This window comes from Siphateles boraxobius, unplaced genomic scaffold (assembly GCF_051911475.1).
Source record: "Siphateles boraxobius isolate OS27281-9 unplaced genomic scaffold, OSU_SipBor_1 130, whole genome shotgun sequence".
In the NCBI taxonomy this organism is placed as follows: Eukaryota; Metazoa; Chordata; class Actinopteri; order Cypriniformes; family Leuciscidae; genus Siphateles; species Siphateles boraxobius.
In genome coordinates this window covers 13,896,455-14,129,817 of record NW_027508734.1, presented here as the reverse complement: position 1 = coordinate 14,129,817, position 233,363 = coordinate 13,896,455, and the positions used below count along the sequence as shown (strand labels likewise).

The 233,363-nt window shown below is 37.3% G+C and overlaps 4 protein-coding genes across 5 annotated transcripts; 3 read left to right on the top strand and 1 right to left on the bottom strand.

Moving 5' to 3' along the window:
• The first annotated feature begins 10,158 nt into the window (after positions 1-10,158).
• On the top strand, positions 10,159-59,648 carry abhd17c (abhydrolase domain containing 17C, depalmitoylase). The gene is made up of 3 exons (XM_077228065.1): positions 10,159-10,940; positions 38,845-39,024; positions 57,754-59,648. The coding sequence occupies exons 1-3, from the start codon at positions 10,456-10,458 to the stop codon at positions 57,971-57,973; spliced, it is 885 nt and encodes a 294-aa protein (XP_077084180.1). The 5' UTR covers positions 10,159-10,455; the 3' UTR covers positions 57,974-59,648.
• Positions 59,649-66,625: 6,977 nt separating this feature from the next.
• Positions 66,626-204,855, top strand: cemip (cell migration inducing hyaluronidase 1). Its single transcript, XM_077227984.1, has 29 exons — positions 66,626-66,792; positions 126,815-126,912; positions 132,967-133,104; positions 137,374-137,512; positions 138,377-138,613; positions 139,008-139,187; positions 142,070-142,140; positions 142,260-142,355; positions 149,876-149,997; positions 150,703-150,850; positions 154,240-154,431; positions 178,367-178,536; positions 183,180-183,389; positions 186,487-186,692; positions 188,230-188,299; positions 188,507-188,635; positions 189,850-189,935; positions 190,239-190,370; positions 190,968-191,003; positions 191,301-191,456; positions 193,288-193,468; positions 194,702-194,917; positions 195,215-195,426; positions 196,916-197,101; positions 198,498-198,702; positions 200,368-200,457; positions 200,779-200,936; positions 201,618-201,718; positions 203,713-204,855. Exons 2-29 carry the CDS (start codon positions 126,858-126,860, stop codon positions 203,838-203,840), a joined length of 4,050 nt encoding a protein of 1,349 aa, XP_077084099.1. The 5' UTR covers positions 66,626-66,792; positions 126,815-126,857; the 3' UTR covers positions 203,841-204,855.
• A 3,463-nt stretch (positions 204,856-208,318) lies between these two features.
• Positions 208,319-212,400, bottom strand: mesd (mesoderm development LRP chaperone). Of its 2 annotated transcripts, XM_077228072.1 has the most exons (4): positions 212,207-212,400; positions 211,239-211,278; positions 211,050-211,131; positions 208,319-208,757 (listed from the first exon to the last, which is right to left on the bottom strand). In XM_077228072.1, the coding sequence occupies exons 1-4, from the start codon at positions 212,357-212,359 to the stop codon at positions 208,523-208,525; spliced, it is 510 nt and encodes a 169-aa protein (XP_077084187.1). In that variant the 5' UTR covers positions 212,360-212,400; the 3' UTR covers positions 208,319-208,522. The 2 variants fall into 2 exon arrangements, with proteins under 2 accessions (XP_077084187.1, XP_077084186.1); XM_077228071.1 differs by having other exon boundaries at positions 211,050-211,282; positions 212,207-212,395.
• A 1,814-nt stretch (positions 212,401-214,214) lies between these two features.
• Positions 214,215-217,776, top strand: tlnrd1 (talin rod domain containing 1). Its single transcript, XM_077227955.1, has one exon. The coding sequence runs from the start codon at positions 215,649-215,651 to the stop codon at positions 216,711-216,713; it is 1,065 nt and encodes a 354-aa protein (XP_077084070.1). The 5' UTR covers positions 214,215-215,648; the 3' UTR covers positions 216,714-217,776.
• The last annotated feature ends 15,587 nt before the right edge of the window (positions 217,777-233,363 follow it).

The window sequence follows — 233,363 nt, the reverse complement described above, 5'->3', positions numbered from 1 at the left end:
AGGGAACAGGAAGGGGATTTGACCACAGGGATTACTCATAAACACCAGCAGATGCTAAATACGCTTTCAGAATTCATTTGGACATTCAAACTCCACAGAAGAATAGTGAAGGCCGTTAATGCTGCGGTCGCTCATGAGAACCTGCTCTGCCCTCATCTGTACAATGGGCCGTAGTATTTCCTAAACTCTATCTTATTGTTTTTTTGTTGTTTTTTTTTGCATCCAGTAATATGTGCTATTGTTGCTTTCAAGTCTTTCTGGGAAGTTCCTTTTTTCAAGTGCATTTAAATGATTTTGATTTAACTCTCCTATTTCTTTCTTGCTTTTTCTCTTAATTACAGACAGGAAGCACTAATTCAAAACAATAAAGATGTGCTTTTGGTTTATATTTTTCATTTTTGTCTATTGTATCATATCATTCTGCCACAGAGAATGATGGGACATTTATTTTTGTTATGCAACCTGTTGCCTCGTAACCCAGCTATGGTCAATGAGTAGCAAAATACATCATACAGTAACCATTCACAATTACAACTTAGCAGTGTTATTTTAATATTATGTATGTACAATTACACTGTAAAAGAAAAAGTGATCAGTTGACTTAACTTAAAAAAAGTTAGGAAACTCGTTGCCTTAAAATTAAGTAAATAAACTTCATGCGTAATTGAAAAAAATAAGTTATGTGGAATTAATGTGGTTTGTTGTAACCCATGTGGTAATGTTCATTTTTGCTCATCTTGTATGTGACATGACTTGAAGATAGCAAATCGTTGTTGTTGTTTTTTAGCAGGTGGTTTTCTACTACGTCTACTTGAGCGTGGCAAGAGAGAGACCGTATCAGCTTGTCATATAATTGCATTTCTGTATACACTGTCAAAAATGTTAATGTTAAGTTCCTTCTGGGTGAAGCATGACAAGACTTGACTGGCTAGAAGCGTAAACAGCAGCTCCATTAAATCCCGTTCATTGCGTGCGTCTCAGTTTAATGCAGAAGTATACTTTTCAGATGTTCAGCATTCCAGCGGATCTTGATGCTCTTTGATTAGACTGTCTGAATGCTAGGATGACACCTCAGATCTGTTTAGTAAGGAAACTTGAGATGTTCTGCAGAGGTCAACCGCGTGAAATCTGGCTGCGTTCACTGTCATGCCTGCATGTTTTAAATGTTTTGTAACAGCATGAAAAGTTTTATCGAATTGGATTCGCTTCAAAAAAAGGAAAGTATATCTTTTAAAGTCACCCTGAAATCAAAATGGAGATTTTTTTTTTTAATGGACTGCTGCAGTATTTATTATAAATGATTTATCCATGCTCATTATGTTTTTAACTTGTGTGCCTCATAATCTTTAATCAAAATAACGTCATCTACCTCGGCATCTGTTCTCTGATGATATGTTTCCTGGTGCGAGAGCGGGACAACCTTTCCATCTGTTAACATTAGTTCTTATGAACTAACAATGAAAAATACATAAATAAAGCATTGGAATCTTAATGTTTATTTCTACATTTAGTGCTTGATTTCATGCATTACTTCATGTTATGCACTAATGTAACATTATTGTAGATTTATTAATATTCTGAAGTTACTTTTCTGGAAGTCAAGTGGTTCTCAGCTTTTCTATACTCTATATAGGCTATATTACTTCTTTATTTACCCTCTTCCCAGCATGCACCCTCATAAATAGCATTGCATTGTTGGGCAGTTTGCTGGTTTTTATTAGACGGTCAATGATTTATTGTCACATTTAGTAAATTCAGAATGAGTTTGTTACTCTATTTGAAACAATTGGTTAGTTTAAAACTTTACAATACGTTTACAATAAGTATCTGTTAACATTAGTTGCACTATGAACTAACATAAACAAGGTCAAACAACTGCACTGACAAAGATTATTAGATGTAAAAAATATATTGCTCACTTTTTGCTCATGTTAGTTAATACACTAACTAAAGTTAACTGGAGACCTTATTGTAAAGTGTTACCGTCTATTTAGTTTTTGTCAATTTAAGACAAGCACATATTTGAGAAAAAGTACAATGTTGCACCATTTAAAACATAAATAAATAAATGGAACAATTCACATTTAACTCTGTTAATTTGACACAAGAGCTTTAAGAGCTTTTTAGACTTAATCCAAAGTTCATTGAATACATTTATTGAGAATAAAGTAGATGATTTCAACTAAAAAAATGTTTTCCAGTTCTGAAGGATTGTATAGTAAAAGTTGAATTCCCCATGCACCTTACAGGCCGGCAGCTATGCAATCAAACCCTGTTTTTGTTTTGGAACGCTACCAGCGCATTAATTTAATGTTGCATGCAATAGTTTGTCATATCTGACAGGATCAGGTTAGGCCCTGTTAGGTTTTGCTCATTCAAAGTGAGTTTTGCAATAAAACCATTAACAAGTTTTAAGAGTGACAAATAAAAACATGGCTTCTGCCCTGCTGTTTTCAGGTGTTTTTTTTATTATTATGACAGGCAAACATAGTGGAAAAGAAGATATTGATTGCTTTGATTAATGTTTAGATATCATTCCATTGACTTTATCGACTCCTTGGCGTTTGCCAAAGTTAGACGCACACTAGGTCAACATATTTTGTTGATCCTGAAACAAAATTACGATCGGAAAATGTATATCCCTCTAAAGCTAACCCTTTAAAATTATCCCTAAAATCAGAGGGAAATGGTGAATAACACTGATGTAGAAGCACCTACCTGGTTGTAAGCCTAAACTTGATATGTAAACTTGTTCCTCAAATCTGACTGGTTGATTGGAATGTTGTTCCAGGATCAACTAAGATGTTGATCCAGGAACATGTTGTACTTGGTGAAATCAGGTTCTGCAACTCAGAGTGTCCGGGCCATAAGTTTTCCCATTTCTGTTTGTCAGTTTGCTCTGCTGGATGCAGGATGTTCCTGCTGTCTGAACAGTGTGGAAAACTGATGTCATGAAAACGCTGACTAACAGTCTCAGAGAAAAATCTGTCCATTCCATTTATGTCCATCCTTTGTGTGTTCATTTATTTCATATTCTGGCTTATTTGAGTGTGGCTACTGTGAGTGTGTACTTTCAGCTCTGTTTAATATATATTCCCATTAAAAAAATATTTAGCCCTAAATTTAAGATGTTTGAAATTTGAAATGTATATAAAATTTGTTCCAGTGCACGCCTAAACCTATGCCACATCATTCTGCAGATTTTCTTTCCAAAACAGCATGAAAAATGGGGGAAAGGTCTCAAGTTCAGTCTGGGCCTTGTGATAGGTCACTATTCTAAGGCTTTCCCCCCTTTTTAAGACCTCTTTAACCCTGTAAGGCCCGTGGTTGTAAAATTACAACATCACTTTTAACACTTTTTTTTTTGAAAGACCACATTTAAATAGCCAATGGCTCCTACTGTTCAGCCTCGCAACGCCATTGGATAGTGAATGTGTATATAGGTCCATTAAGGCCATGAACACATACAACCTGCAAACTTTCCTGGAAGTGCATCTCCTCGTTTCATTGGACTGGATATCTCAACATTGAAGTTAGTAAAACCTCAGAAATATTTGTTTTGTGATTGTTAGAATGTCTAGTTCATGATGTAAATACTTGGTTATTGTAGAATGCATGCATCAAATTAGATGTTTAGCTTGTTGTGTCTTTGTTGTAATTTTACAACGTTGGGAGACAATGGTAGTCAAAATAGCATGTGCACCTTGTTTGGGAGGCATACGCTGTTTGTGGAATGCTTTGGAGGATGGTTATTCAAAGACAGGTGTGAATGTTCAGACATATAGGGGATTGCATGGTCCATTGTTCAGGGAGAGGTGTTAATGTTCTGGAATGTGGGGATGTAAGAGGTCTTGGGGTTTGTATATTCCTTTTAGAATTGTTTGACCTCAGTGGAGTGTAACACATAAATAGGATTCATTTACATTTAAATGATTTATACTTGAACATACTCTAACTCTTACAACTATTGTTTTCATTTCAGAATGAGAGGACGCTGCAGACACTGCAAAAAAAAGGATATTCGAATACGCTCTGCAGGAAGTGCAATCTCCGTCTCTGCTTTTCAGAGGAAAGTGAACACTGGACACTGTTTCTTTGACTTTTGTATTTAATATTTATATTTTATGTTTATTTTTAATCAATTCTAATTCATAAAAATATGACTGTTGGGTGATTTATTATTATTATTCATAATATTTACTGTTATGGTGCCATTTAAGCAATCCACACTTCAAATAAGCCCTTAGTTTATCTGTATATTTGTTCTGACAGTGTGAGAGCAAATGCTGAAAATCTGCTACCAAATAGGCCAAACATTGCAATAATATAACATTTACTTAAAAATGTACAAAAACATAATTTTTTAAAAAATCCTTCATTATCCATCGAGGCCTCCTACAACAGCATCTGACAGGTGGGGGAAAAAATCTTCTTTTTTTCTATATTTGGGTCTTACAGGGTTAAGAAATGCTGCACATGTCTCTCAGTAAAGGCAGCATTTTTTTTTTACTTATTTATTTGTAGCAAAAAGAATTATTGCCCTTTAAACAGCTGTGCCTGTCCTGATACATGACATATGTTCAGTGATGTTTCTTTTCTTTCTGATTTCTCAGAAATTTCAGAGGCCCCTAAAATAACAATCCTGCTGCGCAATACTTGCCCTTAGTTTGACTATGTTCAGTTAAGTACAGGAACAATCTTTTTTTCCCTTTTTTCTATGTCACAAAAGATACTGGCTCTGTTCTAAACATAGTCAGGTGCCATATATGAAGCATTATATTTTATTATATTATTATTATGCTGTATTAATATACCTTCTTTTGGCCAAATTCTAAATCAAAACTTTTTTCCCCATCGTGAAAGCATCGAAAAATGCTGTAATTTGTTATCCGGTGCATTGACTCTAATGAAGTTTGGAGTTTCCGCCTTCCCAAAGCTAGATGAGAACAAGCTCAATCTTGGTTCCGATAAGATTCCCAGAATCTCCCCAGTGCCTTAATTAAGTTACGTTGGTGTAACCTACATTTGTGTAATTTGAGATGGTTTCTGGTTCCTCTTGAATATAAGTTGACATGCAAAGTGAAACCTTGGTGTCAGTGATCATTAGCTATGAGATTTTCCCTTGGGCGAAACTTTCTTGAGGTTCATCCACATTGTTTACAGCTAAAACTCTTAAGAAGACATCAATTACCCGCAGGACCTGAGGCAAAGCTGTGATGGACACGTTGGTGAAGATATTTTGAAAACCTCCTCCGCCTTCAAATAATTCAGAAAAAGGGCAGCTGGCCCCTGAAAAATATTCTTCACTTTGAATATGGTTTGGTGGTGTAACAAACAATCAATCCATTCCTCTTTCTAGGAACTTGAGATTAGAAAATTGGCGTTTTGACATGTATGTAATTTGTCGTCTTTTCTGTTATTTTGGTTGGTTGTTTTTCTGCTTACTGTACGTTTGTTGGATTATGTGATCGAACAAGAAACTTGTTTTTAGTTTCTGTATAAACTAAGGATGAACTAATGGTATGTCTGATGCCAATTTAATTATATATTTAACAATATTATTGCAAAATTATTTTCATGTTATCTCTGTAAAGCTGCTTTGAAACAATCTGCATTGTAAAAAGCGCTATATAAATAAGGGTGACTTGACAATAAGGCCAAAAGGATAAGAATTTATCTATTCTACATATTCTTGAATTTCATTGAAATCATTTAGGTATAAACATGCATAAAAATTGCATATTTATGCATGCAGGCACTGCATAAACATTTTTCTTAGTTTATTGAATTTATTCAAATCAAACCAATTCAATCGATTCGAATTAATCAAATTCGATTTCAGATTCTGAAAGTACGGTTAACAATGAACACTGAAGTCCGAATGCATGCAGTGTCCAGTTGTTGCATTTTTGCCTCTATGACATATATACAAAAAAGTTGACATATAGTAGCCTACATGTCAGAAGAGCTTTTTCAGCAAATGTTTAGTAAATATTCAGTCTTCTCTACCAACCAAGTTTGTAAGATGTAAATAAATGTAGGCACGTTAGTAAGATATAAAACATATGTAAGCATTTGCATCAGGGTACAGGTGTGCAAAGTATATGATGGAAAAAGTGGTTCAATTCGAATGCTTGCATTACATTTTTTTTTTTTTTTGCTTGTTTTTCCATTACAATTAGATGATGTTACTGTAAAGCAGGGGTTTTCAAGCTGGGGTCTGGGGACCTTCACATGAAGATTATCAAATGTGTGGGTCCGTAACATCTAAAAGATTGACTACTGGTCTGAAGTCATTTTTGGAAACAATAGCCTACTCATTGCCTGACTTTCGAAATTACACAGTTGTAAAAAAAAATATTTTTCCCATCATCACAGTCAACTGTATGTAAACCCTTCATCCCATAACATTAGCACAAACATGCAAACATTTCAGCTTTCAATTCCCACAAACCACAATGCTTTCAAAGCTAACAACCAAGTCCTGGGTGAGGGACTGCTCACTTCTTATGCAAATATTATTATTGTGTCCAGACAGCTTTTCAAAGCCGTCCAATAGTTCTACCATGACTCTTATCAGATGCTAAAGGTCATATTTCCAGACACATTGCATCAGTCCAGGGCATACGATTGGCCAGCTCTCCAGCTAACTTAATTTGGTTAAAACCGACCATAACATTACAGTAAACAAAAGTCTGAGCATTCCATACGTTGGTAACATAAGCTTCCGGTCAGTTGCTGTCCATTTGAGTAAAAGCTTTTTTTATTGCACCATCTGGATAATTGTGTCTTTGTCTCATGTATTAGCGTACGAGGGAGAGCATATAACATTCCCAATGTGTTCTGATGAGTGATCCCGATATTGTTATAGAGTTCGGAGCCAGAACTTCAGATCCTGGGACACTGTGGAAATGACCAGGCAGATGTGATGAGGCAGGGGGTGATGCATGGTGGGAAAGTTACAGGAAAAACAGTACTGTGACATCACTGTGTTTATTTCCTCTAAATGTTATTCTCCTTTGCATTGATGCGTCATTGGCGTCTATTTAAAAGAACATTTTCCGCATTATATTATGCCATGTATAATGACGTGAAGACTTAGGCAAACGATTACAGTTTACCGGAATAATTGTCATTATCATCTCACCCTCATGTTGTGTAAAGCTTGTAAATCGAGGTTGAATTTAGACAAGGTTTTATGTCACTAATGCCAAACACCATCAGTGATTCATAAATCGTGAGCTTAGAATTATATGGTTCTATCTCCACTTTTGGTCGAAATTGAGTTTTTGACATAATCTTATCCATTAGGTGTTTATTAATGCCTGTGTGGTGTTATTTTTGTAAAAAAAATATTTTGTTAGTAGTTATTAATAAAATAAAAAGGTTGCATCTCACAAAACAGCAGGGATTTAAAAACTTTGATGCTCAATATCTCAGAACTACCCTAAACGGAGATAGAACTGTATAATTCTAAGCTCACAAAATTACATTTGAGAACAGAGGGGAAGATTTTCATCCCGAGCTTGTTTGATTTTACATTGTGTAAAATGAGTTTCTCTCGGTGCAGACATTTTGTTTATCTCAAAACCACAGCCGTAACATCTCAAGATGATTTTAACGTGTTAAGCCAGCTGCAGACAATGCATCATGGAAAGAAAGCTTACATTTCGGTGAATCTCCACATTTGCATAAAGAGAATGAGACCTTCTTTTGGGATCATTTGCCTTGTGAGATTATGTTGACAATGAAATATTTAAAAAAAATATATATTTAGCTATATATATATATATATATATATATATATATATATATATAAATGTCAGGTTTATTTTCTGTTTTTATTTAGTTTTATGCGTTCCCAGTTCCTGTGTTTATTTCCTGTCTTACTCAGTTCCCCTAGTTTCCTAGTGCATGTCTGTTAGTTACCATAACAACCTATTGTGTCCACCTATAATTCTTATTTAGTCTGTGTGTATACTCCCTGTTTTGTTCAGTGTCCATTCTTATGTCTATTAGTATGTATTTGTTTAGTGGTTGTTTTTCTCCTGAGTCAGACATTACCTGTTCATGACCGGTTTCATATTCTCATTGTTTAATTTGCAGGATCTGTTAGAGTGGTTATATTTTTTCATATTCCCCATTTTCCAACTTTATGGACCCAATTTTCATATAATGAGATACTTGACTGTGGCAGTGGATGAAATTACCTGTGGTGATTGTTGCAAAAAAAAAAGAAAAAAAGAAAAACAAGCATGTTGTGATGAAGTGTTTTTCCTGTTTTTGAACTGCAGGTTTGCTGCTCTCACAACACTGCTGTCTGATGCATTAAAACCCAATCCTGTGAGGTTCATATGACCCTGATAATAGCTACTGTGCGTGATGGGCTCAAGTCTCCTGAGATCAGAGGAGTCACTGGCCAGAATTCAGCCGTCTGCTTCATTCAGACACATCTACAGCCCTGCAGACACAAAAATTCATTTCACAACCAACAGCTGAAAAGTGATCAGACTTTGGTGTTTTACCAACTATGTGTTTTGAAAGGCTTACAGAAAATGTCTGGTATCACATCTATTTGAGGAAATTGCTTTGCATTCTTTTGAAATGTATTACAAAGTTCAGAGGTTACAGCTGCTGAATACACATTGTGTATTTTAATGTCATGCCAAATAACAGGCCAATAATGTACCATGAGAAAACTGATAAAAAACCAAATGCATTTATAGGATTTCAATTTTCAATCACACTGATTATGTTCATTAAATCATTTGAAATGATTCACTAACAGGTTTTATTTAAAGGCTCCCATATATCATCTTTATTGCCTTGATAACACAATTTGGTGCATATGGTGATGGAGATACAGTTTGAAGGTTAAGCCCCACAGTGAGACCTGTCCTTTGACCACCAGTCTACCCCCCCCCCCCATTTAATGAAAAGTTATGCATGGGGGAAAAAATGGGTGCACCTTATCTTCTTGAAAATATAAGACGCAGACGGAGCCGGAGCAATCAGTACCCATGGCATTTCCCATGCATCCACACTTCTTCTGAGCAGGTCCCACAGTGCATTTCTACATCCAACGAGCACATTATTACTATCTAGGAAATGTGCTTCATCCTCTAGGGTATGATAAATCCATTCCACCCCGGACTCCATATGCTTTTTACTGATTAGGTGAGAATATGAGGAATGCCAAGCCAGCTTCTCTTTTTCTCTCTCCCATTCCTTTCAGGACATTCCAATGAGTAATATTCTGATGTTTATGAGCTCAAAATGTCTTCAAAGAGTTGTACATTTCTGCCATATTATGACTGAATTTTCCCACTGAAATCTGCTTAATGAAAAACTGCAAGTTTAGAAATATCATGGGAAATGTGAAACACTCACAACAAAGTTAAATGCTGAAACATCTGGGTTTGCTGTCATGTTTCCTTCATTCTTATGTAAACCCAACAGAATGTTCTTAATTTACTCAAGGATTTTAGTAACCACACTGGCATTCAGACAAGAGTCAACTATATGATAAAGATATATTTTAACAGAAAGTTTCAACTGTATTTTTCATTATTGTCATGTCAGGGAAATATTTCAATTTAGACAATATATTAATTAGCCTACAGAATTTGTTGGCAAAAACCATGGTTATATATTTGGTGTTTCATTGGGGCTTGTTGTGAGAAAAGTTCATCTGTATCTTTTTTCCCCTGAGCTCATCTGTTTGAATGTGTTTTAATCTAAAGGCTTCTGCATACATTTTTGAAATAGTTTTGGTAGACAAATATAAATTGTCCCTACATTATTAATTTCTTTACAAAACAATTACAGCATGTGAATTCCTTCAAAACTGTTTAAACGCATCTTAGCATGTAGGCTACCTAATGAAGGTGGTTAAGTGAATATCCAGAGTGTGATGGAATAGACAATAAATAAATAATTTTTATCAAAACAAAGTTTTTATTTGTTTAATATTTATAAACATAAACATATTTTCCATATTTACTTTTTGTATTTCACAGTTTTGATGACTTCACTAATGTCCAAGTCCTAGAAAAAAAAGCACCATCCAAAATATCCTGCATCTCATCCAAGGAAAAGGCTTGTGACGTCGACGGCAGCCTGCGGGAGCCGGATATCCGCCATGACCGGGAAAATCCCATATTTGGGTATTATTAGCAGGAGCAATGGCAGCTTACATTGTGTGTGAACGGCTAGCTTGACGCTGAATATTGAGTTTAAATGATCGATTTTTTTACATTTTCAGCCCATGATCGAGACGGATAAGTGGTGGATTGGAAAGTATCATTTTTAAAATGTCAAAAAGCAAGTGACTTATCCGTCAAACCACTATCAAACCGAAACCACTTAGCACGGCTTTAGCATCCTCGAGACCTTTCGTGTATTTTTTCAGCTATTCGTAACCCTCCGACGCATAACCGGTATCGACCGATCTCCATGCCCGAGCAAGGCCCGAGAATGAACAGCTTCTCCCTCGGTGAGTTGTGCTGGCTCTTCTGCTGCCCGCCCTGTCCGAGTCGCATCGCGGCCAAACTAGCGTTCCTGCCGCCCGAGCCCACGTACTCCATCCACACGGACGCGAGCGGCGCGACAAGCCTGCATCTCACCGAGCGCGCCGACTGGCAGTACTCGCAGCGCGAGCTGGACGCCGTCGAGGTGCTTGTGACCCGAACCAGCCGCGGAAACCGGGTCGGCTGCATGTTCGTCCGGTGCGCGCCGACTAGCCGCTACACGCTGCTGTTCTCTCACGGGAACGCCGTGGATCTGGGCCAGATGTGCAGCTTCTACATCGGCCTCGGGTCCAGGATCAACTGCAATGTGTTCTCCTATGATTACTCGGGTTATGGGGTCAGTACCGGGAAACCGTCCGAGAAGAACCTTTACGCTGATATCGAAGCGGCCTGGCAGGTTCTACGGAACAAGTGAGTGTTTCTGAACAGGTGCTTCTGTGTTTGTGTTGTGTTATGTTTTCATGCATTGCACATGTATTCCACAGCACTGTTAAATGCTTTGCAGTTTTCCTTCTGCTATTCATGAATGAATGAATGGATATAATGTGAAATGAGTGAATTTTATTTATTGGCTCATGAAGTTCCTTATTTTCTTATTTGATGCGTCTAGAAAAAAATCTGCATTGTCTTTGAGCTCATCCTATTTCATGAAACGCCATTATACTGGGATTATTTTTACAAACTGGTGATCGGTTTGTGTGAATATCGGTTAAGAAATATCAAACAATTGCAGAACTGTCTATCATCTTTGCAACTAAAATTAAGCAGCATTATTAATTTTTGTAGTAGCCTAATGTCAAGTGAAATTCGGCATATCGGCTGTCAGATGCTCAAACGTGTCATTATTGGCATCAGTCATAAAAAGTAGGGATGCAGGATGTATCGGCCATGTCGGTATCGGCTGATGTTCTTTATTAATATTATCGTTATCATCCAATAAGAAAATTTGGCAAATATATTTAAGCCGATAGGCTAAATTATTGATTATTTCCTTCAGCTGAGACACATCTGATGCACACCTATCGTCATAATGATTTTTAATTGCTTGAAATATGATTGAAATCACTTCAAAAAGTCTGCTGTAAAAATTGTGCGCTTATCAGTCATCAGCTTTACAATATACAGAATAATTGGTTTTCAGTATCGGCCAAAATTTTCATATTGGTGCATCCCTAATAAAAGGTCTATTCTTTTAGGTCCGTTCACACCAAGGATGACAAAGATACTTTGAACATTAAGTGGCAGAATTAGGGCTGCAACTAACGATTATTTTGATAATCGATTAATCGGACGATTATTTTTTCGATTAATCGATTAATCGGATAGAAATTAAATTAGATTTTTTTTTTATTATAACTAAATAAAACCGTAAATCAGGGTATTTATGTGTAAAAGTGTACTTTAAAAAGTACAAAAGCCACACATTGAGTTTTACTAATATCAATATTTGCATTGTTTTTAATGATAATTGCTGATGGCAAGTTGACAAACATGATTATTGTTAAAAAAATGATATCCAACATATTATGTTTTAACACAATTTTTGTTAAAACAAATTTACACAGACATGTTGTTCAGATGTGAATATCTGAACTAAAAACATCTAAAATATATAATTCATTTAATTTTTATTTAAAATTAATTATATATAAGGAATATAAGGATAAAGAATATAATATATATTATATATAATATATAAAAGAATATAATATAAGGATAAATTGATTAAATAAATATAGAAAGACTGAAAACAATTGTGTGAATGTAGAGCCGCAGTAGATCGCGTTTGAAAAACAATTAAAACTTAGTAGACAAATGCTATAAAAAGAGAACGGAATGGAGGTAACGTTACCCAGCAAGCTAACAGGCTTGAGCAAAGGACAGGAGAAATTATGCATTAGTGCACAAGCATTCGCTGAAAACCACTGAGTACAGTGACTAAAAAACAATATTTTACTGCTGCTGTTATTAACTGCCTTTGTATTTAGTGCTTCGCTTTGTAAAGACCGTTTTAATTTAACCTATTTCTGCGGTAGCGCTATTTTAATCCATCACTTACGTTGCGAGCGAACTGATTGCGCAACCTGATGCTCGAGACAAAATACAGACATCCCAAGATCCCGGAAGTCCCGGGAGTCTCCCGCAAATTGATTGCGGCTCCCTGATGCCCGCGAATTAGTTCAAACTCCCGAAATCTAGAGCGCGCAAGCAAGAGCGCGCATCCGAGACAGAAGAGACTGCTCCAAACCGTGTAGCGCGCGCGCTCGGCAGAGCGCCTGAGGGAGAGAGACCTTGCGTGTGTGTGCGTACCAGTAAACGCTCCCCGTGACGTAAGCAGACCAACTAATCGATAATGACATTCGTTGACAACGATTTTCATAATCGATTATAATCGATTTTATCGATTAGTTGTTGCAGCCCTAGGCAGAATAGAACTGCAGTCCACACTAATAATAAACAATGTTATCATGCGTTGATATGGATGCTAATAGTTATCTTTATAGTTATACATCTTGTTGTTTCTTTATTTAGTGTAGTGTCCTGTTGATTTAAATACTTGGAACCTCTTTGAACCAGCTCACTTGAGCTGAGTGATGAGACAACTAAGTTTTTATAACTGCTCAAAAACGCATCACATCCCTGTCTGACTTTTGTAAAGTTTAATAAGTTTTAAGAGCAAAAAGATTTAGAAAGTTAGAATTCGACTGATGTTTTTTTTTTTTTGGCTGGTGCTGATACTGATGTCTAAAGCAGAGTGACTGTTGGCTGATAAGATCCCAATATTATACCGTATTTAATACTTACAATTGTGTAAACTATCTTGTTAAAGTGAACAGTCGTATACAAAACATTGTCAAAATCCACATTCACACACACACAAACACACACACAAATAACTAAGTACAAATTATTTATTGACTTGTCGAATCTGTAAATAATTTGGGGGAAGTGGAGAGAAACCGCTTTTGGTTATGTGGTCGATATAACAGTCACCAGAAGTTATAATGAAAAAAAAATAATGTAGCAGTCAATTCTCATGTAATATATGTAAAAAAAACATTTTGTTTTAGACTGGCAGTGCAACGTGAAACAGGAATGGGATATCTGTCAGTTGAATGATGGCAGTCTGGCTCTTGGTAGAAAAGTCTGCAGACGATATTGTATTTTCTGTGCTGAACATTAATTTAATTCGATAAAATGTTTTAAATGGTGCTGAGAGCATTGCAGTTTTATTGGTAAATCTTATCAAATTAGCTGAAGTATTGTAGAACTTGTCAGATGCTCTCTTTCTGCTGAAATCCGTAGCGCTTTGCTTTCCACAGTATTCTGTGGTTGCAAGTTTCTGTTAGGTTGTGTGTAAGATATCTTCCTCTATATTGATTATTCATCATTAGGTCATAGTTATCTGCTGGTCTTTCGTGCTAATTCAGCCCTTTGGTCAAGTTGTTGAGGACTGAAGTCTGGTGCACTAATTGGTTCTCTTTTTTTTCTCTTTTTTGATTACCAATGGCTAATCCTATCAATTAATCCGTCTGAACAGCAGCTGACCTCATGTTTTGGTCCATGGACAGCGTTTTAACCATTGGACTTTCTACTAACCACACCGAATAGCTTATGTTTTCTTCCAGAGGCAAACTAAGACAAAATGCCCTTAGAGACTGTTTTATGGGCCTAATCCTCTTACAAACTCATTAGAAAGTTGTTTTTGGCTGATTGAAGACAATTGCATAAGGTGCCTTGTCTTTAGTAATATATAACAGGGCATGTTTACACTGGGGAGTGTAAATGTCTGTAATTATTTTTGAAGTAGGAACATTATCATTTGTTCGCACATCTGGCAGCGGAGGTTGGTTGAATACAAAATATCAATGGCTTGGTTTGTTGCTAGGCAGTATAGGGATGCACTAATACCACTTTTCCCAGAACTGGGCCGATACCAATAATTTCATTTTTGGTACTTGCCGATACCAATAACTGTATTTTCACTGAATTTGTATTTTTTATATATATATTGAGTAGAGAAACCAAATGAATCCTATTATTTGGCTTAATTTGTTTAGCAATTATATATTTCCTTCTGCTATTTTCATGCTTAATCAACCCTGCTAAAATGTATTGTATGAGCTTCTTTTACTTTCACTGTTCATTCTATTGCTCTATCATATTTCATCTAGCCTATAATTTATTTGCACAGCATAGAGCTGCTCCAGCAGGACTCATTTCTAAGAATTGGGTCAGTGGGTTCAAATGTTATACCAGTGAAATATCACAGTTCTCTATTCCAATGTAGATACTACAGTAAATACTACTTGCCTAATTAATGTAAATTTAACATTATTAAAAACAAGCAAGCAGTCAGGAATAAAAATAAGAACACAATCAAATTACAAGTATCACAAATAAATACAATGGAACAAAGAATGGCTACAAATGAAATAAGCAGTGTTTTTCTTTCTTTTTTCCGATGCTAGTTTGTCAATCAAGCTTGCCAAGAAACCATTAGGAAGTTCAAACAGTGCTTTATAGCAATAATCAATTATTTATAGAATCCGATTCTTAGTTATGTTCATTTTTGTTCTGTAAATGCTCATTTTGAAACTGTTTTGTACATTTCTGGAAGTAGCATTATATTTTTTGCATTCACTTTGTTGCTTATTCTTGTTCCTGTAGTTTCTTTACATTTCAACCATAATCAGCAGCTTATATATATATATATATATATATATATATATATATATATATAATCCATGTCTAATGTTGGACAACTCCATTGATCAACAGTTCTGCAACAGTTTGGCATGAAATCTAGTCTACTGCGCTAATGCAAAATATTGGATGCAAATGTACTTGTGCTGCATTAAGAATTGCAGTCTGAAATGATCATCGTATAGCTTAAACTGTTTGCATGTACGTGCATGCTTGTTTTATTTCTTTGTCCTTCCTATCGGTAGCTGCACTTGCAAAACTTTCTAATTACTGTACTGTGCAGCCCTTCAGTTTTACTCGTTTTAACCTTCCACTACACTGACAGCTCTTCCCTGAAATTGATCTGGTGATGTACTGCGCTTTGAAAGTAAATGATAATCTGACAGTATGGCTGGGCCATGTGGCAAAAAAATAAAATTTCGATTTTCTTTTCTGAACGATTGACCAATTACTTTTTAAAATGATTAACTAGTCATCTTAAAAACGTTACTACAACATGATTCAAGTTACTTTTCTCTTTATTAACCATCAAACAAGTTAGGTAAGTGCACCACACCTGAAATGATAAACATGGCTTTTTATTTGTTAAATGTCTTTGCAGAAAATTGGCATGAAATATTAAGGCAAATATTGTATAAACTTATATTAAACATATCCTATATGCTCAGAAATAGTGAAAATAAAGAAAAATGCTAAGCATTTCTTTGTCAAAAAGTAGACATTGGGTCTCATTCACTAATAATTGCTTGGATTATTTCGTATTTGTACGCACAGGAGAACTTCTCACAAAAAATCTCTGAAAAACCTACGAAACATCTCTGTCGGTATTAACCAGACATTTGATGGACACCATTGACGTCTTCCATAGTCAATGGGGTCCATCAACTGCCGTATTGTCAGCATGTCTAATTGTAACATTGGCTAACATTTTTACTCAAAACTGCGCATTCTCTATTTAAAAATTATAAAATCGTGGAAAAACATTAAATTCGAATGAATCGAAAAAATCTGAAAAATTGCCCAGCCCTATCTGACGGAGTCGGAGTCTGTTGTATGTTTGCTAGCGTAACAGTAGTAAGTTATTCCATTCTTTGTAGATTCCACAGGATGTGCAAACATTTGCTATAGATGTTAATGTCATGTTTATTTGCTAATGCAAAGATCATAATCGCACTGAACTGTATTTCAGAGTTGACGGAGTAATTTAAAATTCATTGGATTGTGAAATGAGTTTAATATTAGGTGAATGCCAGAAACAACAGTTCGAGGACCCTCAGTGCTGCCTGCTGATTGTGACATTTTGAAATTGTTTTATCAGTTCTCCAAAGTTATTATAGCTTTTTAAAAACATGTTTTTTTTGTTTGTTTTTTGAAGAAATGTAATTGGAAAGAAAGCCGTTAGTCCAATCGCTTGGAGTAACACTCGGCCATCAACAAGCCGTATGATTTGCCATTAGTATCTAGCAAAAACTCTGCAGCATGAGTTACATGATGGTGAAGTATAATATTTTGGGTATTTTTTATATATTTTAATATTTTGGCATTATAGTGATGCTTAGCAATTGATATCCTCCATTACGGATACAAGTTTAAAGTTTAATCTGAATTTGAACTGTTATGTTTGTATTCAACGCAAAGGTGGAAGCTTTCAAACTCATTTGAATAAATTAAAACTCATTAAACTGAGAACATGGCTCTTGGTACATTTTTAATGCTAATCTGTTTTAAGTATTACCATATCAGCACCTAGCACCTTTTTGAGGCCATTTTCTCCTTCCAAACATTTGCCCGGATTTATCCGGGGTGTTTGCTCAAGTAAGATAATGCACGAAGGATTTTACTTTTTAATGTGTCATTTACCTCCTCTGCACTTCCTCCTGGGGTTTCTGGCCTGTATTTGGTCCATTGTGCATTTGGCAAGTCCTTTTCAGTTTATGGAACGTAATGCATTTCAAATAGGCAGAATTACTTGGACAGTCCAGAGGAACTGGACTTTTGTCCTTTTTGAATGCCATGGTCAGCTGGGAGCATTTTCTCCAGCTTAAGTATGGTGAGCAGTTTCTATAACCATAACTTTGTGCTTCTTACCATTAATCTGTTACAGTTTATGTTCTAGAAGTAACTTGTGAAATGAATTATTAATTCAGTCTTACGGCCCTCAGTTTCAGTCTTACGATCCTCTTCAGGCGATAATATTTTCTGTATTCTTTGCTCCTGCTTGTTACTGTCCAGGTGTGTGTGGGGTAGCAGGGGTTTATGCACGTAATGAATTAACTTCAGAGGTTTTCTGAGGCAAAAAGTGCATCAATTAAACTTTCCTAAAGTCATCAGAAAGAGGAAAAAAATTCCCATTACAGTTTTAAAACTTAAAGTGTTCATTAAATTCAGCCTGACAGTGCAGGTTTCGCTGTAGCACTCCCAGTGTCTTTCCCCTTCTCGTGTGAATTATTTACAGTGCACCTAATGAACCAGACAGAGCTGCCACGGGATGTTGGATGGCAAATTCTGGTCGGTTACCTGCAAGTTCAGCGCTATGGTTGAATGTAGTGCTAAACTTGAGATTAAAATTTAAGAAAAGTAGCTGAATATTGTCACATTTTTCACTTTTGTATCGTATTATTTTCTTCCCAAAAGTGCAAGTTAAGGTTTCTTGCATCACAAACGAAATTTAGCTTTACCTGATTAGTTTCCACCCTATTTCTGATTTATTTTTGCTACTGTAGTGTTAAGATTTTTAGAAGTTACGATTGGCTAACCTCTGTATCTGTGTAATTGTTCATCAGGATTGGTCGAGCTGCTGATTTCTGAAGAGTTGTTGATGTTTCAAACTATTATTTAAAAAAGCACTATAGAAAAAATCTTTGTCCATTTAAATCTCATTGTTTTGTTTTGCATTTCATGCAGTCCTTAGGCAGAGCTGAATTTTTTCTAGTTTGTGATGGGACAATTTGCTGCAACTGGAGGCTTTCACTGGAAATGCGACAGTTGCCTTGGAGTTATGGCACTTGCACACGTGTGCACATTTTATTCAGCTTTACTACTGTTGTAGCCCCAGAGCTTGGGAGAATGAAACGAGTCTAAAAGGTTTTAGAGGACAACGCCATGATTACAGCACGTACATTTTATGCTCCAATGTAGTCTTAATACAATAGTATTCTTATTAGAAAAGAACATGGAGTTACATAGACAGAGTGAGCAGATTAGCTAGGCGTGTTTGCTGTTATTGTTTTATGTCCTTGTGTTAAGGACACCAAGATGTCGATCAAGCTTTTCCTGAAGCTGTATGCAAATAAAACAGTATTTTTCCACTTAATGATTTTATGATGCTCGTATCGAACCATACGTTCCACTCAGAATGCTTAATGCTATAAAAAAAAGCATACAGCCCCAAAAGGATCATTGCTTTGCTGTATTTACTGTCAACCTTCAAGGTTACTGTTTCAACTGCCTATGTTGAAACTGCATTTATTTTAAGGCAAATTGTTTGCATGTCACGCAGTCCTTAGACAGTTTCTGTTAATAAATATTTCTTGCTATATTTCTTGGTCAATTTCCCTGTTATTATTTGAGGAAGGTCTTAAAGAAATAAAATCTACTTTCGCTCACTCTTGCTACTCTTGACTTTAAAAGCAGGAAAAACACAGTGAAAGGGGAAACAGACTTTAAAGACAAAGCTTCCTCTGTAATTACTGTACTGTGTGCACTGGTTCCTCAGTTTGACTATTTTAACCTTCCTCTTTGCTTACAGCTCTGCCCTGAAAATGATCTGCATGGCTGATCAATGGTTCACTCTTGGACGGATAGATTTTTATTTTTTACACTTTTCTTGAATTCTGGGATATTTCTTGCCCATTTAGCAGTCTGGAATAGAAAATTGACCTTTCACAGCCTCCATCTGAAGACGCTTATCATTTATTGGGGGTAGCAGTAATTCAAGTTTACATTGAACTCACCGTGGACCATCTTTAGCATACAAATGATTGTTAAAATGATTTAAGTCTTAAATATTAAAAGCAACTAGAGTTTTATATTTTCTGAAGAAAATGTGAGTTTTACCAATGCAAAACTCTGCCACAATGCTAGGATGTTGAGTAGAATGTTACTCTGTGGTTGAAAAGGTTTTCTTGATGGTTGCTTACTGGCAATTCTTGGCAATTCCTTCTGATGTTTTGGTTTATAGGTCCCTCCTTGTCTGCAAGTAGAAAATCATAACTCTGCCCAATTAGAACAGTCAGTAAAGAAATAAGAACAAATAATCAAATTATGAGGATTAGAACAAATAAATACAATAGAACAGGCATGCATATGAAATAAACAGTGCTTTTCATGTTTTTCAGATAGGTTTAACAGTAGTTTAATCAAATGTAAAATACCGTAATTCCTCAAATAAAAACTTCTGACAGTGGCCGGGGGCGGGGTCAACACAGACAAATAAAGGCCGGTCTTAAATTAAGGCTGGGGAAAATTTTTAGTGTTGATGGGTAATCTCCTAAGTGCCTTTCATATAATGACATAATGTAACATACTCATTTTCCACTAGATATTTTCCTCTACATCTCATTAGCAATTTCAATTTCGGCGCGTGACACAACGTGACATCACTGCCAAATTCAAACTGTGCTTTTGCGCCATTCATATCAGATACACAGTGTAAGTAACTATAAAGTTTACTCTATTATTCTCACAGTTCACCAGCCACCTACTTTCATGTATCTTGGGAGAAACTGATGAATCCACGTGCTGTAATAAATCCAACAGACCGGAATCTCTGAACTGCGGCCCAAACAAACATCTCACGTTACAGATCAAGATCATTTATAAAGGTCTTTTAAACGACAAAACAAACTCACTTGCATGTATTTGAGAATCGGAATAGAAGATAGTTGATGACATGACAAGCAAGTTTGTTAATATTTAGAAATAAAAGTGCTACATCTGTCATACAGCGCTATTTTGGCTGTGGTGAATCACGTGCCAAGCATGGCGCGTCACCATGGAAACATGGTGGGCGGGGGGATCGCGATGCCGTCTCAACATAGTGATGTCTGTCAGCCATCGCAATAGGTGATTGCATCATACATCTCCAAATCCTATTATTTATCAAAGAGATGGAATTAGAAATAAAGGCATGCCTCTAACAAAAGCCTGCTTCAAATAAAAGCCTGTTATCTTCTGCAGTTCAGGTAAATAAAGGCCCCGGTCTTTATTTGAGGAATTACAGTAACTGCGTAGTCTTCACTGTATAAATTTAATGTAAATAATCCTTATAGTTACAAAAGGTATTCAGTCAAGAGTAGAGTGTTCCCTCAACCTTCTCAACGAACCACATGATTTTGAGGTTTCATTCATGTATTAAGTTTAATTGTTGGGGTTTGGGATTTTAGATCCCCAAAGTATGAGCAATAGTAATTCTGACTTCAAACTTATACCCAGGAGTGAATGATCTTCCTGTTCCTTGGAGACCCTGCCCTGTCTATCACTCCAGTCACTGGATCAGCATTTTCCCAGACATTTTCCCAGCCGCCCCCCTAATCTCTCTGTAAAGAGTAAGTAGGTGTGTTTCTATTCAGTTCCTATTCATTGCGTGCCGTTTTTCCATGCCTGCCAGTTAATCCAATTTCAGAGCGACATCTTTTCATAATTCCCAGGAGGACGGACAGCAGTTTTAATCAGAGAACGTACACCGGTATGATTTATCGGATAAGCTTGAGCCTGAGACTTAAATGGTCCATGGCTCCCCATCCCACTTTCCCATTTCAGATTAAGGTTTTTCTCCCTTTGAACACAGGACATGGGGCCCCTACTAGTAAACTGTTTACAGCAAAGCAGTAAATCCCAAATGATAAGAGGAGCAGCCGGTCACTAGAACCTTTCAATGAAAACGGCAGCAAACTTACAAGGGTGGTTTCAGTGGTGTGATGGACTTAGATTGTTTTGCACCGACCAAATAGAAAAGGAGAAATGTGCTTCTATTAAATTACTTTGAGTTCAAGGCAGCACCCAACTAGCTGACTCGAAACAACTAAATTTTTTTATTGGGGCTTTTTTTCTGACATCTCACCCTCATCTGTTAGGGGTCGGTCGTGCTCTCAGATTCAAAATGAAATCGAGATGATGGACTAAACGGTTGTCTTTCTCTTGGATGTTTATTTGTTTCCTTCTGAAATAAGAATAGAATAACCGCACAAACCGTTGTAGTACACTGAATTATGATGCAGTTTGTGGAGTCATTTTATACTGTTAATGGGATAGTTCACTCAAAAATTCTAATATATTTAATCCTTATGTTGATTCAAACCTAAATGCAAAAGATATTTTGAAGAATTTTTTGTTCCAAAACAAACCATTGACTTTCATTAAATGGACCGATATTGATTGAACAGTCTTACTACAAAATATCATCTTTTGTGTTCTACAAAATAAAAAAGTCTGGTTCCCTTTTTGGAATGACAGATGAGTAAATGACAGATAAGCTGCGTTTCCACCGAAATTCCCCGGAACAATTTGTCCCAGGAACTTTTTTCCCCCAGACCTGTTGCTTTCTTGAAATGGTGCTTGAAATGAAATGCTGCGTGGAGTCAACCAATCAAAATGCGGCATGAACCCAACCAATCAGCATGTTCAATGCCTAAGTCCCACCCCCTGAAAGTTCCTGAAATTTGAAAAAGTACTACCTCGCAAGCAGGGACTTTCTGAGAGGGACATTTTTACCTGGAACTTCATTTAGACCTTGGTTCCTGCGGTCGAAACACGAGTACCACCCCAAAGTTCCTTGTACCTGAGGAAAGTTCCTGTGGTGGAAATACGGTTATAGATTACAGATTTTTAAATTTTGGGTTAACTATCCCTATACTCTATAAAATATTTGTGTCCCTTTGAGTGCTCCGGAAAGGAGTTTCCATTTTTGAACTTCCAGTTCCATCATCCCAATGTTTTATTTTATTTAATTTAATTTTTTAAGGGTTTTTGGTTAAATATCCTAAAATAAGGACTGTAGTTTGAACAAATTTAAGATATGTTCATGTTTTCTATGACACACAATACATCAGTAAGACTCCACTTGTGATTTAAGCATTTATGTCTTGAAAAGAAGTTTCTAACATGTGGATAAATAGTATTGGGAAAACTAATGGGAAAATCCTGTTACATTTTTGTGGTGGGAACCAGGGTGATGCAGACTTCCAGGTAACTCAAAGTCATCCCTTGCGGCACTCTATGGGGCAGCTTTACTGAGGGGGATAAAAGATTTATAATCGGTAAAAAGACTGTTCTGACCTTTCTTATTTTTTAAATCTTTTAAGTGTAGTTAAACCCCTCAGTATAACAACTGGCATTTGCTGAAAGAAACGTTTAGACCAGATCCAAGGAGGATAGTAGATTATCAGTTCATCAGTATGAGAAGTAGCTCAGTGGTCTCAAAGACCTCAAGAGGCCACCACAGACTACTAGTGCGGCTGTATCTCCGTCTGATTCATCTACTAGTCTGTCAATGAGGCTTATGACTGAGAAATGGTTAGTAAGAAGCTTGCATCACAGTGTGAGGGTTGAGCTGAGAAAGGAAGCAAGTGTCTTCTGCAGTGAAGCTTGGACTAATTTTTGACCGCCCAGGGTTTGTGTGACAGACATAGCAGCCATAAAATCTAGCTCGTCCTCCCTCTGCTTTTTACACCTACGCGGTATTTACCACAGTTCAGCTCTCTTCACTGATCCTTTTAAATTAGCTCACTACACTTCTTGTAGTCCTTCCCAGTTCTGTGAATACGTTTCTGTTGCCGACTGCATGCTAACTACACCTGCATGTTCAGGCACGTGTCTTTTATATACTGTATTCCGGATGCTGGAATAACACTCTTGAGGACCTGAGGTCAAGAAAATCATGCTCTGTATTCGATTCAGCTCTGATTGGGCCTACTGTGTCGGCTGCTGATTTTCAGTTGTGACTCTTTGACAAAACTAGGATGAAATTTCTGTTTATGCTCTTTATATTATGCAAGCTTTGAAATAATTGAAATGAATTCCAGCTAGCTTATGACGGATATTTTGGTTGTTGTATCGTATTACTGTATAGTGGTGGTTCTCAACCTTTTTTACTCAAAGGCCCTTCATTGTCCAACACAATATTCAAATGCCCCCCGTGTAGGCTAAGATGATTTTAAGTATTTTTTTTTTCTTCAGGACAATAAGTTTATTGTCCTTTTCTCATTTATAACCACATAACAAGTACACATGCTTACACCCTTTTACATATACATCTTCAATTTACACTTTTTAAAGGAAGAAAAATAATAATAATAAAAAAGTTAAAATAATAAAAAATAAAGTAAAATATGAATGAATGAATTTGTTAGAGACAGTGTTTACAAAGTCTTTTTCTGTAAGGTTTACATTCCCAGTTTATATGATATTTATGTATGGCTCCCACAGCTGATCAAAGTATTTCCTTTTGCATTTAGCAATATAAGATAGCCTTACCAGTCCGATACAGTTTGATATCTCCTTTATCCACATTTTCATGGACAGAGCATCCATACTCTTCCAGCATAATGCAATGGCTCTTCTGGCTTGAAGCAGACCAAAGTCTAAGTTTAATCTGTCTTGATGTTTGTGTATAAAGTCCATTGGATACATTCCAATAATACAAAGTTTAAAGGAATTTTAATGTTAAACATGTTTGACATACATTTTATAACCTCCTTCCAGAAGTTTTGTATTTTTGGACATTCCCATAGGCAATGATATAATGTACCTATCCAAAAATTTAGAACACACATCTGGAATATTACCGGACATTTAATGAAGTTTGACAGGTGTTATATAGGTTCTCATTAACCTATTAAAGTTTGTGCTTTAAGACATGCATATTTCCCGTCTGCCTCATCTACACTCACCTAAAGGACTATTAGGAACACCTGTTCAATTTCTCATTAATGCAATTATCTAATCAACCAATCACATGGCAGTTGCTTCAATGCATTTAGGGGTGTGGTCCTGGTCAAGAAAATCTCCTGAACTCCAAACTGAATGTCAGAATGGGAAAGAAAGGTGATTTAAGCAATTTTGAGCGTGGCATGGTTGTTGGTGCCAGACGGTGTATTTCACAATCTGCTCAATTACTGGGATTTTCACGCACAACTAGGGCTGGGCGGTATATCGAGTTTGTACAATATATCGATATTTTTTATCCTCACGATATGGAATGAGGCAATACCGTTTATATCGATACAGTAGTTTGATACGAGCACATCTGAAAAATAGCGGAGGACGCAGTGTGAGCTCCTGCAGTGAAAGTACATGGTAGCCTACAATTTGTCCTAAACATGACACAAGCTTATATTAAGCGCTTTAAAATAACTGGTAAGATATAGTTAACAAGTTTAAAGCAGCTTGCCCTGTCAGATGCTCTGACAGACTGTTGCTGACTGACAGATAAATAACTTACTTGTTTAATGCGTTTGAGACGTGGTGCTTTCCTCAGTGCTTAACTTACATTTCACAGGTATATTCTCCATCTGTAAATGTTAGAAAATCAAACAAATATGTCCATTTCACTGTCAGGAGAGGACGAGCTTCTTCAAGTGAATCTCCGCTAAAATTCAAGCTTCCGGTAATGAGCGCCGCCGCGCGCATGTGCGCCAAACAGACAAGCACAATAGAATAGTAGCGCAATAATTCTGACTAAAATATACATAGGCTATTGCTAAAATATTTGTTGTTGGAGACAATAAATGTGCCATATGTGGAATTTTAAACCTACAAGTATATTTTTATGAAAGTGACCATTATAATGAGGTAATCAAATGCAGGCTAATATAATTAGTTTGTCCTTTTTTTATTTTCATTTTTAGTTTAGCCTTTAGTCATTTTAAAAACAAAAGAATTATATTAGTTTTTAGTTTGTTACAATGTAATGTGATTTTAACCACCTTTTTGCACATAATATATTGCATAGCCTACATTACATTCACTATATTTGTTTCCATATCCTTCAATTTCAACATTGTTTGGATATCCTTGAGCAGGATGTGAAATATTTTTTTTTAAATAAATACAGATTTTCTTTATCCAAGTAGAAAAACGTAGAAAGTACCGAGATATATATCGTATATCGCCTTTTAACCAAAAAATACCGAGATATGATTTTTTGACCATATCGCCCAGCCCTACGCACAACCATTTCTAGGGTTTACAAAGAATGGTGTGAAAAGGGAGAAACATCCAGTATGCGGCACTCCTGTGGGAGAAAATGCCTTGTGGATGCTAGAGGTCAGAGGAGAATGGGCCTACTAATTCAAGCTGATAGAAGAGCAACTTTGACTGAAATAACCACTCGTTACAACTGAGGTATGCAGCAAAGCATTTGTGAAGCCACAACACGCACAACCTTGAGGCGGATGGGCTACAACAGCAGAAGACTCCACCGGGTACCACTCATCTCCACTACAAATAGGAAAAAGAGGCTACAATTTGCAAGAGCTCACTAAAATTGGACAGTTGAAGACTGGAAAAATGTTGCCTGGTCTGATGAGTCTCGATTTCTGTTGAGACATTCAGATGGTAGAGTTAGAATTTGGCGTAAACAGAATGAGAACATGGATCCATCATGCCTTGTTACCACTGTGCAGGCTGGTGGTGGTGTAATGGTGTGGGGGATGTTTTCTTGGCACACTTTAGGCCCTTAGTGTCAATTGGGCATCGTTTAAATGCCACAGCCTACCTGAGCATTGTTTCTGACCATGTCCATCCCTTTATGACCACCATGTACCCATCCTCTGATGGCCATTTCCAGCAGGATAATGCATCATCATGTCACAAAGCTTGAATCATTTCAAATTGGTTTCTTGAACATGACAATGAGTTCACTGTACTAAAATGGCCCCCACAGCCACCAGATCTCAACCCAATAGAGCATCTTTGGGATGTGGTGGAACGGGAGCTTTGTGCCCTGGATGTGCATCCCACAAATCTCCATCAACTGCAAGATGCTATCCTATCAATATGGGCCAACATTTCTAAAGAATGCTTTCAGCACCTTGTTGAATCAATGCCACGTAGAATTAAGGCAGTTCTGAAGGCGAAAGGGGGTCAAACACAGTATTAGTATGGTGTTCCTAATAATCCTTTAGGTGAGTGTATATCTTCCTGTATATCCATTTTCGAGGCATTTAATTTGTTCAATGTTGATTCAGTAGTGTGTTTGATTTAAGTATTTCTGCTGTAATTATGAGAAACTGTATTGATATAGGAGAATTTATATATTTAAATAGGATTAATTTTGTGATTCTAGACGTTCTAAGAACTGTAATCTTAAATAATCAATAGTTATTGAGGGGGAAAATAAATGATTTCAGTTTACAATTTAGGGCTTTGACTCCGAACTTCGTTATTCGAATAAAATTTGAATATTGTAAAAAATAATGATATTCAAACGAATATTAGGAAGTCTTTAATATTCGAACCTGTTATGGGCATTATTTTGTGTAAATGTGTTTGCTTGTAAACGTTGTTTAAATTCAGATTCCGAGGCTTTTTCACGCCTGGTGAAGTTGTGAATCACAAGATCATTAGCAAGGCAATTATTGGTCATCTGGGCTCCTGTAGGTGATGTTAGTGTCCTGGTTAGCGCAGCGCCTATTTTGTATATCAAAACAATGGCCACGCCAATGCCTACAACAACAACTCCTGACGAGGAGTTCGAAATCTACACTCCTGACAATTTGAAAAGCAACGTGTGGTGCTTTACATTTTACCAGGTATTCGTTCACTGTTAACATCCTTCTGTGAATGGTAACTTAAGCCTTCTTGAATCGTTTTGACATCGATGAGCTAATGTTAGACCGCTGAACTTTTAGTCATCATGAAAACAAACAGTGTAATGGAGTGCATCAGAGCAGCATCAAGAATATCAAATACATTGCCGACAAACTCTTATTTGCATCTTAAGTTTATTACCAATAATAATGACAGGTTTGCGAAAAGTGTAGAACTCGGTGACGGTGAGCTCTTGCAAAACACCTCTTCAGCACAGAAACGCATCTGATTGGCCGATGCGTTCAACAGACATGTCTGTGATTGGCTACAATGCTCAACGCTGCAAAAGCACGTTGCAAGTACCTTTAATGTAGAGGTAAAAATATTAATAAAACCGTAATAGCCTATGCACTTTTCATGATTAGGTAAGTTAATCGCGGCAGCTGTAATCTTATTCACATTTGTTTTTCTGATTAATTGTTTTGCTCTGAGAAAGACATGGTAATAAAATATTTGGGGCTATACTTAAAACATTCGGGGCTTAAGCCTCCTTAGCCCTAGCGCCGCGGCATTTAATGGTCAAAATATTAATAATTAATATTTGAATACATTCGAATATTAATATTAATAAACAAACTTTGAATAAGATTTTTGGGCAAAAGTCAAAGCCCCAGTTTACATCTTGATTTATGCATCGTATTAGCATTTGAATTTTGACATGAGTTGTAATCTATTAATAATTATATTAATTTTCAATACTTTTAAGTCATACACCGCCCCCCTTGGAAGCTTTTGAAGACACCTAGTGACCCCTGGCCTCCTGGTGGAGAACCCCTGACTGGTCATTTACTCAGCCTAATTGTCGTTCCAAACCAGTATAGCTCTGGAAAAAATTAAGAGACCACTGCAAAATGATCAGTTTATCTGGTTTTTCTATTTATAGATATGTGTTTGGGTAAAATTAAATTTTTTGTTTTATTCTATAAACTACTGAAAACATTTCTCCCAAATTCCAAATCAAAATATTTTCATTTAGATCATTTATTTGCAGAAAACGATAACTGGTCAAAGTAACAAAAAGATGCAGTGTTGTCAGACCTCGAATAATAGAAAGAATATTCATATATTCATTTTTAAACAACACAATACTAATGTTTTAACTTAGGAAGAGTTCAGAAATCAATATTTGGTGGAATAACCCTGATTTTCAATCACAGCTTTCATGCGTCTTGGCATGCTCTCCACCAGTCTTTCACATTGATGCCACTCCTGGTGCAAAAATTCAAGCAGCTCGAATTTGTTTGATGGCTTGTGACCATCCATCGTCCTCTTGATCACATTCCTGAGGTTTTCAATGGGGTTCAGGTCTGGAGATTGGGTTGGCCATGACAGGGTCTTGATCTGGTGCAGTTTTTCCCACAGAATGACAGTGTAACTGTGGGGGGGCAGGGTTAGGGCTGCGCGTGTGCATCGATATTGACTACCAGCTATATGCAGTGTGCTAACCTTGAAAATCCAGCTGTATTTTAACAATACCTTAGCTCTCCTTATTAGCTAGGCTCCTTGCATGCTGGCTAATAACTTTTTTTAAAGCTGGGTCTCCAACATTGACAGCTCTGTGTTGGACAGATTTGTGCAGCGGTGTTCCATGAGGGAGAGAGGGCGTGAGAAAATCATAAATTTTCAGCTTTCTCCAACATCTGGTCGTAGGGCTGGGCGATAAAACGATAACGATATGTATCGCGATAGACACGTAATCAATATCAATAAAAAATGCGTTCGATAAACCGTTCAATAATTATTTTATTTTTATTACATCGCTTCTAGGATAGGTATCGCACACTGGACGCGCACCCACTTTCTCAGTTTATAGCGCCATGTGTTTAAAATTCGAACACATTATTCTCTATGAGTGTACACGCACTCATTTACAAAAATGAGCTGACTGAATGAAAATTGCTGATGTTATCGGATTTATAGGTGAGATTCTCAATTCATGCAGTTAACGGATGCTCTGAGGTAAAGTGTAGCAACGATTGTATTTAATTGTACAGTACAATCATAACATAGTACAGACCTTATCTTAATTTCATAATGTCCTTAAACATAGCCTAACAATATTGCTGGGCATAAACTGAGAAAGTGCGCGTCCGGTGTGTGATACCTCTAGTTGTTCTTGACGCGACGCAACGCTTCTCATCTGGTGTGCGACCCCCTTAACAGTATGGTTGCGCCATATCGTTGTCTCGTGTTGGATTCTTCAGTAACAGAGCCGGCGTGGAGTGATAAGTGGAAAATAAGTTCCGCAGCGATTGTTGATAAAACAGGAAAAGTCAGCTTGCCAGTATGGCAGTTTTTTGGATTTTATAAGTCTGACCGTAGTCAGACCAATGTCGTCTGCAAATAAAGCAAGACCGTCGTCGGTTTCTCTGTTTATTTAACACATTGCACTGTTTTATTGCTCTTTTTTTTTTTAAGCATTTCTTATGTATTCTTTAATTTTGCACCTTAATTTTAAGAGATAATCAAGTGTTCACTTATGTTTACATTTTAATTATTTGATGTTTTCCATGGTTGTTGAAATTTCTGCTAATATATTATAATCAGAGGAAGTTAAGTTTAAAATAAAAAATGTTTAAATGTAGTCTAATATATTTGTCTCTTGGTCCTTTAAATAGGTCATAAAAAATATCAATAATTATCGATATCGACCGTTATGAAACACTTATATTGTGATACAGTTTTTAGCCATATCGCCCAGCCCTACCTGGTCGTCTAATGGTTAGACGGAGACCTAGCGAGGCCAACAAACGACAGTGTCGCGCACCCATTAATATATATAAATACATACATATATATATATATATATATATATACACACAAATGTGTTAATTTTTTTGTAACACTTCTGTTTACAACATATTTTGAAGAACGTTTGGACCTTCTTGTATAGTCGACAACCTTCTGAGCTTCTTCTTCAAAAAAAAAAGTTTAGTGTACTAAACTTTTGGGTGTACTATCCCATTTTTTTTTTAACCAGGAAGGCAAATTCAAATTTGCTTGAGTATTTGCATTTTATTGCATCTGTGTGGTGTTTGACTCTATTTGACTCCATTGTGAGAAGTAATCTCATGAACCTGAGGTAAGCTGGTGTTGGTAGGTCACTCCTGACTGAGCAGAAAAGCAGTGAAAGGATTTTAAAGTGCTTTGGGAGCTTGTAAATGCAATAAATTAAACCTTTTTCAACATGTACATGTGGAGTGTCTCTTTAAAGAGACGTGAGGTCAGAGGACAACCTCTTAAGAAAGCCGTTTCTTACTGCCAACACACAGACAGGTGAAAGCATGTATGTCACACTGTATTACTGAACATTTATACTGGATGTTACATGGGTGCAGTCATTTTCTTGAGCATAGATAATAACGTGCCCTCCCTGACAGTTAAGAACTGAGTCTTTGGTGTCAATGGCGGGTTTGAAGTTTTAGGGTTATTATTTGTAATTGCAAGTGGGATTGGCATGTTAGAATGAAACTCATGTCAGACTTTGTGACTTTATTACTTAGTATTCAGTAGTTCTGTTCCAAAACAGAATTAACTGCCTTGCTGTCTACTGCCTACATAGGCAGCATCCTAAATGCAATTGCGATTGATTTGGAATGCAATAGATAGGCAATGAATATCTGTGAATCATACAAATAGTGCTTCTCGCCTTCAATGCATTGGAGAATCAACTCAGAATTGAGTCCAATAGAGTTCGGGATTAACACTGAATTTATTTCAATGTTTTTTTCCAATATTAATATCAGTATTTTTACTCAATATCTATAATCCTTGTTGCACGTTTGTAGGTGACTCACTTGGATTTGGAACTGATCCAGTATCACGCATGATGTGAATAAAGTCTTAAAATCGTTTCAGAGCTGTTCAAAAGGGGCAAAACAAACGTCCCTGAATTGTAACCTTGCTAGAATTGAACTGCTTTGGATTCTTCTCACAGTGCACTGGAGCTATGAAGTTTTTGTCTGTGCAAGGGCAGCTAATGAATGCCTGAAAATTAGTAATGGATAAAGCTCAAGTTATCTGTAATGCCGGCTAATTAAAATGCCCTTTTCACCCGCAGCTAGGAACACTGAACCACATCCTTGTGACATTCATTTACTGCAGAGACAAAATAGCATGTGGATGAAGATGCATGAAGTCTTCTAATCCTGCACAGCTGGGTGGCCATGTTAAGAAGGATTTCACCAGCAAATTAACACCAACTTGTTAACTTTTTGTTGTTGTTTGTAGTCTTGTTCAGTGCACATACTAAACTTGATTCTCATTGTAACTCATCTTTTGCCATTTTCAACATTGAGGATGATGGAGGTCATGAGATGTTTTTTTTTTTTTTAAATATGTCGCTCAAGTGCAGGGGAGTTCATAAAGTTGTGTGTGTGTATATATATATCTCACTTAATCTGATTTTAGCAAAACAACAAAATAGCACATCACTGACTTTATATTAGACGGTACACTTGTCTGTGAAAGCCATTGGCTCTGTAAACTTTTAGAAAAGGTGACAACAGGTTGTGTGGTCCAGCCAGTCAGAAGACTCAACAAATTAGATTTGAAGCAAAAAAGTATTTGAAAATCAGGTTAAAGGTTTAAAAGTTGATTCCCCTATGGAGACAATGAATTTAATTTTTACTTCCCGAAACCAGCCTTTTTCAGTCCAATTCAGTCTGGTGCAAGATACAGAACAGCTAACAACATTTCCTACAGTATGGTTAATGTTGCTTTTTTGCATGTGATACAATGTTTCTAGCATGAAGTACTTATCCAAACTGAAAGCGGAAATTTATTTTCAATTGTGCAATTCATGCCAAGAGCCCCTAAAAAATGTTGCTTGCGAATGCGAACCGTTTTTGCCAGAATGCAAGGCAACGTTTGTATAGCCATCAATTGAGCACTTCTATAGGATAACATTAGACTCCTCCTGTAAGTAATCTCTGCAACTCCATTACACGCATCAGTGCTCACTTGAAGCATCAGACATTTGCATATCCATAATTCATATGCATATGTATTACTTAAGAATGTGTTAGGCATAGCCATGCATCTGTTTCCATTGAGAACCCAGCAGGGCATTCACAGCAAGCGAGAGGAGACTTATTTTCGAGGTAAACCTTTTGGGTTGGCAACAGCATGCGGATTTCAGCCCAAAATCCATCTGTAAATGTTTACTTTGGCGGAAGGACGGTCTCGTGAAACAGACTACTGTGTGTGCGCGCCGTACGTCCTGTGCAGAATCACAGAGCTTCTATTTTTTTTTCCAGATTAACATATGCACACAAAAACACACATCTCTCAGGTTTTTGTATTGTTTCAGCTCGGGAAAACATGGCAAATCACTTGCATGTCTAGCTGTTTGTGCCGCTTCGGCTATAAACACAGAAATTTTTCCACGGAATCGGACCCTGGTGCTTGTTTGGACAAGCCATTTCTCATTGCCTTAATTCAGGCTAAGGAAACACAGCATTTGCATCAACTTGTGTTTTCGCTTGTGCACATGCTTGTGTTTTCAGTAGTTTTCCACATAGGAAAAAAAGGGGTGTTTGTGCTAGACACAGTGTGTTTGTCCTGGCCCGAAGAGTTTTCCCTCTTTTCAGAGTATTTCGGATCGATTTCTGATGTTTTCTCAGTGTGGAAATGGATTTGTTTTGGCAGATCCTTCAGGTATTATTCACACTCTTGTTCTCGCTATCTCACCATCAATGTTTGGATCTTTCCTGAAATGTGATTTTAGTATCAGATAAGAATTATTAACTTCCTTGCATGTTGAAGCATAGTTTTTTTTTTTCTAGTTAACACTTTACATAAAGCCTTTTTATAATGCATTTAAGTATTCATAATGCATTTTCTTATATAAATAACTAACCAAAGTTAAAATGCATTAATATTTGCAGATTCCTTGGTACATCTGAAATCGGTGGTTTGTCGTGTCTGAATGCATTGCACTTTCTAAAGATATTATAATGTATCATAACTGTGGTTACAGTTATTCATGAGCCCATATAATGCCTTAAGTTGCATTACAAGACATTAATACAGTAAAAATCCCTTTATAATGCATTATATCTAAAGGCTTTAAGTAAAGTACTTACCATTTCCTCTTTTCAGACAATGAACTAGCAGTCCGTGCATAAGTGACAAAGGATATTGAGGCTTGAAAAAAGCCGGTTCCCTTTCCAAACTGCACGTTTGCTCATCCATACTAATTTTGACTCATCCAGAATCCAGATATCCTGCTATCCAGCTCCGTCCTCCTCCAAGAATTTGTTTTCATCTGGGCCTTCAGCAAAAATGAGGTTTCTTGTTTCTGTGATGTAGTTGTTGTTTAAAGGCCTGTTCACACCAAGGACGATAACTATATTCTTTATAAAGATAACGATAAAGATGTAATTCTAAAAATCTTTCTCAATATTAATGAATAGCAGAGTATAAAAACAGAATATAGTTATCTTTATAGTCATCGTTCTTGGTGTGAACAGGCCTTAACCTTGTGTTTTGCATCATTGTTGCATTTACTGATGATTGTTTGAGTTTTTTCCAGCTTGACATCCTTCTGCCGTTTTGTGGTTTGCTGTTTTTCTCGAAACTTAACAGCATGTACTTTTCACCAGAAAGTTCAACTCTTGTCCTGTCCGTTTACACAGCACTGCTGCAGTGGTGGTGTTAAATGACTTGGTGGTCTTCTGCAAGTTGTAAGATGGACAGCAACAACGTTGTTTTTGTCCTCTGTAACCTCCTGTGAGTAACTTCCTGTGCAGTGTTTTTCTCGGGTCTTGGTAGATCAGTGAATTATCAAGAGATAAGAGATCCTGTGGGTCCTTTTAGAGATGCCTGAACACGCAGACTCTCTGATCCTCAAACATAAATGAAAAGTATGACTGGAAGATCCTCTAGTGGGACACCAGTCTCAGCTGTCATCCAAGGATGTTTGTAACTTCTCTGAAGACTCCATGACATGCCCTTGCATTCATCTTTATAGGACACTTCTAGGAAGTAGCAAGTGTGCTGTCTTCCTGCTCACATTTTTTTACTTGTGTTTTTTTTTTTTTTTTTTTTAGTTCTAAATTCTTGTGTCTGTTATATGTTGTGACTGCATCTGTTTGATTTAGGAATCTTGTTGGGCTGTGCGATTAATTTAAATCGTAATAAAATCGTGATGTGTGGCACAGTGCCAGGTAATTAGCATGAACTGTCAAATTGTTTTTGCAGCTCCCCAAGACATTCACACAGAATGTGTTTTTATGGTTGAAAACATAAGACGCAGGTCTATAGATGTTTTTCAAAAAAACCTAATTTTACCTTAAGCACTGCGTAGAAACTAGGGATGTCAATTTTCACAAATTCCCATGAACAATCGTCGTTTAAATTAATTATTAATTAATCGTTAGCATTATTACTGCAATATGCGTCTGCTGCAGTGGCATATATGGCCAACAGCATGACATGGTCTGCAAATGCGGCTCAAAATGTTCCATGTTCCTCACCAAAGGAATGTGAAGGGGTTTTAATCTAAATAAAGGGCTAGTAGGATTGTAAGATGTTTCGATGTGACTGATCATTTAATTAAATTACTTATTTAATAATCAAATATAACGTGTCACCAACGCCGCCTCAGATGTTACGCGTCCTTTCTCAGAATGTGTATGCTCTTCGGAACAATGCGCTGAAAACGACAACTAAACCCAATGACTTCACAATGATTTAATAAAATAGTGTTCACATGTTGTGTAATATGACCGTTCAAATCATACACTGAAAAAAACAAGTAATTTTACAAAATTTTTCTTTGGCAAGTTTTTGCATGCATATTTTTAAATTAAATTTCACGTATAGAATTAGGTAAACTCTACTAAATTAACTTAAATTAAAGTAACAAAGAAAATAATTTTAACTTGGCTGGTAAAAGGTTGAGCAACATCTATTTTAGTTGAAGTTGAAGTGCAATACATTTCACTCAAATAATATGACATTGAATTACACCACACTTTTAAAGTATATGCATTACTTAAAAACATCTAAGTAATTAATTCAATAGATCTAAATTTTAGAATCATGCATCATGTGAACAAAGAGATCTCAATACTTGGTAGATAATACACAATGACGGTAACATTTGATGGATCGTTTTTGTGTTTGAATGTCATTTTGAGTAGAAAATTAACTCCAAATGTCACAAAATGGTAAGTTACTATAATCCTAACAACAAAGGCCATGATAAAACAGTGTAAATATAGCTGGAAAACAGTGAAAAATCAACCTCATTAATTATTCAAGACCCAGTTCATGATGGGAACACCAGTATCAGAAAAGTTGAGTAATTTTACTAGATTTTATAACGTTGATATTTACGCTTTCATTTATACACGATTGAATTGAGTACTAATATAGAAATTTCTTTTTTTTTTTTTTTTCTTGCCTGAACTAACATTTTCATTTAAATTAATGTTTGTTTTTTTCTGTAATATGTACTTCACCACAAAATATTTCAGTGCATTTATTATTAGCCGTTCATTGCTGCTTGAGTTGCGTGCTGAATGAACACTGGTAAACTGGAGCACTTTGCTAACGCGTTATTTAACTCAAAGAAACTCTGAAAATATGAGATTAATCATATATATATATATATATATATATATATATATATATATATATATATACATATACATATATATATATATACATATACATACATACAAAATAAATATAATACAAATTTATATCTGCACAAAATGACGCCAGTGCACAAGTGAACTTGAACTAATTTACGTGGCATTCAAAATGACTCGTTGTGGACGCGCTCTCAAGCCAGCCGCACTTTTTTTTTTTGTATGTGCGTCTAATCGTTCCCTTACAGTATGGGTGCTGAAAAAGGTCAATTTAAGGCCATTTCCATCTTATTAGGTCCCAAATAATACAATTTCATGATAAAAAAAACTACTTTTTTTATTTTAATGTTTGTAGGCCTATATATGATTTCAAGAATTATTACATAATTTATTCATGTTCATATTATTTTAATTATCATACATAATTTTTTTGACTTTTTTATTGTTAATTTTAATATATAGTATATAATATGTGGATATAATATGTGTATATATATGTGTGTGTGTGTATATATATATATATATATATATATATATCTATGTATATATATATATATATATATATCTATGTATATATATATATATATATATATATATATATATATATATATATATATATATATATATCTATGTATATATAAATATATCTATGTATCTATGTATATATATATATATATATATATATATATGTATATGTATGTATGAACATTAAATATTTATTTATTAATTTTAATGAAATTTAGTATTAATGTTGATTATCATACATCATTTATTTGCATTTTTATTATTGATTTTAATGTTTGTATATATAAAGTATACATTCATTATTATACTTTATTAATATACATTTATTTACTTACGTTTTTCATGTTAATCTAAATGACAAATATGACAACAGGATTTTGGTGGCTTTTAATCTGTAAATTATCCTTGAATTGCATATATGAGCTATAAGAAACTGATCTATGAAATATACATTCGTACCTGATGTATGAAATATGATACTCAACACACACACACGCGCGCACACACACACAATATTTATATATAAGGGCACAGTTTTGCCATTTAACTTTTAGCACTTACATAATGTCCCATTTTTCAAACACTCATGAGAGTGACCCTGACTATTACTGTATTTATTTCTAAGCCATTTTACTGTATAGATTTGGAGAAAAGTAAAAGGTGAATTCACCCCAAACATCAAAGTGCATTCTAGTACTTACACCATTTTCCATGTTCAAACACTCATAAAAAGTGTTCCTTCATAGGTTTCTCATTCTCATTTCCTCATTCTTTTAATCGATTCCTGTTTAGAGAGACCTGGCTATTACTGTTATCATGTTCATGTCATTTTACAGTATAGTTTTGGAGAACTAAGGCAAACTCGTCCCAAACATCAAAGTGCATTATATCACTTACACCATGTCCCATGTTCAAACACTAATACAAACTTTTCTCCAAAACTATACAGTAAAATTACATGGACATGATAACAGTAATAGCCAGGGTCAATCTGAACATAAATTTCAGCAACAGCAATTGAAAGAATGAGCAAACCTATGAAGGAACACTTTTTTTGAGTGTTTGAAAATGGGACATGGTGTAAGTGATAAAAATGCACTTTGATGTTAAAGGTGAGTTTTTTTAAATTTACTTTTCTCAAACTATACAGTAAAATTAATTAAAAATAAATAGTTATAGTCAGGATCACTCTGAACAGGAATCAAATGAAAGAATGAGCAAACCTATGAAGGAACACTTGAGTTTTTAAAAATGGGACATGGTGTAAGTGATAATAATGCACTTAGATGTTTGGGGTGAGTTTGCCTTTACTTTTCTCAAACTATACAGTAAAATAACATGAAAATGATAACCGTAATAGTCATGGTCACTCTGAACAGGAATCAAATGAAAGAATGAGCAAACCTATAGTAAAAAGATTTTTATGAGTGTTTGAACATGGGACATGGTGTAAGTGCTACAAGGCACTTTGATGTTTAAATGGGGACATTTTTGGTGAATAACATTTTAAATTATTTGTGCTGTCACATGACAACTCCATATTTATTTTAAAAAATTATATTATGTCAGTCATCGACAATTACTACTTAGCTATTTGGTTTAACTATTTCTTTAAATAAGGTTTCAGTTTATAAGCCATGCTTATAAAATATACAGTTCATTCAATATGGTTCACAAACACTTTTTCCCCAAAAGTTAGCTGACTCACAATGTGGATTGTTCTTGATGGAGATGAATTACCTCGTTGATGTGTTTTCTCTCGGCTCTTATCTCATCTCCGGAAACTTGATTTTTAAGCCTGAATTTCACACTGTGTCTATCAGCTCGGTCACATTGGGTGGTTGTTTATTTACTGGAGTGGTTTCTGCCTCTTTTCACCCTGTAATGCCTGTGTGGGAGATTGAGACCTCATGTTCTGTTACCTGATAAAATCTCGCCAAAGCTCTGTCAGGTGTAGTCCAGTTCAGAGGCTTGTGTAGCCAGTGGTCTCCACGGTACACTTGAGTATCACTGTGTGTGGATGGAGGACTTCCAACGCACTTCTGTTTTGTTTCTCTACCTTGTCTCACCCGGCCCCTGGCAAGCCTATGACAAATCTGATCTGAGGTCAGACTTCAAACACGTTTTCTTTCTTTCGGTGACCCCGGTGCACACCTCGCAGCCGCTGCCACTGATCAGGTGTCTGGCCTGACTGCAAAAACAGCCAGAGAACAAAAACCTAAAGTGCATTTTTCCTTTCTTTCTCCATATAAGCCTTGACTTCTCGCTCAAAGCCTCTAGCATTTCCTTTGAGCGCATCTTAACGTATCAAACAAAGCTTAGCCAAGTCCTGTGTTCACAAGCTCAGGGACTCGTTCAGTTCTTTTATGGAGTCTGTCGGTTTAAATCATGTTTCTATTTTTAATGAGTTCTATATTTTTGGCCTAACATGCCATTTTGTTCAATTGGATTGTCTAATAATATGCCTTGATGGAAATTTATTTTGCCACAAATCAAATTGTTGCTATAGACACGAGTGTAATTCAAAGTAAACAGCTCAAGCTGTTTATGTTGCGACGTAATTTCTGCCGAGTTCACCCACATAGTTGAGGATGCCAGATTTGTACCACGCTAGGAATTGTTGATATGAAACGGGATGATTTACAGCTGTTGTGTGTTTCTTTTTCCCTCTGAAGGTATGGAGTGACCCCAGAAAACATCATCCTTTACGGTCAGAGTATAGGGACTGTGCCGACAGTAGACCTGGCGTCCCGGTACGAGTGCGCGGCAGTGATCCTTCACTCTCCCCTCATGTCGGGCTTGCGTGTGGCCTTCCCCGACACCCGCAAAACTTACTGCTTCGATGCCTTCCCAAGGTAAGATGCAAACATCTGTGATCCAGAATGTAACGCTTGTGAACGCAGGCCCCTCTAGCTGCATTATTGTTGGAAATGTGATTTTTCTTTTTCAGTAAGGATGCATTAAATTGATCTAAACAGTAAATACATGTTGGTAATGCTTTACAGTATCGGTTCCATTTATTAACATTAGTTAACTACATTACTTCAATGAAACATACTTCTGAAGCATTTAGTAATCTTACATAATGTTAATTTGGTTAATGTTAAAGTTGGATCTGTTCATATTATTATTTAATGGCCCTAAGCTATCATGAATTAACAATGCACAGTTGTTTTTTTGTGAACTAACATTAACCAAGATTAATATACTGTACAAATGTATTGCTTTTTGCTACTTAATCTATTGAATGAGACCTTTAGGGCTGCCCCAAACTAACGATTTTTTTAGTTGATTAGTCTTTTGTTTACGCCATTAGTCGACTAATCGCTCGTTTATATTAATTGAATTACTTAAATATATACTGGGGTGTGGAATATATGCCTCACCACTCAAGCGCACACATAAAGCTTGTCGCAAAGCAGTGGCAAAAGTAATGATTAATAAACAATAAAAATGTTTCCTTCATTTTTTTTTTTAAGAACTAGTGTTATCTTAGTCTGTATCGGATGCAAAGATGAAGTTGAAGACTCGCCATCTCCGAAGTATATTGGATGCGCATTTAAAGAGAAATGCAACTTTCATATGGATTACATTATAAGAGTATTTGTTTTCTATTCGAATTGGTTACTTTTAAAAGTACACATTTCAAGCTTTCTATAGATATATTTATCATGTCTTTGAGGGAAGGATATGCTGATTTTCGGATAATTTATGTGACGCACTGCCGTTCAGGGAGACCGAGGTGGATGAAAGCGCATCCTGTATGTTTTCTTTATTTTACAAAACCACAACTTTTTGTTGTTATAGTGAGCATACACAAATAAAAGTAGACCCTTGACAGTTTGAAATGATATATTATATATAAAAAATAGGGATGGGGCCGATCCGATCCAGAATCGCAGGGTCCGAAATTAACATAAATTAACAATTAGCGGCTCCCTGATGCCCGCAAATTAGTTAAAATCTTCCGGAATCAAGAGCGAGCGAGAAAGAGCGCACACATACTGTGCTTCAAACCGTGTAGCGCGCGCACCGAGAGGGAGAGAGCGAGAGACCTTGCGTGTGTGTGCTTTCAAAAAACTCTTTTTTTCACCAGACTAGGTTTTTTTTCGTCAAATGAAAATAGCAGGCCTACCTCAATCCACAGCTTGTCACTTTAAAAAAAGTAACATGTCAACATGATGTGGGGTGAGTCTGGGTCTCCGATGGTACAGATGTCCCGGGAATACAGAGATAACTAGAGTGGCGAACTTCGGGAAGCGCCTTTCATTTGCTTGTGGATGTTTGCTTCGCCAGTGATATTGCATTGTACTTGCACTAGGCCTACTGCTTTATTTTAATACCACGTATATTTAGCAAGTAACTTTGTCGCTCTCTCTGTCGAAATGGTCCCACAGTAGCTACTTCTTTTCACTCACTTCTTTAGGCGCGTGTGGTTGCGCGTGTCGACGTGCAAATATTGACAAATATAGGCTATATACTGTTTTTTTTTTAACCATGCAGCAAACAAACAAAAAAGCTAAAAAAAATACATATATAATTTTTTTCTTACTTTTAAACCGTTTAACTGATAGAATTAATAGGTAAAATGTTTTACTTTCAGTAAAGTATCTGATAGTTTTACAAAACCTTCAAATGTACTGTTATGAGCACTAGTTCCATGCTCACATCTTCCTATTTCTTACTATTTGTTGCTCTGTTTTGACTTCTATGTACTCTTATTCATTCAACATAATACCTTATCTCAATTAAATGTACTGAAATTAATCTATATATGTGACACAAGAAATCTGTTTATTATTTTGGCCGGTAAAAAATATGCTTGGCTGGTGGATTTTTTCATCTACCAGTCCCCGTGGCAGGTGAGCCAAAAAGTTAATTTCGGATCCTGAGTATCGGTATCGGCTCCGATACTGCCATTTTTGCCGGATCGGGTACCGTCAGGAGAGGCTGATCTAAATCCGATATTGTGCGTTTACTATTGTTATTGTTAAGCCCCACAAAAGCATTCTAAAGCACCATTAAGTGTTCGTGCACTATATTATAAGTGTTCTGAAGCCATTATATAGTATAATGTGAGATAGAAATGAATATTTAAGTAATTAAATTCAAGATCACGTAAACCTTTCCCTCCGCTTCGGCTGTCAATCATTCTTCATTCAGCATTCAACAGCGTGACGCGTTCGGTTATGACAGACAACTCGATGAAACTCTCCAAGATGATTCAATTACTATTATTATACTTGATCTGTAGATAAAGCTCTATGGTTTCGGATAAAATTACTATCTTGCTGGACTTGCTGTACCTTAATCATGTTACTTTTTACCGTGTGTCTGTTAGATCACAACATTGGAGAGCACTATAATTGTTCTTCACCCGCACAGTAACTGAAATTTAAAACTGTTAAAAGAAAAGGCTGAATAAACTATTGCAGAGATAGATACTGTATAATACACTACGCATCAATATGTCTTTCCTTTGTGCTTTGAACTTTTCAATGCGGACTCGTCACTGGACGCGCTGCGCGCTGTGACTCCGTGTTGCTTCAAGCGCATCATTCAGCGCTCGGGATGCGCATAAGCACTTTGTGCCGCACTGTATTACAGCCTTTCATAATCATATCATAATACTTGTGCGCAATGAAAGATTATTAAATGTCCCATCTATGTTGCTGCCTCAATAAACAGCTTTGCTATACATGTAAAAAATCTCTTAATTTTATAGTAGCTAGACTATTTATAAAATAGTTGTTCTTTTTGATGTTTGTTATCTTGTTTTTCATGAATGTATTTTACAACAATACAAACAGCAATATGTAACGTTTTACCAGATTTAGTGCTGGTGCCTAAACTTATTGTCTCTTATTTGTTCCCCACTAAATAATGTTTTTTTTCCACTATATATGTTCAGATTTTATACAATTATTGTGCACTCTGGATTTTTCTAGACTAAAAATCTTATTTCTAGAGTTCTAATCTAGTTTATAATATAATTTTTTGTCATAGGATATGATAATTTTTTTTTTATTTGTTTATTAGTTGTCTGTATTAAGTAGATTGTGTTTAACACACAAAAGAGTGATTACCAGTTCAACACAGAGTTCTAGAAATTCTACTTGATTTAAAAAAAACTGCGCTGGTATCAGATCCGTATTGGTCGATACTCAGAATGTTTGGTATCGGATCGGTTCAGAAAAAATGGTATTGTTGCATCCCTAAATGTAATAAATATTGACGTGAAAATCAATTTGAAAACACTTACAGTTGCATTTTTATTTTCAGAATGGGATTTTTCCTGTAAATCCTCTTTTTCTGACTTCCTTTTCTAACCTTATACTTACCTCAAGTTGCCTTTTGGGACATACATGCATACATGCGTGCATATCATACTTGCCTGTTGAGAGGAGTTTATTGCAGCATCATATAAAATCAACAATAATAATAATATTAAAGCAAACACAGCTCTGGTATCAGAATAGTATCGGTATCGGCCGATATCCAAATTCAGGTATCGGGATCGGATCGGAAGTGAAAAAATGCGGATCGGTGCATCCCTAATAAAAAAATCATAGAGTATCTTAAGTTGTTTCCGCTATGCAACTGATCGTGCTGGCGCCTCCATGTCATGCAGTAAGCCCGCTATACTTTAGCTTCCAATAGCGCACATTTATCTAGGTTAACATTAGAGCGAGTGGCCATGTAAAGTTGCTACTTGCATATTACAAATGATAAGCCATAATTGAGGTGGATGGATGATAGGTGAACGTTTGTATTTACTGAGTGACATACTGTAATTACCACAAGGACCCGCCGTTAACAATCTGTCCCTCATGGACTGCGTGACTTTGGCACTTTCTGTGGAGTTTTTTTCTTCAGCAACTAACTGACTTATAAAATCTTGGTCGACTAAGCCTCTTCTAGTCAACTAAAGTTTAGTCGACTATTAGGGGGCGGCCGTAGATACCTTATTGTAAGCCTTACAGACATTTTTAATGTCGCAAAAGATTTCGATTTCAAATAATTGCTGTCCTTTTTGAACTTTCTATTCAAAGAATTCAAAAAAAATTTTTATCATGTTCCTCACAAAAAATATTAAGCATCACAACTGTTTTCAACAGTGATAATAATTAAAAAGTGTTTCTAGAAGCATATTAGATTGAATTCTGGATCATGTGACACCGAAGACTGGAGCAGTGATGCTTAAAATTCAGCTTTGCATAACAGAAATAAATTACATTTTAAAACTAGAAAATGGTTATTTTAAATTGTAATTTCAGAATATTTGCCTTTACTATATTTTTAATAAAATAAATGCAACCTTGATGAGCATAACATAATTTTAAAAATGGAAAAAATATCAACCAATTTTTTTATGCGTTGTTCCAATTTTGTGTGCAATATCCTTTAGATGATCCATGAATAGACTAAACGGTTAGTTGGCATCTAGGATCAAACCAGTAACTGTTAACAGCCTGAAGCTGTACACAGTTCATTGCATTACCCACACAGATGGTAGCAGGAAACTCCGGAATCTAAATGAGACAGGAGTTGAATCGGGAATCGGAGTTAGCCATCTTCTCTCAAGCTTTGTTCTCTTACTTCATCTTTTCCAATTGTAGTTTTGTTTTTACACTTCTCTGAGTTTTTATAACTGAAGTGACTTACATTTTTACCACACTGAGCTAGAAAGTGCTAAAAGTTGCCATTTTCCTTCCTTTCAGCAGTTCAAGTAATGGCTTTCAAGTATATCACAGCTGTAGCCATTCGTGTTCTTTTCTTTTCTTAAAAGTGAAAGTGGTTGCAGGCGCCGAGTAATGTAATGAAAGTTGAACTGGCTGTCAGCTATTTGAGATTTTTCATGTATTAAATTGTTTTTGTACTAGAAAACTGCCATTTGTAAAAAAAAATAAGTATTCAAGTATATTCAAATATTATAAATTGTAGTAATTTTGCTATTACTGTTGTCTTTTTAGTTTTTTTTTTAAGTTTTGATCAAACAAATGCAGCCTTGGTCAGCATAGGAGACTTCTCCCTAAAACATTTAATAAATCTTACCAACCTCATACTTCTAAACTGTGGTGTATCCTGTCATCATGATGTGAAATGTGGATGAAGGAATATAACACTACAGCATAAGAGGGAAAGAAATGAATGGCTGCCTATTGTAGTGTTGCTATTCTAAGATCTGAGTGAGGGAACTTTAATGCCATGCCTAATATGAAAGGTCAGCAATTAACACTTTTACATGATTTATACAGTATAAGTGTGCAAATACGCTCACACACAGGTTGAATTTCAGTCTCATTTAGGGGTGCAACGGATCAAAAAACTCACGGTTCGGATCGTTTCTCGGATCAGAGTAACGGATCGGATCATTTTTCGGATCAGCAAAAAAAATAAAAAATAAATGGCCTCATGTCTGCACCTATAAACACACCGATAGTTAGGCCTGTCACGATTACAAATTTTGCTGGACGGTAAATTGTCCAAGAAATTATTGCGATAAACGATAATATTGATAATAAACGATAATATTGTCGTTCTGAGACCATTTTCATCTAAAATAATGATAATGGCATAATAATGCAGGTATAGCTTTTCAAAGATCAATAAACTTTTATTTCTAAAGACTATTTAACACTGAAAACTAGGGCTGTCAGTTAAACGCGTTATTAACGGCGTTAACGCAAACCCATTTTAACGGCGTTAATTTTTTTATCGCGCGATTAACGGTCTTTTTGGCCTAGCAAACTTTGTAGTTTTTTTTTCACATGCTTTTGCAATAGGACGCGGCATGGACGTTTTGAAAGCGCAAGCGGATCTAGCTAGACCGGAAACAAAACAACAGGCACGCCGCACACACTTGTTTGGGCTTGCGAGCCGGATGCGCGAGCGCGAATCTCTCTGCTCTCGCGTGGAATATAATGTGCCGAGCACGAATCTCTCTGCTCGAGTCGCGCGCTCTCAGATACACGCTGCTCTTGTTAGAATTTTCTCTGGGCTCGCTCAGACAATATGTGCCTGCACTTAAAACGTGTTCAGTGCAATCGCGAATCTCTCCTCTTCCCCAGCTAACAATTTTAGGTTATAAGAACGTTTTCATAACGTTCCCATTAAGTTATAAAAACGTTATTTCTGAATGTTATAGGAACGTTCAAAACGTCCAGTTTTGAGTGGATGACGAGCGCGAGACACCGAAATGGATGCCAATAAGATTCTGAATGGAACGTTTACTTTTAAAAAGTTGCCAAATGGTTCCATTGACGAGACCAAAGTGATCTGTGTGTTTTGTCGTTGTGAACTGAGCTATCATCATCGCAGCACGTCCAGTCTGAAATACCACTTGATGATGGCCAAACACACACACACACACACACACACACACACACACACACACAGCTGATGCGAATTCTCCGCCCCCTCGTCAATATCAGGACCTCGTCAGTATTTCTTTCACCCTTTTATTGATGGACAGTGTTACATTGTGTGAGAGATTATTTGCTCCAAGTAAGAATGTTTTAGTGTGAAATTGAACACAATATATGCCAATGTTGTTTTCAATAAAAAACATTTTCACAAAGCAAGCCGATCCACTTTTCCATGTTGATAAGAGCATTAAAATGAGAAAAAATAATGGGACAAAAAGAAATCAAGAGACATTTAGAATAGATAAAAATGTGCGATTAAATGCGATTAATCGCGAGTTAACTATGACATTAATGCGATTAATCGCGATTAAATATTTTAATCGTTTGACAGCACTACTGAAAACATTTTAAATATCCGCAATAAATGAACAAAACAACCAAAAATAATAAAAGCAAGGGAGTCTCATTCTCTGTTAACAAAAAATGCATGTCTTGTCTTACCAATGTGTGACTTACGTTCACACTGAGAATCATATGCATCATGTACTGTGTGAGCATGCGTCTCATATGAGTATGTGCGCTAGTTTGTGTGTGCTCGCGTCTCATATGAGTATGTGCGCGGAGAGTTTGTGAGTGTGTGCGCTCGCGTCTCATTGAGTTTGTGCGCGAGTTTCTGTGTGTGCTCGCGTCTCATATGAGTATGTGCGTGGAGAGTTTGTGTGTGCGCGCGCGCGTCTCATATGATTATGTGCGTGGAGAGTTTGTGTGCGCGCATCTCGCGTGTGTAGAGTTTGCGTCTTTGTGCATTTCATATGTTGTTTGAGCATTCAGCAGTATACATGTATGTTTGACTACTTGGTATGTGTATGCAAGTGTTTCATATATGTGTGCGAGAATGAAGTTTGATTTAAGCCCTAGATGGCACCTTATATGAGGGAGAGAGAGAGCGCTCGCAAGAGAGAGAGAGAGAGAGAGAGAGAGAGAGAGAGAGAGAGAGGGACGAGCGAGGGGTAGTGCTGCGCGAATGCCGTTTGTGATGGCTTTAGCCCAGTCTGATTGTGCAACAAGGGGCTGCTTAAATGCTGCAGTGATAAGCGGTTGTTGAGCAGCCTTAGTTTTCACTCCTGTCAGTGAAACATCGGGGTGATGTCGCTTCAAATGCGTGGCCATGCTGCCACAGTGCCTACACATTGTCACGGTTTTATCCACTAACCTCTTTCCTTCATCATTATATTTGACAGGGAAGCCAAAATGCTCCCATACAGGGGATTTAAATGACGCGGGGCGTTCAAGCTCCTCCGTTCCTCCGCTCGCCATGACCACGCTGTGTGTGGACTGAACATGCGCACAACTTTTTTTTTTTTTTCATAAATCAATCCGCGGATCACGTGTGTGCCGAACCGAAGATATTGATCCGAACGGATCACGGATCAATGATGATCCGTTGCACCACTAGTCTCATTAGCAAGGAGATAAACTTTGGCCCTTGCTGTCAATTTAAATCTCCTGCTAAGTTTACTCTTACAGGAGGTGTTTTTACTTGGACATGATGTGGTGAACTTCTATATGTGTAATTGCTCTTAAAAGCCACCCCTGTAACCGGTCACAAAACCTTGAAGGACAACATGAAACTCCATTTTCTCTTATACGGTTATATTACACAGCTTGAGACATTTTTTGAGTATACAGATTTCACCAGGAATACTTAAAGATAATATGTGTAATCAAAGTAGTTCTTTTGAAACCCCCCCCCCCCCCCCCCCCCCCCAGTCATGATAGTTGACACCTTTGCCTGTTTTTGTCAATGCGCATCTCTTTTCCTTCAGTTGACACGTGCGTTGTTTCCGATTGTCATTCCCTTCATCTCTGGCTGTAACTACCATGTCTGGCTTCTGAGATAAAGCTGGTGAAAAACAGCCGATGCGTGTACAGCTCACCTGTGCAGCAGAGGACAACTATCTTTATTCTGCACTCATTTATATCAGTCGTGATATACCCTCATCACGATCCGCCGTGCAACTTGGCACGTAAACCCTTTTGCTTCAGCTTCCTGCATGTTCTAGTTTATTATGTCTATTCTGGCTGTAAGATTCTCCTGCTGCAGTATTCATAGGTAGCTTCATGTCTCATGCAGCTGAAACATTCAAATTCAGAATGAAAAACTGTTACATGTCGCGTAGCCAGACCTTCAGACTGATCGCAGAAGGTCTGGACACTTCAGCAGCTTTCATTGGCCAAGGACCGCTCAGATGCCGTCTGCCTGACATGCAACACAACCAATCACAGTTCGTTTTGTTCCGCGTCATGTTCAGGGGCGTGAAAATGTAACGTCGATGTCCCTACAGAAACAGACCGGTGTGTAAAACTCTTGGGACGTATTTAGTCTATGCCGCCAACTTTATATACTTCACATACTTTTTAAAATCCAGTGCTCATTGTCACAGTTGTAAAAACGAGAGCTTTATCCTTCCATGAGGGGGGTTGGCATCACCGCATCTTTGTTACCAGAAAAACTGTGAAAGAACCCGACACACATGTCTCCCAGAAATCCTGTACAATTCATCCATTCAGATGACGACTTCGAAACTCCGGAAGTGTTTCCAATTTTGTTTGTCATATGTATAACATAAAATACCATTGAAAAGTTTGGGGTCTGTAAGATCTTTTTTTATATATTTGTGCAGAAGTCTTTTTAATTCTCACTAAGGCTGCATTGACTCAATATTTAACATTTTTACTGTATTTGATTATTAGACTAGCGTCACATGATCCTTCATAAATCATTCTAATATGCTGATTTAATGCTGAAGAAACATTTCTTAGTATTATCAAACATTATATTTTGTGCTCTGCTTAGTTTTGTGGAAACATTACAAATGTCTTTATTGACATTTTTAATCCATGTAAGACATCCTTGCTGAATACAAGTAGTAATTTCTTTCAGAAAAATAAGAAAAAAGAAAATAATCTTACTGACTGAAAAAAAACTTTGAAAACACTGAAAAAAACAGCAAAGTGACCTGAAAATAACCATCGAATAGATTTTTGGACAGTTCAAGCACATCTGCATTTGAATTGCCAGTGAATGTAAACTGAATTAGCAATCAGTGAGACTGAGCGCTCGCTGTCCATCTTGATTTCTCAGCATGCATCTCATAACACATCAGAGCAGGCGTGCACGTCGCGTCATCAGTTGTAAATGTGAGCTCTTTCTGACGAGATATCGCCACCAGCTGGCATTTACAGTTAAATATGATGACACGGAGAAAGAGCAACATGCACATGATCCCAAAGACATTAATATTTTGCCTAATATTTTCTGCCTATATTTTCTTTTCAGGTAAAAGGCTTCAATGCATGCCAAGTGAACTGACTTGCCTTAAATGGATTTTGGTTTCACGTTTTTGTCATTAACTTTAGTCTTAGAACTCTACTTTTCGGCTGAGATCAAGTTTCGTCCCCTTCATCACAAAAGGTCTATGGGTAACAACTCTAAGGAGCTCACATGACTGCTCATTTGGATGTTGACCCGATACTCATGGGTTTATTCTTCAAGGCCTTTTTAAGAATTCTGGCAGAGGTCAAAGGTCTTCAATCCCTGTGTTTAAACTTGCCAAGTGACTATTCATGAAAGATTTTCTTGATCTCTTTCTGCAGTACTTTAAGGGATAAAGGAACAGAAGGAGGTCAGAATATTAAAATATCCATGTCATTCTTTACAAGTCAAGCCCCGGTTAAGCTGGGTCTGAATCGGAAAGCAGAATGTGTATTTCTGGATTAAACGCGATTAGAATGTAACGATCGGTCTGAACCTCTCTTAATCGCTGATCCCGTTTTATCCGACCTCATATTTAAATGTTAATTAAATTGTGACAAGATCAAATTGCAAGATTAAGGGCTATAATGGAAAGATTACAGCCATAGCTCTCAGACAGAATGTTGTTGAGGCTTAAGAAACGTGTCGACAAAGCGAGATTGACGGAAACCTCCTCTGTTTCGTTTCTCGTCTCGTTTCGCTCACTCTACACCAGTCTAGGTGAAATTAGCGATGGCCAGGGGCGCGCTTCATTGTAATCAAAGTGATTCTCTCTCTGAGGCAGGTGTTCTTTTTCTCGCTCTCTTTTGGGTGATGAATGGGAGGTTGAGTGGTCTGATTCTCTGCTACCCTGTCAGCACTGTCAGTGTTTCATAATGAGAAGCTACAGTCTTGAGAGATTGAACCGTCTATGTGTTCTAATAGCTCGCCAGCCGGCCCCATCAAAGAGCCGTAATGAACACGAAGCCAGCTGACGGGAGGTGTTAATGAGCTAGCTGTCTTGACGCCGGCTTGCAATTTGTCGAAAGCATTATGGTTTAACACGTCGTCTGTTTCCCTTAATAAAATGTGAAATCTTAGCGTGGATTCAAATGATGCAGATTTAAATTGTGGGGTTTCTTTCTTTTCATTTTCAATTTTTTTACAAGATGGAGTTGAGTTACTGAAGGGTATTAGCACTGATAAAGTAAATAGTTTTTGCTTTAGATTGAGTTTTACAGAAGTCAGGTGAGGGTTGTGACAGTGCTAAAGGTCAAAGTCTGAGGCTTTGGCACTGTAAACTGCTCATGCGGTTTAAAATCCATTGTTGTTTTTTCATAGAGCAACAAAGGAAAATTTGAATAATCTTCATGTAGCTCTTCCCATACAATAACAGTTCATAATGACCTGCTACAAGCAGCTACAAATTTACATAAAAAGCACCTTAAAAGATTTTCTTAAGTCATATGATGGTGAACGTTATTTCACCAAATACAACATGTTCCTGGATCAACATTCCAGCAAACCAGATTTGAGGGGCAAGTTTACAGTTTGTCAAATTTAGGCTTACCAGTGTTAGGTGCTTCTTCATCAGTGTAATTATTTACCGATCATTTCCCTCTGATTTTCGGGATAAGTTATGGGTAGGGTTAGGTTTAGGGATAGGGTTAGCACTAAACTTTTGGACTGGAATGTTTTTCCAGGATCTACAAAATGTTTATCCAGGAACATGTCTGTCTGGATAAAATCACAGTGACCGTCATGTGATAGCTTTTTGTAAGCATTAGACCAATATGTTTATCATTATTCACAAAACAATCTGTGTCTGTTTCTCGTATTTTAAAAATAGTGCATGAATTTAAAAACTTTTGAGCTTGACCTTTTTTTGTTTGTGATAACAGCTCCATGTTGCCTGTGCTTGTTTGTAGGGCTGCACAATTTGGCAAACAATTCTTTTTTTATATATATATATTAGGGCTGGGAAAAGATTAATCGCGATAATCCCATCCAAAATAAAAGTTTGTTTACATAATATATGTGTGTGCACTGTGTATAATTATTTTGTATATATAAATACACACACATGCATGTATACATATAAGAAAAAAATTATATTTATATATAAAATAAATTATAAATATATATATACAGTATATACATGCAAATATTTCTAAAATATATACATGCATGTGTGTGTATTTATATATATATATATATATATATATATATATATATATACATACACATATATATATGTATATATATATATATATATATATATATATATATATATACACAAAATAATTATACACAGTGCACACACACATATTATGTAAACACAAACTTTTATTTTGGATGCGATTAATCTTTTCTCAGCCCTAATGTATATCAATATGACTTCACAGTGATACAACTACTACTACATCTAATAATAATTCTTACTAATCTTCCTTTGAATTCTGCACAGAATGTTATATTTTAAAGCGATATGAAGGAGATTAGGAGGGAACTGCGGCTTTACCGAGCTCAGCGGCTCTGGCCGAGCTGTGAGATAAACTAAACGCTATTGGCTATTTTAAAAAAGGAGAGTAGCTGTTTGATATGTCCCGCCCTGTCTTCCTTTTTCAGTGGAAATTTATGTCAATGATGTTTCATAATTAATATGGACACATCTGTTATTTGATTGTTATCAGAGTGCGGTACAGATGTTCCTCAAGTGTCTTGCAGAGCAACAGCTGTCAACCCCTCGCCCCCTCCACACACAACCCATTATGCCAACGAACCAGTGTTGAAAGACATACAAAAGAAGCCGCTCTGCAATGTACCTGGCTGAAGGTGTTTGCGCACTAAACGTGATTTAAACATCCCAGGTCTCTGTTTGAATGAGGTGTACACACTGGCAGCCTATCCGGTGGTCTCAATTCTGGAAACCACCACTGCCAAGTCCAGGATTTCTCTTCCAGTCTCTGATTCCAGATCCAGCAGACCAGTGGAACTTAGAAGTGTGTCCGTGTGGTTGGGTTGGTGGGTGTTCGAAAAGGCTGTGAATGGAGAGTAAGGCTGAATGAAAGTTTGATGACTCGCCTGTCTCTGTAGATTTGCTGGCTGCAGTGTGGCATGGTTTGAATATTAAAATACAGTGAGGGAGAGCCAGTGATGGTTGACTCCTATAGTCAAGGGGTAAAGAGTAAAGACAAACAGAGAGATGCTGTGAGTGATAGTCATCTTGAATTGGTGCTTGTGGTATTGCTTCCCTTCTCTTCTCTGAAATATTTCATATTAAACATTAAACATTTACATTTATTTTTGTTCTTATTGTGCAGTTGTATTACAATTAGGGCTGTCAATATATTAAATAGCACAAACAATTGCGATTTATAAACTTTATTTACACCCTTATCATTCAATTAAGCATACACCGTTTATCTTGTTTAACACTTTGAATGTCATCATTTGCTATATCCAGCAAAGTAAACCTTCAGATTGAAGTGTGATTCTCACAAAACTGTATTTCCTGCAAGCTTTTTTCAAGATAAATGTAGGTGTCTCTTTAAAAAAAGGGACACTTGGAGACTCCAAAAGGACACCAGATAATCAAATCAGATGAGTCCACAAATTTCGAAATTTGTAAAGCACACATGAAAAAAAAATACAGAAAAAAATCTTCTCTAACTTGACAGTTTATACTATGTCTACAGTGCAACAGCAAAGAGCTTGTTGAAATTTTAGACACGTCAAGTTGCGATACCGAACAGGAACGCATGGAAATGCCAAACCAACCCTAAACCAACCGCCTTCACCTGACTGCATTATAAACCTACTACAGTACATGGATCCATTCAGAATTACTAAACGCAGCAACATGCATGACAGTCAAAAACATTATCCTGAATGTGAGCGGAAACAACGTTTATGTACTGAAAAGTGGCTGTACATAAATACAATGTGCGATCAGTGCGTTGAGAGCGCGCATACATGGTTTCATTGCACACAAAACACTCATGCGTGCTTTCTGTATGTCACAGCAATCATCTTTACCTTGGTTGCAGTCTTCATCCATCAAAACTTTACTAGTGAGACGCTGGTTTTCTTTATCCAGCCGAGAAACATAGTTTGCGTATCATCTGGCCATACAGTGGTGGGATGGTTTGACGTTCCGTTCAGTCTGCATTTCACACAACGTGAGGGCTCGTGCTCTTCAGAAACAATCACAGAATATGACAGAGCTCGTGTTTTGAACCAAACGCACACTGGAATGAATAATTCACTGAAAACATCTTGTAAAATTCATTGTTCTGATGAATTCTCTTACTGAATCATTGTACTGAAAACTTTTTCAGTTTAGAGGCTTAAAATGATCTGATCACAGAGAAGTGAAATCGGGTTAAAGTCACCGGACTTCTGTAAATTTCTGCCTACCAGGGTTACAGGTGCTTGTGCCTGAGGAATCAAATTAACTTGTGCCAGAAATAAATTAACTTGGATAGTGTACAATATGATACCACATGGAAAAATTGCCATTTGAATTTCAATATTTTTCAAGGTGTTGCTAGTTAGAGCTTCCAGTACTACCAACACTACCAGTTCATGTGCAATCTTTCTTAGTTGCAAGAGCTAAATGTCAGGTGCAAATCCAGGAATGTACGGAAAGTCAAAAGCTATGGGCAAGAGTGAATCATTCAGAGTGGAAAAAGAAATTCTTTTGGATTAAGTGTGCTGAGGTGGTACAGTTTTTAATATGAAAAAGATGAGGTAGGTGAAGTCAGCCAGTACCTTGAATCAATTTTGCTCCCTTACAACATTAAATCGAAATGCAGTTTTGTGGTTTTTAGCCTGTTTGTTAGCTTTGAGGAAATCTATATGCTAGTATGGCAGATATGCCTATTTAGCATTTACAGATGTTCCCTTCACAGAGTGAATATATTGATTAATCCTCTTGTTTACAGTGTTTTTTCACATTTGTTCAATAAAATGTTCCACTGAATGCAAGTGTTCCACCTGCCTCTGACAAGCAGTATCGAGTAGCTAATCCTACTTCACGGTAGTGAAGTAACTAAAGACTATTGCCATAAAAAGGTTTAATCCCTTTGACTTGTCCCAAACAAACTATCAGTAGGAAATATGCCAAGTTAGCATGGTCAAATTAACCCCAGCTATGCCAGTACTGTGCCATTGGGGGGGTACAGAATAAACCTGCTTAGAGTGCCCAAAGATTTCAATCATGTACTGTGTTGTGTGGAATGTGATGTACTGTCAGGAGTGTGTGTAAAGATTTCCAACCTTCATTTTGACCCTGAAACAGCATTAAAGAATATCTCCAACTGGCTCGAGTTATCTCATCTATCGCTAAATGTTAAGAAAACAGTTTCCATGTGTTTCTCTATTCGTAATAGGGCGGTTAGCGATATATTTGAGGTACAAATAAAAAATGAAGCAATAGAAGCAGTCAATGAAGTCAAGTACCTTGGGATTATTCTGGATAAAAATATAAAATTTGATAATCATGTTAAGTACATCTGCAAGAAGGTCAGACCAAATATAAATTGTTTTCGGTTTATAAGAAGGGATTTGTCCTGTCACACTGCAAAACTATATATGCATGCAATGATATTTTCACACCTATCATATTGCCTCACATCATGGTCACAAATCTCTCCAAATAAATTAATACCGATTCTCTCACTCTACAAACAGGCAATAAAAATCATGGACCGGAAACCCATGAGATGGCATCATTGTGATGTTCTAAGAAAGCATAAGCTTCTTGGTTTTGACACTTTTATTGATTTTAATTATATTTAATTGGTTTTCAAATGTCTAAATAATCATGTTTCACCGCTGTTTTCTATATTAATCAGTAGATGCCAAAGCTCTCAGGGGGCGAACACACGAGCCACTATCAGAGGTGACTGTTTAGTCCCAAAGTGTAAGACCTCCTTTGGTCTGTCTGCCTTCTCAGTAAAGGGGCCAAAACTCTGGAATGCTTTGCCTACTGATTTAAAACTAGAGACCGATGGCAAAGCGTTTAACAGAGCACTTAAACAATGGCTAAAAACTTAACAGCAGTGCTTGCATGAATAACTAATGATATTCTCTGACTCTGATGCTTCTGCTTTATAATTTATGTATGCAATATGTTTTTCTTTTCTCTGTAATTATATGGTATATTTTAGCTATTCTTTTCTGTTAGTATTTTTAATATTATTTTGCTTACTAGTTTTGTTATTGTATTTTATTTCCAAAAGCCTCCCGTGGACAGGTGTTATTAGCATCTGTGCTAAAACACTTAAACAAATGCATATGGTTCGCCCAATGTAATTGTATGTCCATGTCAAAAAAAAAGTATTTTAATTTTTTTTTTTAAATGTCTGTAATTATCCTGTTTTAAGAGGCGGATCCTTTAAGGCTTGTTAGCCATTCATAAGAGTGGCTGTTTACTAACATCATTGCGTAAGAAAAATGTTAATTCTGTTAACTTTTAATTCTGTTACTTTCCTGTTTACTACTGTGAAGCTGCTTTGAAAAATGTCTGTATAAAGCGGTATAAAAATAAAGATGTCGGCAGAGGCAACGGTTTTTTTGTAATATAGACATCCTTGGTCGACAAGTGAAAAGTGTGCTCAAAGCGCCGGTTTCATGGGGTCTTTAGGCTTTGCTATCAAAGCCCACCAAAAGTAACATTTTGTCTTATGTTTTGCATTCTATTTTAACTGAGGAGGGAAAATTATAGTAAGAAAGCTAAAGACCAGAAAAAGCTCCTTTTAATGAGTGTTCCCCCCTATCAGTTTAGCAAAAAATGCTTGCTGTTTGTTGCATGATAGAAATACAGTATTTACACTTTGTCAGTCATCCATTGGAATGTGCTGGGTTGAGATGTATGCTCCATGTTTATTTGGTTGGTGTTTGGATAACGGCGTCGTTCTTCATAAGCGGTGTAATTATTCCATCAGCCAGTGTCATGCATTAATCTCCTCGCTTACTCAAATTTGATTGCCTGTGCACCAATGCATGTTGAGCGAAACATTAATTAGTATGCCTGTTTGACTCCATTGGACTGAGGATCACAGAAGCGAGTCAACAGTTCTGACCAAAAATTAGTTAAAACAGTAATATTGTTTTTGAATATATTTTCGAATGTTTGTTTATTCCTGATGCAAAGCTAAATTTTCAGCATCATTAATTACTTCAGTCTTCAGTGTCACATGATCCTTCAGAAATCATTCTAATATACTGATTTTCTGCTCAAGAAACATTTCTTATTGTTATAAATGAGTACATTTACTGTACATGCACACTCACATAATGGGATTATAATAGGATTTTGCAATTAAACTTTACCTCAAGTAAACAATACTCCAATTAAACTAATGCTATTAAGCTCATAATCATAAACGCACTTCTTAGCGTAATCAGAATAATGAAAATTGGCAGTGAAGAGATTTGCTCGTGTATACATCTTACTGCGATTAAGTCCTATCTTACTTTTATTATTAGAAGAAATAATTGCATTATTAGTCAATGGAGTCTGTTGAAAACTGCTTAATATTTTTATGGAAACTGCCACTTTTTCAGGATTCTTTTTTTAATACAAAAGTTCAAAACAACAGCATTTATTTGGAATAGTAATTTTTTTGTCACATAATAAATGTCTTTACTGTCACGTCAGTTTAATGCTTCCTTGCTGAATAAAATGTAATTTCTTTTTAATTTCATTAATGTAATGTAAATATGATTTCTTGAAAAAAAAGAAACTGTTGTTGATCACTTTAAAAGTTGCTTTACATGCCAGACGGTCTCTTCCTGCCTTAGTTTGACACTGCCTGACCAGAATAAGTTGTAAAGTGGATTAGATTGTAAGACTGGAAAAACTGTAAGGACTTTAAGAGAGGGCCACTCTCTGAGAAAACAAAGGAAATTAACATTTGAACTCCCCCTCATGCACTATTGAGACGAAGATCTCACCTCCCTCATCCTAATCTACATTTCTCTCCCCCATTCTTCATCCTGGCAAAGGTCTCCCAAAATTCACACAAGAATCTAAATGGTTTAATGTGAATGATTATCATCTAGTTTTATACATATTTGGTATTATTTGAAATGTCTCGGTACGACTGGTACAAATGTCTCATTCCCAAAGAAGTAAACCCAAAAGGTAATAAAGTTCTTAGGAAGTTTAGAAATATCTTCCACACCCTCCAATACTGGAGGGTGTGTCTTTGAGTTAACACCTTCGACCATTTGACTGAATGCTAATTTTCCACTGCTAGCAAATGGTGACTTACAGGTAAATTTCCACTGTGAATGATGTTTAGATTTGAAATGAGGTCTGGGTATATAATGAAACGCAGCGAGAGCTCAGGGCCTTTTCTGTACTTCAAATCGGTCCGTGAGGCTGAGAGGAAGACCTCTCAGCCTCATGTATTTCTTAAAGTCGGGTTTGCATCTTCTCTCTATTCCAGAGCATTTGATGTTTTGTATCGATTATCTTTGAATTGATTATGAAATTGGCATGATACATTTACCTGACATAATAAATTGTTACATTTGATTATATTTTAACTGACTCTGACATTGTTTTCATTGAAGAGTTAAACGAAATAGTCAAACATTCGCTCACTTTTAGTGAGGCACAGATATTATTAAAACCTTTCATTTATGGAGTCAGATGAAGTAACGAGTAAATACATATGAGAAAATGTATTGCATTTAACCAAAAATACTTTGCCACGAGAAAAGACAGTAACACGCAGAGACCTTCACCGCTAATTCGAATACCGCCATTGGATCGAGTTAGACGGCCTTACAAGATGTTGTGCCGCAATTAAAACAAAATCATAAATTCACAAGACAGAAGTCGTATCAGACACGAGTATATCACTGCCACTGACTGATATTTTTCTATGCGTCTTCATATGTTTCAGCATCGACAAAGTCTCAAAGGTGGCATCTCCAGTTTTGGTCATCCACGGCACAGAAGACGAAGTGATCGATTTCTCCCACGGCTTGGCCATCTACGAGCGATGTCCACGTGCCGTGGAGCCTCTGTGGGTGGAAGGCGCCGGGCACAATGACATCGAGCTTTACGCTCAGTACCTCGAGAGACTGAAACAGTTCATTACGTTTGAGCTGGCTACCTCCTGAAGACACGGCAGGCCGAGACGCGCACACACTCACACGTGTCGTGTAGGGTTCCCCTTTACCCACGGCTGAGGACGCCATCAGTACTTGCACTTGCTGAAGGGAAAAAAAAGCGGAAGTCTCTCTCTTGGTCTTTAGGAGAGTTTTCATCCCTACAGGGGAAATGCGTTTTAATAATTTCGAACCACTTTCTATTCTTTTATACTTGATGAAGAAATGCTGAAGTTTTGCACCGCATTCAGTACATGGCGTTTTTGATTTAAAACATGTTCTTCCTTTTTTTTTTATGCTCCTCAAGGGTTAATTAAACTGATGCACTTTTATTGTGCAGATATTTTCAGGTTGGTATATTTTTGTTTTCGATGATCTGTTTTGTTGGGGGCGGGAATTATGTCATGGCATTCCTTTTTATTACGTTTCAAGTAGATTAGTACAAGATAAACCAGTGAGTGACTTTTTACAGAGCCAGTTTGTGCGTGTGTGTGTGTGTGTTTAGGTGCGTTAATACGCATATGAGTTTGTGTGGTAAAGGCCACTGACTCTTCGGTCGAAATAATTGTAGCTTGGGCTAATTAAAACAGGAAGATCTGTGAAAAACACTTGACCCGTAAATAATGAAGATGTACTGTTCGTGAATACAGTGGGAAGGGGGGTTGGGGGGTATTGTCTTTTCAGCGGTGAAACATGGTGCTTTGTTGCAACAGCATTCAGGGCATTGTTTCCGCATAAACACTTCGTTTTTACCGTGGGTTGAATAAAAATGTGAAATTTCAAGCTTTCTCTTTTGCTTTTAGCATTGGCGTTACAATAAGCCTTATGTTCTCAGACATTTCGCTCCGACATTCCTGTCAATGATTTCTCGGAAATGGGATTTTGAAGATTTTCTCTGGGCTCCCGCTCGCTGCTACTCTAATGGGAAAATCACTGTGAAAACTGAACCTAGATATAAATAAGGTATCACGCCTCACCATTTTGAAGTTTATCCCCTTTTCCAGACATTGGACAAATTACAAAACCCAGTCCCTCATACTGCAAATGAAGGACTGTGTTTGTAGACATTTCACCATAACGCTACACAACAGAATGTTTGGATGTTAATGAAGGACATCAATTGCTACCAAACTGGTGCGATTGTCCGATTGTATTTTCGTTAACACGTTTTTTTTTTGCTGTAAGGTTATGCAGTGGCGGTTCATGTACACTGTTCAGAAATGAAGCTCTTCCGTGCTTGACCTCAGTGGACTTGACACCCTCTTTTTAAGGAATGGCAGAAACTGATCACATCTGAGTCCGTCATTGCTTTTGATACTGACATTTGTACAATGTTTTTTTTAGTAATTATTAATATTTACACCTCTTTTAATGCTGGTTTGTAAGATAACTGTACTGTACACCCTCTCTCTCTATATATATATATATAGGTATGTAAAATATTAAGTAAATGGTATTTAGCTTTGATTTTTATTGACACTGGAATCACAGTATGCAAATATAATGCAGACAAAAATTTAGTTGGTACAGACTTTTGCTTGTAGTTTTTTTTTTTTATATATATATATCTTTAAAGCCTTAAATGTGCTGCGAGGCAGATTATTGTTCTTTCTGTTGCTTGTTGCTTCATTGCAACAGTGGATATTGTACTGCTTATAAAGGAATAAAGGATGCATGTTAACCCAAACTAGCTGAACATGTGAAGTCTTTTCATTTCTCAGGTTGCTGATTTTTATTTAGTTTGAAAAGGTTTACCTGCAGACAGCTCTGCATGTTCTAGAAGGTCAGATGTGTGCAATTGTTCAGCTTGAGTCATAGTGTTGTGCAAGCCTAATTTGTATCATCTTCTGTATTAATAAAATAGCTTAACCAGTGATCATTTTATATTGGAAGCTGCAAATTTAAATGGGTATACGAATATCAATGTATAACTATTTAGCTTGATAGCTAACTTAAAGCAATGTGAGATGTTTAATTTGTCCATTAAGAGCTTAAGTTATATACTTTTTAGAATTAAATCTCTATTTTTATTTGGCAAGGATGCATTAAATTGTTTCAAATAAATGCTGCTCTTTTGCTCTGTTCATTAAGGAACCCTGAAAAAGAAAATCATAGATTCTACAAAAAACATTTTTTTATTGAAAATGACAACCTAACCCTAACCGCCAAATCTTGTGCAGTCAAAAAAGCACAACAGTTTTCAGCATTGATAAAAAATGTTTCTTGAGCAGCAAAAAAGCATATTAGAATAATTTCTGAAAGATCATGTGACACTCAAGACTGGTGCAATGATGCTGAAAATTCAGCTTTGCATCACAGGAATACATTACATTTTAAAATATATTTATATTTATTTATATTTAAAATGGCATTTTACTCTTTTTGATTAAATGCTTGTTTAAAAAGTCAAACCAACCCCAATTTTTTAATGGTAGTGTTACTAATACAAATGTAATAAGAAATGAATCCAGCTAGCTATCAAATTATGATCATAAAATAGAAAAAGAGTGTGACATTAGTAAACCAATTGTGTCAGACTTGAAGACGAGGTGTTTTTGCAGTGCATCAAAAATAGAACCTGGCCAACTGCAGATGTCCATCAACTGAATGAGTGGCGTGACACCGATGCTTCGAGCGCAGACAGTGCTATGGATTTTAATGGTACTCCTCTAGTTTTGATGTGCCACACGTCTTCGTTACGGACACAGTGTTACTTTCTATTCTAGCGAATTGATTTCAGAAACATGTATTGAATTATTTCTACTGGTAGTCACTAATTATTTTTTTACTTTTTGCCAGATTAAAGTCTAAAGTTTAACTTTTACAAACCATGAATAAAAGTTTGTGATTTTTACCTTAATCTGTAATTGTCAACTGTATGAAAGACTCCTCTTTTCGAACTTGTTCTCAATGCAGTTACAATGGGAATTATATACATAAAACATTATCTGCTTATATCCTTCAAACATTCTTAAATTTAACATTGAATTGAATCAGTGCTGTGTCCAGACTTAAAGAGCTGGTGTTCCTGATTACTTTTCTTTCTTTCTTTTAAAGCTGCAGGTGGGAGTTTTGAGAAAATGTTGACTTAGCCTGAAAATTTGAACAAGCACAACTTCCAGGTCCAACCCCCTTGCTCTCTGCTACGCTAAAGCCCTCCCTCCACAGCTCCTCCCCCACAGCGGAGCCTGCCGTGAACGCGCAGGCTAGTAAGCAGGACCACCAATGATGGCGGATTATAAACAGTTACGGAACATTCACTAATAGGGATGAAACATCAACAATATGCTTTACATTGACTATGGCCTGCCCATACTTTGACTACAAACTTGGTCCTCAAATCATTATGTATTTTGCAATACATGTAACTTTATAACGTTGCACTCTTTCTATAAGTTATAAATAGATAACGTTAAAGGATTACTTCACTTTTAAAAAAACTTTTGCTATTAATTTACTCACCCCCATGTCATCCAAGATGTCCATGTCTTTCTTCAGTCGAAAAGAAATGAAGGTTTTTGATGAAAACATTCCAGGCTTTTTCTCCATATAATGGACTTCAATAGGACACAAACGTTTCGAGGACCAAATGACAGTTTCAGCGCAGCTTCAAAGGGCTTTAAACGATACCAGACGATGAATAAGGGTCTTATCTAGCGAAACGATCGGTAATTTCAAAAATAAATAAAAAACTTTAAGTTTTATAAGCACAAATGCTCGCCATGCTCTGTTCTGTGATGCATGTTCGTGATCCTGTTCGAACTCGTTCATCAAAAAAACGAAAAAGACTCGAATGACTTGAATGAACGAAATGACTCGAAAAGAGATTCGTTCATTTGGATGAACGAGTTCGAACAGGAGAGTCATGAACGCGCTGTGCAAGAGAGGGGTGATCAGGGCGTACACGAGCGTGATTGACACTGCTAAGACATTCCTCCTGGCTCTGATTGGTTGTTTCTGACCGGGAGCGGTGTATTTCTGCAAATGGCAATAGGACCAGAGGGAGGAGCCAGAGGAGCTTGATTTTTTCACAGATTATCTGTCTCATATTCTACTGTCAGGACATAATGACAGTTTTAACAAATATTTCTTTACAAAAGTTACCTACTGCAGCTTTAAGTATCTATACATAAATCTCCCATATGGTTTCTCTTACAGTTCCCTTGTTTCCATTGTTCCCTTGCTCTATCTCTCTCCCACAATCCATAAAAGCCATTTTCATAGAGGAAGGCTGTTAAGTTCTTGAGGTGACTCCCTTTCTTCAAACGCTGAAATGCGACAAGCAGGTGGAACTGGAGGCGACCATTAAGCCTCACCTGTTGGAGCCAGCAACAGTTTACATTGGCCCGGGACCAGATGTCCTGTGAGGGGGAGGAATTGGTAGAGCTCATGGTTGAACTGCTGATCCAAACTAATGGGGAGCGCCAACCTGGAAGTCCAAGAAGCAGTTTAAATCTGGGTCAGGGTTGTGGATACATATAATGATCTGATTTCTGTGGGCTTTAGGTGTGTATGGGTTTTTTAAGGTAAACATGGAAGTATATAATATGATGTATTTGAAATTGGATATTTAGTCAGGGGAAATGTATGGTGTAAGACCAGAAAATGAGAAGGTAAAAAGGGTTTATTTGGTTTTCATTCTTTACTACTTTTTAAGTTCTTCCTGAAGACTGAACACTGGACAAACAATGGAACACTGATGCAAAAACTGCTAATCAAACTACAACACAACAAACTGATACAAAAAAGAGCTGAACACTGATGTAACAAACTGCTGAAATTAAACAATATAAAGAAAAGCACAGTGACCAGGGGCTGCAGTCATATATATATATATATATATATATATATATATATATATATATATATATATATATATATATATATATATATATATATAACTTACATAAGAGCATCCTAACCATGCTCTCTATTTCAAGTCTTTCGAAATCAACAGATAGTTTTGTGTGAGAAACATACAAATATTTAACATATTTTTTGATGAAATTTTCCCCTCGTACAGCAGCTTCGTATTTCTTCTTTTGTACTTTCAAACATGTGACATTAATTCAAGAAACCCATGAGAACCAAACATGTTTGACATCACTGACATCCAACCTGGTTCAAATTGCATATTTAAAAATGCAAAAATGAAGCAGAACATCTGATAATTAGTTAGGGTGGTGTAGACCTAGGTCTGATCCTCTGTTATCCACTGTTCCACATTCCTAGGAGGACTGCAGGAGTTCCCACACTTCACTGGGCAGAAATCCGCCCCAGATACCCAGACAAGAGGCATCTCAGTCCGCCATTGAGTAATCCACACAGGAAGTTTACCTTTCCGGAGAGCATACGCAGGCCGTTCTTCCAGCCTTGGATAAGTGACAGATTATTTGGCAATGGGAACCAGGCTCACACTGCCTGCTGTACATTTGCCAAACTCTTTATTGGGGAATTAAAATATATTTAACCAGGACCGAGTGCAGACTTTCCAAATGAAACCCTCAATCATCAAAACAAAGATTGATTCTGTTTCATATGCCACACCATCTTGAAAGGGGTTGTATGATACTTTTTTTTTTAATTTTGTAATTACTTTGGTGAGTAGGAATTGATATATTTATAAAGATGTTTATTTATTATATCGATCCTTTATATAATCATAATTTATTTTAAAGTGTAAATAAAAGTGCACACTGATGAGCCAAAACATTATGACTAGTCACAGATGGAGCTTACTAAGAAGGCCGCATATTTAATGTCTATGTCGTGTATGTGTGCTGTGTTTACCTGTGGAATGATGGCACCACGATGCAATGTGGGACGACGACAAGCCGGTGGATTGAGTGTGATGCTCTGGGCAATGATCTGCTGGGAATCCCTGGGTCTGCCAATCATATGGATGTAAATTTGACAAATGCCATACCTAAACATTGTTGCAGACCAGGTACACCCCTTCATGACAATGGTGTTTCCTGATGGAAGTTCCTCTTTCAGCTGGATAAAGCACCCTGCCACACTACACACATTATTCAGGAATAGTTTTAGGTGATGAAAAGTTCAGGTTGTTGCTCTGGCCTCCAAATTCCCCAGATCTCAAACCAATTGAGCATTGGTGTGATGTGCTGGACCAACAAGTTTGTTCCACAACGCCTCCACCTCGCAACCTTCCGGACTTGAAGGATCCGCTGCAAATATCTTGGTGTCTTCAGGGGTCTAGAGTCCATGTCCATGGAGTCCAAGAGTCCATATATATATATATGGCTGTCCGTGCTTCGGATGAGATGTTAAACCGAGGTCCTGACTCTGTGGTCATTAAAAATCCCAGGATGTCCTTCGGAAAAAAGAGTAGTGGTGTAACCCCGTGGTGTAACATCCTGGCCAAATTTGCCCATTGGCCTCTGTCCATCATGGCCTCCTAATCATCTCCATATACTGATTGGCTTCATCACTGTCTCCTCTCCACCAGTAAGCTGTTGTGTGAGGGACGTTCTGGCGCAATATGGCTGCCGTCACATCATCCAGGTGGATGCTGCACATTGATGGTGGTTGATGTAAAGCGCTTTGAGTACCCAGAAAAGCGCGATAAATGTAATGAATATATATATATATATATATATATATATATATATATATATATATATATATATATATATATATATATATTAACATGCAGCATATCCTAGTACCCAATTGTCATTGTTCACAAATAAATACTAATGTATAAAAACGTTTGATTGTGACATACATATATATATATATATATATATATATATATATATATATATGCTAATATTTTAATGCTTTGGATTTCATATGTCAGAAATCCAAGAATTCTACTGTAGCCATGGACTAGGGAAGAAACCACAGTATTTTTTTTCATAGTAAAATGAGTCCTTTTTTTAAAAGATCAAGAAAAATGTTAAGAAAAAAAGAAATTTTGTCTGCCCTATACCTAGAGTAAGAATATTGCATGCAGAGGACCAGAGAACGACTTGCATTCAACCTCAGGGGCCATCACACTTCACCTTTTCCAGTAGTTGGGAGGATCGACCAAGTGAACTCAGATGTACTCACGCTTGAATGCAAAAGAGGACAAGGTATTTACCTATCTCAGCAAGCCATTGCAAGACAGCGCAGCATTTCTGCTGGGATAATCTCCTTCCAGGAAAAACAATGTGCATTCCAATTTTCATCACTCCATTTAATGAGCCCCGGGGTTGCATTTCTGTCTGTTTTTGAGTCCTTAGAGAGACTTTGCTAATTCAAATAGAAATGCTGTTGTAGTGCTCTCATATTTGTTTGCATAATTCCAAAGAAATATTCTCAGCCTACATGTGTGTGTGCGTATTTGGTTGTCTGTGTACTACAGGCAATAACACTGGGATTTTGAAGTCTATGATGTATGGGTGATATTTTATATTGAGAATTATTTTAGATGTCTACAAATTTTAATACATAATAAATGGAGATGATACCATCAGGCCGCTGTGAAATTAAATGGCCATATCACAGCCCACCTGAAATCTACAAAAGCAAAACCGCTGAACATTTTGTGCAGTTTTGGTTGTAAAATAATCATATTTCTCTCATTGTATAATTTTATATTTACATTGTAACTATTACAACTATAATTCCTTGAATTATTTAAATAGATCAATCCCCTCTGGAATGATGCCCTTTACATATTAATTATTTTTTTTATCAGTAAATTATTACAATTTTGTTCATCATGCTTCTCAAAGCAGTTTCATTTTACAAGAGCGCAAAAAATATATGAATCTAAATGTATCTACATGAGTCATTTAGGAACACCTGTTTATTCGTACATACCGTTTGAATCGTCAAGTCAATATGAATCACAACAGGATGACACTTTATTAAGTTTTATGTCTCTTGGAACAATGATAATAGCGACCTCTATGGATTAAAACGGATAACTGTTATATTTATGCAGTACGAGTCAATCTCTCTCTCTCTCTCTCTCTCTCTCTCTCTCTCTCTCTCTCTCTCTCTCTCTCTCTCTCTCTCTCTCTCTCTCTCTCTCGGGTCATAATTCATAATCATTATTATTCTATTGCAGTGCTGCTTTCCACAAATGTAGACAAAACTACTAGCACATTTTCCCTCTGTGAATTGAGTGACTTCTATTGTGTTCCTAATTTGAAAGTCACTTTGGATAAAGGCATCTGCTAAATTAACATAAGTAAATTAAATAGAATCACTTTTGTTGTTGTTTTGAATAAAAACACCTGCTGAAATGTGGGTAGAATAGACTTGAAGTCTCATGATCACCTGTTACTTCGTATTATTCTGAATGGGACGCACACATAAGTTCTGTTTTCAGTTTATTCATTTTTGTCAGTGACCTTTTATATCCATCCCTTATGACTTTTATCGTCCCTATCCTTTTGACTGTACTTTTTCATCCTCTGCCTCCCGTCACTTAGACAAATTCCATGTTGTGAGTAAACACTTGTCATTAAATATAATTCTGATTCTGATTAATCATCTCATTTACAGTCAGAAGGTTGTCGAATCCAAGTTTTCAGTTTGGAACTGCAGATACTGTACATTTAGTTCTTCAACTGCACAGGGATTCAGCGAGCCAATCAGAATGAAGCAGGTGTGCCTTCGGATTCATCTGGCCAATCGTCGCGCAGTGGGCTTGGCTTTGCACCGGCGTTGTAAACAGTGTAAAGCAGGAGACTGGAGGTGTGTATAAATATCAGTGTGTCGTCCGTGCAGTCTTATGAACTCATGCCGCGCATCAGCTGCTTGTAGTCTGCACTGTTTCCGTGGAGCTGATCTGCAAACTGCTCATGCTACAGGTTGGTCTGCACTTATGGACCTTTATCTTTGTGGATTTTGAAACTCATGAATGATGCCACTGTTACATATACTTTCAAGGGTACAAACCGACATGTGTACTTGAGTGAGACAAGTGCGCTTTGATTTCTTCAGATTGTATCTCACTAGTGGCGGTGAGAAGCTCGTGCGTCAAGGTGCGTCTTTTCTCATTTCATGCCATCCATTACGCGCTCTTGTCTTTTATCCATTGCCATTTTTGTGTGTCAACAAACCAGCGCGTTTTTGTAGGCAAGACCAGTCATACATAGAACAGAGAAACCTATTCCAGTTATGTGAGTTTGCGAGTGTTTGTGGCGACATGTCTCACCGGTGCAAGTTCAGACATAAGGAGCATTAACAGCTCGCGATTATGACGCGCATCATTTCACCTGAGCATCCGCGCGCCATCAGCATCTGATCGATTTGACAGTTTCTTCTGATTCTGTTTCATTAAATAGCGGAGATAAGTGATTAAAACTTTTACACTATAATATACATTATCATATAATAACGGTGGCATTTAATGTAGTATGATAATGTGCTTTAATATTGTTCAATATCGTATAGGAATAGTTTAACGTGCAACACTGATATAGAATATTATAGTGTGATATTGTACAATGTAGTAATGTATAGGGATGTTTAGTGAAGCATAGTGCAGTGTACGACACTTTATACTAGTGTGAAGTACAGTATGATGTAGTACAGTATATTGTATTGTGTAGTGTCGGTTTAATATTGTGGTTGGTAGTACAGTGCTAAATACTATAGTGCAATATGGTATAATATAGTAAAATGTGGGATCATATTATAGTGTGCACTTTTGAGTTTCAAATATCATATACTTTAAATAAAGCGTTTCCCATGACACCTGGAAAGTAGGACCCCGTGAAGGACAACAGTTTCCACCCATTTCATCATCATCTTGGAAATCAAGGTATGCTTTATTACTCTCTATTGTGCATGTGAATATATTAAAATGCATGCTTCTCCTGAAAATGGTGTAATAGTGCTTAGTATGTGTATCATGTGAATAAGCACCTGATGTTAGCAGAGAAAGAATTAGATCCACATTCTCTTCAAAATGACTTTAGGTCTTTTTCCATGTGATGCTTCATACTGTTATCCAGTATCAGTCGGGTATCATGGAAGATGAGTTTATTGCTGCAAAAAGTATGAAAAAGGTACTTGTCATGGCATCGCCGCCTTTCTGTCCACCAGATGAATGGGAATGGTACCAAAACCACAAGTTGATGTGGAATGAATCCATTGCATGCTGGTGGGACATTGAGACTCTTCTGTTTCTAAACAATGCAGACTGGCAGCAAGTTCTTTTCATGCATCTGTGAAATGACGGCCAGCAAGTGGGCAGATGCTTTTTTCAAACCCCATTCATCAGCCACTAAATGGTGTGTGAAATTGTAAAGGGCAGATTTTTTCTCTCTTAAGCTATGCTGTGTGAGAGGGTGGGAGTTTATTTTAGAGTACTTGTTAGAGGAAACAAGAAGTATTAATCATTGTGCATACTTCATACCGTTTCTGCATTACGAATGCTATTGCTAACTTATGGTTTTGGTATCTTTCTGCTTTCAAATTTAATGTTTAATTCAATATGTTGACCAGCAAATGTCTGAGTGAGAAGATTGTTTCTACACCAACTTTTTATTCAGTGTAGATGGAGACCGGAATATCATGGAGACTTTCTTTGAGAACAGTGTTGTGATAAAATCAGTGCACACGACGTTACAGTGTCCAGATATTCATGCCGATCTGTATGGCAGCTACCCATGCTTTAACTTGAAACGGTGGCATGCACTTTTGAACGCGCTCCAGCATCACAGCTCTGCACAGTTGGATGTTTTATTGAGAGCTTTCGGCTAGTCGTAACTTGTGCATTGTGGGCAGGGGTCTTGTGCAAGTGCCAGCTATTTTAGGTTGTTCATTAAACACCTATGAGATGCAATGGCTGGCTTCGGGCTGACCTAGTTGAAGACAGGTGGAGGCGGACAGATGTCTTGTTACGGTGTATGTGTGCATATATGCATGTGAGTTTAAGATACAGTTTTGGCCAGTACCTTCCTTTTGCAACAGCCTATGCATCAGGTGTGTGTTTGTCATGTCTTGAAATGAGCTTAAAGGGTTCTAGGGAATTCTATTTCGGTCAGTTTTGAGATTCTATTTCAGTTAGTATGATGCCTATGTAGCTAGTAGACAGCAAGGCAGCTTACTAGGTTGTGGAACAGAGCCCTCTGGATTCCCTGTTGTCTATCTCTTATTCTCTCTCTTTCATCCTTATTCTTGCCTCTGGGCTAAATCTAGGTGTGAGTTATAAAACAGCTTGTAACCACAATCCATGCCTCCTGACCACAACAGATACAATCCTTGAAATAATCACTAAAGACTTATGAAATAGCACATGTTGTAGCACCTTATCCACAATGACTCATGTTTCAATCTGCAGCAGTGTCATAAATGGCGTGTCTAAAGCATTGTGAACCTTTGGTTCATGACTGATGAATGAAGTCTTTTTTTTCCGCTCAGTTCCCTGATAACTATATATTAGACCTACCTGTGGTAGGTTATGAACGGAATAGTTCACTAAAAATAACATTCTGTCTTTATTTACTCACTTACTTATTTACTCATGTTGATCCGAACCTGTTTGCTGATTTAAAAAAAAAAAAAAATTGTGGAACACACAAGATGAATATTTGAAGAATCTTCATGCAATCCTTTTCCACACAATGACAGGTCATAGTGAGCATGACTGCCAAGAAGTGTTATTTTACTATTATATGCTATTATTAATATTTTGAATTTAATATTAGTTTAAGCAATCTTATTTTGTGCAATTGTCTTTTTTAATAGTTCTTTAATATTTATATTTAGCTGTAAATTATTTTAGTAATTTATTTATTTCAGCTTAAACCTAATATATTTCAAATTACATTTTTTTAAGTTAAAGTTTTTCATCTAATATTTATATTTTACTTTATTTCAGCTTTATTTTAATTAACGAAAACTATATTTAATAATTTCATCTTTTGTTAACAATAGCAATACTGCTATCATGCTCCAAAGAGAATAAAAGAAAAAACACCATATACATGGCCTTTTATACACGTTCTTGTGTTAGAAAACACCTAGACGCAGCAGAGCGGAAGGGAATAGAATGCAGGGGTCTAGCTATTTTTAACGTGGCGTCTTAAAAATGTGGCGCACATGGTGAAAAATGCTTTGAGATGCTTCGTATGTTGAAATATGTTGTCTAGCGCATGCTTGCATGGACCAAAAAATCTAAATATAACTCTGTGAAAGAAAAAAAACCTTGATTGAACAATCTCTAAAAGTCTCATAAAAGAAATGAGTAACATGAAGCCACGTAGTAGCTTTTTGTGAAGAACAAATTTGATCGAAACATGCTCATTTTTAAAGCATATGTGTTAAAGGGATAGTTCACCCAAAAATGAAAATTCTGTCAGTATTTACTCACCCTCATGTTGTTCCAACCCCGTAAGGCCTTCGTTCATCTTCGGAACACGATTTAAGATATTTTTGATGAAATCTGAGCGCTGGATCACTCCTCCATAGGCTTCAAAAGGATTGAAACTTGCCGGCCTCGAAAAAAAGTTATTAAAGACATCGTTAAAATAGTCCAAGTGACTACAGTGGCTCAATCTTAAGTTTATCAAGCGACGAGAATACTTTTTTTGCGCAAAAACAAACAAAAATAACGACTTTATTCCAACTATATATTTCCTTCTCTGTGGGCCTCTAGTCAGTTAACGTAGTGTAATAGCGTAGAGCTAAGTCACACGTAGGTTCACTATTGGCCGACACTGGTCATGTGGGTGATGCGTGTGACGTACAACAACAGAAGCTCTACGCTTTTACACTAGTGAACTGACTCGAGGCCCACAGAGAAGGAAACGAATAGTTGAAATAAAGTCGTTATTTTTGTTTTTTTGCGTACAAAAAGTATTCTCTTCGTTTGATAAACTTAAGATTGAGCCACTGTAGTCACTTGGACTATTTTAACGATGTCTGTAATAACTTTTCGGGGCTGGCAAGTTCAATTCCTCAAGAAGCCTATGGAGAAGTATGGAAGACTGATCCAGCTCTCAGATTTCATTAAAAATATCTTAATCCGTGTTCCGAAGATGAACAAAGGTCTTACGGGGTTGGGACAACATGAGGGTGAGTAAATACTGACAGAATTTTCATTTTTGGGTGAACTAACCCTTTAAGACGGCACTTTGAATCTAAATTTTGATTCCACAAATGGGAAGATTATCAGTGAATAACTACTTATATTTTGGTCTATTGGAATATAGTGCACAAGTCGTATGGACTTGTATTTTATTTTTTGTCCTTTTTTGTAGCTTTACATCCATAGACAAAAGGATAAAAAAAGAAAGGTTCTTCCAAATGTATCTTTTTGTGTTACATGGGAAAAATAACAACATAAATGAACCTTGCACATACTGGCACACGGTGCACCTGTTGTGTTTTGTATGTATAGTGCATAAGTGAATGTATGTGATATTTCCAGTGCAGTCTGAGCTTTGGCTTTACCCTGCTGCAGTCCGGGGGATTGCGGCGTTCGTTCATCCACATAATGTCATGACACTTACCTCAGCTCATTTCCATGTAAATGAGTAACTACACGGGATTTGGAATATTGACATGAATATTGAAAACAGGGAGAAGATGGCAAGTGAATGTACTGATTTATATCTACAAGAGGCTCATCTCTATTTATCATTCAGTTGGAGTCATTGGAAACATTTAAACGAATTTGATTTTCTTATCATGTGCTTGAAATTTGATAGATGGGTTGATATGAGTTTGAGGTGTAAATGGAGGGTCTATTAAGATTTGCTAATTAATTCTCGGTTCTGGTTAAAAGCCGCACCTGTGTGCTGTCAAGGGTTTATAAATGCATTTCACTGTCAAATTGTACTGCGTAAGAGTACTGATTGAGCTATAAGGCTTGAGAGGTTGTTAATGGTTGACAGTTGTTGCTTTATAAAAGGTGGGAATAGTGAAATTATGTGTTGATCAGAAAGGAATCAACTTAAGAGCAAGTCGAATTGTAATACTGAATTAATTTTATTGGTTTAGTAGTTTGAGCCGGTGTTTGTTGTATTGAAGTGCCCCTATTATGCTATTTTAAAGGTTCCTAATTTAGTTTTGGATGTCTCTTGCAAAGTTTACATGCATCCAAGGTCCAAAAAACCCCCCCAAAAAACATTTTGATTTTAATATAATATACATTGTTCCAAGATTCAGTCTCCCTAATCCCCTCCTTTGGTCAGACGGCCCAATGTTGTCATCTACCAATCTCTGGAAACGAAAACGCCTATTACCATACCTGAATTTCAGCAAATATTACTATGTTTGGTTTGATTTTGCTAGCGATATTAAATTTACCAAAATTTTTACACTTTTTATTTGGCCATTAATAAAATAAAAAAAAACTCTGTACTCTGTACATGGAAAGACAGTGTTTGTGCATTAGATAAATATGGTGAAATGTGTTGTTCGCTCTCAATGAAATAAAGTCACTAGTGTGCGGTAGAGTGTTCTTATTATTATTGTCATTCAAGTTCGTTCCTGCTATCTACCTGCACCTAACCAGGCATGGACCTTGGGTTGAATTGGAATAAATATGGCTGTTTTGATATATTGGTGCATGTAAATGAAAATGTCACTATGACATTACAACATTTAAGACACCATGTCTTAAATAATAGTTTTATAATAATTTGACTTACATGTTGAGTCTTCTTGGCAATGACTGTTTGAAATGATAGTTTCGAAAAAAAAATCTGAAAAGAACATAATTTTATGCCAATGAATGCCAACACATACTGTACATATAAACTGAGTTACTGAATAAGGCTGTGTTTAAATTTGTTATGACGCCCAGGCCTATTTATAACATGACAGGAATTCCTCCATAACGAGGCAAATCAGTGATTTAAATAACCTGGCATATCTAGATTAGTCCTGAAGATGAATTGGTTCTTTGGTTGCTGTATAAACAATTTGATTTTGGCCATATGGGCCTTACAAAGCGTGCTGGCACGTTCACGCATCTGCGCGTTTACAAGATCGATGAAAATCACTGCTATGAAATTTTTCACCTTGATCCTAAATGTGCAGCATGAGGATGCCGCATATCTGCATTCATTAATTATGACCAAAAGGCGCTTGAATCTATCCCGAGGAGCCTCAAGGTTATGAATTTGCAGGTGTATTCTGACAGTGCCATATCTCTCGGACTCCGTATAATCTCCCGGTCGACGAAATGAACAGCAGGTTTGTCAGACCTGACACCTGTCAGAAGCAAGAGTAATTCATTGGCTGTCAGGAGGCAAGCAACAACCTCGTTTTCAGTGCAGACTACCAGATGTTAATGACAAACAAGGTAAATTGAAGAGGCTTGAGGAATATCAACCGCTGTCTGGAAAATAAACTAAATAAAAGTGTTTTGCTTCGGTTCAGCAATGCATTTGTGGCACTGAAGACATTTGATGAGTCCTGTAAATAGGCTAGTTATGCAGCGTCATTTCACAACACTAACCACCAATTTGTAGTAAAGCAGGTAGAAAGGAATGCAACATAGACTTGACTGCTGTCAGGAAAATGACTGGTGACTATGAACCTGGTGTACATGGCAGGAGCAAACACCTGTTCCAGGCTGTTAATGTATGGGTTTCTTGGAAAGACAGCGAGATTGCTGCATGAACCTGTAATAATACAGACACCAGTATTCCCTCAGTATGCATATTAACAGAAGTGTTGCATGCACAAGGGCTTCTCGCTTTCTCTAAAACTGGCCCATAGCCCCTCGAGGGATCTTTGTTCCCCTGGATGGGGTGTTTTGGAGAAGGTTTCAGGCCTCTCATCGCCATCTTCATCCATGGTTGGGGTTGGAGCTCTGCCATCTGCTGACAGACAGAAATGAAACCATATGTCTGAGGACACGCTGACCTTCCTCAACATGCGTTAAGTGACTGATACGGCTGTCCGTTATCCTGGCATCCTGGCACTGTTTGTGTTTTTTGCAGATTCTCGCTTCCACAGTTGCAGGGTTAAATTATAAATAACTAAGATAGATAGAACAAATGTGCAACAAAAGATGATTTATGGCATGAGAGATGCCGCTCAAGTGTTTTCTCATGTAAATCACTGGTGTTTGTAGGGATTCTGATTATTGATTCTGAAGGGGGTTTGTTTTAGGGGGGAAAGCGGATGATCTGTAATTCAGCTGTTTCCTGATAAAAAAAACAGCAGGGGGGGTTGTTGATTTGGAACTGTAGTTGAGACAGATCTGGGAAAATGGAAATCAGAATTGATTGTTGAATTTTTAACTAAACTGAAATGGTTCCAGTGATGCACACAAAGTAATTCCAGACTTGTCTATGTGGAGTTCAAATGGTACATTTTTGAATTTACAGTATGTCTTCGTACATGAGTTACATGAGAAACTATAGGTGTTTTTATATTATTTTTTTTGTCTATTTGTTAGGTTTAAAGGGTTAGTTCACCCAAAAATGAAAATTCTGTCAGTATTTACTCACCCTCATGTTGTTCCAACCCCGTAAGACCTTTGTTCATCTTCGGAACACTTGGACTATTTGGACTATTTTAACGATGTCTTTAATAACTTTTCGAGGCCAGCAAGTTTCAATCTCTGAAGAAGCCTATGGACTAGTATGGAGGAGTGATCCAGCTCTCAGATTTCATCAAAAATACCTTAATTCGTGTTCCGAAGATGAACGAAGGTCTTACGGGGTTGGAACAACATGAGGGTGAGTAAATAATGACAGAATTTTCATTTTTGGGTGAACTATTCCTTTAAGTGGTTGTCTGAACTCAGATGAACTATAAGGTGCCAGGATATAAGCTGATACTGGTTATACTCAAAGTTAATTACAAAAATCAATGGGACTTTATGATCTGGTTACATAACCTTTTAAAGTGGCAATGTAACGGAAGTAGCGATCTTCAGATCTTTTCTTCCGTATTGTGAAAGACTATCAAAAAGTAGAAAATGTAGAGCTGGGTCCTAGTTTTGTGCATCAGTTGTTCATTGGATGGAGGCAGATCTGAAAGTTGATTTGTAAGAAAGTTTAAGGCGTAAGTGGACAAATTATTTGAAGTCTGATGTTATTTTGTTTAAAAATTACAAAGTAAAAAAAAAAAGTAACATGCATGGATGAATCATTCACAATAACACCAATAACATGCATTTAGAACATTGATAGTGTGAACTTTCATTTCATACAGACTCAAACCAAGTTTGTTAAATGTTAATACAGTCCACCAAACAACATGAAGGTATCAATCTAGCTGCATTTAGAAGCCAAGAACATAAAACAGTTGGTGTTGGTTGAGGTGTGATTAACATTGCACAAATTAACTGATTGAGCTTTATTCTATTTTCTTTTTACTTTAAAAAATAAAAGTAAATTCAACTGAAATCAAACTGCCCTGAGTTATTGTGTAAGCTATTGCGCAACAAAATTGACCCCATACCACCACCTAGTGCCCAGCAGTATTAAAGCCCGTTCACACCAAGAACGATAACTATAACGATAACTACATTAGCGTACTCACCAACAGATATTTTATAAGTGCTCGCTGCAGTTCTGTCATCAGCCGCTTTAAATGCTTGTGCTCTTTAAAGTTGGGTGGATTATGATTGGCTGTCCGTATTTTTTTCGTTCATCAGCTGGAAAAAAATCATTCTGATGGTGATTCCAATGATGTCCAAATGTCATTATTGTTAGAGTTGTGGTTTGGACACAATTTTCATAGAATTAGATTGATTAGGAATACTTTATAGTTATAGTTATCCTTGGTGTTAACGGGCCATACCCAGTATAGTTGGTTTGTGCAGTGATGTGAAAATTTTGAGAAACTTAGCCATAGAGTTTTCCGTAGCCTACATTAGAAGTTTAAATGTAGTTCAAGTGGTTGTCTAAATTTAAGTGCACACCAGCTAACTAGTTCACCTGAAAAGTTGGTGTGGGCGTCGCATTAATTATGCATTTCTCATTGTTTCTTGCCTCTGAATGTATTGCCATTGGAGAGCCGATTGTGCTCTTCACATCTGTTGCATTCATTTTGTCAGTTAAACCAAAGGGACAAATGTTTCAATAACACAGTGAAACTAACATCTTCTCTTCTGAACAGCTGCCGTTGTTGATGATGCTAACATACCATACGGATTCAAAAAGTCCATCTACATTGCACTATCCGACTCCACTTACTGAAACCATCTTGTTTGCCGTATGTCTTCTTTGAGTTCATAAAAAGCACCTGCTGCGGAAGATGCATTGCTTAAATAAGCACTCTAAACCTCTAAGCTAAAGCCGCTTCCCCAGGGCAAATACAGCATCTGCTTGTTCCACTTAGTTGGATGCTAAAATGTGCGTCATATTTTAGTTTATGAACCCTAACCTTTCAGGGCATGTTTAAGGTCTTGTAATATATTGCAGCTTTCCTGAGAACGAGAGCTAAATATAGTCATTCAGCCTTCTTATTGTGCAAGCAGGGAGGCTAGGCTGTTGTTAGCTGCTTGTATAACATTATTTAAAGGAACACGCCGACTTTTTGGGACTTCAGCTTATTCACCGTATCCCCCAGAGTTAGATAAGTCCATACATACCCTTTTCATCTCCGTGCGTGCTGTAACTCTGTCTGACACACCCACCGCTAGCCTAGCTTAGCACAAAGACTGGAAGTAAATGGCTCCAGCTAGCATACTGCTCCCAATAAGTGACAAAATAACGCCAACATGTTCCTATTTATATGTTGTGATTTGTATAGTCACAGTGTGTACAAATAACAAGGTCATATGAGACACAGGCATCTTCTAACCGTATACATACTTGGAACTATATTCTCAGAAGGCGAAGCACTGCTACTTAGGTGGAGTGATTAGCGCAACACTCTGAGCGAACTCTCTGCTCCTCACCACGGGGCTTCTCAGGTGCTTAGAGCAAATCACACCGCCCAAGTATAGCAGTGCTTCCATTCTGAGAATATAGTTCCCAGTATGTATACGGTTAGAAGATGCCTCTGTCTCATATGACCTTGTTATTTGTACACAATGTGACTATAGAAATCACAACATATAAATAGGAAAATGTTGGCGTTATTTTCTCACTTATTGGGAACAGTATGCTAGTTGGAGCCATTTACTTGTCTTTGTGCTAAGCTAGGCTAGCGGTGGGTGTGTCAGACAGAGTTACAGCACGCACGGAGATGAAAAGGGTATGTATGGACTTATCTAACTCTGGGGGATATGGTGAATAAGTCTAAAAGTCGGCTTGTTCCTTTAACAACAGAAGTTGCATTTAGTCTACATATTATTAGTCTACATATTATTCTGATACAGATGTCCTTGTGAAAAACCTACATATAAAGTTGTACTGTGACAACTTTTGATAAGTTGAGCATGGTAGCTAATTGCTAACCTGTCATCACAGAAAGCAGCATGCTTTAGTCATTCAATGTAGAACATACAGCACATTTTATTTCGCCCACTACTCAATTAGCCTACCTACCTGTCAATCAATCCAATCACTGTTAGGAAGTGGCTGCTTCATGTGTCTGATCATAATGTGTGATTAGGTATATGTTAATGAGAGAATTTCTGCTAATCTGCTAATCGTAATAATTTACTATTTACATAGTTAAGCATGTCTTAGTAATGTAACCCCTGGAATACATGCAGCGCTGAGAGTTAATTGTCTCTCTGTGGTGACAACTGGTTTATTTCCCATTAGCGGATGATCGAATCATGGGCATACATTTAGCATGCTTGTTTTCCCTTCAGATTTTCGCCACCATGTTGAAGACCCCTTGATGGGAGCTTAAAGTATGTTGCGATGACATGAATGACAAATAAGCTCTGTGTTCTTTTGGTGTATGTCAAGCATGTGTTTGCTCACTGCAGTTACACACCCATTTATCAAGTCCTTCAAATGCAATCTAGCTTGTATTGTGTGCAAGTGAGTATATTCCTTACTAGAGGCCACCGACTGCCTTTTTTCCTCAGGGAAATTATTACAGACAAGGTCAGAGTTGATTCATGTCTTGCTTCAGATCATGTCCTACTTACTGTCTGGCTAACATCGTTCAGGAACACAGAACACAGGGCAAAGAAAGCGATGGTATCATAAAGGCGACTTGTACATTTTTGTCTGAGTGTCACAACAACCAGAATTGTTACTCAAAAAGTCTCTTCGAAAAGGTTGGAGACTGAGAACCGGTTCTGAATAAGAATACAAAAAAAAATAAAAAATTTAACTGAATGGTTTTAATGATGTTTGGTTTTGTTAATGTCTGTATTGTTCTGAATGATGTGGGCAAAAGACTATCACAATTCTCTGATAATGTTTCCTGCACCACTGCAGAATCTAGAGCACGTAACATATTGGTAAATTATTGTTGTTATTATTATTATTTTAACTATACACCTAGGACACTTTAGTAAACTTTACGCTTAAAGCATGAAATTTAATTAGTCAATTAATTCTGACATTTTTTGATTTTTCTTTTCTTTGTGTGTGTGCATTAGAGATGCGCGGATGGGCTATTATTTCATCCGCAACCTCATCACAAAACTCATCATCCGTCCGCCATCCATCCGCACCAACGTTTTTGACCAATTTTCAAAACCGCACCCGCCCGCCATCCGCTGATACAAGGCGCTGCTGATGACAGCCGCGAGACTAGAAACCGCCCGCCACCCGCCCGGATTTAATTAAAATATTTCTTTTCGTCATGTCATCCGCCCGATCCGCGGTTTATCCGCGGAGTCCGCGGCTATAACCGCCAACCGCCCATCTCTAGTGTGCATTGTTTTGTACACACTTATTATCTTACGCATTTTTACTTCTCAAGTATATATAAGACATTTAGATATTAGAAAACAAGACAAAGAAGCAGGGAATTGGCCAAGGACAAAGATTTCTTTGTCTTTTCATTTTTTTAATCTTGTATCACATAACATTTCATGCTCATCATTTAACTTGACTGCAAGCTCACAACTGCAGAAAAGCATACTGAATGATTTTTTATTTATTTAATTTTTTTGCCATTATGGTATAGATTCGGTGGCACAAGAGACACTGTCAGAGTACTTTAGTACAGTTTTCAGATGTTCAAAATCTGTTAGGCCGTGTGTCCACCAAAACGTTTTTTCACGCGGCTGGCGTATTTTTTCAATAGTTTTCAATGGGAGCGCTGCGTTTTTAAAACGCCATGAGCGTAACAAGGCGCTGAGCGTTTTTTCACGCTGAAGCGCTGCGGCCGGCGTTTTTTTACAGGTCGCCGAGAGTTGAAGAATGTTCAACTTTGGGTAAAACGCAGCGCTCATCACTGTCATTTTTTTACACAGCCGTCCAATCACAGTGGAGGAGGGGCGGGACAACTACCACACCGACCAACTGTCACAATATTCTTTCTGTACAACGACGTCAACCAGCAGAGCTAACTGAACAAAATGGATGAAAATTTTTTTTTAGTATGAAACAAATTATCTGCGAAATCAGTTACAAGTAAACTGTGCTGCGGATATTCTGTATCATAGCAATGAATCGTCTCAACTGAAAAAACGCAGCGCTGCCAAAACGCTCTCTAGGGCCCACAGCTAGGCGTTTTCGGCAGAGCGTCCAGCGTTTTCAGCTGGCTAAAAATACTTTGGTGGACACACGGCCTTAACAACATGGAAATCATTCAGTTTCAGTATTTTATAAAATAAAAAAATAAAAAATACAACCGATTCTGATAAAACAATCAGGTTGATTACCATTGACCGCTATGTGAGTAAAAAAAAGTTTCATCGACCATAACAAGAATGACTAATATGCTCAGTTTTCCAACAATAATTCTGTTTACAGATTTGAATGCTTCGATCTATTAATGTAAAGTCAAGACCCACTAGTTAGTGACTAACCTAACTAGTTGAAGTGTGAATTTTACATCCCAGTTTATGGTGCAGTCCTACCCAGTTCTCGATTCCCAACTCTGATAAAAATACAATTCCAAACCTGTGGTCTCAATATCTCAATTCCATTCATAACAAACCCATCAATCAAAAAGTTTGTTGGCAAGTACTTGAGAGGATTTTTTTTCATAGGGAATATAAAAAGTGATTGGCGGAAGTAGAACGTGGCAAAGCTCGGGCAAACGGAGCGATGAGTTGATCTACGGCCTTAATTTCCACCATATGGCCTTGAGTGTAAAAGTTATTGCTTGATTTCAAACACATGCTTTCTCAGGCCAGTAAACCTACAGGATTGTGGGATGTCAGTCAAGTCTGCTGCCAGTGAAATGGAATCATTATTAGGCAGCGTGCTACGTTGTGTAACTCCGTCTTTCAGCTGGAATTTCGTCCAAGCGTTGAAGCCAAGAATGAAACCCTGGAACTCCACCATGAGATTTTGCTTCAGATAAATGTTTAATCCGTTGTCTGATATGCACAGCTTTATCATAGATCTATTGTCACCATTTCAGGCACTTCACTAGCACAACCTTTGTTAAAAACCAATGACAGGTGACCACCTCGGGCGACTTAAGCAGATTTGCAATTAGAATAATGCACAATCATCCATGAAATCTCATAAAACAACATTGAGTTAAAGAGAACTACAAGAGACTGAGCAATTTAAGTGGGAAAGCTGAAAAAAAATAAACGAATACAAAGAACGCCCTGAAAGCGATACTTAAATCAGGCCTATAACTGATTTAAGGGGTCGCACACGGTCTGCGGGGACAAGAGAAAGATTTGCAAATCATTAGTGGCTCTTAATTGAATATTTTCCACCTTTTGTTAGGAGCCGTTTCATTTACAAGCCGCAATCGTTCTACCGTTCGTGCTTCCAGTGTTTTTAATAAGATTAGCACTGCAGTTTAAGGTGTATTCCCTGCAGATTAACACTTCGGTCACTGGAGAGTTTGAAAGTATGAGATGATATTGTGTTTCGAAGTCAAATGGCAATAACTGTGCAAATGTTGCAGCATTATGATGAGGTATTGACACACCTGAATAGATGTTCAGTGTCCATGAGGATCTACTATTTTTGTCTGTCTTGGCTACTCACATTTTTTTGAGAAACCCTTGGGTAAAGGAAAACTTTTGTCTGTATTCATGAATGCTCTTCTAACACCGGTGACATTTTTACACACTGATTGACTTTTTATTTGTTTGTGTTTAGTTTCAGATGCATTCTACCCCCATCTGACCTTCAGCCTCATGCACTGAACAGATTTAGCCGTTTATTTGTACAGTGAGTCACACTACTGCTGACGTGTTGGCTTTGTGCGATGCGAGTTTCTGTTAGAGATAACCTGGCAACTGTCACTCTGTCTGCTTGGATTTATCTGTTTTCTTCATCTCTCTGGCACTCTCCCATTATTCTTTCATCTAAAAAGGCGTCTAAAGTCAACTTTATCCCCTTTACATCTTTACCTTCTCCAGTGGCCTTAAACAGTTTTTGAACACTTAGAAATGTCATTGCATTAGAATATCAAACTAAACTAAACTAAATATCAAAACTAAATATCAAACCAAGTTGCAAGTTTTTCTAACTTCTCTTTTCTTCATCATTTTTGCTCTATGACTTTAATCATGTTTAAAATTAGTTCTCCTCAAGTTCAACCTCAAACTCTAACAAAATAAGCTCAAACAAAAGCATACACAATATTTTCAGATTCTGCTGTGAATAAACTCAACGTATTTAAAGTCATGGACTTCTATCTTTAGTAAATTTGTAAATGACAAATAGTTATAATTTCAAAGTATTAAAGGAACTTTAAGTGATATCTTATCTTAAATAGAAGCCATTTACACAACACCGTTTTCAACTAAAAACGGTAAACTTTTTATGCATTTTGGCCGTTCATTTACGCGACAACTGTCAAGTTTTTTAAAAACAATATGATCTCCATGCAAACAACAAAAACACAAATTTGTGAAAACAGTGACGTCAATACGTATTACGTGTTAAGTCTATAGGTGAGGCATGTCGTTTTCATTTACAAAGTGACATCGCCAACCTGGCAGCATAATACAGCATTATTTGTCGTTTTCGTGTATCTGTGTGAAAGGGGATCATTTTGACAACATTGTCGTCTGCATGCAAAAATAATAGACAGGCACACGTTGGTTCTGATTGGTTGAAAACTAAGTGCAGGCCACACCCCTGACTAGCTTGAAAAGTGTTGGCTTTCTTTAAAAAATGCCATTTGGTATGACATTTAGACATTTGTAAGTGTGACTTACTTCTGTAGATTCAACTCACCCACATGATCCCAAGAAAAGTCCTTGCATCGGGAGTTTTATGGCTCATGTAATCAGCTGGCTGCTTGGACTGACCCGCGGGTCAAGTCAATAGCCTCTCTGAAATCCTCACACATTGCTTACAGCAGCAGGTGCCGCTGGCAATTCAAAAGGCCCAGCCACGTCGCAGCTGCAGTGCATCTGCAGAAAACACATCACCACGCACATCTGGTGGTGTAAACCTCAGCTCAAGTCTGCCAAGATACACAGCGCCTATCTTTCAGGAGGCTGTATCAGGCAGTATACTTGTCCTTGAGGGTGACTGATCTATTTTGGACAGTTACATGCTCTAATGGCTCCTTAACACCTGAGGAAAGGAATACCATTCTTAATGAGTATCTAAAATGTTTAAATCATTTTTAATTTATACCATTAATAAAGGTTGTTCGCAACTCATCATGTAAATAGGATATTCATTGAAAATAATTGATAATCATCATTGTTGTGTTGCTATTTATTATATTTATTTAAATATAGTTTACAAAGTTAAACACATTATTCATTAGAATAGCATGCACTGATTAATCGTGCAATGTGTCTAGCAACATGCGGACACAATTAGTGTCAATTTTGGTTTCTTGTTGAATTAGTACTGCATATTTAAATAGCTGTCATAAAAATATCATTAAATGTCTTAGAGAGAGAGAGAGAGAGAGAGAGGTGTGACAGTAAATTGAGTGATTGAGTTTTGAACTTGCACACATTTGAGTACCAGGTTTCATTAATTTTTGATTCATATACAGTACTTTCAAATGTATGGTTTGAATGTACATGAACCACAAATTTGTTCAGCTTTGTAACTGACTGGTTAATCAAAGTGTTACCGTCTAATTTAATGCATAAATTAGTGTTTGAAATGGAAAATATGCAAGCAGTTTGTATTCACCACCATTCAAAAGTTTGGGGTTGGTAAGATTTTTTTTTAATGTTTTTGAAAGAAGCCTCTTAAAAACAGCAAGGCTGCATTTATTGGATCAAAAATGCATAACATGCTAGCCTGGCTAACGCCAGACCCAATTCTCGTTGAGACTTGGGTCTGGGAACCACATGTACATTTTCTCGTATTTGAGGCGTGGTTTACTGGGTACTAAGAATGTCTATCAAATGCGCCTGTACGTAGCTCATAGCCAATCGTTTCAATTATACCAGATGACGTATGTAGAGCGACAGAAATTAGACAAGGAAGAAGACGATGGGTAAGATATTTTTGTTTAAACAATGACTATTGCCGTTTGTGCAAAAGCTGCTCTTTTTTCACAATAAACTTGCATTTTAAACTACTTAGAACAATATCTAAGGCTGCATCAAAAGGTAGCTTCGCGTCTGCTGCCATGTTGAATCCATAGAAATAAACAAACTGCTTCGGTGTGTCGCATAGATCTCGTCATCGTCTTGCTGCTCCCTCCCCGTTCTGTGATTGGTTCCCTAGATGAGGCGAAAATCTGGACCATGGTATCCATACTGACTTTCAGCGTGAATAAAATCGCGCTGCGGGAAGGCAGCATGGGGAAACCCAGACTAATAAAATGCAGTCATAATTTTGAAATATTATTACAATTTTAAACAACTGTTTTCAATTCAAATATATATAAAAATGTAATGATGCAAAGCTGCATTTTTTTCACTTTTCATGATGATTACAGCCTTTATCCTTCAGAAATCATTCTAAAATGCTGATTTGCTGCTCAAGAAACATTTCTTATCATCAATGTTTTTTCATGATTCTTTGATGAACAAAGTTTAAAACAACAGCACTAATCTAAATATCGTATGTCTTTACTGTCACCTTTGATCAGTTTAATGCATCCTTGCTGAATAAAAGTATTCTTTTTTTCTTTTTTTAAGACCCCATACTTTTGAATGGTGTTGTATGAAAAACAGCTGAATTTAAAGATGGATTAGTGCATGTCAGAATTGTGATTCACATTCGCATGTCCCCTGCGTAATGCAGGTCACTATTGGAGGCTGGACAGGGCTTCTGCCGGATGCCTCCAGTGGTGCGTTCAGAGAGCGCCGTGGGGAGCTCGGGTTAGTTACGCTTGTTACAGTATGTGACCCTTGTGTATGGAGAAACAGACCGATGCAGAAATACCTCAATTAAGCCTGTTTTCTTTTAGATATGTAACATATCTGATGAATTTAACATGTTTTTTCAAATTCAATTTCCACCAGCATTTTCTGATTATTTTTTGTCCCAGGACGATGGAAGAATGTAAAAACTTCAGGGTAAAGGGTATTTACGGGGTTGAAGAGACCAGTGTCCTTTCACCGTACTAGTTTAAAGCCAACACCCTCAACCAGAAGACCTCAGACTGTCTGAGATTCTGTTAGATTACTCAATATCAAATTACTGCTCAATGTTGCAGTGTACTCTGCATATGATCAGAATGCATGTTCCCTGGGAATCAACTCATGACTATTAAACAGAGTGGAGAGACTTTTTTTTTTCACAATATTTGATGACACACTGTATCTCCATTTCCAGCCAGGCGACAATACTGCAATACTGCAAATAGAGTTCATGGCGTCATTTCACAACCTTCCACTAGCATTATTAATAAAATTTATAATTAGTTTAATTGCAAAAAAACATCAACAGTATAGCAAAAAATGTTTATGAAAAACATATCCCTAGCCGTAACTCAAGCCATTTCGGGTTTTTCACATAATGTTTTTCACCTTCTCTTTTCCAAAAGGGTAATTTTATCTGCTTTACACCACTGTTCAACTTTGCCTGATCTTTCTAAAATGAGCCTGTCCTAGTCTGCTGTATAATTAGAAGCTTTTGGAGATTTGAGCGCAGTCATCCATGGAGCGTGTGATTGTGATGCTCTGGTTGCTGCGCAATAGTGCCGTTCAACTGCGATTCTGGATCTCGGGCAGTGGCGGTAATTACCGGAAATGATTTGACTTGATCATGCCATCTTTTCTATGGGCCGCACATCTCGTGCTGTTTTACCTCTTTTTTTTGGTTATTTTCGTTTCTCAGCAGTGGAGGTGGCTGTAGCTCCGCTGGTATTCCAGCACATAATTAGGAGTCTACAGGTGCTACAATAGCCCCAGTGGAGAGCTGGAAGAATGATTGACGCTAATGAATTTGGTACAATGGTGTAATCAGTGCTGAACATGGCCATGTGGGTGTCTGTGTGTGTGTGTGTGTGTGTGTGTGTGTGTGTGTGTGTGTGTGTGTGTGTGTGTGTGTGTGTGTGTGTGTGTGTGTGTGTGTGTGTGTGTGTGTGTGTGTGTATGTGTGTGTGTGTGTGTGTGTGTGTGTGTGTGTGTGTGGCTTTCTGAGCTCTTTTGTTCTGTGCGAGTTCTGTCCAGGTCCGCAGGGGTACTCACTGCACCGCGGCGGTCCGACATGTCAGCCTTACCTTCACACAAATGCCTTTCTCTCTCTCCTATTCTTTCATTTCTCTTTCCTCCGTGCCATCTCTTTTACATGAGGTTTTTCACATTCAGATTTCTCTCCTTCACCTCACAGGCCCTTATCTGCTGTCTGGAAGCTGTATTGTAAAGTGCTAAAATATGTGTCTGTTACGGAAGGTGTGTGTGTGTGTGTGTGTGTGTCTGTGTGCAGACGTGTGTGTGTGTGCTGGATGTCTCTCTGGTAAAACGATAACGATCTCCTCCACAGAATGAGTCTTTCTCCTCATCACAAATCTTTTTTTTTTATAGTCAAACTCACCTAAAGGAGTAGTTCATCCAAAATAGAACAATTACTATACAATCACTATTCTCTTATTCCCATGTCATTTTCTTTATTCTGTGAAACACAACATGATTTTAACCCTAACCCTAACCCTACACAAACTATATTTTAGAGCAACAGCTACTTAAATGCAATTATTTTCCTCTGATGAAGTTATTATATGTCTTTAAAATACGTCAATTATATAGACAAATAAGGTACTTTTAAATGAGGTACAAATGGGCCATAAACGTTCATTGTATGGAAAACCTTGCCTTACATCTCATTGTGTGTTCCACAGAAATAAAGTGAATTAATTGGGGGTGATTAAATGATGACAGAATTATGTTATTGGTGAATTATTCCTTTAATACCAATACCCATAAGTAAATGTTTCATATCCACATTTTAATGTTATTCTGAGTAAATCATTTCACATCCGATTAGAAAACCATTCAAACTTGACTGTATATTTATTCAACATGATGCTCAAGATTGAGTCAAACTGCTCTTATAGCACTTTTCCCTCCGTTTGTCGCCATGTAGTCAGACACTGACCCTCATATCTAACCTTTTTCTCCAGGGCTGGTTAGGTTTGAGTAGCTGTTAGAAAACACTTACCCTACACTTTGTGGCTGCTTTAGGATCTAATTTTGACTCCACGGTTATGCTTCAAACCCTCAATAACCGAATACTTTAGAGACCACACACATTTCAAACATGCCCTCTGGTATTAAAAATATACTTGTGCCATTCACAAATATGAGTATGACTGTGAAAATAGCTCACAACCTGTGTTTGCAGCCTTGAATTATTTCGAGTCCCTTTATGTCTGAATCTTTGGAGCTCTTTAATAACAGATTCTGTGTTCCTCAGCCACAATCACGAGGAGATGGTCCCTGTAATCAAGTCAGTCCACATGACAATCATAAGATACACTGTGGCCTTGAGTAAAGAACATTATGCCACTGTTTGTCTGGTTTATGTTTGAGCGTCTTCCACAGCTATGCAGGCCAATGTGAAATCAAATCTGGGCCTATTTACCCACATTTCTTACAGAATTCTGGTTTGGAATGTACATGTCAAGTCACATTTATTTATATTTATATTTATATATTTACAATACAGATTGTTTCAAAGCAGCTTAACAGAGATTACAGGAAAATAATGCAACAAAGTTTGTTTCCATAAGATAATAGCTTCACAGTCCAGCTTAAGTAAGTTCTGTGATGTTTCATTTTTGTTGTAAAAAAGTTATGAATTTAGTTTATATGTATATATATATATATATATATATATATAGCCGCTCTGGAGAAAACCGTGATGTCATCGTCTAGCTCAGTTCAGTTCTCATAAAATGGTGTAAATGCAGGCATATCCAAGCGTGCCGCACAAGCCCTGAAAAGTGAAGCCAAAGCGCCTCGATCGCCCCCCCGGTGACTGGTCCTAGTATAGCTCATAAACCCCGCCTCCCCATGTTATTCAATGGGACGTGAGACCAACTAAACAATTAAATTACACTTCACATATCTTTTTTCCAAAGATAGTTTCTGTCATTTACTGTAGTTTTCATCACGCTGATGTAATTTCAAGTGTTTGTTTTTAAAAGAAGTTTGTTTTTAGTTAGTTATTTGATGCTATAAAAACGGAGCTTTGGCGTACATGATTGACCACTGTGATTGACAGGTTCTCTGAGCAAAGTAGTCACTGAAGCAACAACGCACTTTTTTTCGGGATCTTTGGAGGACTGAGGAGATTGGAGCTTTAAATTTAATATTTAAACTTCTATAATTAATTATAGATTATATGCTTATGATTAATTCAGCGAGAGTGAGGGCGGGACCAGAGCGGGACGTTGATATCGCGGCTTTACTTCCTGCTCACTACTGCACATGTCTGGTCCCGAAATCGCAACTGCTCAGACTCAAGACCCAAGATGTCAGCGCCATATCGGGACAATGGCGGCTTCACTTCTCGCCAATGGAAGAGAACGAAGGAGCGTCGTCCATCTTTTTTTACAGTCTATGGGCATATCAATATTATTGTTGAATGTTACATTTAATGTCCCCAACTAATCAAGCCAAAAGCCAATGGCAACAAAGGTGGAAAAAGGCGACAGTGGCAAGGAACCGAAACTCCATCAGGTCACAGAATGGAAAAAAAAAACCTTGGGAGAAACCAGTTCTCCTCTGGCCAGGTGTATGTATGTAGGTTAGAGGCTGACATTTTTTCGGGAATCCCGCGGGTCATCAAAATCACTATGTATCACGGGATTGTGATGGGAAAGGAAAAAATGTCTGCTGGAGTGGGCGGGACTGGGAATCGTAATAAAACTATAATACCCAACTTTACACACAAATATACAGTTTCCATAAATAAACTCTATTTTTTTATTTTGAACTAAATTCTATTTGCCCCGTCTCTTTATGCTCTCCTTTTTGCTTTGGTGTGGCTGGTAAAGTGAATGACGTACTCCACACACCCGTACCAGTTGGGGGCTGTAATATATGCACCAAGTTGTATACAATGCCAACCACCAATAATATAAGAGAAGCTTCCCTCATACACTGTGTTGCCGCGAAAATCACAATTAAAATGGAGACAGACATGAAAGACACACTGATACGACTACTGTCGGAAAACCATCAATCAGTTGTGCTCACCGACATTTCAGGGCGATCTCAAGAAGGAAATCTTAGTTCAAGAAGGAAATTGGGTTTTTGTTTAAATTTTGTTCTTTCAGTTCAATAAAGTAACAAACTGTGCTATGCTCATATCTGAACTGTATTTTTTTTACAGTGACTGACAGATTCCGGTCAAAAAAACACAACACGGGAGTGGGAGGGAATAGGAGACATTCTTCTGGGATTGGGACGGGATTGGATGTTTTTTCGTGGGTTTGGGACGGGAGAGGTTTGAAAATCCACTCTCGTGTCACCCTCTAATGTAGGTGTGTACATAGTCTCAATGTATATTTCTATACCATATGCCTAAGCATATTGCGTGTATGTACAGTATATGCATACGTGTATGCTATATGCATATATCTATGTATATGCATGTGTATTCATATTTAAATATAAATGTATATATTGTATGTACACATTTTTTGTTATTTTTATTTAGTACAAAAAAATTAAATACATTAAATATCCACTCGCAATATTCACGAATCTCAAGTACACAAAAATATATTCATATTAAGACTAACCTGAAAGTAATTATTTCAGTTCAGTAAGAGAGTCAGATGTCGATTCAGCTATGACCGATTCAGTGACGGATTCGTCAAACTAATTCAAACTGGAAACTCTGATTCTTTCAATGATTCATTCAAAATTCATTGCATGTTTATAAGAGTCATTTGCTCATGAATTAGACTACGCTGTAGTTTTGTTTTTGTGTGCAGTTCGATCAGCTTAATAGAAATATATCGCCAGTGACGCCCTGAAACCTCGTAACTCCAAAACTGCTACTCTTCAGGAAATTGAAAAAACACAGAATTTTATAATAATTAAACACTGTTATAAACACTGATATTGTGGCTTTATATATGTTCAGACACTAGCATGTTTTATTACATTTTACCAAAATCAAGCTCTGATGGAGTTACAAGGTTTTTGACCAGCGAATCTCGGACACACATGTTTTGTCCGTCATTAGAACAGCAGCTGTGCTGTGCATCACATTACATTTATATAAATTTACAGGCTATATAGTTTATTTTATCTATTTTGGCGCTCAGTATTTTCCATAATTTCCATACATGCTATGGACAGGTTGTTTAATACAATATTGGCTGTTCTCTGCTCCTCAAATACATTAAACATTAGCATATATATATATATATATATATATATATATATATATATACACTCACCTAAAGGATTATTAGGAACACCTGTTCAATTTCTCATTAATGCAATTATCTAAACTAATCACATGGCAGTTGCTTCAATGCATTTAGGGGTGTGGTCCTGGTCAAGAAAATCTCCTGAATTCCAAACTGAATGTCAGAATGGGAAAGAAAGGTGATTTAAGCAATTTTGAGCGTGGCATGGTTGTTGGTGCCAGACGGGCCGGTCTGAGTATTTCACAATCTGCTCAGTTACTGGGATTTTCACGCACAACCATGTCTAGGGTTTACAAAGAATGGTGTGGTTCTTTATGGGTTCTTTACTCAAGAAACAATATTGAGTAAAGAAAACATTGTACTTAATCAAACAACCTGTTCTTTATTTACCCTTGCATAGAGGAGAGTGGAGTTATGAGGTTTTACAGAAGTTTGAGAATCCAAAAGAGTTGCGAGGTTTAGTCGCAAGCGCTTTTTAATACTTATCATAAGTTAAATATTTGCAAAGTCCACAGACGCATGTAAAGGATGACCAATAGTCAGTCACCCGTCAGCGACTTTGTTTTCTTATAAATATGTTTTTTTCATTTAGACCTAAAATACAGGTATGATTTCTTTTGCTGAGGCGCTTCTATTTTGCAGGATTCATCTATGCATGTTATAAAAATAAAATGTTTTGAGACCAGCATTTCATGTTGTTAAACACAACACATTTAAATCTGCTTTGTGTTTCTTTGCAAAAGAATATTCAGCAGTAAATTAGAATAATGGCTTGATTTTATAATTACAAAGGAAAAAAGTTATTAATTTTTGATGACAGATTACATTTTGTTTTATATAATATGCACATGCATGCACTGATCATTCGTGCACAAAAAGCCCAGGAGCATTTGTTTCGCATGGATATAGGCACAGTTTTGATTTCATTGTCTTTAGGGTACATTTGCATCCACATGGTCCCACACATTCTCTATATTTTCTGGCTTGATTTTTTCTTTATATGCATTTAATGGGTAAGTCTGAGAAGAGGCAGCACAGGCTGCAGGGATTTTGTTTTGTTTTGCGGTCCTGTGGGACTTGTGTGTTGTTTTACGGTTCCTCAGCTTTGAGCTTTAGGGTACTCGGTGGGATAAGCAGAGTACGTGTGGCATTTTCTCCAAGGAATGAGGAAGGCAGTGCTTTCCCACAAAATTTGAATGAGAAAATAATCAACAGAACAAAAATAAAACAAAACAAAACAAATATTATGTAATATAAGATCAAATAGTGTGTAAAGCACTCAGTTCTATAAAGTTACACTTGAGCGGATAAAGTTTCAGAAGGAAGCAGCATCTGTATAGAGCTCATCTGGTCCCATAAGACATGCTTACATGCAGTCTAATAATCCGATTGTAATCCGAGCTAAAGCTCAACAGGAAAAAAACAAAAAACATGGAAGCACCTCAGTGTGAAAAAATGGTCCACTTGAGCATGATCCAAATGAAAATTTTCACCACTGAGAGAGATGGTACATCTTAAATAATCTGTTAATTAAAATAATAATTATCTCATAAACCTATTTTTACAGTCAGATTCAAAAATATCTTGCAGATACACTGTTTCACACTTAAACATTGCAGCCGGGTTGATTTTTATTTACCAAATTAGCGAAATACAGATCAAATGTCACTGCTGTGATTGGCTCATTACCCTAATAACATAATCATCACATCCAGTCTACAATTCAACCTGTATTGAAACTTATGTCAATGGATGAAATACATTTTTTACAGTATTTTTCTAAGTCATTATATTTTAAAGCAGCACATAATGTTTAAAATAAATAAACATTGAGACTTTGCACAAATAATACACTTAATGAGATCAGTGAGATTAAAAAAAAAAAATACTTGTTTCAGCAAGAACATTTAATTGATTCAAAGTGACAATAACAACATTTGTAATGTTATGAAAATGTTCTGTTTCAAATAAATGCTGTTCTTTGAACTTCCTATTCATCAAAGATTAAAGAAAAACATATCACTGTTTCAACAAAAAAATTAAGCAGCACAACAGTCAAAGACCACACACATTTCAAACATACCCTCCGGTATTAAAAATATACGTCTTTCATGATAATAAGAAATGTTTCTTGAGCAGTTAATCAGTATACTAAAATTATTTTTGAAGGATAATGTGACACTGAAGACTGAAAATTCAGCTTCATCAGAAATGAATTACATTTGAAAACATATTAAAATGTATTACACACACACACACACACAGTGTAACTTACCACCACAAGTAACTTGCAATTTATGTTTCAGCCACAAATGGTGATAAAGAGGGAAAATTGCTATCAGCAAGTTTCTTGCTAATGGCGTAAGATAAGTAGTCAAATTAACTGAAACAACTTGAACCCAGAGTGGAGACTTTTCTCTTTATTTCTGGTGTGTGTGTGTGTGTGTGTGTGTGTGTGTGTGTGTGTGTGTGTGTGTGTGTGTGTGTGTGTGTGTGTGTGTGTGTGTGTGTGTGTGTGTGTGTGTGTGTGTGTGTGTGTGTGTGTGTGTGTGTGTGTGTGTGGTAAAAAGGAGAAAACTATGTTTCAGGCTGGCATCTGAGTGGTGTCAAGAAGGAGAAGGGGCAGCACTGGCAGAGATAAGGAATGACTGACACATACTGAAAAATGAGAGATATGGGAGGAGTGTAAGATGAAGAGACGACACGACAAGTCAAGAAAGAGATTGGTGGCACCGATGCGTAGACAAGACGGACAGGCGGATGGATGGGAGGAAGGAACATGATGTGTGTCTTGACAAGCTGGTCATACTGTGTTCTCAAGTTACTTCCTTATGTACAGCGGACTGAAATGTGAAATAGAAGATGGACAGCTGTCTAATAATAATAATAATAACCGATAAATGATGCGTTGTTGAAACATTATATGCCGAGCTGAGTAAGGGTAAGGAACAAAGCAATCAGTCTTCATGAAAGTCTAATGCTGTCGCAGTAACCATGATACCCTCATAATCGATATTTCCCGCCAGCTGGAGCTAAGTTTAGTGTATGGATGGGATGGACAGGGGATAATAATCAAGACAAAGGGAAGTATCTTTTACAGAAAGAGTCGAAGAGACATAATAAAGCACAATCAATCACAGTTTCTCCATTACAAAGCACAATTATTGATTGCTACAGCATGTTTTTTCATTGCTGGCAGTGATTGTTTACACGTTGCATGGAAGTCATAAATCTGACCTTCATATTGTTGTAGAGCCATTATTGGTATTTGGCACTGCTTGAACCTACTTTACTGTTTCTGGCTCTAGTGTGTCTTTGAACAACTGCCAGTGTGGTATTGACTTGGATTTCGTTGTCAAGCGGGGTCGTAATCACCAAAGACATAAAGGCATGACCCCCTCAATATTCAGATTAGTGGTTGATCGATGTGAGTTTTTTTTTAAGGCAGCTTGTTAAACTTTTACATTTGGTCTTTCATATTTGGTTTGCAAAGCTTTCTTTTTTCAGTCAGATCTCGTTTATGGGTTTTCTACGATTTCTTGTGACTAATCCACAAACCAGAGTTTAAAAAAAGTGTCTGCTACTGCAAAGCATGCTTTTTGTGGCATTAATATACACAAGTCGACATTTGAAGTGAATCAAAACTTTTCAAAGTTATACATTAATTTTGAACAATAGCCATTCTTGTCTTAGGACAACTTTGATGAACTTTTTTGATCCACTTCAAATGTTGACTACTGTATATATTATAGGCAATGACTCTAGCTGAAAGCGTTTGCTCATGAAGGCACCTCATGAAACTGATTTCAGACAGACTTCTGAGGCAGCGTAACGGTTTAATGATCTACAGCAAAATAGAGCAAACTTTGGTGAGAACTAAACAAATATTTAATTACTACAGTAGTAATTAATTACTAGAAATGACATCAGAAGTGGAAAACATTAGTCAAAAACATACATTTACACACAAACTGAGCAGCAACCACAACTTTTAGACACCATCTTACTTTTTCTAGTCACTGAATGGAACACAATTGTGGGATATTAAAGGCAGCAAAGGATACATCTATGCTGCCTTCAAAAATGGATCAGATGAAGGTATCTCAGGGACAGGAAGTGAAGCTAACATTGGATTCGGTAATGCCTCAATGCCGTCCTACCTTGGAATGCGTCCTCCGAAGGCTGCATTTTTAAGTTTTCGGATGCAGCCCTAGTTTCCTAGTGTCCCAGTTTGTTTCAGTGGTTACAGATTACGTTCACCTGTTTTTCATTTAGTTTCCTTATTACCTCTGGAGAGCCTCAATTCGCCCTGAAAGTATATACGGTTTTTGTGAAGAAAAAGTACATACTTTTGTGTATGTAGCAGAAGAGTAGGCAAGCTTTGGGACATACTTGCGTCATAATTGGGTCTTTAATGGACAGCTCTGTCACTTAGTTACGTGCCTCCTGTCACTGTCAATCATCTATAAGTAACAGTTAACACCCTCCACATTCAATTTAATTTAATTTCCCACCGTTTTGGCGAGAAATGTAGTGACACATTGATCTGGCAGTCGTGGGTCTTTCATGCAGAGAACTCGCAACATGTTGCAAACTCATGAGGAATTTAAAAGATAATGACCAAGCGTATCATTACAAAAGTTCACAATGCTGTTGCAGATCAAATATAATGTTGATAACATTGAATAAATATTTTTTTTGTCAGGTTAGATCCTGATTATATTTATCACTTAAACCCCTTTATCTAAACCTCTACTTAACCGTCGGATTCGCACATTCGCTATGTTTGTAGTTTTTTAACACTTTTTATTCGTGTTTGTTCTAATAGAATCCTCATTTAACGCACAATGGATTCTGGCAATATTAGCCATTAGAGTGTGCAATGTTTGGCAGATACACGGTTAACTTATTTTATTTGACTCTAGTGTGTATTTTGAGTGGCTGCCAATGTGGTATTGAGTTGGATTGTATTGTCACATTTCAATTACAGTCTACTACTTCATGCTAACAATGGATTGTACTTTGATTCATGCAGCACTAGGAAAATCCCTCTTTATACTGAATTAGAGCTCAAAAAGTATGCACTGGTAACAAAACATGCATTATGTGGTGCTAAAATACAACTATTGATCACTTAAACATGTTTCTTTGCATATATTGCATTGTGCTGATTGTTTACACCTAAAGATGCTCGATATATATGTACCATATGGAGACTGTACCATTAATTGTGCATGAATATTTTTTCTTCAGTGTTTTACTTTTAATTTATTGGCCATAACATGAAAATAATTATTAGCTTTTTATTGTATCTACAAGAATCTATACATCCATACTTTAAGCACTGCATGAAATTGCATGACATTTGCAAAGTACTGTTAATTGTTGCTTGGCACTGTTTGGATGTGACTGGACTTACTATATTTAACTCTAGCTGGTAATGTGCTATATTGACTATAATTGTCATGTTTTTATTTAGATCTCATTTACTGTACTACTTGCAATGCATTGTACTTATTTAGAACAAATCAGAAAAAGATTCAATGGAACATCAATGAGAATTGATGTAATTCCCATAATTTTGATCTTTAGTGTTGAAGCTTTCATTTCCACTTGACAGACCTAAATAACCATGCTTGGCTCTATGTTAAACTGTTGTTTAGTTGCATTGTCATTATTGACTTAAGCTCATTAACAGTTTGTCTGCTTCTTCATATGAATGCATTGTCATTTGCTAGTTCCTATTTAGAGCTCAAAAACATTTCAGTGGAATGTCCATGTGTGTTTTGACATTTGCTGCTGTCAGTTGAAAATGCAGAGGGCAATCAGTTTGGTTTTCTAGAGACGTTCGAAAGCAATGGGTCAGACATATCAGGTTGAGTCTTGCTGTACGCCTTACTGGTTATCACGACTTATGTAATGTTTTCTGTGTAGATGTGGAGTGGACTGAGAGTGCCTGTATACATGCAGCGACTGCGTGTGGGAACTTGCTAGAGGAACACAGTAAAAATGACAGCAATGCAAAGCTGAGTCCAAGAAGCCTGGCCTGCAGTTTCTCATGGCTTGTGTTATGACTGCTTTCCGATGCTCTTGAATCCCTAATAAGGGACACAGGGTACTTTTGCTAAGCTTGCTTTAAAAAAAAAAAAAAAAGTTGTTATGCATGAACATCAAAGACATGATTTTGCTCCCACCCCTTGAAACACAACAAATATGCATTTGCACACACATTCACACTCCCAAACTTCACAGCTTTGAGTTTCACCCCCACTACCTCATTACGTACATTTTATAATTAGTGTCTGCTCTTAATTGGCCTTGGAGCGGTGGGTTGCATGTTAAGATCCATAACAAAATATTCCACCTGCTTTGAGTTGCTGCCCTGCCATGACCTAATTATGAAGAGCTCCTACAAACGCTTCTCAAAGTTCCGGAAAAGTGTAACGTGCCGTGCCGCGCTTCACTTAGAAAAATGTTGCTCATTACGAATTTACTGCAGTCTAAATTGGAAAACCGTTGTGGGGAGACAGAGACAAATTGTGGATTGATGAGTTTGTTTTCGTGTGAATGTGCAAAGGTGTTTGCCTCGTGTCTGTGTGCATTGCACTCATTTGTTTTGACCCCAGGTCCCACTGACCAGACTATTACCGATGCATGTAGCAGTTTGCATGCCGTGCAGCGGGACAGTGCGTATAAATCAAAGTGAGCAATTGAACCTTTAAACGGCAGATGGGGAAAGAGGTATGCTGGACTCAAGTTTTACCCAATTTATTTGGGTCAGATCGCTGGCTGTCTTTGTTTCTGTCTTTAGAGACCTCTGGAAGGTCATGAAACGCTCCTCAAATACATTTGGAACTCCTCGCCTTTGGCTTGCATTGCATGCGCATGAGTGCAAAACGTTGTTTTTATTGCAAGCATGTGTAAACAGTAAATCGTACGAATGCTGTCAGAACATTCAATCAGTGTCTAGTCACTAGGTATTACACTACAAGAATACTAATAACCATAACATGTTTTAGCATTGCATATTATGTTGACATATTAATACTTTTCTTGGTGGCTGGGCCACTGAACGGAAGAACTTTCCGTTTCAGCAGAAACCATACAGCGGCACATTTGTCCGGAACTATAGTATGTGACATAAATGAAAAGACCATAGACAGGACTTTTCTCTATAAAGATCTTCTAAACATCCAAATCTGCCACTTAGAGGGAGAAGGAGGACAGGAAAACTGCATAACTTTGGGCCATTTTTTTGGGGGGGGGGGAATCTTCCAATTCTGTTGCTCTCCAATTGAAAGTGCTTCCCCTGTAGCTGATGCAGTTAATAACAAGGCTTCAGGCTGCACAAATACGTAATTATACATTTGAGCCTCAATGTGAAAGGGACACAAATAGCCCTGTCAAAAATGTCCGCATCAGAGAATGAATATACTATGCAAATAGCCTCTGTCAGTAGTGGCAGCAGCACGCAGACTCATTTATCGCCAGCGCATGTGGCAGGGCTTTTTTTCGGCGTCTAATAAATAGATCAACAATAACCAGAGCAAGCGTAATGAGCAAACTCCTTTGTAATTGGTATGACTTACAAACTCTGATTTAATGAGCTTTTTAAATAAACATTTTATATTCATTTCAATTTAACAATGGATAGCTGATTAAACTTTGCAGAAAGTCATACGTTAGTAGTGGTATACAGTAATAGTAATGAGTTTTTTTTTGACAGGAAGTTATGAAGCAAAAATTCCAATAAATTGGAAATTAATTAAATTGTTTGTATTCATACAAATAATCATACTAAAAGCAAAAAAAAAAAAACGTACATTTTGATTTCAGGAGGCCTTTAACAAGATAAAGTGAGCTCTTTGGTCATGTGATCTCAACATTATAACCTTTAGCCATGTCACATGTGGTAATGATAATCCAGATAATTGATTACTTGGAAACTTTTATTCATATACATGTTTGGTACAGGTCCTTCTATGTATTTCCGCATTATTCCATGTTTTCCCATTGTTCTCACATAAGCAATGTAAACCAGTTCTGCCTAATGATATCACATGTAATGTGATGTAAACTGTTTAGCAAAATGTCTTGTTGACACATTTCTAAAGTAAATATATACTGTCACACCGTGCACCAGTCCTAATTGTTATAAATTGTGATTTCATCCTGAACCACACTATTTTTTGCTGCCATTGTCTAAGGCCCTAGATTATCGAGTTTGCACGTCCATGGGAATTTAGGTTGTGATTTAGGAATTGCAGTGTGTTCTCCAGCGCCTCAGGCCCTGCGGATTTCAGGGAATCAGGGGCCACGGATACGTCTAATGAATGTCTCTGTCTGTCTGATACACGTCTCTCCCCAGTGGCCACTGGTCACCATGACTGCAAGAACAAATCGCAGACAGCAGAAACCGAAGGAAGTGAGAGACTCTCAGGAAAAGTGATGCAATGTTTGTGTTTTTCTTCTGTCTTGGCACTTAAAGGAATTGACCGTCTCTTCCAGGCAATTAGAGTTGTGTGGTAAAGCTCTTGAGAGCAGTCAATAACAGAGAGCGTGAATAACTGAGGGTCTTACGGGCACCGCACAGCGCTCCTTAATCAATTAGACTCCACAAAGGCCCTTTGAATCAACGCCACAGTCATGATACTTGGCTTTTCCCCTTTGCTAACGAAGAACAATGTGACTGAATAGAAAATCATTGCAGGGCAGAGACATGGATCGCGTATATCCACTTACACTTGCTTTTTTGCCCTTTTTACAATCTGCTGCTTTAATTTAAACAAATAAAAATATAGAAACTATTTATTATTACATACTGAATATGTGTGTGTATAAATACATATATTATACACTAGTGCCTAAAAGTGATATTTGACCTAAGAAAATTCACATCTTAACCCTTTATTTAAATATTATTTAAAAAGTAAGCATATTGCGTTGTGCTTGAAGTCAGTTGTTTTATTTTATAACACAATAAAACATGCCAAATCTGCTGACATATTATTATTATTATTATTATTATTTTTTGGCATAGTGAAATAAATCCTGTAACTGTAGTTTGCCTTTTATTGTCAAATAATTTTGACAGGTAAATACCTTAAACCAAGTATAGTGTTTTTTCCTCATGCTTAAAATATTAAAATAAAATAGATATTTTTATATTATATATGTATTTATTTTGCGAGCACAAAACTATGTTCTGTATAGTATAAATGTGTGTCGTATGAATGGAATCTGGACGTACTAGATTCGCCATGTTGTCATTATCATGTGACCTTTTAGCATCAGTTTTCGTCGCGTCACTGTTATTCACAAATCCTCTCTTGTGGCCTCATGGTTGTCACGGTTGTCGTGTAGATGAAGACAGGCTGAGGCAAAAAAGCTCCAATTCAAAGATTTACTCAAAAGCAACAACAAACAGGTACAGGCAGGCAGAGGGTACACTCACAAAACACTATAACTTTACATAGACGAGAACCGACAAAGACAGACTGAACAGAAGAAACTAAATACAGAGACAAATGAACCATAATGATGTGAAGACAGGTGACACAGATGATGATAACGAGGAACAGGCTGGTAAGTGAGGGAGTGAGTTCAGGTGTGGAGACAAGGAGGATTCTGGGAAGTGTAGTGCAGACAAGGACAGACAGGTGCAGACGAGGACTGTGACATTACTCCCCCCTCCCGGTAGGCGTGACCTCACGCCTTAAAACAGGGGTGGGAGGGTGGGCATCCTGGAGTCTGTAACGGGAAGGCGGACCGGGTGCAGGAGGATGGACTCCAGGATGGACCAGGCGGCCATGGCGGAGCAGGACGTGAGCGTGGCCATGGCGGAGCAGGACGTGGCCATGGCGGAGCAGGACGTGGGCGTGGCCATGGCGGAGCAGGACGTGGGCGTGGCCAGGGCGGAGCAGGACGTGGGCGTGGCCAGGGCGGAGCAGGACGTGGGCGTGGCTGAGCAGACGAAACCTCGGGCGTCCAGGGTGGAGCTGTCGGACCCTCGGGCATCCAGGGCGGTGGGGACCCTTCGGGCGGCCATGGCGGTGCGGACCCTTCGGGCGGCCATGGCGGTGAGGACCCTTCGGGCGGCCATGGCGGTGAGGACCCTTCGGGCGGCCATGGCGGTGAGGACCCTTCGGGCGGCCATGGCGGTGAGGACCCTTCGGGCGGCCATGGCGGTGAGGACCCTTCGGGCGGCCACGGCGAGGGCCTGTGGCCCCCCCCAAAAAAATTAAAGGGGAGAGTGACAGAGTCATTACCAGTCTCTGGGCTGGACGGAACCAGCGGTGAAGGGGTCTCTGGGCTGGACGGGACCAGCGGCGAAGGGGTCTCTGGGCTGGACGGGACCAGCGGCGAAGGGGTCTCTGGGCTGGACGGGACCAGCGGCGAAGGGGTCTCTGGGCTGGACGGGACCAGCGGCGAAGGGGTCTCTGGGCTGGACGGGACCAGCGGCGAAGGGGTCTCTGGGCTGGACGGGACCAGCGGCGAAGGGGTCTCTGGGCTGGACGGGACCAGCGGCGAAGGGGTCTCTGGGCTGGACGGGACCAGCGGCGAAGGGGTCTCTGGGCTGGACGGGACCAGCGGCGAAGGGGTCTCTGGGCTGGACGGGACCAGCGGCGAAGGGGTCTCTGGGCTGGACGGGACCAGCGGCGAAGGGGTCTCTGGGCTGGACGGGACCAGCGGCGAAGGGGTCTCTGGGCTGGACGGGACCAGCGGCGAAGGAAGCTCAGGGCTGGACGGGACCAGCGGCGAAGGAAGCTCAGGGCTGGACGGGACCAGCGGCGAAGGAAGCTCAGGGCTGGACGGGACCAGCGGCGAAGGAAGCTCAGGGCTGGACGGGACCAGCGGCGAAGGAAGCTCAGGGCTGGGTTCATGGGCTGAAATGAATGTGTGTGCTGCCCACACACACACACAACAGCCATGGATCCCACAAGTAGCACTGCGTCATCCAGAGCTGGCTGGACGGTCTCTGGCTGGACGGTCTCTGGCTGGACGGTCTCTGGCTGGACGGTCTCCGGCTGGACGGTCTCCGGCTGGACGGTCTCTGGCTGGACGGTCTCTGGCTGGACGGTCTCTGGCTGGACGGTCTCTGGGACTATGGCCTTCCTGGCAGCACGTGCTGATATAAGTGGGGGATCGGCGATGCAGGAAACCAGTCCTGGACGTCCATATACCGATCCGGTGGCTGGTTTGATGGTGGGCGTGATGGAGATGGCTGGAGACGGTGGTTGAGTGGCGATGTCATCAACCTCGCCTACGGTGAGGGTTGAGCCACTCAACCACAGCACAAGATCCAGGTACCACTCAATGGTCTCACCGGGATTTCTGGGCGGGATCCACGAGTAGAAGTGTGAATCGAGTCCACTCCAAAATAGATCCCCCAACTGCTGTACTTAATGAACTCCTCTACGTAAGATTCTATCCCACGGCCATTCTGGGTAATAGAACACAAAATTGATCCAGCTTCGTCCATCTTTTGTCTTGGTCGGTTCTTCTGTCACGGTTGTCGTGTAGATGAAGACAGGCTGAGGCAAAAAAGCTCCAATTCAAAGATTTACTCAAAAGCAACAACAAACAGGTACAGGCAGGCAGAGGGTACACTCACAAGACACTATAACTTTACATAGACGAGAACCGACAAAGACAGACTGAACAGAAGAAACTAAATACAGAGACAAATGAACCATAATGATGTGAAGACAGGTGACACAGATGATGATAACGAGGAACAGGCTGGTAAGTGAGGGAGTGAGTTCAGGTGTGGAGACAAGGAGGATTCTGGGAAGTGTAGTGCAGACAAGGACAGACAGGTGCAGACGAGGACTGTGACAATGGTATAGGAAAGTGTCCGTCGTACAGTGTGCACACTTCAGAATCTGGCTGTACAGTAGTAGTACAGTAGGTCACCTTGGTACTTTTCCCCTACTCTTGTATGAGTACTTGTGTATTTAGACATCTTTTGTCACATACTGTTTTTCGCCTAATGTATTGTAGAGAAGTATGTGATTTGTGAACAAATCATTTGAATGAATGACGTAATGATTCACAATACAATAAATACAGTCACTTATTGCTACCTACTGGTGCATTGATGTAGCCTGCAGAGGCATTGAAAAGCAAAAATACATCTTTGTAACGTCATTGATACTTGAACCAGACTTTTTCACATGGCAACATAGTAAAAGATAAATAGGAGTTTTAGCATTTTAGTGTAAAAAAAACTGTATGTGGAATTTATTTATTTTTGTTTTATTGTTAAACTGTAAGGCTTTTTAACACTTAAGTTTTTTTTTTTTTTTGTGACGGGGTTCAGTATCCCCGCAAAAACAAAACCGTGCATGAAACCCTGATGTGATCTATTAGAGAAATGTCACATTTTTGGTTAAATAAAAACTGAGAAAATTTATTACATTCCGTAATCAAATTCCATGAGCAGTTCTCTCGGTCCAGCACTCGTGCCCTCATTCCATAATCTGACCTTTCGGAACGCAAAAATTCTTCTAGGCCTGGCTTGAAAGATTTAGACCTCTATAACTGCAGTGTTTTTCTTATTCAGCTTACCTCACGAAATTCTCTGTCCTTGAGCGTGTTGAAAAATCCTCGTTCTTGATTCATTTTTGAATATTATTTATTTTCAGGTCAGGCAATGGAGGATTATTACAATTAAATGTGCAGCGCTTGCAGCTGGCATGAATGGATATTCTAGCACCTCAGAAGTCCATTTATTTGCTTTTGTGTGAACATGATGGACAATTAAAGGGTCTTAATACTGAACTGATTAGGACCTGAAAAGGCCTTATGGGTGGTGAAAAGTGGTACCTGATTATTTGAGTTGAATGGGGTTTTCCCTGGGAAGAGGGCTGGCAGAGCTGCAACATGGCCATGGTCTCAGTGTAAGACAATTTCTCTCGTGTATTGAAGTTAGACATTATAGGAAGAAGCAACTTTAATAATAAAATAAACCAATACAAAACGAAAGTTAAGACAGCAGCCCCTCACGGACGACTGCTGTCACATAAAACAAAACGCAACATAAGTCCAGGCCTGTTCCTCTCTCGATCTCCACTGTCGTCACTCCTCCTTATAAGCTTCCGCTCCTCCGTGAGAGATGCGAGACCGGTGCGTTGCGCAGTTGTCGCTCATTATCGTGCCCCTCTGTCAATGTCCTCGGCCTCGTCCTGCTCGCCACATCCCGTGTGTGGCTTTGGTGGCTTTTTCGCTTTCTTACTTTGACTAAGAACATTTAGCACCTCAGATGGATGCAAAACACTTGAAATGTGCACCGCTCAAACAGATCTGAGTGATCTACATTGGAGTGTTGCACACTTAAGTAATAATAGCTAATTATTTTGGAACATGGCTTGTAGAGGCAAAGTAAAAAAAAATTTAAATAAATGTTATTTAATAGATATACATTTTATATTGCAAGTTTACTCATCTGTGTGATCCTCTTCATTGACTGTACAAAGAGTTGCATTATTGCAGGGTGACATGGTTTGAGTGCTGCAGAACTTTAACTAAAGTGTTTTGTCATATTCATCCTCAAAAGCAGATTTTAATTTAGCATGAATTTCTATTAGCGTCTTTTCTCGCAGTTGACATCATAAACTGCTTTTGCACTTATAGTGGCCCCAAGAGAACTAACAGTCTGTCAGACACAATCATCTCTATCGAGCTCTTAAGTACACACCTTTTGTGCTGTCAACGGGAAAAAAAAAACGCCACTGGTCATAAACACGAACACTTGAGTTTGCCAGGAAACCACTAAGTGTGGGAAGTTGAACGTTGTTTTAAAGCGTTAACCTTCAATTTTGTCACTTGAAAGTTTTCAGAGCTTTTAAGTGACTCAGTTCCCATCTGCAGACCCACCAAGTGCACATGAATGCATCTGCGGATGCGAATGGCCAGTGCTGAAAAGCTTTGCAATGTCATGGAAAAGCAAGGCTGCTGCATTTGCACAGGAAAACCTCTTTCACAAAGAACCTCTTTCAGTGTTCTTTTTTATTAGAACCTCATCCTTTTTGCCTATCTGAATTTTAAAGCAGATGAAAGTGACAAAGTTGAGTCTGCAGAAATGCTGCGAAGACGCGTGTAGTTGCAAGCTAAAATGCCATGCTGAAAGACTGAACGCTTTTGTGTGGACACTTACATATTTATTAATGGTATCATCTTCATTCAAATGTTTTTCTGGTAAGATTGCCATGGCATCTAATATCCTTTTTCTTTCATTCTTGGTGTCATGTTCAATATGCTTCTAGTTTGTATTTGTTGATCTCTATCTGCGACCAGAAGGAAATGTAATCACAGCACTTTTAGCATATGTTTTTCAGCATTAGTGGATGATAATAACAGCTATCACTCCTGTTTTGATGTTCAAGGCTAGTAAAGGATTTGCTTTAAAAGAAGATGCTTAAAATAAACAGTAAGACATTTAGTTTTTTTTCAGATGCATATTTCTCCTCAAATCATCCTCCCACTCCAGTAAAATACATCCCTAATCAGCAACCAAGTCAGAATATTCAAAAGAAAGACAAGCAGCAGCTTAATTTTTGCCCAAGACAAAAAGACACAGTGTCGATTTTTTTGGAGCTGCAGAATATTTTCTTCATTTTATTGGCCATATATACATATAAAAAAAAATCTGAGATTGAAAATGGAAATAAAAGGTTTACACTTTTGAAAAATGTTAGAAATTCCACTTCCCAATTAACAATGAAACCATGCATATATATACATACATACATATATATATATATATATACATACATACATATATATATATATATATATATATATATATATATATATATATATATATATGCATGGTTTCATTGTTAATTGGGAAGTGGAATTTCTAACATTTTTCAAAATTGTAAACCTTTTATTTCCATTTTCAATCTCAGATTTTTTTTAATGTTGTCACTGACTTTGGTACATATCAAAACCCCTTTCAATCGAAAGAAGATTTTAGATTCAAGTGCATACAGCTGAAATGACAGAGGTGGAAAGAGACCAGAAAAGAACAGATGAAAAAGTAAGATAAAGTATGAAAGAGGAAGAAATCGAGCGTTTCTCTCTCATCTAGATTCACCCCAGGGAAGCATAGAAGTGCTAGTATGCGTCCAGTGGAACAAACACAGCATGATAATGGCTTCAATCAGAATGCAGATTTGGGTTTTTGCTCACTCTGAGCTCTCAACCTTCCTCGGCACCGCTGCCCCCCCGCGTTGTTCCCGTAGCCTGCCGGCGCTGTCACTTCTGATGGGCAGTGTTTACCTGTCCAAACCATTCGCTCTCTGTAAGGTGCATCAGTACTGACAGCAGAACGACATCCATCTATAGCTGCTACACAGTCAGTGGATGAGATTGTGGGAGAAAGAGGAAGAAAATGGGATCTTTATTTGTCAACACAGGGTCAGGGCCAGTGGAAATGGTTTCCAAAAACTTCATGTACTATAATGTTGAGTGAAAGATCACCTATCCAGAGATTTAATGGTTCACCCGAAATTTAAAAATCTGCCATTGTTTACACACCCATATTGTCACAACCACCAGCTGGAGTGCCCATGATCTCCTCCCGTCTCCAAACATGTTGTTACAAACATATTTTGTAATTTATTTTAATTTAAAGGTTCATATTAACCAGTTTTGTTCTGTCACCCAATAGACAATAGGCGATAATAAGCCTATGCGCATTTTGCATAATCTCATAGGCTGTTTTGACAAAGACAGACAAATCAGTTTACAATTCATTTTCTTACATTTCTTCCTTGAGTCATATTGAGTGTTTGCTAGTTGAATAGCCTGTTATTATGAACATAACAAAATTATGAAGACTTGTTTCAATCGTCCCGACAGCGCCTGCACGTAAACTAAAAAACTCTGATAATGCACACTTAAGGGTGTGTTGCAGTACTAATACACCTGCCATATTATCATTACAATGGCACATGAAACAATAAATACAACTTGTCAGTCAAAAAAAAAGTCCAGCACGAAATAATTGACTTACCGTACTCAAAAACAGCTTTCCGACTCTAACTTTAAAACAGCATGACGTAAAGAAGAAATGTTTTCGTGGGTCTGTTCGACATTGCGTGCTGTATGTGCTGATGAAATTTGACGTACATGACGAGAGTGGTTTTCAAGGAAATCTCAATGATTCATTCGTCCCGTATTTCAATCGTCCCGGCTCTCCCCTATCCTTGGTGATCATATGATCATAAGTGACTTTAGCAATATTATGATATATGAACAAAAAGTCTACTTTTTTTCAAGAAATCAGCTGAAATCATTTTACACAGAAATGCACAAATTGACGTTGTTATTCACTGATACTCTTCCCCTCCACTAGAACTCTGATATAGCAAAAACGACTTTTTTTTTTTTTTTACTGAGGTGGCGATTGTAAACTTTAGCTTTATAAAAAAGAGTAGGGTTTGGAGTACCGTAATTAGTGACAGAATTTTTCTTTTAATTATCTTTATTGGACACAACATGTCGTCATTATTCAGTTTGTTTACAGAAAAAATATAAATTTGTAAAACAATAGTCTGATTCATCAGTGCACCCTCCAACAAGGAATGTCAAGCCAAGTCCTCGGGGCATCACTTCCACCTGGCACCTGTGCGGGACGGATAATGTATTCTGTACGTCCAGCCTTCAAGCCCCACTGCATTACAAACTTAAGATGATGGGAGTCGAGATTAATGGGAAACGTGGTGAATTTCCATCATCTGCGGCATGTCAGGACAGCGCACTAACCAACTGTTTAATACGATGCATCAGGCTTGGAAACGCCTGAGCCTCTCCATGCATCAGGCACATGGAAATGAGGTGAGCTTGTTAAGAGAGCAAAGCTCGACTGAGAAGTTATCAGCGGCATACATCACTTGTGTGACGGGCAATTCATCAAATGTTTAGCTAGGTTATTTGCCAGCTTGTCATGGCAACTTTGATCCAAGGCAGTTTCACAACCTTGCGAATGATGGGGCCTTTAAAACCAATCATTTGTACTCTCTTTGAACACTCTACGAATTTTGATCACTTGCTCAGCTAGGCCGACATACGTTTTTGGCGAAGGATGATCGGCGACATCGTCTTAAATTAATAGAAGACACAGTAGAAGACAATCTGTATGATTGCACTTTACTGTGACTGTGACCATCTTCCGCAAGTTAATTTGATTGCAGTCGCATGTGGCAGAGGTAGCGGTGCTCTGATTTGGAAAGATTTGATTTTTTTCTTTGTGCGTGTGTTTAAGGAAGTGTGACTGCTTTCTCTTGTCTTCAATACATGCAATCCATTCTTTGAATTCCTAAATGCAAGTGGCAGAGAAACTCGTTTTTTTTTTTCTTTTGGTTAATTGTCGGAAATAATGTCAGTGGTTAACACAAACTCAGGATTTTATTCTGGTTTTTATAAAAAGCTTTTAGTTCCTTTTAAAAAGGCGGTTTGTAAGTGGCTAAATGGGACTGCGGACATCATGGGCCATTAAACATCATCACACCAAAAGTAAACTCAACTATTCACTAGGGTGTTTATAATCAAACTATTCCAACTCAAACTTTCGGGGAAAGTTTGGAAGCTTAGTGATGGTGATGCAACCATAGTGTAGTTCATTTATTTGCTTCTGACGATTGTATTTAAAATTCATAATAGTTATGCTTTTGATGATTACCTCCAAATATTAACAAAACATGTAAGAATCATATACTTTTGTTGGTCACAGAGCTTATTTTCTACAGTAATCAAAATGCCAATGGAAAAATTGGCTTTTTGTTGAGGGAACCAGGGTGATGCAAACTTCCGGGTTGACCTACAAAAATACGACGTCACTCCAGCACTCTTTGACAAGCATGAGATAATCTATCATTTTTCTGTAGAATAATCTTCAAGTAGCTCTTTTCCCAACCTAAGCTTGTTGTGAAAATGTGGCTTTGGTGCCAGTTTTGCACAGTGCTTCCTACATATTTTGTCACACTTTCAAAGCAAAATGTCCAGTGAGTGGAGCTAAAAGTGAAAACATATAAATGAATCTGTCAATATTTACCCAGGCTGCTTTTTATTTTTCAATCATTGCCTGTAGAAGTCCCTCTCAAACAATTCAGTGAATGGAATAGAATTATCTCATCTTTTATTTGGGTAAAACAAAAACCAAGGATTAGATTTCAAACATTACATCTCCCCAAGGACAAAGGTGGTATGGCTTGGTAGATTATTATAGAGCAGCACAGTTACATTCTCTGGTTTGTTGGTGTGACCCTGAGTGTGATGCACAATGGAAAGACTAAGAGCAAAGTCAAATAAACATACCTCTCCAATCTATACTGGGTGAAAAAACTCTCCTGAAGAAACATCTGAACAATTTAACTAATTGGATGGCAGCCCCTTTTAACGTCTGGCACAAACTACTTAAAAATAAGGAATTTGAAAGAAATGCACGAATATTACGTTGGGTGGAATATGATACAGAATTCGCACCAGCTGGTCTGGACAGTAGATTCAAACACTGGACTAATTCAGGTATCACTTCGTACTGTATAATATCCTCCACTGACATATTAGGCTGGTTTGGATACCTTTAAAAAACTCATAGATACATACAATTTAGGGAGGGAAGATGTCTTCAGATACCTTCAATTGAGACACCACTTTGATAAACATATTAAAACTACTGGAGAGAAGGGAACAGACCTGATTAGAATATTCATCAACGCATATAAGGGTAAGCTAGCAGAAAACTGATTTCCAAGTTATATTCATATTTACAGTTGGACAGGGGACTCTCAACAATGTATGCAAAAATGAGGTGGGAAAAAGAAGCCAACATAAAGATAAGCGGGGATGATTGGTTGAACATATGCAGAACACAATCTACCGCCTCTAGCTCAGGTCTGTGGAGGGAATTCACCTGGAAAAACACTTTAAGATTCTTTATAACCCCCAATATAAAAAAGTCACAGAGCAATAATCCTGAACATGGTCAGTGTTGGAGAATGTGTGGTAATATGTCGGCTGGTCATTTTCTTATCTTTTGGGAGTGTCCTATTATTTCTTTGTATTGGGTAGAGGTGGTGATGACAATTAGGTCAATAATCGGCTCAGAGCTTGAGTTTAATTTCAGCGTTATGTATTTCGGAAATCTACCAGCAGGGCTGAGAAAGGCAGATAGATATTTGTTGCAAATACTTTTAGCAGGTAGCAAGAAAGCAATAACTAGGAAATGGCTAAGTAAAGAGAGCCCCGACAATTGCTGCATGGATAGAAATAGTTCGGCAAATTTTTGTTATGGAACATTTGACTTTTTCTCTGAGATATGCCAGGAGTAAATGTGAAGTATATTGGAAAAAATGGATATCTTATCTGACTACAAATTGAGATGTATATGTCTTGTTGTTGTTGTTTTTTTTTTTTTTTTTTTTTTCAGTTTTACATGATGTTGAGCATTTCTGTTAATCTATGACGTATTTGCCTGCTGTTCCTTGGTCTGTCTGTCTGTTTTTCTTTCCTTTTTTTGTCAAAAAAATAAAAAAATACAAAAGATTCTGGCAATATTTAAGTATGTTGGTTGTTGTAAGTATTGCGGCAGTTTTGAAATGAAATGTCCGATAAATGGTGTTAAATGGCTCATTTGAAAATACGTCTAACTGATAGTGTTTACAAAAGCAAATATGAGACAAACTCATTTGCTGAAGCTGTTTCAAAACCAAGCAAGTGTACTATGTCAGAAAAGCCATACAAATTTAGCTGGTTGTGAAACATATTAGTTTACTGGTAAAAGTGTTTTGAGGTCATAATATAGTATTGTGCAAGAAACCGCTTGACAATTAGTGTTTAATAATCAATAATCTGCTCCTGTAATCAGAATTTGTGTGAAAAGAAATGAAAGTTGTTAGTTGTTTTATTACCACTAGTGACCATTTCAGCTGGAAACTGCGGTGATTTGTATGTGAGTTTTTGGAACTGTGCAAAAATGTAGTTGTGACTGAATTATCTTCTGTCTTTCTTTTTTAGCGGTGCAATGTCCCTTTAAATCCAGCTATAAAGCTGCATGATGTTGTTGTAACTGAATGCTGAAAAGCTGTTGGAATTCGGTTTGTCATTGGTATACAAGGCAGGATTTTCACTTATCTGAAGCCAATACCCCAGTCTCTCACTCCTTTTTCTTTCTGTCTTTTTTAATTACTGGCAGATCTGTGATGTGCTTTGTGGATTTGCGTTCCCGTGATTTGTGTGTCAAAGGTGTTTACCTTGCACATTCTATTTATCATGCATTAACGTGTTTGCTATTTTTTGCTTATTCTTAACGATGATTTAAATCTCTCTAACGTGAGAATAATGAGCCTGCACGTCTTCCTCCCAGGAGGATTTGCAGCTTCTCTGGAACTATTTTGTCATTAACTCAAGTGTTTTTACTGAACCTGAACCTGAAATGTTCTGACCCCTCTTGTGATATGCAGTACTTGATTATTAAATGATGAGGTTCCAGAATAAGCATCTTGAGGTGATACCAAAAAGAGTGTGTTGCTCAATAGATTTGACTATCTGTCTGTTTGTCTGTCTGTCTGTCTGTCTGTCTGTCTATCTATCTATCTATCTATCTATCTATCTATCTATCTATCTATCTATCTATCTATCTATCTATCTATCTATCTATCTATCTATCTATCTATCTATCTATCTATCTATCTATCTATCTATCTATCTATCTTGCACACTTTTGTTATGTAGGTCGCTCACTAGGTTTTGGAACACAGTCTGTGTCTCCCAGTACCTCTGAAATTATACTAAGTGATATTAACTATTGCACCATGGCCACAGCAAAAATCATTACCCCCCATTTCAAATGGGATCATACTTTGTTGTTAATTATGGTCCACTTCCTGGTGCTTATGAGTAAATGTCTCAGCTGCTTGTTGGATCAGCAGACAACAATCTGATCCAGCTGACGCCTGTTTACACACCACCGCTAAAGCGATTAGAGATGAAGATCATCGAAATATGGGCTGCGTCCAGCACTGAAGCGCTGCTTGCTTTGGCTGCAAAAAGACTGTTTGCAGTAAAAAGGCATGTGATGGTTTTACAGGTCATGATTCATCTGTTCATTGAACTCACCTGAAAGCTGATCTGGCCTCTGACACAGAGGTGTTTAGACATCTTCCCAGTCTGTAACCCTCAGATGTGTTGAACATGAAGTTTAATTCAATTCTGCTTCACCAGCAGCTGAATGACACCATGAGCCAATTATATCATGGCTCAATACAAAAATATTTTACTCCATATAGAAGCTGCATCAGTGTCAGATATGTTGTTTTGACAGTTATGGCACTTATACAGGTGTTAAAAGGGGTCATGACTTGAGGAATACATTTTTCCTTGATCTTTTGACATATTAGAGTTTACTATACTATAAAAATATGTTAGTTTCAAAACTCAAAACTTCCTCAATAGACCAAAAACAGCTTTTATTGAAACCAAGCTGCCTAAACGATTCGGTTTGGAATTTATGACGTAACTGCCTCTGAAGAAGAAAATCAACGTCTACTTCTACATCATTGCCTCTTTAGCCCCGCCCACTGATTCACGAATACCATGCAGTAGTAAATACAAGAGAGACACAAACACAGGATTACTCCAGCAACAAAACCATAGAGAAGCCTCTGAGGATTACAAGATGTTTTGAAGTGCCAAGTTGTGGAAAAACACAGTCTTTACATTGCCTTGCAAGTGATCCTAACATTAAGAAAGTGGATGAACTGTATTTTTAACAAAGTTCCAGGTTGCACCATTAAGACACTGTTAGTTTGTTCGCTTCATTTTACTGCGGATTTGCTTTTAAACAAGACACTGTTCGGCGCAGGGATTAACACCGTACACCCTAATACGAGGGATTCCCGTATTAACCCTACTGTTTTTTTTCCTTGTCACTAAAGCTTTGTTTAGCTCTGTTGCTAATTGCCCTCTGGGGATCAATTAGGATTTTTTAATACTTGTATCATATCATGTTGTCTTGAGTGATAATGGTTCACAGTTTCACAACGCCCTTTTCTTGACAAACCACCACTGGCATCCTGACTTAACTACTCATCCTTTGAGAGCACCTAATTAAACAAAAACATAGTTACTGCACTTTTATGTTCTTTAAATGGGTTGGAAACAAGCGGCGTTAAAATGAGAGTCCCAAGTGCTGTTTTAAAACCCAACCGTAACATTTTAGCTGAGTATTTTCCTTCATTGGTTTGAGAGATTGGTGACATGTCAAAACAGATTAATCACAACCTCTTAGGCTGATCTAATTCTCCATATACATCAATTAGAGCCTGTTCTCCACTCCACTGTTCTCACACAGTTTGGATTAGTTTCCATTAATTCTAGAATCTTTGGGAACACTTTCGTATGAAGCCTGTATCAGTAATTTTAATGTTATTTATATATAGTATTTATTGATATTTTTAATTCACTTTTATTTTTATGTTTTTATCATTTTAATTTAAGTTTTAGTAATTTTGTCATTTTAGTTATTCAGTTGTAGTTATTCATATTAGTTATATTTGGTTGAAACAATATTTTAGTTTCAACTTTAACTTATTTTATTTCAGTTATTTTTTCTGTTTAAGTTTTCCATCTAACATGTATATTTTATCTAGCTTTATTTAAATGAACAAAAAATATTTTTATTACACAATATTTTTATAAACTTTTTTTTTAATTAAATCCATTTATAATGCATGTCTGTCAATCAATTTAAAATATTAAGTAATATCACATCATTTTGTAGTAATATCTTATAATTCTGTCATGGTCATGTGGATAACAGTTATTGCGGATTATATGTGCTTTATAAAACAACTGAAAGATTTTTGAAACTGCATATTTTCACTTTATTCTCACAACAGTAATGTCCTATTTTTCTTAGGACTTGGATGGCGGCAGAGTTTTTTTTGTTGTTGTAATTTATACTGTTGGATTTCGTCATATTTTCATTTAGCATCATTTATTCCCTCACAGCTAAATATGAAACTTCTTTAACTTTGGGAGCCCTGAAATTTTGTGTGTGTGTGTGTGTGTTTCTCAGTCTCTATATTGAATGTAGGGTGTTTTTAGAAAGGTTTTATCATTGAGGGAGATTTAAAAAAAGAGAAAAAAGACTGTGTTCCCTCTCACTGCTGGTAAAATGATAGCTTTACACTTTGTCTTATCTACAAACAGAAAAAGAGACTTTTGGTTCATTGTCAGCGGTGGCAGGAATAAAAGAATATGCCTTCAGTTGAATTTGACAGGTTTGAGCCTTTATTTCGCACATCAGAGCTGATACACCCTCTCTTACGCGAATACAGCTGAATGCATGACTGTGTTTGGAAGATAGAGAATGATTTTAGTTTGATTCTGCTTATTTAATGCATTTGTGGAGGAGTTTAATGTGATTTAATTTTTACACAGTAAAACATGTCCACCTATTTAAAAAAAATTAAGTTTAATTGCTGCCTTAAATTAAGTATAATCAACCTAAATGGTATTAAACTGACTTCTTGCATAACTTATACGAATAAAAGTTGCTTAAAAAATTGCTTAAATTATTTTGATGATTTAAAATAATGTAAAAACATTTGTTGTCATGACTCATCGAGTAGTCTAATGTTCCCACACATCGGTGTGAATGCATATTATCATGCAGTAATTTCAGCAGCCAGATCTCCTATAGTTTGTCTCTCCTCAGGTCATCTCTGTGAGCATGTGTGTTGTAAGTGTGTGTTTTAATGACGGATCTTTCAAATGTTCCTTGGGTTGTGGATTTTGCATTGGGCGTTCCCTCCCTCCCTGCCTCCCTTCCTTCCTTCCCCTCACAGCCGTGAACCTTCAAATATGCTTGACCTTTGAGATTTGAGAAGAAATATTTCCACCAGCTTCTGCCTTATTCTGTTCAATTCCAGATGAAAAGTGGATTTTTTTGTGATTTTTCTTTTCTATTGGCAGGCAGCAAATTTGACATTTGTTTAAATCTTCCTTGAGTTTGTGCAATCATGAAAACGGTTCCGTTAAAAAGCACGTTTTGTCAACATTTTGTACTTTTAAAATAAGTCGGTTTAATGTTTGTGGCAGATGTTTCATGATGAGGGATAACTATCTCAGTGCAATAAGCCTGCTGCATCCCGTGTCACACCTGCACAGCCCTGAACACCTGGATCCTATTGGATTCGCATGAACACATGACTGCTTTGACACTCTTTAGGTGTGATGTACTGAATATACTGACAATATGTCCTAATTAAAGCCCACATGGTCACTCTAGAGCCAATGCATTGCAAAACAAAATATTAGTGTCTTGGGACTATATCTATATCTATATCTATATCTATATCTATATCTATATATATATATATATATACACGTTACACACATTAGCCACTAATTATGTTCTACTGTCATTCATTTGAGAAAACTGAGAAATGAAAAGCCAAATTCACAGTAAAATGTCTCTTTTATCCTGAAAAATAAAGGCTGATATGCAGTACGCCTCCTGTTGGCTTTGGAGAAAGTATGAAAAGGAAAGCAATGAATTTCCTGGCAGTTGTCCTGCTGAGCATTGGGTTAACAGATGAGATGACATGAGGAATTAAAAACACTTTTGCCACAGGGTTACCGCAGCGCTGATGGCTTTCTTCTCACCAGTCGACCGTATCAGTGCTGGCTTTCTGAACCTTTTTATCTCCCATCACAACCTCAGATTCGGTACCAGCTGAGCCTGTCAGAAAAAGAATCTGAAACATTCTGCTGCCTTTTCACATGCGTGTCTGAGAGATTTACCCCATGTACCCCAACGTTTGCATACAAGTTGTTGTGTACAGTGTAATAGGTTCCGAGCACCCACAGAAAAACGCGATGTGTGACTTCGCCAATTTTCACCCCGCTTTGTGTTGTTACAATGTCTGAAATTTATGTAAATGAACAATGTTCAATTACGTGTTCAAAATTCACGTTTATTAGTCAGCAAAACGCATCATCCGGCAGATTTTTACCAGCTCCGAGGATTTCATGAAACAGATTATGCTTCCTCATTATTGTATCCCCACCCACAGACCGTCAGATCGACGGAGGATTATTAACAAAACAGTTATTGTAAGAGTAGTTTTATCACTGAAAATTGTATCGTACTGTGTCTATTCTTTAAACAGTATTATGGTAAAAATGGAGCACTACGGCAACAGCTTTCTTACCTGTACATGACGGAGCTTTGCTACTGAGGTTTGGTGGAACTCGCAGAACGGCAGTTTCTCTCAGTTTTGCCATCCGTTTGGCCTAAAACACTGGCCTCGGTTCACTGGAAACCGAAAGTAACGTTTCTCTCTTCTCTGTCTCGCTTAATGTTTACTCTTTGAATTCATGCGCCCGGGAGCATTACAAGTCAACAGCATTATGACTAAAAGTTTGCTAAGAGGTATTTCCTACTAAAGCAAGGTGCTATTTGACTCTGGTAAGAGTATCCATAGCAGAGTGGCCTTGGTTGGCAACGTGCACAGTGCATTATGGGTGTTAAGGTTTTCCTATTTAGCAAAAGGCGACGTCAACAGTATTTTTTTTCTCGGTTTTCTTAAGTCAGATAGCATCGATTTCCTTTGTCTTTTTGTATAGGCAGCCGTGTTTTATTATAAGACACAAATAACTTTTTGTGAAATGAATTCATCAAGCGCACTTTTGCGCATAAAAAAAAATTTTGGTGTGGGCACCCACTGGCAGAAGCATAAATTGGCTGGCTCCTATACACAGTATGCACAATTGCTCAATTAGGTTCAAAACCAGCTGCATCATGCTGGTTAAATCAATGATCCTGCAGTTGTGTAAGTGGGAAACTGTTAAGCAAAGCTCTTTACTTCTTCACCAGTACAGACTAAGATGTTGAGAAGTAACTAACTAAAAGTAATGCTACTAACCTTGCATTTTTCAGTAGAGTACCGCAGTAATGTGCACACAGCTTTACTGCTTCACCAAGGCAATAATTAAATTGTGTTGCATTATAATCGAGGTGGAAAATTAACACCTACCAGCAGCTAAATTGTTTTTAGGGCAGCGGCTGGTAATTTTTGTCTTATTTGCCAGACACTGCCATGAAAATAAAAATAGTTGCATGTTTGTTGAAGAAAGATTTTATTTATATTTTAAACAGATAAAAGAAAAACTGGCGAGATTCACATCTTCATAGTTCGTTCAGATATTCAGCAGCACTTTACAGCTCATGCATGTAAGGTGATTTGAGATATTCATTAGCCACTGTGTCGGAAATAGGTAATGCATATAAAGTCCATTTTCTCTCATGTCAAGTCTGATTCACTGTATCGAATTGGTTTGTTCGATAGTCAAGATTCGCCAATTCGTTCGAGTCCCTGTGCAGTTTTATTTTGTTTTATTTTATTTTTTTATTTTATTATTTTATAAAAGTAAGAACTTTAAGTTTAGGCAAAATTTATTCAGTGTAGTTTATATAATATTTAAATGATTAATGCTTTGAATAAATTTTAGTTTAAGGTTTAGTAATTGAATTATGTGCTTTTTATTAGTTTGTTTTATTTCTATTTAGCTTTAACTCATTTTTATTTCAGCTTTAGATTTGGTCATGTTTGTGCTTCACTTTAAAAGTTTATTTCAATTAGTTGCCAAGGCAAAATTTCTAATTATATAGTTTTTGTTTGTTTGTTTGTTTGTTTGTTTAATTTTTACATGCAATGGTAATTGTTTAAGCATTTTATTCCAGATTTATTTAAATTAACGCAAATTAAATTTAATAGTTTTAGTTTACAATAACGCCGCTGGCCTGTACGTAAAGGTATAATGTAGGACTATCAATCAATTCACATTATTTAAGTGGGATTAGTCTCATAATTTGGTAATTTCTTCATACTGATGGCACTTTTTGCAGGTTTACTGTATAAAGACGCCTTGTAGATTTTTGTGAGGTTTTTTCACTCATCTCACAACAATAATTTTTATTTAACTGAATTTAGTTTTAGTTAAAGTTAAATTTAGTTAACACCAATGACACCCAATGATACCCAAATTACATGTAAACATTGTCCAAAGTTTACAGTCACTGGAAAAGCAGGTAATATCAGTGTAATTTCTGTGACCACAGTGGCAAAAGGAAATGCAAAAATAATGACTGGTTACAGAAATGGCACACTTCACTTTTAAGGTGGTCAAACTGGCATTGCTAAGCTGGTTTGTTGCTGGTCCAAGGTGGTCTACACGTTTTAAGCATCTTCCCTGTCTAATCAGCCCCACCATCTTGTCGCAAACCTCATTAGTACCTAGTTCAATAATCCTTTGAGGATGACCTCCACCTCACGCTGCTTTTCCAAAGTGAGGTGCCCAGTCCATCAGTGACCTCCATGAGTTTGGGAGGTGTCTCAGGTCAGAGTTGCAGTGCTGTGTTGGCGTTAAAGACTCTCTTGTACTTGTCACCGTCAGCACAGCGTCCCAGTCTCAGCTGGATTACAGAGTCCTGGAGAGAGCAGGCTGTAAAAATAGCTGTTTCAACACCAGCTCTTTCTGAAGGCTCAGATTCCCCCTGGCCTCCAGAGAGCGGCTATAACCTTCACCATCTTCCGTTCTCTTCCCATTAGCACACACACACACACACAATGCTCTCATTGAATTAATCATCACTGCTCATCACCCTAGAGGCCGTCGCACCTTTAGCCCAGCTCGCTTACGAGCCCGCGTAAGCTCATCTTCTCTGAGGAAAATGATGGGGTTTTTTCCCCACCGGCCTATGCATGGGTCTTGCAAACCAAGTTAAAAGGGCATATATACTGATCTTGGCAAAATATTTAATGTTAACAGCCATTTATGTCTGAATGTAAACAGATGGGCCCGAAACATCTAATATGTCATAATTGATCAGTGCATCAGGTGTAAATGCTCCCTAATAGTCCTGATCCTCTCTATAATGAGATTAAAAATAATCAAACTGCAAACAAGAAAAAGAGATAATCACTCACTGCTCTTGTGTGGATACATTTAAAAGCTTTTATCAGGTTCTACAGTTACATTCTGAAAAAAACATCAAGAGCTCTCTTTGTTCTTTTGTTTGTCTTCTTTTTTAACTTTGTTCTTCATTTTTGTTACCGACTGTTTATTTGTCTGTTTTGAAGCAAGGTGTTGCTAATTAAAAAAATACTTGAAAGCTAGATGTGGTTGTTTCCATTTATTCATTTATTTATCATTGTTTATATAATGCATAATAATAGTTTGCAACACTATTTTACAGTTAGTTTGCAAAAAAATAAATTAATAGCAACATTTATGCATTTGGCAAATGCTTTTATTCAAAGCGACTAACATTGCATTCGAAGTAAACATTTTTTATGTCTGATTTCCAGTGCAAGGCATCAATTAGCCAGGTGCTGTTTTAGCTACAGGAACATTCAAAAAAATCAAATACTTAAAAATTGGAGATTCAACATTTTTAATTTACATTTATGCATTTGATAGATGCTTTTATTCAAACCCACTTACATTGCATTCAAAGTAAACTGTTTATAACAGTTCATGCATTGCCTGGGAATCAAACCCATGACTAATGCATCGCTGCAGTCTAATGCTGTTTGAGATGTAGGAACTTTAAAAAATTGTTTTGCTGTTGTTGAAATTGAGAAGGATCGTGAAATTTCACTGGTATTGGTATCGTAACAACACTACTTCAGCTACTTCTTTTATGTAAAAAAAACACCTCTTCATGCAGCCTATTGAATATATGCAAATGTGAATTATATTTAAAATGCTGTCTCGTTGATATATCTTGGTCCATTTCTGTCTGTTTCTAGTGGACTAATTGTATTTTATTATGTGTCTTTTGCATTTTAGAGCTTTACATCCCCTATAGTCACTGTCATTGTAAGTAAAAAAGTCTACATTAACATTCTGTTAAACTCTCAGAGAAAACCAAACCGCTCTGGAGCGACATGAGAGGAGGTAAATCATGAGAGAATTGTCACTTTTGTAGGAATTATTCCTTGAAGTTGTCATGTCAGCAACTTTCTCTGCCTCGTAACCTTCTAGAAGAGACTCATTTTCATGTGCTTGAGAGCCTCTGTTTGACCCAGTAGGTTGATGGAAATGGCTTTTAATCTGCTCCACCGTAGTCAGTAGTCCCAAGACTTTTATAGGCTATGGTAATTGCATTTATATATTAAAAGCTTGTGGTTCAGGTTTCCACTGTGCATGTTTCTTACATCATTACAGCAACATGCGCTCAAAAAAGCTTTGGGTTATAAAACCGAATGTTGCAATTAAATAAATGAGGAGTTTTCCTATCTGACTATCCTGCTGAAGTTCATCTACAGTGTTTTCTTGGAGTGCAAGTGGAGCATGGAGGCCCGCCGAACTCGTAAAGTTTCTTTTAACTGCTGCTCTGGGTCAATCCTGTTTGCTCGCGTAAAAGTCAGCCAGTATGTTTGAAACATATTTCAGGGTAATGAAAGGGAAAGGAAAAACCTCCTCTTGTTTGCGCTCCCTGATCAGGACTCACGTTAGTGCCGGGCGACATGACCGTATATATCGTGCAGCTGTAGACGTGACAGCTAGGTGATATTTTATCTAAGGTAGATGTATTTGTGAAGATTACGTTATTTATAAATAAGAGTGATTAAGAAAAATGGCCACTGACCATTCTCTTTGCGTGTGTCTACTGTATAAAATTTGGGGTTGTTGAGAATTTTTTTTTTTCGAAAGAGGTCTCTTATGCTCGCCAATGCTGCATTTATTTGATCAAAAATACAGTAAACGGGAAATATTAGGAAATTGTACTGCAATTAAAAATAGCTGTTTTCTTTTTTGAAATATTTTATGTTGTTATTTTTTCCTGTGATGCAAAGCTGATTTTTCAGCATCATTACTCCAATCTTCAGTGTCACATGATCCTTCAGAAATCATTCTATGCTGATTTGCTGCTCAAGAAACATTTCTTATTTTTATCAGTGTTGAAAACAGTGATGTTGCTTAATATTTTTGTGGAAACCATTATACCATTTTTTTCAGGATTCTTTGTTAAAAAAAACTGCATTAATTTGAAATATATAAATATTTTGCAACATTATAAATTTCTACGTTTATTCAGTAAGGATGCAAAGCGATCAGTAAGAATTGATCAAAAGTATTATTATTATTTTACTTCGTAAGAACAGCAATACATTAATATTATCTTAAAGGTTGGGTAGGTAGCCTAGGTATAAACACTTTTTTATATAACACATTTTTATATAACACAATTTGTTATCCTGGTTGAAACTCTCTTCACATCCTGACAGATATATCTTCTGAGGAAGTCTCAGGACAAAAAAAGGACATTCCTACAGTATGTCCTACCTGCCTATCAACATGTGTATTTCCATACCTCTGCACACCCTGCTCGCGCAGACATCATACGTCATCAGCGCGTTCTGTAAGGCTATGCAGAGTTGTAGACAGACAGTCAACGAGCGGCCAAAAACAAACAGCAATTGCCTTTTACAGTTCCTCCTGAAACAAAACAATGAGCTTATGCTGCATTCATGCCATTTCATAAATTTAATTACGAGATGGCAACCCGTGAAGTTCTACACTGAGCTGTTCATGTCCTCAGACTCAGATTTATGCATTTCAATGTCAACACAAACAATGGTGAAATGAATCTGCAGCATTCAGGTGGTACATTTTAAGAGTTCTGTAAATTTATGTTCATTATTATTGCAATGTTATGTGCTTTGAGATATGAGGCAGTTAACATTTATAGTTCATGTGTTCTGAGGGAGTCGTGGCTTTGGAGACACTCTGTAGGGACCCCATGCTTTCAAAGCTAACTTGCTATTGCTAACCTCTCCGACATTGCCTACCCTACCTTTAATAGTTTGACAAACTTGACTGCAAAATGGCCAGTAGACTTCAGACTTCATTGTTCAATGGTATATAGCTAAAGCCATTTCTGTTCATCTGGAATATTTTCTTATTGTCTTGTCACATTGATATATGCAACTAATTACTTTTAATTTGATTATTTAATCTTCATTTGATTCAATGAATTCAATGAATTAAATTTTAATTGATTTATAGACCTAATACCAACCATTTTTCTTCATTGAATTTCCAGCAGCATTCCAGCTATATCATGACTGTTAGTCCGATTAGAAAACGACTAATGAAAAGGGCTTTTGCTCGTCTTGCCCGCTCACGTGAGCAGCTGAGACTGCAGACTTTGTTCCATGTGAGTTCTGCTTGTGCTCTTTGCTCTGTGCTGATAGTACAGGGTCAACATGAAGGACAGGGGTGGAAGTGTGTTATCTGCGAGGGCCACGGAGGGCAACAGTCTCTGTAAGAAGATGGGCAGCCCAGGAAGAGATATTTGTCTCAAACGGAGATAGCATTGGAAGATAAAGCCGAGAGGCGAAGTCTGGATCTAAGCAAAGCTTGTCTTTACGATGGTGATGTAATGTTTTGGAATAGACTTTCTCAGTGTTGGAGATTTGTAAAGTCTGAAAGGGCATTAGGAGTGGAAGAGCAGTCTGAAACTCAAGAAACCCAATTTCTACACTGTCTGGAAAAGCTTTATTGTGCAAAACTGTGGGAAGTGTTGTGGGTCATTCCTAAGGCTTTTGGGTGGTTGATAGATGAGCACATCTTCAAGTCTACAATGATATCTGCTCTCTGGAAAGGGCTTGGGTTCCTCCTTTTGGTTGTTTTTCGTTGCTTTATCTGTCCACCAAATAAATAATTTACATTTTTATTCATGCATCTGGCAGATGCTTTTATCCAAATAATAATTTTAAATGCTACAGGCGAATAAGGTAAGAATAACTAGATATTTAACTAATAGATATCACCATCTTTCCCCAAGTGGATTAATCACAGTACATTGAGACACTTCGGTTCTGAAATGTTATGTTTAAATATGCAAATGAAACACTTTCTAATTAAATATGCACTCATTTGCATACATTTCCAGAACAGAAATATGAATATTGTTTCATTTTGTTGACATATTAAAGTTTTTTGCAGAGGAGATTTTGGATAGAAAAAGTCAGAAAAAAATGTGTTTAGCAATAAAATGTTTTATAAATCAGGCGAATGATATATGAACAAACCCCTCTGTAAAAACCTTCAGAATATAGATATATATAGATAGGAATTAAATGGGAAATTTTAGTGTATGTAAGTGCTCTTGAAGTGGAGATTTCTGGCTCAGTGAATGAGAAAAAACTAATTTTGAAAAAAACAACAACATAGAAAGATGTTTTGTTATTGAAATCTACAGACACAAATAGATAAAGTGTAATAAAATAAACACTTTCTTGGTTTTCTTTCCACTAGTCCTAAAGAGGCAAGTTTTGGAAGCAAAATAGACTAAAATCTCAAAACTGACCTGCGAAAGCTACGGTTCCCTTTCGAGAGGTCTCTTGTACATACAGCTGAGTGCCTTAGCTCGCTCATTGGCTGTGCTGCGGCAACTGCACAAACCTATGGCGAGTCAGCTAGGATGCGCGAACCAATCATGCGCTGCAGAGACCGCAAGAATGGGCGTGGCTTATAGCAATATAAGCCCCCATTTCGCCATAGAATTCAGATTTAATCGGAACAAGCACCTGCTAAGCAGTTTTGAGGACGCAGGCTTCCTGGTTTTCAACTGGACGCCACCTTCAGCCCGCTGTTCTGCTGTGCCATCCGGCGTGCTATATCCTTTACAAGCAAACAGTGTGTTCGCCGTTGCGACTCACTTTTCTAAAATAGCAAATTCTAGGCGTTGTTTCAAATGCCTCAGGTCTCTCTACGGCGGAGATCGTCACATCCTCTGCACTTCTTGTTTGGGCCGTGAACATGCGGAAACTGTACTCGCTAAGGACGTGTGATGAATTGGCGCTTTCCACCCTACTGTCTCATCTGGCTACCTTCGCCCACGACAACCCTGCGCCTCCCGCTCCACCTTTTCCTCTGATCGAGCCTTGCAAGAAAAGCGTCGCACACAGAGGATGCCAGAGCGGATGAACACAAGCTCTGTGTGTGCTTCGGAGGCCACACCAGAGGTTGTGCGGTCATGAGGCAGAGACTGTCAAACTGGATAGTTGATGCTATCTCGCTGGCTTATGAGTCTAAGGGCCTCCGTTTGCCCATAGGCATCAAAGCTCATTCCACGAGAGGCATGGCCTCGTCGCAGGCATGGTCGAGTGGAATACCAATTGAAGATATTTGTGTGGCGGCAGGCTGAGCCTCACCGTCCACATTCATGAGGTTTTATAATATGGAAGTGCCCGCTTTGCAAGCGAGGATTCTTTCTGTATGAATAAAGTGTTAAGCACATTTTCATAATTATAAGGCCCCGACGTCTGTCTGGTCATCGATAAACATGAACTGTGGTTCTATATACCATATAAGAAGGAGAATGGCCCCTTATAAGGCCCATTCCAATTCTTTTCCTATATAAGGCTCATTACTGAACTAGCCATATTAAGACTCTTAACTTTACTTGTCTATGAGCTTCAGGTGCTGGGCCCTAGACTATAGTATGGGGCGAAGTTTTTAAGCACACACGGCATTTTGAAAGGCATTTTTGAAAGCTAACTTACGCAATACGAGAGACCTTTCGAAAGGGAACGTCTCGGTTACTAACGTAACCTCGGTTCCCTGAGAGTAGGGAACGAGTATTGCGTAACTCGCCGTGCTGCTGTGCATTGATCAGGGGAAGGCTTCAGTCGATTTAACCTGAATTCTATGGCGAAATGGGGGCGTATATTGCTATAAGCCACGCCCATTTTGGCAGGAGCGAAGCATCCTGATTGGTTTGAGCATCCTAGCCGACTCGCCATAGGTTTTTGCAGTTGCCTTGTTGCACTGCGTTTTAAAAAAAATTGCTTCAATATTCTCGAGAAAAGAAGTTTTCCCATCGCGTAAGCTAACTTACGCAATACCGAGGTTACGTTAGTAACCGAGACGTTTTGCTGTAGTGTCTTGATTTAGAAAAGTAACTGTACAGTTTTCCTCAACAAAATGCATCATTCAGAGTTAGGTATTGTATTGTTCATGTAGCACAAATGGTGATGGATGATTTACATCCCAAATTTATATAAGTGGTTTGTTTATATCATTAACTATAAGTATAAGCAAAACTAACAATGATGCTTGATTTAGCAACACCGCTAATTATTTGTGCAATATTATCTTCGGATGGTCATTCTGTATGCATTAGATCATGGACCAGCTGGCTAAAACTAAAGATAGACATGTGAGTTTTCATGCAACATTCAGACAACCAGCCCACTGATAACCCACATACTGTAGGCAGAAGATTAAAATGTGCTTAAATAAATAGAAATTGTTATTGTTAATAATGCACATTTAAAAAAATAAAACATGCATGCTGAGCTGTGATGAAAGATGCATGTCACCTTTGTATGGCTCAGTATGCCTCAGCCTTGTAGATCTAGTGGTATTTGGCTCGAGGGAATCTACGTGCATTAGAAAACCTAATAAGGGGATTTTTTTTCCCGGTCGATTTTCACAGAATTCCATCACGCCAGGCACAAAGTCAGTGTGATGAAAGCAAAGGAGCAGTCTGCGGTCTGCTGACTTTTACACTTTAACTGCAGGGAAAGAGAAGGAGATGCTATTTTTGTCGATCTGCACCATGACATCTATTTACCTGCAAAACGTATTTTCTCTCGGTGTGCTGCATCTAAATGTGATTTTGAAATGGCAAATTGCGCACTGTGACATGGATTTACAAACTCTAAAATGCAAAGTCAGATGTTTTTAAACAGTATAAGCAATATGTAAAGTCACATACACTTCTGTGTGTGTGTGTGTGTGTGTGTGTGTGTGTGTGTGTGTGTGTGTGTGTGTGTGTGTGTGTGTGTGTGTGTGTGTGTGTGTGTGTGTATATATATAGTGAAATATTATTACAATTTAAATTATGTGTTTTCTATTTGAATATGTTTTACAATTTATTTTATTCATTTGGTGACAAAGCTGAATTTTCAGCATCATTACTCCTGTCTTCAGTGTCACATGATCCTTCAGAAAGATTCTAATATGCTGATTTGATACTCAAGAAACATTTTGCTGCTAAAATTGTTTGTGGGAAGCCCTGAAACATTTGTTTCAGGATTCTTTGATGGACAGAAAGTTCAAAAGAACATTATAAATGTATTTACTGTTACTTTTTGATAAATTTAATGCATCCTTTCTAAATAAAAGTATTCATTTCTATAAAGTTACTAAAAGTTGTATTGTTTTGTTTGGGTTTTATCCATAATGACCTCTGTTCTCTCTTGCAGGTCTCATGGGAAGTGTCTCATATCTCGGATCTATAGGGAAAGGCTGTGTATTTGGCCCGACGATGCGGCACCTGTTGCACCAAGTCGACATCTGATCGTGGAATAAATGACCGTGTAGATCATACTGAAGATTCAAATAAACTACCACTCCATCCACCACAGGCTTGTGTTTTCATTTTTCACCTTGTTATTGGCAGCGTCGTCGCAGGCATTGCTATGAGACACATTATATTTCCTGCTGTGCTATCAGACGTGCTCTAATCTTAAAGGAATAGTGCACCCAAAAAAATTTAATTTCTTTCATCTTCCACTCTCCCTCTTGTTGCTGAAAACACATAATTTTTTTCCCTTTTCAGTGCCACACAAAAGGAACAAAATGTCTGTTCTTTTCCATACAATGGGAAGATGGTCTGTCAAGCCAAAAAAAAAAAAAAAGCCAAAAAAGCACCATAAAAGCATTATTAAAAAAGCCCATATGCCATATTCCAAGTCTTCTGAAGTCATATGATAGCTTTGTATGGGGAACAGACTGAAATTGAAGTCGTTGTCCATGTGTATTGTAAGGAAAAAAGGACATTGGGTCAGTAAATGGAATATACTGTATGGCTGGTTATCAAGTCAAACTGATTGTCGTCTTGGTGGTTTATTCACTCTTACACGACTGTCACATTACATGCTGACATGCATTGCAATTTAAAAAAAATAAACAACCAGACAAACAATCTTTGGAATATTCCCACAATCCTTTGCACAGACCCCAATGGGAAAGGATTGTGATGCTAATATGACGAGAAGTTGGCAGTTGTAGACCATTATCCCTCAATATATAACAAAGACAGCTATAGATTCTCAAGCGACACAGATCCGATGTATAACAGTGCAGACTTGACATGTTGGACAGGTCATGATGCAACTGTTACTTTGGGACAACGAAGCCATCACGCCTCGGGCGGATTGGCAGTGCTAATAAACATCACGACATGATAATTCCAGCTCAGAATATCAAATACAGAAGAGATAAAAACATTAATAACAGTTGATTTCGACTGGTTTTGTAGCCTTAGAAACGGCTTTTATGTGCAGGAAAACATTTTACCTCCGAAAATGACAGTTTATTCAAAGGAAGCATTGTCATGTCTCTTTCCTTGTCATATAATTGGTCTGTCAAGCATAGCTAGAGTCTGCAATACCGAAACCAGGATACAGGATCCCGTGTATGTCTATATCGGTTATGTAACTTTTTTATATAACTGCATTTAAACAAGCACACTATTATTAGCGAGTCAGTACCTGAGCCCTCGGCCCCTCTGCGCCTTTGATCCTTTATGGAGGTTCAAGTCATATTGCTGGTGCTCTTGTAATCTCTTTGAAGATAACCACGTAACCTTCAGATCTCACAAGTTTCAAAGGAATGCAAAACTGGGGTCCACCACTTTCAGATTCTGGCAAACTGACAAAATCGCTCGCCCGTTTCTATGGCAACGTCGCTCACGCTCAATGGCATTTTTTCCCCTTCAACTGGTCATAGTGCCATGTGTGCCCAGAATAAATAAGCATGTTTAAGGTGATGTGTGTAAAAAAACAATTTGGTGGTGAAAATACTCGGATCACTGCTAAAAATGCATTGTGAGACATTGTAGGTTGACTGACCCTGTAAAATTTGAATAATTCAACTCTTTCAGAACATCTGTTTTGCCGACCAATGGTGGAGACTTTGTGTTTGTTGGGATTGATGGCACAGAAATTACATGCTTTATCTTTAGTAATTATTTGATTTTTGTTTTTTGTGTTGTAGGTGAGGTGCCTTTACACTCTGGACCAAACCAACAATACTGAAAATGAAGATCTGTGTTGCTTTTATTGTAGTAGCTGTTCTTCACATTGCTCAGGCTGGTGAGTTTCTGTCTTTCATGCTCTAATATATCAGTTTTGTTGCAAAGTGCATTGATAGTATGCATTTTTGAATAAAATAATAATAATACATTTTTTTTAATGAAATAATAAACAAAAAGGGGTAATATAAGACAGAATTCCTTTCTTATCTTTAAATTACAAGAGTCCATAGTACTTTGTAAGCATAGCGTATTCTTTGAATAACATAAAATATCTAAATAAAACTAAATAAATAATAATATAATTCAATTAAAAATATCAAATAAAATGGGTAATAAGGAATTTTTTTTTTACATTTGAAATGCAAGAGTTCATTGCACTTTGAAAGCATATAGTCAACTTTTAATAAAATAAAATGAAATTAAATAATGAGTAAAAATAAAAAAATAATAAGGAATTCCTTTTTTATCTTTAAAATACAAGAGTTCATACTTTGAAAGCATGACGTGTACTTTGAATAAAATGGAACAAAATATAAAAAACAATCAAATAAAAAAGTAAAGATACTTTGAAATCCTCATGTTTCGGACATTTAACGTAAGCAGCAGCATTTCATATATTTTGTTTTAGCATTGCTTGCAATTTTGCTCCCCTAATATTTTTAATTGCCCTTTCTAACTATCATCCGTCTGTTTTCTGCTGTCTTCTTAACTTCACTTTGAATTGTGACATTGCCTGATGTTCAGTATCAGAGATTATACTATGTAGCCATCCAAAATATACCGACATCCTTTCATTCTCAACTTAATCCGTCCAACAGAGAGAGACACCATGACTTAGAGTCTTGTTACAGAAGAAGGCTCTTGGATTTAATTTTTCAAACCCACAGAAGCCCTTAGAGACTTTTTGCACTGTTTCATTCTAATCCAGCAAACTCTTAACTCAGTTTCCAGCCAAGACTCAACAGTACAATCCATGTCTTTACAAGCCTGCGAATGTAGTGCCTTTCTGCTCCTTTCAACAGCAAAGTAGCTTCAATGTAATTTAACAAACCAAAGTTGCATGTTTTAAGACCTTGTAGTTACAAACATGATTTGCAATTATGAAAAAAACAGCATGGCCTTCTACATTGAAAGTCAAATTAATATATGCTACAGTAGATGGTCATAATGCCCAAATCTGTGTGAAAAACATGTTTTATGTGCATTTAGAGTGGGATCATTCTTTTGGGTCTGTGGTATTTCCAGTACTGCTCTCATCTGCCTGTGGATTCCTCCAGGGAAAATCTGCATTTGAAGAGCTTTTTGTTGACGACACAAAGCGTGATGGCTTTTCGCAATTTTGTTTTGCGGTATTTCTTCTGTATATGGTAAAAGCTGGCGATGAGATTAATGTATCACTGCAGGACAGCTAGTTAGTGGTCACATAAAAGCGCTTGTTTGAAATGACAGGCTGCTGTGTTTTCTTTGATTTTCTCCTCTGAGAGCTGAGCCCAGGATAAATAGGATAATTTATTAAAGGCACGCTTTATCTAATTCCTTTGTTGTTCTTTCATTGCCTGTCCCTTTAGCTAGCTATCTTTTGTGTTTTATATAAAAGAGAATAGTTCATATTTTGCAAAATGGGCTTTTACGTTTGTATCCACATTGCGATGTTTATATTTTTGAGGTGTGTGGTTCTTAACCTTAGTAAACTGCCTTTGAAAACAACATTAAGGCATTGCAACAAGCTTGCCCAAAAAATCTAGCACAGATGTTCAACAAAGTAAGATAAATGTTGAATAGAAGCACTTTCAAATTATTTAATACCAAAACGTTGTGGAGTATTTGAGAATTGTGTATTTTTCTGCTTGCTATAGAATTTGTCATTTGTATTCGATTTTAAAGGGTACGTTTATCCAAAAATGACGATTATCCCATAACTAACTCATCCACAAGCCATCCTAGTGTATATCTTTTTTATTCTTTCAGCAAAACACAATCTGAGTTATATTAAAAGATATCCTGGATATAACTTTATAATGGGAGTGAATAGTAACTGAGATTTTGAAGCCCAAAAGAGTGCATCCATCCATCATAAAAGTAATCCATACGGCTACAGGGGGTTTACAAAGGCCTTCTGTAGTGAAGCGATGGGTTTACAACTTTATAAACTCTAATCACTAGCATCCGGTAGCGGACGTCCGTGCATTCACTGGACGAGAGTTGAGTTCCGACGGAAGAGTGACCTCTGAGCCAACGTATGATGTTAGTACGGTGTACATTTTAGGACATCCTCAGACCTCAGACATATGAAGACAAGGCATCATGCCTCAGACTAAAAGGCTTCCGTCATTGGACAAAACGGCATCGCGTCTCAGACTGAAAAGCTTCAGGTCTCTTCAGGTCTCAAAAAACGATGTCAGGTCTCGCACAATTAGGCATCAGACGAAAACGCCTCAGATAAAAAGGCATCAGACATAAAGGCATCGTACGAAACGGCATCAGATGAAACAGCCTCAGGCAAAAAGGCATCAGACATAAAGGCATCGGACGAAACAGCGTCAGACAAAACAGCCTCACACAAAAAGGCATCAGACATAAAGGCATCGGACGAAACGGCATCAGACAAAACAACCTCAGACAAAAAGGCATCGGACGAAACGGCATCAGACAAAACAGCCTCACACAAAAAGGCATCAGACATAAAGGCATCGGACGAAACGGCATCAGACAAAACAGCCTCACACAAAAGGCATCAGACATAAAGGCATAGGACGAAACGGCATCAGACAAAACAGCCTCAGACAAAAAGGCATCAGACATAAAGGCATCAGACAAAACAGCCTCAGACAAAAAGGCATCAGACATAAAGCCATCGTATGAAACGGCATCAGACGAAACAGCCTCAGACAAAAAGGCATCAGACATAAAGGCATCGGACGAAACGGCGTCAGACAAAACAGCCTCAGACAAAAAGGCATCAGACGAAACGGCATCAGACAAAACAGCCTCAGACAAAAGGCATCAGACATAAAGGCATCAGACAAAACAGCCTCAGACAAAAAGGCATCAGACATAAAGGCATCGTACGAAACGGCATCAGACGAAACAACCTCAGACAAAAAGGCATCAGACATAAACATTCTCGTTTTAGACTTCTAATTCATGACCAGTGTTTTGTTTTGCTCTAAACTCTGCGCTTTTGCGTTTGCCAATATTTCATGCCACTGGCGTAGCTAAAATAGATGCAGAATTCTTTTTTAAAGTTTTAATAAAAACGTTTCCTAAACTTGGACTATTGTTGTTTACCTAAAATATTTGAACATTTAAAATGTATTTTAATTTTTAAATTATTATCGTTAAAAAAAATATCTGCCGACATTCGGACTGCCAACCAATCCGCAAACAGCCGCTGACTGGTAATACGGTTGTGCTCTCATGAGGAGCCTCGCGCCTCATGAGGAGAAATAGAAACAATGAGCGCAGTTCACACAAAGAAACTTAATGAACATAGAGCGGTTAAAAAATTAATGTGGAATTTTCATATTTATAATATATGATATGATACAGTTAAGCAACATCACAGTGACCACGAATGCTGAATACCACCATCACGATTGAAAATATGACACTGATTTCATATGACAGTTCAATAAACAAGTAATTAATATCAAGTCACTTACATTATAGACACAATATTGACTGTTTTTGTTAAATTTGAGCAGCGAAAATAGTTCCAAACAAACATCCCAAGAACCACAGCGCAGCTCACCGGAACACATAACTGCATTAATGAATGATTCAGCGCTTTGAATGAATCGATTGAGTCAAAGATTCAATGACTCAATTCAATGACAACTGCCTCCTTCCTTAACGATTCAGCCGTTTGAACGAACCATTTGAATAAATGACTCAATAACTCACTCATTAAGACAGTCACCTGCAGCCCCCTACTGGTGGTTTAGTTTCGTGTTTTAAAGTAGGCTATAATTTTTTCCAATATCATATTTGTATCTTCAAAAAATATTTAAAACAATCTCGTAACATTATTTAATGCAGTTGTAATTTTTCAGTGTAAATTAATTAATTTGGTTGGTAACAGCATAGTGTCTTATTATTTCAATTGAATTTATTGATCAAATCTAAGAATTTAAAATGAAAGATGAAGCATACGTTTAAACCAATTTCTGCATTTTTACTTGGACAAGAGAATGGCTGATTTACTTGTTCGAAGGACAAGCACATGTAAAGCCTTAATGTTGAACCCTGAGTTATATTTTATATACTGTAGGCCTAGTATTATGTTTATGTGGCAAGCCAGTTTTACACATCAGCCCAGTCTATTCTGTAAAGTTAGTGATAAGCCGGGTCCGAGTTTTTTTTGCACATTAACTTGACAATAAATGTGGCACACCCAATTTTTCTTATGCACACCCAGAGACGCTTTTCTGGCTACGCTAGTGTTTCATGCGTCGGGTCAGAGGTCACTCTTCCGTCGGAGCTCGACCCGTGTACGGAAGCCAATGATTCTAGTTTATAAAGTTGTAAATAAGGATATTTTTCTTAAAACAATGCATCGCTTTGCTTCAGAAGGCCTTTATTAACTCCCTGGAGCTGTACAGATTTTGGGCATCAAAATCTCAGTTACTCAGTTACAATCCCATTATAAAGCTTGGAAGAGCTAGGATATTTTTTTATATAACTCTGATTGTGTTTTGCTGAAAGAAGAAAGTCATATACACCTAGGATGGCTTGTGGGTGAGTAAATTATGGGATAATTTTCATTTTTGGGTGAACTATCCCTTTAAGTATATCTGTTTAGCATTATTTTATTTTATTCCAGGTTCAGTTTTAGTAATTTTAGTACTTTAACTTAATTCAGTTATTTTCCAATGCAACTTTTCAACAATTAAATTAAGTTTTATTTGATATAGCTATAGATTTTATTTCATTTAAGCTTAATCACAAAAACTGTTTAATAGTGTTTTTATTGTTAATTAAATAAACTAAAACTAAATTAATCCTATTTTTAAATTCAATGTAACCGTATTTATTATTTTTATTTTGAGAATAAACTGTATACTCAGCAAATGTCAATAATTTTTGTCAAAATTATTTTGAAAAACAAAGTTGAAAAACCTAAATTAACCTAGCTGACACCCCAAAGTCTCCTGTGCCATGAAAGAGCAATACACTTTTCCTCTGGGTGATTATTACTGTCATTATTTTTGTTGCATGACTTTTTGTAACACAGTAAGAAATGCATTAGAAAGCTCTGTAAAGCCCTTTACTCTCATTTCAAAGTAGAAATATGGAAATGCTCATGATGAAAGTTCTCAGCTGCTCTGGTTCTCGAGATGTGCCGTGTGTATTCAAATCAAGTGCGTGAATTTTCAGAGGTTTTTACAGCATTAAAGGGAAGAATGAGGCTCTTTTAATATGGGATGACACTTAAAAGTCTAACTGCAGTCAGAAACATCCGCCTGCGGTTGAACCGCTGACTTCCTTTTATCAACTGAGTAATAGCAGATGAATTAAAGGGTTATCATGGTCAATTTTTAGTCTAGACATCTCAGATATATAGGTCATACATATTGACATATCTTAAAAGGATTGTTTCATTTAAAGTTTGTTTCCTTGCAACATCATATATTTTTTGTGGCACTTTTTTGACATTTTGAACCTTTTGAGTTCTGAAAGTTATGGTATGTTTTCATAGTACATTAAGCTTTTGAGAAAAAATCTCATTATATATAGAGCCCTTTAAAGGTTGTAATGAAAATGTGATTTTGCGTATTTCTGAACATGTAGTGTAACTTGGGTAACACTTTAATTTGTAACTTTGCAACTATGTCATTAGAGAATTAGTGTCAGCTTAATATCTTGATATTTTGATGCTCCCCAACAGGCATTTTACTTACTATAAGTAACTTTGCAAGTGCATGTCAACTTGTTCTACTAACCTGAACCCTGACCTAACAGTCTCAAATGAGAGTTAATTGATATGTAGTTTCACAGTTACTTATAGTTAGTAGAATGTCTAAAACGGACTATGGAAATAAAGTCTAGCCATATTGTGAGTTCTTCTGTGTGATTTATTTACTATTAATTACAATGTATATATATTTTCCAGTTTGTCCAAATAAGCTGCCTGGTCTACAACCCTGGACCCCCGGTCACAATGAAGCCCACAGAGTCACCATCGGCTACGGTCGCAAAGTCGTCCTCACCTCCTCTGCGACCGTCCATTCCATCGAGATCCTTAACGGAGGTAAAGCTTCCTAATAAAACCTCTTTCAAACTTCTCTGCAGCATTAAAGTGGAACAAAGATGTACATCCTTCATGATGAAAGCAAAACTTGACATGAGCTGTGACAGGCTTAAATCAAAACACATTTCAGACGTGTCGCCCTGAGCGTGGAATATTCCGGAGTTTGATGGGGAAATTCCATCACATTCCCTGCCAGCGAACATTCACTGCAAAAATGGATTTCTTACTCAGTTTCTTTGTCTTGTTTTTCAGTAAAATACCTAAACATTCTTGAATCAACATAAATTTACTCGAGAGGAAAAATGACGAGATTGAAAGCCTAAAACAATTATCCAAATTAAGTGAATTTTAAGTGAAATATCTGTCAATGGGGTCAGAAAAATAAACTTAATGCCAGGGTAGGTGATTTGTTCCAGAATTTTTTTTGTGATGCTGGTTGAAAGTCTCTTCAAAGTTAAGTGGTCTAAATGTATTATATGTATATATATATTGTCTACGGAAGGCGTAGGATCATAAAATGTTCGTTCAATCATTGCATTCGTCCGAATGGTAGGTCAGTGCTCTTGAAGTTGTTCATGTTCATTATTATTGTAATGTTAAGTGCTTTGAGACATGAGGTTTAACTGTGTCTCTCGTCTAGTGATGCTTTGCAGACTCTACTGTGTTAGACGGCTTGGCTTTGGAGACGCCCTGAAGGGAGGGTGGAATCTCATGCATTCAAAGCTAACTTGCCTACCCTACCTTTAATTCAAAGAAGTTTCATTCAACAAATTTAATTCAACATAGTTTTTTTTCTGGTCACCATGCAGTGGCGGAGCCAGAGGGGGGTCCGGGGTGGCACTGGACACCCCTGACATGCGATTGGCCACCGCGGGTGCCACCCCAAAATTTTATTTGCTACTGGCAGTTGCTGATGCTGATTTTTTTTTTAAATTACGTTCGCCGGCAGCGCGGCGCGCGCAGTTTTCAAACGGACGAGCAGAGGACGAGAGACGGTTGCAAGATACCGAACTTCACCGAATAAGAAAACATCATATTTGAAGTAAGCTTTTAAGGTTTAGCATCAGGGTGGTTTGCCCCCAATAGCCTACATTAGGCCTAATACACGCATATACAGTACCTTGCCGTGTGTAGCCTACGTTACAGTATACAAATGTTCTAGCTAATGTGAGGATAGGAGATCAAAACGCAGGCAAAGAAGAGCAGCAACAAGCGATATCATAATGCGATCACTATAGGACTATGAAGCTTTATGGGTGTAGGTTGTTGATGGACTCGATCTACTGTGTTTTGATCATCATTATGAATCTTATCTAGATGTAGTCTTTGATAAAAATGCGATTTTCTCAGCTTTTTGCTCATGTTGCTTTTTATGAAACTTGCCAACATTCAAGTGTTGATTAAAAAAAAAGATGCACGAAGCTACAAATACATTATTTTTTTGTTTTTGTTTTAAAAGCACAGGGTTTGTTCTTTCTTTTGGTACAGATATTCATACAACAAAATATTCTGGGGTGCCATGAAATTGTGAAAATTACCAAAACCACTTTTTTTTTTATACTGGCAAGAAAAAGTTAAATGTTGGTAATTGGATGATGATTAGAATGTGATTATGATTGGAATCATATTTTAAATTTGTCATATTTTTGAACAGGGTCAATTAAACATGAAAAGAAAGGGAGAGATATCAGTTATTTTAAAATAAGCACAAACATAGTCCAGTCATTTTATGAAAAAAAGTTTGAACAAATTGCAACAGAAGCAAACTCAAATAATTTTGTATCCTCATTATGTCCTGAGTAAGGAAACAAAGTCCCTAAGAATCCTATTAGGGGAAAGTTTCGAAATCTGTTTGTGGGGATTCACTTTTTATTTTACTTACCTTTTGTCTTCTGCATTCTCCTTACCCTTGTCTCCTGTTCTTCCCTTAGACTCGTCCCCCAGAAACAGTCGCACAGACCCAGCCCCAAACCCCATCTCTTAATAATTAAAAAAGGCTGGTTTCTAAAGTACTTCTTCCTGCCTCTATGTATTAATGCTCATGGGTAGCCTAAATGGGTTCCATTCAGACCTTAACATTAAGTATTTTACTGTTATATGTCAACAAGATTCAACAATACATTTTCACCTGGCTAGACCCAATGTTTAGATCTGTTGTGGTATTTATGCAAATTACCACATACGTAATTAGATTATGCACCGTTTGTCCATCTTAACAAACAATTTTTAAAAACTTGGAATACATTTTTTGTTTGTCTTGATGTAAGTAATCAATCAAAGTAATCAATTTTCATGGTGATATCTAAAGGTTAAACTTTTTACCCTATTCTCGTAAGAAAAAGGCTATATTTGTGTTTTTTTCTAAACTTTCCCTAATGGGATACTTTGGGAATTTTTTTCCTTACTCAGGACATATTGAGGATACAAAATCAGTTGAGTTTGCTTGTTGCAATTTGTTCAAGGTTGACCCCCATTTTGGCTTAAAATGACTGGACTAACAGGCAGATCAGGTGCAAACAGACCCCCCAGCCCTTGCATCACCACTGGCTAGTCAGAGTCAGTGTGGTCAGACTCAGAACCAGCAACAGGTCAGAGCATCTACCAGACACAAGCAGTCAATCACATACCCAATTCAGGAATTTAAGTTGAGATGATTTTGCCAGATTAAAAGGATTGTTCACCCAAAAATGAACACAAAAAAAAATTATAAATTAAATAATTAGAACTAGAATTATTATAAATTATTATAAAGAAAGAATTATGTTGTATTTAATCTTCCCAGGATAAGATTTTATATTGATGGGCAATAAAATTGTTTAACTTTTTCAAGGACATGTCTGCTTGATGCCTGCTATATCTAATAAAAGATTAAATTAAATTAAAAATTTTTTTTTGTAAATGTGAGTTTTTTTGTAAATAAATGCAGCAGTTCATAACAGACACATGCGGTATCTTATCTACTTGGTGCTTCAGCTTTGTTTTCTGCAATATTTTGGATGTTCAACACTTCGACACAAACAGATTGACCCAATTCCTTCCACAAGCTTTTCCACTGTGTGTGTGTACTGTGTACCCCCGAAAGTAGCAGTGGCCACCCCATGTATAAAACTCTAGTTCCGCCACTGTCACCATGATTTTGCCAAGTTAGACATGTTCTGGATCTGCATATTTAGTTGATTCTGGAACATCATTTCTATCCAAAAATGTAGTCCTAACCCTATCCACAGCCCTAAACCCTACCTAGAACATAAAATTCACCATTTTTAATTTTAAGGTTAAACTCACTTCATTTTTATACATTACAAAACTTAATATCTTCAGTTATTTTGTCTCAATACTGTAAAAGCAAAATGTTTGTCTTAATTTTTTTAGTACAATCAACTTGAATGTTTAATTCGTTTCAACTTAAATTATATTAAACTAACTTTAAAAAAGAGTTGAATCTAGTATAACATAAAAAAGTTGAAAATTGCTTCACTTATTTGAATGAGTTAAAGCAATGTATTAATCCGGATCTGATGAAGGACCTGTGCCTGGACACGACGACAACGCAGTCCTAAAGTGTCAACTAGTCTCTCCCTAGTGAAGGCCTCCTTCCCTTTACCTCTGTACAGATAAATATTAATCATATGATTTTTTTATAGTGAAGTAAATTTATCTCAATTTAATATTTAGATATTTCCAGCTTACAAAATTGTTCTAAGAATATTTTAATATGTTCCCACTAAGTTATATATATTTTTTTTCTGAATGTTCTCGTCTAGTTTTGTAAACGTTTTAAAACCTTTTTTCTTGGTCATTCGAACATTATTATTACTTTATATTGCAAACATCATGGGAATGTTACTTTTGAATGTTCCCTAAACATTTTGAAATATGTAGTAACATAAACGTTAGGAAACATCAAACTAAACGTTTCAGGTAAAAACTTTCCATGACTGATCTGTAAATAATATTTTTGTGCTAACATTTTAAGAGCATTATTAAAGACTAGATAACTTTGAATGATCATTCTATTAATGTTACTGGCATAATGTTTGTTCATAACTTTGAGAGAACCTTGCCAGAACGTTAGCTTAAATTCTGAGAATGTTCCCTTTCAGCTGTGTTTGTACTAGAAATCAAGGCAAACAAACAGAGTAAGACATTTTTTGCAGTGTTTGTTTACTTTTAGAACTAGAATTGGAGTTGGAAAATATCCTGCATGCTCATTGGTTGAAAATCAGTGGTGAGAGATCAGGATTGGCTTGATTATGTTGCTCTTTTTAGGGAAGCTTGTGATAGCCGATTCCAATCGACCAATTTTTCTGCGGGCTAGGCACATCCTCATTGGGAACAAGGGCGAACTTCACATCGGCAGTCCAGAATGCCCTTACAAAGGCAACCTCACCATCTCTCTCTTTGGCAGGTATGAATGTAATTTTTGAAAAATCATCAGAATCCTGCAGCCTTCATAAGGGCACTTACAGAGTAAAGAAAGTTTTGGAGGAGCATTTTAACGAATAGAAATGTGTTAGATCTGTTTTGAGCCTGTAATTTTAACCCCATAAACATATTGGATCATAATTGATACAGAAATTTCTAAGGCCTCTAAATTATCAATGTGATTAAAACTTTGTTGAAAAACCTGTTGCACACAATCTACTACATGCCTTCTGTTGTCTGATTGATAGTTTATACTTTTTTAACATTTTTTTAACAAAACACTTACTGGACTGAAATAATTTAAGTTTACTTGTTACAAATTGTTTTAAACAAATTGAAAAATCAGACAAATATAATACATAATACATATAATGCTTTTGAGGAATATTTGTTTGTATATCTCTCAATCATCATTGTATTGCATTGCATTATATGTTTTGCCCTCCACAATAAAAACTACAGAACTTTGTTAATATATCCAAGCATTTAAGATAGTCCGACCTATAAAATCTTCAAACTTTTTAAAGGCTTTGTAAACTTTCAGACAAACGTTTAATTTTACTTTCTAAAATTACAAATCCAAATCGCATCTGGAACTGAATTGGATTTTAAACGGCATTCTCAATTCAATTCTGAATCACGCACAACCCAACATGGGACAATCTGATTAGTTGTATTTTTTCTTCTTCTTCTTCTTCTTCTTCTTCTTCTTCTTCTTCTTCTTCTTCTTCTTCTTCTTCTTCTTCTTCTTCTTCTTCTTCTTCTTCTTCTTCTTCTTCTTCTTCTTCTTCTTCTTCTTCTTCTTCTTCTTCTTCTTCTTCTTCTTCTTCTTCTTGTTTTCAAAAAGGTCTGATGACAACGAGGTTGAACACAGTTATTTTGGCCGCAAATACATTGGCGTTGGAACTGGAGGAACCTTAGAAATTCACTCAGGAAAGAAGCTGTCATGGACGTTCCTGAGCAAAACACTCCATCCTGGGCAGGGTAATGAGAACAGTTACCATTTCGAGAGAAGCTGGGGAAACAGAGGCATCATCATTCACGTCATTAACCCCAAGACTGGAGAGGTGCTTCACTCTGATAGGTCAGTGAGACATGATTCCACATTTTCTGCTCTTAAAGTTTATTTTTAATAAATGCGCTTTTGCTTCTTGATGGATTAGAGGTTGTTACTTGAGTACATCATGTAAAACCAACTAACTGATGGTTTTAATGTGCAGTTGGAATTAAAACAGTAATTACAAATTGACTGTCAAAACAAACAGCGCATCCAAGTTGGCTTCATTGCAGGCAATTGATCAGTAACTATTTTTCATTGCAGAAACAAGCATCTTTTATTGAATCACAGACTTCAAAATAATCATTCATGCTCAGTATGCTTACTGGCTTCTGTAACGTTCCTTGATTGGTCTATGATAAATCTCTGTGACCCACTTTTACGTTTGTGTGTATATGTGTGTGTGTGTGTGTGTTTGTAGGTTTGACACATATAGGAGCAAGGACGAGAGCAGGCGGCTGGCCCAGTATGTAGACGAGGTGGAAACTGGGCAGATCTTGGCCATGGTGGTTAATGATGAAGGATCCAACAACCTGGAGGATCTGGCTAAAAAGACTCTCTCTAAGCTGGGTAGCCGGCACTTCCATCGACTTGGCTTCCGGTAATATGACCCGTTTCCAACTTACCAATACCTGCTTATCCGTGAAATGTCTAGAGTCGTCTTCAGCATTAGTTGGAGACTGAATTTAGGGTAGTCCGATTTAGTCGAGTATGCATTTGTCAATCAGCCTGAATGCATTCACATCCTCCTCTTTACATCGCTAGTCTGAGACCAGTGAAATATGTTTCTTGAAATAGCATCTAAATCAGTGGCAAATCCTGCAGTTCTATCTTTCTGCACACAGTTTAGTTTCAACTCTAATAGGAGACTAGAGAAAGATTTTATAGAGCGTTTGGTGGAAATGAATAAAACATGCCTTAAGGGTGTGGATATAATAATAATAATAATACTTTTTACTGTTATAGCACCTTTTACACATAAAATGCAACTCAAAGTATTTTATAGCCTGGAATATAAAAGGATTTAAAGAGGCCATATTATGCCTTTTTACAGAATAGGTCTTTATGTTTCAATGTTCAACAATCACATTCTTTTTCATATATTTATCATTGTGGCAGCACCTCTCTTCCCAGTCTGTCAGTAACGCTCTGTTTAGTTCTGGGCTGCGTTTCTCAAAAGTATCATGAGCTAAGTTGATCGTAGAGACCATTGGTGACAATGGTTCTATGATCTACTTAGGCTGATGATGCTTTTGAGAAACACAGCCCTGGTCTCTATGAAGCCCCTCCTTTCAAAAAGCACAATGTGCTCTGATTGGTCAGCAGAATGAGTGTGTTGTGATTGGTCAACCGCTTCCAGTGTGTTTAAAAAATGTCACACCCCTTACCATAGCCATGAGTTTCAGCACACTACTATCGCAACTCAATCAGGCCTCGCCCATTTATTTTGAGTATGGAATTATTTACTTGAGGAATATTTTGACGTGAACGTTCCCGGAAGAAGTCTCAAGACTACAATGAAGGCGTTTCAGGGAGTTAAGAAACAGTGCTTACTGAGGTAGAGAATAACTTCCTTTGGAGTGACTTTGTGCTTTGTAACTTTGCAGACCTTTTTTCAATGCTCAAACAGCAACATTAAGAAATGTAAAAGGCATAATAGTTCCTCTTTAATAAAAAAGGAAAGCAAAAAAAAGAGCAACAAGCCAAGTCAATTTGAAATAATGCAGATTCTTTTTTTCTGCACAAAGGGTTGTGTGTTTTTTATCCTAAAAAGCGTGCACCGATGACACACCATGCAAATCTATACCAGAGTAAAGTATATAATACGGGCGGCTAACTAATCGCATACTGTTTAGGATGGATAATAATGAATTTGGGATGTGGTGCGTGATTGGCTGGTTCAGGTGTGTTTGATTAGAGTTGGAACTGAATTCTGCAGGATGATCCATCTCCAGGAACAGGATTTTGGCAGCCTTTTCAGTTTATGCAATATAAATTGCATGAATTTATGAAGTCTATTCTAGAAAATTACTAGAACGAATCCTATAATATTGCAAATGGGCTGCAGATCGTTATGTATTAGGAATGAAAAAATAAACAGAAATTTATAGCTGTATACTCTTTCTGAATGTCAAAAATTGTCTTGTTTAATTTTTCTTTCTCCTATGGAATTGTAGTAGAAACAAAGCTGATATTTAAATGGAACCAAGGACTCCGTTATGTCTAATAAACTATGAAACGGCAACCTCTGAGCAATATTTTTTTTTCTCTGAGATGGATCAAATAAAATAGTTGTTTACATAAGTAAAGCTGTGCTGTGAGAATAAAATAAGCATAGCTGTGACAGATACCAAGTTTGGAGTAATTAAAAAGTTTAATGAAAAACCAGGCTACAAATACGGACATGGTTCTAGATGTGATTGTTTGTTTCCCACACACAAATCTAATCACATCAGGAAAAATTGCCTGGCACAGAGGCCTTTACAGTATATATATATATATATATATATATATATATATATATATATATATATTACATCTGCAAAATGGTTATGTTCACACTGAACATTAATTTGGCATCCTGATTAAAGATTGCATGTCATTTATTTCCCCTCTCCAGTCTCTAAAAACAAAATTAAGTATAATTGCGTGCATGCTTCCTTAGATAGGAAAATGATGGAGCCAGTGAAAATGGCCATAGGCACAATGCAGGTTTATTTACTACTACTGTAAGTGCCTTTCTACAAAGCTCTGAGTATCTTTCAAAAATTGCCACTTATATAGCAAACTTGTCATTCTAGTGATTAGTATGTGCTGTATGAAGGAGACAGTCAGTGAATTGAGTGGGTAGGTGTGAGCACTGCCATAACAACGCAAGAGCACACTTTAAGTATGCTCAGTTTGCATACTTGTATAACGTATTCTGGTCTTAGTCCTCATAATTAGTTTATTATATATATACACATAGCATAAATACATTTCATACATATAATATGAAAATAAAATAAATGACAAACATTTAAAAAAAATGGTGTAGGGTCAGCTTAAGGGTGTCTACCAGTGTTATTGTAGTATATCAGAAAATTGTACTTTGGTTTGTGGTGACATTTCCTTCCGAAATCTCTGCATTGTCACATGTGGTGGGCGTCGAATGCAAAGAGAGCACTTCTGCTGGACAGATGGTGCAGCAACACCTCTTTAGCCCGTCAGTCTGGTCTAGCTGAAGAAAATTGTGCTGGTGATTGTGTCAGTCAGGCTGTTTATCTCAGAATGGAGCATGGGCGGATGGGAAACTCTGATGAACGAGCCGCCAATCACATCTTAAGTCAACATCATTTACAGCAGTGAAAGTCAGAATGTTTGTCTAGGAGGGACAACCTATTCATGGCCAACTTCTCAGACTTATTTATCCCTCATACGTCCTTTTTCTCCTGTGTGTGTGTGTGTGTGTGTGTGTGTGTGTGTGTGTGTGTGTGTCTGCAGGCATCCGTGGAGTTTTATTACAGTCAAAGGGGACGCCTCCTCAGCGGTCGAGGATCATGCCGTCTATCAGGGTGAGCCTCTTTTGCCCACTTCTTTGCTCAGCGATGGAAAGCAAACAGCAGCACATAAACGAAATATCTTGAAGGCGAGCCGTTTCTCTCCTGATGCTGGTGTGTTTTGGTGTGTTCAGGAACCAAGGCTTCGTCTGAGGCCAGGAGCTCTCGGGTGTTTCACTCGGGTTACGGAGAGCATTTCACCATCACCACCATCAGTCAGTGGGTTCAAGGTACAAACACACCTCTCCATCTCTGCAAAAAACACACATTTTTGATTCATTTTTCAGGTTCAGGTTGGTTCATGGCGGTTTTGATGTTGGTCTAGCTGGAGACCAGCAAAACGTAATCAAATAGTTCACTTAATAAATTGTTTTTTTGCACTTAAATTTTCTTCACAAAAGGAGAAGTTAATAGGGGTTGTTAAGCGTTGAAAGCAGCATAAGCAGAAAAGCTGCATAAAAATATCATAAATCAATGTGCTACTGAATGTTTCAAGTCTTATGAAATCATGATATCTTAAATTTCACAGAAAAGAATTGAACATGTTTAGTGCACTGAATCTTGTGTAGTTTTTTTTTAAGAATGACGAAATAAAGGCGGAATTAAGAAATTATTTCGTCATTCTTAAAAAAAAAACTACACAAGATTCAGTGTAGCAACATCCCGCGCAATATAATATAATATAATATAATATAATATAATATAATATAATATAATATAATATAATATTATATTATATTATATTATATTGCGCGCGATGTTGCCTATAGACAAAAGCTGTCTGTCAGACAGCGTGTACCATGAGTATTAAGTTATCTCTCATGTCTTATTGTGCTCAAACTGTCAAATACATGGAAGGTTTACATGACCACAGTCCGTTATGTCAGTGAACGTAAACAGCAAGTAAAGAAATCGCATGTGTATATTAGATCTGTGTATTAAAGTGAAAGCAGTGTAATATACAGTAAATACTGTTATGCTGTTAATACGAATCAAAGGAAAAAAATTAAAATCACTCACTGCTCTTGACTGAATAACTTTATTGGCTTTAATAAGAAAACATTTCTTACATGAATGCTGCTGTTAAATGCTCTGGCGAGGAGATAAACATGGTGGAATGTGTACAGTTCACTCAGGGCGGGGTCTATGCTAATAGGGCGGAGTCTGTCAGCAGTCATGGGCGGGGCCTGTGCAATGTGATGTCACAAAAGCTACAATCTGCAAAGGCTTGTTCTGACACTGCTTATGATTTATGGGGATTAAAAAAGGAGTGGGTGGATTTTTACCTTTATAATGTGGCTGTGTACACACACTGCCGCCACACATTTATGTTCAAACACCATGTAAGAGTGCATTTTGCATAATGGGTCCCCTTTAAACAGCTGCAAGAGCAACAGTGCAGATATGACTGTATCTAAACCAAAGATTAAAAAATCTTTGAAATAAAAAATAAATAAAAACACTTAATAATAATACCCTCATGCCATAATATAAAGGCAACTATAAAGGCACTTACTAAGCTGCGTTATTTTTGCAATACTTTCCTGTTTACCCATCTCACTGTTATTCTTTCATCTCTGTTGCAAATACACTAGTCTTCTGGAGTTCAAGAGGAAATTTAAAGAATGTATGTACAATATTGCTGTGTAGGTGGCATCTTTTAGGATGGCCCCCTGTACAAATATGAAAATTAAAAGGATTTTGGTCCTTTTTTGGTAAAAATTTTTTGGTTTCCTTCATTGTGAAAAGATGGAAGTAGATAAACACTAGAGATAGGACTAGCTGTATTTCTAGCTTTATTATATCTGCTGCCACCATTATATTATGAAGCAAAGCATATTTTCAGAGATTGTTTAAAGGATTGTTTATGTGTTGTCAAAGGGCTAAAATTTGTATTTCAGTGTTGGAGCGAGTCATACGGTGTCCATACAGTTTAATCTCATTTAATCCCAATGCAGTTAAAAGCTTTGGCAAAGCCATTGTAGTGTGTGTTGATGTTTGGGTGTATGTGGAGGATAATGCACATAACCCTCAACCTCCCAATCAAACACTGCACACTCCTCTTACAGTATGAACTAAGAAATGAATACAGCGGGAAACAAGAAAGACAGAGCACAGAGAAAGACAGAGACAGATCCTCCACTTTGTACAAAGCAGATGTGCAACCACAATCCTGGAGGACAGTTGCACATATGCATGTTTAACTCTCTAAATGGGAGGGTGTTTCCACAAGGAGTCTTGTTGGGTTTAGCAAAGAAAATCTTTATAAAATTTGTCCCCAAAGTGTAGCCAAGTTAGAAATAAACACTCACGCACAGTTAGGGTGACCTAGACTGTTATCCCGAATCCAGCCCTAATTGTCTGGAAAATTATACTAAAATACAATCTTGAGTACTTATTGTCTGATAAAACATTAAAAACTGCCCGTGGAAGTTGAGTCGTCCTTCAGCCAGCCCCTGCCGGCTGCTCATTGGCTGCAGCATCTTTTTTGTTTCTTTCTTTGAAGTTCGACAAAGATACCATAGGCGCACATTTAGATATGCATTGATAAGCTAATTTTCATTCAAAATATGAATGACTATAGCCTGAAAGGTCTGATTTATGCATTGTTATTGCGTAAATCAGACCCCCCCCAACCCCCCCCCCCCAAAAAAAAATACAGATAAGATGAGATTTTGTAAAATAGGATAAGAATCCTAAATCAATTTAAGATTTGCTTCTATAATTTGTGAAAAATCCTAAATTAACTTGTCAGATCTTAACTTAAGATACAAAGTTTCTGTAATACGCCCCCAGAACTGTAACAAGGACATTTAATATGTATCTCTATGTATATACAGTACATAGATATTTAAGACATATTAATGTTATGAAACTGCCAAGAACACCACAAGTAGTAAGTCAACTAATCATACTCAGTATTTCTATGAAGAAGGTACTTAGTGATACCTGCCAATCTTGACATGAATGCTTTCTTATCATTCCATCTGTGGGGAGAAGCTGCAAGAGATAAAAACACAAGCCAATTAATGCTAATGACTTTAAAACTCACTTTTTAGAAGACATTTAACTGTCAAATCAATCTGTTTTTCATAACTGACCTCTCCCATTAGAAGTGTGGACTTCCCTGCCCCATTGGGACACACAAGTGCAACTTGTGAGTCCAGGTCAATGCCAAACTCCAAGTTCTTATAAATAAAATGCTGTAAAAATAAAATAAAATAAAATTAAACGTAAAGCATTTTTATGATATATTTGCGTGTGCCACTGTTTTTCAGTCCATATGCCTGTTTTCACCAAGAATAACTATAACAAAAGTAGTGTCCACACCAACGCACAATAAAATTCTATTTATTATAAGTATGCTCTGCAGTTATGTTGTCTACTGCTTGAGCTCTTTAAAGTGGAGTGGATTCTGATTGGTAGTCAATGTTTTTATTGTTCATCAACTGGAAAAAAACTTGTTCTGAAAATTATTCCACTAATATTGTTCCTTTGTTATCGTTATGGCTGTAGTGTGGAATTCACTATTCTTATAGAATTAGAAGGCTTACTAAAACTTTGGAACATAATACGGCATATGACAGCTTACAGTACAATGCTGAAACAAAAATATCCCAAACAGACAAGTGTAAATGATTTAGCAACAGGCTGTGTGCTGAAGCTGACATTCTGCACCATGATGGCAGGAGGCGGGATCTTCCCACAAGGGGAAAATAAAACGTCTAAAGGTCTGAAGGATAAAGGTGTGGTTAAAACTCTCTGATAAACACCTGACAATTTCATCTTTAAAAGCAAACTCAGTGTCTTACAGCCCAAAGCGTAAGCTGTGTTTATAGTCACCACAGCAAATACCGGCTTAGTAAACTGTTAAGGAAATTACAGAATCCATTTTTAATCAATTGCTTTTACCAAACCTGTACCGAAATGACAAAAAAATAAATCATGTCCATGTTTTTTCTCTAAATGGTTCTCACTTTTCACTTCTTTTGTCTTAAGGTGGGCGTACACGGTGCGAGTTCGGACACTCGGGAGGTCGTGAGATATAGCACACGTTACAAGTCAGTTAACTTGATAATCGCATCAAAGCAGCTGGTACACGTTACGAGTACTGTCCTGCACGAATTAAAACGTTTTACGTACAGAGTATCAACAGAGTATTTTGAGTCTCTTTTGCACTGATAAGAAAAAAAGCGAGACTATTTTGCCGGCGTGATCAGTTTTTTTGGCCTTTTTTTCATGTGCGGATCTTCATTTTTTAATTTTTTTACATACATAAAAATGTCAGGGTAGGGTCAACATAAAAGGACTGTCGTAAAATTATTAAATTATTAAACTCCGAAATGATCAGACAGATCAAAATATCAATCTGTTTCTCAAACACAAGCAATCACATGATTTCAGAGGACTTGGAATTGGATTATGGCGTATGGTCATATGCAGCGGTTCTGTTAACTGAAAATGTTCCTCCATTTACTGAATTTTAAGAAGATTGACTGACACTCTCCATCATTTTAACAGATAAAAAAGGGTATCTGGTCTAATGCGTTTCTCTACTTTAGAAACATTCCCACAGTAAAAGATACTAGTAGATTAAGAAAAAAAGGGGGAAAGACAATTTAAAGTGTCCCTGTGAAAACAGAAGAGAGAAGATTTGAGGAGAGAGAAATTATTCAAATGTTATTGCTCATTAAAGAGTCTCTTTCACATTTTTAGAGCAGAAAAGGCCAAGAACCTACTACTCAGTGCTTGGTAAAAAAAGAAAGAAAAAAAAACACTCTTGCAATAGAAGATGTCAGTGTCACATTAAAAATACCAGGTGCTACAGTATTTTACAGATGGACAAAAATAGACCTTGACAGAAAATGTTCAAACCAGTACATCAGAGTAAAGGATAATTTATTTGTAGTGCAACCTCTTGTCGTATGGACTACTTTTATGGTGAATTCATGTTGAGATTTTGTTCTTTTTCCAGGTCGGCAGTATAAATCACACTCCACTTTTGATGCATGGGGGAAAAAAAACGCTCGGGTACTCTGTCTAACGTCTCCCATTGTGTTTCCTTGAAGAATGAATAATACAGGGTTAGAATGACATGGAAATAGGGTGAATTTTTCCTTCAACTAGTGAATCTCGTAGACCAGTATGGTGTTTCTTGTTGATGTCCTGCTGGTTAAGCTAGTTCTGGTGACCAGCTGTGCCAGTCTTTCCAGCAGGGCTTTATAAAACTTTATCAAAAGTGAGGGTTAAGACATTTATAATGTTGCAAAAGATATCTACTTTAAATAAATTAAAGATTTTTGAACTTTCTATTCATCAAAGAATCTTGAAAAAGAAAAAAAATACATTGTTAACTTGTTAACATTGATAATAATAAGAAATGTTTCTTGAGCAGAAAATCAGCATATTAGAATGATTTCTGAAGAATCATGTGACACCGAAGACTTCAGTAATGAGATGATCTGGAAAAAGTGTCCCAAACACCCTGAATTCACCCTGGATGAAATAATGCTGCTAAAATGAATCATGTAAGAGTGTTCCATACCATGAATGGTGTAAACAGTGATCTGAAATGCCATATTTGGTTCACCTCCACCTCTCATATGTTGATCTCAGTAAAAAGATCTTCCAATATCCCATAATTCTCGACGCTGTTAAATAATATCCGTGTGGCGTCTGCCTGTCCGCCCCCAAGTCCCAGCAGCTTAATTTCCCAGCCCACCACTTACACCTGTACATCCTCAAAGCAGTCCAAAAGAACATCCCCATTCAGAAGATGCCATCTGTTTGTTCATCACCAAAGTGATAATTTAGTTAACAAGTGTGCAAGATCGTATTATGGGCAGAGAATGAACTCATTTAGATGTAGAATTAAAGTTCTGCCATGTGATTACAGCGCACAGATGGGAAAAAGTGGTCGAAATTTATTCTGGAATTCCAGGAACAGGTTTGGGCCCATGAAATCAAAATAAGAGCTTTGTGTTTATTAGCTTTGAGATCACTTATATGCTATTGCTCTCCTTAAAGTTGAGTTTTACTGTATATACACAACCGTTCTAAAGTTTGGGGTCAGTAAGAAAATTTTTTACGTTTATGAAAGAAGTCTCTTATGCTTATTAAGGGTGCATTTATTTGATCAAAAATACAGTAAAATCAGCAATATTGCGAAAAATGATTACAATTTAAAAGAACTGTTTTACGTTTTATTCTTGTGATGCAAAGCTGATTTTTCAGCATCATTATTCCAGTCTTCAGTGTCACATGATCCTTCAGAAATAATTTTAATGTGGTGGTGATTTGTGGTGAAAACTGTGGTCATTTTTTTCCTGGATTTTTTGATGAATAGGAAGTTCAAAAGAACAGCATTTATTTGAGCATTTATTTATTTATAAATGTATTTTACTGTCACTTGAATTATCAATTTGAATGCTTCCCTGGTGAATAAAAGTATTAATTTATTTCAAATGTCAAATTAATTTCTGACCTAGATTTTTGAATGATCGTATATGCATTTTTCTTCTGGCAATGGATAAAAATTTCAATGACTTATCTTGCACTCAACTAAAGGCTACTGACAAGTTCTTCTGCCCCAACTTCCTGCTTCTATAGGAAATATGCCAACACAGGAAAGTCGTTGTCATCAAACTATTTTATTGGGTCTTTAATGGACATTTGTAAAAAAATAAAATAAAATAAAAATAAAAAGTAAAAAAAATGAATAATTTCTATATATATATATGTTTTTTATTTATTTTATTTTTTATGTATTTCCTATTGAAAAGAGAGGATATACTGTATATACGTTTTTTTCAAAGTCATGAATAAAACATTGGAATAAGTTTTACAATAAAATGCTATTTTAATCGTTCTTCTTCAAAATTTCACATTAGATTCAGTGTACTTTCCATTTCTTTGTAATTATTTGCGAAATTTACTAGCAGCTTCTGAGTGAAAATGATATCAAAGTAAATCCTACTCCATTTTTTTCCCTTAGTTTATGGGACATGAAGAATGTGTCCCTTTTTTAAAAGAAAGTAACTTGTAGCCTTTAATTTACATCACAGCCATGACAAGTTGTGACAACTTGTTTTGCCAACTTTTAGAAGTACCAAAGCATATTTATTAGCCTCAAAGCTATAAGGCATGAACAAAAATCCATAAATCATTGTGCGTAACACCTTTTTTAAGTGACAGTACAGTCACCTAACCATGAGAGTGATTTTGCAAGTCGTTGGTAATTTATACCAACACTTCAGTTTGACACCAATTCACTTCCCCCATGTTAATATACACTGTACATTTTCCATCACTCTCTTGGAGTGGATTCGGAGAGCTCTTTTGCATTGGAGGGCTCTTTATAATTTGTGGTAGCTCCTAATCATTTTCAAGTATTCCCCGAACAGCGTGAACACTTGAGATTTCTGCCCTGATCATAGTGGAGAGCGAAGGAGGAACGTCTTTTCGATTGCATGGCATAGGTGTCTTTTTTTGTCTTTGGTTTGATTTGAATGCAATGCAACCAAAGTAGGCTGAATTCCCCGTAGGTTTGGCAGTGCAGACGGCAAAACAAGGAGGGAGAACTGTAATTATCTCTGCATAAATAGGCTTTGACAGGCAGAATTGCAAAGCAGGAAGATTAAAGATGTAAATGAGACTAATATCTACACAGAGCCTGTTTGTTGGGCAATGCTGGAGGGATGGCAGCGTTCTCCTGCGTTTTAATCCGAGTGTCTGTTTGTGTGGTTTTTAGAGGCCGAATGGACAGAATGGTTCGACCGTGATGACGAGAGGGGGTCAGGTGACTGGGAGAAACTGTCCGACCTCCACAAAGCTTTTCCAGAGCGTCTGTGCAGTAACCCTCTTGATATTGAGGTAAATATATGTTTGGATGAATGGAAGACTAACTTATTGCTTACTACACACTTACTAAATGCTTCTATATTTACTAAATAATCTGTGAAGCAGAGTTTTCACATATTGTATTATATTATGGCCCATAACCATATGGTGGTTAGTATTAATAGAAAAACTATAGACAAATATAATAAATTAAATGTTAAATATAAATTAAATTATAAATTAAATATAAGGCATTAAACAGCCAGAAACAATAAAATTGGCCTAATTCAAAATCAATGGCTAATATATTGTGCATACTTCAAAAAAATCACAGCCATTCCAGTGTTGGCGTATTTTTGTGCACATTACATTAATGTTCAAAAGTTTGAGGTAAGATGTTTTAAAAAGGCTGCATTTATTTAATAAAAATTACAGTAGAAACAGTAATACTGTAATATATTGGTATATCTGTATTTAAATATATTTTAAAATCTAATGTATCTCTGTGATGGATTTGAAAACAGTTGCTTAAAATTTTGGTGGAAACAATGATAGATTTTTTCTGGATTCTTTGATGAATAGAAAGCTCAAAAGAACAGGATTTATGTGAAAATATAAAAATATTTTGTTTCCATCCTTGCAGAATAATAGAAAAAGTGTGACCCCAAACTTTTGAATGGTACTGAATGTGAGGGATGGCTGTTTCACTGTATTTCAAATGTTCTTCTTTGTCTTCAGGCTGAAACTCTTGACGGCATCTCTGCCAACATGACAGGAGAAGTCTTCTCCAAGTTTGACAGAAACTATGGCTTTGTATGCCTCAACAAAGAGCAGATGGATGGGATTTGCCACAACTACCGTGTGCGTTTCCTGTGCGGCAAGCTTGGTATGTCACTCCAAACCCATATAACTGTTTCAACACAATTGGAGATTTTCGGTACAATGTACCTCACGCTGCTCTATTGCATAGAGTGAAAGTGAATGGTAGCAGTATGCAAATCTTTCTCTATGTATGGGGTCAGATGGCATAGCTGCTTTTCATTGTCTCAACAAACAAGGCAAGGCAAGTTTATGTATATAGCACATTTCATACACTATGGCAATTCAAAGTGCTTTACAGAAAGGAATTAAAATAATCACAAAATAAAAGCAAGGAAAATGAAAACAGTTATAATAGAATTTGAAAGAGATATATGGTACAGTTATAAAATGAATTAAAATAATTAGTTTTACTTTCACATAGAAAGTGAAAGGTTTTGATGTTCTGACATCTGATGACATTTGACATCTGATCTCTTCTAGAAGCTGGTTCCAGCTGCGGCTGGCATAGTAGCTAAAAGTGGACTCACCATGCGTAGAGCACCATGTAAACAGGTTTTGATGTTACATTTGGCCAAAAAATTGTATATGCCCCATACTGTAAGTGAAATCAACTTTAGAAGTAGAAGTACAGCAAAAACAGTGATATGAGTTTTCTGATACAAATGTGAAAAAAATGACACAAAAAAATGAAATCATCTAACATTAGCCTAATCAGACAAATAATAATGTATTTAATGCTCACCAAGTCTACACTTATTTGATCAATATATATTCCCCATCCATCGGTTTTATTCTGTTTCACTGCCATAAAGTATAATATTATTGACTTAAATTATTTGTGAAACTTTGAGCTCTAATTTGAGCTGGATCCGAGACTAAGGCAACAGGGGGTGGAATGTGTTAATGAAGCAAAAATTATAGATGTAGTGTGTAGGATAGATGACAATGACCCTGCAGATCAAATCAAGTTAATCAAATCATAAAATTAAGTTATAAATGAATAAAAATCAAATATTCTATATATCCATGATTAGTTGCTATTTTACTACCTTTTGGGTTTGTACTTGAGATTTTCATTAGCGACGTTCACAAGCAGCTATATGATGTCAATGGAAATCTTTTGTATTTTTAGATTCATCTTGGATCTCTGTTTTTTATTTTTTATTTTGTCTTTGGGCTCTTAGACACCGCAGCAGAATATGGTTGTCAGCCCTGTATTCGAGTCCTTAATATGGTTACGTTCACAGTCACATACAGTTCGGTTATTTAAAAGAGTGACAATCGCATTCTATAACCAAACTCACACTTTTCAGGACTCACAACCGCATTCTCGAAAACCTGTGCTGTGTGAACCGAACCAATGGGGACAACATTTGTCAGTCTGTCACATTGGCGTGCTCAGACCTCTGCAAGCCACTGGTCTGTCACGACATACAGTGCGAGAGAGCTGCTCTAAGCTGCACAAACGCGTGTCTGCCGTGTGTTGCAGGTTTTCATGTGTGGTTTCCTGAACTCATATCGAGCGAGATTATTAAAGGTTTTAGATTTAGTCACTGTTCTCCACCGGAGCGGCTCCTGTCAGTTTTGTGGGCTACACGTGACTTAATTGCTCCGCTCTCCTCCCAGATATAAAAAAGCTTTTGTTGGTTAATGAAGATTTGACAGATAAACTCTTAGCTCGATTTGACTCTTGTGTGTCAAAAGTGAGAAGTTGTATTGGCTTTGACATTACTTTGGTCACTGACGCTGTGGTTACTGGTAAGAGAATACAGACTTGACTCCCGTTGCACGTTCATACAGACACTCAGACAGTATTCAAATGATCTGTAAGTTGCACTGTAGGCTAAGTTGCTGTGTAAATGGGACATTTCTCAATGTCAATACCAAAGACTGACAATGTGAACGTAGCCTGGGCAGGGCCATTCAGTCATTTATTGGTGTATATTTCCTGTACACCAATTCAGTAAATGAACATCAGTGCTTTTATAATTTTTTTCCTAGCTGGGTATGGACAGGATTTCCCTAGATACTAAAACAGCCTGGGATTAAAATAAAATGCTCTGTCCTTACGAAGGAAATTACCAATCAATTCTTAAAGCATAAAGTCCCGTCCTAAATTTTATTTCTCACCGAATGTCCTGCTTTTTTCGTAAACATGTTAGTTTACACAACTGATTTGGGTTGCGCTATATGTTTAAAATTGACTAAGACCTTCATTTTAGAAGCAATTTCTGTCAAACGTAATGAGAGTTTTGTAAAAACATCCTTTATAAGTGAATTGTGATGACCTCAAGAGCTGATTTTGGCAGCACTCTCAGACAATTTCTGGCAAAATGTCAGCTGTTTACAAACAACTTCAGCTCTTACACTTGTCAAATAAAGTGTGCACTTTGCTATATTTAGACCAAAAAAATTGATAAAAAGCTTCAGAAATATACTTCCCGCATTTTGTAATTTTGTTACATTGATTTTATTCCACTGAACATAATCTGGAGTGCATGAGTGCACCAAAACTGACATTTTATTGTCAATCAAGTTAAACTGCTCTCAAAGATTGCAGGCCCAAATCCCATAAGTGTCACATTTTGTGCTCCTCCTGTCATTGACTTTAACAGAACTCAAAGGTCACAGAAATGCCCAAAGTATTGGATGTTTCAGTCACATGTTTCAAGGTTTTATTTCCCCAAAATGGCTCACTACATCTTGTTTATTGGTTGAAATTGGTTTGTGTTAATCTAAACCATTGTCTGTCTGTAATTCAACCCAGGCTAGTTGATAATATGCCATTCAATAATTCATAACATGCTGCCACATAGCTTGGACGTTTCTCTATCTGATTACAATTCAGAATACTTTATCTGGTTGTCTTTGCTTTAAAAGAGGTTTTAATGAATTTGTGTCACATTATGACTGATTGTGACCATTACATGAACTGATTGATTACATTTACTCATTTTCTCATGCATAAAGAAGCATGCATATAAAACATTTAATAATCATACTTTCAAAATGCATTGCTTTTAATTCAGTTAGTTCCTCTTTTAAGGGACAAAAATACATAGAAGATGTGCTAGAACTCCAAGATCATGAGTTTGATTACCTTTCAAATACATAAATGTAAAAGTAATGCTCTCATTAATGTCGGCATGTAGAGACAATGGAATGTGGCTGTGTCGTCATGTGGCTTTGCTGCTCACAATGATTTTATGTTTGTTAAATGTCTCTATATGGATTTGATTAATTTTATTTTTTATTTTCTATCAATCATTTAATAAAAAAAGAGATCTTAAGTTCTTTGTTCAAGTGTTTGGCTGGTCATGTTTAAAATGCAGAAACAATTTCATGTATCTTTAATGGATCTCAGATCAGATTAGACTAACACTGCATATAAATCTTTATATAGGGAATGAATGACATGCATGCTAAATATATGTGTGTTGTGTCCTTCAACAGTGCGTCCACAGGCCTCCATCTCCATAGACACCTTGTCTAACTGCAGTATTCTGGATCTAGCAGACGAACCTCAGGGTTGGACATTCGGCGACAGGATCGTGGTGGCCAGTACAGACTATTCCATGCACCAGGCTGAGGAGTTCAGCATCTTGCCTTGTCCCTCTTGCTCGAGGAACCAGATCAAAGTGGAAGGTCGGTTATAGCTCTGAAATAGCCAAATGTTAGACCATTGTCGTATGTCTGCTGCATCCACTGTGCCACCCACTTTAGTCCATTTAGTGTGCAAAAGTTAATACACCCCTGTTCAAAAAACATATTTTGTTGACAAAATGTTTGCAGTGAGCAAACTTAACTTTAATATATTTTTGTGAATTTTAATGCATGGTTATTAAAGAGGACCTATTACATTGTTGCAGCACATCTCTTCCCAATCTGTAAGTATCGCTCTGGGGTGCGTTTCCCAAAAGCATCGTTAGCCAACTATGTTCGCAAGTTCTGTCGTTATCAGCATAGTTCAGCGAGTCGTGTCTCCCGAAAACACAGATCTAATGAACATTCGCAAACAGCATTGCAAAGTTGTGTGGTTGGAACAACAGCTCTCAAGCAGAGTTTCTGGTTTGCTTGACATGTTGACTCAAAAAATCCTTATCTTGAGCAAAATAAGCAAGCTGACATTCAGTACAATCTGTATCCTTTATTTAGAATACATACAAATGTAATTTATGTCTTTTAGATTGTCAAGAGATTTAAAGCACCGTTTTTAAAGAGTGCGCATGTATGAATATGCTTTAGTAAGTAAGAACAAGCCTAAATTTAATCTGGAAATAAAGCAAAATAACTGAGAAAAATTAGCATTACATATAGCATTAATTAGATCTCAAACAGATTCATTAATAGAAGTTATTACTCCTCCACGTACCTGACATCATTAATCAACGTGGCTGAACAACCAATTTGCGACTATACGGGTTCGGGAAAAAGTTGTGACTAGCTAGCTGATTTCTTCAACGATGCATCGTACTATGGAAGTGAAACAGCGAGTTGCGTCACTTTACGGGAAACACACCCTTGTTTAGTTCTGGACTCTATGAAGCCCCTCCTTCTGAAAAGCGCAATGTGCTCTGATTGGTCGGCTGGAGCAGTGTGTTGTGATTGGTCAACCGCTTTGAACATGTTTTGGAAATTTCATTCCCCTTACCATAACCCAGATTTTCAACACACTTCTAACACAACTCCTTAGCCCTTTTTTTTGGATATTACTTGGGCAGGACTTAAATGAGGAATTTTGTAAGTTCTCAGAAGAAAACTCAAGACTACAATGGAGGCATTTCAGGGAGTTCAGAAACATTCCCTGCTGATATAGAGATATAGAGTTTGTGCTTTGTAACTTTGCTGACCTTCTTCATGCTTAAACAGCACCATTACATACTAAACAAAAGTTTAAAAAGTGCAAAAGCTTAAGAATATCCCATTAATTGTTTACTAAATTTAACAAACTGAAAAAGAAAGAAAATGTGGAAAACTTTGCATAAGCAAGCACTTCTAATAATAATAAGTACCTAGACAAAATAATTATGCACATTGTTGTTTAGTATTACTCAGCACTTACATAAAAACACAGAAACAGGGACATTTTAATATAAAGTGTGGCTGAAATAACAGCTAGCTGATTGCCGTCTTTGTTTGTGACACTTCAGTGCTGTCAACAGGATTTCGTCTGGGCGGTTTACCAAGACTGGGTGATTGGAAGCATTAGATGATATTTTGCATCAGAGAAAATGTTGAGCTCCAGCAGTTAGGAAAAAACGGTTCCTCAAAGGCACAAAGAGTTCGTATTTCAAATACGAACCGGGGGGTTTGGAATGTCTTACATCAGATTCAGGAAAGCACATCGCACTCGATGTTGATTTTAAACTTTTCTGGAAAACTTTTAGGATGAACTGTGTGTGTAAGAGAGAGCTTTTCATTCTGATGTTTAGAGTTGACCTGTGTTTATCTTCTTTTGGTTTAATTATATTCAGGTATTTTACTCAACAATGATGTGGTGGTTGACATTCAGAGCCTTCAGAAAGTACTCCCTCCATTGAAATTTTCCCCCGTTACAGCTCCTGATTTTAATACTAAAATAATTTTCTCCAAATTAGATGCAGCGCATCACTGGACTGCAATTTCAGCAAGTCATACCACAAATTCAATTGGATTGAAGCTTGTGAAGTCTAGCTGGTCCTTTTTAGAATACTAACCTTTTCTCAAGCTTTTTAATAGACTCTGTTTCAAAACCTCTTGAGCTGCCTACATTGGCAGCATTTAAATGCATCACAGGCATGCTTACAATATGGACAGCGTCTTTAGACTAAGGTACCTTTCTTAAGGCAGACAAATATGCATCCTTTGTGGAGACAACGGTGCATTGTGATGATAAGACTAGTGAACAAAAAAAGATTTATTTAAAGTAATATTCCAGGTTTAATACAAGTGATGCTCAATCAACTGCACTTGTGGCAAAATGTTGATTACTGCAAAAATAATGTTAGACTTTTAGAATTTTAGACTTTTTATGCATGTTAGTATGGATTTTGTGTGATTTTCTTTTAAGTTTTTTAAATTTTACAACTTTGTTGCCATGAAAAATACAGTAAAAGCAGTAATATTTTCCAATATTATTACAATTTAAAACTTTTTCCTATTTTAATATAAGAGATTTCAGAATCTAATTTTAAAATGTAATCTCCTCATGTTATGCAAAGCTGAATTATCAGCATCATTACTCCAGTGTTCAGTGTCACATGATCCTTCAGAAATCATTCTAATATACTGATTTGCTGCTCAAGAAACATTTATTATTATTATCAATGTTGAAATTGTGATACATTTTGTTGTCAAGATTCTTTGATGAATAGAAATTATTTTATTGTAGCATTTATTTGAAATAGAAATATTTTGTAACAGTTTAAATGTCTTTACTGCCACTTTTGATTAATTTAGTGCATCCTTGTTGAAAAACAATATTAATTTCTTTCAACAATACAAATGCAGTTTGCAGCTCTTAGCTAGACAAAGACACATTCTCAGCTACACATTCACAGCATTAGCTTGTAAATGTAGGCAGTAAACAGCGAGGCGTCCATATGTGTTGAAGCCGGGCCGTAGTTTTTTCTGTGCTTGGGGTCATTGTGCTTTTGGAGGATGATTTAGCTCTGAACACATCTCTCTGTTTGCTGACCATCATGCTCATTGGTTCAGATAGTGTTTCGTGGGTGGTTTGGTTTTCACTAAATATAGTACTTCACTTTCAGACCAGAATGCTCAGTGTTAGTGTCATCAGGCTGCAAAAGATTGCCAGGTTTGTGAGATGTCTTGTAGCAAACTTCAGGTTTGACTTAATGGTAGCCTCTCCCAGAAGCCGCTTCTTTCTAGCTGCTCTCAAAGTGAATCTGTTTTGAAGTGTTGGAACAATTGGTGATGTCGGATAGTTTCTCTCATTTCATCCAATAAGCTCTGCGGTTCTGTCGGGGTTGTAGCTGCTGTCTTGTTCATTTCTTTAACAATTGCTCCTCTTGTTCAGTTGCTCAATTTGTTAGGATGGTTTGATCTTAGATGTTTCTGGGCTTTGCGCCATTTTTTCCATTTTGCTACAATGAGCATCACAGTGCTCAAAGGAAGGGCCAAAATGATACAAATCTCTAGTTTTTTTTTCTCTCCTAATAGAATAGAATAAAGAATGGCAAACAAAGTGATATTAATTGTGCAGTTGACAACAAGCAAATATGGATTGGATTGTAAATGAAGTCAGCTGTACCTAATGCATAATTCAGCGAATATTTGATTTTAAAGATGTCAATTTATTTTACAGGCTAAACAAATTTGTTGGTTAGGGTTAGCCAAACCAGTTGAGATGCATTGCTTATGTTTAGTTTTTACACATGACAATCTCTCAAGATAACCTAACCCAGTTTAGGTTAATTTTCTGATTTTTATTTGCAAAATAACCATCTTATAATTCTTCATAAATACACCAAATAGTATGACTTTGCAGCTCAGTGGAATGAGCAGAAATCAATGGGGTGCTTTCTGACAGCACTGTTTTCAAAAACTATCAAAGAAGATTAAATAGTTCTCTGCACAATATTGACATTGATTTTCAGTTTTCAGTTCAGGTTTATTTTGGCTAGCAAACCAGCGACTTATTGAAGCAGAACCTCAGTGGTTACATGATTCACTCTTTTCTGAGAGGAGAGACCTAAGAAACCTCCTAAGGTTTCTTTCTCACCAAACCTCCCATCTAGGAAGGTTTTCCCCTGCTACAGTGATCTTTTACTCACTCACCACAGGTACTGAGGCATTATTCTCTGGTTTGAAACAATGACTTTTTGGAAACACTGGCTGAAACCCAGCCCTCTCTGGTCCACTGTGAAAGTGGTTGTAGATCTGACCTTTAAAAATTACTTTTATTGTTGTAATATGAACAAGGTTATGATTATACAATCCTGTGCGTGTGATTCAGTGGTTGGTTGGAAAGAATTATTAAAGGAATAGTTCACTTCAAAATGAAAATTCAGTCATCATTTACTCACCCTCAAGTTGTTTCAAACCTGTATGAGTTTCTTCTGCTGAACACATAGTAGTAAAAATAAGTCAATGGGGAAGTCAAATACATCAACTGTTTGATTACTGACATTCTTCAAAATATCTTCTTTTGTGTTCAACAGAAGAAAGAAATTCATACAGGTTTAAAACAACTTGAGGGTGAGTAAATGATGACAGAATTTATATTTTGAAGTGAACTAATCCTTTAACTCTTTGTCACAACCGCTTTTGTAAATTGAATTAATTATTTGATTAGTTATATCTCAAGCTCTCTTGACAAGATGTTGTAGTGCACTAAAACACTGTCTTCAAGAAGATGCCTTTGGTTTCAGACACAGCCAATCTGTATTGTGATACACTAGGCCTATCATAAATATTACATCCATGCATGCATGGTCTAATCCATACATACCATGGTAAATCCACTTATTTTGATAACTGTGGTATACTTTGCTCAATGTAAGGTCCCCAGAGATTTGAGTCCACCCAGCATTATGGCCAACCTCAGACAAGATGTTCTACAAATCACCTTAAACTCAGTTTTCAGTTTGATATTTGCATTTGGCATATCCCTGGATAAAGAGTGACTTGTATAAATCTGAAAGAGTGCATTCCATGCACAAAAATATATTTGCTGATGCAGCTGTTGGGTCGAATTAAGGTAGGTTTGAATTTCATAAGGGATTACAAAGCATATTTTTGTGAAGTGGCTATATTTGCAGTATTTGCTGCATTTTTTTTTTTTACTGTTCTCTTTTCCAAACCCTAGTGAACTGCCTTGCTGGCTACATAGCAGCTGCCTTCAAAGTGAATGATGAATTTCATCGTAGTGAATTAACTTAAAGCTCCAGTAGGTAACTTTTGTAAACAAATATTTGTTAAAACTGTCATTATGTCCTGACAGTAGAATATGAGACAGATAATCTGTGAAAAAATCAAGCTCCTCTGGCTCCTCCCTGTGGTCCTATTGCCATTTGCAGAAATACATCGCTCCCGGTCAGAAACAACCAATCAGAGCCAGGAGGAATGTCTAAGCAGTGTCAATCACGCTCGTGTACGCGCTGATCACCCCTCTCCTGCACAGCGCTAGCGCTTACCGTCGTTCGTGACTCTCCTGTTCGAACTCGTTCATCCAAATGAACAAATCTTTTTTCGAGTCATTTCGTATATTCAACAAACGAAATGACTCGAAAAAAGATTTTATTAATTTTGAACGAGTCTTTTTCGGAGTCATTTCGTTCATAAAAACGAACAAATGACTCGAAAAAAGATTTGTTCATTTTGATGAACGAGTTCGAACAGGATCACGAACGTGCATCAAAGAACAGAGCAAGGCGAGCATTTGTGCTTATAAAACTTAAAGTTTTTTATTTATTTTTGAAATGACCGATCGTTTCGCTAGATAAGACCCTTATTGATCGCCTGGTATCGTTTAAAGCCCTTTGAAGCTGCGCTGAAACTGTCATTTGGTCCATGAAACGTTTGTGTCCTATTGAAGTCCATTATATGGAGAAAAAGCCTGGAATGTTTTCATCAAAAACCTTAATTTCTTTTCGACTGAAGAAAGAAAGTCATGGACATCTGTACAACGTTATAAAGTTACATGTATTGCAAAATACATATTGATTTGAGGACCAAGTTTGTAGTCAAAGTATGGGCAGGCCATAGTCAATGTAAAGCATATTGTTGATGTTTCGTCCCTATTCAAGTCAAGTCAAGTCATCCTCATTTATATAGCGCTTTTAACAATGTAGATTGTTTCAAAGCAGCTTTACAGAGATAAAGATATAATTTAAGGTAACAGAGATTGGTTTGGTTTTATAGGGCTCTTGAAAAATGTTTTTTCCAGCTAAAGTTAGTTTTGATTGATTCACTTCCGTCTAAATGATCATTTGTTATTAAATTAGGGGCCGCTAAGACGACACCGTTCTCTCTAAACAAACAGACTTTAAACGTGAACCTGTGATAGACGCTGATGGCGTTCACATGCGCATTAAGAATTGATTCTATAGTTATGTGCGTTTGAATATATGTGCGCAGGTTTGTAATTCCTTACAAACCATGCCTAAACAAACTACTTGTCTGTAAATTTTGATGCAGAATTTTTATTTTATCTTATCCATTTGGGTAGGTACGCGAACCGAAAAATTCTATTAGTGAATGTTCCGTAACTGTTTATAATCCGCCGTCATCGGTGGTCCTGCTTACTAGCCTGCGCGTTCACGGCAGGCTCCGCTGTGGGGGAGGAGCTGTGGAGGGAGGGCTGTAGTGCAGCAGAGAGCAAGGGGGTTGGACCTGGAAGTTGTGCTTGTTCAAATTTTCAGGCTAAGTCAACATTTTCTCAAAACTCCCTACTGCAGCTTTAAGAATGAACTATTTTTATTAAGATTTTGGATTGAATATATATTTATAATAAACATTGTTCTAACTTCTCCAATATGGTGTTGTTTTTGATCAAGTTTTTGTAAAGATTACTTAAATTTTAGTTAGTTTTAGTTTTAGAACATTTGTCTTGCTATCACTTTTTCAGTCGGTCACTTGAGTCTTGTGTGTTTTAGTCTTGTATTTTTTGTCTTATTTCACAGTAAAACAATGAGTTAGATGTAAAGCTCTGAATTGTGCAAAACAAGCACGTCTGCAGTCAACTTCCAAATCTCAGCGATAATTGCTGTCTTTCTGAAAGCGTCATGGTGTGAACAGCGTCCTATTACCTGCTCATGCTAAACACATGCAGGCACAACTGTTCTGCTCACAGAAAGGACACAATGTACTTTGGCATTTTTTAAACAATTTCCCCTTATTATTTGTGCAATGACTCAGATCTGCTGACAGATCCCATCACTCCAGTCCTCATCTCTACCTCAAACAACATTTTTTTTTCAGTGTTTTTTTTTTTTACTGATGCGTGCCAGACGTAAAATTAAAACAGATAGAATCTAGATTCTTGATTCTTATGTGATGTTTTGCACTGAAAATCATTACAGATGTTTGAACAAAGTATGAGAAGTGCCTACATTGTCTGTAATCATTTAAAGCTGCTGTTAGCCATTTTTACAACTTCCGCTGGACTCATTTACTCAATTGAACTCGAAAAGAGTAAATTTTTTGATGTATTTTAACATCTAAAATGGTCTTTAAGAAAATAAAATGCATCAGTGAGTAAGAGCAAATCACAGCAAATTTCATCAGCAAAAACGCTGGTCAATGGACCAGTGTTGTTAGTCATTTTTATAACTTCCGCTGGACTCATTTACTCATTTAAACTCGGAATGAGTCAATTTTTGGATGTATTTTAACATCTAAAAATGGTCTTTAAGAAAATAAAAGCAAATCACAGCAAATTTTATCAGCAAAAACTCTGGTCAATGGAACAAACAAAGCACAAGGTATAGAGACGTGTTTTTTAAAAGTGGATCTTCTTTTAACTTGAGCTCTGTGTTTTTAGAACGCTTTGTCATGCGTGAGATGCTGCAAAAGACATGAGACCCGAGTGCAACTTTTCAAGACTTCCGTCTAGCACTTACATTGAAAAACAATGGTAAAGTAGTCTAGTGGAATGGAAAAGGGTTCTGTGTGAACGACCCCTAAGAAAATCTGTTACAGGCACAGTAAAGTATTTCTGAAGCTTTTCTGTTGATTATATTACACTTGCATAACAAATGTTAGCGCTGTATAGCATTGCTGATCCTTGCAGTTTAGTTGCCAAAGGCCATATTACAGAAACGTGCCATCCTAAGTCTGGAGGCCAATTCACACTGCACCGACAGACAGCAACAGACACTTTGAGCCAGATTTACTAACAGCTTGTGCCAGTGCAAATCCTCTTTTTGCGTTAAAAAAGCTACTGTCAGGATTTACTAAAGACACACTTTTTTAAAACAAAAATGAAACATCACAGAACTTACTTAAGCTGGACTGTGACGATGTTTTCTTCTGAAAACAAACTTTTTTGCATTATTTTCTTTGCGTTATCTCTGTAAAGCTGCTTTGAAACAATCTCTATTGTAAAAAGCGCAATATAAATCAATGTGACTTGACACACAGTGAAGAATTAGCGCTGAAAAGGCGTGGACGGACACAGTTATTTTTGCGGCTGATCTTATTGCATATGCATTTGTAGGAGTTTCCCTTTCAGACGCAAAATTTATGGGAAGAGAGTTTTTAAAAGAATCCCGCAAGGTGATTTTCTAGGTTCTGTCCGAAAAGTGTGTTACCCCTGTAGGCATCTGTTGGCGTTGGTCGGCACTCGTTTTGTCGGGTCATGAAATGTCTGGGAAGTAGCGTATACTCCTGGGCAAAAAAAAGGGCCAAGCCAAAAATGGCTAAATATTTAGTGGTCTTTTAATGGTCGTACCCACTTTAATCACAAATCACTGGTTAGGAAATTAGCAAGAATTGTTAGAAGTAACTTTGCACGGAATACCCTAACTTGCAGACAGCTTTTTACAGGAAGAAGAGTCAGTGTTGTTCCTCTCAATGTTGATGGCTTCAAGCTGTTCATGAGTAGTTGAAAAATGTCTTTCTAGTTTATTTGATTTTAATGTGAGACCAAATATTCACTACAGGGTTTAAATCTATGCCAAAACATGAGCCTGATGGACTTGTACTCAAAAATACGGGCAAAAGTTTTGTAGTGTATTCCAGCCTAAAGTTCGAATGTTTCTGTAACTTGGGCTGTATACTGTACTTAAGTAATAGGTCTTATGCAGTATGGTATGAAAAGCATGTTGTTTTAAACACAGCCAGTCTCCAAATCGACCACATGCATCCATAATTCCATGAGAAATTAGAACGCTCGGTTACTTTCCTGTGTCATTGCCAAGCATTGCTCATATTTAATAAGCAGTTTTTGCTTTGACATTTAGTTTTCTCATTGAGGATTTTCCGAAGAGCATTTTCCTTTTTCCATGCATTAAGATGCGGGGCATCAGTGTAATTGTCCCTGTCAAGTAACAGCAAGCCAGTTCCTCTTTCAGACACTGCCTCTTTATTTCTTATGTCAGCTCCATCATGTTTTCTTTGTTTTAAGGCCAATGTTTTATGTTGTTCTTGCACATCTTTTGCATATGAAATAAATTAAATACTTAAAAGAGGACACATAATCATAGATCAAGCAATCTTATTAAAAGAAAATATCTTTGTGTGATAGTGTAAGATAGTTCAGCTATTTTTATATGCCAAGAGTTGTCAAAGATAAAGAATAACAGCACAAAACTAAATTACTTTTTTTTTTTTGCTGAATGCATTAGAAATGTTATTTTTAAATGCTTATACCCATTTATTAACACTATTATTTGTTTTTCAATAATTTTTCATAAGTGCTCCAATGCCCTTAAAGGGTTAGTTCCACCAAAAATTAAAATTCTGTCGGTAATTACCCCCTCATGTTGTTCCAAACCCGTAAGACTTTGGTTCGTTCGGAACACAAATGAAGATATGTCCCTCCATTGACAGCTACGCAACTACCACTTCATGAAGTCATGCTTCATAAAGTTCATAAAGAGACTGTACAACTAATCCATATGAATTGAGCGGTTTAGTCAAAAATTTTCTGAAGAGAAGATCGCCTAATATGATGAACAGATCGAATTTATTCACATATAAACATTCATCAACTCACACATCAGTTGTGGTAAACAGAAGCTCGAGCTTGATCACTTGACGTGCTTGATCACTTGACGTGATCACACATTCTCGTGTTACGCAGCACGTTTGAGCTTCAGCAAGAACCAATGAAGTTCATTCTCGTGTTACGCAGCACGTTTGAGCTTCAGCAAGAACCAATGAGGTTCATTCTCGTGTTACGCAGCACGTTTGAGCTTCCTCAAGAACCAATGAGGTTCATTCTCGTGTTATGCAGCACGTTTGAGCTTCCGCAAGAACCAATGAGGTTCATTCTCGTGTTACGGAGCACGTTTGAGCTTCAGCAAGAACCAAAGAGGTTCATTCTCGTGTTACGGACCACGTTTGAGCTTCAGCAAGAACCAATGAGGTTCCTTCTCATGTTACGCAGCACGTTTGAGCTTCAGCAAGAACCAATGAGGGTCATTCTCGTCTTACGCAGCACGTTTGAGCTTCAAAAAGAACCAATGACGTTCATTCTCGTATTACGCAGCACGTTTGAGCTTCAACAAGAACCAATGAGGTTCATTCTCGTGTTACGCAGCACGTTTGAGCTTCAGCAAGAACCAATGAGGTTAATTCTCGTGTTACGCAGCACGTTTGAGCTTCTGCAAGAACCAATGAGGTTCATTCTTTCGTTATGCAGCACGTTTGAGCTTCCTCAAGAACCAATGAGGTTCATTCTTGTGTTATGCAGCACGTTTGAGCTTCCGCAAGAACCAATGAGGTTCATTCTCGTGTTACGGAGCACGTTTGAGCTTCAGCAAGAACCAATGAGGTTCATTCTCGTGTTACGCAGCACGTTTGAGCTTCAGCAAGAACCAATGAGGTTCATTCTCGTGTTACGGACCACATTTGAGCTTCAGCAAGAACCAATGAGGTTCATTCTCGTGTTACGCAGCTGGTTTGAGCTTCAGCAGGAACCAATGAGGTTCATTCTCGTTTTACGCAGCACGTTTGAGCTTCTGCAAGAACCAATGAGGTTTATTATTTCGTTATGCAGCACGTTTGAGCTTCCTCAAGAACCAATGAGGTTCATTCTCGTGTTATGCAGCACGTTTGAGCTTCCGCAAGAACCAATGAGGTTCATTCTCATGTTACGGAGCACGTTTGAGCTTCAGCAAGAACCAATGAGGTTCATTCTCGTTTTACGCAGCACGTTTGAGCTTCTGCAAGAACCAATGAGGTTTATTATTTCGTTATGCAGCACGTTTGAGCTTCCTCAAGAACCAATGAGGTTCATTTTCGTGTTATGCAGCACGTTTGAGCTTCCGCAAGAACCAATGAGGTTCATTCTCATGTTACGGAGCACGTTTGAGCTTCAGCAAGAACCAAAGAGGTTCATTCTCGTGTTACGGACCACGTTTGAGCTTCAGCAAGAACCAATGAGGTTCCTTCTCATGTTACGCAGCACGTTTGAGCTTCAGCAAGAACCAATGAGGTTCATTCTCGTGTTACGCAGCAGGTTTGAGCTTCAGCAAGAACCAATGAGGTTCATTCTCGTGTTACGCAGGACGTTTGAGCTTCTGGAAGAACCAATGAGGTTCATTCTTTCGTTACGCAGCACGTTTGAGCTTCCTCAAGAACCAATGAGGTTCATTCTCGTGTTATGCAGCACGTTTGAGCTTCCGCAAGAACCAATGAGGTTCATTCTCGTGTTACGGAGCACGTTTGAGCTTCAGCAAGAACCAAAGAGGTTCATTCTCGTGATGCGGACCACGTTTGAGCTTCAGCAAGAACCAATGAGGTTCCTTCTCATGTTACGCAGCACGTTTGAGCTTCAGCAAGAACCAATGAGGTTCATTCTCATGTTACGCAGCACGTTTGAGCTTCAGCAAGAACCAATGAGGTTCATTCCGTGTTACGCAGCACGTTTGAGCTTCAGCAAGAACCAATGAGGTTCATTCTCGTATTACGCAGCACGTTTGAGCTTCAGCAAGAATCAATGAGGTTCATTCTCGTCTTACGCAGCACGTTTGAGCTTCAACAAGAACCAATGAGGTTCATTCTCGTGTTACGTAGCACGTTTGAGCTTCAGCAAGAACCAATGAGGTTCATTCTCGTGTTACGCAGCACTTTAATACCATAGCGACAGTGTAGTGCTGCCAAAAAATAATGGCATTACTGCCTGGACACACAGAGCCAGTTGATTGAATAAGCCCTAAATAACTGTCCATCAAGGGAACATGTCCCCCAATGGGTGAAGGGGACATTTCTGGAAAATGTGCTTGTGTATGCAGGAAAACATTTATCTCAGTTTGTTACTCAGAATTTGTTGTTGTTTTCCATACTTCACACTCTTGATTTAATCTATCTATTTTAGTCTCTCATCTGTCTTTTCATCTCTCACTCTCTGTCTCTCTCCAAAACAACTTTCAACATCATTAAAAGCATTTCCAGCTGTTCCATTGTTAATTCCTCATCATGAAGTCTCCCCATTTCTTGTGACAGCTCTCTGTTCGGCAGACGGGATGGTTCTATTTTAAGAGCCAAGTCAGCTCCTTTCTCGTTCCTTAAGACTTCAGCGGAGTGACTCATGCCACCAGACAAAGCTGTTGTTTATTAAACCCCAATAATGTCTATTCCTGTCCCTGTAGAAGTTGCTTGTTGCTCTGTGGGGGTTTGTGCAGGTAAACTGCGCTGATTCACTTGAACGATTGTGAATCACAATGTAAAAACCATGACAGTTAGTTGTACAAAACCATTGCATTTTGGAAATGCTGGCATTTGTTTTTTCATTGCCAAGTCATAATGAGATGTGGATGGCTGTGTAATATGATTATATTTGTCAGTTAAGTTTTCAGCTGTGTCATCCATCCAAATAATAGTTCCCCTTCAAAATGTCTATAGATGCATAAAGATGTGCGTCATCTGGAAAACATCTTCTATTTTAATTGTCATGTTTGGGTAAACATCTGTCTGATGAAAAGACACACATTGAATAGATGTGTACGTGCAAGTTTTATCTAAAGTGACTTACAGTATAGTGCATTCAAACTTTTAATGTAGAGTACATTATATCATTACATGTATTCTTTGGCAATCAAAACTGGATTCTAATTCAACATATTTTAAAATATAGTTTATTCCTGTAATGCAATGCTGAATTGTCAGAATCATTATTCCAGTCTTCAGTGTCACATGATCCTTCAGAAATCATTCTAATATTTCTTATTATTATCAATTAAAAATATCTTATTATTATCAATCTTGAAAACAGTTGTGCTGTGTAATATATTTGTGAAAATTTTGCTTTTTCAGGATTTTTTGATGAATAGAAAACTTAATGTCAATCTGCTTTTGGTGGGTCTCATGCTTGTCAAGTGAAGTCAAGTTTATTTTTGTATTTTGTTAATACAAATGCAACTTAATAGACTGTAATTGGGTTCGCAACTCCAGCTCGCCTTCAGTAGACTTAATGTGACAGGCATGAGACTCATCAAATTTAGGCTAACACAAACAGACGTGACGGTTGCTTCAAATAGAAATCTTTAGTAACATTATAGGCGTAATTTGCAGGTGGGACGGTTGGGACATGTCCCCACCACATTTTGCCAGGATCGATATTGTCCCCGCCACTTTTTTGAAACATTTCGCTGCATGGATATATACCTAATGCGAGTGAAACATATCCAGTTGACATTAATTTGTCCTAAATAAGAGGCATTCTGGCGTTTGAATGTGTTGTTTTTGAAATCATGCTGAGTGTTTGTTGCCAATGTCCTCTTTAGACTCGTGCACAGTCTTCACACAGACGAGTGCGATTGTAACGTCAATCTATATGCTGATTGCATATCTATGTATTTATTCACTAACGTGAAGTATCTTGGGACTAACAATAAATTGTATCATTGTACATGTAAGAATGAAACTGTCACATTAAACATGCGTTGATACATTAAATTCTGTTTACTTTTGAAATTGATTTCTGGACATCGTAATACAATTTTTTTCTACAAGTGCCCACCCACTTTTTAAAACAAAGTTACACCACTGATTATAAATGTGTTTAGTGTCCCATTTGACAAATGAATGCATCCTTGCTGAATAAAATGTTTAATTTCTTTCTTACTGACCCCAAACTTTTAAACGGTAGTATAAATTTTTATTGTCACTTAAGTCACATTGAGTCACCTAACCAAAGTAGAAGTTAAACAAATATTATTTGCAAATTGACCATGGCAAGTCAGTCCTTCAGACTGGATTTGAGTAATTTCTGTTCATTGTGAGAAAAGCGTTTGATATTCTGTTCTATGTGACTCAGCTTCCTTCTTCAATGTCAGTTCATGGGATTTGAAGTATCACAAACGCTCCAGAACAAGTTATACACCAAAGTTAATTACTTAGTGTTTTGTTCAGACAACTAATTGTACGTATGAGCAATAGCAGTAGCTTCACAATGAAATGCAAATGTGTTTTGGTAATAATTGCATGTGTATTATGTGCAAGCAGTGTCTTTGTTCTCAGCTGGTCTCTCCTGCTAATGGGAATTAACATCTCACCTCGAACACAGTTCGCTCCATAACTGAATTAAAGATAATGATCTGTTATTCTATACATGAATATCCCTGTGATGGTGCTGAAGAGTACAGGTCAAGGTCTGCTTAGCTTGTGGGCATGTCACTGTGACTCATTGCGCGCGCACAGACACACACACACACACACACACACACACTAATTAAGGATGGACACAACTCGTACCGCATTGAAAGTCTGCTCACGTCTTTCTGCCAGCACCCCTGGCTTTTTCGGTGTGTGTGAATGTGGCAATTCTTTCAATAGAGCCTGTAATTAAGACCTTAATGGCACAGAATACATGTCTGTTTTAGAAATCAAGGCCTGAATGTGTGCATGCGCATGTGTTTACGCTCTAAAAAGCCTGTGTATACGCACTAAGACCTCCCTGCCTCGGCAGAGCAGAGGTCGCACATTCATTATCTGTCGGGTCGTAATTTGTCTCGACTGCCTGCACGATTAGAGCAGGTTTGTGTTGCAAGTGGGCGACGCAAACAAGGGAAGATGTCATAAAAACAAAGCGCCGGGTGTATTCATCACGACGAACGCAAAGATGCGTGTTGCTGATACAGCGCTAATGATGCTCTCACAGGAGATTGATGGCGAATGCTTGTCTCTCTGTGTTTCTGTCTCTGATGCGGAAATGTAGGATGCTTTCTCACTTTAAGACTGCTATAAAAGCCATTAGACAGTTTTCCAGCCCTGAGGAAACTCATTTAATCCTCTTCAGTTGTCTATTGAGATGCTTCTTTCATGCTGAGCGAATGTGCGTGCTTTTTTTTCTTTCTCTGCATTAGAAACGAGCTCGATTGTAAGTGTGCGAATCACACAGTGGAAGTGTTTTGAGGCGTCGTAGGCGCACTTACAACATGAAAGGCTGTTGAGAAAGGTAGGCAGCGTGATTTTTCTGTCTTCTGACATGCCACCTTTAGACCAAATTTATAGAAAACAATCCCTGAATGCACTGCAATAAGGTCAGCGGAGTAGCCATCATTTCAGAAGTGAGGGGGACAGAAATGTCAAGTGTAATACATTTGTTTCTGACCTTTGACTAATTGACAGGTTTTTATCTCTTGCTTGTAACTGGCTAAGGAATCAAATACAATGCTGAACAATAACGAACAATTTGTGTTCTATCATGTTATAATAATTGGAAATAATATCTCCTATATTTTCCTAATGACAATTTTATGATTGGTTTATGTGCTACAAACACTTTTTTTTGTTGCATTTCTTAAATTTCACAATGAACAACAACAACAACAAAAAAAAGAAAACAACTAGTAGGGTGCTACAAATACAGGTCTTCCATTTCCTTCATACATTTGAGAGAGTTACATAACAAGTTCATTTCCACCATTGTATTTTACATTTTTGTGCTTTCAGTCTCAGGTCATGGGTCATTTTTTCCATTGCACATATTGGTCCAGACTCAAAGGTTCACTTTTCAACCAATTCCTCGTTTATAGCATGTGTTTTTAAAGACACTAACACTTGATAAGGATTTTTTTTTATGACAGAATAAGGCAGAAAACATGCAGTATGTTACTGTAATAAAGGCTATGTCAATTAGCACTGCATTATTTGCATACTTTGTTATGAATATACCCCAGAATGCATAAGTAGTTCAAGTTCATTTGTCAAAAGTATTCCCAGTCTCACTGTTAAAAGGGTAATTTCTTTAAAGCCTAAATATCATACATTTTGTACAGAAGATTTAATATAATTTTTTTAACAAAAATATGCTTCTATTTTAAGTGCATTACTGTAAATGTTATTTATTTATTATTAATTTATCACAAATGTCAAATTCTCTTGATCAACCCGCCCATCATTCCCACCCTGATTGGATCATTACATTCGTTCATAAGTATATGGCATCATGTGTTGATGGAGCATCATTCTGTGTGTATGTGTTATTTAGCAGGGTGTTGATGGGTGGTGAGTGCTTTTGCTTGACTGTGGATTAGGTGTTGATGTGTTTTGGTGGAGTATAAGTATGTTTGTTCTGTGGGTGTGGATGTGGAGTGGCACAGGACGAGTGTGTGCATGTGTGTATGAGGATTGTGAGTGTCTGTAGTTGTACGCTTTATTTCCATCCTATTTTTTAGAAAATCTCATCTATTCACACTGTCTTCAGCATCTCAATGCACAGGATGAATAGTGAGTGAATCATTCTTTTGAAATCGCTCATGATTCAGTTGAACAGATGATCCTCATTTTAATTTATCAACATTTAGCAATGCACAACCAACCAGAAAATATCTGATTGTGATTTTTCTTATAAAAGTTGTAATTGTGAAAATGTGATTTTAAAAAGCACCAAATGTGCTGTGCTTACAGAGCTACACAATTTGAATTGTGTGTGGTGATAGAAAGAAACCCATCTGTCTGCTTTTCCTCATTGGTGGCCAGACAGAAGCAGGAAGCAGTTGCAATCTGTTGACCCTTGTTTGTTCTGAACTTTCACCCTTTTCTCATCTGTCTGCTTGGTGCCAGCTGGGCATCAGCTCATTTGATGTTTTTTTTAAGCGAGCGGATAGACGGAGGTGTGTGATTACAATAAATTTACATTCATCTTGTCAGCATGCAGCCAATAAAATGGTGCACAACAATTAGACAGCTGCAGACTGCTGTTTCTTCTGAATAAACTGTTAAAACAGTCGGGATGCAAAATCCATCTTTATTTCTAAAACCTTCATAACATCCCCCAAAAAGCCTTCTTTTTCTCTGCATTTCTCCTCTTCTCTAGCTCGCTTCCTAGTTTAATTGTCTAATAAACCTGGCATTGTATATTATGAATATTGTTGGCTATTTGGCCCTGTTTACCCTGGTATTAAGATGCGTTCTGGTCGATCGGATCAGAAGACGAGGCAGACACATACCCGTTTACAACTGGTGTTTTAATCTGTCTCTTTTGCCCACTTTCAACCACTTCTGTCCTGATTTATTCGAGGGTAGGGTCTATGGGTTTGTAAATGTATTGGCTTTTTCAGATCTTTCCATCCAATGAACGAAATAAGCTCGTGGAAAAACATACGGAAGAAGACGGAAAAACATGCGGAAAACAGCAGCTTTCGTTTCTCCTCTGATAGCCACATGAACACGGCGAATGCTTGAGTGCATGTTAAAAAAAGAACTTTGTGCTTGGTACGTTTTTGTCTTCAAAACAAATTTAGGTCTTCAGCCAATGAAGTTTAAATCCCGTCTGGCTAGCTTTCTTCCTATAATGTTTATGCATTAGATCAGTAGGTGGAGTGCAGATGGTATTTTGTGGTTGTTCGAACTCCTTCGACCACATGATCATCTACAGTAAAAATCCTGTATTTTCGACTAGCTCTGGAAGTGTTTGAAAGTGGACAACCTCAAAACGTTTTAGACCCCGTTTACAACTGTATATGGCATCGTCCACTTATTACCCAATCGACTAAAACACATCTTAATACCAGGTGTAAACAGGGCCTTTGATGAACTGCTTTTGTTCATTTTGTTTGTCGTTTAGGCATTCTACTAATTATAAGTAACTTTGTATCTGCATGTCAACTAGCAGTCATTAGAGACTGCTTAATATCTGATAACACTTTATTTGTATGCTCCCCAGCAGACATTCTTCTATAAGTAACTTTGCAAGTATATTTCAACTTATTTTACAAACGTGAAAAAACGGAGCAGGTAGAGTTCACGGTGAACATAGGAACAAAGTTTAGGCAGAGGGTAAAGCTAGGTATAAAAATGGATCCCCTAAACTTTTTAACCTAAAGTTAGATTTGGCGAAATTAAACAAAACAGCTTTCAACTGCACATAGGCCTATTGCTTATTTATCGTCTCAACCCTGGCTCACTAACAGTAACGTTATACCAGTCGACACCAAAGTTACACTATCATAGCTAAGCCAGTGTAATGTTAGTTATGCTACGTAATGTTAGGTAGCTATATTAGGTAGCTACGTGTGCTAGTGATACATGCTTCATGAAAAAATAAATGCCATCAAAATGAAAACAGCAAGATTACCTGTCCAGCAGAAATAAAGCCATAATGGAGTCACTTTTCAGCCCCTTGAGATCTCTCAATTGTCACCACCGCTGGAAAGCCACGCCGATATTGACTCTCGAATGATTTCTTGATTTTTCCAAAGACTTTTTGTTCATAGCCTTTTCAAATACTGTCTTCCTTTTTTTAACTTGTTTGACTTTGCTGCCTCTATATGCAGGTACTGAGAATTTTGACTGTTCTTTCTCTGCCATAATTGTTATTACTAGCTTCCGTGCCTCTTCAAACAGGTGCGTGCATTTGGGCTGCTCCTGTATCAGCAGAGGTGGTATCTATGGTAGTGAGGGAGAGTGACAGTCGCCCCAGCCAATCATTTCTTTCCTCCCGAATGGAATAATGAGCTGTGTTTATTACAGTCCTGAGAGGACTACAGACACTCGATTTTAATAATTTATTTACCAGAGTACTTACATTTTAATTATGCATTGATATATAAAGACAGTTTAAACAAATTTGGAAAAAAGTATTTTTGGGGAATTCTACCTACCCTGCCTTTAAGTGAATAGGGAGAATTTGATTAGAAATATAAATGAAATAAATTGAGCATATCTGAGCATACCCCGAAGACTTAGAGATCACTTAGGTACATAGACAAATATCTCTTTGTGCTTAAGCAATTGAGATATTAAATAAATCTTGTGTGAAAGTGATTTCTCTTTCCTCCGGGTCTCTTCCTCCATGTCCTGCTCCTGTGCCAGACAGAATCTGTTAGACAAATATCTCAAGGTCCAATCGTATAGTGACTGTAGTCATTTTAAAAAATAATAAATGAGAATTGAGAGGCATCTTATCCATTAGGATGAGCAATTTGTCAACATGGCCCAGTCTCTCGGGACCTGTCGGGAATGATGATGTGGAAAGCGAGAGAGCTGGGCATCCCTGTTTGTGATTATCAGATGAGCTCTGAGTCTCGGAGCCTCTTCAGCCCAGTATCTGGGTCAGGCTGGAAGAATGTCTGAGGGTGGAATGACATCTCTCTCTTTCTCTCTGTCCCTCTACGCCTTCTCCAATTTAAGCCATGAAATTCCCCCAAAATATATGATAACTCAAGAATTGTCTGCCTTGCTCTTTCTCATTAGGCCTATTTTTCTCTCAGCTTTTCTTATATATTTCTGCATGTATTTTTTCTCTTTTAATCTCTTTTTCTCAGTATGTCTACTAAAGTATCTGTCCTACTATAGAACTTGCGGTGTCCAGAAACTCTGAGAACTTCATATATTATGTGTGAGACTGACTTTTTCTGAAGGAGGAGGAAGGCACACAAGCCATATAGCGATTGATTGACAGATCCGTCTATGGTTGGCAAAAATTCTAGCCGTAGACACGTGTTTGTTTCATCTCTTATAAAAAATTGTCTTGTGGTACCACTGTACAGTGATGGTGTCACGTGGTAATGATCACAACATTCATGCACCATGGTATTTACCTGGTCTTACCATGGTACATCCAAAAAATGATGGTAACTGTAATAATGTTCAGAGTAGTGTGGTGGGAAGAAGACGGGGTCGGCGAAACTGGAACTCGTACGGCTTTTATTACTCAGAATCATACAAAACAAAAAGGCGCGCGCACAGCGCATTCACCGTAGCGTGACTACAGCACAACACAGTCCACAAAACTCTCTCTCCACGTCGGTATAGATCAGGTCTCAGCTTCTCAGTTGAACAGCTCTCGCACGAGTTCTAGTCCCTTCTCTCTCTCTAGCATTCTCCTACTGTGTGGCTTTTATCGGTCTCCCCACGCCAATCACTGCAATCAGACACAGGTGTTCATCATCTGCACTTGACCTATTTACTCACCGCACAGCTCATTGACTCGTCTCTCACTACAGACGCCGCGAGGTCGGCCTGTTGCGGGACTGCTTCCGGGTATCGTGTTGCGTAATCCACTAAGACTAACGCAAAACGATGCCCTCGTGCCGACCGTTCTAATGGCTCGATGAGGTCCATGCCAATTCGTTCGAAGGGGACCTGCATCAGCGGAAGGGGGCACAAAGGTGCTTTTGGGTTGGCCGGTGGATTAACCAACTGACATTCACGACAAGAAGCGCACCACCTGCGCACATTCTTGTGAATGCCCGGCCAAAAGAATAAGGCCATGAGACGGTTTAGTGTCGCCGTTTACCCTAAATGTCCGGACATTGGATTACAATGAGCCGCCTGAAAAAGCATTTCCCGGCGGCTCTTAGGAACTAACAACTGTGTTGTATCTTCTTTTGACTGGGCGTCTTGGGTCACCCGATACAACCTGTCTTTAATCACGCAAAAATAGGGGTAAGAGAGCGGTTGATTCGGGTGGAGTACCTGACCGTCGATAGAACGGACCTTATCAAATGCATGTTTTAGCGTCTCATCCTGGGACTGCTCTAGGGGAAAATCATCGCGCTCAGAGAGAATAGATCTCTCTAAAGAGCTCTCTTCCCCTATAGCAGTACCCAGAGGCCCCGTTACAGTATCTCCCACCTGAACCACCGCTGTCTTCCCCTTCTACTTCTTTCCCCAAGAGGCATCCGCGCATAAAACCCCCAATAACTTCCCAAGGCCTGGCCAATCAGTTCCCAGAATTATCGGATGCCGGAGGTGCGGGTTAACTGCTACCTCTACATTATGTTTTTGTCCCCTAAATAGAATCGCCACCGACATTAAAGGATAGCTCACCACCACCCCGTGAACACACCGAACCTTAACCATGCGGCTTTTATCCAATACCCCAGACTGAATCAGGCTTTGATGAATGGAGGTTTGGTTACACCCTGAATCCACCAAAGCCTGATAAGTACCCCCCTTGACACTCACAGGTATCTGGTACAGGCCAGCTTGATCGGGGGCGGCCCGTGGCGCGTCGGGGACCCGAACCAGCGTCCCCACCTCCATCAATGGACACCGGTCAATAAAATGTCCCGGGTCTCCACAGCGCCAACAGGCCGGCCCAGGCTTTACCGCTGTCCCAGCGGCGGGAAGCTGGCCAAGGGATTGACGTGGGGAGAGCGGCACCACCGGAGCCAGGGTGGAAAAATCCCCAGCAGGCATCCCCCTCGGAGCGGCCCTCCCGGGGGAACTGGTATCCCCTGACCATCCGGACCTCCACCTCGGCGCTGGTCTGGGCGCCAGACCTCCTCGAGACCTGGGAAGGGGAACAGGTTTGGCAGAGGGGGTAGAGAGGGAGAGAGAGAGACAGCTGGTAGGGGCTCGCCGACCCCAGAGCACGCCACCATGTGATCTTCCGCCAGTTGGATGGCCTGGTCCAGCGACGTCGGGCGGTGGCACTGGACCCATTGTGCAGTCTTCTTGGGCAGCTTTCCAATGAACTGCTCCAGTACCACCTGGTCGATAATCTTCTCGACGTCGCTTCCCATGGCCATCAGCCATCTGCGGCAGGAGTCCCGGAGCTGTTGCGCCATCACGAAGGGCCGGCCGGACTCCTCTAGGGTCAAGGACCTGAAGCGTTGCCGGTGCTGTTCAGGGGTCCGGCCGACCCGCTGAAGAATGGCGCGTCTCAGGTCTTGATAGACCAGGAGATTCGAGACTGGCAGTTGGTGGGCTGCAATCTGCGACTCACCGGATAGCAGCGGGATGAGACGCAGGGGCCAGTCTCCTTTGGGCCACCCCCGGGCCTCGGCCGACCTTTCAAACAGGTCCAGGAACGCCTCCGGTTCGTCTTGTGGACCCATCTTCCCCAGTGTGAGCGGCGGGGCCGAGGCCGACTCGTGAGAGGGGGTGGCTGGAATCTCCCGGTCTTAACAGCTCCGGAACAACTCGTGGTCTTCCTGCTGGCCTTGGAGCAGCATCCGAAAGCGCTGCTCATGCTCGTCCTTTACGCTCAGCAGGGCTTGATGTTGTTCCCTTTGAAGAGCCGCGAGTGATTGGATGATCTCCGCAAATGGCGATGCTGACGGGTTCTGCATGGCGGCGGCAGTCTCCTTCTTCCCGGGTTTCGGCACCAGTGTAATAATGTTCAGAGTAGTGTGGTGGGAAGAAGAAGACGGGGTCGGCGAAACTGGAACTCGTACGGCTTTTATTACTCAGAATCATACAAAACAAAAAGGCACGCACACAGCGCATTCACCGTAGCCTGACTACAGCACAACACAGTCCACAAAACTCTCTCTCCACATCGGTATAGATAAGGTCTCAGCTTCTCAGTTGAACAGCTCTCGCACGAGTTCCAGTCCCTTCTCTCTCTCTAGCATTCTCCCACTGTGTGGCTTTTATCGGTCTCCCCACGCCAATCACTGCAATCAGACACAGGTGTTCATCATCTGCACTTGACCTACTTACTCACCGCACAGCTCATTGACTCGTCTCTCACTACAGACGCCGCGAGAACCACGTCCCCCTCACCACAGTAACCATGATGCATATCCAAATATGATTGCTTTTTTAGTACTATTTTTAGGGATGGCAGTAAACTGCAATGAAATATACTTTTGTATGGAAATTTTTCTTGGTACATATACACAAAATATTGTTGTTCTGCTTCAAATGCTATAACTTACACAGTGTTAGACTGGGCTAAAAGCCAGACCAGAAGTGAATATTTTTCTGTGAAACACAAAAGAAGATAAATTGAAGAATAATGGGAGCGAACTAGGGGGGAGCTAGGGAGAGCTCGGTCACCGCAAGGGAGATCACAAGGCAAGACATGGGCTCCCCTGAAAACGTGATTTGTGAAATTTTGGGGGGTCTCAAAAAATATTGACAATGTTATTTTGACATGCAATTTCAGTTTTGTGTAATGTGATCATCGTGGATTATTATGTGTAAAATAGCAAAAATAAATGCATGACAGCGATTTAAACCTAATTCACTTCAATAAAGATAACTATACATGACATTCTTGTCATATATTCTTGGTGTGGTGGTGCTATGGTGCAAATTCCAATCATGTTTAGTACATGTTAACTCAAAGATTCGTAGAAAAAATATAAACGTTGGAGGCCATTGATCCTTGAAATCCATTCTGTGTTAAGGTAAGGCATGTTATTCCCAATGATGTGTTGTGGCTGGGTTGTTATAGGTCTGCGTGACTCTCGATATCTTAAGCCTAATTGAACGGAGGAATTATGGTATTCTTCTGTAGCCTGATGAGTAATTTAACCAATGTACATGTGAACTGAAAGACAGCCTATTTATAGACTATTTGTGGGTGGCTGTTTGCTGTTTGACCTATCAATTCGTGTCGATAAAGTATAATAGGGTAAATCCTGTATTGTGATTTATCCTACGTATATAGTGCTTGCATAAAGTAAGTAGTGCATGCACTTGTAGCTGTTATGTGTCTTATTAAGTCATTTAAAGTCCTCGTAAGCAATCGCACGAATGGTGTGTATGTTTGTGTGCGTGCGTCCTCCAGGTAAACCAGCGTACCTTCACATAGGAGAGGAGGTGGACGGTGTGGACATGCGGGCAGAGGTCGGACTGCTGACTCGCAACATTTTGATCAGAGGCGAGATGGAGCCAACCTGTTATGGCAACGAAGCCTGCAAGTTCTTCTCTTTTGATACGTTTGGTGGACATCTCAAGGTAATCTGAACCTCCTGTCATTTCAAACAAGCATTTCTGTATTAAGTACCACCTACAGTTGCCTTTAATGCCTCCATCCACTAGCTCATCTCACCATGTTTGTTAACACCCTCAGAGTGAAATATTGCAGCGATGGCACACCTAGCTAGACATTAACACTCTGTCACACAACCAGTACGGACATTTTTTGGCTTTGTCTCCTGCTAAAGGCCTGTCAGTATCCGTGTGTGTGTGTGCGTGTGTGTACGTGATGAGGCGACTCAAGCGGCTGACCTCTCTAGTAATTGGCCCAGATCTGACTGTTCCTTTCCCCTCCTCACCTTCACTGTCATGGAGAAGGTTGGCCCGTTTCTCCACTCAAGAAGAAATTTCCACATGCAACAACTAGGCCATCCTGTCTTTCAAGTTGTGGAGAAACTACCTTTGACACAAGCTACCTTGCAGTAATGATTTTAGAAGGGATAAATATTAAAACAAGTACAAATAATTCTGTTATTTGAAGAATAGTAACCCTAAAAATAAAAATTATGTTATCCCACTGAACCTCATGTCATTCTAAACCTGTATCATAGTGTCTATACCAGACGCTAATGGCACAGCATGCCGCAAAAACAGCAAATAGAACCCATTATAATCAGAGATGCTGTCTACACTGGACGTGACACGCCAGCAGGAACTCTGAAGTGACGTAAGCCACGCTTGTCGTTATGACTTTCATTGTGACTGTGCAACAGACCTTTATTTTGACGGCGCTGAGAACGTCAGAGCCTGAGCTCGCTTTGCTCGCATTCTCCGTGTTCATTAGTTTACGATCTGTCTAAAAGTCCTGTCTTATACGTTATTAGATAGAATTGTTATACATAGAAAGTAGACTGCATGTGAAAAGGTATTAGCGTATGCCGTGTGGTTGATATCCAGTCCTTAGCTTAGAGGTTAAGAGGCCCGTCTATCGCTGATTTCCGTGTTCGTAGGGTTAGTTTCTGGAGTAAATATATAGGCAATAGTCTGTTTGTTTACACAGCTTTTTTTTAAATGGAGGGTGCTGGTGTTTCGCCTGTGTTCGGCCAATCAGCGTACACTAACATATCTGGTAGTTCCTATAGTGCTGGTTTAGATCCTACTCTGAAGTAGGAGCTAAATTAGTTCCTCCAAAAGTTCCTAGAACTAAAATCGTTCGTAGTTCCTTGTACGAAAACGCCAAAATCTGGGAACAATAGTTCAGGGACTATGAAAAGGTATGTCCGGAGCGAAAGCCCCTATAAATTATTTTCTATATAGTGTTAGACTGAGTTCAGCAAATTAACTTAAGCTGTATCTGTGTTTGTAAAGGGTCAGCCAGGGTCAACATGCAGTCTAAAGTGCTCTTCACTCACACACCCATGCGAAAACATGTTCAGCCTGCTTGTCTACAGCAATGAACCAACTGACACACTTAACATCTGATCGAACAATTTTGGGTTGTGTTTATGGCCTTCAACCACAAGGGAGGTCATAAAAACCGCCCTTCTAAAGCCGTGCTGTCACATTCTCATGATATTTGCCAGGCGACTAATCTAATTTATGAAACATTTAGAGAAATATCTGGCCAGGGTGAAACTGTACATTTGGCTGTCCAATGGATGAAAGACATTAATTGGAGCCAAAGTTTGCCACCTTCCCTTGGGAAACGTCAAATCATCTTAGTTTTACTTGCATTCTTCTGCCTCGCAAAGATATGACGTGCAACATATTTCACATTCTTTGACTTGAAACGACGTGATATAGGTCACAAAAAAAGGCAGCCAAGAAATCTGAAAGCGAACGTTCTGCAAGAAGTGCGAGAATGAGAGAAGAGAGGAAATCAATCTAGATGACACCTTTAACTTCCCGCCCGTCCATTTATTCACACATATACTGGTATGCACGTCTCCAGTCTTATTCTGAAAGTGAGATGATATTTACATCTTCCACTTTTGATGTTCTTTCATCTAGATTTTCGAGTTTCAGATTTCAAATTTCTATATTAAGAAGCACAACTTGCATAGACCCTGTGACCACTTGTAATCAGATCACCCGGATATTAATATCATTGTCCATTAAAATAAAAAATTGCAGAAAGTAGAGCTGTACCATTCTGGATAAATTGAGAATGATGTTGTTTTTTTTGTTTGTTTGTTTTTTAGATAGAGATCACTATTCTTCCAGGATTCTGAACAGACAACTAAACTATTTAAAATGTTTAAATTACTGTGAACATCAGTGTTTATATATACTACTATAAACCTTAATCCCAGTACTTCTGTGATAATAAGAATTTATGTAGCACATAAATAATGATAGTGTGTTTAAAAAGCAGTAGCAGCGATAACCAACAGCAGCAGCAGCATTGTTGATATGTTTGGTCTTGGTGGAATATATCAACTTTGTCATAACTATTACCATGCCAAACACTCAGACAGAAGTACTGTACTTTTAACCCCTTCAGACCTGAATTATGTTTCAAGTTTCTGAAAAATATAAAAGTACATTTTCCCAGCTCATGAGGCTTCTATTAATGAGACCAAATGAAAAAAAAAAAAAAATATTGTCTTTCATTGTAAATTTTTTTGTCCATTCCAATGGACGTCAGGTCAAAACAGGTGTACTTCCCAAAAATGTACCAACATGAAATAAATTAATAAACATAAAATTTGTTGGTTTATACTTTAAGCTTTTTCTCAAGGTCAAACTTTTCAGCAGTATACCATTTCAACTTTAATTTTGAGGTTTTTGTTTTTACAGATTGCACATTGTTTGTAACAAACTAAATATCTTCGAATCAATCAATATGGTCATATTAAAGTCATTTTCTGTGTGCATCTTTCTTTTTTTTAGATCAAAAACTTGAACATTATAACATTGCAACTTTAATTGTAAGGTTTTTGCTTTATAGATCGCACATTTGTTTATTCATAACAAAATAAACCTAGGAATCAATTAATGCATTCACGTTAGAGTCATTTCCAGTGTGCATCTTTGAAACAATTTCTCTGTTTCTCTGTTTTCTTGTATTTTTACAGTACATTACTGGCAGCACGGTTGCCAGCAAGTTACTGTATTTCGATTTCCAGTAACTGTAGTGTAATTCACTTTACAGTGCACAAGATCAGTACTGTAAACTACAAAATAGTACTTTACTGTATTTTTACTGTATTTCGTAATTTGGTCTGCTTCTGCTGTAATTAATTATACGGTATTGTACTGTAATATCTATATTGATACATTACTGCTAAATATTATTGTAATTTTCAAAATAGTTTCTAGTAATGATAATATTATATTATAATAATATAATATAGTTATTAGGAAAATATATAGTAGGAAAAAAAATACTATGGAAGTCAATGGCTACTGTCAACTGTCTTGTTACCGACATTCTTTAAAATATCTTATTTTGTGTTCAGCAGAATAAAGAAACTCATACAGGTTTGGAACAACATGAGGGTGAGTAAGTGATGACAAATATAATTTTTGGCCAAAAATTAAAATTATCCCATGATTTACTCACCCTCTAGCCATCCTAGGTGTGTATGACATTCTTCTTTCAGACGAATACAATCAGAGTTATATAAAAAAATGCCCTGGCTCTTCCAAGCTTTATAATGGCAGTGAATGGTTGTTTCTGTTTTGAAAGTCCATAAAAGTGCATCTATCCATCATAAAAGTGCATCTATCCATCATAAAAGTGCATCTATCCATCATAAAAGTGCATATCCATAAAAAAATATTAATATAAAATAAAATATGAAAAATATTCATATTCAAGTTGCGCTTTAGATTGAAGTCAAAACCGTATGTTTGGCCGGAAGCTAGTTATTTTACTTTATAAAGTTTTAAATACGGATATTTTTCTTACATCTCCATCTTCCTCCTCACTCCACATAAAGTCAACATCTGAGATATTTCCATCAGCTATATGTTCAAGCACTTCAAGAACTGTATATTCTGCATATGAAAAAGTTTCAAAAATGTATTGGTACTGTGATAGAGATTTTTTTATATAAGAAATTTCAATCAGCATTACTGGACATGTGATTTCAGTAACAGGCTTTCGAACCCACTGTCCATTCTAATGGACAGACACATTTGAAAAAATCCTGATTTAAAACGTGCAATTCTACAATCGATTTTTAACTTTAATTAATAAGTTCAATCTTTCTATTTTACATACAAACTATGAAATAATGGCAAAAATATATAAAAAATGTCAATAAAACCATAGAAAATGTTGCTTGCTTCTGTGCTTGGAGTGAAGTGCTGCCATGCTTCTCTTCAATGAAGTGTATTTTTTTTTAATTACTACATGCAGAGCTTTACTGCCATTTGATTGGATGACAAACGTCCAATCTCATGGACTGCAGGGTTTAAACTAGGTGAAATGCTCCAGAAGTAAAAAAAAAAGGAGGCTGACATGTGATGTCCATTGTAATGGACGCAGGGTCTGAATGTGTTAAGATTTTGTGTTTAATATTTCAATAATTTAACAACACTTTTCTGATGTTGGTTAACGGTCACATGACATGCAGGTAAACAAATAAAATGTTTTATCTTTTTTAGGATATGAAAATGGTATCTGAAATAGCACAAAGGAGTGTCATTTTCCTATCTCTGTGTTTTTTCTTCAGGTGGAGCGAGGTTTCCATGCGGTGCATGTGGCAGGGGTGGAGATGAAGCATATGGGGCAGCAGTCTATGGGTCACTATCCTGTCCACTTCCATATGAATGGGGACGTGGATGACAAGGGTGGCTACAACCCACCTACTTATGTGAAAGACCTGTCCATTCATCACTCCTTCTCCCGATGCGTCACCATCCACGGCTCCAACGGGTTGCTGGTGAGTTTCAGGACAAAAGTTGTGTGTGCTTGAAGACATCCATAATGAGTCTGCTATGAAATTCATAGAATTAATTTTGATAGAATGAACAGTCTTTTGTTTCTCTTGAACAATGGCCGGTGGAATTTGTTCCCTCAATTTTCAAACAACATTGCGATAGAACTATGGGTGCATAATATTTACTCAAAAATCAGTGAAAAAGTAATAATAGTAAAAATATCTAAAAAGCAAGAAAAATCTATTCCTGAATTAAGTTTCTCTTACCCCTTTAAGAAGTTAAAAAATGCCAGTGGGATTTATGCCAGTGGGATAAGAAAAAATAAATCACACTGATGGCAATTAGGATGGTTTAAGACGGAAGAAAGCCTGAAAAAGGAAATCTACAATATGCTTAATGCCTGACTGATGCACAATATTTACTCAAAATTGTAAATATTGAAAACAAAAACAAAAATTATTTTTCTATTGACAAGGTTGATGGATGAATTTGAGATGAAGACTTAATACTTATGTTTGTTCAGGGATTCACAAACTTTTTGTCAAATACCCCTGAGATTTTACGTTACTATTTCATAGTTGCATGTTCATGGTTCTTTAATATCAGTTAATGGTCATGTGACGTGCGAGTAAACAAATAAAAAATATTATATATTTTTTTGGTTTTATTTTGATTGTTTTTATTTATTTGAGATTTTTATGATTTTAATAATCATTTCCTTTTCATCACCTCAAGGGGTTGCAAAATTTCGCAACATTTTTATTTTCTATAAATATCTAAAAATCCTTGAGACAATATTTACTTGAGAAGCAAAATGTAACATTAGGCCTACATTTTTATGAATATCTAAATATACTTAAAACAGGGTACATTTTCTTGAGAATAAAACAAGACAATAAGACATTTGTTTTAGACGTAAACTTAACAAATGCAAAATATAGTGAGGATTTATATAAAAAAAATAATGTAGTCTCTACTACTATTACTCAATGTTAGGATTAACCTAGGATGCTAATAGAGAGGCACCTCAGCTGACACTTACCTAATTGACAAACTAGGCTTTCTGTTTCATACTTGATATCTAGTTGTTTTGCAGATAATGACGCCCACGGGCAGATTATCTAATTTTGTTTATATTATAGGGAGAAGCATAGAGCTGAAAAGGGTACTTGGCTTCTTTTGTCTCTTAAAGGGTAACTTTGCAACTATTTCAACTTAATAAAACCATTTACAAATCATTTGGATGGTTAAATAACCTGTTCTGGTGAGAATGGTGACTTTCCCCGCTCCCCCCAGCGTTCCCAGGCGGAAAACCAACCTTGCAACATGGGGACTAACGTTCCATTAAATTGGAAATAGGAAGTCTCGTGAGAAGCGAGAACGAGCGAGAAACACAAACTGCTTTACTGCAATTCGACATTAACACACACGCCATATGATACTGTGTATGATGTATTACCCCCCTCGGTAGACATAGCTCCACACGATAAAGTCGGCCGGCTCCGATAATAACAAATGCACATGAGCAGCGGTAGAAAGGAGAGAAGGTGCCGCAAGTGAGTTTTTTATGACAGTGTTGTGAAATATACGCCTCACGGCTGTAGGGGGAGCTCGTTGAGACAATATGCGACAACAAATAGTGAAAATCAGCGAAGAAATGGTGTTGCCAAGTTCTCCTTTAACAAGGTAAATGAAATATGGATTGTCAGAGCTCAACAAAACAGGAATATGAATCTGCAATTTATTGCGTAGCAGTCTGCCCTTGGCTTTTCTAGAAAGAATAGAGCTCCTGTTCATACACTTGTCAAAGATGCGGGACCGCCACTATAAGCTGCTTTATTTTCTTCACAGGAGACGAGGTGAAAGGTTACGGTACAACGAAGCCACATTATTTGTTTGTGAAAGCGAGCTGCGATTTTATTTTGGAGCCAGCGGGGGTCGGGTGGGTTGGCATCCCAACTTTAGAGCTCTGATGGGAATACTCTTTGACAAGGGTTGCTTGTAATGCGTTTAACAAGGCTAAATGTTATTTTACCCAGCGGTAGTTGTATCACCCACTGAGTTGGTTTACAATTCACCTATTTCTTTGAAAGGATTAATGGAATTGCTTTCGGTCCCAAAAATCATGATTGTTTGCCAACTCACACTGGGTGGATGATGTTTCCATCAGGGTTGTATGTGGTGGCAAAAGAGTGCAGCATTTCACCTTAACCTGATGCTGTTACAAATGTGCATTCACAGCAGGACTTTGGAAATAGAAGATAGCTGACATATTTTAGGGAAACGTCTTTTAGTGGTTTTCATGTTCAGTTGTTGATTACCATGAGAATTACACAAAGGAATGGAAAATATGATCATTTTATCACCCTCATCATGTGGTTTCAAACTAGTATTTTTCTTTGAAATGAAATATTCTTCATTATTGGATAGTCATCCAAAAAGAAATTGTCCACACAAGGAAAGTGGATGGGGATTTATATTGCCAAGCTTAAAGTTGACAAAATATATGTGTATACAATAATATCAGATACTGTATACTGTATTGCACGAACAACATTGCACCTTTTAGATTGAAATTCAATCAATAGGGAGGTTAAAGCAAGCTTCATAGCTCTTAAATTATAGAGGTGAAGACTCCCATAGATCCTGTAATATTATCACTTTAGTCATGTCAAATATAAAATATTGCAGATTTTCATATAATTTCCGATAGATAGATAGATAGATAGATAGATAGATAGATAGATAGATAGATAGATAGATAGATAGATAGATAGATAGATAGATAGATAGATAAAAGTAAATTGGATGAGCATTTATACTGCCAAGTTTAAAAATGTAACAAAAAAGTTGTCAATATGTGCTATATATTATAAGTATTTAAAGCCGTTTTTCTCTAAAAATGTTCACAAACTAAGACTCTCTGCTTCTGTTTTTGATTCTGGTTTATATTAAGAGTAAGTGATAAGTCATATGGGTATTCTTTAACTTGTTTTCACACTTCTTTATGTAGTAGCTATGATTTCGTTTTCCTACCCAATGTTAACAATTGCTAAAAGCCTCCTCTCCTGTCTTCTGATGTTCTTAATTTCCCGGTAGGTGAAAGATGTTGTCGGCTATGATGCTTTAGGACATTGTTTCTTCACTGAGGACGGACCGGAGGAGAGGAATACGTTTGATCATTGTCTGGGTCTTCTGGTGAAGGCCAGCACACTGCTACCCTCCGACAGAGACAGCAAGATGTGCCGTGACATAACCAACGGAGCTTATCCTGGATACGTGGCCAAACCACGGCAGGACTGCAGGTATAAATCACACTGACCTGAGAGATAATGGAGAAAATGGTGTAGATCAAGTGTCTCAAGAAACTAAGAGCATCAAACAAATCGCACCCTAAATCAAAAGAAATGATCAAGAATATGTATGAGTATACAGAATATATAAGTAGATGCAGTATGAAATGTTAATTGTTTATCATATTGCTGTTCAATTTGCATTTCCAATATTTGTCAAACTAATCACAATACTGTATGGCTTTCTATGCAAATCGTGCAGCTCTAATTTTTTTATCGTTAAGAGATATTGTAGCCATGATCATCATTCTAGCTACATTCTGTTGACTCATTCCTCTAACAAACCCTTTTTTTAGTTGTTTTCTCACACTCGCTGGTATTCTTTAATCAAGACGTCCTCTTAAGAAAGCAACAACACAACATGCGGTCGCACTGATGATAGTTTCCGCTCGCACTCATTATTGTTTAATGATTTTTATCCTTAGATGCACTCGCACTTTTTCGAAACTCTGATAATCTTTGCTAATTAAAATAACAACATTCCCACATTAAGAAACCATGGTAAACTCTGGCAGCAAAACTGGGGTTGGGTGTTGACAGTAAATGTGTTTAATCTGAACCGCAGAGCTGCGAGAGCTTGGATTTGCTTTGAAGTGTGCTTAAGTGTGGAACGTTAGGGGGAGGTGAATACTTATGGAATTGAATCCTTTATTTTTGACGATCTGTAGTTGCACATCTTAAAAATGTTATCAATGCGACACAAAGACATAAACGGGCAACAAATGCATGTGATTTTTTTTCCACACGGCTGTTTATCTTCATACAAACACCTTGTCTTTGCATTTAGAATTTAGACCAGTTCCATATAGCATGTGGAACTAACAGGCTTCCGAAGCATTTGGGCATTAAATTGTGTTAAATTGCTAATTGCTCTCATATATATTGCATGAACTTTGCACCTTTTAGATTGAAATTCGGTCAACAGGGAGGTTACAGCTTCAGCTCTTAAATTATAGAAGAGACTGCCATAGATGCTGTGATATTATCGCTTTAGTCAGACGTGATTAAGACATATTGAAATATTGCAGGAAGACATCCCTCACAGATAGGCAGATTACGATAGATGGATGGATGGATGGATGGATGGATGGATGGATGGATGGATGGATGGATGGATGGATGGATAGATAGATAGATAGATAGATAGATAGATAGATAGATAGATAGATAGATAGATAGATAGATAGATAGATAGATAGATAGATAGATAGATAGATAGATAGATAGATAGATAGATAGATAGATAGATAGATGGACAGAAGATAGATAGGTTGTTTTATTTTTCCTGTCAATAATAAAATGGCACAAGCAGAAAAAGGATGATTCTGTCTTTTTTTCACATTAGGTACAGTAGAGCCAGTAATAATCTGTTTGAGACGAGGTTAAGAATGGACATGTGGTAAATGTCAGCCGTGTTTGTTTATGTTTGTGACTGCAGAAGTAGGCAGCAATAAGATCTAATCAGTGTCTTTCTCTTTCTCTTTCTCAGCGCCACCTCCACCTTCTGGATGGCGAACCCCAATAATAATCTCATCAACTGTGCCGCGGCCGGATCCGAGGTGAGTCTCGTTACCACGGCGATGCCTCTGATTAATGGGGCCTTTCCACCTACGATGCTAATTTGTGATGGATCATACAGCGGCATGTGTTGGTTAGCTGTGGATATTTTTTATATACCGCGGTGTGCTCATTCTCTGTGTTTTGTGTCATTAAGGCGGCCATTAGCACTGTCTTACATGTGTGTGTATGTGTGTGTGGCCTTGCAGGAAACTGGATTCTGGTTCATTTTCCACCATGTCCCCACCGGTCCATCAGAGGGCATGTATTCCCCCGGCAAGTCCGAGCATACACCCATGGGGCTGTTCATTAATAACAGAGCTCACTCCAATTACAGGGTGAGTGTGTGTGCATGTGCTGTAGGTGCGTGCCATTGTGAATGAAAGTGGGCCACGGCACCAGAGATATAGGTGCCGCTAGCGCTGCTCTCTGTATACACCACTAAAAGGCAGATGCTTGAGATTGATGATCTTGTTGTTCGACAAAAGGAAGTGGGCGAACGCTTTCTCTAGCGCTCCTGCGGTAATCTATGGCATCATTTTCAGTACGGCCACCGTAATTGAAATATAATTCATTTTGAGCTGCTAGCTACTTAGCCGTTTAATAAAACATGATTTAAGGGTTCGGGAATCTTGGTGTCTTGAGCTGAAACACAGTACCATCCTCAGTCTGAGTGAAGGAATGTATGGCGGTGCACAGGGAAACAAATGTTTATGACGGCAAGGTTTTACAGTGAGATAAAATCATTTTTTTTGCTCATAGTTGGTGTTTTTTGACAATTTTGTTTAGAAATATTGATTTACATTTTTTTTATGTTTTGGAAAAAAAAGTTTCTTCTGCTCACCAAAGGCTGCATTTATTTGATTAGAAATACAGTAAAATCAGTAATATTGTGAACTATTATTACAATTTAAAATCAGTTTTCAATTTGAATATATTTTAAAATGTAATTTACTCCTGTGATGCAAAGCTGAATTTTCAGCATCATTACTCCAGTCTTCAGTGTCACATCATGATCCTTCAGAAATCATTCTAATATGCTGATTATTATCAATGTTGAAAACAGTTGTGCTGCTTAATAATTTTGTGGAAAACTTTTTTTTTTCAGGATGTTTTGATGAATAGAAAGTTCAAAAGAACAGCATTTTTTATGTATTTTAATTAATTTATCAGATTTTTTGTAAACTTTATTTCCTTTTGATCAATTTAATGCATACTTGCTGAATATTAAAATATTCTTACTGACCCCAGGTTTTTGAATGATTGTGTGCAAGGTAAAGTGTGTGTATTGGATTGTGTATTTTCTTCAGCTTTTTGCCTTCATTAGTATGATTAATTATTTTGTAAAAGTACAAGTATTGCATATAGTCTCTTAATTAACATGTGCTCATAAAATCTGCATGGTAATTCTATTTGAGTGGGCAAAAGGTTGTATAATTTGAGTTGGGGTATATGTTACTCTGCAGGATGTCAACAAATCTGTTAGGTTTAGATAAAACACTCATGAATGAGGTCTTGCTTTTCATGTTTTGCTATTTATGTGTCTCGGTAGGCGGGGATGATCCTCGACAATGGAGTGAAGACGACCGAGGCTAATGCGAAGGACAAGAGACCCTACCTCTCCCTCATAGGGGCTAGGTTAGCTTTTACAATTTCCCACTCCTGCTGAAGCATTGGGTTTGGGTGATTCTGCGCTGGTGTTTTAAAGGAATTCATTTTTTGGTCATTTACTCACCCACCTCATGGCTACTTTTTTCAAACAATAAAATAAAAAATAAAACTGAAGCTGTCAAGCTCTGAAACCCACAAAATATTTATAGAAATAGTACACATGACTGGTGCGTTATAACTTTAGCAACCATAAGCACCATGCTGTCCTGCACATCAGCTAACAAAACAAGACATCAGATCCAGCATGGACCAGTGTTCCTTCTTTGGCAGGTATGGCCCACACCAGGATGCAGACCCCTTTAAACCAAGAGTTCCTGCTCTAGTCCACCATTTTGTGGCCTACAAGAACCAGGACCACGGTGCATGGCTGAGAGGAGGAGACATTTGGCTGGATGATTGCCAGTAAGCATTTTGATTCTTGAATTGGCATGCCCTCAAGTTAGAAAATCCCATTTCCCACTGGTAGTTATGCCACAGTGGCCATCTTCTTTCTATTATTTTATTTTATTTATTTATTATGCCATTTTGCCATCTTCTTAGCAGCCTATTTTATTTTATCAATCATATCTAGATGGGACGTTTAAAATGAGCAGCTGTTTTTGTATGATGAAACTGAATTATCACTAAACCTCAACATTTATTAAATATCACTTACTAAATGCAACGTCCACTGAAGGCCTTCATTAAAAAAAAAATTATTTAAATGCACTACATTTTGAAAATAAAATACACACACACATATATATATATATATATATATATATATATATATATATATATATATGTATACGCTTGTGTCAACATAGCTTCAGTAAAATAGCTTTACACGAGGCAAATAAACTCTACTTCTGGTTTAGCGTCTCTGACACAGACTTATGGCTTCAATCATGTGTGCGAGTCATTTGTGATTGTGTGCGCTCTAGAATCTGATGAGCGTTATTGCATTGTGCATGGCATGTGGTCAGCACTGACGTATCCCTTCATCTTAATTGCACACAGGTTCGCTGATAATGGAATCGGCTTGACCCTCGCCAGGTAAAACCCACTAATCACCATTTTTCCTTTATTCGATTATTTTCTTTGCACACATTTCAGCAGTCTAAAAATGAAATGTTCATATTTGCTGAATTCATTATAGCACAGGGCATAGTGCCTGTAATTGGAAAATGCCTTATATGGGCGGCTTCTTAAGATGCAGTAAAGGAGTGTGGGCTTTTGTGGGAATGTGAAAGTAATTTATTGGTGAGAACGCAGAAAATATGTGCTGTTTATTCTCAAAAGGTGAGGAATCGCTCTGCATTTTTCTGACTTGGTGCTTCTTTGCTTGCATAGTGGCGGAACATTCCCGGATGACGACGGCTCCCGTCAAGAGGTGAAGAACTCTCTGTTTGTGGGAGAGAGTGGGAACAGAGGGATGCACGACCTGAATGATCAATCCTGGGGACCGGGCGGCCCTGATCATCTCGGCAGGTCTCTACCGAGAGGAACGTGAGTGCTGTGAACATCGGTTTTCCCTTTATCTTTCTATTGCACAACAAAACACTGTTTTAAAGTGTTGTGAATTGTGTGGATCTATGGAATTGTGAGGTTTCCAGGGAAGCATTTGTTCAATTTTGTTGCCTTTCAAAGAGAACATTGTCTGTAACCTTGGTTCTGACTTTGACCTATTGATGTCCAGATTTCTCCCAGAAATGTCTGTAAGGTGCTGTGAGCCATTTTTGTGAAAAATATGCCCATTAGTTGTCAGATATTAGGTGTTCTGATATATCACAGCTATTTGTAGGCTTGGTAAACTGCAAGACACGTTTTTAAAACATTAAACTATAGTCACCTAAAAAAATTCAAAAGAGGGATAGAACGTTCAGCAACTTTAGTTGTTCGCAGGCTGAAGTGTGTTGTCAGTATAATTCTATATTTGCAATTTATTTACTTCTGTTATATGACATTTATATGCAAGATATTCAAAGTAAAAAAAAATGTAGGCTTGATTTTATTCATCAGGAATTGATTGGACGCTCCATAGGGGAATTAAATGGGTTGAAATATAAAAAGGCATCATAACGTCAGTCGAAAAAGGAATAGTTTGCACTGTTTTTCTTTGAAATATGGTGATGAATATGTATTAAGAAAGTTTGATTTCATGTGTAGTTTCTGCCCCATTTGCAGTAAACCAAATAGTGAAAACAAATATAGCTGCAAGCCACAATTAGTGGAATCCAGCCGGTACAGTAAACTGTAAAGATGAAATATGCTTATTGAGTTCTGTGTTTACAATTGGGGAAATCAATCCAAAGTTCCAGGTTTTACTTTGTTTTCTCTGACATCTCAGAGCAATTTATCACTAGACTCTTTATACCTGACAGGGCTTGAGGATTTCATGTGCTTGACTTTCATCTGTAATACTGCAGCTCAACACGTTACTTTATATTCCTTGTCCGCTGCTCCCTTAGAAAATGCTGGATTTGCATAGATGTATACAAAAAGTGAATGATAAAACACATTTATCACTGACAAATTCCATCTTTATTGCATCCTATCTATATATCTCTCTTTGAAAACTATCCAAGTGTCAGGCGCGTTCTTCAAACTTCAAAAGCATTCTTCTTTTAGAAATAACTTTAATTGGACACTTCAGCCATCATTGTCATTTTGAATTTGTTTGTTCTAGAGAAGAGCCGTTTGTGAAAACGATCCACATTTTAAAAGTAAAGTGTGCAATTTCTGCACCACTAGTGGCATCAAACTGAATTACAAAAACAATGACTGTTTTCAAACCAGATTGAATTTCTGAACCACTAAAGTCACAAAATTGCATTGTCAATCTTGCATTTCTTGGGCTTGGCCGGCGTTTAGAATGTTCAAAATGTAACGGCTAGTTGCTAGGAAACCATACATCCCATACATCCCAAAATTACATAATATTCAATTAACCCCAGACCCTTCATGCATGCAATATTTGGTGAGTTTCTACCACTCGGACAGAAAGTTGTAGCTGTTCAAACTGAGGAAGAAAGGAGTAAGAGGAAAAGCAGTACGCTTTATTCGTTTCCAAGTAATGCATTATTTTTTTCCGTCTTGTTTAAATAATAATAGTAATAAACAACACTCTCAATCAAGTTATCTCAAGGTTTTTCTCAAGACAAGGCAAAAATAATATTGTATTGTTATTCTATTTAGTGCAACTAGTTTCTCAGAAAATATTATTTCGGTTTATTTTGTAAATGTTTCCACTGCATTACATTGACCAAATGTCCCATCATGGGTGTTATTTGATGAATGCAAACCAGTTCAGCAATGTCATTGCCCCTCTGCCCTGCAGGGACTTCCCTATTCGTGGAATGCAAATCTACGACGGGCCGATCAACGTCCAGAACTGCACATTCCGCAAATTCATAGCTCTTGACGGACGCCACACAAGCGCTTTTGGTTTCCGCCTGAACAACTCCTGGCAGAGCTGCCCGAACAACAACGTCACTGACATCACCTTCGACGATGTGCCGGTAAGCGATGTCGGGTATCATCCAGATCTCTGTGGACCTTTGTGACTCTGTTACAAAATATATGTCAGCGCTCTTTGTGCTGCTTAATAAAAGTGGATGAGGACACTGTCTCTGAGCTATTTCAGGAACTTTGATTGATTTTGTGGAGGATGTCAAAGAGGATTATAACATTTCTGAGTGTCTTCTAGCTGACAGAGGTTGTCCTTCCTCTGGTTATAATCACCTCCCCCTCCTCCCTCATGTCACTTCCAATAGTCAGATATGAGGCTTCATTGGCTTCATTTATGCTGCAAGGTCTAAAGCACAGATCTGATTAGGATTGTGTGGCGGCACATACTGTACGACTGTAGAAATGTGGATCATTGTTTATTATGATATATTTGCGTATATATTTTTGAAAACAACTTAGAAACATGGAAGAAAAGAAAAAAAGCCAATCAAGGCAAGGCATAATGTACAAAGTGGAGTTTAGTTGCAGGTTGCAACAGTAATAAAGAATGTAACAGTTGTGCAGCCACTGATCTGAGTATAAATATTTAGTAACGGCATTGAACATGGCACATCCGATCAGAATTTAGCGCCATAAATATTAATAGATAATATTATGATACTATTATTTAACTTTTCTATGTTTTGTTGTGTTTAATTAACCAGAATATGCAAAAATAGGCATTACCATGTGGTTGCTTAATATACAAGGTTATCTGCTATACAATACCAAAACGATTTTTTTAAAAGAAATTAATACTTTTATTGAGCAAGGATGCCTTCAATTGTTTGTAAAGACATTTATGATGTTACAAAAGATTTCTGTTTCAAATAAATGCTGTTATTTTGAACGTTCTATTCATCAAAGAATCCTTAAAAAAAATGATCATGTTATCCACAGAAATATACATATTGATCGTGGTAAGAAATGATTCTTGAGCAGCAAATCAGCATATTCGAATGATTTCTTAAGGATCATGCAACACTGAAGACTAGAGTAATGTGTAAACAAACGTGAAAAAGATATTTCAGACCTCATGTAAAATATTTGTTTGAGTTTTATGTCAAATTTAGAACCAGATGCAAAAAATCAGATGCAAACAAAGCTGTTACGTGATTTGATCTGTGACGGATATTGGTTTAAAAGTACAGTTGTTGGCTTAAAAAAATATATTTTGTGGAATAAAGACAAGTCAGTTATAAATAGCGTCCTTATTTCCTTCGTCTCTCTGATTGTGGCTCTAGATCACTTCACGTGTATTCTTTGGTGAACCGGGTCCCTGGTTTAACAAGATGGAGATGGATGGCGACAAGACAACCATTTTCCATGACATCGATGGTTCGGTTAGCGAATACCCAGGCGCTTTCCTAGTCAAAGAGGACAACTGGCTCCTGAGACACCCTGACTGCATTGACATCCCCGACTGGAGAGCTGCCATCTGCAGCGGGCACTACGCCCAGGTGAGTCCAACTCAGAGCCATCCACACCCTCCCGTTACTCCCAAAACAGTCCCATGTTTAGTGTCAGCAGCCTTCATTCGGGCAGTCGGTACACAAGCATCTACACGCAAACAGCGACGTTTCCCGAGCAGCACCTTGTTTGTTTGGTACATTCCAAGAAACGACAAAACCAGACACCTTGTTATTTAGCCGCCTTTGAAATTCGCTTTCAGAGAGAAAGGCAATCAGTCTGTCAAACACTCAAGCGCTTTTTCACACGCTCTTAAATACCGTGCAAAATATTCTGCCCCCCTCCAGATTTACGTCCAGACCCGAAACCCAGCCAACCTTAACATGAAGATGGTGAAGGATGAGTATCCAGACAAACCTCTGGAGCTGGTTGGTGCTCTGGGAAAGAGGAACCATTACCAGCAGTTTCAGCCCGTGGTCACACTGGGAAAAGGATACACCATGCACTGGGACCAAGCGGCTCCTGCTGAGGTCACTGTCTGGCTCATTAACTTCAACAGGTCAGTGACTGATCAACTCCATCAACTATGCAATAGTCTTGATAGTTTTTACTCGGGTTCAAGCCTTTTTCTTGACAAAATTCACAGTAAATGTATACTCTTTCACAATTAAAATGTACGGTCCCCCAGCAGTTTTCCATCTAAATATAAGCTATTTGAAAGCAAAGAAATTAAGACAGCCATAAACATTAGTTTTACTGTTTTACTGTTGTTCTGTAAAAATAATAATAATAATTTATATATATATATATATATATATATATATATATATGTTTATGTGTGTGTGTGTATAAACAAAGTTTATAAAGAAATATATATATACATATATAATGGTCCCCATGAGGAAAACATCTTATAAATCATAAATCAGAAAGTTTTATGGTTTATGAGTAGTGTTCGTGTTAGTGTAAGTGTAAGGGGATTGAATATACAGTTTGTACAGTATAAAAATCATTATGTCTATGGAAAGTCCCCAAAAAAGATGAAAACACAACTCGTATGTGTGCTTCTTATAACAACCCTATATGCTGAGACAACTATAAGAAAGTTAGTTCACAAGATTCCGACCAGACCAACAACAAAATTTGCTCAACCAATGGAGTGGGTTTGGGGGCTGGACATTCTCTGTCTCCAACCAATGGCAGATGGGTCGAGTGCTCAGGATGCCAGCCAATTTTTTTGTCATCTGGTTCTTTATATTAGTCCTTCATGTGTAAATGCAGCCTAATAGACTAGTCTCTGTGCCATAAATTATAATTAAGCCACAATATTAACAAGAAACCTAGGAAATCACTCACTGCTCTTCGGATAACTTTAATAGCTCTAAAAAGCCCTCTAGAATCAAACATGAACACAAATTAGGCCAATAGAAAAAAAGAAACTGGACAGCTGATTTTAATTGTTTACTCAGTCAAACTCCAACAGCATCACTATTAATGTATCATAATTCTTTGACAGTAATCAAAATAATTAATTGTGGATGTGATTCCTTCAGTATTAGTCTAATTTTTAATGTTTACTTATATATTTATTTATGGTTGTAATTTGTTTCTTTGTTCTGCTTTTCATCTATTTGTCTTGAAATTACTTGTGAGAACATCAAGCAATTTTTTACTTATTTAAGGAACAATTAAGAGCTGCATGCAATTTTTTGTTTTGATGAAGTTCATATTAATAATTCAACTCTTTGAATAAAGGATGCAGTACTTCCAGTACCTCATGAACAGATCAAAATAAAGTACGAAGTTTTAAAAAAAATACATTAAAGAGAGAGATCTGCACACATTTATGTTATTCACATTAATAGATTAAAATAGCAACATTCGTAACAGTGATTATAAATTATATTCACTAAATGAAATGCACATCATCTTGCTCTCCAACGACTATGGTGCCCCCTAGTGGTTGATGAAAATACTAAAACACATAATGTCGAACTACAGTTACCATGCTTTATTAATTTAAAGCAGTATTTTTGCTTCTTTTACAGAAATGACTGGATAAATATGGGGATCTGCTATCCAAAAGGCACAATGTTCACCATTATCTCCGACATCCACAACCGCCTCACCAAAGAGACGAGGAAGACTGGGGTGTTCATGAGGACCACTGTGAGAGAAAAGATGGGCGACTCTCACCAGACAAGAGGATATTACTACTGGGAGGAGGACACTGGGTAAGAGCAGATGTCCTCTCAGTCTCCACATGCTGGGATTATATAGTCCCTGTACGACACTGTCTGCACTCCTGTTTGCAACTTCAGATCTGGTGGTAGTGAATGCAAATAGATGTCTTAGAAATAGCCTTTTTGCCAGTTTTAACGAAAAGAAGTTGAGAGAAGACAAGAAATGATGCAGAGAAGTAAGGGAACAGGATCAGCAAAATGACACGACTCAGAGTTGGCGCATCATGTGCACTATGTGCATTTAGGTCACTAAATGCAATACTGATTAATTAAATCAGTGTACAAATAAAAATAATAAAATTAATTTAATATTAATAAATAGTTTTGAACTCCCATCAGCTCCGAGCTTATCAATTTAATAATTAATAATAGATCATTGTAACTTATTACTATTTACATTATTATTAATTTAAATATTAATATAATTGTAATTTATTTATTTTATATATATATATATATATATATATATATATATATATATATATATATAGTCAATAGTGCATGTATATATGCACTAGTCAATAGTGTGGAATTATTAACTATTATTAACTATTTATAATTATTAATTATTAACTCATTGTATTTGACATATTTTAAAGTTTTTTTTCCTTCAAAAAATGTCTTCATGCCTTAAAACAGCTTGAATGTAACTCTACACTCTAGCCTCATTACAGTTTTTCTCAGTCGCTTTGGTGCTTTCTAAAATCATCCTTAATATTTCCAAAGAAGTATGTACATTGAGACCGTCTGTTGTTCACTGCAGTTTTAAGGAGAAAATACTCAGCAATGTTGTTGACATGAATTTGCACATGGTTTGTCTTAAAGCATATTAAAAACACCTCATAGGCATAATACATGACATTAAAAGCTTGATTTTCACCACGGTGAATGAAATAAGGGTACGATTTTTTAATGTTAAAATTAACATAGACCTGATCACTTTCAAACAGTTTTTAAAAATCACAGAACAGAATGGATTCATTATAATGTCAAATTGAATAAATATGTTAATGGTGTTTAAAAAAAATTACGTCAAACATATTAAAATTTAAATGTGTGCGTTTTTCTATTGACAGGTCTAATAGAAAATCATACTGAACAAAGTAGTAGTAATTATAAGACATCTGTGTTATGATAGAGGACGGAAATATAGCTGTCGTCGATTTAATGATGTCAGTCTTCCTTTGCTAATGAAACATAATTAAATTGTAGGAATGATTAATATCACTCAATTGGAACTGCTCTGAAATTACCCAGAAGGCTGGATGCTAAACGCTAGTTTTGTCAATTATTATAAGTTTTGATGTCATTTTAGAAGTGTCACAGCTTCCAAACTCATGAAACTGTCATTCCTGTTGGTGTGCTGATCTGTGGTGTTTGTCTGCAGGCTGCTGTTCCTCAAAATCAAAGCGCACAATGAGAAGGAAGATTTTGCGTTCTGCTCGGTGAAGGGTTGTGAAAGAGTGAAGATCAAAGCGGTGATTCCCCCCAGCAGCGGCCCCAGTGACTGCATGGCTGAAGCCTATCCCAAATACGCAGAGATGCCCGTCGTAGATGTGCCTATGCCCAAAAAACTGCCTCGCTCAAGACTGGTGAGGAGACAGTTTTGACTTTTGAAAGCCTCTGGGGTGTAATGCTGCGAGTCAGATGTGAGATATTCCTGCTGGGTTTCTCGAACTTGCTCGATGCTCTGAAGATGATGTATAAAGAAACAAAATAGCTTTTGTTAGTTTTGCAGGTGTTTAGTTGTCTCCTGGCAATCAAACGGTGCAGGATATGAATGATACTATATTGTGCATTTGTTCTGCGGTTATCAGCAGGATCATTTATGTGTTTTGCTCACTTGTGACTGCAAACTTTTCCTGAACAGGTTTTATTATCATATGATGCATTTTATTTACATAACCATATTACGCAGCCCCTAAAGGGACATGGTGACGGAATAATATGAGATGGGAGGAAAAAAAATTCCATTGCTTTCGCATTTGCTTGCAAAGAACGCAAAGTTTCTCAGGGAAACGCAAAATATCGATCTATCTTCTATCTATCTATCTATCTATCTATCTATCTATCTATCTATCTATCTATCTATCTATCTATCTATCTATCTATCTTCTGTCTATCTATCTATCTATCTATCTATCTATCTATCTATCTATCTATCTATCTATCTATCTTCTGTCTATCTATCTATCTATCTATCTATCTTCTATCTATCTATCTATCTATCTATCTATCTATCTATCTATCTATCTATCTATCTTCTGTCTATCTATCTATCTATCTATCTATCTATCTATCTATCTATCTATCTATCCTCTGTCTATCTATCTATCTATCTATCTATCTATCTATCTATCTATCTATCTATCTATCTATCTATCTATCTATCTATCTATCTTCTGTCTATCTATCTATCTATCTATCTATCTATCTATCTATCTATCTATCTATCTATCCTCTGTCTATCTATCTATCTATCTATCTATCTATCTATCTATCTATCTATCTAGAGATATAGATAGAAATATGGGTATACTACATATTCAAATATAACTAATAAAGGAAAGAAATAAAGAAAGAAATGAGAGGTGTACACAATATATATAAACATGTAGCTTATGTTTTAATAATTTATATATATATATATATATATATATATAATTCTGTCAATTTGCTATCAATAAAATCATACATATAATTATTTTCTGTTATTTGCTATGAAAAACATACATACATGTTTTAAATAATTATATGTATGATTTTATTGATAGCAAATTGACAGAATTATATATATATATATATATATATATATATATATATATATATAAATTATTAAAACATAAGCTACATGTTTATATATATTGTGTACACCTCTCATTTCTTTCTTTATTTCTTTCCTTTATTAGTTATATTTGAATATGTAGTATACCCATATTTCTATCTATATCTCTAGATAGATAGATAGATAGATAGATAGATAGACAGAAGATAGATAGATAGATAGATAGATAGATAGATAGATAGATAGATAGATAGATAGATAGATAGATAGATAGATAGATAGAAGCAAGCAGAAAAATGAGAAAATCTGATATTCTGAGCTGAATAGAACACAGTATATTCATAACGGCAGTTCAAGTTTATCGTATGTTCAGGAATTTTTATATGCCTGTTTTAAGTACAAATATCAAGCAAGAAAGTATTATCATAAAATATCATATTATTGTAATCACATTTCCCTGTTTTCTCTATAGCCTCACGCAACGGAGCACTTCCTTGAAGTCAAACTAGAGTCATATTTCACACGCTTCTTCCACATCAAAGAGTACTTCGCCTATACAGAGGTACAAACTCTTAATCATGTGTCTTTACTTTATCAAGCTTTGAGTTTTATAAAGAACTGAATCAAACCTTTCAAATCAGTTCTTATTTACTAGTTAGCCTGCCTAAACCCTGTAGACACAACTTGGTGTTAATAATAACTTAATTTCAACGCTAATCTAAAAATATAACGAGAATAAAGATGCTAGCTCTTATTTCCATATATTTTGTTTTCGTCAATATAGCAAAAAAGAATATAGAAATAGAAACTTATGAGACGTACTGAACAAAATGATAAAGGAAAAACTTCGAAACAAATGAAAATAAAGTTATTGTTTCTGTAGGTGAATGGCAAGAAGATCTACCAATCAGAAGACGGAGTGCATGTGTCTGTGATCGACGGTCACAGCGGTAAAATGCTGGAGTCTAAAGGCTTTAGGAACTCCATACTGATGGGCATACCAGCTCAGCTAGAAAACTACATCAACAACCTCAAAGACGAGTAAGACTAACAGAAAAACAAATGCATGAATATTTTACGTGCATTCAAAATCAAAATACACATGCAATGAAATGTTATGCTTTTTTAAATGACTATGCTGTATCATTAAAACCACCGTTAGCCTACTTTTGTAAATGAAACCAAAACAGCTGTTACTGAGTCAAAAATGCTCTTTTTTGATTCAGTTTTTAAAGCATTATATATATATATATATATATATATAAAGCACTTCATTATCAGCTAAGTGTGAAGCCATCTGAGATGTTTGACTTCCTGTAGGGCTTTAATGTGTTGAATTCAAGTGAATCAAACAGACTTTTTTGCTGCACGTGGCGCTATCCACTGCGCTGTGAAGTTCTGCACTGTTGATGTGTTTGGATTCTCACAGAAAAGCACTGAACTGGAAAGATCACACAGTCATGTAGCGAGAGAGAAATTGCATGTTGCACATGCTTCAATGGCCTTGCAATGTAGCTTGGGCAGTCACTGAAAAATGTGAAAAAACTAAACTATGATTTCACAAGTTTTATCTGTAGGTAAAGTAAAAGAAGTGAAACTTGATTTCTGGGACCAGTTCAGAGGATGTATTTGTTCAAAGAACTATTCTTTAATGTCTCTTTTTGTATTTGTTCCTCAATTGAACTGCTGTGTCTGATAGGAACTCATTTTTTGCACTGGCAGGTCAGTGGTTTTGATCACCTCTAAAGGGAAGCTGGTCACCAGAGGGCCATGGACCAAAATCCTCGAGACCCTCGGAGCCGATCAGACAGTGAAGTTGAAAGGTAATACCATTCACACATTCAGCTTAGTGGTAGATTTAGTACGTAAAGTCATTCACATTTTTATATATATATAATTCATATTTATATATATATATATATATAATTTTTTTTTTAAAAGAAATTAATAGTTTACATTCATCAAAGCTGAATAAAATTGATCAAAAGTCACAGTTAAAATGCCTTGAAATTGAAGTTGTGAGAGTCTTTAATCTTCCCTATAGTGACATACTATACTATATTGACCTATAGAAACTCCTTATATGTAGGGCGGGACTTGATTTTTTTCATTGGGAATTGATTGGATGGTTGTGGTTTGCTATTGGTGGATCTCATGTAAATGACATGTTGTCCCGCCCACACCCCAGTAAACACATCATTAGAGAAGAGAAGAGATGTCACTGAGGGGAAGTTATTTTGATAAAAGATTACAGGACACATGAATTTAATGAAAATAATGATGTGCATGGATAAATCATTTATAATAAGATAAGATTCATCAAAATAAGATTTGTCAATTTGATTTCATGGTGACTTTAAAATATATTAAAATAAAATAACAAAAAGTATATTAAATTGTATCAATATTACTGTTTTTAACTATGTTTGAGCAAATAAATGCAGTCTTGGTGAGCAGGAGAGACTTATATTAAAGACTTATAAAATTATTGACCCTAAACTTTTGAACAAAATGTCTAAGATACTGGTTTACGCTTATTTTTGGCTATAGAGTTTTATCCCAGTGTTATTTGGGATTCTTTATGGTAAATTTCAACCAAACAAAGTGAAGCCCTCAGACAATGAAAGAAAAAGCAGTCAACTTGTGTGAAGAGAAGCCGTTTTCTGGGCCGGACAGACACACACACACACACACACACACACACACACACACACACACACACACACACACACACACACACACACACACACACACACACACACACACACACACACACACATACCAGAGCAGCAGGGTCCTTCCTCTCGACCCTCCCTTCACATATTATATTTATCATGTCGAATTGTCAGTTCAGCAGGCGAAGCCCCTTCAGTTTACATACCAATTCCTTCCCACTGGCTCGTTTCGTGAACATATTTCACGGGTCACACGGCATGCAGAGTCTGTATTGAAATACTAAAGGAATAAAAATGAAAAACACAAGATTCTATAATAATGATCATCTGACTCTACTCCTGTTTATTTCATGGATACTAAATAAATAGATAATTAATAGATAGATAATTTGACATTTATTTTAACATGAAACAACACAGCTACCCTGCCATTTAGTAAGATTCATATTCAGCAAGGACACATTCAATTGATCAAAAGTGACTGTAAAGACATTTATATGATTTCTATTTCAAATAAATGCAGTTAGTTTAAACTTTCTATTCACTAAAAAAAATATTAAGCAGCACACCTGTTTTCAACATTGATAATAATAAGAAGAAATGTTTCTTGAGCAGCAAATCATCATATTAGAGTGATTTCTGAAGGATCATGTGACACTGAAGACTGGAGTCATGATGCTGAAAGTTCAGCTTTGCATCAGGAATAAATTACATATTCAAATATATTCAAATTGAAAACTTATTACTGTAGGTAAATTGTGATAATAGTTTACTATATTACTGTTTTATTGTATTTTTGATCAAATAAGTGCAGTATTGGTGAGCATAATGCTTTTGAAGGCTTTTTTTAAAAACATTAAAAACATCTTACAGACCCCAAGCTTTTGAACGGTAGGATATCTGTTGCCAGGGATGACAGTCAATCATAAAGTAATGGCGTCAATATACAACAGTATTTGCCTGTAAAATGTTGCGTTTGACCAATCAGAATCAAATATTTTAAGCTGCCTTTTTATAATTACCACAACAAATGTTGGCAAAAGTTAAAATTCATGGTAAAAACTTAAACTGGCCATGTCTTAAATTTTTGTCATGAATGAGGTCCAACAGCTCTAAGTTTGCAACGTTTTTTCTCTAACCAGATAAACTTGCCTTTGTGGGCTTCAAAGGCTCCTTCCGGCCAGATTGGGTGAGGATGAATGTTGATGAAGAGCGGGCCAAACTCCACCAAGTCCTGCCCATCCCTGTGATTAAGATGATGAAGCTATGAAGAAGAGCGGCACACATGCAGGCAGGACATCTCAGACTCGCAGTAGCACCACTGCCAGCTTCGCCAGGACTACTGAACCCAAACCACCAATCAGAACCGAGCATGTGTTTATGTTACCTAGTAACCCCTCTAAGCAGATTCCATTATATGTGACAACGTGGATTTGACAACGTGATTTTTGGATTGTGTCGTCAGTTGATTATACTTGAGATTCAACGGGAGAAAAAAAACTTAAAAAAAAACTAAAAACAAATCTCAACATTCCTTGTTTTCGACCCTCTCGGTGATGTTTGCGTTCATGTTACAACATATGTTTTTTCTAAATATGTAGAAAAAGATGTTTCAGATTCTAAATGTTGTGGGGTTTCTTCATTTTAATTGTCACGCACAAGAGTTGGTTTCGTTTGTGATGAGCAAGAGAGCCAGCAAAAAATGGAACAGGTCACCCTAAAATGAAAATTTACGGAAATAACCATAAAAATTTGAGACAACCTGAGAGTGAATTCTCATTTTCCAGTGAACTGTTCCTTTAAATCCAACAGTCAAGAATGGATTTGAATCTGAGCATTAGTAAATGTCAGTCTATCATAAAATGATCAAATCTGTGACGAATTGGCGAAAGTGTCCCTTTGCCGAAATAGCTGGTCTTTTTTCGGAGATTGTAATTTGTTAGTGTTTTTGTATGTTTTGTGTGTTTCTTAAAAAAAAAATCCTGATTGATAACAGAGATATATTTTATACTTATTTATTGTACAGGCACTATTACGCAAATCCAGAAGGGACATCTTTCAAGGGACTTTTAAGTTGTAATGTAATTCTGTCCTCTCTGTAAAAAACTCAACCTTTAAGTACAATTTTCACTTTAGTGTATAATTCAAATATACATTACATTAACTTTAAGTTGTATATGGATGTGATGTAAATGTGAATGATTCCCAAGTAATAAAAAAAATGTATTACTTTAGATAAGAAAAAAATGTAAAGATTTTTGTACAGAAATAAATTTTTCCTCACATCTTTGGAGTGATGCTATGTTTGTGTGTGTAGTAAAAGGTAAAGCCATGTTGGCATTGATGTTGCTATATATTCCTATCAACACAAAGTGATACTGGAATGTGTCTCCAGCTCAGCTGACACTATAACCCAAGCTCATGTTGATTGATGGTATGTATCTAGTGTTTTCTTGGGGTGGGGGTCTGTGAAGATTTTCTTCAGCAGATGGTGAGGAAATATGACCATGGAGGCCATACCGGACAAGGGTGGATCCTGCGTTCTGAACATGCATGAATGTACACTAATGATCTGGACATGTTTGCAGAGTAAAGCACGCTGAAGTGGTCGATGGTCAGCATTACTTCAGAAATGAGAAAACTACATTGGCTTTCTTGAAAGTCATCATGGGGTTGCTGGCAGTGTTTTCTGGAATGTTGAATCTTCTTATTTTACCTAATTTAGTGCAGCTCAGCTCGAATCGATGAAACTGATTTAAACCCTCATGCTCTCCTCGAAAACCCTTATTCCATCAACATTTGACAGTTGGTTGGCAGTTTTTGTTTGGTTTGGACAATGCTGGTCATCAGCTGTCATCTCAAATGGCATGTCCACAAATTGGACATGCAAAAATAGAAAAAAAATGGTTTTTCATCAGTCTTCCAGAAACCAAATTAAAATTTTTTGTAGCATGTTTGAGGTAGAAATGATCACTGGATTGGTCTGCATGTTTGGTTCATGGCTTTGAAAGATATGCAGAACATTGAGGCGTTTAGTCATAAAAACTAGACATTCATGAGCAGAATTATAAAACTGCAATTATAACATCATGAATCAAACAACCGCTATTTACTATTATGGTTTCTTGTGGAAGGAGACGACAGGATAAAAAAAGCTCGTTATGCATACAAGTTCTTACAAGTAAAAATCTGTTTGTTCATAAATAAACATTTAGAAGGCTATAGAAACTGTAATGAATTTTGCATCTGAGCTCTCCATTAGTTTGCCATAAATACATTGTCACATTGTTCTGTCAGGATTGGACAAATGTGTCAATGTAGGATGATGAACAACAATGCCTGCAAGAATGCATGAATGTTTAATGGATGATAGCACACACAGAAAAAAATCTTTTATTATTTCAATTAGATCACATTTATCATTCAGTTAAGTGCTGAAAAGCTCACAGCTTTCCATGGGGTGTACTTGCGTTTTCCCGGGTATCATGGCATATGGTGCTTCAGAAGGGAAAGAATGATCGATTACTCTATTAGCGCCTAATGTTGCTCTCTTTCAAACTGGGGCAATGACTCTCTGCTGCTGCTAAATTCATTTTCTTTGCCAGAAGCTGTTTGACTGATTTCAGATCAGTTCGTTTCTGCCACATGATCCTCCAAAAGCATTTCAACATCCTTCAGAAAGCTGTTATGTAAACCTTCAGATAAATCAGACGAGTCGTTCTATTGCTGCTGAGCGACTGCTCGTGTAAACCTAGTTGTTGTATAAAAGAGTAAAAAAAAAAAGATTTTTAGAAATTGTAAGCAGACAGTAAATAAATGTTTTTTTGTCGAGACTGATGGTTGTAGTGAACAAAAAAAAAAGTTAAATAGCGCAAGCTTCATGCGCCACACATTACATTTTCTGCAAAATGTGAACATGAACACGATCTGACACAAACGGTAAACGAAATGCAGAGGTGTGCAGTGTGAACATGATGGATATTGTAGTTCTACACTAAATATGAGCATTTACTCATATCGCTTGCACAAAAACAGATTCAGTATTCCTCAAAATGAATTAAAACCGTGAAATGCAAACATGCAATAAAATGTTAAATAACACAAATATAACCTACTTTATTTAATCTCTCTTTATTAACCAATGTCTTTTAAAACCAAAGCTTTAAAGCAACACCAAGTGACTTTTCCTCTGCGGTCGCCCTACAGGTTGGAAGCGGAATTGTCCATTACCGGTGTCGTAAATAATTTAGCCTAAGGCAGCCTACTGAGATACGCACACGCCCTCTGTTTATCCAGCACCGGCTTTGGAATCAACAATGGCCACAGACAAGGTAGAGTAGCCTATGGTGCATGATTTTACGAAAGTGTGATGTATTGCGACATCACAAACGAGCAATTGTAACACTTGCCGTAAAGCAAGTCAAATTAGTAGTTTTCTTATGTCTCATTAGAACTACAGAAACGCGACCCGATCTGGCAATCTAATGTGTGAATATATCAGATAAAGGACCGCAAAGTTGTGGCATAAGTGCATTTCACCATGTCACGACTTGATGAACCACTGAAACGATTTTGGAAACACTATTTTAAGGTAAAAATTCTTACTTAGTGTTGCTTTAAAGAGCCAATTCAACCATACGAATAATCCAAAATAACTTTAGTAAAACATGCATTTAATTTTTTGTATTGCTGAAGTTAGAGTACATATGTGAATTTGCATTTAATTCAGCCTGAGGAGGTTAATTCGTTTCACGTTTGGTGGGAAAGAGCCAACGGCCGTTTCCACATGGCAAGCTCAGCAGCGCGTATTTTTTTCGGCGTGCATGTTAATCAATGAGTGCATTCACAAGCAGGAGCGTCGCGTGAAGTGAAAGCACACTTTTGATGGACAAAATAAATATGATTTCACACAAAAAGTGCCCAAAATGCACAGAATAAACATGTTTAGTGAGCTTTAACAAGAACTGGAGTAGGCAAAAAAAGAAAATGAAGACTCAAAAATATTTATAGAAGATTTAGGCTACCCATTTAAACTTGTTTTTGATTATTCAGTTTGGGTGATAATACGGTGTATAATAAAAAAATAAAAAATAAACTAGCCAGTAAATATTATATATATAGCCTACACTTTCTTTTAGTCTATGTAATACACAGACAGCTGCATAGCACAACCCAAATCAAACCCGAGTGTGCGGTTTTGTGTGTGTATATTAATCCGCGGAGTTTGCAGTCTTGTAAATATATCTAAAGAATGACTGAAACGACAAGATTGGAGCTGTTTTCTGGACTGTTTACCATTTATATGCGAATGTTGTACACCCCACCATAACAAACTTTCAAGACTATCAATTTTATAAATGACCAACTTCTAAAAACACATTTTTAGTTGTCTTTATAAAGAATTGCTGTGTAGCTTTGGAGCTGCTGCTGTGATACTGTAAAAACGCTTCCAGTGTGAATACTCTCACGCGTCTGCAGCTGCAGTGGCAATGTAGTTCCGCTCAATCGCTGCTCACGCTTGCCGTGTGAAATGGATGTTACATTTGCCAAACATCATATATATATATATCCTAACAAAAAACAATTAGAACAAACAAAAAGTAATGCAAAAGTAATGTAATACATTAATTTCCAAAAAAGTAATGCAATTACTTTTTTAGGTAGTAACAAGTAACAATATTGTAATGCATTACTTTTAGAAGTAACTTTCCCCAACACTGACTGTAAATAATCAATGCAATGCACATGTAATTATAAAATTGGTTTATTCTTTGATTCAGACTGTGAAAAAATTAGGTGAGTGATAGTAAAACAAATCAAAGAAATTGAAACTACAGATGATTTGACTGTAGTCAACCGTTAGTGATCTGTGCATCAAAGTACGCTGGTAACACCTTTTAGAGAAACGCTTTTTCAGTCCCATTAAGACCTAGTGCCTTTGAGCTTCAGCTATCAAAGCTCTTGCTTGCTTTTATTTGCTCGGTTGGCTGCTTTCTTGTCTCCTTTCTTCTTGGTGTCATTTTGCTCATTGCCCTTGGCATCTTTCTTGGCATCTTTCCCAGGGAACACCTGTCCTTCCACGGTCACATCCTCACAGCGGTCCTGAGCGACCAGGAAGTCTTTAATCTCCCAGGCGTAACTCCCGTCACGCAGCATGAAGATGACACGGTTGGATCCCACTACAAACCTGATGAGAATAATACAAACAGTAACCTTCAATGATTTTGACAGAGCGCCAAAAAGCATTTCAAGACACAGAAAGCTAGTTAGGGGGGCTTAAAATAAAAGCAGCGATTCAAATCTACAAAATGCATCTTTCGCATATTTGAACCCTTTATAGCAGCAACTGTGTGATTTTGAGATCCATCTTTTCACACTGAGGACAATATAGGGACTTAAACACAACTATTATAAAAATTAAAAAAAAAGGTTCACTGATGCTCCAGAAGGAAACACGAAGCACGAGCCGGGGGGTGAAAACTTTTTTGAACTTGAAGATCAAGGTAAATTGTACTTAATTTGTCTTCCGGGAAACATGTACGCACATTCTGATACTTCTGTAAGCCTTGGATCATTCAGGTAACGATACAGTATTGAAAATCAGGGTCATTTTTATATATTTTTGTCTTGTGGACTATATGTAAACGTCTTTATGTAAAATATCATATTCAGGACAGTACTAAATAAGAAATAACATGCATTTTGTATTATCCCTCTTATTTTGTGGAAATTAACATTTTGCAGATTCCACAAGGTGTATGTAAACTTTTGAACACGACTGAATATTCTTCATCTGTAAATGTTAGAAAGTCGTGCAAATATTTCCATTTTGTAGCCAGGAGTGGATGAGCCTTATGGAAGCGAGTCTCCACTAAACTTCCATGAACAAGCGATACCGCGCACATGCGAGTAAAACAGACGGTGCGCAACAGAGTGGTACAGGTATGACATCACTTTATAGGCCAATCAGCAGTTAGCCGTAACAAAAACCCAATAGGATTTTTCCATAGGCTTTTGGATTATTGCAAAAAAAACAAGCTCTGTGATCAACAAAAGTTTATCATGCTTACACGTTTTGTCCATCAAGATCATTTTCAGAAAATGTACATAATTTTATGAATTTTGAAGCCTAAAATGCAGTCGCCAGAAGTAAAAAGCTAAAGGTAGCCTATAAACGCACTACACCTCAGTCCCACGACTTCAAAGTCACCATCACTAAGCTTTCGACAACTCTTTCAGTTTTTATCTAAAAAAGATTTTCCCCGAAACTTTGAGTTAGAAGAGCTGATAAGAGCACAATTATAAGCATAACGAGGCTGTAAAAGCAGAGTTTACCTGTTCAACGTGATTACATTTAATCTTCCTGACAGCCTCTGAAGTCCCATTTAGCCACTTGTTAGCAATCGCATTTTTCAAGACTCGTAACAGCTCAAAAAAAAAAAGAAAATATTCACAAGTGGGGTAATACTGATGTATTTTATGTCGTAGAATAAAACGTGAAATTATAATCTTTCAGCATTTTAACCAAAAACCCACTGGCTTCAGGACGATGGAACCATAAGTGCTAAAATGCTAATTTGTTTCCATGTTTTTTGCCTACAAATTTACAATCATACCTGCACCACTCTACAGAATAAGAGCACAATCATTCTGACTAAAATATACATTGTTAAAATATTTGTTTTGACATTAAATGTGCCATATGTAGAATTTTAAACCTCAAGTAAGTGTATTTTTATGATAGCAGTAACTGTAAAGTGACTATAGAATGAGTGTTCCTCTTACCAGTTAACGTTTAGTGCTTTTGTTTTAATTTAATTTTAATTTAGGGTTAATTTAGGGTTGACTAAGGTTGTTACAATGTTATAATGTAATTTGATTTTAACCCTTCCTTTGCCCATAATACAAAGCACAACCTACATGGTTACATTGACTAGATTTGTTTTCATAGCCTTCAATATGAACATTGTTTGTAGAACAACACTGGCCAAGATGTGAAATAACAAAAAAAGGCCCTTTTTTTATCCAAATAGAAAAAAAGTAGATAATACAGAGATATATCCTGCATATCGTCATTCAACCCAAAAATATAGAGATTAGGGATGGGCATTTCAAGCAAAAATAATATTCGAAGATCGCTGGGTATTATTCGGGGGGGGGGGGGGGCGCACCCCTCCCCCACATGCACGCACACATGCATGTATAGGCTACATTGTGAGACGATGTGTAGGCCTATCTTATTCTGTCGTCTGGGAGTAGATTGACAGCTTTTAGGTGCGTTATTGGCATCATGAACGCGTCACCACCGCATCAGATCCGAAAACATGGGTATTTTTTCAGGAAAACAAAAGACAATAATCACACAACCTATTCGATATTCTATAATAAAATCAACTAAATCGAATATTCGAAAATCATTACTTATCCCTAATAGAGATATGATTTTTTTTCATCCACATTGCCTAGCCCTAGTTGTTACCTCTGAACATCAAAGTTGGCATTGAAGAGGCTTCCCTGCCACAGGCTGGTGATCTCTTCTGTCTCCTTCTCTGTCGGGTTTCCTGTCACAGAGGCAAACACCATCAACGTCTTTCCCTTCTTGGACATCTTCAAGAGCTCCTCTGGTTTGGATGCATCTATTTTAGAGAAGTCGATGGGTGGAGGAGACCTTTTGTGCTCCGGTAAATCACCCTCTTCGATGTCATCATCTTTCTGTCATAAATGAAAAGATGTCAATGAGAAACACTGAAGAAAGAAAATCTCTTTTTAAAAATGGCAAAATTGAATTTACTGGTAGTTAGGGCTGGGCGTGGGAGATCAAAATTATGTAACTTATGGAATGTCAAGCAAGAAGGGAACATTTGTTAACGATATTAGAGCAACATTAGAGCAATCAGATATTCAATATTTTATATTTAAATACTTAACTTTATTAATATAATATTTATAAGATTTCATTTTAAAACATACAATTTTAAAATCTAAATATTTTATAGGCTTACTTATAATATTAAATATTTTCCAATTTTAATGCATTGTCCAGTGTAGATTTAGAATGTAAATATATGCAGGCAATATTTCAATAGCTTTAATCTTTAAATCTTTGTATACTATACTAATAATTTGTAAATGACTGTGACACTACCTGGGTAATTCTGTGAACCATAGTCTTTCACAGGCAACCTTTGACTCAAGGAGTGTTCCCTATAAAATGTGTAAATCTATCTATCCATCTTTCTATCTAATGCAATATGCATACAAAATAAATACTACAATTTAGGAAGGAACATTTGAAAACATTGTAGAAAAAACTTTAAGCGTGTACATACACAGAAATTATGTACAAGAATATACCAAAAAAACAAGTGTGGAACACACTGTAACCATGTTAAAAGTTTACGTCAAAATTCTAGTTATGGCAGTTACTGTTACTACAAATGTGGTAGTTAATCGATAAAAATGTCGGGTCGAGTAACATACAGACGCACTTACATAAACATAATGACAAAACGATGGTATTTTGTCGGTTACCGTGCTATTTTATTGTGAGAGGCACATGACTGATGTCGTCTGCATCAGCACAGAAAACAGCGCTTGCAATGTCTGCAGCTGCAGCTTGGATGAGTTCGTTCATACCTCCCACTCCTCCAGCAGTCTGGCCATATCCGCGTCATTATAGTCCCTTATGTCTTTCTTCTTCTTTGCTTTAGTTTCTGTACAATGAACCGATATGAAAAATATGAGAAAAAGCAATACTGATACAGTCCTGCTGCTAACGGGAGTCGCCATCTTTAAACCTGGAGCTCGCTGATTGGGTAAAATCTTTCCGCTCGTCATTGGCTAAAGGAAGAGGGCGTGTTTGCCTGATCACGTGGCCTACTATTGCGGGATTTTTTTTCTCTTCCATTTATTTGTTGCAAGGAAAATATAACACAAAATACAATCATATACATGTAAATTAAATAATTAAGTAATAAAGTGTGAAATGAAAAATCTGTATGGGGACCTATAGAGAAAGTTAATAAGTGTACATGGAAAACAATAAGACAAAATAAAATAATCCACATTTAGCCCTCCGTTTGGAAATCTTTTAATTTAGTTTCAGATTTTGCCTCTTTGAAAGAGTTTCAATGCATATCTTAGTGGATTTACATTCTTATGTAATAAAATAATAACATTCACTAACTCTATTTTAAAAGCTGTTCTATATTATCTACATTGATTTGGCATTTAGGAAAATAAATACTGACATGTACAGAATTACAATATTGTTATGCTTCACTGATTATTCTGAAGAAAATGAACATACTCTTATTTAATTAATTTACTCAGGTCTATATTTTCACCTAATTTTACATTCAGTATTTATTTGATATTTCGATACCCGACACTCTTATGTTGATTTTATATTACCCCCTAAAACATTTTTTGTATGCATTAAATATAAAGTTCAATATTTGCATTCAAACAAAAGTGCATGTATAATTTTAAAGTGTATGCAATAACAAGACAAACAATAAAAACAAAAAGAAACAAGACAGTCACAGCTAAACTTGCTTGTTATTAAAGGAAGAGGAAACAAAATAATTCCGATTTCGGGGTTTTTCAGCTCTGCACTTCACAGGCTGGGTCTCTAAAGTGCTTGTCATGGGACTCATATGAAGTGTGTGCGGCTCATTCAACAGAATCGGAACTGTTTCCTCTCAGGACACCCCACCCAATGGCTCAGTGCCCCGTGCAGCTGTACAACTAACATGCAGTGTTCACAGCCTCCCTCAGCCCCCAGTTCAGATACAACACACTTCATAACAAATGCTTTGTGTAATCCAGTAGCTGTATACTTTTGGAATTTAATAAGGAATCAGACCAAACAAGGCCTTCGTCAGGGATCTATAGCCTATTGAATATGAAGAGCATCTGTTGTTTGAAACTGGGCAATTGAGAAACACACTGTCGTAAAATGTAATGTCAAGGGTTAACGATAGGCCAACGTGTACTTAAGAATGCGTATGCTTGTAAATCCTCAAAATGCAAAATTTAGATAATCATATACGACCCATAGTTCTGACGAAAGCCCTTCCCATGTCCAAAGAGGAGTGCTTTCAGTGCAACAGCCCCACCCTGTAGTTTCTCATTGGCTCCTCCACACTCCCAGCGTCTCTTTTTGTCTAATGAAAAGTACTCTACTGCATTTACGTCATAGTTTTGCATCGGTGAATCCGATTTCCCTGCCCAAGATAAATCAGCTGTTTTGAGGCAAATCTGATATTTTTATGAGCGCGGTAGGGTGACTTTTTGTTTCTTATTATTTGCATTAGGACCCCACGAAAATGTATACTTACAACTAAAATCCCACAGCACTAAGATATAATAATATGTTATATATATATACATATAATATAACAATATAATAATAGATAAATAATCAAAAAGTACTTATTGCACACATCAATATAAATAAATGGAGCAAATTATTATTATTTAAACACTATATTATACTTTAAACAACACAAAGATGTGAGGGCAAATCTATTCAAGAGAGTCAAAACAACAAAATGTTTCAGTTCAGAAAACCGTACGTTTAAAATACAAAAGCATAATAATGTAACCGGCGTTTCTGCTAAACAAAAAATTATTCACTCTATGCCGCTCTGAAAGCGAACATTGTGAAAGTAGTAAATACCCCACACGCGAGAGACCTGTTGGATTTACAGGGAAGCGCAAACTGTAGGGGTGAAACACCAGAAACAAGAAAAACCAAACAAACGAAAAGGGTAACTCAAGGAACTTCTCTGGAATTTGTCTTTGGGTGTAACTTTTGCCCTCAGACCGGCAGTTGAGTCTCACATCGGGGCCTCGGGAAACGATGACTGGTGAAGAATGAACACGACTTCTCGCGCGACTAACGTTACTTCTGAAAAATAAGCGTATCGGTTGAGCAGCTGCTGGATTAAAAGGAGGAGTTTCGTCTCTATGACCAGGAATAATGGTTGTGGAGTGTATAAAAGTGTCGGGAGTTTGAGGGAAGCTAACAGGCTATTCAGCCACACCCTCCCGCCGCTTCCTGATACGCAAGATGTAGCGGGAGACTACAACCGACGCGCGAGAGTCTCAGTAGCGAACTAAGTTCGTTATTGTCGAGGAAACTACATTAAAACATTAAGCTGAACGTTAAAACAATGGCAAGCAAAAGCGAAACTATCTGCCACTGGACAACCGCTGCTTTTCTGCTGGAGAGGGCGTATGGACAATAGATATGCATAAGGAACTGTGTTTTCCCACAGAACTTGGATTGTGTACGAAAAAGAAACGGCTGAAAGTCGTTCGGGAATATTTTATGAGTTTTCAAGGTCTCGTGGGATGATGGTGCAGTGGCGACGGGGCGCCCGCGCGTCTCGCGCTTCGGACGCAGGGTCAGCAAGACGGTCAACACATCATCAGCATCATATTGCAGGACGTGTATTTAAATGCATTTAATTGGCATGACACGAAGAAAACCTGAAATGACAGATTGTGGAAGTCAACCTGCCTTCATCTGGGCATCTTCTCGTTCATGGCACTGCAGTAGCCTTTTAAAAGATTTTTTGGGTTTGTTTGCATTGTTGGAGCAACATTGACAACCTGTGAAACTGATCAGACTGTAGCCTACCTTAACAGAGGTAGTTGTGAATTTTATTGTTTCTTTCATTATGCACACCTAAAATCTTATTATTTAAACATTGGGCAATTCAGAGTTTTTCAATTGAAGGGATATTTAACTATAGCTCTCACCAGCCTATTTTGCCCGCATTTTATATTATAAGAATATTTTTTCAAAAGTACTTCCCTTATTCTCGCAAGTGCATTGAGTGAAGTTTCATATTATTTTGAGTTATCAAAGTGTCCTGTGTGTTCGCAAAGAAGCTGAGTGGACTTTTTCTTCTGAAGGACATTATAGAAGACTCTTTGGCCAGTTTCACTATCCTTGAAAAGGTGTGGAAATCTTTTATTACTGAAGAAAATGACATAATTCACATGTTTCGCTCAAGAAAACGTGTGTTGCGATCTTTATTTTGAACATTAGAGCGACCACACTACTATGGCTAGTAGTGGCTCTGGAAAATCAGATAGTGAGGTTTCTACCAACATCCCTAGTGGCAGCTTGCAACAAAGGAAAAGACTTTTATCCATCTGTGACGCATGCAAGAGCAAAATGCAGCTGGTGGCGGACCTGCTCCTGCTGTCCAGCGAGACCAGGCCGGTGGTGAACCCCGACGGCCTGCCCATAGCAGAGACGTTCGAGAAATGTCGCGACACCTTGATCGCCCGAACTAAGGAGTTGTCTATTATTGTTCATGACATTCAGAGCCAGCTCAACATGGGGAAGTTTGTTGAGGTCGGGGACCGACTGTTGGAGATGGGGGACCTGGTGGTCTCGCTGACAGAGTATTCGGCGCATGCCGCGTACTTGGCGGCCGTGGAGATCCCGGGCTCACAGGCTGCCGTTCCCGGACTGGTGGACCGCTATAAAGTCACCCGCTGCCGCCACGAAGTGGAGCAGACGTGCAACACTCTACGCCTAACAGCTCTGGCCGACCTGACGCCGCAGCTCCTTCTGGAGGTGTCGCAGAACATCCTGAAGAATCTCACCACGCTCACGGACGCCTCCTCTCTGGCCAGTGATAAATCCAAGGACAAGTTCGCCAAGGAGCAGTTCAAAGCTAGCGTAAAGTGCATGAGCACAAGCGCCACGGCTCTGTTGGCGTGCATGCGTGAGCTGAAGGCCTGCCCCAGCGAGCTGACCCGCAACCGCTGCGTTCTCTTCAGTGGCCCGCTTGTGCAGGCCGTCCACGCCTTGGTGGGTTTCGCCACAGAGCCGCAGTTCCTCGGCAAAGCCGCCGCCATCACCCCCGAGGGCAAGGGGGTGCAGACGGCCGTCCTGGGCGGCGCCATGAGCGTGGTGTCGGCCTGCGTGCTCATGACCCAGGGCCTCAGGGATATTTCCCAGCATCCCGAGAGCAGCTGCCAGATGCCCGTCTACCGGGAGCGTCTGCGCAACTCTGCATGCGCCGTCTCGGACGGATGCACTCTCTTGTCTCAGGCACTAAGGGAACGATCCTCACCTAGAACTTTACCGCCAGTTAACTCTCATTCTGTGAATTAAAACTCCTCCCCGGCACGCTATTTTTGAAGTACCAAAGAATCTAATCAGGTCTAACCCCTGTATAGTACGAGTTAGGGCTGGGCGATAGTTTGAATATTGGCGATGTTATCTTTTAATGTTAAAGGTTTGTCTTAGAAAGACAGTAAGCAGCTGCTTTCAAACACTCCCCCGCTTATGTGTGTGAGAGCTCTGTAAACAGCTTCAAATGTTTCTATTTCCAACATGTTTAACAGCGTTGAGCATCGTAGCCAATCACAGACATGTCTGTTTAGCTCCGAACACAATGACCAATCATAGGTGCTTAAATAAGTCAGTGGGGAATCCACTCAATACTGCTCAAAAGCGGGAGTTTTCATTCAGCACGATCACATATTGTGTTCTACATGCTCGAATCCTGTCATTACTGTAAACATGATGCAAATAAGAGGTTCATTTAAATAAGTATATAAACTAGTGTTGATTTTCGCAGTAAACTTTTTGTGACTAAACATTCTGTCTTTTTCACGGGGGACAAAAAAAAAACATTTAAAAATTGAAAACAAATGGAAAATCTAAATACAATGAAAGTAGCTATATTGCCCAGCCTTAATTTGAGTAAATTTAGTGTTTATCCATCTAAATTAACTTTTCATGGCAGTCGGCTTTACTCAAGGTCACATTTATAGGTTTTTTTTCTCATACTGGATGTGATTGTGAAAAAAAGTAGCTTTTACTAAAACTGACAACTTTTCAGCAAATCCTCTTGTCGGTTGAGAATATTGCCAAAAGTGGTCTTTACAACAGAAGCCTTAAAATGAAACAGAAAGTCTTTACCTCAGTGTTTAGCTGAATGGATGTCATTAAGATCTGTAGAAATCATCAGCATCATATTGTTCGTATTCCATGTGTGAATTTGTAATGAGTTAAAGCTGCTGTGAGTGTGTGCCATAGGTTTTACACTATTTACAAGACTTTAAATGATATTTTAATGTGCTGTTTTCCCCCCCTTGCCCACCCTCTCATTTTCTATCATGCATGTACTGGAGTATTTATTTCAAGTAATTAAAAATGTTGTTTCTCATAACTATGGTGTGACATCTCAGTCTACTCTAAAGATTAAAATACTTGATTATTTTAAATCTATGAAAGAGGCCGAACGTTTTCACTGGATGAACAAAATGTGTGCTCTGAGCAATTTAATGTGATTTATCATGAATGATGCATCCAAGCACTTTAAGTCATTTTTAGTGAAGCATTTGATTTTCTCCAAATTTCTATACAGGCGGATTGGTGAAGTTAAAGCTATGGATTATTGTGTTGGTGCCTTGAAGAGCTCCTTTACGTAAAAGCTACCTTGACTAGTTCCTGATGTGTTCCATTTGTTATCATAGTCCTCGATAAGCCTCCTGCTACCTTCATCTGTGTGTTTGAAGTCTGGAATGTTTATCTCTTCCGCCACACATCTTATGTGTAGCCGTTTATTCCACACATTTCCTGTACATGGAAAATCCCTGATTAGTCCATTAGTGAAAGACCTACTAGCAATTTTTACTTAATATCTCTGGTTTAAGTTATGGGAAACTCTTGGTGTCTTTTTTGGTTTTTAAAGTCTAACTATAAAAACAACGATTTGCGTTATGGTAAATCTCACTAAATCTGTCAATATCCTTGTCATATTATGCCCAAAAATCTAAAGAATTTTTTAATAATGCCTCTACTTTGAATGTTCATCTTCTGTGAACTTTTGCATTATTTTTATGAAAATAATGCACATTTTAACCCAAAATTCTCATTACTGTAATGCGAAACAAAAATTGTATATGATGTAAATAGTAAATCATAAATCATTTTATTACATATATAGTATTTATATAGTAATGGGCTGTCAAATCAATTAATGACATGTATGCATTGACGTGTGTGTCTTATATATACACACAAACACACACACACAGACACACACACATATATATATATACAGTATATATATATATGTGTGTGTGTGTGTGTGTGTGTGTGTGTGTGTGTGTGTGTGTGTGTGTGTGTGTGTGTGTGTATAAGAAACACACGTTTATGCATACATGTGTGATTAATTGATTTGACAGCCCTTTACTATATAAATACTATATCATAAATTTATATTTATATATATATATATATATATATATATATATATATATATATATATATATATATATATATATAATGTGTATATACACACATACACTCATTTAAACAAACTCTTGTGCTAGAGTCAATTAATCAATTTGACAGCACTAAGTAAAATATAATTAATATTTCTGAAATAGTAAAACACTCATACAGTCACTGTCTTGTAATATTAACTATTCTCAGTGAGATTCAAAGGAAATTACAGAAACGTTAAATTACAATGAGAATTTGTGCTTTTTGTGCTTGTGTTATTAAAATATCTATGCATTTTAATTTAAAAAAAAATTTGGGGTTGAAATGTGTGTTGGGGGGGTTGGGGGACTGTTGGTGCACAACAGGAAACCAAATGACCTCTTCTATCAGGAGACGCTTCCTTCACAGCACAAAATGTCGGAGAAATAATTTCAACCCAGGTTTCGCCCATTTCCTGCTTAAAGGAGAGAAGAGTAAGCTCTTCCCTGTCCTATTATTCAAGCGTGTGCTGTGAGGGTCTGTCTTCTTCTCCCCCAGTCACCCAGTATCCTGTTTCAGATTCGTTATTATCAGTGTAAACACCTCACCCTCTTAAAGCAGGGAGACGTACGGATGATGTGGGAGAAAGGGATGTCTGGAATGTTAACATCTATAATGAAATGTGATTGACATGTTTAGGAGGAAAAGCAGGGTTTTCTCTTAGAAATTGTACATGTAATTATTCATACACACAGTCATGTTGTCAATGATGAATACACAATGCACTAGAAGATGAAAGTGGTGCTTGTCCAGTTGAGTTGTTTTGGATAGAAGCATCTGCTAAAGGAGCACAAATGATGTATAATCAGCGGTAAAATTTAATACTTAGGTTTAGGACTTTGTTTAAATTCATTAACACAAACTCACACATTTGGCAAGTTTTGATACTGTGGATATGGGTCTAATCCGCCATATCATTTCTGGTGGCATTAACACTTTGTTACTCATTTGAGAACTAATAAGATGCGTGTGGTGAGATTAAAATGACACTGAGCTCATAATTTATGGAAAAACCTTATCAAATTGCCATCTAACAATGTCTTCTCAGTTATAGAAGGGCCGTTTGAGGGGAATTTCTAGTCTATACATTTTTTGTTGCTCTTTTTCTGTCATGTCCTCAAAATAAAAAAGTAGGCATAAACATAAGATTTATGTATTTAAATTGCATATAAAATTTCCATCCATTTGAATTAGACCGGTTTAACAAACAAACTAATAAACTTATTAAAACTAATTAAATGTTATCCATATTTGTCAGTCGTGCATAAATGAAACGGGTAACAACAAAATGTAACGACTCAAAAAAATAATGGCATGTCAAATCAAATCATGGCAAATTTGCATCCATTTGATTTAATTTAAATCATAAAATAATTTTTCAAATGCATTTATAAAAAGAAAAATTTCAAATCAGCATAAATCTGTTAATGGTGCAAACTTGTAATTTGATTCAATATGTCCACTGAAATGGCTGGCAAGTGGAATAAGCAATATTTATTACTTACAATGTATAAAACTGAAACAAATTGGATTTATTTATGATAAATATATATACCGTTTCATTTATGTATGACTGACAAATATGCATCACATTAACTTTATTTTAATGTTTATATTAAAACTGTGCAATCCAAAAAGATGCAATTTAAATACAAAAATCTCAAAGGTGCTCTAAGGCCACATCCACACGAAGCCAGAGCTCTCCCTATCCGTTCTTTTTTTTTTTTACGTAAACACAGCGTCTTCTCAAGAAATATATGCGTACACACGAAACCACTGAAACCGACTTAAAACGATGTGGTATACATGCCAGACCAGTATGTGGTGCTGTAAATCTGCCACACTGATACACTAAACAAGGAGAAGAAGATTTGGAGCATGCGCATAACCTTGCGCGCTCTATACGAACCCAACACGACAGCAAGGTGAAGACGAAGATTGCTCACCGTAGTAGCATAGGAGCAGAAGATTTTGCTTTAGTAAAGCTAATAGGCTCAGTAGCTTCTGCAGCACAATCACAAGCATATAGTCTGCCATTGTTGTTGCTGTTACGTGTGATGTAGCGGTGTGACTAATGCTGACACGTGGTGTGATGACATCATTGTTTCACAAAATGAACGGATTGGCCGTACACACGAAAACGCAAGGGTGTCGGTTTCAGATTTATCCACTCTGGGACCCGTTTTCAAAAAATAGCGGTTTCAGTCTCCCAAAACGCCGGATCCGTCTGGACGAAACGCAAATACGATACAAAATTTGTACGTATTCAGCTAAATACGTCTCCGTGTGGACAGGGCCTAAATCGTGTCACGTGTTTTTTAGGCCAAAACATTTTTTGTCACATACAGCAAACATCTCCTCACTATCCGCTAGCTGGCTGTCCCCTGAACACACTGAAAAACGCGGCCTCTGCAGACACCCCTCCACAAACGAAAACAAAAACAAACTGGGCTAACCCGCACCACGAAACCGTGTTGGTGCGCGGATGAGGAGGAGGGAGGGTCTAGCTAGCCTCCGTTTTGTTTGACAATACTTTAAATGTCAACAAGATGTCACCCAACATCGCTTAGAGCACCTTTAAATTTAGGCCTAAATATTTGTCTTTTTTTACCTTTTGTTTTGCTTAAATTGGCATAAATCTGCAAATAGAGAGACTATAGACTAGAACATTTAGTAGTAGGTTAGACCACAGAAATAGACAACATACTTGAGAGAAACTCATTCACCCTTGTAGGTTGGTTTAGGTTTAGTGTGTCATGCAACAGCTGTCGTCTTGGTCAGAAGTGGGACGTCTCTTGGTAACCAAGGCCAAATGTCAGTCTAGTGTGATTTGATACTGATAGCATCATATATCCCTCTGCTCACATAAAAGACACACACCCAGGTCATTGTGCAAACGTTTGCGAAGGGCAGATCAAGTTTCATTTTCAGCGTTGAATCTGCAGTTGGTAAAAATTAAAATGTATAACTGCCTATAGATTCATAAATCTAAATGTTTAGTAGTGGCTTAGAATAGCAGTTACAGAGAATACTTTCTCAGGTGATTATATACTGTAATTAATTTACAATTTTTGGTAAGATAGAACCGATTCGTTCAAAAACACTAATTCGTTCTGTAACGAAACAAACAACTGTCATCATAAAGGAGTCATCAAATCAGTCACTAAACTTGAGAATTCAATGAGAAACACTGTTCACAGAGACGCAGCGACAGTAAAGTTGTTGCATAAGTTACTCTATACAAAACGTTTTGTTAAAGCAATATAACACTCAAAATAATGTATTATTTTCTATTTAAAATTTTCCACAAACAGGTACCAATATGAATTACATAGTTTCAGTCACCATATAATTGTTTATATATTTTTTACTAGTGGGTAAAAGGCCACTTAAGTTCATTTATGTATGTGAGGATAGCAAAATAAAGTAAATTGTGACATATTATACCCAAACATTCTTCATACAGTGGACTAGTAAAATCTATAAAAATTTGGGACACTTTGACCTGACCATGTTTTCCTTTAGTGTTTTTTCTTTAATTGCTAATACAACCATTTTGCACCACAGACTGACCAAAATAAAGCATTGCTTGGTGTTTCCTTAACCTAAATTGGTATTATATAATTGTGTACTTCAATTAAACAGCTGACAGCTATTCAACCTAATTAATTTGTGAGACAATCTTACAGAAGGATGGCCAAAACCAGTGAAATGTCAACTGATTTGATAACTATTTGATAAGTTCTTATCATATTTTATTATCATTTTCTAAACTATAGCGAGCAAACTGTGATAATGTGAGAAATGTTGAAGGTGTCTGAATAAATTTTGGTTTGACCGTATATATAGGTGCAGGATTGCTGTAATATTAATGTGGATCATATGGGGAGGATACATTGCCCTGTGCCATCTGTTAGTTTGACATCTGCCCTGAATATTCAGCATAAACCACCCAGAAATCCTCCCAGCCTGAGAGGCAGGGAGAGTTTGGCAGGAATTCAAACAGAGCTGAAATTCCTCATCCTTCCCCTTTGGCTGACCTTGGACCAGCAGTTTTTTCACACTGCCCTCTCATACACCCACACCTTCTTTTGACCACCAACTGCTTTATTCCTCAGCATAATATTTCTGCAGATCATGTCTTACAGTAGCTTGCTCTTACAGCTTTGTGTTTTTACAGAATGCTCAGTGGAACTGTACAGTCGAACCTTTTTACTCTCCAAAATCATCCTCAGCCCCGCAGACCCTGCCCAGGGCCTGTTATTGTCTCTCCAGAAGGACCAAAGGTTAGATGGGACGGTGCGTCATTGTCCTTAAATAAAGCTGCACCACCTGGGAGGATGACAACAGGGCAACATTTCCTGACATTGTCTGTATGCTGTCTTTGTCTAATGAAGCCTGGGAACACAGTAATTTCCCTGTTAGGGCCGGACGTACTGCAAGCTGCCAAACGTAGACGTCTGATTGGGTGCGTATGCTTTTGTCAGATGAGTTGAGGAAAAAAATAGAAGAGCTTGTCTGCAGCTTGAACCAGAGTTATTATCGCTAAATAAACTGAAAACATTAAAAATATATATTTACTCGAATTATAATCAACAATGAAAATAGAATTTAAAATAGTTACTCATTTTATTTCAGGTAGTTGGTAAGGCAGCATTTATCAAGTTACTAAACATACTAAAAATACTAACTTATATATTTATATAAATTTAACATATTTATATGTCTACAAAGACATAAAAAAAAACTAATAAAAATGACAAAACATAAACAGTTTCTTAAAACGTTAAAGGGGACCGATTGTGCCCATTTTTACAAGATGTAATATAAGTCTCAGGGGTACCCAGAATGTGTCTATGAAGTTTCAGCTCAAAATACCCCACAGATATTTTATTATACCAGGGTTAGGCAAGAGCAGGTCGGTCCCGGAGAGCCACTGTTCTGCAGAGTTTAGCTCCAACCCTAATCAAACAATTGAACCAGCTAATCAATGTATTCAGGATTACTACTGTATACAGGCACATTTTTTTTAGGGTTGGAGTTAATCACTGCAGGACAGTGGCTCTCCAAGACCGATGTTGCCTACCCCAGTATTATTCCATGTTGACTTGGACTTCCTTTATTAATTCATTTTTGAGTGGAAGGAAAAACATGTTTTCGTGCATATATCTTTAAATGCAAATGAGCTGCTGCTCCCCACCCCACTTTCCAAAAGAGGGCGGAGCCTGTTCAGTTCGTGCACCCAATACTCTGCCAAAAATGAAAACATCTGTTTGGTTTTGATCATCTAGTGATTTATGTCATGCAATTCTAACTATTTCTCGCAATTGCGACTTTATATTACGCAATTCTGACTTTATAACTCACAATTGACCCTTCGCTAAGCCCCGGCCTCCCTAGTTACTGTTGCTACGCCTGTCAAGCTTTCGCGCCTGGCACGTCTATTACAGTGTGTATGCACCGGTGTCAGACATTCCCAATGAGATAATTAATATTTTTTGGCGAACATGTGAAATATCTGAGAGAGCAAGACAAAAGGGACTGCAGTATGCATTCGAGGGATATATCCACGACATAATATGCAACCGATTAGAGAATAATTTCATAAAAATTGAAGCTAAAGCCTATAGTCCCAGCACAAGCAGCCGCCGCCTCATACGCTGACCATTCAAATGGGAAACGCACAAATTGAGGAATAGCTATGTTCGTGCACAGCAGGGTAAGGGAAATGTGAAAATAATCTAATAATTATAAATCAAACAGTTTATCCATGAATCTTGTGGAATAACACCGGGAGAGCCGCGATCGGATTGGGTTAAAGTTAACGTTACTCATTAAGGGGTAGTAGGCCGTCGATTAACAAAATGCTGAAATATATTTTAAAGTATGTCAGTGAGCCTCCGTCACGTTTTTAATTCTCTTATTTTACGTTAAAATATATGCATTATGAACAAAGAACCGTCATTATTTCCAACTGCCAAGCAATAGGTGTTTTTGTTAATCCTGTGGACATGTACTTGTGAATGGGGTCTCCCACACTGCTGGATCCATGCACATCATTTCTACCCTTGGCTTTTAGATTTTCGGGAAGGAAAAAAATTCCTCGCATTTGCGAGGAAAATTAAACTCGCATTTGCGAAAAAAAAGTCAGAATTGTGAGATAAAAAGTCGCAATTACCTTATTATTTTTTATTCTGTGGCGGAAAAAAGCTTCCATACACATCAGTCTTAACTTCTGATGTATATTTTTCTGAGCGCACACATCGGAAGCACACACACAGAAAGGTCAGACGGCGCATCACATGAGTGTTAAACTAATTTCTCTTTTACGTCTTATTGCATTTAAAATGTAAAATACACACAAGGTTATGTCAAAAACACAAAGTTCACAAATGTCTATGTGTATAAAAGTGAAAGCAGCTTAGGGCCTATATATACAGACCCAACTGCTATATATGCTGTTAATATATAAGTCAAACAACAACAGAAAAACTGAAAATCACTCACTGCTCTTGATTGAATTACTTTGGTAGCTTTAATAATAATTAATCGCTAACTTGAACGTTGCTTTTAAATGCTCTGGCGAGAAGATTAACATGGTGGACTGTGTACAGCTCACTCAGGGGAGGAGCTAAGCTACAAGGGCAGTTTCCATCGCTGGTTGTGGGCGGGGCTTGTTCCAATCTGACATCACATTATAGCACATTCCCGAATGGCTCATTTTGAGAAACTGTTTCAGATTTATGGGGAAAATAACAAACGTAGTGGATGGATTTTTGCTACAATAGGGTGGTTGTGAACACACACTGCAGACACATAAATATTTTTTTTTTTAAACTATATGAAAGTGAATTTTGCTTAAAAGGTCCTCTTTAACTAAAATTCAAGTGAAAACAGAAAATACAAAAATGAAATATAATTAAAAAAACTAAAAAAAACTAATAGCATATCAATGATGCTAAAATAACACTGGCTTGAACTGGACCTTGAAATGGACCAACTCTGACATCTTCTGTAGGCAAAAGAGGATTTTTACTCAGGCCCGCCTTGTTTGTTTAGTTTTAAAATCATGTGATACTAGCCATACATGTGTCAACAGACTGCCATATAAATAAAAAAGCTCAAATCATCCAGCTTCTAGAGGAGATGTGTGCCCTCATTTATCAAAATGATTAGACTAACAATTTTCAATAAAGAGCTGGAAGAAATTTTCCGTATTGTTGCCGTGTGATCAGAGCTCCACGATCTCAGAACCTCCCTGGCCATCCCAGGGAGGGTGCGCCGTCCTGGGTCAGATTCAGATTCGCCCCCCACCCCTGGAGCTCCTTCTGGAGAAAAGATGGTCCTGAAACGGACCTTCGGGGCTTTATCGGGGAGGGGAAGTTTCATTGTGTTTTTTCACATTAAAGAAAATGTCTGTAAACTTAAGTTCCTGGCAGAAAATTACCAGTAGGCCTACTAGTTTCTTTAAAAATACTTTATTGTTTTATTATTTCATTGCATTTTGATTTATGCAAACAATTGTTCAAAGAAAAAGAAAAACATCACACAGCAGCTTCTATCTATTTCAAGGCAAAACATTAACAGATGAAGGAACGAATACCCATGGCTGCATCTGTGTTGTAATCCATCTTCGTACCTTCCCATTTGCTAATATGAATCAGCTCTATGAGCATCCTATGGGAGCATTCCCAGGGAATGATATCATCCCTCCCTGTCAGGCGGCATGCTGAACAAACAGATAAATAATGTGTTTACTTTACTCACAGGGCTCAATTGTGCAATAGACAAGAAAGATATATGGTTCCTGTTAGAAAAGTAGCATATGTAAGTTAAAGAGAGAGACACACACAAACACACACACACTGCTGTATTCCTGCATGGGCCGCGCGTTCACACAGATGCACTGAGAGTGTTATAGCAGGTGCGAGAGGAAGTGTCTGTGTGTTTAAGTCGATCCCAAAGTCACAGACAGATTTGAGGTCAGAACATCATGCATAATAATTTAATACTGGCCTGGGTTTTCACTCTGCTCACGGCACTCAGAATTTTATAGACAACCAGGAAGTTATATATAAATATTACACACACACGCGCGCGCGCGCGCGCGCACACACACACACACACACACACACACACACACACACACACACACACACACACACACACACACACACACACACACACACACACACACACACACACACACAGACACACACACACTACCGTTCAAAAGTTCTGTGACAGTAAGAATGTTTGTTTTTGAATGAAATGTATACTTTTATTCAGCTGGGAAAAATGAAATGGATCAACACTGACAGTAAAGACATTTATAATGTGACAAAAACAATATCTTTCTTTTTAACTTTCTGTTCATCAAACAATCATAAAACAGCTATATATACTATAATGATATGAAAAAATATGCTTACTGCTTACAACATTGAAAACAATAAGAAATGTTTCTTAAGCAGCAAATCATCATATTGATGATTATTAGAATGATTTCTGAAGGATCATGTGACACTGAAGACTGGAGTAATGATGCTGAAAATTCAGCTTTGCATCACAGAAATAAATTCCATTTTAAAATATATTTAAAAAAACAGTTATTTCAAATTGTACAAATATTTTACAATATTACTGTTTTACTGTATTTCTGATCGAATAAATGCAGCCTTGTTGAGAATAAGAGACTTGTTCACAGAAAACATGAAAAAAGCTTTTACTGACCCCAAACTGTTATTGTTTAAAAATACTACATGCTGAAAGTGGTGTTCATGTAGGAGGGCAGAGAGAGGCGGGTGTTCCTTTAGCAGGGCAGCCAAAGTACAATGTCTTCCTCTTGGCTCTGCCTCTCTCTCTCTCTCTCTCTCTCTCTCTCTCTCTTTAAGGTGGGTCTCATTTCCTCATTTCCACACACACACACACACACACACACACACACACACACACACACACACACACACACACACACACACACACACACACACACACACACACACACACACAGTCTCACAGTAGAAAAACCATCATGTTCTATATACTATACAGCGGCTCAATATTCTGTTCACTGTCTGTCTAGCACAGTATTGATGACAGTAAGTTTAAAATGGGAAACTAAGGTAAGCCTGTCTTAAAGGGATAGTTCACCCAAAAATTCTGTCAGTATTGACTCACCCTCATGTTGTTCCAACCCCATAAGACTTTCGTTCATCTTCGGAACACAAATTAAGAAATTTTTGATGAAATCTGAGATCTGTCTAACTCCTTCATAGGCAGCCCAGAAAAGTTATTAAAGACATTGTTAAAATAGTCCAAGTGACTACAGTGGCTCAATCTTAAGTTTATCAAGCGATGAGAATACTTTTTGTGCGAAAAAAAAAAATGAAAATAACATCTTTATTCAACTATTCATTTTCTTCTGTGTGGGCCTGAGTGAGTTCTCGTAGTGTAACAGCACTGCGCTTCTGGGTTGTACATCAGAACGTAGGCTGAGCCGTTATTTTTTTTGCGCACAAAAAGTATTCTCGAAATGAAAGTCTTACGGGTTTGGAACCACATGAGGGTGAGTAATTACTGACAGAATTTTAATTTTTGGGTGAACTAACCCTTTAAAGAATCCACAGGCTTTTGTTGTACTGTGGCGTTTTCACAGGCATTAGAGGCCCCCCAAAAAGTATTTGAACGCTTTATTAAATGTTCATATATAATTATATTACCTAATAAAATATAAAATCAGCTAAATTGGCTGGCACAATTTTTAAAGAAAGCACATATTTCTAGCAAAATAGGACACAAAAAAAAGATAAATGATAAAACAAAATACTGTTTAAAATGAAGACAAAGAAATATGGGTTTGGCATGCACTGCTTAAAGTCACCCTGAAATCAAAATTAGTATTCTTTATGGAATATTGCAGTACTTATAAATGATTTATCCGTGCACATCATTATTATAGATTTTTTTTATTCTTATGACCTTGTAATCTTTAATCAAAATAACTTCATCTTGCGGTGATATCTCTTCTCTAAAGATGTGTTTACTTGCGTGTGGGCGGGACAACCTGTCACTCACATGAGATCCACCAATAGCAAACCACAACCATCCAATAAATTCCCAATGGGCAAAATCAAGTCCCACCCTACACATTTTTTTGTTCCAGAAGGCGTTTCATTGGATATATGTGACAAAATTTTGAAGAAAAGACCATCGCAACTTCCATTTCAAGCTGACTTTAATATTTACCACACTGTATACTGACAAATAGTTTTAAAATATACAGGTATGAAAAAGAATGAATTGCATAACCAAGGGATCAAGGTTTAGCTTGTTAGCATGACCCGGATGTCCCATAATGATAATATTCTTTATGATTATTCACATGGCATTTAGAGCGCAGGTGACTGTCTAAAAAAAACAACTATATGGTCCCATGAGCAAATATCTCACACTAGGCTTTGAGAAGGTCCTGTGCCAGGTAAGCAAGTGAGAATGCTAACAGTCAGCTTTCTCCTTATAGACCTGCTTGAGTCATTTGGTACAGCAAATGTGCATACTGTGCACAGTGTACTAAAGAATGAGTATTACAGTTGTGTGATAATCTGAACATAGCAAGCATGTCTTTCTAAGTGAAACTGAATGTGAAGTATTACAGTTGATGATCACTAGGTGGCAGAAACTAACTGTGAAACGCGTGAACGTGATCTACAACAGATATACAGATAATGCTGCTGTCTACCAGTAGAGGGCATCACTGACCATCCAAGTGAACGTGATTGGCGACAACAATGTTGTTCCATCAACAAAATATGTTGATCCAGGAGCATGTCTGGGCAAAATCAACTGTCAATCAACAAATGAGATAATGTCTAACCACAGTAAATATCTTTAAACCACTGTAATAATAGAAGGACTCTTAAATGGGACACTAGAATTGTGGTGTTTTATTTATTTATTTGCTTTATAATTTATTATTTTAGTAGTTGTAGTAGTAATAGTAGCAGTAGTATAGCCTTAAAATTAACCTTTGAATATAATACAACAATAAGCAGAATTATTACTATGACTAGACTGAATAGCAAAATAACAATAAAAAAAAAACACAACAACAACTACATTTAAGCTTCAAATCAATGGGACCCTTGTGCGTGTCACTTGATATTGCTTGCGTGCTTGTGTCATAGCTTTTATTTTATTTAAATCGTTTTATTTTAATTAAATTTTTTTGTATAGTTCTTTTTTCCAATTTTTACACAGTTTATATACATTCTTCATCTTAGTTAAACATATACTCCATAACTTCACATATCCAGAGCCAAGCTGAAATGACAATCAGAAAAACTAGAATTACTATTTTAATATATTAACATATAGTGTTTTACTTTTGTCTATTTGTGGAGTCCTCCCAGGACTGTGTATTTGCACAGGGATTCCTGTTTATCCAGTCAGAAATACACACAGACTCTGCACACAGACTCTCTATTCAGGCAAGGCGTGTGCGTGTGCGTGTGTGTGTGTGCACTGAGAGACCTTCTGTGCTATAGGACTGGGGTTAATTAAGGTAAATTACCCTAGCACTTCATTTAACACAAACCCAGTATGTCCAGCAAAGCTGCATCTACTAACATAAACACACTCAGACAGAGAACTCCTTCATATCTAAAAACTCTCCGTACTCCGGATCTGGATACTGAAAGGCTATAAAAGTGAAACCCAGATGATGGTTACAAACTCACACTGTTGCTTAAACCAGCAACTAACTAAACTGAAGGTACATGCATGAAGATGATTGTGTAAACTTGCCATTCCTGAAAGACAATGCTTGCAAAGCAGAAAAAGAATAGTGTTATAAGTGTTGAAAGCTTTGGTTTGTGGCATTGCGCATATTTTGTTCTGTCAACTGCGCACAAGAATGTGCAGTGTAAAAATAGATATAAAATGTTATAATATGAGACAAAACCAATCACAATTCAGTATGCAAATAGATGTAAGAAACAAACATTACAATGTCATTGCTGTCAGTTCACTTACAGATTTTCACTTACAACAATTATAAAAAAAAGAGAAAAATTTCAAAGTCTCGGTTACACTTTATTTTAAGGTGTCCTTGTTACAGTGTAATTGTACATTTAAGTACTGTGTAATATTATTTTGTTCTCACTATAGGGTTAGGGTAACGTTTAGGGTTTGCTTTAGGGTTAGTTGCTTGTAATTATGTACAATTTACAGTTATAGGTGTAGTAAGAACTTGTAACATTTGTAACAAATACACCGTAAAATAAAGTGTTACTGAAAAATAATCAAAAATAATCAAACATATTCTTCAAAGAGCAAATGTCCTGAGCTGAATTAATTGTACTTTGTTAATTAACGATAAATTAATATGTATTTATTAAGTCTCCTATAGGGAATTTTAGGAAATCATATGAGAGAGACAAACCTGATACTTAAATGAAACATGACAGAGAACTCCATTAGGATTCCTGAGCTATTAAAGAGCAACCTCAGGGCAATAAGATATTCCTCTGAGTGATGCTCTCATAATAACTGGAGCAGTGATCGTATTTATAGCATTACTGTAAGCTGCCACCGCAGTCTCACACTTCTTACAGACGCAATGAATTCAGGATCAGAGTTTTGCATTTTTTAGCCTGCCAATAAGCTTTGATGTCATAAACTTTGACAAAAATTACATTTAACACAGTGTACAACACACTGTATACCATTTAAAAGTCTGGTGTCGGTGAGACTTTTTAATGTTTTTTAAAAGAAGTCTCTTATGATCACCAAGGCTGCATTTATTCAATCAAAAATGTAATTTATTATTACAATTTAAAAACACTGTTTTATATTTGAATCTTCTTTAAAGCTCCAGTAGGTAGCTTTTGTAAACAAATATTTGCTAAAACTGTCATTATGTCCTGAAAGTAGAATATGAGACATATAATCTGTGAAAAAATCAAGCTCCTCTGGCTCCTCCCTGTGGTCCTATTGCCATTTGCAGAAATACACCGCTCCTGGTCAGAAACAACCAATCAGAGCCAGGAGGAATGTCTTAGCAGTGTCAATCACGCTCGTGTACGCGCTGATCACCCCTCTCTTGCACAGCGCGAGTGCGTACCGTCGTTCGTGACTCTCCTGTTCCAACTCGTTCATCCAAATGAACAAATCTTTTTTCGAGTCATTTCGTTCATTCAACGAACGAAATGACTCGAAAAAAGAATCGTTCATTTGGATGAACGAGTTCGAACAGGATCACGAACGTGCATCACAGCACAGAGCAAGGTGAGCATTTGTGCTTATAAAACGTAAAGTTTTTTATTTATTTTTGAAATGACCGATCGGTTTCCTAGATAAGACCCTTATTCATCGTCTGGTATCGTTTAAAGCCCTTTGAAGCTGCGCTGAAACTGTCATTTGGTCCTTGAAACGTTTGTGTCCTATTGAAGTCCATTATATGGAGAAAAAGCCTGGAATGTTTTCATCAAAAACCTTCATTTCTTTTGGACTGAAGAAAGAAAGACATGGACATTTTGGATGACATGGGGGTGAGTAAATTATCAGCAAAAGTTTTTTTTAAAAGTGAACTAATCCTTTAACATTATCTTAGTAGCTATTTATAACTTATAGAAAGAGTGCAACCTTATAAATTTACATGTATTGCAAAATACATAATGATTTGAGGACCAAGTTTGTAGACAAAGTATGGGCAAGCCATAATCATTGTAAAGCATATTGTTGATGTTTCGCCCCTATTAGTGAATGTCCCATAACTGTTTATAATCCGCCGTCATCGGTGGTCCTGCTTACTAGCCTGCGCGTTCACGGCAGGCTCCGCTGTGGGGGAGGAGCTGTGGAGGGAGGGCTGTAGCGCAGCAAAGAACAAGGGGGTTGGACCTGTAAGTTGTGCTTCTTCAAATTTTCAGGCTAAGTCAACATTTTCTCAAAACTCCCTACTGCAGCTTTAACATATAATTTATTCGTGTGATGCAGAGCTGAATTTTCAGCTTCATTACTCCAGTCTTCAGTGTCACATTCAGAAATCATTTTAAAAGGCTGATTTGCCAAAACATTTCAAGAAACTTATCTTTACTGAAACCGTTGTGCTGTTGCTGTTTTTGTGGAAACCGTGATAGTGATACATTTTTTTCAGAATTCTTTGATAAACAGAAAGTTCAAAAGAACAGCATTTTAAAAAAAATATATAAGCACTCGCATCACTTCATAAAACTGACTTTGAACCACTGGAGTCGCGTGAACTACTTTAATAATGTCTTTACTACCTTTCCAGGGCTTGAAAGTGGTACAGTAGTTGCATAGACTGTCAATGGGGGGACAGAAAGCTCTCAGATTTCACTCAAAAGATCTTCATTTGTGTTCTGAAGATGAAAGAGCATCTTACAGGTTTGAATTGACATGAGGGTGAGTAATTAATGCAGGATTTAAATGTTTGGGTGAACTTTCCCTTTAAGGTGTTTTTGTCCA

Coding starts and splice junctions, on each gene's coding strand:
- abhd17c (XM_077228065.1), top strand. CDS start 10,456: ATGCCCGAGCAAGGCCCGAGAATGAACAGCTTCTCCCTCGGTGAGTTG. Junction 10,941..38,844: donor TGGCAGGTTCTACGGAACAA/GTGAGTGTTTCT, acceptor TTCCCTCTGAAG/GTATGGAGTGACCCCAGAAA. Junction 39,025..57,753: donor TGCTTCGATGCCTTCCCAAG/GTAAGATGCAAA, acceptor CATATGTTTCAG/CATCGACAAAGTCTCAAAGG.
- cemip (XM_077227984.1), top strand. CDS start 126,858: ATGAAGATCTGTGTTGCTTTTATTGTAGTAGCTGTTCTTCACATTGCT. Junction 139,188..142,069: donor TTCCATCGACTTGGCTTCCG/GTAATATGACCC, acceptor GTGTGTCTGCAG/GCATCCGTGGAGTTTTATTA. Junction 149,998..150,702: donor GTAACCCTCTTGATATTGAG/GTAAATATATGT, acceptor CTTTGTCTTCAG/GCTGAAACTCTTGACGGCAT.
- mesd (XM_077228071.1), bottom strand. CDS start 212,359: ATGGCGACTCCCGTTAGCAGCAGGACTGTATCAGTATTGCTTTTTCTC. Junction 211,283..212,206: donor GACTGCTGGAGGAGTGGGAG/GTATGAACGAAC, acceptor CATTTATGACAG/AAAGATGATGACATCGAAGA. Junction 208,758..211,049: donor GCCAACTTTGATGTTCAGAG/GTAACAACTAGG, acceptor TATTCTCATCAG/GTTTGTAGTGGGATCCAACC.
- tlnrd1 (XM_077227955.1), top strand. CDS start 215,649: ATGGCTAGTAGTGGCTCTGGAAAATCAGATAGTGAGGTTTCTACCAAC.